This window comes from Carassius gibelio, chromosome B14 (genome assembly GCF_023724105.1).
Source record: "Carassius gibelio isolate Cgi1373 ecotype wild population from Czech Republic chromosome B14, carGib1.2-hapl.c, whole genome shotgun sequence".
Classification (NCBI taxonomy): domain Eukaryota; kingdom Metazoa; phylum Chordata; class Actinopteri; order Cypriniformes; family Cyprinidae; genus Carassius; species Carassius gibelio.
In genome coordinates this window covers 28,497,404-28,734,903 of record NC_068409.1, presented here as the reverse complement: position 1 = coordinate 28,734,903, position 237,500 = coordinate 28,497,404, and the positions used below count along the sequence as shown (strand labels likewise).

General features: G+C 36.3%; 16 protein-coding genes and 2 long non-coding RNA genes across 36 annotated transcripts; 11 read left to right on the top strand and 7 right to left on the bottom strand.

The window, feature by feature from the left end:
• Nucleotides 1-21,932: 21,932 nt before the first annotated feature.
• LOC127971166 (dihydropteridine reductase) lies at nucleotides 21,933-28,750 on the top strand. The gene is made up of 7 exons (XM_052574007.1): nucleotides 21,933-22,091; nucleotides 22,287-22,379; nucleotides 23,109-23,205; nucleotides 23,699-23,839; nucleotides 26,300-26,408; nucleotides 27,055-27,138; nucleotides 28,150-28,750. Exons 1-7 carry the CDS (start codon nucleotides 22,005-22,007, stop codon nucleotides 28,250-28,252), a joined length of 714 nt encoding a protein of 237 aa, XP_052429967.1. The 5' UTR covers nucleotides 21,933-22,004; the 3' UTR covers nucleotides 28,253-28,750.
• A 13,016-nt stretch (nucleotides 28,751-41,766) lies between these two features.
• On the top strand, nucleotides 41,767-86,488 carry LOC127971158 (LIM domain-binding protein 2). Of its 2 annotated transcripts, none has more exons than XM_052573990.1 (9): nucleotides 41,767-42,023; nucleotides 54,381-54,483; nucleotides 69,197-69,369; nucleotides 72,306-72,428; nucleotides 74,648-74,731; nucleotides 76,362-76,485; nucleotides 78,682-78,735; nucleotides 79,385-79,518; nucleotides 84,584-86,488. In XM_052573990.1, the coding sequence occupies exons 1-9, from the start codon at nucleotides 41,892-41,894 to the stop codon at nucleotides 84,812-84,814; spliced, it is 1,158 nt and encodes a 385-aa protein (XP_052429950.1). In that variant the 5' UTR covers nucleotides 41,767-41,891; the 3' UTR covers nucleotides 84,815-86,488. The 2 variants fall into 2 exon arrangements, with proteins under 2 accessions (XP_052429950.1, XP_052429949.1); XM_052573989.1 differs by having other exon boundaries at nucleotides 79,385-79,524.
• Nucleotides 86,489-88,967: 2,479 nt separating this feature from the next.
• LOC127971153 (transmembrane anterior posterior transformation protein 1 homolog) lies at nucleotides 88,968-105,578 on the top strand. 2 transcript variants are annotated; one of them, XM_052573982.1, is made up of 15 exons: nucleotides 88,968-89,187; nucleotides 90,362-90,510; nucleotides 93,723-93,841; nucleotides 95,041-95,073; nucleotides 98,630-98,792; nucleotides 99,036-99,171; nucleotides 99,499-99,596; nucleotides 99,739-99,808; nucleotides 101,286-101,366; nucleotides 101,931-102,040; nucleotides 102,195-102,254; nucleotides 102,380-102,448; nucleotides 102,696-102,772; nucleotides 103,600-103,763; nucleotides 103,881-105,578. In XM_052573982.1, the coding sequence occupies exons 1-15, from the start codon at nucleotides 88,992-88,994 to the stop codon at nucleotides 104,123-104,125; spliced, it is 1,770 nt and encodes a 589-aa protein (XP_052429942.1). In that variant the 5' UTR covers nucleotides 88,968-88,991; the 3' UTR covers nucleotides 104,126-105,578. The 2 variants fall into 2 exon arrangements, with proteins under 2 accessions (XP_052429942.1, XP_052429943.1); XM_052573983.1 differs by lacking the exon at nucleotides 95,041-95,073.
• Nucleotides 105,579-107,318: 1,740 nt separating this feature from the next.
• LOC127971147 (prominin-1-A) lies at nucleotides 107,319-152,073 on the top strand. 12 transcript variants are annotated; one of them, XM_052573964.1, is made up of 29 exons: nucleotides 107,319-107,825; nucleotides 126,696-126,754; nucleotides 127,988-128,014; nucleotides 129,709-129,914; nucleotides 137,102-137,222; nucleotides 137,943-138,006; nucleotides 138,085-138,174; nucleotides 138,347-138,370; nucleotides 138,712-138,929; nucleotides 139,030-139,104; nucleotides 139,678-139,741; nucleotides 140,334-140,493; nucleotides 140,588-140,740; nucleotides 140,817-140,940; nucleotides 141,255-141,358; nucleotides 141,629-141,713; nucleotides 142,846-142,992; nucleotides 143,088-143,159; nucleotides 143,319-143,411; nucleotides 143,614-143,631; nucleotides 144,228-144,281; nucleotides 144,387-144,467; nucleotides 144,547-144,615; nucleotides 144,730-144,819; nucleotides 146,201-146,316; nucleotides 147,201-147,224; nucleotides 149,292-149,398; nucleotides 149,930-149,964; nucleotides 150,668-152,073. In XM_052573964.1, exons 1-27 carry the CDS (start codon nucleotides 107,594-107,596, stop codon nucleotides 149,359-149,361), a joined length of 2,640 nt encoding a protein of 879 aa, XP_052429924.1. In that variant the 5' UTR covers nucleotides 107,319-107,593; the 3' UTR covers nucleotides 149,362-149,398; nucleotides 149,930-149,964; nucleotides 150,668-152,073. The 12 variants fall into 12 exon arrangements, with proteins under 12 accessions (XP_052429924.1, XP_052429927.1, XP_052429931.1 ...); XM_052573967.1 differs by lacking the exon at nucleotides 147,201-147,224; XM_052573971.1 differs by lacking the exon at nucleotides 150,668-152,073 and having other exon boundaries at nucleotides 147,201-147,692; nucleotides 149,930-149,961.
• A 1,400-nt stretch (nucleotides 152,074-153,473) lies between these two features.
• LOC127971165 (fibroblast growth factor-binding protein 2-like) lies at nucleotides 153,474-155,002 on the top strand. Its single transcript, XM_052574006.1, has 2 exons — nucleotides 153,474-154,211; nucleotides 154,621-155,002. Exon 1 carries the CDS (start codon nucleotides 153,482-153,484, stop codon nucleotides 154,202-154,204), a length of 723 nt encoding a protein of 240 aa, XP_052429966.1. The 5' UTR covers nucleotides 153,474-153,481; the 3' UTR covers nucleotides 154,205-154,211; nucleotides 154,621-155,002.
• Nucleotides 155,003-163,436: 8,434 nt separating this feature from the next.
• LOC127971168 (annexin A5-like) lies at nucleotides 163,437-167,402 on the bottom strand. The gene is made up of 9 exons (XM_052574008.1): nucleotides 167,280-167,402; nucleotides 167,027-167,117; nucleotides 166,605-166,684; nucleotides 165,512-165,562; nucleotides 164,937-165,030; nucleotides 164,755-164,850; nucleotides 164,161-164,219; nucleotides 163,826-163,948; nucleotides 163,437-163,752 (listed from the first exon to the last, which is right to left on the bottom strand). Exons 1-9 carry the CDS (start codon nucleotides 167,328-167,330, stop codon nucleotides 163,693-163,695), a joined length of 705 nt encoding a protein of 234 aa, XP_052429968.1. The 5' UTR covers nucleotides 167,331-167,402; the 3' UTR covers nucleotides 163,437-163,692.
• Nucleotides 167,403-173,211: 5,809 nt separating this feature from the next.
• On the top strand, nucleotides 173,212-179,519 carry LOC127971151 (Bardet-Biedl syndrome 7 protein homolog). Its single transcript, XM_052573980.1, has 19 exons — nucleotides 173,212-173,731; nucleotides 173,911-173,976; nucleotides 174,468-174,530; nucleotides 174,890-175,065; nucleotides 175,204-175,390; nucleotides 175,541-175,613; nucleotides 175,699-175,815; nucleotides 175,890-176,020; nucleotides 176,104-176,188; nucleotides 176,302-176,404; nucleotides 176,516-176,708; nucleotides 177,466-177,540; nucleotides 177,633-177,698; nucleotides 177,807-177,946; nucleotides 178,028-178,192; nucleotides 178,297-178,406; nucleotides 178,666-178,769; nucleotides 178,872-178,995; nucleotides 179,156-179,519. The coding sequence occupies exons 1-19, from the start codon at nucleotides 173,696-173,698 to the stop codon at nucleotides 179,287-179,289; spliced, it is 2,148 nt and encodes a 715-aa protein (XP_052429940.1). The 5' UTR covers nucleotides 173,212-173,695; the 3' UTR covers nucleotides 179,290-179,519.
• Nucleotides 179,520-180,006: 487 nt separating this feature from the next.
• Nucleotides 180,007-183,724, top strand: LOC127971157 (cyclin-A2). Its single transcript, XM_052573988.1, has 8 exons — nucleotides 180,007-180,593; nucleotides 181,700-181,940; nucleotides 182,033-182,136; nucleotides 182,220-182,443; nucleotides 182,529-182,733; nucleotides 182,820-182,933; nucleotides 183,111-183,244; nucleotides 183,317-183,724. Exons 1-8 carry the CDS (start codon nucleotides 180,393-180,395, stop codon nucleotides 183,366-183,368), a joined length of 1,275 nt encoding a protein of 424 aa, XP_052429948.1. The 5' UTR covers nucleotides 180,007-180,392; the 3' UTR covers nucleotides 183,369-183,724.
• Nucleotides 183,725-184,390: 666 nt separating this feature from the next.
• LOC127971163 (transmembrane protein 33-like) lies at nucleotides 184,391-188,509 on the bottom strand. Of its 4 annotated transcripts, none has more exons than XM_052574001.1 (8): nucleotides 188,345-188,509; nucleotides 187,580-187,653; nucleotides 187,315-187,409; nucleotides 186,598-186,785; nucleotides 186,424-186,491; nucleotides 186,198-186,331; nucleotides 185,543-185,626; nucleotides 184,391-185,328 (listed from the first exon to the last, which is right to left on the bottom strand). In XM_052574001.1, exons 2-8 carry the CDS (start codon nucleotides 187,625-187,627, stop codon nucleotides 185,199-185,201), a joined length of 747 nt encoding a protein of 248 aa, XP_052429961.1. In that variant the 5' UTR covers nucleotides 187,628-187,653; nucleotides 188,345-188,509; the 3' UTR covers nucleotides 184,391-185,198. The 4 variants fall into 4 exon arrangements, with proteins under 4 accessions (XP_052429961.1, XP_052429962.1, XP_052429963.1 ...); XM_052574002.1 differs by having other exon boundaries at nucleotides 187,580-187,650; nucleotides 188,345-188,497; XM_052574003.1 differs by having other exon boundaries at nucleotides 188,366-188,442.
• A 5,007-nt stretch (nucleotides 188,510-193,516) lies between these two features.
• LOC127971171 (beta-crystallin A1-like) lies at nucleotides 193,517-196,195 on the bottom strand. The gene is made up of 6 exons (XM_052574012.1): nucleotides 196,114-196,195; nucleotides 195,668-195,750; nucleotides 195,346-195,464; nucleotides 195,089-195,230; nucleotides 194,365-194,507; nucleotides 193,517-194,037 (listed from the first exon to the last, which is right to left on the bottom strand). Exons 2-6 carry the CDS (start codon nucleotides 195,740-195,742, stop codon nucleotides 193,890-193,892), a joined length of 627 nt encoding a protein of 208 aa, XP_052429972.1. The 5' UTR covers nucleotides 195,743-195,750; nucleotides 196,114-196,195; the 3' UTR covers nucleotides 193,517-193,889.
• Nucleotides 196,196-197,443: 1,248 nt separating this feature from the next.
• Nucleotides 197,444-200,130, top strand: LOC127971175 (beta-crystallin B1-like). The gene is made up of 6 exons (XM_052574017.1): nucleotides 197,444-197,489; nucleotides 197,844-197,941; nucleotides 198,030-198,148; nucleotides 198,233-198,365; nucleotides 198,443-198,585; nucleotides 199,457-200,130. The coding sequence occupies exons 2-6, from the start codon at nucleotides 197,849-197,851 to the stop codon at nucleotides 199,626-199,628; spliced, it is 660 nt and encodes a 219-aa protein (XP_052429977.1). The 5' UTR covers nucleotides 197,444-197,489; nucleotides 197,844-197,848; the 3' UTR covers nucleotides 199,629-200,130.
• Nucleotides 200,131-200,430: 300 nt separating this feature from the next.
• LOC127971170 (calcium-binding protein 2-like) lies at nucleotides 200,431-203,472 on the bottom strand. Its single transcript, XM_052574011.1, has 6 exons — nucleotides 202,642-203,472; nucleotides 201,780-201,810; nucleotides 201,556-201,687; nucleotides 201,242-201,351; nucleotides 201,014-201,161; nucleotides 200,431-200,774 (listed from the first exon to the last, which is right to left on the bottom strand). The coding sequence occupies exons 1-6, from the start codon at nucleotides 202,852-202,854 to the stop codon at nucleotides 200,749-200,751; spliced, it is 660 nt and encodes a 219-aa protein (XP_052429971.1). The 5' UTR covers nucleotides 202,855-203,472; the 3' UTR covers nucleotides 200,431-200,748.
• Nucleotides 203,473-211,923: 8,451 nt separating this feature from the next.
• LOC127971176 (uncharacterized) lies at nucleotides 211,924-217,278 on the top strand. The gene is made up of 3 exons (XR_008156760.1): nucleotides 211,924-212,091; nucleotides 212,936-213,085; nucleotides 216,600-217,278. It is a non-coding gene; the product is annotated as an uncharacterized LOC127971176 (long non-coding RNA).
• Nucleotides 213,144-216,395, bottom strand: LOC127971180 (uncharacterized). Its single transcript, XR_008156763.1, has 5 exons — nucleotides 216,280-216,395; nucleotides 216,086-216,158; nucleotides 215,151-215,220; nucleotides 214,160-214,334; nucleotides 213,144-214,063 (listed from the first exon to the last, which is right to left on the bottom strand). It is a non-coding gene; the product is annotated as an uncharacterized LOC127971180 (long non-coding RNA).
• A 3,719-nt stretch (nucleotides 217,279-220,997) lies between the features above and the next one.
• On the bottom strand, nucleotides 220,998-221,967 carry LOC127971298 (microsomal glutathione S-transferase 2-like). The gene is made up of 3 exons (XM_052574184.1): nucleotides 221,962-221,967; nucleotides 221,757-221,848; nucleotides 220,998-221,554 (listed from the first exon to the last, which is right to left on the bottom strand). Exons 1-3 carry the CDS (start codon nucleotides 221,965-221,967, stop codon nucleotides 221,458-221,460), a joined length of 195 nt encoding a protein of 64 aa, XP_052430144.1. The 3' UTR covers nucleotides 220,998-221,457.
• Nucleotides 221,968-222,567: 600 nt separating this feature from the next.
• On the top strand, nucleotides 222,568-226,850 carry LOC127971159 (histone-lysine N-methyltransferase SETD7). Of its 2 annotated transcripts, XM_052573991.1 has the most exons (8): nucleotides 222,573-222,754; nucleotides 223,468-223,597; nucleotides 224,297-224,498; nucleotides 224,629-224,818; nucleotides 224,980-225,061; nucleotides 225,259-225,376; nucleotides 225,499-225,656; nucleotides 225,795-226,850. In XM_052573991.1, exons 1-8 carry the CDS (start codon nucleotides 222,715-222,717, stop codon nucleotides 225,994-225,996), a joined length of 1,122 nt encoding a protein of 373 aa, XP_052429951.1. In that variant the 5' UTR covers nucleotides 222,573-222,714; the 3' UTR covers nucleotides 225,997-226,850. The 2 variants fall into 2 exon arrangements, 1 of the variants encoding a protein (XP_052429951.1); XR_008156759.1 differs by lacking the exon at nucleotides 225,795-226,850 and having other exon boundaries at nucleotides 222,568-222,754; nucleotides 224,980-225,086; nucleotides 225,499-225,647.
• Nucleotides 226,851-227,005: 155 nt separating this feature from the next.
• On the top strand, nucleotides 227,006-229,402 carry LOC127971169 (uncharacterized). 2 transcript variants are annotated; one of them, XM_052574009.1, is made up of 8 exons: nucleotides 227,006-227,109; nucleotides 227,231-227,297; nucleotides 227,389-227,560; nucleotides 228,274-228,333; nucleotides 228,426-228,557; nucleotides 228,647-228,793; nucleotides 228,892-228,952; nucleotides 229,037-229,402. In XM_052574009.1, exons 3-8 carry the CDS (start codon nucleotides 227,396-227,398, stop codon nucleotides 229,141-229,143), a joined length of 672 nt encoding a protein of 223 aa, XP_052429969.1. In that variant the 5' UTR covers nucleotides 227,006-227,109; nucleotides 227,231-227,297; nucleotides 227,389-227,395; the 3' UTR covers nucleotides 229,144-229,402. The 2 variants fall into 2 exon arrangements, with proteins under 2 accessions (XP_052429969.1, XP_052429970.1); XM_052574010.1 differs by lacking the exon at nucleotides 227,231-227,297 and having other exon boundaries at nucleotides 227,020-227,109.
• A 2,394-nt stretch (nucleotides 229,403-231,796) lies between these two features.
• On the bottom strand, nucleotides 231,797-235,609 carry LOC127971164 (ras-related protein Rab-33B). The gene is made up of 3 exons (XM_052574005.1): nucleotides 235,447-235,609; nucleotides 235,102-235,338; nucleotides 231,797-234,428 (listed from the first exon to the last, which is right to left on the bottom strand). Exons 1-3 carry the CDS (start codon nucleotides 235,456-235,458, stop codon nucleotides 233,946-233,948), a joined length of 732 nt encoding a protein of 243 aa, XP_052429965.1. The 5' UTR covers nucleotides 235,459-235,609; the 3' UTR covers nucleotides 231,797-233,945.
• Nucleotides 235,610-237,500: the final 1,891 nt, after the last annotated feature.

Genomic DNA, 237,500 nt, shown 5'->3' with positions numbered 1-237,500 from the left:
AGGTATATCTTGCTAGTACAGGGTTGGACCCCCTTTTGTCTTCAGAACTGCCCTAATTCTTTGTGGCATAGATTCAAAAAGGTGTTGGAAACATTCCTCAGAGATTTTGGTCCATATTGACATGATAGCATCACACCGTTGCTGCAAATTTGTCAGCTGCACATCCATGATGCCAATCTCACATTTCACCACATCCCAAAGCTGCTCTATTGGGTTGAGATCTGGTGACTTCGGAGGCCATTTGAGTAAAGTGAACTCATTGTCATGTTCAAGAAACCAGTCTGAGATGATTTGAGCTTTGTGACATGGTGCATTACTCTGCTGAAGTAGCCATCAGAAGATGGGTACACTGTAGTCATAAAGGGATGGACATGGTCAGCAACAATACTCAGGTTAGCTGTGGTGTTTAAATGATGCTCAATTGGTGCTAAGGGGCCAAAAGTGTGCCAAGAAAATATCCCCCACACCATTACACCACCAACAGCAGCCTGAACCGTTGAGACAAGGCAGGATGGATCCATGTTTTCATGTCCTTTAAGCTAAATTCTGACCCTACCATCTGAATGTCGCAGCAGAAATCGAGACTCTCTCTAAACATTTTTCCTATCTTCTATTTGTGAACCAGTGTGGTCTTCTGCTGCTGTTGCCCATCTCCTTCAGGGTTCGATGTGTTGAGCATTCAGAGATGGTATTCTGCATAATTTGGTTGTAACAAGTGGATATTTGAGTTACTGTTGCCTTCCTTTCATCTCTAACCAGTCTGCCAATTCTCCTCTGACCACTGACATCAACCATGTATTTTCGTCTGCACAACTGCTGCTCACTGGATATTTTCTCTTTTTCGGACCATTCTTTGTAAGCCCTAGAGATGGTTGTGTGTGAAAATCCCAGTAGATCAGCAGTTTTTGAAATACTCAGACCAGCCCGTCTGGCACCAACAACCATTCCACATTCAAAGTCACTTAAATCCCTTTTCTTCTCCATTCTGATTCTCGGTTTGAACTTTGGCAAGTCGTCTTCATCACATCTAGATGTACTGCATATACTGCATGTGCCATATTTTTCACAATTACAAATATAGAACTACTGTATCTAAAATATTTTTCGAATATTTATACAAATAATTATATAATCATACATAATCAATTATTATTAGGAATAAACAGTGTTTTAGGAAAGTACAGAGGATCATCTATGACTCAAGCCACCCGTACCACAGACTGCTCTCCCTGCTGCCCTCAGAAAGACATCTCCGCAGCATCCAATCCCACATTAGCTGACTGAGGGATGGCTTTTTCTAATACACCCTACAGCATACTCCCACTATATGGTGTGCCATACACTGCACTTTAACTCCAACACAGTTCTATACTGGACTTTACGTACACATTGCACTTAATACAGTAATTTATCTATCTATAAATCTGTAAGTATGTCTATACTTAATTTTTTTCTGCAGCCTGGTTAGGGTTACTAATATTCTGCAGTCTGTAGCACGCTGCCAGGAATTTCACTCACCAAGGCATATGTGCTGTGGTGATGTGACAATAAAAGCCATTTGACTTGATTTTATATATATATATATATATATATATATATATATATATATATATATATATATATATATATATATATATATATATATATATATATATGTTTAATACTATCATAATATTAAATATAAGAATATATTTAATATTATTAGTAATAATATATATTAATTAATAAAATAAAGATATTTATAAAGACAATTTAATTTATTACTTTGTGAGGGGTATACATAAATTCAAAACCCCAAAAATATATATTTATAAGAGACAATTTAGCACATTTTAAAACTTTAAAACATTTCACCACAGTTTACATCAATTTAAAGCTTAGCTGGAAAAGACAGAGCTTAATCGCTGAACTGAATGCAAGCACAGAGCCATTGTTTCAACATTAGAAGCTCTGGGCAGCTGCGTTTTCCTGGCACTCTCTGCAGGATGAGTCGCCCAGCTACCTTGACCCCACACTGTCTGACATTTCTCCAGCACTGGGCTTTCCGGCACGCCTGCAGCTGTCGAGATGCTCCAGTGTTTGGCAGGAGAAAAGAGGGATTTGAAGGTTCTGAAGCAGCCAGGCAGGAACCCAGAACCTAGACCCAATCCCATTGAGCCCCATGGGCACATGTGTGTGATTCCTGCGACCATCTGGGTGGCCACATGTCTGCCAGGAACAGACTTCCTTACCTCCCACCTGTTAATGCTCTTTGTTCCCGTAATACTCTGATTTGCTGGTATTTTGCAGCCTTGTTCGTGAAGCAAATCCCTGCTTTTATTGAGGAATCCAACACAGGTGGCAGCCGCCGTTTGCACTGGTTCACAGAAAGCCGTGTGAAAGATCTCCAGTGTTTTTAGATGTCAGACCTAATGAAAGAGTCCAGAGTGAACGTCAGAGAACAGCAGGGCGTCTCACAGCAGCCAGTGAAGGTGTGGAAGAGAATATGAAGAATCAAAAAATCACTCTAAACAAACACGGGAACCCTGTGGAAATATTTACACCTCAGGCCAGCACTGGTTAAGCTGTTTACTGAACACACACACACACACACATGGCTGCAAGTCAAGAGATGGTGGGGCTCACCTGCTCTGTGTCTGTGAAGTCTTGGCAAAACATGTGTTTGTGTCCAGTGCTGAGAGTGATTTGTTCCAAATAAAGTCATGTGTTAACCTGGCACATCTACACCGTGATAGCTGATTTAAATTGTAATGCATAATAAACTTACTGATAAATATAAATTAAAAGCATACTCATGTTAGGATTTAGGATAATATTTTTATTCATATATATATATATATATATATATATATATATATATATATATATATATATATATATATATATATATATTGTCATATGCAACTTAAACTAGCATTGAGTTTTCTTAAGAAATAAGTTAAAATAATAAAAAACACATGAATACGACATTTACCCAGAAACATAATAAATCACCATATCTGGAATGTTCTGTAATTCTGTTATAATTTTTTCTTGCAGCCATATTTTTGTTTGTCTACTGTTTTCATTATTTTGACAAAACAAAAAAAAATTACAACGAATTTGTAGATTTGCTTATTGATTTGTCCACAATGTAATGGAGTCAAGCCCTACTTATAGATTTTCCTTCTTTTGTAGGTTCTCCATTTGGTTTGAGGACTAGTTTTGCATTTTAAGCATAGCTCCTTGAGCCAGTCATCTCTGTTGTAGCCCTAAAGGTTCATACTGAAAATATCCAATAAAAGAAAAAAGATCTTCCTAGTGTTTCTTGGAAGTGTCTCCACTACTATCATATGCATTCCTGAAGTCTCTGTCTCTCGGACTCTCTGTTCCTCTCGCTCTGGCTATGAAGCTTTTCATTCATCCAGGTGTTGCTCAAAGCCATAGTTTCTTTCTCCCTCCATCTCTCTTTACTCTTTCTCTGCTTTGAGATTAAGATTCCGCCAGATCAATGTTTTCAGGCCAATCCTTTAGATCCATTTCCTCATGAGGAGCTTAAGTCCATCCGTCTCTTGTTCTCCCTCTGCTTCTTATTATGTTTCCTTCTTCTGTCAGCCTCTTCTGATCACAAGATATCTAACCTTAGCAGAACCATGTGGAGAAGCAGGTAGTAAAATAAAAGATTCCTGTGCTGAAAGCTTATTTGAACGATTGAGCCTCTGAACGTGTATTTCAAACACAGCTTTGAACTTCCATCACTGAAAATTGATGTAGAAAGAAGGAAGATGCAAAAGAAGGAGACTGGTTGGCTCCAGTGAAATGCATTATTAATGCTGTTTTGAAATAAAAATAAAACTTTAGTTTAGTCATTCTCTGATTTCTCAGACAAAACAACCATAGAAGAGACTGATAAAAGGTAACTAGAAGTATTTTATTCCTGTTTTTGTAGGCTATGTTTGCTATTATCTAACTGACACAAAACATAAGACACGTAAACAGAAAACTTTACAATGAGCCCGCATTAGTCAACACTGGGTGATGCATTAACAAAAACAATAATGAGCAATACATTTGTTACAGTATTCAAGTAATCAATTTTGTTTATTAAATTAATCAATATACAACTGTTCAATGCAATTTTTATTTTAACAGTGTATTAGTAAACGCTGAAATTAATATTTGATTCTTTAGAAGTAGTTTTTATTGCTAGTTCATGTTAACATTAGCTTTTTAATGCATGATCATTTAAACATTAATTTAAACTTTAGATTTTTTTAAGACGTTAATTCATGGACTAGAATCATTTAGATTACTTGTGGATTATTGTAACACTTTTTGTGCACAAAGAAAAACAAAAACAATGCAGTGTTGTAGTCGAGACCGGCTCATTCGAGTCCGAGTCCAGATCGAGTCCAGAGATGGTCGAGTCCGAGTCAAGACCGAGTTCAGAAAGGGTCGAGTCCGAGTCAAGACCGAGACCAGAGAGATTGGGTCTGAGACAAGACCTAAAGAAATCTTCAAGAGTATGTAAAATGTATGATGGAAACAATAAAGGGTAAAAGGGCCACATAGTATGTGGTGTAAAGGTAATTTTATTAGAATTATGAATTGTTACTTGTCAATATTAAGTGCTCATTTTCACATAACATCGTTGTACCACTATACACATCCATATAACCTTTCTAGTACACATAACATTACTGTACGACTCTATATTGTAATTCCACATAACACTTCTAGTACAAGTAACATAACTGTACCACTATACTTGTAAATGTTCAACTGTAACAGCTTTTACATAACTTTTAATCCTGAAGCTTAACTAATGACTGCTAATATCCTGAAAATGTCTGGGATTATGTGCACTTTAGATGTTGTGAAGATTAAAGATGGGCATAATTACTTTTCAAAAAATTAAGTGAGGAGACCATCCTGCTACCCAACCGAGCACGATGTTGTCTCATGATCAATCCACCCCAACTAAAAACTCTCTCTATTGGTGCAGAGGAAGCAGGGACTGACAAAAGTTACCATTTCATCACTTTCTGTAACAGCAACGGATAATCTAATGCTAATTTCACTGGATGGTGGGTTTTAATGCAGGGTAAAATACACACTAGTCGAAGTTTTTTTTAGTTACGGAGGGCATACACACAAGAGCCGACTGACTGTCCAGGAAAATTTCATGCAAAAGTGTGTATGTGCCAGGGGAAGAAAGCTGGTTGAAATGCCATATAAGTTCAATGCCTTCTGTCAGACATTTTTTTGGGGGGAGATGTTTAGTGTTGAGACAGTCAGTCTGTGTCTGTATTCATTATATAATTTAATTAAACAATATTTGTTTTTTTCTGTGACCATTTTGTCCTACTTTGTAAAAATAACACAGTTGAGAGAAATAATGTAGCAATGTGGCTTTCTGGAAAGCGGGATCACCACAGGCGGATGGCAGGAGGGTAATTTAGGCCGGTGACACACTGGCTTCGTGGCGTCTCTGCTGCGTGCTAGAAGCGTGGTGGCTGCTTCGCGTTTTCTGTGTCTTTACACACCAGAAGCGTGTCTGACGCAGCGCTGGCGCGCTGCTTCTGCTATAGATGACATAGAGAGAGGCCGCCGAAAAACCAGGCTCTTGCAAAATAGAGTATGTTTGACAGGTGCAATATTTGAAAATCGATAATTATTTATTTATTTATTTTTTGATTACATTTATATCTGAATTTATGCCAACCTATAGACTTTCAAATATCAAAATGTCATGAATTAATATGTATTTGTGTACATAATGACACAAATGGCATATAAACATATTTTCCTAGTTTATTTTGCCTGGAAACGCTTCCAACACGTGCGTGTTCGCGTGAAAATAGGCGTCGGTTCTATTTCTAGCATGCACGCATTTTCCGCGCGGCTCGAGCTGCGCCTGGGATGCGCGTCTCACGCAGGCAGTCTGCAAGCTCTAACCTGTTAACATGGGAGCCGAATTAAAAACAGACACGCCACGCAGCTGAGACGCTTGCGCCATGCATCCAGTGTGTCGCTGGCCTAACGTCTCACGTCACAAGAAAATCACCAGTCATTGGATGTATCAATCATACATCAATTTAAAGAAACATTAACATACAGTAATAATCATGACATATTTTGATTGGGACTCGAGTGGACTCGGGCATAAGTCCGATTCCTAATATGTTCGAGTCCGAGTCAATACCGTGTCAAAATGCACACGAGTCCATGACAAGACCGAGACCATTAAAATACGGTCTCGAGACCGAGTCCAAGACCGAGTCCGAGTCTCGAGTACTCAACACTGAAACAATGACTTTGTTCAACAATTTCTTCTCTTCCGTGTCATAATTTGACATGCATTCATGATAGTATCATGACGCATGTGTGTGAATTCTCGTAGCTTCATAAAATCACAGTTGAACCACTGATGTCACATGGACTATTTCAATAACGTCTTTACTACCTTTCTAAGCCTTGTACATGGTAGTTGCATTGCTGTCTATGTACGGTCAGAAAGCTCTCGGATTTCATAAAAAAAAATCCTAATTTGTGTTCTGAAGATGAACAAAGGTTTTACAGGTTTTGATTGACGTGAGGGTGAGTAATTAATGACAAAAATCTAATTTGTGTGAGAACCAATCTTTTAAGTAACATATCAACCATAACTATTAGGCAGTTGTGGACTAATGGTTAGAGAGTCAGACTTGACAAATTCCTAGTATGGGTTTCCATAAATCTTATCCTAGACTTGCCCTTATAATTCAAATTCACAATTCATATTTAAGACTCCGCTGAGTTTATTTTCTTAAGCAAAAAACCTGATATAATATGTATAGTTTTGTGGTATTTTTATTGTTGTTGCATAATTTTTGTTGTCTTGTTTTGCTTTTGTATATTTGTAATACAGTTGAAATATATAAAATAGTTCACACATAGTTATAGATAGGAGGACACTTGCTTTCCCCACTAGTCGTTCTTCTAACCGCTACCATGTTGACATGTATTGGTTAACAATTGAGTGAACACATTATGCAGTTACTTGAGCCGTAAAATTAACTTACTTTTATAAAGCGGCCCTCAAATTGTTCGCTGTTTGTGAAATGACCCAGATAAGGGTGAATTAAAGGGTTTTATCAGCTTGTCTCTGAAATAAACCTACAAGCTAAACTGTCAGCTGTGACGCATGGCGTCCAGGGCCAGAGCTGCATTTATTTTGCCATTTGGTGGATCAGATCGATTGACTATTTGTCTCTTTGGTCAGACTCCAGAAGTCAAGAAGGAGCAGAATTCTAATTAACAGAGGACAGCAGAACACGGGAAGAGGCACTTAGCCCACAGTGGAACAATATGAGTAGATCAAAAAGCAGAAAAACATAGTTTCAACACAATTCTGGTAGAAAAATAAAAAAAAATACAGAAATTACATTTAATATTTTTATGGCTTAATCCCTGCAACATGTGCATTAAAATGTCTTACAGTACACTGGTATGGCTCTAAACCTGCCTGTAACACTTTAATGTTATTTGTCTCTGGTGGCTTCCTGTATTTATTGGCATAATTTGTTATCTTTTAAGGGAAGACTTATGACCATCTAAACTATAGTTCACAACCTCATCGTTTTGATAGGCTGGTCTCGGTTGGATTTTCTCCATGATCAAGAGGCTGATTTAAGTGATGGAGGCATAGTCATGAATAAGACATGTGCTGAAACACAGAGGAAGCTATGCTAATGGCGTCCTGGGCTGCAATACGCTGAGATGAGGTTGGAAAAAAAATTAAGGAATTTTGAGCTGTTCTGGGACCTGTGGGTGGGTTCATGAGGGCTAATAATGAATAAAAGCTTCCTCACACTGACAGTTATTAAGTTTAATGGCTATTTTAGAGCTCCTCCCAGGGCCACTGGATGGCTGAAGATAAATGAAATATTTCTTCTTCAGCAGTTAGGGAAATGTTCTGGAGTGGCAGTTGTAAGTATTTAAGATCAAATAAGATGAATTTGAAGTGATTAAACACATAGATAAATAACATAACTTTGCATCCTTTACCTTTGTAATAAACAGTATTTGTGTTTTAGAGGAATGATAGATATTATAAAAAAAAATAAAAAGCAGGCACTGATTGGCAAATGTTAGGGGTTTCTTTCTGCAGGTTACTTTGTTACACCAGTAGGTGGAGGTTAGCCTTTATATGAGGAGGTTATGTCAATTAACGACTGATTCAATTTAATTGATTAGGGTTAGGGTTAGGGTTAGGGTTTATTTCCATTCAACCAACGCTGGTTCATACAGGAACGAAACGTAACCTGCCTTTGTAAGGGCTCTTTGAATCATTTGAATATTTGAATCATTAACATGAAAACATTTATCCATTAATTTAAAAAACACCAGAACTGTTCAAAGACTATTCCTTTGAAGCAAAACATCCAAAGTAACTGAAAATACTTCAGCTGTAAGTTACTTAACAGCATATAACTTTATATCTTTTAAAAATTTGTACACAGCAATATCACATCCTCGATGTTCGGTTATCAACACTCCTGTGCAGCACTCATCTGTTTGAATTAATCCTTAAAATAACCAGATTATAAGAGGTATTCTTAGCTGCTTCACTTGTGACGCTAGATGGTTATTGAACCGGCTCAAATGAATAATTTGCTCATGGATAAGGCTATTCCGCTGAACATGTTGATTCATTAAAAGAATCGACTTATGCAGATTATTTATATGAATAAGATTGCACTACTATTACGCTGAATGTTTTTGATTCATTTAAAATATCAGTCTCATTTGTTCATAAATCAAACTACATTTTGTTGCATGCTTGTTTTTGTGTGCAACCCGCAAACAACTCCATGCAGAAATGTTATTTTGCAGTACATTGTGTTGTTATTTTTATTATATTATATTCAATACAGGGTGCGAACTCACATTCACATCCCAATGTAATTAAAACTGATTTGGCAGTATTAATCTATTACAGGCATAAAACAAGGATTATATTCTCCATGAAGGATGCACGCAAAACTGCCTACTTTGGCAAAAAAAGATGATACTAAGTATATGCATAATTATTTTGCAACAGTGGTGTCATGAGTTGAATCTGTAAACAGTCGGTGAAGAGGAGCTTACTGATTTCTTGTAAGGCTTGTCTATTACTCTGGCCTTGTTCTGACAAGCAGAACAGGATATGGTTTGAAATGGTCAGGAAATTATTGGTTATGACTGCTTGTGTTTGGGGAGCTGGTATAATTGTTCGGTCTCAACCAGAGATTTGCCTGACTTGCTGCTCCATAATGGACTTCCCATGAGTCATCGCTCCTCATCTGAGAGGTGTCTCATGAGCAAAGGGCAGCACTGCTGTCAAAGTCAACTGCTCCAAGAAGCTGCAAGCCCATTTGTCATCTCTTCCAACTGTCTCATACACAGTCTCTGCTTTTCTTTTCTTCTTTACCGTTTAACCACAGAACCCATGTGCTATTAGAACTCTCCTCTGTGTGTGTGTGTGTGTGTGTGTGTGTGTGTGTGCGTGCGTGCGTGCGTGCGTGTGTGTGTGTGTGTGTGTGTGTGTGTGTGTGTCTGTGTGTGTGTGTGTGTGTGTGTGTGCTATAGGCATACATACCTTTGCCCAGGTAGCATGTTTTTTGTCCTTATAGAATCAAAAGGGATCTTAAAATGATCATCCAAGGGGTGTGCATATTATACCTACAAACACTATTTTACTTGTTGGACTATGATATAAAGACAGCTGTAATGGGCATTTCATGCAAGACTATTACAAAATGATTAAGGCAGATTCAATTTGCACTACCATGACTTGTTTTCCTGTCTTTTATTGTTTTCTCCTCTCTTTCTGTAACCTTCAGCTATGTTGCATCCTGCATAAACAGCATCCACCAATATAACTGCAGTTGGATTTCAAATAAATGGTGAAGGAGAGAACTGAATGCAAGGTGAATTTGCACAGGGTCTATACAATGAAAGTCAAAGGAAACTGAAACTATTTAGTCACCAGAATTCTTCAAAATTTTGTGTTCCACAATAGAAAGTAAGTCATACAGGCATGGAATGACAGGAGGGTGGGTTTTCATTTTTGGGTGCTTTAAGAATGACATTAAGTGTTTTAGCTGAACGATGCAAATTCAAAAAATTTAAATATTAATTATTCATCCGCATGTCAGTCCAAATCTTTATTTGTGGAATAACAAAATATGAATTTTTGACAAAATATTCTCCTGGGCATTATTTTCAAAGTGGAATTGAATGAGGACCTGGGCTGTCGAGCTCTACAGTGACAAAAAAAAAACAAAATATAAATATCCTAAAAATGATCCACTATTTTCCAAGTCTTCTGAAGCAATACAATAGCTTTGTGTGAAACATAATAAACAATAAACACTCCCCCTTAATACAACGCACAGATCATATTGACTACTCTTATTATACTTTTATAGTCAAGTTGTGTTCTGTTGTTTGTTGTTGTTGCTGTTGTTGTTGTTTTTAACAACACATCTTATGCACTTTATTTCAAGTCTTCTGAAGAAATACAATAGCTTTATGTGAAACATAATGTGAGACATTATGCACTGAAACCTTGAGACATTCGATCTGAATATAATGCACAAGTCATATTGACTATCAGCTTTATAGATTATTAAAATGTTCTTCACACTAAGAAAAAATGGATACATATAAAAGGAAAACTCCATTGAAAGTATCGTTAGGAAACCTTCAATGGTGATTCTGGCATCATTTTAAACCCCCTTTTAAAACCTATAATTTTCAGAAAAAACTTGAACCCCTAACACGTGAGTTCTATTTCCATTATAACAAATATTTTTCTTTTTATTTATTATTTAAAAAATGACCCTATAACACTATTATTCTCTATTCTTTTTCTGTTCTACTTGTTTTCTTTTTATTTATTAAAAAAAATGCTACGTTTACTTGCTTAGACTAACCTAAACTTGTCATAGCACTTACATACTGCTTTTTCATTGGTTTTGATTGCTTCTATTGTCCTCATTTGTAAATTGCTTTAGCCAAAGATTGACTAAATGTAGAGTGAGGTATTGAGTGTTAGGTTTGCGTTATGTTACCTCCATGTTGTTCTTTGACTATATCAAAATTAAATTTCATTTAAATTGGTAATCACACCATTACTGATGTGGTAGACACAATATTATTATTATCATTAATTTTTTTATGTTTCTTGTGCTAGCTAGCAGTCACGCTGTTACTGCAAAAGAACTAGGACCTTGTGGCTAAGGTAAACCTCATAAAACTTGACACCAAAAGCTCCAAGAGCATGCTATATATCATACCAATAAACTCAATTGATCAGATACTAGGCCAGTTGTTCCCCAAAGCATTCCCCTCGTCTGTGGCAATTCATGAGCAATGTGAGCGTGAATCATGCTTATGTATGTATTAGCTATAAGGTTCGACATTATTATAAACAGGGATCAGTCACAATAACATTAATCTAACAGCGGCTCATTGATGCTGTCATGCACTCATTTACATGATGTAATTTTAATGACTTGGAGAATGAGAGAACAGGTGGCCATGGATATGCCTGAACTCTCTTTTATCTCTCCTTTTATCTGTCTGTTGCACCCGCTTCTTTGTTTCTGGCTCAGATAGTGGATGGTGGTGTTTGATAAAATGAGCTGCTCAGAAAATGAGAATAGACAGTAGTCACAGCCAGGCAGCAAAATATCTAAGTTCTGATCATGTAACGCCTGCCCTCTTCGAAAGGCAGTTGCTATGAAGCTTAATAAAGGATGCCGCAGCAGGTACAAACAGCCTGCTGAGGAAAGCAGATGGGAGATGAAGGGAACAAGAAATGGAGCCTATTTAGTCCTCTTTTGGGGGTATATTCTACGAGAGATACAGGCCTCATTTACCCACTAAATATCAACAAACAAAGCAAGTACCATCCAAAGATCACCCTAGTAAGTGTGGGTGGGTTGATATCAGGTTTAAAGCTCTCAGCAGGTTACACTGTTCACAGTCAAGATCAGACTGAAGTGTTTTCACTCGTGACCATCTAAGGCCTCTGTGAGTACCGCAGCGTATCACTGCAGACAGCCAGGTGAAGAGAGTCTCTAAAAAACAAAATCTGGACTTCAATTCCTGAAACAGCTTCTTACTCACAGCGGGACTGAAAGCTCACAGGGCTATTCATCCTTCTCTCTGTTCTCTTCCACTCTCCTATCACTTTTAGCCCGCATCACACCTCTGTAGATAACAGCGACCTCATCTGAATGCACTTGTGACATAATGTCGTATCTGCTCTGGACTCAGCTGGCCAGAGTTATCACCAATGACGGCAATAAAAGTGTTAACAAAAAAATGACCATGTTATGTAAATGTGATTTTATTTTATTCTTTATTTTTTTCTGAAGAAATGCTTCAAGATGTTGCACAAAATCATAATTAGGATTTACATGACTTTTTTACATTTAGAAATTAAACAGACTGCTTGTGTCATTGTTCCTGTAAGATTTGTATATGTACTGACCACTGTAAACTCTAAAGCTATTCTTTGGAAATCTATTCATTAGATTTCTTAAACAGAATCTTAAATTCTTTAGAATGGGCAAAGAGTTCATAATAATATTTGATGTAAGTGGGCAGTAATATGTTAACTTGTCTTGATAGCACTAATATTGTTATTGTTAACTTAAACTAAAACTATTAAAGTTGATTCGTTCATTAAAATTTAGCTGAATTAAAACTGAGATCAGTAAAGTTCAAGTGCTTAAACTGTTCAAACTAAAAACAAAACAAAAAAAATAAGCTATAGAAATATTTAAACTAATTAATAAGATATTATTATAATTCTGAGTATGGGTCACCCCCACTTTGCGGACCGTTATTATAAACAGTGCATGGTGTCTATAGCAAGAAACTGAAGGAAAAGCATTGTCATCTTAATATGAAACATCAGACATCATTCAATACAATTAGCAAAAAACCACACTGAGGTTTGGGCAGCTGAGAAGCACCTTGGCTAGAGTCAAACACCAGAAGTAGCACTGACCAGTGGCAACCATCCCAAGCCGAGTTCTATTTAGACGGTGGGGAAGAGCCAGACAGAAGAGTGGCGAGGGAGAAAAGATTTAGTGAACAGATGGTGGTGTGAAGAGCATTTACCCCTCCGTCTCTAATCACAGAACTAGCCAGAGCTTGCTAAGAGTTTGTTATTTGAAGCTGTAATATTCAAGATGTCTTCTCAATGCTTGTCATAACTAATAATGAGAGTCTCACATAAATAGTATTTGTTTGAGCTATGTCATGAAAACTCATCTTTTTATGTTGTTTAAATTAGTAAATGTTTATATGTTGAAAAATATTTATTTAAGAATTTACGTGACAAAATCTTGTCAAAATTTAAAGAATTAAATGTTTAATTTTGTGAACGAGGTGAATATGCATGTGAAATAAAGTCACAAAGCATGTGTATATTATGTTGTTTTCATAGATGCCTTCAGAAATAGTGGTACAAAATGCTATTTACATGTGTTAGACCTTGTGGTAAAAGGAACATCAGGGAGGTGTTATTTATAGTGTAATAAGTACACAATGAATGCGGAGACAGGAGAAGTACGCTATGTGTCTTGTAAACATCAGATCATCAAACATATAACATTAACATTTTATTCCTTATGACCCTGAACACAGAGTAAAAAGTACAAGTGCCTTTTTGTATGAAATGCAATGCGGCAGATGGAACACCGCATTTGTATAATAGCGCACATTACTGACAGTGAGTGCCTCTATAAAGACTTTTTCCTCCAGGAGACCTTTTCGTGGTTGTCTTTACCTAATTCTCCTGTCGTATAAAGGTAATACATGGTGTAGATTAGTGTTGAACAGCCCTGCAGGAAGCATATGTCTGCTTTCATCAAAACAGCAATCCCAAGAGACAATGGCCAAACCCTCAGGTCACACCAGTGATAATTACTGCACTCGAGCCTGTGCAGGTAATGCATCTGGACAATGCTTTACAATGTGCACTTTCTCCCAACATGCTAATGAGATCAAGCATTTCTGTTTTCGCCCTTTGTCTCTGTACGAACTGTTGAAGTAGTTGCTTGGTGCTAGTACAGTGCAATTTCAATTGCATTGTACGAAAAAGCTTGTACTTGAAACATTCATTGATTTCTGAGGAATACTACAGCCTTGACATTTTAAACTTGACGTTATCTTACAAAGGGAATGATTTGCAATGTATATCAGATTATGAGTGGTTGTCAACACTCAATAGTTGATAAAAGTGCATTTGTGTATCTATCTATCTACCTTCTTTTGCAAAGTTTTTCGCAAAACTCTAGCCTTATGTATTTGTATAAAAGCATCTTGTACTCAGAGCATGGAGCTAAACTGTGTTCTCATAAGCAGACACATCTCACACTGATCTCCCTGCAATTCTATACCACTCCACGTTCTATTGCTGATCCTGAATGTGAAGGGACGGATGGAAACCATTTCATTCAGAAATGCAATTTTAGCACTGAGAGACCTTAAAGGCCCAGGTAAATGATACAGGGTGGGATGCATATGAAGAATCTGGCTTTAAAGAAATCAATAGAATGGCATGCAGGGGAAGGAATTACATTGCGGTGCTCAAGGTTACACCGAGCAACAAAGATGTGGGGAGCGAACATTTATAAGCACTTCTTTGTCTCTCTCAGCACTAAACAGTGAGGCAAGAATTTATTAGGAAAGAGAGCAGGGATCTTAAAGGCTATGAATATGACAGCAAGGTTGGTTTGAGAGGATGTTTTATGAGGCCGTTATGGCAGAAGTTGTGTAGTAAACAAGTCACTTCCAGACGTCAGTTTCTGTGGGGGCACCTGGCATTATTCATAATGATCGTTCCAAATCTCATTTTTCAGACACTTCCGGCCTGTCAGATGGTCCACCTTGATACCTGCTATTATTGTAGTTTTGTAAATTTGCATCAGGTTTTGACTGATTGCTGTACATATGATCAATAACAGTAATATAAATCCCATTATACTATGCATTTAAATAATCATTCAAAATATTTTTATAAAGCACAAGAAATACTAATAAAATGGCTTGCAAGGTCTTCAGTGCAGTTTTACAAAGTTAATACTAGTTCTCTTATTCAACAGTGTATTTTGTATCTTTCATCTTTACAATGGTAAATATGTTCATTTGGGCTCCCAGTGAGCTTCAATTTTGCTAATGCACTGCACAGCAATGAGGTTTCTGAATGATTTTGGCAGAATGTTTTTTCCTTTTTTTCAATATTCATTTGTTTCTAGTGTCAGAACTGTCACAGTGATACCAGCAGCGTGCTAAAGATAAGTCCTGTTGTTGCCTAGTTTGTGTATTATTGAATGGCTGTTTGTAATTGTGTGGTTAATCACTTGTAATCAGATTTCTTTTAGCTCTGGCATAATTAATCAGTGTGGCCTATAAAGACTGGTGTGTTAAAGAGATCGATCATCATAATACTCGAAATAAACAAAGGACTGACCAATCAGCATAAAATGATGTAACAGCATCTATAATATTTCCACAGAAAAATATCTTCAATAAACAAAAAGGTGTGTACAGTAATGCAAATATAGTGGTTATAAGGAACACATGTGGTTATAAGGAAAGTAAAAATTAGCCTTTCACTTCTAAACTTAAAGAAGCATAGTCACCCTCGCATAGAACGAACTCAGTCAAAACCAAACAGGGCTTTCAACTCATTCATATCCCACATTTATGCATTCAAAAAGGCAAAGAACAGAGGGATTGATTGAGACATCTCCGTTAATTAAAGACATCCAAAAGATCTCGGTATGATGGACCTTTTGAAAAACCTCACAACTCAGGCTTCAAAGAGCCATGCTAAGAGGAAGGAGAGGGCATCATGCTATATAGATCTGCCTTTAGAGCTCATTCAACATCAATAAGAAAAACATTATCAAAGTCCAGTGAGAGCCACCGATCTAGCCATCAGAAACTAGATCTCGGAGTCCTCTGGAAAGAAAAAGGTTGAAAAAGACTAAACTCAGTTCAACTATATTCACATTTAAGCTTTTGTGTTATATAAGTTTTATTGGTTGAAAGGTATGACATAAAAACCTAAAAGATCTGCCAGGAACTTCTTGGATGGAAAAGTAAGTGGGAAGAGGGCTATTAAAATAATCTAAGAGCATAATTCTGTGTATCAAGTGTTGCAGAAGGAACAAATAAATAGCTTGGAACACTTGGCAAATTGCTCCAAAAGAGCTTTTAAATCTTTAATAAATGTTTGTGCTGGAACTGAGCTACTAACAGAAAACCAGCCATGTGTGTTGCCAACAGATGCTAGTTTGGTAACACAACATTCGCTTTCACAAACACATTACCAATATATTAGTGTTTTAGCTGTGTGTGTGTGTGTGTGTGTGTGTGTGTGTGTGTGTGTGTGTGTGTGTGTGCGTGCGTGCGTGCGTGCGTGCGTGCGTGTGTGTGTGTGTGCGCGTGCGTGTGTGTGTGGATATTGCAATACAACTGTTAGTAAGCACTCCATTTTTAGTCCAGACATCTGTGTTGTCCTCCTGACCTTGATAGATCATTTAAAATTGATTTTTCTCCACTGTTTCCTGCTAAATGATATAGGATACATGTCTTATTAGCATTGACACAGAGAAGAGCATGAAAAGCTGAAAGTGTAATTAGAAAATAGGTCTTGAAGTACAGTATCAGTGCTTTCAATATTGATGTATCAAGCAGAAGGGACAATTTATTTGTGGTGAGAGATTCTGAAATGAATTGCTTGCAGCACCTTTAAAATATTTAACCTTTCGTCTGGAATTATAATAACTTTAAATAGAAATGTACTGTTGTTGGTGGTGGTGTTGTTAAGAAGAAGAATCCATACAGTGTTAACGAAGTCAAAAAAAAATATTTAGTGTGTATTTTGTGGAACACAAATAATGACAAAATTTTATTTCTTCCTTTCTTTTTTTCTCATAATATTTTAGCACAAAATCCGTGTGTTATCAACAAAAAACAAAAAAAACACATGACTACTGCACGTGCTGCAGAAAAACTTTCAAGCCTAAAAGATTATTTGAGAGAAGCAAGGCAGGTCCCTTCATCTGTCCATCACAGACACTCAAAGCTCTATACTTAGTTCAGGTCAGCTGAAGTAGAGAGATGGTTCTGTGCTTTCAGGATGAAAGAACTGAAGAAGCTGGAGTTTGAAGCCCTTGATCTGGTCAGTGCAGCTCCAGTGGAGCAGGAGCACTGGCAGGACAGCTATGTGTCTGATGAAGAGAAAGTTATGGCTGGGTAATTATGGTTGATATTTACCATATATCTTGTTTACTAACTGAAATTGAGCCTCAATGACACCATAGGCAGTAGAAAAGTAATGAACACTCAGTGTACTATCTGACAGTAGTTTATGATCAAGGTCAGTGGCATCCACAACAGCAAATATATATAAGCAGCGATGGAGTACGTTTGAGCAGCTTTCTAACCTTTCTCCAGGGACGAGCCACCTTCAGAGGTGTGCACCAAGCAAACATCAGAGAATGTCATCCATAATTGCTTCCCAGATTCATCTCGCTCTGTGCTCAACTCGCTGGCCTGGGTGGAGATGCCGTAGGCAAGCCTGTTTCACAGAAATGTCACAGCTGCATCTTGTTAGTGCTGCATGCTACAGCAATGATCACCTGCTTGGGCTAAATCGTGATTACTGTTGCTCATGCTTAGTGTAGGAAGTACTAAACTTCAGTTAAATCATATTAATATCTATTACATGTATATACATATTTACACTTACAACAGTTGTCATCCAGTGAAAGAGGGAGAAAATTATACAGTTCATTTGGAATGTCCAAGGAGTTTTTTTTTTTCAAGGAGTCATAAATTTGCATATTTTTAAATATTAATTATATATAGCTTTATATTATGTATGTTTAGAATATATTTTTTTTATATTAACAACTTTTTTGTTTTATTTTATTATTAATAGCCTATTATTATTACCCTTGCAGCGTTTGGCATCCTGTGAGAAGGAGAAAATTATCATAAAACAGCTCTCCCAGTGTGATGCCTATTGTCTGTCAGTTTAATTTAATTCTCCATTAAAATGAGTGACGGTGGGCACTAAATGAATCAGCTCAGGTTCAGACTCTCTGTAACTCATCTCACCGTTGGCCAGCAGACTCATTAAATCAGTCAAACCTCCGCCCTCGTTTGACCAACCTCTTCCATGACGCTTATGAATTTAATGAACACTCTATCTGCGTGAGATTAAGGGAGGTGTTCAGCAAGGACAATCTCAGATAGGAGGATATAATGTTCTGTCACTTTCAGTGGTATGGACCATTTAGAAAATCATAAATTGAAAATCATGAATTAAAGATCATGAATTGAAGTATGCCAGTATAGTTTAGTTTCTACACAAATCTAATAGAGAAGACACAAAACTCCACTTTGGATTTTATGAGGCCATTAACTTCTATAGATTGCTAATCATCACTCCAATAGACCAGCGGTTTCCAATTCCAGAACTGGGATCCACTGCATTAGATACATTTCAAATGTACGAAAGTGAATCAAGTGTAAAGTTCATAATCTTTTCACTGTTTACTCGAGCGGCAGATGTTCTTTGAGGGTCTGTGCTTTTAACACATAGAAGACAGCAGGCGTGCAGCAGGCCAGCATTTCTCATAAGATGCAGCAGAGGACAAATATCTTGTTTTTATTGTATCCCTCTTCTTTTCTTTCATGGCCCATTAAGATGCACACAGCGAGAGATTCTGGTCTTCAAGTCATTGAGTTCATTGTAATCCTGCAACCTTGTGCGTACCATGGAGTGCTCCTCATGTAGGCTGTCGATTATGCCCGCCACATGAAAGTCTGCTGAAATGTTTTGCTTGTTAAAGTCTGTTTTGCTCCAGTGCCGTGGTGTGTCAATTAAAGGTTCAAGAAGAATAGAGAGGAGGAGTGTGATTGTGGTCGTGATGTGATTTGTTTTCTGACTTCACTCATTAAAGCTATTTTTACAAATGCGCTTCAGAAGAGACCCTTGTACTGTAAATCTTCAGACAAAGTCTAAGGCCAGACACTCCTCAAACCCCACTCACTACTTTAAAAAGATAAGAACTGCACAGAACAATATGTACTATGAAGACTGACCAGGTTTTATTTTTTTAGATTTGAGGTTTACTTTGTATGTGTATTTTCATGTTTTCAAAGAGACTTACTGTTGTACTTTTCAAGGTCACTTAAAACTCACTTATGTGTGTGTGTGTGCGTGCGTGCGTGGGTGTGTGTGTGTGTGTGTGTGTGTGTGTGTGTGTGTGTGCGTGCGTGCGTGCGTGCGTGTGTGTGTGATGCTAGTGAAGTTACAGTACATTTAGAAAGTATTAAGTATTCTTACACACATTGTTTTGTTGCAGCTTTTAGATTAATATGGAAAAAATAGCATATGGCTGCATGACAGAAACACTGAAAAGATAAATGGTCTGAATATTATCTGAGTGCATTGTATATATTGTTATATAAACAAAACTTTAAATACGAGATTTGATGGGTAGAATATTTGTCAAAATCTACACAGCCTTTTGATTAGAAAATGTATTTTCAGCGGGCGTCCTGGCTAGATTGAATTCATCAAATTTCATAATCGTGAGGCCCACAGTGGCATGACTGTCAGCCATGACATCTTATTATCAGCCATGACGGCAAGCAATGAGCCCGTTAATGCAATAAGACAAATGAAGATGGCCACAGATATGATAAAAGACAAGCAAATCCACTCCCATGGCTTTTCTTCATAATATTTCACTCATAAAAATTCTGGCCATGAGCTTAGATGGTTTTCTGCCACAATAGAAATCACTACTGCGGCCACACAAAATAATAATAATTTCATTTAGGAATTTATTTCTAGCTGTTTTACAGGCATTTTGACTTCATAGCAGGCTTAAGTGGATATCCTGTATGTTTCTAATTGCTCTTAATTATATTCTGACAATTTAATTATAAGTCTTCTTTATCTCATTTACATTTCATGTATTCCAAATATAATTAAAAACTGCACAAAAATTTGAGTTTTTTTTTTTTTTTTTTTTTTTTTTTGCAAAGCATGAACCATTATAGCTGTTGCAGTGATATTCAATGTTTCCAGTATACTGTTGTTATTGTCATTCTCAAAAACATGATGTATTCTCCTAATGTATTCATCAATCACTCCGGGGACCTGCAGAGCCTGAAGAAACTCTTTGGAGAATACTGAATGTAGAAAGAGCATAGGTTCAAACAGAGAGGCTTCCCTTTGGGGTTAATAACTCTGCTCCGCTGCCTGTTGAGACCCGAGCGTTTGAATATGAAACCCAAAAGCCATCCAATGTCAATATGCTGCTGATGTTCTCTCTAGAAGATGCATAACATCCATCTTTAAAAGCATTTATAATTAGACTTGTGATCTCTGACACATAACTTAAGGCTGCAATGCGTAATGTGCTTATAGTATGCTTATTAGATAAAACTGCACAACATACTATGCGACATATCATTAGAAATCATCTCTTGATACCCATTCTCACTCCCACCTATCTCCCGCTTGTGACGGCCCTGCTCAGGAGCACATGGGACGTGTTTTCACACCGTCTCTGGTTCTTCACAGGAGCATGCTGCTCTCTTGTGGTAAAAAATAGATATATTCAGCTTTAACAAGGAAAAAAGTAACAGCTTTGTATTAAATGCAAGTGCATGAAGCTTTACATTACTGGATTTGTGAATTAGATTACGGTTGCCATGTCTTGTTCATTGTTCTTCAGGTACTTTGACACCCCCATCCATTTCACTCTTTTATTTGTTATAAAAGTAACTGAAACTAACTGAATGCTAAATAAAGGGCCTTCTGATCCTATCTTTTTTTTAATTTTCTCCCCAGTTGTGATTTTGCTCTTGTAGCCTACAGAAAGGCTTGCTGAAGTTACATCACCATGACTTGGCAAAGGAGATGAGAGAACTTTGTACTTTATTATCTTCATGCTTAAAGGGCAATAATGTTGCTTTCGGTTTGTAGATATTGTAGTGATATAATTTTATTTTATTATTATTGTTATTTTGTAATAAATTAAAGGGGTCATATGATATTGCTAAAAAGAACATTATTTTGTGTATTTGGTGTAATTAAATGTGTTTATGCTTTTTAGGCTGTCATTGATTTTTAAAAAGCTCATCGGTCTGAAAAGCGAGGTGTGCTCTGATTGGCCAGCTATCCAGTGCATCGTGATTGGCCGAATGCCAAGTGTGTGATGGAAATGTTACGCCCCTCACCATACTGTGATTCGTGTCCTGGTCAGAACACCAGCGCAACAGGACAAAAACAATAAAACTCATTACAAACGAGTCATTTGTTGCATTCATGGGGACACATATAATGACTGAGTGAGTGGCAACCGGCGGCTAGAGTGAGGAACGGCTGGGGTCTCCATGACATGGCGCCGGTAACACTCCAAAGAGAAAGGAACAATTGAAATAGCATCATATGACCCCTTTAATATAGCTATGTTTTAGGCTATTTTTTATTTATTTTTTTTTTTTTTTTTTTTTTTTTCAGGTGTCAGGATGAGGGAAGTGAATTTGTTCTTCTGGGTAATAATGGTGAAGTGTTCAAAAGATAAGACAAAAAATTCATGGGAATCAAAAGTGTGACAAGTAGGACCTTAGTAGGTAGACTACAGGGTGTTTCTAATGCGAGGTGATGTGAATCAGCAAAAGCTTTTTTTTTTTTTTTTTTACTTAACTTTTCGTTATAATTGTTGAGGCCTGATTAAGCTTCATCTTTTCTCAAATTGGCTTTCATTTTCTGTAGAGTTTAGGGCGGAATGCCGGATTGAACCAATCATAAGCTGCTACACAATCGAGTGTGTATCCCACCCTCTTTCTTTCTCTCTCTCTCTCTCTCTCTCTCTCTCTCTCTCTCTCTGCGCTGAGAGTATACTCATCATCTTTGCTGGAGCGTCTCACAGCGGAGAAAAGCCATGGCAGCTGCGAACCGTGTCCTTGTTTACGGAGGAAAAGGAGCTCTCGGCTCGGCATGTGTGCATTATTTTAAGTCAAAAGGCTGGGTGAGTAGAAACGCGTCTTTATTATGATTTTGTAGAAGCCGAGTCACCGTGAGTTGCCGAGTGTGTGGAAACTGACACCTGTTGATGCGACTGCGACTGGACTTTGCTTTCGCATTATTATACTTGCAGGTTTATTTCAATTGCATGTATTTATAACTTGAAGCATAGCTAAAACGTGTTTCTCTTATGTTAAAGTGGGTTGCCAGTATTGACATCGTAGCGAACGAAGAAGCGGACGCAAACGTCCTGGTGAAGCTCTGCGAATCGTTCACCGATCAAGCCGCTCAGGTGGGTGGAGCCAAAGCCCTGACGTCACCACGCCGTGTGTCTGTCAGCACAAAGGGCTTATTAAATTGCTGTCTGGTTGTCAATTACTTTCCATTTACACTGCCAAAGTAATTTCCCGTCTTGCCATCACATCCCCATTGTTCTGGAGAAGCAATCTTTTCTCATTATTGGCCTTATTGTGTCTGCCATTGACTTTAGATGCTGTTAATAATAGTCTCAGTAATATGGCACCTATCGAAATTGTCCTCCTTATGCCACAGCATTGTGTCTCTCGTCTTTTAATAATGTACCACTATTATGCTTTCACACTTGAAATTGTTAACCCTGGGTCATTATTAACCTTCCTCATCACTCCTCTTATAACACTTGCTCTGCTTTTGTATTCATTGGTCATGGCATGAATTTATCTGTTACTTTAATAAGCACATAAATATTTCATGAGGTATTTACTGAGACAGATTATGATTGGTTGTCAGTTTCAAAACAACTTGCTGCAGCATTCTATCACCTCATTATTTAACTCTGGATCATGACCCTAGGGGTTTCTGAACATCCCCTTTCAAAATGACAAGAGTGAACTGAGGGTCCAAATTGGCCTTGTCGTGTGTAGAGTCTATTTTGCATTATTAGGTTTGCAATTGCACTGTTGTTTTCAGTAAGCTGTAACTAATTACTATTTAAACAGAGCCTAGTAGAATATCGTCTTATCAATAAAGTGATTTGATGCAGGTGACATCGCATGTAGCCAAACTGCTGGGGGAACACAAGGTCGACGCCATTGTTTGTGTAGCAGGAGGATGGGCCGGAGGAAACTGTAGCTCAAAAGGTATGTGAACCTATTTGACACCCCAGACAGAGTTTGCAGACTTTCTTTTTGTAATTTTAAACGTATTTTTTAATTGAAATTATTTGTATTTGTATTTTTTTTCTTTTTTTTCTGTTGAACATGGTAAAATGTGTTGAAGAGATCTGAGAGTACAGCACTCTTATTATTGGTAGCTGAAAGCATTATCAATTTAGCTAAAAAAACAAACAAAAAAATGTATTACATTTATAGATTTGTCAAATTTTATGAATATCAAAGTAAGAGGGTGTCATTTTTTATAGATTGCCTGCTTATTTGATATTCCACTTTACTCAAGGGAAGCTAATAAAGATACATTTATAATCCATTTAGTGAGACCTACATGTCTGCTGCATACAGTATTTGGGATGCATTTTCTCTCCTAGGTTATTTTTTTAATAGTATATTTCGATTAGTTAATATTGTTGGTTTTACTGGAATAATATAAACTTTTCCTCTCTCTGACTCATTTTAGACTTGTATAAGAACTCTGATATGATGTGGAAACAGAGTGTCTGGACCTCTACCATTTCTAGTCATCTTGCATCGCTCCATCTGAAGCCAGGAGGCCTGCTGACCCTCTCTGGTGCAAAGGCCTCACTAGAAGGCACTCCAGGTACAGTAGAAGCATCCATCCCTATTCTCCTGAGATGTGCTGTCTACTGGAAAACACACTGTAAATGTATTTTCAGCACAGGTTTACCTGAAGACTCTTCAAATTGAATGTTACTTGTGTGAAGGTGCATTTATACCCCCAGAGCGGCTAACTGATTTTATGTACTAGGAAAATACTTTAGTCATGAGTTTTTCCCTTAGGTGGGTATAGACAGTAATAGTGTTCATTTATAACAACAAAGCTTTTTCCACTACTGTTGAAAGTGTATATACTTTTGAATTGGCTGTCACTTCCATTGCACTTGATTAGTTTCATGTATTGCCTCAGATCCCAAATCTTTTCATAGCCTCAGATGTGAAATGTTCGAATCATGTCATTATGTCTTTAGTGACAAAACTCAATAAAGCACACAACAGAGGTCGCCTCCAGCCAATTCAAAACCTCCAGCATCAGCAGACTGCTCTCATTGGCTGAGGGGCCAGGGAGGGAGCGAATGAGTCAGCAGGTTTTTTGGAGACGGGAACACATGTGGACTGTGTTTAGGACTTTGTATTCCTTACCCACACAGAACTGATTTAGACAGGAAATGCCCTGCAGCGAGGTACGCTGCTTTGATATTAAATGAAGGGAACCTCTAGTTGGAGTGTTTGATGTATCTTGTTCAAAGAGACAGGAGCAAGCTCTGGTGAACGTTTCTGATAGGGCTGTCAGCTCTTACAGCCGTACATGATCAGTATCATGTGCTAGTCACACCACAAGCTGAAAACTGGTACTCTGATGACGGGGAGGTAAGACAGCTGTTATGATAAATATGGTTAAGTAGATAACTGAGTAATTAAGTAATGTTGCATTTCCTGTTCATATATTGTAATTTGGAATTTTGTCAAAAAAAACATTTAATTACAAAGCAAAAACATGCAAAAACGAAAACTACAATTACATACAATAAAGAATTAAAAGAAACAACATCCTAGTAGTAAAACACATTCTAAATAAAAATGGGAAATTGTTAATAATAATAAATTCATATATCCCACCAAAACCCTCAGAATATGTAATGTTGCATTATAAATTATTTTAAGATTAATTTATTTTTTGTTATAATCTAAGTTTTAACCATGCATTTAACTTAAATAAATATATATTATACCATATAAAATGCACAGTATATTATAAAGCATAAATCTGCGCTGAGCCGAGATAGTTGCAAAGTCCTGGTTTGCAAGTTCAGTCTGGAAATCAGACATACCAAAGAGATGTTAAGCCAAATCCTGAGGAATGGAGCATGTGATTAAAATTGTGGCCCACAAAGTTCACTCAGTCATGAGGGGTCATGCAGTATGGCTGGAACGATCAAAAAACACTGGATTCTCATGTTTTAAAGAATATTAAAAAGAAAAAAAATATGGAGCTTCTCCACCCCTCTTTCTTATTGGCTCTGTGGGTTTAACGGGTGTTTTTTGGAACAGCTATCATGCGTTTTGGGTTTGAGCCTGAAAAATAGATTTTGAAAAAAGTAGCATTTACTCCTTTATTACATCAAACATGCTGGTTATATATTCCAGATGCCAAGCCAACAAACATCTAGAGAGGGGGAGCTGGAAAGACAAGCACATTTTAAACAAACATTACTTTCAAAATATCCGGAGTATTCCCAATAAAACCCCATCATGAAGTTAAACTATTTGTTTATCTTTAGTATTTAAAAGGGATTGTATCATTAATTAATTAATTGTTTCCCCTGTGGTTTGATTATAGTGTAATACCAAAAATAATTTTCGTTATTTTATTGCAGAAAGAATAGAAAACATAATACAAAATGTGTTTGTATGAGGATTTATCCCTTCATTTTACAGTTTTCTTTCCCCCATCCACTGTCTAGAATCCTACGTAAATAGTTCTAACAATAAGTAAAAATAAATTTATTTTACATCAAAACGTAAAATGCCACTGGTATAGAGAGTGAGGAAAAATTTTAAATAATAGTTAACTCTTCACCCTCTCATTGAGCCTTACAATAAAAAAAAATTTTTTGCTGTTCCTCAAAGATTTCTGTGTAGGCGCCCTGTATAAAGTTTGAGTTTAAGTATCAAAGTACATTGGAAAATCAAAAGTAATTTCTAAATAAATTAGTATTTCTGCATACAGAGCTTCACTTGTGAGAAAATATACTCTGACTGTGTGGGTGGAATCAAATTCAATTAGCTTATTTTGTATTGCAAAATCCATTTTATTCTTTGCTTGAGGCATCCAACCAAATGATTATTGACCAAACCTCAAAGCAACAGCTGTTGCCTGTGAGACATTGTTAGGCAGATTGTGTAGTTGGCACGCTCTCAAGTGCTGTGAGCGCATGCATTGTGTCCCATAGTCTGCTTTATGGAGCAGGAGCTGCAGCACTCAACCTGTGAAGAGGGCTCTGTGCTCCATTCACTTCTTTATGCTTCTCTCTGGATGCAGGTATGGTTGGGTACGGTATGGCCAAGGCTGCAGTCCATCAGCTCTGTAAGAGTCTGGCTGGCGAGAACAGCGGCCTTCCATCTGGAGCTGGAGCTGTGGCCATTCTTCCGTAAGAACATCTGTCAATCTATCATAGCTGTCTAGGATTCTTTTCACAGTTCAAAATACTCAAAACCTTAATATTTTTTTATATTATAAATGTCTTTACTGTCACTGTTTTACAATAAAAGTAAAAAAAAAACGTTCTCTAAAAGTTTGAACAGTCAGTGTTATTATTAACCAGCGTTATTGGTACATGAACGTCAACAGAAACAGGCATTTGTACCTCACTTCACTTCCATAACATGACACATTACACAAAGAAACAGGAGATTTAACCATAAAAAAGGTTTAAAACTTAAGATCCAGGGCATTTTTTTTCTTTTTCTTTTTTTTTTTCTTTGAAATAACAAAATGTTCTCAATAACACCAGAAATGTGCAGGAAGGAAGGAAATAGGGTCAGTTTTGAGACCTATATTTTTGTATTCATTAATCTGTGTTGTAGATATGTAATATATTAAAGAATTGCCTCTGCAGTCATTTGTACTGTTAGTGACCTGCGTGGTACACATTTGACTGCTGTCTGTTCGCATTAACTGAACATGTGGGGTGTGAGTTTTTTCAAAAGGCCATATTAGTCTAAGCTGTTGCCTCAGGCTCTGTTCCACGGTCTCATCTTCCACTGAGATAACAACATTATGACATCATCCTCCAGGGTTACCTTGGATACACCAATGAACAGGAAATTCATGCCTGACGCAGATTTTGGGAGCTGGACACCGCTGGAATACATTGCAGAGTGAGTGCATGTTTCCTATGTCAACTGAGCATATTTCATTGTGCTGATAATATCATAAACCGCAGGTTTGACCTATTAAAAAGAAAATAGAAGTCTCAACAATTGGATTAATCAGAAAGTTGCAATTTCTCAACTGTAGAGGGCAGTAATGTTCTTTCAAAAGACACCTGATGTCTGCAGGATGCTATTTGGGGATGATCTGAATATTATGAAATATACATTAATCCAAAATCCATTGTTATTAATTATTTCACATAGGTCTCATGTTAGAATTATCGCTATCCCAGATTTGCGTTCAACAGAAAATCTGACTTTCGGATCATCAAAATGTTTTAAATCGGGTCTTAAAAAGCATCTTCAAATGTTACGTTTGATTTGATTCAGTAATATTAACCAAAAAAGCCACAGGCAACTGTAAAAGCCTCTTAGAAGCAAACATGAATGATTGAATTACATCCGAATTTAAGTGAATAATGTCAAGCATCAACCCAAGAACAGACCTCTTAGAGAAGCGCATGCATTTATATTCAGCGGAATTGATATTAACACAAATGCCACTCAGAATGATTCTACCTGTTTAGAGGTTTAGCACTGTGAGCGATTGTACTTTTTTAGCGCATCTCTGTGCTTCGCTCGGATGTGGCCAGTCTGGCCAAATCTCTTCTGCCAGTCAGCACAGATTAGGACGAGGATTTGATGCAACTCCATAATCCCAGAGGAGCCACAGCAAACCCTGATGGATTAGAGACCCACATGAGTGAAACAGGAGAATAAATAGTCTTTGAGTTCGAGGTAATTAATGTGTATTCTCACTTCGGTTGCTTACAGTGGACTAAAACATCTTCAGTTTCTCCCGAATGTTCCAGAGTAGACAAGGCTTGTCGTTCGGTTCTTATTTTCCTCTCTCTCCGTCTCCCTCCTCCCATCTGTGTTCTCATTATCTAGCTCTCTCTCCGCCACCATCATTTTACACCTGTCTCTCAATCCCCCTCTCTCTTTCTGTCTCTCCAGAACCTTCTACAGCTGGGCCACTGGGTCAGGCCGGCCAGCCTCAGGCAGCCTCATACAGCTGGTGACTACTGGGGGGAAAACCGAGGCCTCGGCTGCCCAGTAAAGAGGGAACAGAGAAAAAATGGAAAAACAAAAAGATGAAGAGTGGAGGAGAGGAGGAGAGGAGAGCGATGTTTACCAATGTACTGTGCAGCAGAGGAGAGAGAGGTCATACAGAACGCTGATGGAAAATGAGAGATAGAGTAATTTCTATCATCCAGTCTCACTGGAAATACACAGTACAGTATCTCTGAATGGGCCAAAGGATTCATTTACATGTTTAATGTTGTGTCAGTCTTTACATGAGAATACAGCCTAGATGATGAGTGTATGTCTGTGACTTTCTTCTCGACAACAAAAGGTGTGCCGCTGTCGTATGTGAAACGTACAGTCTTCTATTCAGAGAAGTGACCTTAGTTTGTGTTAGTGTGAGTGTGTGTGATTACTGGCTCTAATTTCATGTACGGATGCTGTTTCTTCAAAGTATTTTCTTCCCAGTGTGTCGTTGCTGCTGCTGTATGAGTATGGACCATACTTGCATAATAAAGACAAATTAAAACGATCATTATTAATGTCATTATTTGAAAACGTATTATTTGCAGGAATAGATTACCTAATTTCTGACATTTATACCCATGTCAGTTCAAGCCTACTGTATCTATGCTGTTATTTTGTTTGAAACTGGCTTATCATGTTTGTTGCAAAGGAGAATCAATGTTGCTTTTGCATTGATGATATAAACAGCGGCACATGAGGTGAGAATCTAAACACAATCATAATTAAGATTTCTAAACTGCAGAGGAGGGGACAAATGATCAAATGACATCTTAAATTTAATGAAGTGACTTTTAATGTTAGTTTTGTTTATGCAAATCTAGCATTTGAAGTCAGAATACTTAACACAAGAAGCCTTATGTGTTCTTTTTGGTTTGAAAATCTTTCATGTTATCCTTTATATGATATTAGGCATATCTTATATAATGGAAACTATTAATGAAAAAAATTATAATTCTGTTTTTCTTTTATCTCAGAGATGACATAGCCTACCATTAGCCAATTAGCCTGCTAGCTTCCGTACAACTGATTGAAAAACACAAGCAGAAATTGTATTTTGATTTTTTTTTTTTTTCAAGGACTGAAGAAGAAGAAAAACTCCTTTGTGTTCCATGAACAAAAAATGAACAGCATATAGATTTCCAGACAACTTTGTGAAAATAATAAAATAATTATACTATGAGGTCATCTGTTCCTTCAATAGATATTAGTTCTACCAGATGTACAATGTAGTAGGTCAAATTAAGCTCACAGTAATATAAAAAAGGCTTTTGTCTTTCCTCATTAATTTATTTTCTGCTGGTTATTTGAACAAATAGTTTCTAATGGTTTGTATTCAGTCAGGATGTGCTGAGGACAAGGTTTGTCTTGTATCTTGTCTTGTTTTGTTTTGTCTGACTGGTGGTTTCTCTTGGCTGTGCTGGGTTTTGTTGGCTAAATCTCTTTCTCTCCCTGCAGTTGTTGTTGTTCTGTCTGATTGCCATGTGGAAGCCATTTTGTCTGGCATGCGTGGTGACTGTATAAATGAAGAGCTTACAGATGGAAGTGGTTAGTTCAGCCGTGGTAACTTGAGTGTGAGTGTGTGTGAGAGTAAATGATACAGGACAAACATTGTTTCTTCCAAATGTTTAGCATGCGCATTTTGGCTGGCACAGGGCATTTGTTTCTTACTCACAAATGTAAACTGAATTGTTTGGTGTTGTACAATTTACAATAATCACAAGGGAACGTTCACCTCTTGTACAGTGTTTTCCACGACTTCAACTCTAGATGGCGCTAGTAAGCAACCGCGCTGACCTGGACAACAATCAACACGTTGAACTCTCTCTCTCTCTCTCTCCCTGCTTATATCCTTGTCAGTGTGCTTTAGATTGTCCTCTGTCTCACCCTTTTTGACTTTTTGTTGGTTTGCCCTTACGTTTTGAATGTCTCTACGGAATTCTGCATTGGTTTGAACTAAACCAGGCGTTCTGTATATTTGAACCAAACTGAAATAAGTGCATGGAGGTCAGAAACCACCAAAGGCAAAAGCTATAGCAGATATTTCAGCTAGAAAATGATAAAGCCTTTTTAATTAATGTTAAATATGAATCGGCTGGGTAAAAAGGCATATTAGATTGTTAATTTTAGCATGACCTGCTTCAAAGAGAGTCAATATCTATGAATGTCAACATGCTGAGCAGTTTTCAACAAATCAATAATTTCACAAGCAGTTATGTGGCTTGTTGGGAAATGATTGTCTATATACTCTACATAAGAGCTAGTTATGCATAAAAGGTTTTCATAGAAGCGGTACGTCTTTTTATGCTCAAGTGTCAATCAAATTACGTGACAGATTCTCTACAAGCGTGACATGCTATAAATGGACTGAAGTCCTCAGATAATATTGTAGAGTCTCTCTTGACAGTGCCTGAGAACTGCAGAATGGTTATCAATTATTGAAAAATGCAAAAACTTCATTTTTCGGGTGTTAACTTTAACCTACTCTGCTTTCTCAGCACTGTCAAAACCAAAACTCTTCAATGCCTTCGCTCTGTGTATATTTAAATGATTTATTTTATGAATATTACACCTTTCTGAGAGAATATTCAGTTTGTTTTGAGACAAAAGTTTACATAAAATGTGAATGAAGATAGAGACTTTGTTCCCCTGTCTTGTAACTTTGGATCCCCCCACAGTTAAGTGAGTAGAATTCACATTACATTTCGTAAATATGTGACTGTCATAATTACATTATAGCTGTAAATGTAAATTTTTTGACCACCCTTTGTACCCTCTCACCAAACTTACATTTTCCTGCAACAGACGCTTGGAAACAAGCGTGGGTAAGAAAAAGAAAAAAATTCCCATATTAGACAATCAGAATGATGAAATTTATATTTTAAGATTAAGAGAAAAAAAACTACCATACAGTTGCTTTAATATTAAAAACAATGATATCAGTGTTTTCATGTACAAAAATGTCTGAATTTTGAATGAATGAATGAATTTTCCCCTCTAAAGTGTTGTCAAATCAGCATGATCATGTAAAACATCAATAATTTTGTATCAAATCGTACTATTCATGTACAAAATTATATAAAAAGAAACAAAAGCATCCCCACAGTTTTTTAAGCAGTTTATAAGGTTCAGTCCTCCATTATTCATGCTAATTTATGCAATAGAATATAAGCCTAATGATATTTTTGAATATGTAAGTGTCTCTGTCAGAGGTAATGAGATATGCAGATAATGATATGCAAATTTGGTGAATTATTAAAGAGGCAAAGCTGAAGATTCATATTAGTTCCCATTTTATTTCAAATAAATATCTTTCTTAATCATTCCTTGCACCATTTTCGGTGGTAGTTTACGTTGCTAATTAATTATTAAGCCATTTATTGGAATATAAATTGTGTGAGCACTGTATATACTGGAGAAAGAGCAGAGCAACAGTCAATTACAGCTAAACTCTATGCTTTAGATACATTTTACATATACCTGCTTCCTATTCAAGTGCATGGCAGTTGTCTGGTTATTTTGAATGCATGTCAGATATGTAAAGTTGTGCATTTGAAGCCTTGTTATTTATTCAGTGTAAAGAGGAGTATTGTCAGATTACAGTTTAAGTGCCGTTATGGCATCTTATTGCAAGCCGGCCAACGTATCTTGTTTGAAACAAGATAATGGTTGGTCTCCAAGCAATTTCAGGAGTTATTTTATTCAAAACTACATAGTTATATTTTATGGTTTGATTCACTGTTGATTTATTCATCAGTCACACCAACACTCATGCAGTCATTCTCTGCATGTTAGTGCTCTGCTTCCCTCTCTTTTTCCTCACTCTCCGGTTCTCTTCTCTTCTTTGGATCTCGGTTTAACTCTGTCACTCTCTTTCTCTCCATCTCCCTCTATCTCTCTCCTCTTCCTGTGCCTCATTTGCAATGATTATGTTATCAGGGCAGCCAGGCAAAAGGGTGGAGCAACCATAATTTCAGCGCTGGATTAGGCTGAAATAACGAGGTCACCAAGTTACTGTTGCCTTGGCAACGGCACATCCAAGAACACAGGATGCCATTGCAAATCCAGGACCCAGGAAAATCTTTTTCCTCTGTCTTTGTCTTTTTTTTCTCTCCTTTTTTATTTTAGAAACAGCATTGTTTATCTTATAATGGACAATTTGGCTTTGACACAGAAAAATGAGAGACATTTAGAAATATTCAGATTTATGAATTAATGAGTTTATTAATTGTATCCTGGTACTGTATCATGAACTGCTCCTGTGCTGAGCATTCAGCATTGAGGCTGCGGTAAAATTATGAAAAAAAAAAAAGTTTATGCCTATTAACTGTAACAAAGTTCTATGGGGAAAAAAGGTGAGGGGAACAAAGTGACAAAATTAAGTCATGAACTCATCTACAATTTACCTAGACATTTAAAGAGGAGAATAGAATGTCCATTTTAATATCTGAAATCATAAAAAAAAAATGTTTTAGAAACAAATCCACTCATCCTGTCAGATTTTCAAATGTAATTAAGATAAGTTGAATCTTAATTACAATGTAATTGAAAAGACTAAATGATTTTGAAACCTATTTCAATGATCAAACTACCAGTTTTGTTTGCAGTAAAAAACAGAAAAGAAATAAGCCTGTTGCTCATGCCTCTTTCTCTCTCACATACACACTTATTTTCATCATATGTGTTTGCCTCCTTGATTTGTTTTTTTCTCTCTCTCTCTCTCTCTCTCCCGGTACTTTTTTTCTTCTTCTTCTTCTTATTTGTGCTCTTTCCATCTTTGGCAGACATCTGTGTTGCCATAGGACCGTGGCCAGACTCAAAAGGATGAGAAAATGAGAGAAAGATGTTGAGCTTATGATAATGATGATCAACTCATTTGCTTTATTGCATACTGAGTTTTTCTTTAAATAATGACAAATGTTATATGCTTCATTATATAATGACTTCCTTGTCTGATGGAATGAATTCTGCACACAACAAAATAACTTTGTGTGATGTTTTAAGTGGTTACACAACTCGTACATGTTGTTATATGATGAAGCGGTTCTCTTTGCGCTCCGATTGAGTGAAATGAGCGACTGTGAGGCTGTGATTGGCCAGGGGCAGGTTTAACAGGCTGGCTTTTACCCCCTGGAGTGTGGTACATGGTCCTAAGATGACCCCTGTCATGCGGTCTGTGCTCTCGGTGCCAAACCGGCATCAGTGCTGGTCATTGTGGCATGGCAGCAGAGAGAAATGACCACCACACTCATACTGGGCACTAATGAAAAACATTAAGATATATGTGACAGGAGAGGAAAACAAATGAGAGCTGGGCGAGAGATCGGAGAGAAGAGGAATTCTGGAAAAGGAGATACAGCAGGGGAACAAGCTGGAGGGATGGGGGGGGGGAGGTCAATGTTACTGTGACTGCACAGAAAAGCACAGAAAATCCCCGTAGGAATTTTTTGAAGGCTTAAATCCAAAAAGAAAGGGGGAAAAAAACAGCAAGGAAACCCATCTTAGACAACACAGATAGAAACTGTTTGGAGCTCTGATGCTGAAATCACTTTATGTGCTTATACAGTAATGTGGATGGTCACACCTCCCCTGTTCTACACACACACTTTTATGTGTTTGCTTGTGTTTTGAATGATAAAACAATGAATATGTTGTTCAGATATTATCGAATAGATAAGTATTGTCACACGGCATATGTTCATAGTTAGTGATGAACACCTGTGGTTACTCTGCTACACTGTGAAAAGTTTTTTTTTTTTTCTGGTTACATAAAATGTGCATCATGGGGGAGCATATAAATTAACTGATTTTATTTTTGAGTTCTTTTTTAACCTCATGAGCTTACTTTTGAAGGACTCTAAATTAACTTTGCTGGAAAAAAACTGTTCTGCTCCTTCCATCATCTGATTGATAGTCTCAAGCTGTGAAAGTCTTTTTAGCATATTCGTCATCATTGTGTTGCATTGCATTGTATACATATTTTTACCAAAAATAAAACTACGGAGCTATTATTGGGAGATTTACATTTTAATGTATGCACTTTATGAAAGTAGTCCTCTATACTGTTATAAAGATCTCAATGAATCACATTATACGCCATCAGAATTGTATCCTACTTTCTGGGCATATAAATATCAGCTCTGATATTTATATAATCAATTATTTTTAAGATATATCAATATTTATATCTTTAATTATGCAATCCATATCCTCTTACATCATACTATATGAGCCATGAAAGTCTGAAGTATTTAATAGAATATTCTATAAAGGTTCAATAAACACTTTCATATTGTCAATTAGCCTTTGATATGTCGGCCTTCAAAGGGTTAAGTGATTTAGTGAAACTAATTCAACCTAATAAATTACCTGGACCACAAAACCATTCATAATGGTCAATTTTTTGAAATCGGGATTTCTACATCATCTGAAACCTGAATAAGGCTGAGGATGCAAAAAAATTAAAAATTCACAATATTGAGAAAATTGGTTTTAAAGCCAAGTAATGCATAGACCTTAGTAATGCATATTCAAAAATTAAGTATTGATATATTTACGACAGGAAATTCACAAAATATCTTCATGGAACACGATCTTAATATCCTAATGATTTTCGGCATTAAAGAAAAATCGCTAATTTTGCCCCAAGAAACTTATTTTTGGCTATTGCTACAAATATATCTGTGCTACTTATGGCTGGTTTTGTGGTCCAGGGTCACATTTATGCATCTGGCACATGCTTTTATCCAAAGTTGCATTCAGAGTATACTGCACATTTTATCAGTTCACGCATTCATGGAAATCAAACCCATGACCTTGCCGTTTCTCACTGAATGCTCTTCTGTTTGAGCCTGAAGAATGTAGAAACAGATCTTTGAAGCAACAATTGCATGTTACCATTTATTTTTCAGTGTAGGGCATCTCTATGAACTTGAGCAAAATGACTTCATACATCCATTCAAAGTCACCTTGAGGCCAGTGAAAATCATTGTAAAGATGGCTCATAAAAGTGACACCAGAGAAATGCAATGCCGTCATTGGTTTGCAGATGCCACTCATTTTGTTATCTAATGCAATGACACGTCCAAGTGTCCAGATCCTCATTGTATAACATACTAACATGAACATCAGCTGCACATCAGATGCTGTTTTTCAGTCATAACTGCACTGCATCCAGATCAGGTCCAGTTCTGTGGACAGTCGTAATGTTCAGTAGAAGCAGACTGCTATCTTCCAACAACATTACTTCAGAATCTGCGAGAATGATAATCTCATCAGGGCTGCCGGGGTAATCTGCAATGTGTGTGTGTGTGTGTGTGTGAGTAATCTGTCGATACAAAGGGTTTTGTCTTTCTCTCACTCTCTCTCTGTATCTGAATGCCTGCAGCTCTGACCGCTGATGTTCATACAGTCATGCTGTCTGTGTTTGTGCTTGTGTGTATGTGCATTTCTTGTTGCAGAGTGGTTTTTCCTCATTTACTGTCTGCACTGCATCTGTTACATTTTATTTTACAGTATGCAGAAATAAGGCTGTGAATTACCGCCATTTTACCACGTTTTTACAGTTCAGAAGATACGTAGCATGCAAAGGATCTATTTCTACACTTTCTAAGAGAAAAAGGCTTCATTTATGTAACATACAGTAATGTATTTAAATTGATTCAGGCATGCTATGCAGTAAGTGCATTTATTTACACCAATTAATTTAGATGAAGCACATTTAAAATTGTTATAATTCAGAATAGAGGATTGTTTGTTAACTGGAGTTGTTTACGGTTGCCAAGCAACTTGGCACATATTTATCTGCATTATTATAACAATGCAGCTCATCCAATTAGAAATGAGAAAACTATCGATTTTATAATTCTAATTAAGACACTGCGAAAACTGTTTGTGCTTGACTGTATTTGTTGCTCTGCTCATCAGCGTGGTGAAAAAAGCTTTTCCACAAACTATTTTGGTTTTGTAAAGACAGCGGAAAACATATTGCCATCTAATTTATCTGTTGCTTGTCTCATTTTATCTTAAAAGATATTGTTGTCAGCTCAATCATCAGTGTCACATCTGGCAAATCAGGCGAACGGTATAACTTCAATCGAATACTTCTACTAGTCAGGTGAAACATCAAACCCTCAGATGTGAGTGAGATGCTAGTCATCAGGACCGCTTCTGAATCCACAGAGAGGTGGGAACGCGTGTCAACACATGCTAGTCATTTTCTGTTGTCTGGAATAGAAGGAATAATCATGACGCAGCTTTGGAGAACAAGACAGACAGGCTGAGAGAGAGAAGGTGCGCTTGTGTGTGTGTGTGTGTGTGTGTGTGTGTGTGTGTTCAGGTCTCCTGCTGAGGTGGAGTGTGGGTAAAATTCCACTCCCTCGTTCCAGCAACGTTCAGCCTGAGACTATTCCCTTGAGACTGGACTGTGTTTGCCCTAGAGCGACACACACACACACACACACATAGAAATCACAGCACATACTCACAAACAATATGATTGCATATTTTAAACAGACATTTGTCCATGTGGTTGAACAGTTGTCGTATATGGATGTCTGTGGGTGTTAAAATATATGCCATGGTTTACATGCTCATTTTGTGTGTGTGTGTCTGTGTGTGTGTGTGTGTGTGTGCATGCGTGTGTGTGTGTGTGTGTGTGTGTGATTCAGTCAGACTGTGAGGTTCAGGCAGGCTTCCTCTCTTATTAACTAACCTGCAGGGGGATGGGAAGCAAGCTTCAGGAGAGGAGAGGAAGTAGAGATGGGGGAGGGAATCGTTGTGTGTGTGTGTGTGTGTGTGTGTGTGTGTGTTGCTGGTTTTATAGATGTGTGTACTGTATTTGACATTCTTTCTCCCTCCCTCTTCCATATTCGCCATCAATAAAACTGGGTGTTTCCCAGTACAAAATGATGAAATCAAATCACAGGATACTGGGACAAAGTCATTTATCATGCTCGGAACAGATCAGCATGAGACTGCTGTGTTAGTTGATATGTAAGTGTTCATGAAGGGCCTCAACCCCATGACTGAAATTGTAAACAGATGTTCGATGATGGTGAAGATCTATGTAGACTTGGAGACTGGGCAGAGGGTGAGAGTGAGTTAGTGAGTGAAAATGTCGAGAGGGAAAAACTGTGTGCTGAAGACAGAAAGACAGGAGACTTCAATACCGAATCAATGCAATGCCAGTTGTTGGCATAGTTCAGTGGCGTAGTGGTAGAGAAAGATTTTTGCAGAAACAATAGCAGAAGGATTTTCAGGGTTTATAAAGTACCAAATCTGTAGCAATTATCAATTTTGAAGTATAAAAATTGAAATTTATAACTTTGAAAAAAGATAGATAGATAGATGGATGGATGGATGATAGATAGATAGATAGATAGATAGATAGATAGATAGATAGATAGATAGATAGATAGATAGATAGATAGATAGATAGATAGATAGATAGATAGATAGATAGATAGATAGATAGATAGATAGATAGATAGATAGATAGATTTGGTATGTATCATAGGTTTTGGCTGTATACCTCGATGTAGGGCTATCTGTCCCATAGGAAGCATTCAGTATAAAAACCAATCAGTTTAGTTTACTCTCGTGGTTTAGTAAGAATAATTACCTTGATTCTTTGAGTATAGCCTTGCTTAATTTACTTTTATGTCCGCTACTCAGGCACAAAATATAATGTATGTACAAAATACACAAATAAATTATGCTATGCAGCTCGCAACTAAACTAAGTCAAGGTAATTGTTTCCCATAAATCACTCGGGGGAAGTCAACAGTTAGGTTTTGCAAGCCCAAGTGACACAAGTCAGACAAGCCAAGCATGTTTAACTGTGAAATTAGATTTTTATTTATTTATTTCTGTTTTTTATTACAGTTGAAAGTATAAAGGGTTTCCAGATCTCCAGGTTTGGCTTTAGAATGTCACCATCAAGGAAAAATGTGTGAGACTGAGATACTGGCGTATGGTGACAACCAGCAGGGCCAAGTAAATATAGCTTTCACATCCCAAATATGTTATACGCCACTGAAATGAAGTCTGATATCGAAGTCAAACAAATGGAGACACACAATTACCACATGGAAAGGTCAACTGTAATGAAGTATGCAGAGGAGATTTCACATGCTTACAGTGAAGGCATCAGAAGAAATTGCCTAATGTGCATTAAAACAGTTGAAATGTACATAACACAAAATGTTAGTCTTTAATTATCCTAATTTTGAGATAATATTGTAGCAGTCCTTCAAAAATGTGTTTGTGTTCCTTATTGCTCAAATGTCCCTCAGGTGACACATATGTTGCCTTTCCGTAGTTTCAGATTAATTGAAGCACAAACTATGATATTTTTGTTTATTTTGTGATTTCTTTTTTTTTATAATGAGAAAAAACTAAATATTGTTTATCTCAGCAGTAATGGATGTTTTCTCTGCAAATGCTCAACAACCATTTGTATCTAATAAAAGTAGGGAAACATAATTGAAAGGCGTCTTTCAATTAGAATTTATTTAACTTAAATAATGAAATAAAATATGGAGCTTCAAAGTTTTAGCTTTTTTTTTACCAACTCTCTCTCTCTCCTTTATCCAAAGGAAAAAAAATCACTCTTGGCAATATGCAAATAAGGCTGCAAGCTATTACGATGCTAATGAGATTCTCCAGCAAAACTAGCAGTTCCTCCTCGAGCACAGGGGTACATTTCATCCATATTCAGAAAACATTAGAGTGTGTGCGTGCATGCGTGTGTGTGTGTGTCCTAGGTCAAAATCACAATGTTCAGTGCCTCTGTTCTTGCATTTATCCCCGTGTCCTGCAGTGAAGATTTGTGTATTGAGTAAAGTATTGCTCATCAACAAGATCACACCATTATTCATTATTCATTTCACTAAGTTTGTTTGTGTTGATGGAGATGCTTTTTCATACAGTAAATTGATCTTACAGGCTTAATGATGCAGTTGTTTGTCATAAACTACTGTTATGTGTTTTGGAGCATTGTGGAAAAAACTAAATAGATGTTTGATTGCTAATTATGTGGATTTTTGCATTCAGTAAAGCTAAAAGTGGTAAAATCATGAACCTCAAGACCATGATCATTAACCACAATGAAAAACAAACAAACAAAAAAAATCATATAACATATTTTTTTAGGGCCCCAGGTCCGTGATTTTAGGATGCCTATTTTATCTATGCCCCAGAAAATAAATCAAGCCTGAAATGGTAGATAAACATACATTTTCAAAACAATAAACCCAGCAAGGAGATTTCTGCAGGTAAAAGCTGTGTTTATGTATGTGTGTGTGCATGTGTGTGTGTTTGGGTTCAAACCTGCCGAGAAGGCGGCATCCGCCACGCACCATGGTACGTTACCATAGTAACAGTAGGGAGCCTGGCGAAGGATTGTCTATATGTGTCCTGACCCATTTCGATTTCCCCCAGAAGTGCTCTTCTTCTTTCACCTTACCACATATATCTCCCTCAACACCACTAACTCCACGCTCGGGCTCTACTTCTAATTAAAAAAGAAAAGAAAAAAAACGCTCTAATTCCAGTCACTTTCTTCTTACACCCCGAAATAAATGTAGATGGCAACCAAAGAGAAGACACAAGGTTTTTTTTTTTTTTTTTTTTTCTTTTTTTTTTTAGCTGCATAGCTTTTGCAAAAAAGTGCTTTGGGCAAACAAGCCCATTCCTTCTGAAATGTTGAATGGAAACTTTTGAGATATTAAATAGTCATGTGATTTTTAATTAAGAGTTTTATTAATAGATTTTCACCCTAACTTTCATAATTACCTCTCTCTGTGCCTGGAGTGTTAGGAGTTGAACTTTCATTTGTCTAAGATGGTGTCTCAGATACTTCAACAGAACATTCGATATAGGAATAAAAAAAAAACAAATCTTATTATGGTTAATTAGCATAAATTGAGGAAAGATTTTGGAGAGCATTTTGTCTTTGAAAAGGCTTCCGCTGCTCAGTATGCAAAGGTATGTATCAACATCGGCATTAGATTAACAAATTAGCATAAAAAGAAATAGACATCAACCGAATCATTGTTCAATCCTGAATAACTCTAGCAACCTTCTTTTCAGTTTTCAAGCACATTTGTATAGCACTGTATCTATTTACTGATGCAGCTAAATCCGAGAAGCCTCAGGTGTGGCCATTATTCTCATATACTGTATGGCAGTGTTGTGCTATAACATTTCTATATTATATTATCTATATTATCTATATTGTTATTTTTGGAACTACAGAATAATGTATTAGGATTCTGTGCCATATTAACAGAAAAGGACGATCACAATTACAGATGAAACATACAGATGCCAAAGCCTTTCAGTGTGGGATTAATAGTGTTTTTGTAGTATATGCTGTGCATTTGTCAGTCTTATTCAAGGTGGGTCAACATGCATCCCAAATATTACATCATCTGTCGTTTATATCTGCAGACATTATAACCTTTTAGTGGACTTTTTATTTCACCTTCTGTCTCTTTTATTTTATCTTTAATTTTTTTAATGAGATTTTGAGCACATAAAAACCTGTAGAATAGAATCCTTTTTAAGTAATTGAATTAATTAAATTAAATATATAAAAATGTATTTTAAAAAGAGTACATTTAACTATATATATTTTTTTAAGATACATATTATGTTTCAAATTATAAAAAAGATAATTGTGGTTATATTTTGCCCCCACATTCTGAGTTACAGTTGCATTATTATCTCAGAGCCTCCATTACTTTCTGACACTGGCATCAGTCATAATGTCCATCATTTTGACCCAGGAAATACAGATACTGTTCATATGTAATTTATGTTTATGTGGCATGTTGTCACAGAATATGGGAAAAGTTGTCACAATGAGAATCAATGCTTAATCTGAAACACTGCAATAAAAGCATGTTACAATTTGCCCCAGCCTAGCCATTGCTGAGTATATTGTCCTAAACTTGATAATAACTTGAACTTAAATTATGGGCTAGCCTACATTTGAAGGTTTTTTTTTTTTTTTTTTTTTTCGTTTTTACATTTACACAAAGCAACTTGCATTGCATTTAAAATATTAAATGCGTTTGTGCATTAATTACATTCTCTGGGAATCGAACCCATAACCTTGTCATTGCTAGCTGTGTACACTACTGTTTGAGCAACAGTAAACCTACTTAATCTATTAAAATATGACTAGAAAACAAATCTGACGGATATAATTCACAAATGATATACTAACTGAATAGAATTTTGAACAAAATGCTTAAAACCAACACTGCAAAGGAAACAACATTTTACTTAGCCTACTCCCCATCATGTGACAACTAGCCCCGGTTATGTACCAGGCTGCCACACTAATTAGAAAGTTAACCGAACACAAACATTAACATAAAGGCCAGTTGGTTTTGGTGGGATGATAAGACTTGCTTGGCTCAACCTCAACAATGTTCCAGTGCAGCCTGCGGCTATCCAATGAGAGCCCAGCCCTCCTCCCCCTGCTCTCCTCTCCTCTCCCGCCTCCTCCGCGAGCTCTCATCCCTCCGCTCCGCGTGCAGCCAGTGACTGCTGCTGTCTCGCGGCGTTTGGAGATCTTGCGGGCGCGCTGTATGGATGCTGAAGCTTTGGCGCTGCTGTAAACGCGACACTGATTCAACATGTCCAACCCTCCGCACGACCCGTTCTACTCGTCCCCTTTCGGACCGTTCTACCGGAGACATTCACCGTACATGGTGCAGCCAGAGTACAGAATCTATGAGATGAACAAACGACTCCAATCCCGGACAGAGGTGAGTTTGGAATTGCTCCACACGAGACAGTAACAGCTGTAGTTAGGGAAAAGTTATGTTGGCCAGTGCATTTGCAAAACGATTCTAAGACTTTCATAAATGGACAGAACTGAGAGCGTGAACTTAAGTGATCAGAGTATAGCCTACCTGTGTGACTTTGTGAGCACTGTAAGTTACATAGATGCACAAGTGTAGCCTACTGTGCATTGTGATAATGCTGAGTGCATCATATTGCTCGGATTACTTGAGATCTTTTCGGCACAGTGATTCCTAAAAATTCCGGTGCACTTCCATGGAATGATTTCCAACTACGAGAAAACAGATGTGCGTTGTATACACATTTTCAGAACGTAATTCACATTTAGAGACATATTTAAGGTTTTCTCAAGCATTTTTATGAATTCGCATCATTTAGGCACTGTGTACAGAAGTAAAATAAGCATCCACTTTGATCACAAATTAAGATCCACGTGGAGGCAGTGAGTTAATCAACAGCGCACGAGCGCAGAGCAATGATGCTCTTCTTCCAAAGCAACACAACTGTTTTAAATAAAGATTTTAAAATTAACTTAACAATAAAAACTATACAAGCGTTTCTACTAATAACCTGACTGATAATTTAAAGGATAAAGGAAATGAGTTAAACGTGCGAAAGATGGCAAAAGCACTTTATGGTAAACAGAAGCATTTGATTTGCCATGAAAGAGCAAATGAACATCCCACAAACTTTCCGCAAAAGCGATATCAGCTTTAGACTGAAAAACATAACTTGATTTTAGTATTTTAGATGCATTCAAAAATTCAACATCTGCCTGTCGTCATCCCCACCAAAAAAAAAAAGATTATCTTAATAATAAGGCTACTAATAATATATATATATATATATATATATATATATATATATATATATATATATATATATATATATATATATATATTGTAGTCAAAAGCTGAAATTCCAAGGTAACAATTGTGGAATATGACTTTTGTCAGACTGAATTTGTTCACATTCACCTTTAGCCGATTAATTAAGTCAACAATATATATTTCATATTTTCCAAATTGTCAAGTAGCAACACAAAATATTTTAATCTTCATTAAGCATTTAATCTCAGATCAGTTTTATATAGATGCACACAGACTTTAGTAGACAAACAAGCATAATAAGATTTTGGCATCACCACACAAAAGAACAGTGACAACCAAAATATCATAAATAAATTCAGAAAACAGTAAAACAATAATCCTGTAGTAGTAAACACATAATTTATTTATTCCATTCTGCAGTGCATACTGGGGACTCACATATACACTTAGAAAATCAGCAGTATTGTTCAATATTAAGTTTATTTAAAAAACTCTGTAGCTGAGGGAATATTGTTGGTCTAACATGTGCTTAGATTGAAAGTCATTCTCATTATCTGTGACTCAGAAAACTATATGCTGGATGAAATGTAATTGCCTGCTTGCTTTTTTTCTTATTTTTTTAACAGTAAAATCAGTTTAATGACAACAAAACATGGACTGTATGTACTCAAAGCACCCTTTATACCCCTTTTATTGTACTTTTAAATAAAAAAGTACAACAGCTGTATATAATAGCTGTAAATATTTGTGCTGTGATACACAGACATGTCTGTAATCCTGATCCAAATGGAAAATAGTTTTCTTCAAAGATCTGCTGGTTGCAATGCAAGTCTGCCCACAAAATCCCCTTGGGTCTCCTCTTGCAACTTCTACCTCCTCAAACCATCTCCGAATTCCACTCACCTGTCAAAAAGCAAGATAAATAATTGCAGTATTTATCATCACAATCTGTCATACCCATTTGTGAACATTTGACAATTCTCCCTTGAAAAACAACATTAAATAAACTAATGAAGTGCACTGTCGCAGTTCTGGCAGGTGAGCTTCTGCTCATGTGTTTGATGGAGGTGTTGTAACTTTAAGGAGACCTGGGCTAAATGGAACAACATCATGAATAATGCATAAGCAGCAGCGGCCCGAACCCTGAAGACTTCCACTCGGAAACGCCACTTACCAAACAGCCCATAATAAACATGTGCCAATATATCATTTTAATCTTCACAACCTCACTTTGGCATAAAAGGGCATTTGCTAAGATTAAATCTACATGAGTGATTGATCTTGATAAGATATTTCATTGTGAGGGTAACAATGAGTTTAGCTGCCGAATGTGGTTTGCCTCTGCAAACTGTTGCAATCTGGAACTCAAAAGGAGCAAAGAGAGAAAGCATAAAGATTTAAAAGTATAAAGTATCAAGATTTCCAAAACAAATTGTTATTGGAATAAATAATTGACTCACTCAAGTAACTGCTTTTGTATCACAGCAGTCAGTTCATGCAGCAACCAATATTGCACACCATCAACATCCTTCTAGAAAAGTCTGGAACAAACATTCTGACACCTTGCTTGCTGTTATATACCTTTCATGAATCTTTTTGATTTTTGCATAGGTTGGTGGGCTCAAATGAACAAATATCTGCTCTATGCACACAAATCCATCTGGCAGATGCTAGAAATGTTTATAAAAGGTCTGATATCTTGTATCCTTTTTGCAAATTGTAGCACGTATTAGGTCTAGCGCCTTGCCACAGCGGCATAATAACGCAACTCTATTGCTGATATCTTTGCAAACAGTGAGCGCAATATTTATTAGCCGAGCACGCTGATGTGCATTTGAAGCCAGTGGTAATTTAGCACCGATTTTACAAGGGAGAGTTCCCCCCACAGCCATCCATCATGTAGACATGCAGACTTTCTTAGTTTAAGAGCTTTAAGCAAAAACTAAAACAACAAGGGGAGCGCAATGCTAAAGTAGCCACTGTCAAACAAAGTGTTTAATAACCACTTGGCTCTATATTTCTATGCATCAGTCATTTAATGACTGTACATTAACGCTAGCTAATTGATGTATTAGAGCTTAAAAACATGGGAATTACGCTTCATGGTGCACATCACATGACTGAAGTGAAAGTAGAATTGGACAAAAGCAGGAAGGAGCTCAGGAAAGCTAGACAAGAGGGCTCAAGAGTCCCGACTCTTGACTCGAGAGTTCTCGGTACAGAAGCTGGTGATTGATGGATTTTATTGTCCAGAGGCTAAAAATGGTCAGCCCATTTGCTAGCAGCAAACTAACTTCAGAGCAGAGCAGTTAGACTGTTGCATTTTAAAGAGTGCCAGAAATTTTTGTCATGAAAATGATATTTTAAGTATTCTGTTTAAATGCTTTCTCCAATCCCAGTTTAATATGTCAAAGATGTATCATTCATTGGTTGATAAATAATGGGATCCTGTGATGCTATCAATCATCTGTTAGATCTAGATCTTTAAAATCAAAAGTTAAGTTTTTTGGCTATTAGTATGAATATGTTAGCCTTAAGTTTATTCATACGCTTGTATGTTGACAAATTTTGCATTTAGAAAATAAATCCATTCAAAATTAAGTTTCTCTCTACATATCAATGATTTTAAGTGTTCAAATGCTTTCTAGAATCTGAAGCTGCTGAAACTGAGGCTGAAATCAGTCGCTTGTTCATGCATTTACTATGTTCTGTATGGCAAATGACACACAGTGCACTATGTAAGAGATAGGGAGCAGTTCACATAGTTTAAAAATGCTTTCTATTGGTGTGAATGAAGTCTGGTTTTGTGTCGATGTCAAGCAAAACTCCACAGAGTGGAGGAATCATTTGCACGAGTTGATGCAGACCACCAAACATATCCGACCCACCTGAATTTTACACTGATTATTTTTAAATGCACTAAAATACACTTTTAAACTACACATCATCAGCTTTTAAAAAAAAAAGATCTCTATTTAATTTTTTTCTGTAGTAACAGTTTCAAATCTAAAGGGGGAGACTATTAGACTGATCGAATTCAGCTAAATAAAAATGCAGCTTTAACAGGCTGACACGTTAATGAAATGCTTTTGTAAAATGCTATTTTTAAAAAAAAGGGAATGACTAGCTTCTCTGTTTTTCTATTCTATCTATTTGTTTTCTTTTCATTTATTATACAATTAACAAAAGCACAAATATAGGCAGCTTGCTATATTTTTTTATTCTATCGGTTTTCTTTATATTTATTCTATAATAAAAAAAAAACACGTGAAAGCAATTATTTTTCACACTTAAACGTGTTAGTTGGTAGTGGTTTGTATTATGTAAAATAGAGTTAACAGTTGGGTTAAGGCTGTTCAGGAGTCTAAAACTGAATTTACTAATAGTGAATTTGCTATTCACTTCACAAGAAAGTAGTTAGCATTAATTACAGACATTGATTTGCCTATGGACATTTCCAACTTCAAAAATTTCCAAAATAGCAGCTTCTCTTGTTCAAGAACTTCAGTGCATTTTATTTTCATGTAAAGAAAACATGTTGGATATTTTCCAAAAACAGTCTATAAGGTCAAACCAAAACAAAAAACCTGGTCTAATAAAAGCTCAGAAATCAGATGACCAGCTAAATACTACACTCTCAGAAAGAAAAGTTATAGAAGCTGTTACTGGGGCTGTACCCTTTTGACAGGAATTAATATGTAACTTTAAGGAAACAAAGGTGTACATTTTGAAAGCGTACTTTCCACATTCCATCCCCAGTAACCGTTTTTACACCTGAGTGTATCAAAAACTGTATGTACTGTACATCAAGATGGTTCACTCTTATTACTATGGGAGTAAGTATAAAGCACAATATGATAGAATAAGTAAAGTAACACCTTCCAATTGGTAAATTCATCACATCATCACAGCTGTTGCTAGAAATTTTAGAAGTTCATGTCAGATTCTGTTGATAATTTAAAATATGTTATTTAAATGTGGTATTTGCAAGTAGTTGTCATTTGCATGGCCAAAATTCTTGCTGCCCAGAGCCATTGCAAATAAGGCTGCTGAGTGAATTGACTTTTCCCTGAAATGGACTTTATCTTCTTTATCCTGCTGATTTTTGGGCACTTTCACTTGCAGAAAAAAATGAACCACGGGTAACTGTGAACAGAACAATTAAACAATAGCATGATTTTGCCTTATTCTGCATCCATGCAGTTCAGTTTGTTGTATCAGCCTGTACAACATAAACCAAAAATAGTGTGCTTTTTAAAAAAAATTGTTTTTGTACTCTTTTAAACATGCATTTGGACATGTTTTCCTTTAGGCCTGCATTCTGAAAGAGATGTTTGCTGACATTTAAAATGTTTTCTGGATAACCTGCCACGTAAGCATATTCAAATAAGCATGCTGCTTAATAATCAGAGGAGGAGTTTCATCAACCATAGCTGGTAAAAAATCATTAGCATAACACTTCTTAATATTCACCGGCTCTGAAAGAGTGTGAAAAAAGGACAGGTCACTAAGAAGACAACAAATGAAAGACTAGCTTTATTAATCTGTCTAATGGTTTTGGAATGGGATGCATTTATGCAAAGGAGCATTGTGAGTTCACAGTAACGTTTCGTTTTGATCTGAGTGCGATCGATAATGCATTTCACTGTGGAGAAACTCAGTCTGGTAAACCAATCATCTCAGCTCCTCCACAGTCCCATAAGAGCTTAAAATGGCACCAAATGGCAAATCAGTCTAACCATGTCCATCATCATTTATATTACATGCTGCCTAATTGATTTTGTAGGAAGAAGGTGATGGACAATGGATTTTTTTAAGAGCACGTGATAAGTCTAGCATAAATTGATGTGTCCAAATTGATGAGTTTTGTTAAGCAGTCAGCCAAATAGGATTGAGAAATATTTCACCATCAGTAATGTATCAGTGACATTGTTTTATTTTATTTTATTTTTTATTGGTAGCAGTGGACCTAAAAGTCTTTAAACACTATTTTGCACTCTCTATGGGATGAAGATAACGTACAAACCTCTTATCAATTGGCTGCATTATGCAAAAACAGGTTATGGGGTCCCGGCTGATCTGTGACATATTACATTGAAAACAAAACAGAAGTAAAAAATGGAATCTCTGGAACAATAAGGTGGCGTTTAAACTGGCAGGATACTAGGACAATAGTCCCACCTTTTTCCTGCGGCTTTCCCAAAGTTCCTTCCAGGCTACACTGTTGTGCTGATAACAGATAAAGAGGGTTCGCCCATTTTTACCAACTTCCTGTTTTCAGACTTTTTCTGTACAGATCATATTTTTGATTCCTTTTGTCCAGCCCTGAGCGATGATGTTTTTGAGGAGCCTCGGGTGTGTTATCACCGGCAAAACATCACGTTCTCAGCCGTAAGTGTTCTGCATGGGTTGATTTTTCACCGCACTAGCTTCATCAATATTTGGATGGGTTGTGAACCTACTCTGTTAAAAAAAAAAGGCATGTGCTGGTTAGGTATGTTATGAAGCATATTAGCCTGGTTTGAGCTGGTTGGTTGCTCAGGACCAGCTAAGGTCTAGCTTAAACCAGCTTAAACCAGCTACCATGCTTCAAACATTCCTAACCAGTATATGCGTTTTTTTAATGCATCTTTGCTGAATAAAAGTACAAATCTCTTCTTTTTAAAAAAAATAATAAATAAATAACTGACGGTGTATGTTTAATGGGTGTCAAATGCAGTAAGGATTTTCTGAAGGTCTCAAGTTTACTTCCCATGCCTTATTTCATTTGCATAATTCAGATCATGTGCACTTAACCTTATAACAGAGCCAAATATTGTCGACATTCAGTTGTTCTTAAAACAACAGCAAAACAAGGACAAGCAGGCGAGAGTAGCTTGCTTAAAAATATCCATAGATGTTGTTTATACTGTCATTGTTTACTAAAATGAGGTATCATGAATCGATGCATGAATTGTTTACGTGCTTACTGCCATTTCTACCACGGTTTTGGCTTGTTTACGTCGTTAGTATTCCTGAGATCTGTCGGCGGCTGTCACTGATATGTAGGCGGAAGAAGTTCAACAGCAGTTGTACAAACCCTGCGCGTGATTGCCCACACACAGCTCTGTTCAGCTCATCAAAGACCTTGTGTACATTTCATGAGTCCTGAAAGGTGAGTCTAAATGGAGTCTGCCTGGCTGAGGACTTTTTAAATGTCAGTTCGCAGATGTGGATATATAAGGACAATTTACACCAATTCCCATGTCGCATGAACGATTAGGTTGCCTTCAGCGCAGTACCATTCAAAACAGAAATGTTGATACTCCTTATAGTACTATTAATGCTGGATCGCACTGCCTCTAAATAAAATCAATATTCCAACCATTCTGAAACTGACTGCTGGATTTAGGTGGTTAGGGAACACAACAAACAAACACCAACAGGAAGAACACACTGATGCAGTGCAGCAACGATCATTGGCTCTAAACTCGCCATTTAAATGATTAAACAAAAACTATTATGAGGAAATATATTGTAATAAATTACTTTATTAATAATACTATAAAAGTAAATCAAAAATTATAATTAGTGCTGTCAAACGATTCATCACAATTAATTGCATCCAAAATAAGTTTTTATTTACATAATCTATGTAGGTGTACCGTGTATATTTATTATGTATATATTATTATAATTACACACACATGCATGTATATATTTCAGAAAAATGTATTATTTTTACAAATTAAATATATTTCTTTATAATTTTTATTTAAATAAAAAGTTTATTTTGGATGCAATTAATCGCGATAAATCATTTGCCAGCACTAATTATAATAAATAGAAATATTCTAACGAAACCAAATAAAACAAAAACAAACAAAAAAACTATAAATGTGTTCTACAATACTAGCAAATACTAAACAGGGATTACTGTAGTTTATGAATTTCAATTAATTTTGGAAGTTTTTTTTTTTATGAATATCATTAGCTTGATTGTTGACTTGAAATATCTAGTTGCAATATCCAGTTATAGACAGAACAAACTGTTGTTGATTCAGTTATATTGTTTACTTTATATTGTTTATTTGGTAACACTTTATTTTAAGGAACAATTCTATTAACTAATTATTTATTAGCATGCATATTACTAGCATATTTGGTTTATTAGTACATATAAAACACATTTTAATGCCTTATTCAGCATGACCATATTTTAGATCCATTAATCCGACCACATACCTAAACTTAACAACTACCTTACTAACCTGGCCCATTGTTTCGGAACCTGGCGCATTTTCCCCTTAGCTCGGTTTATTTGGGCATATGTGAACACGGCAATCACGCTTGGATCACGGCAATCACGCTCAGTTTACAGTTTACCTTCATTTTTTGTACATCGCTAGTGGCAGGTAAATCTGACCCAAGCGGCACAATAATAAGACAGCATTCACAAACTCGCAAACAGCAGTGCAACCATCTGCATGAAACAAAGTAAATTAAAATGCAGATAATCTCAATTAAAACTCACAATGATAAAGAGCCACAAATCTGGCAAATGTAGCTTTTTTTTTTATTAATTTATTACTAAACTGCAGGTTTATTTTAAAAATTAATTAAACAAATCAAACTCAAAATGAAATATTCAATTTTTTTGAGATATTGATTTTTTTTATTTTCCTAAGCTGTAAGTCATAACCATCAGAATTAAAACCAAAAAACCTCTTGAAATATTTTGGTTTGATTGCAATGAATCTAGAATATAAGAAAGTTTGCTTTTTTGAATTTAATAAAAAAATAAAATAAACACATTTTCCATGATATTCAAATTTTTTGAGAATGCACCTGTATTAGTGTGTACGTGTGAAAAGAATACATATCAGTTACTTGGTTAGTTTGTTTTAAAAAAGCAGCCGCTATTGTTATTTACAAAGGATATGGGACGTTGTTGTTCCTCTAAGCTCTTGGATCTACTATAAATCTGAGCTGCTTGGCCCCTGCGGAGCGGTGACTGGGTCGAGAACCACCATTGGCACATTGATGAATCCCTTTAGACGTTCCAATCAATACGGCTTTATCTTCAGGCAACCTGTGCAGACACCCATGTTAGTTCACCTGAGGTCCTGAAGAACTGATCGGTGCGCTGTACATCAAAGCTCACTATCAGCTATAGCACGCTAGACAGCTACAATCAGCACTGAAGGCAGGAACCTCTCATTTTCTATGTCAGCTAAAGATTACTGATCTATAGCCAACTCTCCCTTGGCTACAGTGTTATATGTCATCTTTATCAAACATGATCTATGTCTCTGAAATGCAGCAGCTTTGGTTTATTCCATCAGTCAGTCAAGAGCAAAAAATATTTATATAAGAACAGTGCAACTGGGATGCACAGAACAGATATATCACTTTAAATGTAAACCACATGACTATGGAACTATGGTACAATAAAAGAAATGATCCTATTTAACAGTAAAAACAAAAGCATTTCTTTCCAATTTTGGCACATCACATACCTTTACGCAGGTTTACTGTTACTGTTTGTGAGGGCTGCTGAGGCATTAAATAGGGTTAATTAGTGCAAATGGGCAATCAGATTTCCTATTGATTGTGACAGTGCAGATTGCCTTCCAGATAAATGAAATCCTATAACTCTGAGTCCTGCTGCAGATACTGATAATGCTGTTAGCAGCCATTAATGCTCTTCCGTAATTAGCTTATATCAAAGTAATTAAAACAATGACAGTGTAAAGTAATTACGTTACATGCTAACTCAATATTTCGTCTGTGTTATCTCAAACTATATGCTTGATATTTTGTTTTCAGAGCATAATGGAGGGCCCTTTCACCATTTTTGAACATGGGTCATTGTATTCATTATGTACCGAAGTGATTTAATGGAATTGATTTTGATTTACAAGACAAGGCTGAAAGAAGGCTAAAAAGATCATAGACTATATAATCATGAGATATGTATTGTGTATATATATATATATATATATATATATAATAAACACAATGAATGTTCTATCACAGTTATTTATCAGGACCTAATCTGAGGTCAAAGCTTCTTGGTGCTGATGAGGTCATTGGTGGTGACTGTACAGTAAGATGGATCCCCCTGCGGGCCATTGACCCATCATCAGGAAGATGTTACAGTGGAGAAGATCAATGAACACTCAAAGAGAGCAGTCAACACCTGCTGATACAAACACTGTTTGATAAGCTCAGCTCAAGAGCGCCCATCAATGAGCTGCAAAGATATTGAACTGAAAAGGAGCTCAGAGAATTGTGGGATTTCAATCACCACTAGATTGACGCTGTAGATTGAGATGTGATGTGGCTGAAAAGGAGCTAATACTTACCCAATTCAGTCAGATACAGGCCAACAACGTCTTTTTTTTAGACCTTAAACGGGGTAAGTTTTAGGACTGGGTTATTTGAATGTTGATTACTGTCTAAAAATAAATAGAAACTCTTTTGTTAATTTTAAACTTTCAAATTATAGTAATGTACCATAGTAATGTATAATAGTCTACACCAGTTATCCTTAATATATGCACACTTGACTTTAAGATTGTTTTAACTCAAAGCTTTGCCAACCCACAAGAGGCCAAGATGTGAAAAAAGGTAAAAACGAAGAAAGCAGGACTATCTGATGAAGTCATGCATCCTGCTGAGTGTGACTACGAGGTTTAATCACACATGCAAACACACATTCATTCACTAACTCACAACACATACACAAGTAAAAAAGCAAGGAAAATAGTTTTAGCCAAAACTGTGTGTCATGAGTGATAGTGTGGTGCTAATAACCAGCTGTGTTGGAAAACATCAGCGTCCTGCCTTATTGAATGGAAAAAACGATCACCGTTGTCAAAACTGATCACTCACTCACAGTGACTAAAATGGCAGGTTGTAATAGGGCACTGACTCACTCCCAAAATACAGAGCAGACGAGGCTGCTTCCTCCATACTGGAAAACAGCACTTCTCGAATATGGAACGCGGGACTAGAGGTCTCCAGGGTCAGCCTCTATACAATGTGATGCTGCCTGAAGACGACAGCCCTAATTGTAAACATCTGAGACGGCTTGTGATCTGTCACCAGGCAACATCGCCTAGATGGCAACATTGGCCTAAACGATGTCTGTTAGAATCAGAACTCTGTCAATCACAGGATGCCGCGGAGTCTAATTTTACATACGCTGAGTGTGTTCACAGCTAGCGTGCCATCTGATGGAGTGGCTTTAATTTAATTCAAGTCAATTAGCAAATCTTTCCATTAGCAGTGGATTTGGAGGATCTAGGTGCCCTGAATGTACATTATTTATAATGAATTTTGTTGTTATTGTTGACTTTTAATAACAGTGCGCCGGTGCTCTCTACATTACCTTTAATCTTTAATCAAGGAAAACTTGCATTTATAAGCACTGCGCTCATGTTATTTGAATGCTGGATCACAGAATGGTCCAAAAATGAGCTTTTAGGAGAAAAGAGCAAGACATCAGGGAAGGTACAGGCCTAGGCTATTTTAAACTGATACTTTCATGGTCACAAGAAAGCAAGTGTTTGGAGTTTCTGTGTTTATTAATTATGAATTGCTAATTCAAAAAGCACACAGAGGTACTTGTCAATGGATGATTACATTAATGCTAACCTCAAGACTTTAAAAACACCCAAGAAATTACAAAATAAACATAAATCGTAATTTTCTATTTTTAGTGATGTTGAGAAGGGAAATATTTTTGTAGAAAGGATTCTTATCGTGTGCAAAAGAACAGCATTTATTTGAAATGGTTGGAATTTAACAATTTACTCAACTCACAATTCAATACAATTCATGATACTTATTCCACGGTTTTCTCATGATTTTTCTAACAAAGTAATTTTTAAGACAAGGTATGAATGAAAAGATGTCTTTTTACTATTTCTCAGACAAAATGCTGCATATTTCTGCACATTTGAAGCAGAATGGTCTGACTTTAACTTTTTGACTACAACAGCAGACGGGCTGAATGAGAACGTAAATTCACTCACTGCCAGCAGGTGGCACTTATGTAACAGCCGCAATACAGCCTTTCCTTGTTTATCGCTGTAAACAAAGCAGCTGCGCTAAACATTACTTTAATGGGCATTACACAGATGATAACTTTTCTGTAGAAGGTTAGTTCCCTTCAGAAATACATTCGTATAAACTCCCACCCCAAACAATCTCAACCGAATTTAATCGTAACATACAGTAGTCTATTTGTGTCGATTTTCAGCTGAAATCTCTAATGTAACATTATGAGTGTCTTTACTGCCAATTTAATGCATTCTTACTGAATAAAAGTAACAAATTTACTGACGGATGTGTATTAAATCACAAAAATGAGTGGAGTTATACACAAAATATAGTTTTTTTAAGAATTTTTACTCCTATTGAATAGACTTGTAAGAATGACAAAGCATATCACACAGTATAATTAACTCCCATTAATTATCCGTGACTCTCCTTCTTTCCCAGGAGAGTGATAGTCTGTGGTGGGATGCATTTGCTACAGAGTTCTTTGAGGAGGACGCTACATTGACCGTTGCCTTCTGCCTGGAGGATGGACCAAAAAGATACAGTAAGATTTAAGCTTTTATCATGTGACAGTGTCGTTTTGTCTGCAAATTTGCTTGTACTGGTGCCAGTTGAAACCAGGCTTGACGGTGCATGGCTGTATCTATGGAGTCTGGAAATGTAGAAGGTAATGATCCATAAAAATTTGTAGAGGACTTTGAATCAACTAAATCCAGCAGATCTTATTGACTTTTATTGGTCTTCCAGGAAATAAGTTCCCTAAACTTCCCATAAAAACAACACTATGTGGTTAATGGCCTTACATCTCACTATGGAAAAGTAGACTAAGAATGTGTTGTAATTGGTAAACTGACTTGCAAGGTTCATATTTGTGAATTATTTGTCCTGCAGCTCTGCCAGATTTTGTCTAAACACCTTGAAAAGCATGAGAGAGTAATTGTTTGCAGTGAGCTAGCTCATCTAGATTTGGCTGCATTTGCCAAAGCTCTGCTAGCTTGTCCATTTTTTAGTTTTTGTTTTTCCTTTTCTGCACACTTTCCCTATCTTCCTCTCTGATGATTTGAGCTGTGTTGTCTGTCCTTATTGAGTTCTCTGCTTTTGGTTAGTCATGCAGAACACTCTGCCTGTTGCAAAGAAACGTGTGAGTCAAATATTCACTGAAGCCCCCTCCCTTTCCGGGGGTCTTTGTAGTGCTGATAGATTCCGAAATATATACTTTTATTATGCAAAATGAATATGCCATTGGACTGTGCGGGCAGCATTACAATAGCCTCAGCTTTATCCTCTTCTTAAGACATGGCATTTTATTCTTCTTCATTTGGTGAGGTTTGAATAGTTTTAATTGAACAAAGGCATAAAATCCAAACACTAAAATGTTTAATTTGTCATTTAAAATGTTATTTCAGATGACAAGTTTCAAAGAGTTCTTCTTTGCATGTTAATTCGACATTGCAGCATGTAATATTTTGTAATTCTCATATACACCATTTAAAAGTGGAAAGACCAAAGTTTGCGTTGGCTCCGGAGGCCCATAGGGAACCAATCTTCCATATCGATTGAGGAGAGAGTTCAGTCCGTCTCTTGTGACAGCTCATCTTTAGTCTTCAGAGATGATTCCTCTTAGTTTCAGCCACAAACATACACCCTCACTCCATCACTGTCACTCACACACAAACACAAGCACTGCATACTACATCTGCTCAGGCCCTTTATAAATTTCTCAGTCCTCACTCCAGCAAGCATCATTAGGGATTTTCTGCATCGGTGTAGCCTCACATCAGTATGCTTGTTTTATTCTTGCTTGTCTTTGTATGACATGTTTACAGTAATCACTGTTCAGGTTCCATTGAGTAACTCATTCCTCTGCTTTACATTTCAAGACATCAGATCAAAGATAATCTAATCCACTTTTTGTTCACCATGTCCTGATTTAATGTATTTACTGTTTATGAATTATTTATTTGAAATAAGGTCATATCGCACACATCCAATGTCGCATTTTTAATGCACCCTCTGGAATACTTGATTCTGTGTCCATTAACCTGTAGAATTGATTTGTTGTCCAAGGTAACCTTAGCGGAAGCTTTAAGATAATCTACAAGTAAACTAATAAAATAATTGAATCTTAAATCAATATGTACATTTATCTGTTTATTTGGTCAGTAGCCAAGTAATAAATGGGATAATGTACAGTCAACAGCCAGTCATTATTGCCAGTAAACCTAAATATTGTACATTATCTAACTCTAATTTTGGAATTCTAAGGTCTAAATTTGATGTCTTAGTTAAATGATTTCTACATTATGTTTTAGATGATGTAAAAAAATATAGATTTTCAGCATAGTTTAAGCTAGAAGATATCGGTTAGAACATTATTCTGCACTAAATTAAACATAATATTGTCCTTTCCATTTTACTTTTTTTATTTTTCAGGCAAAAATAAAAGGCTTATGCTTGTATAGAGGAGATTCAGCTAAAAAAAAAATGAGGCAACTCACTGTACAACATATATTTGACATTATTTATTTAAAAAACAGGGACATTTCTACGAACTTCAAGACCTTCATCACTGACCCGAAAATAATTATTTCCTCATTATTTATTTTACATTCATAGTTCCCTAGATGACTGGTCACATTGCATTTTAACAGCTGTTTCAAATAAAGAAAGGTTCCTAATGATTGTTAAAACTACAGAGCCCCTCTGGTCCGACTTTGTCAAAAAAAATAATTAGCACTTTCTTGTGGCCTCAAGATAGTAACTCGTGGCCTCAAGATAGTAACTCGTGGCCTCAAGATAAGTAACTCGTGGCCTCAAGATAGTAACTCGTGGCCTCAAGATAAGTAACTCGTGGCCTCAAGATAAGTAACTCGTGGCCTCAAGATAAGTAACGTGTGGCCTCAAGATAAGTGACTCGTGGCCTCAAGATAAGTAACTCGTGGCCTCAAGATAAGTAACTCGTGGCCTCAAGATAGTAACTCGTGGCCTCAAGATAAGTGACTCGTGGCCTCAAGATAAGTAACTTGTGGCCTCAAGATAAGTGACTCGTGGCCTCAAGATAAGTAACTCGTGGCCTCAAGATAAGTAACTCGTGGCCTCAAGATACTAACTCGTGGCCTCAAGATAAGCGACTCGTGGCTTTAAGATAAGTGACTCGTGGCCTCAAGATAAGTAACTCGTGGCCTCAAGATAAGCGACTCGTGGCTTTAAGATAAGCGACTCGTGGCCTCAAGATACTAACTCGTGGCCTCAAGAAACTAACTCGTGGCCTCAAGATACTAACTCGTGGCCTCAAGAAACTAACTTGTGGCCTCAAGATACTAACTCGTGGCCTCAAGATAGTAACTTGTGGCCTCAAGATAGTATCTTAGTATCTTAGTATTTTTTTTTTGGACAAAGTGGGACCAGAGGGGCTCCATAATTACCCATTTAAAAAGGAAATTAAAAACTTAACATGATTACACTTAAAAACTCTTTTTATAGTTATGAAAACCCTGAGCAGATTATTTCAAGTTCTGAGAAATCTTGTCAGACCATCTCCAAACATATATAAAATATTAGTTTCAAACATAAAAACAAGAAGCATTTAAGAGACAAGGACTTTACACTTATATTCACAAACAAAGTCTGTGATGATAAGATGAGGGCGTTTTTTTTCACCACAGTACCATACCATTGTGGATGGATGGATAATGGAGGGATTATTGAAATGCATTAGTTTAAATGGCCTCACATTCTCCTTCTCTTTTCTCTTTCTTTCATTTTCACTCTCCAGGACTGAAGCTTAGTCTTTCTTGTTCTTCTACATATGTCTGTTCTCATTTCTTGTCTCCTGAAGTGATAAAAGATTTGCTTATCTATTGAATGTTTATCTGCATATCTAATTCATCTATAAAAAAAGGTCAGAAAATATTTAACACAATATGCTATTTTTATGAATATTGGGTTAGCTTAGTAACATTAGTTACCATCAAACTCCATTGAAATCAATAGTGGGTCAAGTCCCTTGTGTTCTTCACTTGAGTGTGTGGAGCGTGGAGCTGTATCGATGTAGACCGTTCTGAATCAGCCACTTATGCGTTTCCATTTCAGGTAGGATTTTGCCTCAGAAGGCAGATGCCTATATAGGCTACAGACAGCAGCCTACTCGCTATGGAGTAGGACTTACAATGTGGTTTAGCATGTACCACCCTAGTGACCTGATTTTAGCTTATTGATCTGCAGCACCCAAACCTGAACGCAGGACCATATACAGCCTGTTTCTGGAGCTGATTTCTGAAATACTGTGAAGTGCTTTAATTCAGTATTTTCTTCACATCTCTCCTCATGGACATTATTAGCGGGGGAATAATTAATATCTGAACTGAAACACTGTTCTTGTTTTGGGTTGAGGCGAGGAGAGTTTCAAAGCGTGATGCAATGCCCCTGCAACTGTGACATCCTAGAAAACTTCCACCACTGAAGCGCAACACTTCATCAGACAATAACAAACAAACCAGAGATGTATTTATTAGCAGATTTGGAAGAAGACTGTTGGAATCTGTTTTGTTTTTTGTTTGCTGCTGTAGAATGGCATCAGTGCCGGTTTAAGTGAAGAAGAGCTGAGGATATTAGGCTCATTAATCAGGTTCGAGTTGAACTGAACAATTCATAAGCTCTTTTTGTTGATTATATTGATGCATGTTGAATATGCTATTCATTTGATTTATTAGCATACAGTTAAGTTAATGAAACATTTTAATCAATTGGCAGTCCTAGATTGCAGACATTTCTGTGGTGGAGAGTCTATTGTTTAAGATGACTTGTGAGGGAAAACACGGCAAAGAGAGATTGACAGTGTGGGGAGTTGAGAAGGCTCAGCTGTAGTCCGGCGCTGGCAAAGACACAGGTCTTGTTGACTGACAGCCCAAATTTCAAAACAACCTCGAGATGGTCTCTGTGTGCTTATATGAGCACTCTTAAATGCTCTATCTGCAGGTCTGGATTGATACCGTTAAGATTACAGAGAGATAAATGCATCTATGCACTGGATGAAGATGTGTATGTGTGTTTGTGTCTAATGCCACTGTTTCCGAGCATGTGCACGTATGTGTGGGCAGCAGGAAAAGAGAACAGCTGTGTGATAGGATGGGTCTTTCTCTGCTCTTCCTGCTTTCTGTCTCTCTCCAACTCCTTATTCAATGTCGAAACAATATCACTTGAACTGTATGTCTTAATTCACCTCCGGATCAGCGTCACACTTATGCGTGTTCATGTTCCAGAGTTTGCCTGATGCATGCACAGCCATGCAAAATATGCACACACATATCAAGGTATTATACAGATGTAGAAAATTGTGTCTCTGTTGATCGTGTCATCAGGTAACAGGTTGAATGTTTACTGTGTCCATTAAAGCTCAGTGAAATGAGCAGGGCACTGTTATTGTTGTGCATGTGTGTGTTTATTACACAGTGTTATACAGTGTGTGTGTTTTACCCAGGAATGGGAGCAGAAATGAAGTCACGCTGCACGGTAGATTTGGTAAAAACAGAGTCATAAAAAAAATAAGGAGTTATGAGGAGCCTGGTGCACTTTTGAGCCAAGAACCTTCCAGAAAGTCAACATGGCCCATGCATAATGAACGAGAGGCGCTCTCCTCTTATATGCTCAGAGACTGTATGGATAAGAAGCTTTGGCACGTAGTTTGTAGACATACACAAACTCTCACAGAGACACATAGCTTGCTATATTGATAATGCATGCATTTGGCCAGGCTCTTTTATAATGGACTAATGTAATTCTAATGGACGGAGAATATATGTGTGTGTGTCATCAGGATATTAAATGTTTATGTAGCTCTGTTTCCCCTCCACACCGCTGTTATGTGCCGAATATGGACTCGGGTTAACCTCTAATATCTCGTTTTCCTTTTCATTCACTCCTGACCTCCCTCTTTTTGTGTTTTCTGCTGATGCCCCAAAGTCATGTCGTCTCAGTTGACTGCAACATTTTAAGATATAGATTTAGACTTTTTAAAGGTTTTTTTATATGTTTAGTTTTGGGGCTGGTGAGATTTGTCATATTTTTTAAAGTCTCTTATGATTTTTATGTTTTACTATCAGAAAAATACAGTAAAAGCAGAAAGAATTGCAACAAATTTGGAGGAAAATAAATCAATAAAAGATGACAGATGAAGGGAGAGAATGCTGACTTTAAATTGAATCAGTCCAATACTGAAATGGATCAGTACAAATAGTTTTAAATAAATGGAATTATGGAATTATTAATACACACTACATTAAAAACATTTGTGGTCAGTAAAACTTTTTAAAATGTTTTTGAAAAGATCAACCATTTAAAATACAGTAATATTATGAAAAGCGTATTACAATTTTAAAATAACGGTTTTCTATTTTAATAGATTTTAAATTGCGATTTATTCAACAGCTGAATTTTTTTTAGCAGCCATGACTCCTGTCTTCAGTTTAACACAATCTTTCACAACTCAGTAACAACAACTCAAGTAAAAGTAACATTTTATTATTATAAATGCTGAAAACAATTATGCAGTTATTTGAAAAAAAAATATTGCATTTTTGCTGAATTAAAATTTACTGCCCCCAATTTTTGAACAGTATATTAAACCGATATGTTATCAGTTATCTTGTGCTTCTTCAAGAGAACTAAAGTAAACATCAATGGGAAAGCTAAGGAACAGTTTTATCTTTGTCTCTTCTTCCATCCTGCTCTCTTCTTCTACACTTCCCATGTTCATCCAACAGCTTCAGCTCCTTTTCCAGCTGATGTGTGGCTCTGTTCCTAGGCCTGGCGTCAGGTGCACGCAGCAGTAAAGCGTGAGGTTATTTAAACAAACCCGGCAGGAAACCTCCCCTCCCACTCCATAATTCACTCAAGAGGAATGGGAGGGAGGTGTTGGATTGATCGTGGCACAAAGGGAGGAATTACCTCTTGGAACAAGACTTCCCACGTCCTCTTTATCAGCAGTGGAGACAAGGCCGTATCTGGAAGCATCATCTTGAGCCCAGCAGAGGGCTAAGAGAGGCTTAAATGCTGCACTGAATCCTGACAGTGACAGTGATACAGGCTTCAAGAGTCCTGTGGTGAGACAGAAACTTTGGAGATGTTTCTGACACTGGAAATACTTGATGGAGAGATTGCTTTAGATCACATTGTGCCTATATCTTCCAAGTAAAGGCTCCAGTTGGAACTAAAAGGCTTGGGTTTCACAGCATGATTATATTCCAGAAAGAACTTTTAATTCACTGAAATAAATTCTTTAAAACCCCATCTACTGTACTGATGCTTTAAATAACCCAGAAACTCATTTCTTCTAAACTGTTTTTGGCTATACTATAAAAGTCAGTTGGGTGCAGCTTTTTCTTTTTTCTTTTTTTCTTTTTTGGCTTCTGTTGTATGGGGGGAGGAGTATGTTTTGTGTTCCACAGAAAATGGAACTTTATACAAACTTGAAATGACATGTAAGTAAAGGATGGCAGAGTTTAACATTTTCTTTCAAATATTCTTTCAAAAACATAGTTGTTTGCATAGACTTAAATAATGAAAAAAGACTTGATTAGCCTTTTTTCCACATGACATTTCGGTGAAAGGTCCTTTAAATTGCAGACTTACATATTTATTGTTTAAAAATGTAAGATGCCAAAATGTTGCTATATTGTTATCAGTAATGAAGGGCATTAACTCCAGCATTTAACCCTATAAACCCTATATAGTCTATTTGATACGTTAATTTTCCAAGACCTCCAAATTATCAACATTATCAAAACTTTGCTGAAAAAAAACTGTTGTAAACTTCATGAATTGTGTCATATGACTGCAAATGTTGTATAAGGCCTTTTAATATTATTTCTAAAAATGCCATCCTTCAGGTCATGGTACTCATGTCCATTGCCGTGATATCTTTAATAATTTTTATAATGATATTTATAATTTTATAAGACCTTTTAGGAATAATAATATTTGTTTTATTTTAAATTGACATTTACTGGACTGAAGCAATTCAGTATTACATCCATTCATCATTTTTAGAAAAATCATGCTAAAATGTGATTTACCGAAATCAGACTTTTGAGGAATGTTTCTTTGTCCTTCTTTTAATCATCCTTATCCCACACCCCAAACAAAATAACAGAGATGTGATCATAAAAAGCATTTAAATATCATCTTACTATGAAATTATTGGAATATCCAGGAGTGTTAACTGATATTTATATGCATTTTATGAATTTCATGTTTTTGCAGTTTGGACCTCTGAATAAAAGCCTGTATTAAATATGATACTTAACATAAAGCACATATGCAATTTTTTTTTCTTCAAAAAACTGTTCCAAAATAAAACAATATTTTTCTGACTATGATTTCAAATGTCAGGTTTCACAGGCCGAAATGTGTGTAAAACTTTGCAGCACATATTGCAATAGTGAAAGTGAGATTCCAGCTTGTCTTATCGGGACTGTGTTTTCATGTCGATGGAGGATAGACATTTTAATAAATCAGATCTGGAAGATGACGGGAAGTCATACTGGTTGATTCGGTTGTGGTGGCATCCGTCCGGGAGCCCTTGAGGAGCTGTGTGCCCCATGAGCTTGCGGTGAAGTTGGGAGGAAGAGTGGGCCAAGCAAGCCTCTCCTGAATTATGGATGGGGGGGAGGGGGGGGAGGTGTGGATCAGGACTCATGGGAAAAGCGCAGCACACATTCAGACACACACACACAGAGGCAGTGGTGTGAGGCCAAGCGTGTTGTGAGGGCGGTTGCGGGTGAGTGGAGCTGTTCGCCTGTGTCTCGTTTTGGCGCGGATGTCTTCAGGGATTACTGCTGGAGAGGGGAGAACTCCGAATCTATCAGACAACCTCCCTCTCTCGCTATCTCCCATCCTCCGCATCAATGAGACCGAGATGTGATGAGTCAGAATATTCTCTGTGGTGTATCATAATCACAGCGCAATTCTGTCTTTTTATCTGCTGGATCTGTTTTCTAATCAGTCACCGTTGCACAGATCATTTGAGACACTGTGACCTCGAAAATAACAGAAACGCACATCGAGCTGTGACCTAGAGTTTTCTCAGGAGCAGTTTACCCAAAAATGTAAAGTGGGTCAACGTTTACTCCCTCCCATGTCGTTTCAAAACCCATGGTTTGCAGTGGAACACAGAAACAGTTATATTGAGTCTGTTGAGTTCCAAAAAGACAAAAACAATAATAAAAAATAAAAAACTAAAAAGCATCATAGAAGTTGTCGATTTGACTCGTAGAAAGCATTCAGATTCACTGGCAGGAAGAGCAGCCCAAGGGTCTGGGTGTTCAGGTCCTCCGGACAGACATTTTGTGCACATGATTGTTCACCCTATCAACCATATAGATGTCATCATTTCATGTTATCTCTCTTTTTTTTTTCACCAACAATATTTTATTCTCTGAGATCAATGCACTTTGACGAAAGTTTGAGGGAAAGGGAGAAAGGAAGGAAGAGAGAAAGAGGGATTGAATTAAAGTTTTATGAAAGATGAATATTTCATATTCTGGGCACTGAATTCCATACTAGTGTGGTTGTGTGTGTATGTGTGTGTGTGTTCATTTATGTGCATTTTTTTTTTTACCATTTCCTGATTTATTTCCTTGTTTTTATTATTAAAGTAATGATACCAGAAGTCTATTAGCATATAAAACCAGTTGTTATCTTCAATTTATATGGTATCCACAATATTAACTTGTTCACCGTTCATAGTTGTATTATAATACATAGCTGCATTCTGGTGATGATACCTGTCCTTTGCTGTAAGGTAATTTTATGGTTAATATATATATATATATAACTTTCTGCACTAATTGATCTATATCCAGCTTTAAAAACAAAACTTACTTTTGATAAGTTTCATACATCCTTGTTTAAAAGACTATTCATTTCTTTTCAAATAAAATCTCACTGACCCTGAACGTGTGAACTATAGTGTATATATAAAATTGTTAAAGTACACAAACAAAGAGGTATGTATAATTTTATCTATAGACTGCATTTGGGTTTCGGGGCTGAATTAAGTTAATTCTTCGGGTAAGTCTTTAGATTAGGAAACAGTATTCACTATTAAATAATTGCTTATTAGCATGTATATTACTAGCGTATTGGCATATTTTATTAGTGCTTATAAAGCACATATTAATGCCTTTTAATGCATGACCATATTCTAGATCCCTAAACCCTAGTTCATATCAGAGAGAAAACTGAAAATGTGTTGCCTAATCTAAGTGTTATACTTGGTCATGCCGAAAGACTGGTATATGTTGTTGTTGTTTTATTTTTAATATTGATTTATTATTTGTGTATATGACAATAATTTGTAACTGCATTTTGCAAACAACAGAATTTTTTCAAACAGAGGTTAACGGCTGCTTGAACTATTCAGCTAGCTAGCAAAAGCACTACACGATCCTTTGACAAATCATCTCTCTGGTATTATTATTTCCAGTTTCACCTCGCCAGCTTATCCACTGAGAGGGTTAGACTGTGTATTCTCACATCTCTGTCTGAACCAATACCTAATCATTATCTATTCATAATTCACGCTGACAATCTGAATGTTGTCCCATCAGAGAGGGTAAAACACAGAGTCATGGGAGCTGCTTTTGCATTTTAGCTTTAGAATTGATGTGTGCGAGAGAGAGAAAGCGAGAGAGAGAATGTAAGTGTGGGTTGTGTTCTGGAATGGAGCGATTGTCCCCAGAGAGATAATTACTGACAAGGAAGGGCAGAGAGCTGTTCTTCTCTTTTTTTATCCTTTTTTATAAACCCCGTTCTTTTTGGAACCCTCACTGTGAGTGTCTCGCGCCAAATGAAAATCTTGCATGCTTCTTGTAGTCAGTCAATATTGAAGTCGAATAACTAAAACCGCAGTTGTGGTGTTTGATAAGTTCACTGTTGCGCTGTGCTTTGAAACCCTTTCTTCATTTTTACTCGCTTACATGTTTGTTGCTACGACCTCGTAAGTTCTTATGGCACACTTTATAAATACTGAGTTATTTGTAATTGTGGAAATAAAGTTTAACTCTCTCACAGCGGGTGGGATTGTGCACTTTTTGGAACGCTGCTTGGAAAGTCACAGTGTGACCTAAAAAATTGTGGTGCAATATTCCCTTCCCATAATGCTGAAGCACAATTAATGATGCTGCTGTTGCAGTCCTTTTCAGCATTTCTCAGTTCTAAAAATATTCACCTGTTTTCTAATGGGATCTGGCTGTTTATTTTTTTGAGGCAGCATCCTAAATTAAATGAAATGCTTTATATTGGCAGCAGCTCTGTACATTATAAGTAGTGCTCTTCACACAAAGTGATTATACTTGCTGTTGATTTCAATACAGAGGAGGTGTGTAATACTCTAAGAAGCATAAATACACACAGACAAATTATTGGGAAAATAATTGTTTCTATATTCGTTATTAATGTTATTAATATGTATATTAAATGGAATTGATCAAAAGTCACAGTAAATATTTTATTAAAGTTTAAATTGTTACAATTTTTTTTACTTTTTACTTTTCATCAAAAAATCCTGAAAAAAACTATCTTTTATGGTTTCCACAGAAAAATACTCAGCACAACATTTATAATAATAACAAATGTTTATTAAGCAGCAAACTGGCATATTAAAATGATCTCTGATGGATCATGCGACACTGAAGACTATAAAAAATATATATTTTAAATCCACACAATACTGTTTTTACCATATTTTAAATAAATGTAGCATCAATGATCTCTATTAATGACTTCTATAAGAGACTATCAAAACATTTAAAAAAGCTTACCAACCTCAAACATTTCAACAGTTGTGTATTTACATGGTGCATTAATGGCAATAAAAAGAATCTATTCTTGTATAATTTAGAGGACCTGAAATATACTGTACTAATTATTTGGACCACTTTTATGGAATTTATGGGGCTTTTCTGTCTTTTATGAAGCCTGAAAGTTTCATTGTTATAAGATAAGAGCGAATGGTACAAGAATTTGTGTTGAGGTGGTGAGAAGGTAATCAGACATTTTTTATTTGAAAAAAAAGGGAAAAGGTGGACCTTTGTTTTGCATGTTTGCATGTTTGTCTCGCAGCGTAACCTTTCTGTCCACCCTCTGTGTCTTTTGACTGTCTCTCTCACCCTCTCCTCTCCGTCTGCTGTGCCACTTGAAACTGAACTCCTCTCTTGTCTTTTTTGGCTGCGAGTGTTGGCATCCGTTCTGGAGCCTACGCTCAGCGTGAATTAATGTGCCTAATTAACACGATGTTAATTATTTGTAAATTGCGTGTTTGGGTACACATTACTTGAGAGGCATATGTTGCACGACGTGTTAGCCGAAACAAGCGACTGCTTAATCCAATCTCTGGAGTGCTCGCTTCTGTAGATGGGCCAATCAGTCTGGAGTCCCCTCACAACACGCTCAGAGGAACAAGATTCACAAAAGCATGTGTGTTTTTGTCAGAATCCTGCTGAGGCTAACTTTTATTTTAAAGAGAGGTTGTTTGAAGTGCTCCCTCTACAGGCGGCAAAGAGAAATCTACGTCCCAGCAGGACTTAGTTCGCCATTTTTGTCTCGTCTTTTATAGATGATTATGAATACATCATGAAAAAATAAACAAATGAACAAAGGTGTCAGAATAAAACTAAATAAGCTTACCTTGAAAATGACCTGAGGGAAGTCTTTGATTGCTTGGCAAAAGAGGTTACGGGTTAAAAACATACATTTCATATTGTAGGAGTCTTTTATTCCTACTTATAGAACCCCTATATTCTCTTCTTTTGTCTCAGTGGAGGTCAGTCTCTGGATGATATGGTGGTATTTCCAGATATTTTATGAAGTAAATGTCAGCAGTTAATAACAAACAGAAGACATTACTGTCTATTTATAGTCTTGCCATGGAATGCTAATGGACCAAGTTGTCGATGTTTGCATTGTTGGAATAATCCAGTTAGTTCACTCATAGAGGGCATAACCACACCAATTTTGATTTGCCATGTAAATAGATGTCAAACCATGTATTCTGACTAAATACCTTGTTCACATTTTCTGGATACACTTTGTTTTGTTGCCCTTGTTACAGTGTTAAGTACTGAGTAATATTAATGGGAATGCTAACAGATAGCTTTCTCATAGAGCTCCTTGTTTGTCCAAGCTTCCCTGATACCACACACACACACACACACGCCGGTCTCTTATTTTGGTGTGTGTCTGTGATTTTATGCCCCGTGGTTAGGCATATGGGCCGCTATGCCACAGTGCTCAAGAACTTTAGCGGGCAGTCAGGTGTGCCCTCAGTAACAACATCTCCCTTCAGCATGACACCCCTCGCTGTCACCCTGCCTGTCAGCCTTTCATTTTGTGTCTCTCTCACTTTCTTTCCTCTGTCCTTCCCTATAGCACTTTATTTGCCTGTATTCTATGCTGTTCTTTCATTCATGGGTATTTCAAAATTATTTTCAGCATGCCTTCGAAGCACTCCACCATTCTCTCTCTCTCTATCTTTCTTGCTCTCGCTCATTAACAGTCAGCTCCCGTCGTCGGCTCACTCTGTGTCTTAACCACTAGGGAGACCTTCATTTATACGCTCAAGCTAGGGCTCTCCCTCCCTCCGCTCTCTCCCCTTCTCCCGTTTTTCTCACTCTTTCCCCCTGCCAAGTATTTATGTGTTGATTTAGTCATGCCAGACTTTAGCCAATTTAAGAAACAGGCCGCGTTTGCAGCCGTTTCATTTTCTCCTTCTGCCGGTGCAGTTTTAACCGGTGGCGGCAGTGGCGTCTGTCTTAAGGGAAGCTGGGTAAATGAAGTTCTCTCTCTCTCTCTCTCTCTCTCTGTCCCTCCACCACCCCCGTTCCGCTCCCTCAGGGCTGGTGGCACAAACATAATTTCTCTCAAAGGGGAGTTTGACTGTAAGATGGATTATTTCTGCCTGAAATCAGACGCTAAGCTGGATAAGGCTGCTCGTCCGTTCAGTTTCAATATTAAAATAAGTTAACACTGCAGAGCCACTCGCAAAAAGTACAAGTTGTTTCTGCAAGAGTGTCTGCTGCTTTCTTGGCCAGAGATGTCCTGCTAAATGTGCATTAAAAGGGTTTGTAAAGCTTTTTAATGGGTGGCTCAGAAAAAGTTTTGTGTTTACATTTTTAATATGTATTTAAAATAAATATACACTACTATTAAAAAGTTGGAGGGGAACTTTCCAGAAAAAAAGAGAAATGAATCAGAAATGATGTATTAAATTGGTCAGATGTAAGACTTTAACATTGTAACTTTCCACCAAAATATTAAGCATCACAGCCGCTTTTAAAATTTATAATAATCATGTGACTGCAGAAAATTCAGCTTTAAATCACAGGAATAAATTACATGTTAAAATATATGTAATGATAATTCTGAATATCACTGTTTTTACTGTATCTTTTATCAAATAGTTGCAGCTTTGTTGTACATAATAGACTTCACAAACATTTTTTGAATAATAGTAATCAAAAATTAATTTCATTTTTCTTACCTCACTTTTATTACTCTTATTTTTTGGTAATATTTTATTGTTCATTAATTCCATCTAAATATAGTGACATCGATGTTAATGGTTTAAGCGTGTTTAAAACTAACTAACATTAAGATACATTTACTTATCAGTTTCTTTTTTCTTTTTAATTAATTATTTGTTGTAGTGTGTATGGATTCGATTTTTTTTTTTTTTTTTATGAAGCACGAATGCAAGCTAAAAAAAGAAATCGAACAAGATATACCTGAGGCCACAAATCCAGACAGGGGCTCTGTCTTTGTTCATTGTTAAAAAAAACAACAGAAAAAAAAAAAGTTGCATAATTATCTCCAGCTGCAAGGAAGAATAAGTATTCCAACTCAACTTTTTGAAAGACCTCAGGCAGGTTACTGTAAACACAGTTTGCAAAAACAAACTATCGTACTTTATATCAGTTAGGCTAATCTATAACATTTATTATCAAAAAATCCCAGTTGTACTATGTCAGTGCCGATGCTTATGCACGGTTACAACATTAGGAACATTTTTGTTCATTTTTTAAATCATACCAACTGTATCTCTGAAGTTGCAAGAAATTGCTCAAGATGTACATCTTACTTGTTAATAATGTACCGTAACAAACAGTGCGAAATTAAGAGATGCATAGACATTTCAAGTCAATTTAAGAATACATTAGACAAAACACAATACAATGTAAATGACATCTCGTTTCCCCCCTCAGCAATCGGCCGGACCCTCATCCCTCGTTACTTCAGCACGGTGTTTGAGGGTGGTGTGTCAGACCTCTACTACATCCTGAAACACTCCAAAGAGTCCTTCCACAACTCCTGCATCACTGTAGACTGCGATCAGTGCACCATGGTCACGCAACACGGCAAGCCCATGTTCACCAAGGTAAAGTAGGAGAGTGTATGTGTGTGTGACACCATATCCTAAACACGCACAACGATTTCAAATGAATTAATAAATCATGAGGTGCAGATACACTTAGTTTCTATGTTTGTCAACGAAACATGCATTCTTTGTTCTCCTTGTGCATTTTTGCTCATTATCGTAACCTCACATGACACAGTTATCTGCTTCCTTCAGTTCTTACACTCCCTGTGATAAACCCCGTAAACTGTCTGACAGAACAAACAAACATGGCAGGCGTGATAATTTACTACTTTAATCACAGCCATTATTCTATGTGTTTACTGATGGAGGTCGTTAGGAATCCGTGTGAAATATTTCTGGCAGCTTTGGACTCTGCTGAGAAAGCTCTTTATGAATCTATTACTCCGTACTCAGTCTGTGTGTTGTCATATACTTTAGCTTTTGATTCGTTTCTTTGTCATAGTAAAAAAATAAAAATAACAATAATAGAAACTGGTGAGATTTAATTTCAAAATCACAGTCTGAATTTGCTAAACAAGGACACAAAAGCAAGCATAACAAACATTTTACTGTATTTGAAAGGTGGAGAGCAAATTACAAGACATGGTTAATTTTTGTGTCAGTTAAGCATTTTACTGAATAAATATGCAGTTTGCCATTGATCTAAACCAAATGGGTTTATGTTATCGCTTGTACCATAAAGGTCATTTCCAGTTGACATTATTGTATTTCTATTATGCTTCAGGATAGGCTTACTGTACATTTTAGAATATAAGATAGAGCTACTTGATTCTTCGCCACTTTTGCAGCATCAATTCTTGCTGTCATAAATAGTCATAATAAAAAACATAATGGCCTATAAAAAGTACAGTCGTGTTGTCAAATTATGAGGAAGGGTCAAAGGTCATTGGCCCATTGTGGTTTGGAAGTAACATCATGCCCTCAGTTGTTACAAATAGCTTTTAAAGATCTGTCAGCTGTAGTGGACATCATGCATCGGAGGGTAAAACCACTTATCAACAGATTCTATGTTTCCACCTTGTCCATCAAGCACTTTGGATTATTTTCACGCACTGATACGGACTAATCCATTCTAATCCATACAAGAGCCTGAGTACTTATCATTACAGAGGAATAGAAACCCACCGGTCTTTGAGCAACTGATTACAAAATCACAGCTGTACTTTATTAATCAAGTGCTGTATTCAGAGAGATAGATGGTCAAAAACATAAAAGCAGGTATTTTAGTCACCTGTGTATTTGTACACAATTGAAGAACATTTTATTCATAAATGTAGCTCTTGTAATCTACAGGCACTTTTATGTCCCAGGAGTTGATTGAATGATTGATTCATTTATCTGTTCTGTAAAAATATCATTATATTTTTTTTATTATTTATTTAATCAAAACTAACATATTTAAAATGTTTTATTTTTTATATGAGGGTAAAACTGTCTTGCAAACTGTTATTATTGTGTTTCTTTTATTGTGTGTATTTTATGTTTATTTTATTATTTTATTTTACATTATTTATTTATTTTTGGTATTTATCTGTAGATCTACTTTTACCCCATCCCAGAGCCAGATAAACAGTCATAATCTATGGAAGTCTGTTATGAAATGATCAATGTTTAAAACTATGAGAACTTGTATTAATTGTGTAACAATAATTTCAGATTTCAGACAAGTTTCAGCTGTGAACAATTTTTCACCCAGTAAAGTTTCATTCAAAAGTCAGTGTTCTTTTAAACCAACTTATTATATATATATATATATATTCTTTTTTTGCAAGAGCATTTCATTTGCAATAACAGTTTATTGTGCTCATTTAGAATACATGAAATGCTAACAATAAAAATAACCGTATAAAGACTAAGGAGATTGCAAAATGTAATTTGCCTCTTTATGATGAATAACTTGTTATATTCCTCAATAGTAAGTCGCTTTGGATAAATGCGTCTGCTAAATGAATAAACGTTAAATTATATTGTAAAATGTAGTTTCCTTCACAAAGTAAATGATGATTTCAGATATGGTGGAAATGACACGATCATAGTGTGAAAAAACATCAAGAGAATAGTATATCCAATACTGGACGTATGAAGAATCACCCATATTTCAGTATTCAAATGATTGGCTGGACCAGTTGAATTTTAAAGCAGAGTTATGGAGCAGTACAGTGAAAGACAGATGCTTTCATTTTCACTTAGCTTTTTTCCTCAGCATGTTACGTTGTTAAGAGATAGTGCCAAACGATAGATGGAACTAAGGAGAGCTAGAGAAAGAATAAGACAAACCAAAACAGGAGAAGCATACAGAAGATGAAAGAAGAGCGAGAGAATGTGAAAGAGTGTGGTCATGTGATGGCGCTGTGCTCTCCCGCCAGCCGCTTTTCTTGTTGATCCTCCAGAGACCATCTGTGCTGAGGGCATTGATTAGAGTGGCTCTGGCGGGATTACATCTTTGCTGTTGCCATGCCAACTAATCAGCTGACGCTCTCACCCCCCAGTCCCCCTTCCTCCCCCTCCCTTTCTTCCTCCTCCTCATCCTCCGGTTGCCCCAGCAACAGAACACTGGGGCTATGAGTAGCACAGCTCTAAATTCAGCAAAATGTTTTTCTCATCCTGTTGTTGTTTTTTTGTTTGTTTGTTTTTTTAAGTAATTGCTAATGGTTTATGACCTCTGCATGTATTCAGAATTTTGTTCTTTTGTGTTTGTGTAAGCTCTTCTCAAGAATTTCCATTACGTTGGCCTTCGGTTCAGGTATACAACATAAACACCTTTCATTAGGAAATGGCTTCGAAATGCTAACATCTGGTTTGAAAAGCCCAACTGACATAAAGTCTGAAAAATATCCATTCTGTCATGCTCAGAGCTAAAACGTATTTCTTTGTGATGAGAAAAAGACATAGTCTTTAATACATCATAGGTTTCTGAATGTTTGCGTTCTCAGGTGTGTACGGAGGGCCGGTTGATTTTGGAGTTCGCTTTCGATGATCTGATGAGGATCAAGACGTGGCACTTCACCATCAGACAGTATCGGGAACTTATCCCACGGAGCATTCTCGCCATGCATGTGAGTTTGATATCATAACTCTGTCCTAGGGCTCTCCTGTCACATGGTTTGGTTGCAGGTGTGTGTGTAGTATATAGGCTGTAGGCTTTTCATTTTATAAAATGTAATGTTTAAAATGTTTGTTTTTGAACTCAAATGCTGCACTACCATTCAAAAGATTGAGGCCGGTGTGTTTTTTTTGTTGTTTTTTTACGTTTTTGAAGGAAGTCTTTTATGTTCACCAAGGTTGACCATTGAAATATGGAGACAGTGAACTTCAGAGAAGGACAGGATACAGACTCTCTGCCTTTTTGTAACTTCTTATCATAATCATATATTAATTGCAATAATGATATTAATAATGTCACATGATGAGCTTATGTTTAAAAAGATGTGAAAGCCTAAAATAATTTTGGCTGTTTAAATATCACACTTATACCAATAAAGGTCATTTTCATTTGACACTATCGCTGTTGTGTTTCTAATAGTATGTGGATTTATGCCCCTGGAGAGACTGTCTGGATCTTCAGAATATAAGATAGAGCTACATGATGCTCCCCCACTTTTGCAGCCTGATTTCTTGCTGTCATAAATAGCTCTCTGCATTTGTCATTCTGATAATCATATATTAATTATAATATAAGAATAATGATATTAAAAATGTCGACAAACTTATTTGTGGAATATTAAGACTTTTTAATGTTTTTTGAAAGAAATCTTTGGGGGTTTTTTGGAAACTTTTTGGTCACACTTTATTTTAATTATGACTTTTGCCTCAATTTACTTCCAATTTGCTGCTTATTGTTGCTGCTTGTCTGACTTATGAATAATTTAATATTTTGGTTTGCGTCCATCAATGTTCAAATAAAAGGAAAAAATATAGTTACGATTTTTGGTTTGGATCATGAGTGCTATAACGCATGTCTACACCAGACACTGTCATAATCACGTCCCTGTCTATATACTGGATGCTTCAAAGCAAAAGTGCAGAATCTATTTCTTTACTGAAGTGGGTCAGAAATAGAATGAGGCATCCAGTTCAGATATTATATTGGGCTCTATTTGCATTTGTCGTGTCACTTGCATCTGGTGTAAACGGAACTGACAAGAGATAATAATTATAGAATAAATGAAGAAAATATTTTTACAGCCAGTTTATTCAGAGATATCAAAGCTGTCTTGGATAGAAAAAAAAGGTAAAAAGAACAATCAAAAGGTCAAATGAGTAATATGTAATGAGTAATGAATACAGCAGACATACTGCGATGAAGGAAATAAAAGCAATTAAAAATCTGGGATTTGTTTATATTAATATAAACCTTAACTTTTAATGACTCTTTGCTTATCGAGCTTTAAACCACACTTGAGTTTTAACTCATTTCTCCCCCTTGTAGATTCAGACATAGTGTAGTTTTAGAAAGTTTGTTCACTGCAACTTGTGAAATTCACATGCTCTTAAATTGGGCCCTTTGGGGCCCTGTGTTCTGGTGGAGAGGGAGAGAGAGTGAACGAGGGAGAAAGGGCTTTGAAAGATTTTTGACAAGGATAGTGCAAAAGTTACTGCAGCATGTTTGATCGTCTCATTCTCGTACACAAGGGTAAAGTTGCACAGAAATTGAGTCAAACTCATCTGATCAAGACTAATGAGGATATGAGCAAACTGGAGGAACCTCGTTTTAGATTCTCTATACTTTGCTATTTTACTCTGCCCTGCCCAATCAAACGACAGTAGCTCTATGATTGGCTGCTGTCATTAAACTCATGCTGCTTAACACAATTTACCTTAATGAATCTGGTCAATGATTTTGCCAGTAAGTACACAAACAGCTTTAGTTTGTAATTCATAGCAAAATGCACTATAACATTTCAATTGACATTTAGTCAATCAATATTAATTAGCAGCTGCAGCACACTCCTGATTCAATGCCCCAGATCTGAATCAAAAATGCATTCAGTGTAATCACAGTGATTCAGATAAATTACATCACTGGAATCTCTCCAGCACACAGATAGCATCTCATCCAGTGCCACAACCACCAGACACTGAGAGCCCCTCAGATATTTGAAATGAAGATCTGACAAGTGTGAATTTGTGGTCACATTCAGGGTCTCATAAAACACACATGAAGAACAAGCATCATATGTGTTGCTTTTGGTCAATATCATGCTGTGGATTTTGGGGGTTTGTATAAAGTGATACGCTTCTTTTTTTCTTTTTTTTCTTTTTTGTCCACCTGCAGGCACAAGACCCTCAAGTCCTGGAGCAACTCTCAAAAAACATCACCCGCATGGGACTGACCAACTTCACCCTTAACTACCTCAGGGTAGGAGGAACTAAAATAGTTTGTTTGTTCAATTTCCGTAACAAATAAAAGTATTGAGGCGATACCATGGTGAGCTTATGGTATCAGAAGATAATACCATGGTGTCAATATATATACACACACACACACACACACACTCCCTAATACATACATACATATATATATATATATATATATATATATATATATATATATATATATATATATATATATGTATGTATGTATTAGGGAGTTCCTCAAATATTGTGTTAGAGACAATAGGGGCTCTTAAAGTAAAAAAAAAAAAAAGTGAGCTCCAAAAACCCATGATATTATGGTATATGGTATGATATACTGTGGTATACAGTATGTCCAAAAAATATGATATTACCCTGGTGCCAACTATAATTTATACATTTTTATTTTTATATGCTTATGTTATTCCTTAAACTGTACATATATATTGAAAAATGAATTATATATTTTTTTAATATGTATTTGTACATTTATGTGTGACTAAATGTGTGTGTGTGTGTTAACACGGCTCAGAATTTATTAGCCAGCTTCATGGCGGCTTTGTTTATTCCCGTCATTTCAGTGTGAGTGACAGCTCCGTTTTGCAAATGGGAGAACAAGAGAGGGAGAGAAAATGAATTGGATAAAGAAAATTAGCATAACATTAATGAGCTTTCCCGGTTGAAGTGCAGCGTTGTGGGTCTCTCTCTGCGCTGCGCTGGAGCTCAGCAAAACACAAACTTGTTTATAGCGAGCTACTGGGAGAAGAGAGGAAAAATGCCCTTTCAAGGTTTTCGGATCAACCGTTTTTCTCCCACTGAGTGTGTCTTTCTTCGTTGTTGTTCCACGCATTAAACGCACAGCTTCGCTTATAAACACAGAGTTAAAATGCAGCGGTGCTGCCTAAGCCGAATTGTGAATTAAATTTGGATTAGATGTAGCTCTTGTAACAGCAAGTCTGTGTGCCCTCAGCCAAATCTGCACCTGTTTTTTATTGGACAGGACTCTGTATACTTCACTGCACAGGATCAGTATATAGTAAATACAGTCATGTGGCTTGTCCAATATTTTTATTTAGAAAAAAAAAATTCAATGGGCTCTGAAAAAAGACTGATCATTCATAATTTTTTGCCTGATTTAAATGAGAGGTCAACCTCATGGACTTTAGTAGCACACTGTTATTCCTGTAAACAAGATTATTTTTCCTCTCACCGGGGTAATTTCTCACGATCCTTACTTTGGTGTGCTGTAAAAATACCTCGTAAAAGTGACTCATTAGCATCGCTTGAAAAACCTCCACCGCGTTTATCAGTAAATCCACACCGAGGACGTTTCCTGTGCTCGGACGCAACAAGACCACTGTCCGGTGAGATGGACAAGGAAGCTTGTAGGTTTCCTCACATTCAGACTAGAAATAGCTCTGCTCTGTGGGCCCGGATCCAGAGATTGTTTCCCTGGACCTGTGGAAGTGAGAGGATACAGCAGCGTTGGGATATGATCCTGTCAGTGGGAAGTGATTTGTGTGTGTGCGTATCCGTGTGAGTTTCTGTGTGATTTTACATGATAATATTGTTACATTGTTACATGACAATATGTTTAAAATGGTTAGACTGGTGACTTTGTGCGTTTCTTTTAGTTGTGTGTCATTCTGGAGCCGATGCAAGAGCTAATGTCCCGACACAAGACCTACAACCTCAGCCCCAGAGACTGTCTAAAGACCTGTCTGTTCCAGAAGTGGCAAAGAATGGTGGCCCCTCCAGGTAACAGCAAATCACTGTCATCTGTATTACAGGACGCTCCTAACGGCAGCAATTTGTGCTCTATCAGATCTTTACGGATGTGTGTGTTTAATGCCATGGCCTTTGGGGAAATATGCTCTAATTCAGCACTTCTGTGTGACCTGTCAGGATCGAAGAGTTTTACAGTCTTTGGTGGACTAGAACAGACCTGCAAACTTTACAGTGACCCCAAAATGTATTTGGTCAAACAATGCATACAGTTGTGCTCATAAGATTACATACCTCTTGCAGAATATGCATGCATCTATCTATCTATCTATCTCTCTATCTGTCTATCTGTCTATCTATCTATCTATCTATCTATCTATCTATATATATATATATATATATATATATATATATATATATATATATATATATATATATATATATATATATATATATATATATATATTCATCTATCTCTCTCTCTCTCTCTCTCTATATATATATATATATATATAAATATATATATATATATATATATATATATATATATAAAACATAATTATGTTGTAATAAAATGTATTAAATTTTTATATATATATATATATATATATATATATATATATATATATATATATATATATATAATGTATTACATTTTATTACAACATAATTATGTGTAATACAAATACATTAACAGACAATTAGAAATAAAAATAAAAACAAATAGCAATTATAATGCATAAAAACCCTGACAGCTGTTGCTAACAACAAGTGCTAAAATTAGCATCTGATTAAACATTAAATGAAAGACAGTAGAGGGAAAAAGTTAATAAATAAAATGAAAATAAAGACACAATGACACTTCAAGGATTACACTATGTTCTGTTATCTGCTGGATTCATACATAACATACAGTACATTCAAGTTATTTAAGGTAAATATGTTTCAGCTAGAGTCCATTTCTATTGAAAAATTTCAGCTGCAGTGTAGCTGTTCTCTTTTTTTCTCTTATCCTTTCTAAAAACTCTCATTTGGTAGAACGTGTCAGTAAGGATTAGACATCAGTGAATATCTCCAGCTTTTGATGTCTATGTAGGGTTCTCAGGGGGTCAAATCAATCAATAATAATGATTTAGACTTGTCTTTAGATCGCATGACGGGTTTACATATCATGCAATATGATTTAAACACTGACAACATGACATATAAGAGACTGTAACATCCTCCATCCGCTCCCTGTGGGTGAAACCCTGTATGACCCCCGTCCAGTCGTCAGCACCGGCCTTCTCACAGTCCGTATCCAAGTGGATCTTCTGTAATTGTCGTTTCCTTATTAGCTTCGCTTCCCTCTTTCCTCCCATTCTTCTGAAATCTGAAGAGCGTTTGTGTTCAGAACAGGAAGGAAAGAAGGTTGCCTTTATATGCTGATAAGTTTTTTTTGCCCCTTTTTTCACCTGTGCATGTGTATCTGTGGAAACAAGGGCGTTTTAGTACGTCATTCACACACTCGCACTGATAAACATACAAAAATGAAGGTTCTTCTCCAGAAAATCAAAACAGATTTCCTTCTACAGTCTGTTTATTATTATATTTGACTTTATTTTGAATCTATCGTGTAGAAACATCTCCCTGGGTGTGGTTAGTAAGAACCTCCAAAATGTATTTCATTTTCAGGCATCAGTAATGACTAACAATGTGTCATTTGTTTTGATTGTTAAAATTAAATTAATAAAATAACAATTCATGGCTATACAGTATTTACAGCTTAACAAACTATTATTTTCAGTCGATTTGGACATTTAGCCACACTGAGTCTCATTCATTCATACTCAAAACCAGTTCATATACAATACACATTTGTCTTTTTCATTAATGTCATGTTTGTTTAATTTAATTGATCCTTGCTTAATTATTAATTTCTTTCAAAACCCTAAAAGTCGACTGATCCCAAAATTTAAGCAGTAGTGTATAAAGCAAAAATTATCTAATTAACATTTCTGCGAGAAATGTTCACACAGGGTTTGTGCACAAATATGTGTGTTTGTATGATTAGCATAAGAGACCCACAGATTTTGCCATACATATTTCAAAAAAATTCTGCTGTTGACAGCAAGCCTGCAGTCTTGCAGTTTACATTTGCATATGTCTTCTGGTCTTAGATATGCATAACAGCTTGATTTGTCATAAGTATTATCTTGGAAATAAATCTTGCTTTGGATATGATTTCAGCTGGACATCCACAGAACTTCAAAACGGAAATTTTCCCCTCAAATCACAAAAAAGGTACTCTTCTCATCTTTTGAATCGCCTTCTAATAGGCAAACTGCACTCTGTCTAAACTGAAACCCATGAAATACATGAACCATGAATACTCAGCATAGAAAGAGATGTCACAGGTCGATATTTCAGTAGTCACTCTAAAAATGCAATTTGTTTAAAAAGCAAGATATTTGCTAAACGTAATCACAATTTTTTAGTTGCATTATTAAATGTTTTTTTAAGAATTTATCTTCCAAAAAGGAATTAGAAAACACTTTTTAATGATAGTGTTAGTGCTATTTATTGAAAGTAAACAGCATTTGTACATTAATGCTATAAGTATGCATGCATGACTGGCTGCAGAGACTGCAGTATGCACGCTTGAGCTTTTATGCAAATGAGGTTCTCTCTTACTAGTGCATGTCTTGGGAGATGTTTGAATGTTCTCTCTCTCAGAAAAAAATAGATGCATTTCTTTATCTTTTCCTATGTGATCACATATATGTGTTTGCATATGTTGCATATGAATATTGCATATGAAAAGTCTTTTTTCTTCGTCTGCGTGCATGCATTTGTGGCATGTTCATGAGTGTGGATGTGTGTTTTATTAATACTTTTGATCTGTGTGTGTGTGTGTGGGTGTCTGCCTGCTTGTGTGTTTTGTGGAGAGCAGAGCCCACTCGACAGACCACGACCAAGAGAAGAAAGAGGAAGAACTCCGCCAGCAGTGCGTCTAACAGTAACCTTGGCAACAGCGCTGGCGGCAAGAAACGCAGCCCTGCCAACAACTTCAATCTGACCAGCCAGGTACCTGTAAGCATCAGATCTTCTTCTTTGCACACACACATACATACACACATTGTAACCATCCAAAACGTTAAGACAATTTTGCTCAGATTGCTGTCCTAAGGGTATGATTATGCTGTCAAAACACATATAAAAAGGCGCTGTAGTTTTGATTCACAGCGATAGTTGTGTGACAAGAGCTTATTCAATCATATCCCTGTGACCTGTGTTTAGGAAGAGTTCCTTCCATAATGAAAAGCTTTTGTCATTTTTACTCACTCTCTTGTTGTTCCAAACCCATAGGACTCTCTTTTTGTCATGCAACACAAAATGTATTTTTTTAAGAAAGTGTATTTGCATCAAGCAAATTATGAAAACAGATGGCTGTCAATCTCCAAAATTGACACAAAAAAAGCCCCACAACATTGGCATACAAACCTTGTGCACTGTATAAATCATCTGACAGTTTGATTTTGAGCAAATTCTTTTCATTAAATCATCTAATTTATTTTACAGAACTATTGAATGATTTGTTTGCATAGGTTTACAGTCAACTGAATAGGATTATTATTGAATGATGACTTAATTTTAGTCTGTTCTTCTAAAAAAACTACAGTATAGCTTCCGAAGACCTGTTCCACGGAAGAAAGAAAAGCAATACAAGTTTGGAATTACAAGTTTGAGATTAAATTAAAGAATTTACATTTTTCTGGGTGAACTATCCCTTTATCTGTGTCTCTCACAACTAATGAAACATTAAAGTGCTGTTATGACACGTTATAACAATGTTATGCCAGTTTTTTGGTCCGTGAAACAGATATAAAGCATATTAAATCCCAATGCCAAAGTAAATACTCTCTCTCTCTCTCTCTGCACCTTTACAGAGAGAGACTCCTTAGCCCTCATTTTCAATTCCTATATTACCCACTTACAGTGTTTAACCCCAATTCAGAGGCATTTATCCCAGAGTGCCTCTTTATCCCCCAGGCTTCCTCTTCAGGCATTACTCTGGCGGTCGATGTGTTCTCCCAGTTCACACACTACAGGGTCAAACACACAGCGCGCGAGTGCTGATGCTGTTTTTTTGGGAAGTGGTATTGTGAGGCGGTAAATTTGTTTGCAGATGGATGATGGGATTTGTAGTGCGTGGCTTTTCCCCTGGAGTTCAGGGAAACATGAATGCCGTAGAGGAGATTAGAGAGGAGAGACAGTCGCGTGTTCCAGCTCAGTCTGTCAAACCCAGTTTGTTTTCCTACTGGAAATGTATCAAAACTACATTTTTGACAAGTAATATGCATTGCTAAGAACTTTATTTGGACAGCTTTAAAGGTGATGTTCTCAATATTTTGGCGATAGTTTTATATAGTTATATATCTGTATCATGGTAATTTTACTATTATATATGATGTTATAATATTCAGTAATATTTTAAATTAGCTTTCTATTTTCATTTTAGACTACCTTTTAGAAATTTTTAAATGTATTATTTATTTATATATATATATATATATATATATATATATATATATATATATATATATATATATATATATATATACACACACACACACACACACACACACACACACACACACATATATATATATATATATATATATATATATATATATATATATATATATATATATATATATATATATATATACTGTGTATGTATGTATATTGCTTAGATTTTTATCAAAGTTTTGTTTTATTACTTTAATTTAGGCATTTATTTTATTTCAGCCAGTTGGTTTCAGCTAAATTTCTTGTTTCTAATCCGATATTTATATTTCATTTATTTGAAATGATATAAAAATGTATTTTATTTGAAATTAGCTTATTTAAATGAAATTACTTCATTTAATTATATCATATATTCCTGTATATTGCCATATAAAATGATTTATATATTTATGTGCATATCTGCTGAAATGAAATATTTTATTTACACCATATTTTCTTCTCTCTTGGGAAGTTTTGTCTCTCCATATATGTGACTCTAATTGCATATATTTTGTCCTGCTTGTATCTAGTCAACGTCCATCACTTGGGCACCAGACACATTCACACAAGCAGAGAGGAAAGTGTTGGTGTGAGCAACTGGCTCGGTGCCAGTGCTAATTATCATATAGATCCTCTCTGTGTGTGTGTGTGTGTGTGTCACAACGCTTGTCATTTTGCTCCCCATTCGAAAGCAGCAAGCTTCATTGTAAGCAATGTCGTGGAGAAGAACACACTGGTTACATATGTAGCGTGGCCACTTGGCTTTGTCTGTGCAGTCATCGCATGCTGCCTGATCGGTCTCCTACGTGAGCCCAATCACAATGAGCTGATCATGTGACCACCAGGTTTTGGGGAGGATGGGGGCTCAACAGCATTACAACAGTGCCCCCTTGTGGTTATGTTTTTGGGCTAGAATTATGATTTCAGTACTATTATGACAAGTTGGTCAGTCATGCATGTGTAACGTGCCTGGATTTGCACATGCATGCACATCTTCTGAACTCTTAAACAATGTCTAGCTCAAATGAGGGCTTTCTATGCTCCTCAAGCTCAGATGGAGGTGGATGCTGAGCTAGTCTTTGTGGGCGGCAGGTAGTCGGTCTGTTTTACTCTGGGTTTAGCCACAGGCTACATCTAATTAGACAAGAGCACTGGACAGCCTTTCCATTTGATAGCAATTAGAGCTCTCCGTCAAACCACCTGCTGGAAACCTGTAGGTTGCATGAGCGCGTCTGTATTTGAGTGTGCTAATGTTTGTGATCCTGGCCCTCGGTTTAACACCCAGACTGCAGGGAGACAGTTGCCTTTCAAAAACAGATGGCAAATTCAAGGCTCGTTGGCAAGCGGTGTTCGTTTTTTTTCTAATCGGAAGTATTTCAGCTAATGACTTAATTAGCTATGCAAATTGACAAATCAGTGTGTGGATATTGTTATTTAGTCAAAAAGCCCACCTTAATGAATGAGAGTAATTAAGAAGCAGAAGGGTGGGAAGGACTGACAGTGACTCTGGGTCACAGCCAAAGCTTTCACGAGACGACACGATAGTCAGCGCTCAAATAAACAGACAGGAAACCATAAAACAGCTGAATCAAGAGAGTCCAGTAGTGTGAAGGGTGCAAGGAGTCTCATAGCTTGTAACCTGGAGAATGAACGGGAACACTTTATGATCAATGTTCAGTTGGATAACACTAGTTAACCAACTTCATTAATCTAGGTTAATGGACATTTCTACATATATTATTGTTAATATATGTGTGGCTTAAAATGGAAGTCAATGGCTACCAGTACCAAGTACTTACCATACTATACTACTACTATAAAGTCTATAAAGGCTTCCAGAAACTAAAGTTATGTTGAAACTTAAGTTGAAACTTATTGTAAAGTGTTACTGGACTACTCACAGTTTCTTGATCTTTACATTTGCTATTTAATTAAGGGAGAATAATAAATAAAGTGCTAAAATGCATTTAAGATGCAATCACATTAATTTTGTCTCACTGACATTCAATTTCATTGTGTCTGTTATTTAAAAAAATCAATTAATTTTAATGTCATACTAAAGTGTCACACGCTACTACACATTTCAGTTTAACCTGTGCCAATTTACAGTATAGCACTAAAGAATTTGACTGTGTGTGAATATTTCATTATAAACATCCTCAGCTTTTTAATGCTCGTTTATTTTAGACATTTTAATTAAAGCAACAAATCCAGTGGGAAAAATATGCAAACAAATTGTCTCTGCTTTTATCGAAAACATTCTGATGAGGAGTACAAAGTGCAAAAATATAAGAAATAAAAGTGTTAAAAATAATGTATTAATAATCTTCTTGTTCACGTCTCATATGTACTTGTTTCTTGCTGCAGTGATTTTGTCAGCCTTTTTATTTGTAGTCACTTCTTGCATCTTGATCAGTTAGATTACTGTCTGATTGCATATGCAAATTTGATTTACACTTGGCCACTTTCATGTGTCTCAGAAAAACAGATATTATTGCAGTCTATAAACATGCTAAATGCAAATTTACTTGATGCTAAAGCTAGGCAGCAAAATGATCTGTTGAAAACACACACAAAGAAAATAGTGTTTGCTCACGCATGTGGATTGTGTGCTCCCAACTTATATATGCTGATGAGGTTCTCTACCATAAGGATCAAATATGGATCTTATATTAAGTTCCCTTAAATACGGGCCAATTCTGTATGTGACAGCTGGCAATCGTACATAGAACGGGAGCTAGAAGAAGAGCATACAGAGAGATAAAGAGCTCCCATGCCATAGACACACATGATCAGCGAAGCGTGTGCTCCAGTTAACTGATCAGTTAAGCCTGAAAGAGAGAGAAAGAACAGAAGACTGCACTAGAACAAAGCTCCAGATACAACATTGTGACTAATTAATTACACGATTGATTGCAATTATCACACAAAGAATCCACATCGATTTCATGTATTGTATTTTCATTTAAGATATTATAAATTAATATATTTTATACATTATTTAAACACATTACAAAACAATTGAAACATTGTAACTCCTCACAATTTATTTACAATTCATAACATCAGTTTTTAACACAAAAACATACTAATTACAGTTAATTGCACCTAATCAAACATTATAATCACAATCACATCTATTTTTAACATATTATATTTTAATTTAATATATACATAATATATTATAACAATTTTGATATTTTTTTTATCATTTTTAAAAGTTCCAACTAATCTATTTTTTATGTAATATTTTTCAATATATTTTTGTAACATTTTAAAATGCAAATAGTTTAAATTTGTTAATATGTATTACTTAAATAAATAAAAAACGAGTGTTACAAATAATGTATATAAATATATTTTCGAATATATTAATATGAATACTAATGATTTACCCGACTCTACGTGTAAACATTTTTACTTGGTAAATTCAAGGTTAGGGATTTCAAACAAAAAACAAACACTATCATATGTCTGGGTCTGGTTGGTCTGTTTTCTCTTCATCTGCACCCAAAGTTTCGTCACATATATGAAACCTGTCTTATTTTGTTGTTTGACTGTCTAACTGTTTGTGTTGCAGGATGTGATGGTGGTAGGTGAGCCCACCCTGATGGGCGGGGAGTTTGGCGATGAGGACGAGCGTCTGATCACTCGGCTAGAAAACACACAATATGATGCCACCAACGGCCTGGACGATGACGACGACTTCACAAGCTCGCCGGCGCTCGGCAACAATGCTCCCTGGAACAGCAAGCCGCCCACAGGACAAGACAGCAAGCCGGAGAGCACGGCCTCGCAGCCGTCTCAGTAGGAGACAACATGCGCAATGCCCTGCTCTTTCTCTGACCTCACTTTTTACCCTCGATGATGTAAATCCCGTGTCATGGTGTCAATGATGTCATCCATTTTCACCAGAAACTGATGGTTCCACTACTTATTTTGGGTAACGTTTAAGAACTTCACAGCCCAAACTTTGGCAGCAATATTTGCTCACTGGATTTTTTCGAAATCATCTAGCTGTGCTACAAAGCATCGCGAGAAATGTGACTTTTGGAGGAACTTGATTTTATCAAGGCTGAGTGAGCAATCTGAATTTACAGAGACCTGAAATTGGGACAACTTTAGCCCAATATTCGATGTAAAAAAGCTTTCTGTCTCGCAGTTCATCACACATCTCCACAGTGACTCTAGCTGGCTACTACACTCGAAATCAACCAATCGCTGAAGAGACGGACGTGTTGACTGTCTTGTCACTGGAGACCGGAACTGCAGAGGCATCCACCGAGACCAATCCCTGAACATTTGCATTTTTATTGGAAATTCGTTTGGCTATTGTCTTTTTCTCTCGGCTTTCAATTAAAAGTGAACCGCCTTGCATTCCTTCAACACAGCTGACTGCATTAACAAAGACGGATTGTACAGATCGTGCTTTAATTCCAAAATTCCTATTTGATTTCTGAGTCAATGTGCTATTTCAATCATTTGTGATTTTTCTGTATTCTCCTTGTACTGTACCATCGGGATTAGGAGTTTATTTACGGACAGGCAAGCACATATGAAAAGCATATTTGTCCATCTTCAGCTCTCCCTGTATTGACTTATTTTCATAATGGAATATGATATGTTTCTGCATGACATTTCGAAATCGGTAACATGCTTCTGAGGTCACGTTGGACTCTGGTTATGGATTTGGAAGCACAGTAACCAGGGTTGTGACTTTGACCATAAAAATGCTTTCTGCTTCATCTGATGTAATGTTACTGAAGTCATCAGACCTTGATGTAAACGGCAGCTGTTTTGACGTTTACTAGTTGTTGTTTGACTTTTTTTTTTATCTGATAATAACAGATTTCATACTCAGGAATGAACACCATACTGAGAAATGAGAACATTAAATATAACTTACTGTAAATTCAGTCACAAATATACTGTTCATAAGCTGTGTATGAGTTTAAATAACATTCATCATGTCTAGCTTCAACCCTAATTTTAACAGGAAAACAGCCTTTTTATCTAAAAATCATTCTAAAAAATGCAATGAATGCCCTTCTAGCAAATCATGTGATCAGGTTTACACAGCTTTATGTCATTTCTGTAGCTAGAGACACTTTGTTTTTACAAAAACATTATATACTGTCCACTGGATTTGGAAATATTTCTTTAAGGCCCTTTAAGAGTTGTGTGCTTTAATGATTGAAAAGAATATTACGGTGATGATGATGATGATGATGATGATGATGACAAACAGCCAAATATTTTTTTTTTTAATTAATCAAATTCTTTGTTGTTGTGTTTTGTCATTACAAAACATTTCCTGAATATTTTTTCCTGAACATAAGGTATTAACCAAAACCAACTAAATTGTATTACTGAAACTCTGCACAGTTTGTAAAATATTTAGCAGAGCTGTTTTTTTTGTGTCATATCCAAAGTCTTGTACGTATGCTTTGCCATTTTGTGTGCCAATAAATTGTGCTTAAAAAACCTTTTGCTGCAATATCTCTGTTCTCCCTTACTCAAGTTTTACTTTGCACATTTCCAAACATGTTCTTCAAGTCTCAATGGCGCCACCCTGTGTTCAATATTATGCATGTATTGCTTGTATTGTTTTGTATATTTAGATGTTTTATATTCCGCATTTCTTGCATATGTTATTTTGTATATTTACGTAAGCTATGTTATATATTGATATGGTATATATATATTTATACAGTGGTGGCCAAGATTATTAGAACTCTAGTATTTTCACCAGCTATGATAAATAATGGTTTAAGTCAGTTATTCTTTTGCTGTCTGTCAGTTAGAAATATCAGTTTACATTTCCAAACATTATTTTTGCCATTAAATGTAATAATCCAGTGAGATTTTTGTTTGAACAAGGAGTCTGACAGCAGACGGTGCTCCACACAGAGATCTGATCTCATCATCATCAGTCTATCTGGAAGAAACAGAACAAACTGAGACAGACTAAATTTAATTAATTTAATTTTAAAGATTTTAAAACAGCTTTTGCTTTAGGTGCACTTGCACATAGTTTTTCAGGTAGCTTTGCAGGTAGGTGATGTCCCTTATGAAACAAAAATATATTGCAATATATTGGAAAATATCGTGTAATAGGCATATTTTCTTATATGTGGGATTTAATATTTATTTTTTCCAATATATTGCAATATATTGAAAGCGGCAATCATTTGTATATTTTGCAATATATTATATAATATATGTATCATCAATATATTATTCAATGTATTCAAATATATAATATATTAGAAAATAAAAAGGGAAAATAATATATTACAGTATATCACAATATATTTCTTAAAATATATTGGTAAATATATTTTCCTTTCGTAAGGGGTTTGATTTAGTCTGTCTCAGTTTGTCAGGCACGTGCCCCAGTATAAATCTGCTGTGCCCCAGTATAAATCTCAAGTTTAAGATTTAACAGTTACAGAACAGAAATCCATGTCCGCGCGTCTTTGTGACGACACACAAATGAGTTAGGCTATGAAAACATGAAGCTAAAGTAAGTCTCTAAATAAAATCGATTCTCTTATTTTGACTCGATCATAATGGGCTCCTGTATATGGACATCTGAATTTTCTTTGTGCAAAGCATGGAAAGGGAAGCGGAAAGGAGAGATGGTGAATTTGAGGGAGGTTAGATTTTAACAAACTAGGCCAGTACGTCCCCAGCCAGACAGGTCTCAGACATCAGAGGAAAAGGTCTCAGGAAAACTTGGCAAGTCTGTAGAATTGCAATATTGCTGAGAAAAACAATTATGTGTTCTGTGCTTTCAGATATGAAATTAATATTTAATTCACTAGCTCTTGTTTAGGACATTACATAAAAAGTTGGAATTAACTATGGATGAGATAACTATTTGCTATTATAGGCAGTACCATTTAATGGTCAGTAATAATAATAATAATAAAGTGACTGGATTCTTGAAATATTGTAATTGTAAATTCTTTACAAATATATATGTGATTATTCACTGTTATCAATGTGTAATGTAGAAGAATGGAGATGTGCAAGAAAGAATTCTCTCTGCTTTTATTCTTTCCACACAGGGCCGTATCCACCACTGAGGTATTTATTTATTTATTTAATAACAGAAGTTGTAAAATAATTACTTTATATTAATTATGCTTTGGTGATGCGAGAATAAAAAGGCAAGATTATGTATGTTCTCAGATGCCTCAGCGGTGGGGGTTTCCGATATAGCGTTGATATATATCGTCTGCGATAATTGTTATTTTAATAATGTGCGTTTTTCATGATTAAAAATGTAATATATATTTTTACAACAGCTCAGTTAATTAAAAGTTATTTAAGATACTTAAGATTTAGACAACATAATACCTGGTTTTGCTCTATTTCGCATTTCGAGTCTTAAAACATCTTATAATGCACACATGTAGGTCAAGAAAACCAAAATTTTCCACAGTGTATGCAATTTATGCCTTAAACAGTGTTAGTTTTGATAAATATATTAACATTTCTATATACATACATTGCCTTCCTCAGTATTTTTGCAATGTAGGAACATTGGTTAAAGCAACGCAAGTTTGTACAGTGCATTGTGTTGCACACTTCTTGCAAACAATGAGCTTTAGGTCTAGCAACGCCCCTGGTTAACACCATTGTTTAGCTGGTGAAAATAGTGTTCTAATAATCTTGACCACCACTGTAAATATATAACATATAAATATACAAAATAATACAAGCAAGAAATGCGTAATATAAAACATATAAATATACAAAATAAATAATACAAACATATTTCGATTTTTCAATGTATGCATTTTTAGTTTTAAATTAAAATATACTATAAATATACTATATTATCTATTTTGTAAAAAGAAAACTACTTAGAATGTAATATTTCTGGATTATTTATGTACATAAATTCTACTATAAGATGCTGCGCAACAGTGTACTGTTTATCAACATCACGTGTGTGGTTTGATGACGCCACAGCGAAGATGGCGGATTCGCTGTGTGGCGGAGTGTCCGAGGAAAAAGATCCCGAAAATGACGATCATAAAGGGGTCAAATGTCCCTGGGCTGCTGCAGCCATATCGAGGAAGACAGACGTCTCTGGGTCGGCGGCGAAAATGACGGAAACTCTCGGATGCTACGAGAAGCCCGCCGTTAAAGACGAGCGGCACGAGCATTCAGGTGAGCGCGAGCATCTGACAACTGACCTTCGCCTTTGCTTCCAACGTGGCTTGAGTTTACCTGGATTTACGAATGCATGTACAAGTCTAAATTGGCCACATCTGAATTGTATAAAATGTTGTTTTGGCTAATATTCTGATAGCGTTCTTGCTAAGCAGTCGTTGAAACAAGTTTTAATTTTACGCTGTGTTCTTTTGTTAAATAGCCATTTACATGACGCTTACTGTATATGTTGTTTTATTCATTTTAAACACATGCATCATAAATCTTTAGGTCTAGTCTAAAGTGTTTATGGGAAGCCTGAGTGGGTCATCTGAGGTCTCGTGTCTCTTAAACAGCCTGGCTGGTTCTGGTCCAAACATGGTGTTAGGAACACATCCAGAGAGAAATGTGCACTTAAAAGCTGACCTCTCTAACGTTAGCTCTTTCCCAGTCTAGTATTTACCGTAAATCAGAAAGTAGCCTACTGCAGTGACAAAACTTGTACAAAGTTGTTGCTTGCATCTGTCAAAATATGTTGCAGGAAATAGCAGCTGTGAAAACGCATCTTGCTATCTACAACTCTGAAATTTCATTCTAGTGGTTGAACGCTTCATCTGTCCAAATATCAATGTGACAAAGATACTCTATATACACATAATACACCTTAAATAAATAACATAAGTTCAGAAAACACTTTAGTATTGTATCAACTAAAGTATTATTTCCCCAAATATAAGAAGTTCTATACAATCAAAAATGTTTTCACTTTTATATCCAAGTTCAGGAAGTTTTTGTAAGTTCTTGCATTACATTGTAAGTTATTGCTGTTTATTATTTCAAACCGCTTAAACTAAATGGCCTAAAATTGGCTTTGCTTCATTAATGTAATGCCAACATTTCTCCATTTGAATTCTCCAATCAACCTTTCAAAAATAGTTCTAAAGACAAATGACTAACAAAAACTTGTAAGTTTACTAAAAAAAAAAAAAAAAAAATTCTCTAAAATTCGTAATTTGACTCACACACTTGATTTATTTACCACTTGTCAGTTTGTTTAAATAATTGTTATGGATATATTGTGTTATCATTTTTCTATTTTTGCAGAAATGTTGAAATGACTCTTTGTCGATCACTATAAATGTTGACATATCAAGTTAATAGCATTAAACACTTTTTTTTTCTCTCTACACAGACTCGAATGACTCTGACACTCCGTCTCTGCTGAGGTTCATGTGTGCAGAGCTCACCAGGGGCTACTTCCTGGAGCACAACGGGGCCAAGTACACTGAGCGAAGGGAAAGGGTGTACACCTGCATGAGGATCCCCAGAGAGCTGGAGAGGGTGAGGCCCACAATGCCCTTCTTTCTTTTAGACTGTAACTTAAAAGAACATTATAAACTTCAACTTCAAATTTGGTCATACACATAGGCAAAAAAAATCCCAGATTGGTGATGGATCCACTATGTAAGCAATAATAACGTTACATGCTTGACAGATAGCAGTCCGTTGTAGACATTACTTTGAAGTAGTCTAAATGTAGGGCTATGACGGTTGCTGTGACAACCGCGTCACCGCGGTGGTCGGTTGCCACCGCTGTTGTCTAATGTCACCGGCGATAGTGCATGTGACGTCACACAATCTATAGCAAGCATAATACCAAAAGTGTAATAACTGTAATAGTTGCAAATTTTAAGTCTATGGTAATTAACAAATTACCTCAAACACACCGTTTCCTTTAGATTAGCAGATTTGAGCGCAGGAAAATAGTTTATGAATTCAGCACATTAATTTAGTGTTGAGCCATCTGCATTCATGTCACCCATCCGCGTTTGCACAAGTTCTCATGATCGCAAACGCTGGCTGGTGAGGTTTGGTGAGGCTTTCTCCAAACTGGCCAAATACAAACAAGACAGCGATAAATAAAAATAACAAGAAATATGGCAACGATTCCTATTTCAAAGAGAGCGCGTGCAGATGAGGAGTTATTGAGCTCGCTTGGTGGTGGAAGAGTAAACCGGATGCAACACCACCGCGATGCAACAGGTTTCGTGTCTACACAGGGCATTTGAACTCTGTGTCAGTACCTCACAGACCGGACGGGGATTTATCATGTCGTGTTGTGCTACATCCAATGTAGCATCACTGATTATAATGAGTATTTTGTCACGCTGCGTGCTCGCGTCCGTTAGACAGGGTGTATTTAATTTTCTTATTTAGGCGTCTTTCTTGTTTAACTGCATTATTTTTTTAAATATTTATTTTAGTGTTTTGCAGGCGGCGTTCACTGACAGAAGTTCTCAAATAAACACGAACTGACGAGTTAAATAGGATGTGTTAGATGAGTGAGACAATGCTGGGCTGATTTCATAGACATGTGCATACACATATATATATATATATATATATATATATATATATATATATATATATATATATATATATATATATATATAGGCTATATATAAATATATCCTGTATATAATATATATATAAAATATATTACATGCATGTTAAACATATTTCTGTATTTTCCAACCAGAAGTATGACTAATGAGGTAAAATCTGTGGGGAAAATGCTCATGCATTTAAAATGCATGTATTTCATGCTGGAATACTTTCTCAAATTTCAAATTAGGAAAATTTATAAATATAAAGAAGGTCATCCAGCAATTTTTTGCCAAAAATAAAAGCTCTTTAGTTTAAGACTACTGGAACTGTAATTTTTCTGATTTGTAAAATAAAAATGATTAAATATTTTTTTATCAATGGTAATATTACATTAGTAATGCGTTTTTATTTTATAATTTTTATAAAAAATAATTTATTTAAATTTATTTTTGGGGGGTCCTTTGCTGATCACATGCCTGACTCTTATTTTTAATTTCATCATATTATCCATACATTTATTAAATGAATATACAGAGTGTGCCGAATTTTCTGCTTGTTCATAAGGCCTCATCAGTCGCATCATTTTACATTACACGTCAAGATATTATGATATATCTAATATTATAAAATATATTATAATATATTATAGACCAAAGCTCTATAATTTCAATGCTTTGTAGATGTTATCAAAATATTATTTCAGATTAAAGAGCCCGAATCTGTGAAGTATTCCTGCCTCACTCTTTCTCTAAAGGTGTTGAATTGTTGAATGCCACTAGATGGAGATATTTGACCAAGCTGGGTCGAACTGTATTCTTTTTATTTTATTACGCTTATAATATAAATGAGATGTTAATGATTTATATAATGGCAATATGTCTGAATTCAAATATTCACATAGCATTTTTTCGTCATGCTCAAATCCTCAGGATCACACTTGGTTGGTGTTGACAGCTGAGGTATGCGCACACAAAGACGGCTCTGTGACCCTGAAGGGGCTCTGCCTCTCAAACCCCAGAAAGAGTTCAGCAAACTCTCTAAACACCAGTGAGATGAGGGTTCATTGATGACCTGTGAACAGTTTGTTCATTTTGTTTGCAATGCACTGGTGAGAGGCTAGATCTGGAACTTCTGATTCCTGGTCAGTACAGATGGACTGAACACCAAAACAAGCCAGAAACAGCTTTGCTGTTCTCCTCTCCTATGTTTCTGCATGCTTTTCTGGAAAAACCATCCATTTGGTAAAAAGTTGAGCTGCATACCTAATAGATTTCTACTTTGATTTACATTGCTTTCAGCCAGTGTGTTCACTCCGAGCAGGTAGGGCTCTTGTTTTCATCATCTTGCAGAGCTCTACACTGGAGGAATGGCTGTTGGGTTCAGCTGATGAAACCTATCACCCTGTACTTTGTTTGTGTTTTTATTTTACACTTGTAAAAGTATGTTAAAGTTTTAGTGATCACAGTGTAACACATGTAGCTGTGCAATTTATGCTGTTATTGCAAAGAATAAGAATAAGTATAAACTATTTATTTATTACTTTCTTGTACAGAAATCATGAATGTAATGATAAAAATACATATACAAATATGCAGAATGAAATCCCATGGAAAGTTCTTTGAAAATATAGTCTTTGCAAGCTCTTATCTGAACTACAGGCCTGCAGAACAGCTCCTCTTTGTTAATCCCTGTCTTGATTCATCTTCCATTGCCTTTTATTTTCTTTGTGCTTTGTTGAGAGGGTTCTAGTGGTCTGTGTTCATCTCCTAACAAACTCTCTTTGTTTTATAGCTGCTGGTAAAAAATTGTCCCCAAGGATTCACGCTCGTCCTTGACTGTAAAGAGCCAGTTGCTTGCGGTGCATGTTAATGTTTTAATTTGGTCTTAATGGTCTTTGTCTGAAACTAAGGAGTGCCTTCTAAAAATGAAAAATATTTTAAAGGTTACTGACTGCTGGCAGACATATTCAAAATCTCCTTCAACACATTACATGCCTCGGTGCGCTCAAGCATGTGAAGCATCAGGATTCAGGGCCGAGGGCTTCCTTAACATGATGTCACAGTTATTTCTGTATATCGTGACTGAACACAATGAAAAACCAATGAATTGCTGCTTTGCGTATTGCATATCTGTGTGCAGGTGCTAATGTCTCTGTCTTTCTACAGTTGATGATCTTTGGGATCTTCCTGTGTCTGGATGCCTTTCTGTACGTGTTCACCCTGCTGCCCCTGAGAACGTTCCTGGCCTTTCTGAGGCTGTTGACGATACCCTGCTGCGGCCTTGGGTAACATGCAATACTCAATATCTCTCTCCAAAAAGAAAAAAAAAGATACACTGACATTCAAAAGTTTGGGGATTTTTTTTTTTTTTTTTTTTTTTTTTTGCTCATCTGTTATGCTCACAAAGGTCGCAAAAATACAGTAATATTGAGAAATATGTTAACAATATAAATTAGCTGTTTTCTAGTTTAATATATTTTTAAATGTAATTTATTCTTGTGATGCACAGCTAGACATTTATTCTTATTATGCATGTTGAAAACTGTTGTGCTGGTTCTCTCAGTGTTATTTGATGAATATAATTGAAAAAAGAATATGTTTACTGTCTCTTTTGATCAATTTAATCCAAGCTTGTTGAATAAAAGCATGTTACAAAATTTCTTTAAAAAAAATACAATCTTACGGACCCCAAACTTTTGAGCTGTAATATATTTTCAGCTGAACTTCTTAATTTTGAGGATGTTTCACTTCCAGTCATCTTACAGCTGAAAATTAGATTCAAATAAAGCCAGGTGCACATTGTGGCACATTTTTATTTTTATTAGACTAATTTTAGTAATTGTTAGTTTTTTGTTACAAAGGAGAAAGAGGAAGATATTTAGTTAAAAATGTTGGTACTAGCTTATCTACATGATACTCTACAAAGTATTCATATCACATTATGATCATACCATCAAAATGACCTCAAGCTTTTGAAGTCCGTGACCTCTGTTGCCCATCCACAATTCACTCCGACTCTTATCGTGCTGTTGTCGTCTCTCATGAACAACATTTCCAACATGATTGAGTTTGTGCAGTTTAACTTCAACTTCACATGTAAATTAAGATGTAATAACACATTTAACTAAATCATCCATGAAGTTGTTGGAAACATACACTTCAAGATCTCACTGGGGTGCTGTCATGCTATGTGACAAATAACAATCTCACAGTACAGAGTGTAAATGAATGCAGTACACTGCAGCAAAGCATCTTCAAACCACAAGAAAGGAGTGGGGTGTGTATTTGACAGTGACCCGACTCTACTCGTTAGAGATTTGTGAATCATTTTACAATCGGATTGTGAACAAATAAATTCTTATATGGTTTTAGAAACTAAATCTTCTGCCAGGTTCCTAATGAACAAGTGTGTGTTAATATTGACTTTTCCTCATATTAGAGTACAGTATAGTGCCTAATGTGTGCCTCTCCCTCCTCCCATCAGCCCTAATGTTTGCCCTTATTGCAGACGGAGCAGGTAGGACACCTGCATACACCGTTTTAAACAATCCCATCCTTCTGTTTGATCCATGTTTTATATAACATGCATGTCACGAAGCATTTGCCATCCTGGTAGTGTGTGTATGTCGCTGGCAGAGATAATAAATCCCTTTTAGCTTATGATATTATGATGCATTAATTTTAATTTGAACTCTCAGCTGCTGGCAAGTGAAGAGGTTTCATTTTGAACTGTCAAGTGTCAGTTTTGGCTGGCAGTGTTTGTTTCGTGACTGGTGTGTGTCTGGTGCCAGTATGACAGGGAAGTGCTACATTATACGCCTTCCTGCTGAAGAAGAAAAGTCAGAATAACTTTTTTACTTTCAGAATACTTTCAGAATAATAATCCAATCAGAGTTATATAAAACATTGTCCTTGCTCTTTCAAGCCTTTCAATTGGAGTAAGTGGGTGTTTGTTGTCAACAGTTCAGAAGCATGAAATAAAGTGTGCGCATCCGTAATAAAACATCCTTCACACGGCTCCGGGGGGTAAATAAAGGACCCCTGTAGCAAATTCATGCATTTTTGTAAGATAAATATCCAGATTTCAAATGTAATAAAAAAAAAAATGTCTCCCTTCTGCTGACTTGGAAACCGGAAGACGTGCAGACAGAAGATGGAAGACGTGTGTGCGCGGCTCTGTGAAATGTAGGAGAAAAGGAAACAAAGTTCCTTACTTTAGCAAAGGAAAACCAGTCTCCTCTTGGCTTATTTTGAAATCCTCTGATGTTTTTCTTTACAAATCCTCATTTTGTGTTTCTAATTTGTGACCAGCATTTTGTTTAGTTCTCTATCCGCGCTCGTCACTAACCATGCACTGATGAACTACTACATCCGTCTGCACGTCTTCCGGTTCCCCACAGTCGGCAGAAGTGAGAAAAAAAGTGTTTATTACGTTTGAAATCTGGATATTTATCTTACAAAAATATGTGGATTCGCTACAGGGGGCCTTTATTCTCCCCTCGGAGCCATGTGAGGGACGTTTTATTACAGATGCACGCACTTTATTTCACGTCTTCTGAACTGTTGACAACAAACACCCCCTCACCCCCATTGAAAGGCTTGGAGGGTGAGTAGAAGATGGACAAATTTTTCATTCTCGGCTGAACTATCCCTTTAAGTCACAGCGGCTTTTCCCTTCACTTTAATCAAACTGCAAAGACTTTTAACTGAATCCTAAGATCCGTAGCTACACTTAAAGATTTTATTAATACCTCACGGTCACATTTCCAGCTTCAGGAGATTATGTGCCGAAATATTCCTATTTAAATGTAACTGAAGAGCTTACACGTCACACTCATGTTTTGGTCAAATCTTGATCTAATTTACCTTTACCTTTAGGACCCCCCTCATGATGAATAAGATCCTTCAAGTAATATCACAGTAGCCTTTCAGGACAGTTCACTGCAGAATTAAAAGCATGCAGCATTAAAACTCTACATCTCATTACTTCAGAATGAGTCAAGGATATAAAGGACAAAAGCTTTCTTACACATAAGCCTGGCTCTTTAGCACAAGCAGAAGCTGCCACAGATGAAAGTCAAATATCACTATGTGCTTAGTATGCTTTTTATCCCAGCTGTCAACTTTGAGTATGAGAGACTTTATATGAATTTCATATTTAAAGTGTAGATATTTAAATATACATTTTTGAATTATAGTTATACTAATGTATAGGGGTGTAATGGAACACAAACCTGACGGTTCGCTACAATATAATAATCAACACTCGATTAAAAAAAATTGTATGCAAACATGTAAATTGCACTTAATGCCATTTTTAAATTAACTTCTAAATTATGAAATTTCGGTTTGTTGTGTATATATATTTATTTACACTGTGGCTGTCATAACTTGTTTCATAGATTTATTTAACTGATCAACTGATTTATTTAAACGTTCATTAAATAATTAAGACACCACTAGTGGGTAAAGTAAAATATGAATATAGTGTAATGTTTTCACAAAATGCTCTTCTCTAGACTTCTCTTCTCCTAGCGAACTAATGAGCTGTAGACACTAATGACTTGCCTGAGGTAAATGAAATGCTACGTGACATTTTGATTTGACGCCTTTCCACAGTTGAAACACGCTGATTGAGTGATTACATGAGTCATGGGATGTTTATTCATGTTTATTTTGCGTTAAAACTAGAAGTAAGAGGAAGGGACGATCACGCTCACTTGCACTCTGCACAGCCGACTGAACAGTGATCTGTCACGAATCATCAAAGAGCGCCAAAACACCATTTATTGTTTGAATTTCCACAAGAAGAAAAAAATGCACTGGAACATGAGACGTTGTTTCTTATCAAAAGTAGCAATATATAAAACTGAATTTCCATTGAAGTTCCATGCATTGGTTAAACCGAAAGGCCCACATCGAAATGTTTGTATACAAATACGTATACATTATACCCCTAATAAAGTAGTGTTTGAGCTTTTCTCAGATAGTAAACTATCTCTGATTTGTCATTTGCTTTGTCCAAAAACTTCACTGCTGTTCAAAAGTTTGGAGTCGGTAAGATTAAATTAATATTTCTCAAGAAGTATCCTTTAAATTGATCAAAATAGACAGTAAAGACATTCTACTGTATTTTGATCAAATAAATGCAGCCTTGGTGCATTAAAAACAAAAAACATTTTGAACAGTAGTGTATGTGTTTTCTTTTGGCTTTTTATTGCCAGTTCTGAGTCTTGCTGTTTTCCAGAGGATGTTTGTGTAGATTCCTCCTCGCGAGTGGGAGTGTGATGCCTCAAGTGAAAATAAAACCTCCGTCTAGTTCTTTCCTTTTTTATTCCCCCACCCACACCCAAGACATCTGAATCACAGCTCAGCTCCAAGAATAAATCTGATACCTACCGTTCATTAGTTTTCTGCTGAAAGTGTCTTAACTGTGAACTAAGCAGGTGTGATAGATGTCAATGCTGAACTTGTGTTATTTTTGTTTCTCATTGTCTGTACATGAAGACCATACATCAGATATCTGCATGGGTTTTGAGTTGTTTTTCTCCGGGCGTTTCTTCAGCTGCAGGCCAGGCGTCTTTGATCTTGGGATCTCTTTTGCCAGTTTAATTGGTCTTTTGGCACGTCCAGCTTTCACAGAAAACACACTAAATATTTCACTTTGTGTTTGGCTCATCATAGTTTTGAAAATGTAAAAAAGGACCATTTCTAAAGGACTAAAAAATCTGGGTCTTGGACAAAGGAAATATAATAAATCTAGACAAAAATGTGAAAAGTAGTGAATGATGATATGACCATTTTAATTTTGACATTCGTACAAAGAGAGAAAGTGAAGTCTGTTAGTTAGTCCCTTGGCTGTAGTTGAAGAAATGCCCGTCTGTACATTTCTCTGGTTTGAATTGAAGCCAGTGCTTTCAGTGCGATGGTGTTTTGAAGTTGATGTGTGTGATCTTTGCATTTGGCCTCATTTTGTAAATTCATAGGGCTATTTATAATTAATGTGTTAATTAAGCTTTTTCTGCAACTTTCGGGCCTGTTTCATACACTTCTTCTTTGTGTTTGTTTATTAGTGGCTCTCGGTTCCTGCAACCAGCTCAGGTGTGTGACCTGCTAAAAGGTTTAATAATGGTGCTCTGTTACTCCATGATGCACTACGTCGACTACGCTATGATGTACCACCTGATCCGCGGCCAGTCTGTCATCAAACTCTACATCATCTACAACATGCTAGAGGTATTGAACCGCTCTCAAACCCTTTACCTTTACTGGATCATGTGATAAAGGAATTAATCACTAAAAAAACTTTTTTAACACACTCTTGTTTTGTTTCGAACCTGTATGCTAACACAAAAGAAGAATGTTCATGCATTGTTTCCATATAGCATGAAGCAGCATACAGGTTAAGATGTGCATCAGGCTCTGCATTGACATTTTAATTTTGGGTGAAGTAAACGTCTGTGTCATTTCATCACTCAGGTGGCAGACCGTCTCTTCTCATCATTTGGACAAGACATCCTAGATGCTCTCTACTGGACGGCCACTGAACCAAAGTCACGGAAGAGAGCCCACATTGGAGTCATTCCCCATTTCTTCATGGCCGTCTTCTATGTCTGTATCCTTTTTTTGTCCTACAAGTGCTCAGAATATACAATGTGTCATAATTTAGTGTGGGTATCATTGCTATATTTTCATATTGATGTTGAAAGTGTGGTGTATGTTTTTTTTTTTTTTTTTTTTTTTTTTTTTTTTTTTATCAGCCCTGGTCATATGTGTCATTCAGTCAGAATTTGTCTGATTTCTTGTTTTGTTTTTTCTTATAGATACTTTGTTGTAAATGATATTCTCTTGGATCTGATTCAGTATTATACAACTTGTAGCACAATATCAATGACAAAAGTATTTCAATACAATTGTTTTCCTCAATGTATATTTGTCTCAGTTCTGCATGCCATCCTCATCATGGTCCAAGCCTCTACACTAAATGTGGCCTTTAACTCACATAACAAATCTCTGCTCACCATTATGATGTCCAACAATGTAAGTATATATACACACAGACAAACATTTAATGTGCAGACAACAGAATCATCAGAATCATTCAGTTATTGTGTCACTATAGACATTTAAAAATTGTATGATCAGAGTTTATGGGCTTGCATTTGTTCACGTTGTTCCACAGTTTGTGGAAATCAAGGGAAGTGTGTTCAAGAAGTTTGAGAAGAACAACCTCTTTCAGATGTCCAACAGTGGTGAGTCAAAGTCCCAAAAACGACCTAGTTATAGTGGGCTCAAGTAGTTATTCAGGGAAAACATCACTTTTGTTATTACTATGATAATTTAATATCCAATATTGTTTAAAAGTTTGGGGTTAGATTTTGGAAAGAAATAATGTTCAGCAGGGGTGCATTTAAGTTGATTTTTGTCATTACATGACATGATTTTTACCGTACATTTCTCCCATATGGACATCAACCTAAAATAGTCACCACTTGTAAGCTATTACTAAATATAATGTAGAAACTTACATTTTCTGTAAAGCTCCTTTGCAACTATTTGCATTGTGAAAAGAGCTATACAGATACTACTCAGAACTTGAGTAGAATTCAGTTGAAAAGTGAAAGTACAGGTATTTGTAATATTACAGGGTTTTTTTTTCTCAAATAAATGCTGTTCTTTTGAACTTATATATAATATATGAACTAAAATTATCAAAGTTTTTATATATATATATATATATATATATATATATATATATATATATATTAGGCTGCAACTGTTTTCAGCATTGATTTCTGAAGAATCATGTGAAATTAAAGACTGGAGGAATGGCTGCTGAAAACTCAGGAATAAATGACATTTAAAAATCGAAAACTGTTATTTTAAATTGCAGTAATATTTAAAAATATTTCATTGTTTTTACTGGTTTAAAATAAATTCAGCCCTAGTTTGCTTAGAAGACTCCTACTGACTCCAAACTGTGTGTGTCATGGTGCTATTGATTTACTATATTGATGTTATTTAAGGTGCTGCAAAGAATACTATATTACCAACCAAAAATTATCCCAAAAAATGGTTAATTCCCCTTTTGTTGGTACAACATGCTTTAAATGTGCATTATACCCTGGGAATATTACAGCAGTGTGCCTCAGTTCTGGTTATTCAAAGTAACTAGTAGGGTGTATGTCATCTTAATCACTTAGAGAGTCTTTGATGGCAAGGCAGGTGAAGGTGCAGCCTTGGACATTGTGTGTGGGCTGACTCAGAAACATTATAGCATCTTTTTGAAATGCTAATCAAAGCTCTCAAGAGCTTTCTGATAACGCTCTGTGAGGTGCTGACAGACTGTGGTGCCGTTTGAGTGCCTGTTTCCTACAGCGCCCATCCTCTTTATGAAAGCCACGCTGATATGCTGTAATCAGCACCTATTCTCCCTTCCGCTGTTTACTCTATCCCCACTTTCAAACGGCCACTAAGTCTTGTGGTCGACCATTCAAGCCTTTGTGATGGAATACTTCCTCGAGGTGCTATTCATAAACAACGTGCTGCAAATAGTGCATGCATCGCATGGATTACCGTCCTTTGAAGTCTTCTAAAACTTCAAGCTTTATTTGTTGACCGTCGTTTCCCCTCACATTTTGCTTGGATTGGAGAGAGAGGGGCTTTGTGAATAGAACGTGCAGAATTTGTGTTCCTTATATGTTCTATGTTTATATTTCTGTCCTACAGATATCAAGGAGCGGTTTACCAATTACGTTTTGCTCCTCATTGTGTGCCTGAGGAACATGGAGCAGTTTTCCTGGAACTCAGGTCCAGATAAAGACTCTTATTAAAACTCTTAATTGAAAATGCATGCATTTTTTAAAGTGCAGTCTGTTTTTTTTTAGACCAGTAGTTGGTTTATTGTAACATCATTATGTAGCTTATATATATATATATATATATATATATATATATATATATATATATATATATATGGTGGTACTTACCTAGAGGAATAGACCTATTTCACACAAAAATAAAAAAATGTTGCTGAAAATGTATTAACCTCAGGCCATCCAATATGTAGATGGGTCTGTTTCTTATTTAAAACCGAATGAGAGTCCAAATAGCTATAAAAAACATCAGTAATCCATGAATTAACCAGGATTATTGTGATGTTTTTATCTGCTGTTTGAACTCTCATTCTGACGGCACCCATTCACTGCAGAGGATCCATTGCTGAGCAAGTGATGTAATGCTGAATTTCTCCAATACTGTTCCGATGAAGAAACAAACTCATCTACAACTTGAATGTCCTGGGTATACGTACATTTTCAGCATATTTTCAACAGTGCTCGGGTAAACTGTTAACAGTGTTGATATTGCTCGTAGATCACCTCTGGGTGCTGCTCCCTGACGTCTTCATGGTCATCATGTCTGAAGTTACGGTTGACATCGTCAAGCACGCTTTCATCACTAAATTCAATGATATCACAGCTGAAGTGAGAGCCACAGATTACAGATTTGTACTTGATTTTCAAAATAATCCATCTCAAAATCACAAGTGCACATGGACAGGGCTGTAAAGTGCGCTGAGAACATAGCTCTAAATATAGGCACCACATATGAATTTGGCATTTCCATCATGTTCTTTAGGTCTACAGTGAATATAAAGCCAGCTTGGCCTTTGAACTTGTCAGCAGTCGACAACAGAATGTAAGTAGACGTTTAAATTATGGATGTGGAATGTACAAATTTTTAAATACTTATTTAAAAAAGAAAAAAGGTTTAAAAAAAAAAAAAAAGAATATAAATAGGAAATATGGTTGATTCATGGACAGGCCTACACAGACTACAGCGATTCAGTGGCAAGAAGGATGGGCTTCATTCCTTTGCCTCTTGCTGTGCTGGTGAGAAGATATTTTCACTTGTTGTTATTACACATGTCTTTTTGGATTCATTTGTAAGGTAGCCAAAAAATACTTTCTGGAACAATATAATATTTCTTTTTTACTATTAATTTTCATGTTTAGCTAAATACGAATTCCAAATTGCAAAGTGACACATTAAACAACAAGTTTAATGTTACTGATATTATTCAAGACTAAATCATTGCATATGTGGTGCTGAGGATGGTTTTGTCTTTGTCTCCATCAGTTGATTCGAGTGGTGATGAACTCCGTGAAGATCCAGGGCGCTCTCTCGTCTGTCTGTCTGCTCCTCTTTTACCTCGGGTAAATGAATTACCTCAAAGTGTATGGTATCACATAATGTGTAATTATGACTGCATCAGCTAGCATGCAACATAATCTCCACAGACCTAGAGTATTTGATTGTTTTGTTTTCAAACTGTCTAAATGTACATCTGTGAGCAGTTTTGGCCGGTCTCCTCATTAGAGGTGGTTGTACTGCTATAGTTCTTAAATCATGTAGCAATGCAGTATGATTAAGTTGCAGGGAAAGGTTTGTGGTGAGTAAATTTTGTTTATTTTTGTTCTGAAGAAATTACTATTTTTATTCTGCAAAGATGCATTAAAATTGATTAACAGTGTCAGTAAAGGTGCTTCAAGTATTTACATTTCAAGTGCTGATTCCTGAAAAAACATTTCCACAAAAATGTTAAGCAACCATTCGAAATGCATGATTGATGATCAAACCCACCATAATCAGCATATTAGAACGATTTCTGAAAGATCATGTGAAACTGAAGACTGATGAAAATTCAGCTTTGCCTGTCATATTATGTTTAAAAAAATGTAAAAATAGAAAAAAAGTTTTTAAATTCCAATAATATTTCACAATATTACTGTACTGTAATGTTTTACCAGATAAATGCATAAGATTTGTTTCTAAATGTACCAAACGCAAACATTTAAATGGTAGTGTATTTTAAGTTAAAAACTGCTTAATGTACTGTAGTGTGATTAGCAGTCATTTTTAGCCAAAGTAGGTGATCGTAGAGTAGTTCGTCATATTTTTGGCAATATTTTGTAAACATCCTGCCCAATGCAGATTGTAATTGCAAGCTTAATTTTTTTTATTGTTTTGTTTGATTCTGCAGGTTGATTACAATGAAAGTGTTGAATAGTATAGTTATTCTGGGCAAGTCCTGTCACTATGTGAAGGAAGCTAACATGGAGGGTAAGCTGTTTGAAAGACCGACTGCTCAGACCTCAAAGCAAACTCCCAAGAAAGCAACCCCTGCCAAATCTCCCCCACCCTCAGGTAACACCGGTTTGATTATTCAATAGGTCAGACGTGATTTTTATTTTATTTTTTGTGCTGAGGGAATTTTCAGAGAATCATGTTGCTCTTTTGCTTTGTTTCTTCACCTCTTTGTAGCTGAACCTAAAGTGCAGCGGCCCTCCACGTCCATCACCAAGCAGCCGAGCCCAAGAGCCAGGCCTTTTCCCCCGGCTCCGCCTCCTGTAACCGAGGTGACCAGTGACCCGCCCCCAGATTCTCCTCCTAAACCAGAGGAGAGCAGCAGCGAGACGCCACAATCTACTGAACTTAAACACAGAACCCTCAAAAAAGATCTGTTGGAGATCGACCGCTTCACAATATGCGGAAACCGTATCGGGTGAACTTCAACCCCATCACCATAGTAACTGCTCAGGAACGAAAGTGGAGAAGACTCAGAGTCTGAGTCTGAAATAATTGAAAAGGCCTTCAAATGAATTATTCAGAGGTGGCTACTGTTTAACTCTAACTGAAAAAAATGACTCGTTTTGCCGTCCTCTCTGCTTCCATTTCTGTGGAATATCTAACAAATGAAATGAAGCAGATCTTATGCGTGAAGCATTTCAAATCAAAATGAGTGTGTTCACGCTCGGCAGCCTGGCACATCACATGACCTAGAATCTGCTATATGTTCCTTTAGGACATATTTTTCTCGATTTAATCCGAAAATCTTGAACTTCTTTCAAACCCGACCTTTAATTGGAAGCTGAAAAGCATAAATTATTTAGTTTTTAAACACTTGAAAAAAATCAGTTGAGTAATTTACATCTGATGCATACAAATAGATACTGTAGCTATATATATTCACACACTTTTGGCTTAGAATAACATGCTAAATGGGTTTGCCAATAATGCTGCCATTTAGAATTGGCAAATATTTATTTTTAGAACTTGAAGTTGAAGTTTTTATTGTAACCGATACATTTCTTTAAAACACATGACTCACAGAAAGGGAAGGTTTAGCTAATCTAATGCCAGGCTGCTTGATAATTCAGCTCTGTATAATATACATGGTGCCAATCCAGCTGACTTAACTTTGCACTGATTTACCACATTGTCTTAAGCTGTACAGAGTATGAAACAAAGTATGAAAGTTTACACCAGCTATGAAAGAGCAAATAACTGTTTCATATGAAGTGTAACAAAATGAGTGTTTTTTTTTTTTATGCACATTGTAGTGTATTTTGAAATTCAAATCATCTGTGACCAATCATATACTGAGAGACTATTGTTTGATATAATTCATATTTTTGTTGTTTTAAATGTTACTAAATTATTATCCAGTAGTTAATAGTTCAGTATCATGTTTATACTATTTTATAATGTTGCTTGGAAGGTGAGGAAAGTTGAATGTTAATCTAAATATGTGCAGCCTATGTCTAGAATTTGCCTCCAGTAAAGTCATGAGGTGCAGATGTACCAAATGACAAGCGACTTGAAAATGGATATTCCATCATTCTATTTTGACTGGAAATGTTTTTTGAGGCGTTCCTGCCATGATCTAAAATGTGCATCATTTGCTTTTCAGTATAGTGTATTTTGTTTTATAATCATTGTAAGCATCGAATGACTATTTTTGGAGAGATTCTGAACAGGGTTACACAGGTACTTATCCTCACAGTGTGTTCGCATTTTTTGTTTTTAAAAAATGTACCATAGTGCTTAAAAGTAGTTTCATATGTAAAGACTAAAGCATTTGTTTTTCTGTAATTCCGTCCCTGTTTTTGGGACGGCAAATAAAAGTTGTGTAATTTGTGTCATATGTTTCATATTACATGAGTTTACACAGAAACGTGTGTTTCTAGTGCTGTGACTCGTCATATTGTATTTGACAGTTTTTATTTTCCTTCTAGTTTTATCAGTCAGAATGCCTTCTCCATGCTGTGCTCTGGTATTAAAGTGTGCCCACGTTATCTGACAGCCTGAGACAGTAATCTTCCACTTTGTGACCTTCACTCCTACAGAATTCACCGACGGTGACGGACGGCTAGTAAATCTGCCCTTAGCCACCTCCATCTCCATTTCCATGTGTATGAGGTCATGTTTACCTCCCCTACTCCCACCTCAAAACATCGCTGTCCTTATTCATCAAGACCTCCAGATGGAAAGTACCTATCTGATGCTAAGACATAAGCACGGAGGAGGAAGAGCAGTAGGTTGTTTCTGTATGGCCATTTAGAATAAAGAAATTATTTTGTATTAGATATACTTGATGGTTTTTTTTATCTCAATGTATTTATGTTGTTGAGAGTATTTTGCAGAACTAACCAGTGTGGTTGCCCTTTTTGATGTGACGATGGTAATCTGTCATTGTCCCGCTTGCCATGTCGGAAACTAATAATTTCTTGTCCAAACAGGCCGTCAGGGTTTTGACACTGTTGTATTTTGTCTTTGTTCAACACTGTCTGACAAACAGAACATTCTGCATTCTTCACAGAATCCCTTAATCCACAGCTAGAAAGAGAATTTAATCAAGTGAAGTCCTGCTCTGATATCATGAACACACAACATTCTGAACCTCCCTCACATTCTTTATGAATTAAGCAGTTGTTTCCCAGAATATAGAGAAGGAATAAGAAGCCTGGTTTAAAATGAAAGGAATTTAGCTGTAGATAAACTTCCACTGGCCTTGTGGACTTGAAAAAGTAAAAAGTGACATAACAGTTATGGACTATAACTGGAATGTCTATCAGTATTGTCTAATTAAATTAGACTTGACATTAGTGTAATATAGTCTCTGTGTATATGAATGAAATACACAAAGTACTTTGTGTGCTTGTTTATTCTAATGCCTTTGATGTCTTAATAAACTCAGAAAATGAGTCATGTTGTAAGAGATGTAAGCCCACTCAGTGGGTGAACTTATTGGCTAATACATGAAAAGCTGAACGAGTATAGAATCTAGAAGTTTGAAATGAAAATCCTCCATGTTACTTACGTAACAGCATCTCCCACATATCCCCCCCTGCTGCACCTTATGACTCTGGAGACTGATTTTACCAATATTCCTATAAATAAAAATCTGATTTTAGGGCTTGAACAATATTTTTATCAACCCTGTCAATATCATTTTAGAGGTAGCTAATATTTTGCAGTAGGACTGTATTTGTTTGACAGGAACATTTGTTCTTCTGATGTTCTACTCAGCCTCTAACGCAAAATAGAGCATTTTGATATAAATTCTTTCAAGTAAGATAAATAATCTTAAACCACAACATTGATTAAGTTAACAATAAATCATGTATTTTTTATAATAATTTAATTATTAAATGAATGAAATCCTTTACCCAGAAGTAAAAATAAAAAAAAGGTTAAAACAGGGGAATGGTATATCAGTAGCTACCTACTTGGTTTGAAAACACAATTTGTTTTTCGTTAGCCTATCAAATATTACACTTTTGAACTAAAAATGAGAGTTGTTTAAAAGCAGTCACTTTGTCTAGAAGTGGTAAAGTGCATGATTGAGGACAGCCTATCTTAAATCACTTCGTCTTTCATCTGTAGCCGACAGGCGGAGCGCCAAGCGAAGCTCCGGAGAGGAGACCGTTAACACACGGGGAGGGGATGCGCACGCACACAGCACCTACACCTCAGTGGCTCACGCTCATCAGCCGCGTTATTATCACCCGGGCATCTGACTGACCGGCCGCACCGTGAACCTGCAGGAGCCGCTCGCCGCGGGGGGACCATGATCAACATGAATCGCTCTCCGGACACAAGAACTTGAGAAATCTCCGACACTGTCCCTCATAGTAAACCCAGAATTTCCTCCACTTCTATCACCTGGAATTGCTTCAGCACCAGAACTAACCATGCTGTGGAAAACGGGACTGATTTTTCTGTGCTGGGGCTTGACGTCCGGGGAACTCCAGGACAGACAGTCCGCTACTCCTGCTGCTCCAGCGAGGACAACTTTGGATTTCGGCTCCGTCCCGTCCGGAGTTTACGATACTGTCGCCTATTACGAGCCTGGGGGCATTGGGATTTTATTTAACATGATGCACGCTTTCCTCTATGTGGTTCAGCCCAACCCGTTTCCTGAAGGTGAGCTCAGTCTTGTGATGTTCAGATTCCCCCCCTCATGAATAATAATTTGAATGGATTTATTTTATATAGGCTTCCCCAATTGGAATTTTTTTAACTGCATCTACCATATCATGAGCGGCAGATGCTTCAGGTGTGAGTGGTGCCACCTGTGATGTCTCAGTGGTGGGTTAGAAGGTGTGAGGGGTTGAATACAGTTGGTCTGTTGTATTCTCCACCTCCTCCGTGTTCGTCATTATTTGGTAAATCTTGAGATTAAGATTGTGCCCCTGTGAGTCACTGCCCTAATGAGCTAAAACGCTAATCTGGAATGCCATATGCTGCTGTTCTTGTATTTTCCAGCCTGCCACAGGTGGATATAACCCGGTTCCTGGAGGTATCCCAACTGTACACAACCATTTCAGATTCTGGAGAACTTTAAAGAGCTGAGTTGCATCAGGTGTTTGATTAGGTTGACATCCAAAAAATGTGTACTATTGGTGGTCCTCTAGGTTCGAGGTTGGGAACAGCTGATATTGAGGTGTTGTACTTGTCATCTTATAAATTCTGTTATGTATATACTCTTCAGTTTCCAATGGTTCTCCTTCATTTTTCTGCAGCTTGCTCGTTTCTCATCTAGTGATGATCCCCTTCTAGCAGTAGGTCTAAATCATCCATGCATTCATCATCTGAACGCATGCGTCACTGACAGGGTTTTGTTTTGTTTTCTCACTCTTTTTTTTTCTCCTTCATTCTCAAATAAAAATAACCACAGCTTTATCCTTTCAACAAATTAATTAGAATGATAAAAGCTCTCTGACAAGGCCTCCAAGTATGATAATTCATCCCACTGTGTTTGATTTGCAAGAAATAGACAGCTGCGACAGACATAACTCAGATTCTGCTTGATTTGTTCTCTGGAACTACATATGTTTGTGCCAGTCTTGGAAGTCATTTCATAGCGTGTATTTTTCAGGCTGTTTTCCGTGAACTGATTTAAGCAGGCTGGTCAGACCTGCTCAAATCCTTTGATCCTTAAATCTGAATGGACTTTGACAAGTGAAAGTAAGGACACTGGTGTGTGTTGGTAACCCCCTGTCTCCTTCAAAAGAAAAGTGTCTTTAAACCTACGAAACTACTCGTAAGATCAAAGCATGCTGGGGGACGATGGTTCGGTAATAGCCTATTAATTGCCCAGTTTGAAGGTCTCTAGTTTCACAGAAGTGTATTGCCAGGAAATATATTAGAGAGCACTTAGGAGCTCTTTTTGTTCTCAGACACTGACCTGGCTGTCCTGACTGCCACCTTTTGTCTGCCTCTGTGTGTATGAAGTGTATGATTTCTGCAACACTAGCATCACCACTAGCAATTTTTGCACAGATTTCTCAAATATTCCCTTGTCTGCCACTGGTTCCACAAACAGATGTTTATTCTCTAAAATCGCACCATTGGTTGAGACAGGATGCTCAAAACTAATGTTTTATATAACCACTGAATGGATTACTTTTAATTGGTTGTATTTGCATAATAAGTAGGGATAGGATAAAGTATTTTCATAACTTGCACTACCATTCAAAGTTTTGAGTCAGTATCAGTATTTGAATAATAATTTATTCAGCAAGGATGCATTAATTTGATTAATTTGAAGTCATGATAATGTTACAAATCTATTTTAAAATCCATTTTGAATTACCACTTTTAACTTTTTATTAATCAAAGAATCCTGAAAAAATGCATCACTGTTTCCACAAAAATATTAAGCAGTACAACTGTTTTTACTGTTTTTATTGATTATAATGAGAAATGTTTGAGCTCCAAATCAGCATAGTATGATGATTTCTGAAGGGTCATGTGACACTACAATCTTGAGTAACGGCTTCTGAAAATTCAGCTTTGCCATTACAGAAAACATTACATTTTAAAATATATTTAAGTAGTTTAAGTTAAGTATTTATTTTAAATTAAATAAATATATATAGCCTTGGTGATGGACATTTAGTGTGTAAGTAATGAATTATAATTCCTGTTTGAGAGCTATGGTAATATGAACACCCTCAAGGTCCTTCTCAGAATATACAACAGAACCCAAAACTAGCAATCCAGGTGATGAACTGACTCAAGTCCATCTGAGGAAGACATATGCAGTGGAAGCAGTTGCCAGGGCAACATAACTGTATCCTAGTGAGTGTGTTTGAGTTTCTCCCATTGGCCTACATATGTCTGAATGCTGTAGTGTTAAACGAGGTGCGGGTATCCAATGCTTTCTGAGAGAAGTGCAGTGCTTTAGTGAATCTTAACAGATCCATGTTTAAGCACAGGACAACCAGAACTATTATACATATTTTCATGCAAGTAAGTAGGTGAAAGTTGAGAGATTTATGAGAGTTGTTATTTAATATTTAATAGCAATTTTAAACATACATTTTAACACCATAAGTCTGGTATCCATGTCTGCCACATTGAATAGGTTCAGATCTGTGCCAGCAGGGCTGCTGAAGGATGGAGCACCAATGTTGATCGCAGATGGCATCCTGAGTGGCATATCTGTGGCTGCCAGCTTGCTATGCTCCCCTGCTTTGCTCCTCTGCATCTCTAGAGAGCGTTACACCACACTGAGGCTGAGAGGGAATGAGAAATTGCACTTTCTCCTCTCTCTGTTGCTCTCTTTCCTTACCCCAGTTATCTCACTCTGCTTGACCTCTCCTCCATTCTTTCTCCTCCTTGACTCACTAAACAAGCCCTGTCTTACATATTCATGTCTAAAACTCCTCAAAGGAGTTCTATTTAAAGGCTGGTGCTGTTATTTTTAGAGGTGGCTTAAAAAAGCAATGAGCAGTCATTACTTATAATTTGTTCATTTCTGATGTGCAACTTGTGACTTGAACATAAATCCATTAGAAGAGAATAGAGGGATATTAAAAATGTATATATTTATTTTATAAACCATATCCTTAGATTAAAAATGCACTGTAAAGTAGCTGTGTCACAGTATATGATTGGTATTTTATGAGCTGCTGTGAAATATCTTGCACATATTTGAATGCAGTGAGTATTATTGATGTTTGAGGAGGAAGCTGGAGATGTTTGGAGTGTGTTATTTGTCTTGCTGTAGCGCTCACGTGTTCTCATGACTCCAGCATGACTGTGGTGCTCCTGGGTCTGGCACATGTCACTGGATTTCCTGGGGCATCTTCAAGCCAACATGAGGCTCATGAGCTCCAGTAAGCCCAGTGCACAGCTGTCAGCCTTATCAAAATAAGCTGAAATCCTAATATTATTCAAGTAATATTCTTTATTAAAAAAATCCTGCCAAGTAAAATATGCATGATAGACTTGTGTTGGGTTTTGGCTGTTTCTTGAAGTGTTGAGGTCTTATCAGTAGCATATTGGATATAAGTCGATTTTAGTGCATTTGTATTGATTGGTTGGTTGCTGTTTTTAAGTATCGCATATTTCTGCACGCTCATTCCAAAGATGGCTTGGAGAGCAAAGCTAAACCATATATTGTCACGTCATATGCTTACTGTCATAACCTGTATTTTTGGATGTTTAATAAATAGCCAGATATTTAAATAAATAACAGATTCAATCACCAAAGATTGACAAGATTCAGCTATCTGTGTCAATTAAAGCCTTGAATCACACTGTGACATTCAAATCTGCATTCGTGCTGCCACTGATCCAGAGAAAGCAGTTGACATATGAAACATCTTTACAAAGTCTTTTGTGTTGTTATTTCTGTGTTACAAACATTAAAATAATCACAGAAGTGCTGTAATAAAAAGTTTATAGTTCGGATATGAACACTGCTGTCTACAGAAGTGATCAAAATAGAATAAATCATCTTTTCGAAAGTGAGGATGATTCAAATAAAGGTGGTATCAGTTAATGCCAGTAGGTGGAGACAAGTAACTTAAAAAGAGATTCGTTCAGAAAATGTTGATTCGTTCAGGAATTAAACAAGTGTTTATGAGCAAGTCATGAAGTTATGAGTTATGACTCATTTGTTTAACTTTTCTTATCAGTTCGTTGAATATTGTTTTATATAAATAGACTGCAGCCTTTTTTTCTAGAAACTCTAGTAAATTATATGTTATTTTGTTATGTATTGTTTAGTATTAGTCATGGTTATATTTTAAAAATAAAATATGAATACAATATAGTTAGTATTAATATGAAAAGTAATACTTTTTTCTAAAGACGTTTGTGAACTGTATTTGCTCAAGAATGTTTTTAGCTTTAGAATTTTGAGTTTGTTCAATACTCTGAGTATGAATGCATTTTTTGTTTTACTCTTAATAAATATATATATATATATATATATATATATATATATATATATATATATATATATATATATATATATATATATATACACACAAGAAAGACTTCTATAAGTAATTAATTAGTAAATTAATCAGTTAATCTGTGAATGTGGCCTTAAAGTTAGATGATGCATTTTATGTAGTTTAAATGCTGAACTTGAGTACCCTGATGCACTCCTGTCTGGATGTGCTCAAGCACCGCAGGGCTTGTAGCTGCTCTAAATCTTGCCCTCCTGCGCTGTAGACAGACACACACACCCACACACACACTGTCACCTTCGTGTGCTTTACCTGAGCTTCTCTGGCAGCTGATTAGCAAGACCACTGCTGTCTGTGGCCCTTGAGCTACATTGACAGTCTGGCTATCGACATCTATACTGTGTGATTCTCCAAGACTGATTACATAACGATGACCAGGTCATAAATTGTCATATGTGGGCTTCTCAACAGATAAATCATAGCTGTCTTACAGTGACATAACACTAATTACAGAAGCCATACTGAGATATAGACAAACTTTAAAAGCCATTATATTTGCCTTGCATTATGACTTCATACAATATCTAAAAATGCCTGTACGACAATTTGGTTACAAGTAATTGCAAAAATGCTTTATAAAATTATAAATCCGTAATCATGAGAAAAGCTCTAGTATTTGTTTACAGTTGCAGCTTTGTTTGATATTGTGTTATCAGTGCAATTAAAGTCATATATTAAGTGCGTCTTTGTGTCAAAATATCTTGTGTTGCTGTATTTGTGTGGCCTATTAGTGGTGTTTGTGTAAGTGTTGATGGTAAGCCTCTCTGGAGCGCTGCAGATTTGCACTGTCATAACTAAAGTTCCTGCTGCTAATGTGACGGTCGCATTTACATTTAAACTCCAGTGAGCGTTTTCCTCCGCTGCCGCATGTTAGCATGGCATTACGGGACGTCAGACAGCAAACCCTTTAGGTGTTCTGTTCTGCAGCGTGGTTAAGAGGAAAGTGGGATTGGTGTAGACTCTGAATGAAATGCTTATATTTAGAAGAGCTACACACACACAGCTACTTTCTCTATCCAGCATGTTGTGTGGGTTGGATTTCTCTCTAGAGAGGGAAACAAAGGCCCAAACTGAGATAGAGAGAGAGAGAGAGCAATGAAAGACTGGCAGTGGTCCTAAGCTATACGGCCCTTGATTATACAACCACTTTTAGTCAAGGCAATGAGGCTATTGAGGCTAGATGAAGAAGTCTTTGGAAAGACTCTGGGCAGTCAAAATTCTGTTGTTCCTTTCAAAAGGTTTTTTTTTTTTTTTAATCATAATTGGAGATGGATCAAGTTGCATAGGGTTGGTCATTACTATGTATATCACAATTATGTCTTGCAACTTGCTTCCCAGTGTGCAGTATTATAATAGTACTGAATTACATTACAAGAGATAAACTTAAGTCTTGTCCTCCTTTACAAGTTTAATAACCTTTTTTAAATAATAAAAAATGGAAATATTTAAGTGCAGGACCACTGTATTTCTGCTTTTGCATACATTCTGCCTTCTGTCAGAGAGTGAATTAGCTTTTTCATTCATCATTTCCACGCTTTCTGCCACAAGCTGTGGGTTTGGGTCAGATAGAGATTAAATGGCTCCATCCTTCAACAACAGTCGTTTTGCAAAGTGACAGATTTACAAATCATTCTGTGCTGAAATGTGCTGTTCAAACTGTTTAGGACAGATTGTAACAGTCAGAAACCCTGTGAAAAATAAAGTTCAACAGCTCTTTCCTAATGTTGGGATTCTCAGAAGCACATGTAGAACAGCAGGTGCCACATACAGACAGAAAGTTTGGATTTCACATATTTCGTTTCAATTTTTTTCAGTTTAGTAGTATCTAATATATTTATTAATTCTTAGTTTTTTCTGACAAGATTTGGTTCCTCAAGATGTGACCTCTTTAACCAAAAGTGAGGCAACAAATACTCCTTATGAGGTGATGTCTGCAAGTGGCCTTGGATAACTGGCAAACAGAAAGAGAGCATGCTGGGACATTTCCAGGTAACACTAGAATGTCATGGGCATGAGGTCCGGGAGTTGCCGTGCTGTTGAAAGGGTGAGAGGACATCCCGACTGGGAAAAGAGTAGGAGAGGGTGGCTCAACACAGAGGTAAATCACAGGGCCTTCTGGGAAAAACCAGAGTGTTTTTTATGATAGGATCATATACATTATAAGTGAGAGCTATACTGGTGTACAATAATGAGAAAGAAAAAATCAAATGAGCTAAGGTGGTCTAAGAGAGGAGAGATACAAAAGAGAATGTGAAATGAGAAGGGAATAACAAGAGAGAATAATTCGAGATAAATTTCATATTCGATAGCTGTAATTTTAGAGATGCTTCCTCTCCTCATTTCTTGTATCAGTCACATAGATTTTTTTTTTTTGCATATTAAAATTTCCTTATTCAGGAAATCTGTTGCACACGGCAGAATCAGGACAAAGTCTTTCCAGAACACATTATTGAAAAAGAGTCAAATTCTGATTTTAATTTTATATCTAATGAATCTTTGAGCATTTTCAGGACTCAATGAATAAAGTTCAAATGAACCGCATTTATTCTTTTGTGAATTTATTAGTATTTTTACTGTCAGTTTTGATCAGTTTAATGTGTCCTTCCTGAATACAAATATTAATTTATTTAAAAGAGTACACTGACCCCAAACGTTTGAACGGTCAAGCTGTTTACCTCATGGGACAGTTGGCTGCTTCCCAAAATCAAAAATGTACTCTCTTTATAGGCAAAACTTGGCCCACACACATAAAATCTGAATCCGTATATTCACACACACACTCATCTCTTCCATTCACTTTGATCTAATTTAGCACTGTTTCAAGCATTCATCCCATGTGGGCTGTAGTTTAGAGTATAATGTACAAATACTACGGAAGCGGATGTTTCCTCATTAAAATGTATGCTTTGGCATATCTGCTTACCATAAATTCACAGCGCAAGAGGAAGACTGCACGTAATTGCAATATCACGTGACTTGCTAGCATTCCCAGCTGAATTAGCCTCTTTGCAGCATTTATCTTCTTGAGGTAATTTCAGATATTTATGTCAGTAGTATATAACTCTTTGTTAAGTATGTTGATGTTAAAAGTTTACTCAGCGAATATTTGTGGTTCCCAAATATTTATTAGAGTTCCTGTAGCTCAATTGGTAGAGCATTGTGCTTTCAAACGCAAGGTTGGGGGTTTGATTCCCCGGGAACACATGATAGGTAAAAATTAGCCTGAATGCACTGTGAGTCGCTTTGGATAAAAGTGTCTGCTAAATGCATAAATTCAAATTTAATTTATTAGAATCAGTATGCCTCACTAGCATTGTGTGTTCTGTTCTTGCTGTTAGTTTACTGAGTGATTTTAATTGCAGAAATGTGCAATTAATTAAATCCAAAGTAGATTAGTGAAAACCACTGTGGACACACGTATAAAAACTAATCAGTATTAATCAGTAACACCTTCATGACCCTTATTTATCTTTATATCAGCTTTGCCATGATTAGTAAGCTGATATTAAGCAGGGATTGTGTTTACCTGATTCTGTGTGTTCATAGAGGGACTGTCTCAACTGCTGTTTTAGCAATTTACCATTTCTGCACTGCAGTATTATACTGTAGATACAATGGCTATGGGAATACGTTAACTTGTCAAGTCTTTCACTGAGTGTTTAAGACCTAATTATATGATATTGAATGAGGGCAGAACAATCTGATTCCAGTTGATGAGGGAGATCATTCTCTTGTTTTTATTTGTTTATTTTTTTTATTTTGTTTTCAAACAATTCAAGCCAGTGGAAAACATTACAATCCACTTTAGAATTTTGATATGAAGGGTGCGCAAAAATAATCATATTTGATCACCAGCACAGATTCTGCAGCCTACTTCATTAACCTTGAATGCTGACCTAAAAATACTACTAATACATTTTTCAAAAACAGTATGTAAGTAGGCCACAATCTGGTCAGCTGACTCATAAATTAGTTTGTAAGGACATAAACAGTGGGCGAGGAATCTTGATGAGTTTAAGCTTGCATAGTGAAGTTATAGTTTGAGGTTATGATTGTATTTGGAACACAATGGAGTATAAATCAGTACAGGCACCATTATGATACTCTTTACTTTTATAAATATTCAGAATGTCATTAAAATCTATAGATATATGACAGATGCCATTTTGGCAGATATTTGGCTTGTTAGAGAACTAAATCTCCTTGTATATTTAAACCGATGGACCCAAAACTACAGTAGGTGTTATGTACCTCGTGTCTACTTTTTTTCTCACAGTGACCAAGACTGATTTTCAAAACAATTAAAAAAAGAACAAAGATCGATAAAAAACAAGAAAGTCACACTGAGTTCAAATCAGTCTCAAGCTCTTCATTGGACCAGGGATGCTGTGTTTAGTTCCTTTCGTGAGCAAATGTGTTTCCTTTCCGCCCTGTAACCATTGTTCCCACAAGGAAGTGACTGTGGACAACAATCGCAGAGTTATCGTCACTTAGGTCTCCTGGGGAACTGAAAAAACAAATTCTGTGTAGATGTAAACAAGCAAGATAAATGCTGCGACAAGAAATGGAGCACATACAAGAAAGTTAAGAGGATTAAGGCTGTTGATTCTATTAACATCATTCCAGTCATTGCTGTATAGGTTAATTCACTTTTACAGGAACTCTGATTAGGCATGCACTTATATTAAAATTCTGGCTGAAATCAATAATCTGATGTTTTTTTGTTTTGTTTTGTTTGTTTGAAATCTGATAAATGGATGATACTAAAATTCTAGATTTTGTCTAAATAAATTCAGAATAAACTACACTGTAAAAATTGTTTTACAAGAAAATACAAAATATCATACAATATGTAATTTATTCTGCTTTGATGTTGCCATTTCTTTGTACTGTAATTGTGAAATTTACTATGAATTTCTGAGTGAAAAGATCGGCTGAATGGATTAGAAAATGGTAAAACTCAACTGTTTAACTCTAGGGGAGTTGGAAAATGAGCCTATTTTCAAAAAAGTGGAGTGTTCCTTTAAGCATCACAAGAGTTAAATGTACTGTGTGAAAAATTAATTTAGCAAAAATTAAAAAATTATTTGTGCTTTTAGAGAGTAACTTAACTGAGAAATAGATGGTTGAATATTTATACATATAATAATTTATAATATTAATTTATAATAATTATACAATATTGGCCAACAACCAACATTGCACTAATATGTAGCATGCATCCTTCATTCTGATTCTTCTTAGCTGTGGCTGTGTGTGTATTTTGAATGTTTGTGAAAGGCTTTATTTTGTTCACAAAGAACATATTGTTATCTTTTCACTGTAACTGACAAAAGCAGTGATAATGTGAGGATATTCTATATCATGCCTATACATTCTTATTTCATATACACACACAAAAACTCACCTTCCATAGCGAGTATCAGAATACAGGGCAACCCAAATTTCTGTTCATAGATTAATCTAAAGGTCCCGCTCTGTTGCAGTCTGAGCCTCTAGATGCTGTGAAGAGATTGGTGTGGTTTCCAACTGCAGCTTGAACTCATTCATGCATTTAATGCCATTTTTATTAATACAAGGCTTGAAAGAGGGAACTGTACTTTTTGTACCCTCCCCTCTTTCTTTTTTATATTAGTTTTTTCTCTACCTCTTCCTCGTCCTTTTTCTTCTTAAAGTCTTTCTTCAGGTTCCCCTTTTTGCTTTATGTGTGCTTGAACAGATTGTTATTGTTAATGTTCAGGTACAGATTGTAACCCTCTGGGACTTTAACCAGGCACCAGGGAGCAGATGAGAAAAGTCATGAACACTGACTTCGTGGCATTAGGCTGGTGAGAAGTGACACGCTCACTCACTCATGTTAAATAGACAGCAGACGTCTCGAGGGACTCTGAAACCGTGTGAATATTCGAAACGCATCTGATCTTCGTCTCTGTGTGAAAGCTACAAGTGTTAAAAACCTCCGGCTAATGTCACCGAGTTACAACTGAAAATGTTCAAATAATGGAGACACTAACGGCAGATGTTTACGTGTCACAGCTCAGGCTTGTCATCGCTAGTGTAGGGTTTAGGATTGAGCTTTTTCTTGTGGTGCCATCGGCCAGTCAGTGGAGTCATGATATAAGATTTCTTTGACTCCAGAGGGATTGGCTAAAAAACTGTATCTGAAAATAAGTGCAACTATGGTAGAATTTAAACTGGGTACTTACACAGCCATTAGCTATGTTTGACCAAATTAGCAATTTGTGAATTAACCAAATTAGTCAGTTTTTTTTAATAAACTACTCTTTTGTATTTTGTGTTTTGTGTTAGCTGCTGTACTCTCTCTCTCCACTGTAATATATATGCTGCCTCTACACAGAAGGGCTCAGGTGGAAGCAATTTTTACAGAGAGAGACAGACCATATCAAAATTGGCAAATGAGACAAGACATGTACCTCCATCTCTGCGATCTGCTTTCACTGCAAGTACCTCAAAGATGAGCTGTCAGCATCCAAAAGAGAGTGTCAGTTGAGTTGTGATGCTAATTGTGGTAATTATATCACTGTGTTAAAAGTAGTTGTTCAGTTTGTCTCTGTACTGTGTAGATAAAATCTAAAAAGATGAATTATAAATGAGTGAATTTGATCTTTGAAAGCAGTTGTCACCTTATACAAGTGGGTACAGGACATTATAGTTTATTTATGTAAATGTGGATATCAAAATGTATGACATTTTATACTCAAAAAATGTTCATACAATGGACTACCAATAAAATTTTGGACCAAGATTTATTCAGACACTTTGAACTCACTATGTTTTGCTTGAGTGTTTTCTTTGATTGCTAATGCATGCTTTCTACACCACAGACTGAATAAAATTGGGCATTGCTTGGTAATTGGTTGACCTACAGTAAATTGGTATTCTCTAATTGTGTTCTTACATTTAAGAGTTTACAGCTATTTCATTACATACCTTCATTACATACCTTTCTATCAAAGTTATCTGACATTAATTATCAAGTTGAATTTGTTCTGACAGTTTAACTCTGACTTCTTGACATATTTTATTACTATTTTCTAAACTATAGTGAATGGACTGTGATAATGTGAAAATGTTGAAGGTGTATATTGTGATCAATATGTGTACAGAAAATGATGAAGCTTGAGCAGTATTTTTGCTGTGTTTGACACTGAAATGTTATTTTAAACTGAGAATCCTCTGACAATTCTGTCTTTGAGACCTAAATCCTACAATCTGACATTATTTAACAAGTAAATTTGTAACAATTGCTGGCATGTACAAAAGTTTGGTGTTTTGTAAGATTTTTAAAATATTTTTTGAAAGAAGTCTCTTATGCTCACCAAGACTGTATTTATTTGATTAAAAACAGTAGTATTGTGAAATATTATTACAATTTAGAATAACTGTTTCTATTTCAATATATTTTAAAATGGAATTTATTCCTGTGATGCAAATCTGAATTTTCAACAGTCATTAATCCATTTTTCAGTGTCACATGATACTACTATTATGATACTATTAATACTATTATTAGAAATGTTGAAAATGAATCTTTTAATGAATTTTGCATGTTGAGCTGAGTCTTTCCTCTGTCATGGTTTAATATCGATCTCACAGCACATTTAGCCAGTTTCTATGCCTCAGTCTGGTTGCTGAGAACTGATAGCTTTGTTTACGAGAGACGTCTGGCAGATCTAACTCTCTACGCATCTCCCTTAGGCTTTTGGCAGTAAACAGGATACAAGAGCAAAATTCAGAATGCCCTTGGAAATGTATCTCTCTGATATGCATTTTTTACAGTATAATCCTCTTATCCATGCAGTTCTCTTCGATGTCTGTTAGGGCTGTAAACCATGTAATAATAGTAATGCCTCTCAGAAATCTTTGGTGACTTCGCATACACTTGGGACATTCTTATCGTTGACTTAGTATTAGCTCAGTTTGTTTCTAAAATTATTCTTTTACTTCTCCATTTTGTCTTCCGCAGGAATAATGTCATGTGTGCAATTACAATATAATAATAATAATGAAAATGAGAAATTATTCTGAATATGTAGAAAATATAGTTAAAATATAGTCAGTAGTTTGGTCAGTAAGAGTTGTATAGAACATGGACAAATTAAATTGATCATAAGTGACAGTAATGACATGTATAATGTTACAAAATATTTCTGTTCCAAAAAAAAAAAAAAAAAAAAAAAAAAAAACATGCTTTCCAGACACAACTATTCTGCGTAAACACATCTGATTTTTGGAGCCACATGCAATTTACAAGAGATAAGCATCTCTCTTCATCAAGCAGCTGCACAAACTGCTACAAATGAAAACTACTGTTCAGCATCGCTTCCTGAAAATGCAGTCTTTATTAAAAGTGGTGAACTCTAAATTCTCTCAGCAGTGCTGTTGATGCTTTCTCAGCTTTTGCAGTTTCTGATCCTGAAATCAGCTGATGATAAATAAAACGCAGGGCATGGCTGTTGCTTTCGGTGATGCGAGACACAATTATGAGGCCAAGAGTAAATGGAACAGTTTAAACAAATCGGATAACCGCCTGATCAGAGAAAATACATAAAGTGACAAGTGTAAATACCATTGGTCCTTTGGGTGCTGATTTGACACGGTATTAAAATTTTATTTTTTGGAATGGAATCAGGCATCGCCCACTCTGATTTCTGAAAGAAGAAACATGACTTAAATGAAAATAATTCAATTATATCCGAAAAAATTATAATGCCTTGGGGAGGACTATGTGGACAAAATCCTATATGACAAATATGAGTAGTTTCATTTCACGGTAACAATATACATCACAATTTAGTTGCTTTTACTTTAAAGCTGCAGTAGGTAACTTTTGTAAAAATATATTTTTTACATATTTGTTAAACCTGTCATTATGTCCTGACAGTAGAATATGAGACAGATAATCTGTTAAAAAAATCAAGCTCCTTTGGCTCCCAGTGGTCCTATTGCCATTTGCAGAAAGTCATCCGCTCCCGGTAAGAAACAACCAATCAGAGCTGCGGTCCGTAACTTTGTTTGTGTTCAAAATGTAGAAAAATGTATATAATAAGCGAGTACACCATGAATCCATTTTCCAAACCTTGTTTTTGGCTTGTCCTGAATCACTAGGGTGCACCTATAATAAGTGTTTATATTCGGACTATTTTAGATTGCTTCGGGGTACCGCGGCGGAGTAACCCAGTACCTTTGTGATTCTTCATAGACATAAACAGAGAGAAGTAGCTCCGGCTACGATGTTCTTCTGCAAGACGCAAGCAGTTCTGTTTATTAACCGCTAGAGCGTCAAAAGTTACCGACTGCAGCTTTAATTAAGATCTATATGATATCAAAAGTTTTATCATTTTTGTCACCAGTGTCAGTATCACCAAAAAAAAGGCTCAAGCTCACTGAAGACAAGTAAACAGTCAGCGATTGAATAAGAAAAAGAAACTAATTACAAGACTGCTGTCACTTTAAGAGCTGTCTTCAAGTAAGAGGGTTTAGTTATTATTTAGCCAACTGCCTTCAGCGAGATAATAATTTAAACATTAGTAGAGCTAGCACATAAAATTTTCAATGTGTTCCTGGCATCAGATTGATCGTAGCCTGCTAACATACCATTCTTTCCATCGTTTCAGCTATTTCATAGAACATTTCTGAAGACTTATGCCCTGAAAGGGCATTTGTAATCACTCTCTTTCTCTTGACAGATATAAGTCTTAGGTCTAACTGATGAGATGTAAAAACCCTTAGAGAGTTTCACGTCTCTGGCATGCCATGATAATGTGAGGTGATGTGGCTTACAAATGTATTCAAGGCTGCTTATCTCCATAGCCACCTTGGGGAGATCTCATGATGAAATATTTATGATACGGTGGGGTTTTTTACTTTAAAAAGAAAGAGTGGCATACTTCTGAGGAAATCTCTTTCTCTTGTCTGCACTAGCCGAGAAACATCTCATAGTCGTGGGTGTGAGAGTGCATCCTGCTGGGAGGATGAGAGGAGGAAGGAACGAGTGCCGTGGAGGATGGAGACAAAATGGCAGCATCAAAGAGAAGTTTGCGCTGATGAAAGAATGTGATGCATGCCATTACAAGACTAGAATTAATACATGCGTATGTGATGTGTCATGAGGTGATATTTTTTTCAGGACACAAATTGATCTATAATGAAGTGGTTCTTTAAGTGTGGGCTGCACTTCCTTATGTTCAAATCATCTGTGTAGAAGATGTACACAAACTTCAATGAAGTATGTGCACCTTTCTTCTTCTCCTCCTCATGTTGTCTAGTGCACTTACTATGCTGCACTTATGTAAAAGAAAAAAAACAAAACAAAACTTATGTTGGTCCTCACACAGAGGTATTTTATAGCTTGAGAAAACTTGGTATATATACTTGTATGTTGTTACTCTAACCTTTTATTCCTTATACAACAGCTTTTTTGCAATTCAATGACGAAAAAAGTATAATTATATTTGTATTATTATATTTGTATTATGTTCTATATTTTTTATATATTTGAAATACCATCTTTATCAATTAAATCATTAAAATGATAGTTTAATTAATTTAATTTTATTTATTTTTTTTACAAAAAGTACTGGCAACAGTTTCAACTGGCAGCATGACATTAAATGAGAACCACTGCTATAAACAACTGTCTGAATTTAACCAGCGTAATAGAGAAAAATTGGAATGCAGCTATTAACGTGAAGCAAACAAAATCCTGATTATAACTTAGGAAACATGACTATCTTGTGCAGGAATTTGTGTCAGCACACAAGGCCTGTGGCGATCATTGCATGCCAGTGGATGAACAACAAACCCGCATGGACATGCAAAGACAGAGTCAGATGTTCGCCATTTACCACATGTAATTCTGTCAGATTACTAACAAAGGCACATTTAAAGCAACCCTCTGCTGTACCTTTCTGCAACTCGGAGCTGGATCAAAGCAGGACACTTTTGTTCAATGATTTGACCTATCATTGGATTTACGTCTTCATTTAAGGGATAGTTCACCCAAAATCTAAAATTCTGTCATTTATTACTTACCTTCATGTCATCCCAAAACTGTAAGACATCCCAATTTTAATATTTTTGATGAATTCCAAGAGCTTTCTGACCCTGCATAGACAACAACGTAACTGACATGTTCAAGGCCCAAAAAGGTGGTTAGGACATCATTAAAATTGCCCATGTGACATCAGTGGTTCTATCTTAATTTTATTAAGATACAAAAAAATGTTTTTGTGCAAATGCACAAAGAAAGCAAAAATAACTTTATTCAAGTTTTTTTTTCTCTTCCGTGTAAGTCTTCGACACTTGTTCACGAAAGATGCATGTGTTTAATGCTGCAAACACAGGAGCTATTGATTTCCCTCTCAAATTTAGAAAACATACAAAAATACCAGCTTGTGTCATCACCTCAGGGTACCGCAAGTATCCCCCAAGAAATGAAGCGGGTAGCAGTGTCCACTGAATTGTGCTTCTCTGCACTGGTATTGTGAGTCACTCAGCGCTTTTGGCCCCTCTTTTGTTTACCACTGAGCCCTGGAGTTTATTTACTTCCTGTTAGATGAATGAAAGCACAGCCAATCAAACCAGGTCAGAGAGAGAGAGTCGAGAAGAGGTACTCACAAAGGACCCTGAGAAAACAGATCGGGCCTGAGAAACTGCCAGCACAGTTTGTTTAGCCTTTATGAAGTTCTTGGACACTGCCTTAGTGCCACTGCGGGTGGGATGGATGGAGGGTAGACAAAAAGTAATTATTCAGATGGTTATCATTTATTAAACTAAAACTAAACTAAAACTGACTATTAAATTAAATATTTAAATGCATTGGAATTCACTGCATCACATAAAATTGAACTTTTCTTAACCTTGTTGTATCCCCAACGGTGTCTGCCGGTCATGTCACCTCAAATCACCATCTCACATTGAAATAAAGACTTCCAGTTGTTTGTCACTCCAAATCGCTGTCAGTGTGAACGCACCCTAAGATGTCAGCTGGCTTGTTGGATAACAATTGGAAATGCTCGAGATTGTAGGGTGTTTTTAGATAAAGTATATGCTTCTGTATGTGTGTGTGCTTCTGTATTTGTAAGTGTGTTAAAGACAAACTATCGTATGTGACGGCCCCAATTGATCTGTGAAGTATAAGAAGAGACACGCTTCAAACCCTCTCTTTTCTAATCAACTCATCTCTCTCTTCTCCACTCCTCTGTTTCCACCTCTCCACGCTGATCTTCTTTTTCTCCTCTCTGCACTCCTCATCCTTTTTGTCCTCTCTTTTTTGCTGAGAATCAGAGTTTTCTGGAAGAGACAGCTGGAGGACTATGCCCCACTGATTCCTTACCCACAATCCAATCTGCCCACAGACCACTGAACTCTCTCGCTATCTGTCTGTGTGGTAAAATGCTTTTTGCTTGTTAATTTTGATGATATGCTTGACCAGCATAAAATAATAAAGTATATTTTGGTTGTTGACAAATTTAAGACAAAAAATACATTGTAAAAAATAATCAAAAGCAATTTAAAATTGATTTTACATGTAGCACACCGTGGAACATAATTATATTGCAATAATGTGACTAATCAATTAAATAAGTGTGTGTGCGTGTGTGTGTGTGTGTGTGTAATGGTTCCATGATGGTTTTATAATCGAACTATGGCTAATTATGGCTAATGGAAAAAAAAAAAGTTGGACATGATGACTGGGGGCTGCAAATTTCTTTGAGAAAGTCATTCCTTCCTGTATAATTAATTCCTCATTGTTGGATATGATGCAAAAGTAAGGCAATCGTGTACTGAGGGATTTTAATGAAGGCGTATTTCTTTGAATTAAGGTCATGCTAATTAACCAGGGACTTATAGGAACCAGCAAAATAAAGCTAGACAGGGTAATGCATTGACGGGTGATGTTTTTTCATGGCCATGTATGATTATCCGCTAAACTTTGGTGCTTCTGCCTGCCTTTGAAGATGAGCAGGCCTTCAGGACCCTTTGGATTTCTCTGTAGAGAGTACATGAAGCCAATTAGACCCATAGTATTGCAAAAATAAGAGACTTGTTACTACAGGTACAGTGATGATTGTTTAAAAAATATTAGTTTTGTTTAGAGGCCTGAGTGTTTCAGAAATAGCCATATTGACTATTTCCTCTGAAGGAATAGAAATAATATGCTTATGAAAATTCTGAAAAACATTTTGTCGAGTCCATTACTGATTCTCTGCTACTCTTTAAAGAACCAAAAACCCCTGCAATGCAGCAAATGAAGGATGTAACTCTTTTTTTCCTTATGATGTTTTCAACATTCTAGACTTTTAACAGAAATGTGGCCTACTACAAATGTGACACATTTCTGTTTGAAATTGGACATTTCATGAGTAAAATTTTTAGGATGTGACTCTATATGAATTTAATTTAATTTAATTTATATGACGGGTTGTTTGAGAAGAGTGTCTGTAAAATAAGAAAAGACTCTGCACATTATTACATTCTCATGACGGCTTACAAAGACAAAAAAAATCTAGTTGTTCATTTTATAGGGTCAGTTTTGTTAAACTATCATTCAAATATTAAATCACATTCCCAATGCGTTGCTGATATTCTGCTGTATTATTTATGATGGGATGTGAAAGATATATTTCCTCTGTTTCTGTGATGAGCTATAGGACAGCAGACCATTTCTTCAGTATGTTGGGATGTTTGCCATCCTCGCACCTGTTGTTTGTGATGTTGTATCCAGGTGATTTGTATGTCGTATGCTGGTGGTTATTAGACTATGGTGCTATGGGAATGGAAAACCTGAACTTATAGAGTGAATCTGTAGAGAGTAGTTTTCTGTGAAAGAAATACTCTGGAGCAGATTCAATTCAGAGTTAAACTAAAGTCTATTTAAAGGAACACTCCACTTTTTTCGAAAATAGGCTCATTTTCCAACTCCCCTAGAGTTAAACAGTTGTGTTTTACCGTTTTCGAATCCATTCAGCTGATCTCCAGGTCTGGCGGTAACACTTTTAGCTTAGCTTAGCATCAAGGTGTCTTACCTCCCCCTTGTACTATGCCTGACTGAACTTTTTATCTCTGCTTTTGAATACAATGCACAGATTTTTATGTAACAGAGCACTGCTTCCTCCTTTTTTGCAATTCTAATAATGTGCATTTGATTTGTCATTGCTCGTACTCCAAACCTTATGTTTAATGCATTATAATGCAACTTTTATCAGCACAGTCATACTCAACTAAACATTGCTAATACGCGCCCCGAGGAAACTTAATGATGTCTGTTTGTATGAAGACAGCTAATATTTTCTCTGAAGACTGTGATGATTGTGATCGTGGCGGCAGCTGGGGGCTGATCACTGATCCCGTACTGAAGGGTTACGCTCATCCACCGTGGGCTCATTGATGGTGTTTTGTTTTTTTTCAGCTGGATGTTGAATAACATTACGTAACCTGTTCTGACGTGGCGGCACTGTAAGAGGCCACAGCATGCTGACTTAGTTTTCTCCTGTCATTCCAGATCTCGTCGTTAGAGTGGCAAAGGATAAATTCGGAGCCATACAATCCGAGTACCAGAAGGTAAGTGCATGTGACTGTGCCTACCTGAACCTCTGCGCTATTACGTGCTCCGCCACCACAGTTACGTTTCAGGGACAATGTCTCAGCGCATCTATTATGAAACAATATTTTAATTGCGTTTGAAAGCCAAGGAGACAGCCTTGCCCTATTATGTGCTTATTCTGGAAGAGCTGTTAATTGCTTTTGGCATTATCGCCTGTAGTGAACAGAGGAAGAAACTATTTGTTGCTTTTTAGTAACCGAGTTTAAACAACAGCTCTTGCTTTGAAGTTTCAGCATCTTCCTCCTGGGAACAAACAAACATATGGGGCAAAACTTAATGAATCAGTGTCACCGACATTTCTTGTGATGGTTAGAGGAAATGTGAGTTCAGAGATACACAGCCACCTATATTATATTATATTATATTATATTATATTATATTATATTATATTATATTATATTATATTATATTATATTATATTATATTATATTAACATTTGTGGCCTGTATATTTTCATTTTTTAAAGAAATTAATATTTTCAGTGAGCAAGGACACATTTTCTGATCAAAAGTGACATTTAAAACTTAAATTTTTCCAAAAATGTCCATTTCAAATAAATGTTCTTCCTTTGAACTCAGCCAGCAAAAAAACTTCAGGTTTTTATTACAATAAAAATTTATTACATGAATTAACTACATTTTCAGCTATATTAAAAAGTTATAACAATTTCACAATATAAATGTTTTACTCTATTTTTGATTTTAAAAAGACTAGTATTGGTGAATATAAGACACATAAGACAAAACATAAAACAATACCAACCACAAACTGTATATGCAATACAGACAGACATCATTTAGTTTTGTATATTTTCATATTAAAGGATCATCACTTAATTTAGTATTTTAAGCTTAAGCTAAAAAATCATGAGGGTAGGATAAAAAAACGATGATTTCAAAATGGTCAAATCTCAGTCTATAATCACATTCACTCATTCTTTTCAGTTTTACCCTGTTTTGCTTTTGAAACACTTAAGATTGTGGAGAACTGGATATGTATGTAAGTGTCGGCCAAATCCATGTTCCTCTCAATATCTGGGACTGTCAAAATGGGTCTGGTTCCCAGAACAGAGTTCTTAAGTTATTTTATTTGCCATTTGTTTGACTGTTTATTTTTATTTTACTTACCATCTGTTCATTTTTTTCTGTTTTTGCTGTCCTGCATGCCTATCATCACCTGGCTCCTCCCAGCCAGAAAACATTGTTCTGACACTACAGGTAATTTGTGTGTCCTGCTAGAAGATCCAAGGGCCAAACCCAACCCAAGTCTGACCACCCTCATTCCTTAGTCGCCCCCTAACCCGTTCAAAGCCCAGCCGTTCGTGTCTGTTTCAGTGTTACTCTCCAGTCTAATCTCGACTGTGGTTGTGTCATCCTTGTGGAGCGCTGGGAACATTACACTGATTTAAATTATCTAGATAAACATTATACTCTTAGTACAGTTTTAAAACTCAGAATATGTTCATTTAATTTTTTCTTGACCATCCTGTATTAAAAGGTATTCAGTTTCTCTTTCATATCTGTAATTGCTAAGATAATCACAGATACACACATTTCCTCATATTAAGCTATCTGCAATTTTTAGCTCAGCCATGACCTAGTAAGAGGAGTGTAACTACGCTAACAGGGATGATGTTGTCCCTAGATGAACCTGTCTAAAGCTTAAATATGCTGATACGAGAGAAGCACATCAGACGGTCAGTGAGAGGGAATGACCACTTATAGTAGAATGGTCAATAGCCTCATGCCCTAAGTGCTGCATGTGTGAAGTCCTTCATAAAAGCCTTTTGTGTCATTTCCAGCAAGACTTCAGTTCTTACTCGCATAGGCATGAGGGGAAATGAGCTTTTAAAACCACTTTTAGAGAATTTTAAATATGGAAAGGCTCTACCCTTGAGGAGAAGCGAGGGTATTCAGTGACAGACAAAGCCTCTGGTTTATTCAGCGGATTAAGCTTATCCACAGGCTAGCCGGAGGACAGCCCTGCTCATTCAGAAGTGTCCATAATGCCACGGGACGTGTGCAAATGGATTCAGTGGCAACATATGGAAAAAGCATTTAACATTATTCCGTCATGTTACATACGGCATGGAAATTATGCAGAGCACGGTTTAATTTCCCTCACTTCAAAAGCCCTTTTAATGGAAGGCTTTGGAGACAAGGATATTTGCTTTACTTGAAAAAGAGTGCAAAAAGCCTCCACGTCTTGTTGCATTTTGTAAAAAAAATATGAACCGTGAAAATATTTTGTAGCTCATTTAAATATATCTTAGTGTTGCTTTAAAAATAATTTGTAATAATAATTTAAACGAACAGTTCACCCGAAAATAAAAATCTGTTGAAAATCTACCCTCAGGCCATCCAAGATGCAAATGAGTTTGTTTCTACATCGGAAAATATTTGAAGAAATGTAGCATTCCATCACTTGCTTACCAATGGATCCTCTGCAGTGAATGGGTGCCGTCAGAATGTCATCACAGTAATCAACATGACTTCAGTCAATCAATTAGCATCTTGTGAAGTGAAAAGCTGTGAGTTTAGGATATTTTTTTACTTCACTTCTGGTTAAAATGTACATCGTCTATCCATAATATTGCTTGAAACAAACTCATCTACATTTTGGATGTCCAAGGGATGAGTAAATTCTATGAGTGAACTACCCCTTTAATTTGAGTACTCGCTAGTGTAACTGTAGTTCTAAAATAATCACACATGGCTCTTCTTCCTTCCTTTTACCCACAGAACTAAACCTAAACGTTAAACCTGTATAACTTGGATGGTTCCCTGGATGCAGGTTAAGCCATAACTGAGATTTATTTACCTTAACCTCATTGCAGACCAGAAAACCATCTCAAATAATAGCTCCTTGTTTGTTTGCATTTATGGATCATGTAACTTTGTGTTGTGTGCAGGTGATTTATTATGAGCTTGGTTTTGTGGTGTGTGCGGCCCTGGGCCTGCTGTTCACCGTGCTGCTACCGCTGGTGGGGCTTCTCTTTTGTCTGTGCCGCTGCTGTGATAACTGCGGCGGAGAGATGCACCAGAGACAGCGGAAGAACGCAGACTGCCTTAGAGGACTGCTGACCACACTGTTACTCACCACCACCTTCATTATCACGTAAGTTTTAGTGTTTGTCTGAATGTGCACGTGTGCTTGCATTAACAAAGTAAAAGCCCATTCACACAAGAATGATAACCATAGAAAATCAAAGTCTTAACTTAGCAACATGATTTCATCAAGCTCTATTCAAATCAGTTACGAATTAGTGGAATCCTTCCAAACTGGTCACTTATGAGGTGCCACTTAAAACGCAGGAAGCAGACAGCAAAGGCGGCTTAGAAGGTTTTGGAATAGAGCCTAAATAATCCAAAGCAAACTCAAAGCTGATGATCATTTCAATAAAAGTCCTCAACATGGACACTCCTTCTTTCCTAAAGTTACCATGTTCCCAAAGACATATTGTGGACAAGTGTACACTCCAGGAAGAAATAGAGCAGAATTGTACAAAAGCAGGAGTTCCAGGATAGTGACGACAAACTGAATAGGGTGTTTGATGTTCCTCAGCTTTGTGCATTCAGCTGGCTGGCTCTTTATTAAAGATTCCACAGCACATGCCCGGCTGCCTGGAGATGGCCATGTCTCCTCATGTACAAAGCTCCTGGGATTTCAACCTTCATGATTCTGATGAAGCTGTAACAGGGGCTACTCTGCACATTCCTCTGTTCAGTGCTAGATTAAAGAGGGTCAATCTTGTTTAATATGAGGCAGGCGCCACCAAGTCTCTTAGCGAGAAGTTTAACTGAAAATCAATCAAATGCTACGTGATTGTCCTGAAAGGAATCTCAAATAGAGGTTATAGGAAATGTCTTGAGTTTGGAGCATCTCTAGAGGAGGTTATGAGTTGGACACTTTCTGATGTGTTTTGAGAGGTGCTTGAATGGTGTTTTTTTTTTTCATGGCGGGGTGAAACCGGGGCTCTTGTTCTGTAGTCTTGTCTTTTCCAAACTTTTATTATAATTGCTTGATAAACTCAGGCCACTTTTCTCAGGGCTCTGCTGGTTTCACATAAAACATTGGGCATGATTTAGGCTTGATGAATAATTAAAGAAGTGATCCAATTATGACAAGAAAACTCCTCATTAGTGCCATCTCACTCTTAAGAGAAAAACAGCATTCCTTAGGGACACTGTCAACCCAGTCATGAACACAATGGTGTAATGGTCAGGCAGCATAACAGCTTTAGGCATGTATTACTCATATTTTTAGTTTAATTCTTGTAAGACTTCCAGACTTTAGATCACTGGCATCCATTACTATCTGTTTGGTATATGCTTAACATGCATAATAAGTTGGCTGCAAGTAGTTTTATTATGGGTCTTCATAAAAAGATGGTCTATCCTAAATATATACTATTATATGCTATTTATATATATAAATTCCCTATACATTAAGTTTGGGATTGGTAAGATTTGTAATGTTTCTGAATCACTGATGCTTACCAAGGTTGCATTTATAAAAATAAAAAAAGCTAAATTTTCAACAGCCATTTCACTAGTCTTCAGTGTCATCATTCTAATAAGATGATTTTGTGTTTAATATAACATCTATAAAATTATGTTGAAAACAGATGCTGCTTAATATTTTTTTGAACCTGTGATACATTTTTTTCAAGATCTTATTATAAATAAAAAGTCACAACAATTTGAAATAGGAATCTTTTGTAACATTATAAATGTCTTTACTGACACTTTTGATCAGTTTAACACATTCTTGTTGAATTAAAGTGTTTAAATCCTACTAGCCATAAAACTTTTGAATGATAATGAATATATAAAACATATGTTTTCTGTTTTACAATGTAAATGGTGTTAAGTTGCCATGTGCCATTGTACTTAAAATAGATGCTATTGCCGTTATTTACAAATGACCGCACACGTAAATTTGTGTCCTCGTTCTGGAGAAGGCTGCCCTTTAAAAAATGATGATGCTGTCATGCTTTTGCTTGCTGTTTTATTATAGATGTATTTAAATGTGTATGTGTATTTATATTTAATTAGTCCTCAGCTAAAGATAAAGAATTAATCTATTCATTTTAATGCGTTAACACAGTTGTCTTATCCATGTCAATGTAAAATTCATGGTTACTGTATCTTTAAAATGGACCATGAATTTTACATTGACATGGATAAGACATCAGGGTTTACATACATTTAAATGATTAGATTCATTCATTAAATTCATTATCTTCAGCTGTGTAGAACATCTCATAGCTCATAGGTTGTTTTTTTAATGCACACTTAAATTAATAAAACCCTTTTTCCTTATAGATCTTTATCTTACATTTCTTAAGGGAATTAAAGATAATTGCTCTTTTGAACATTTTGATGAGAAATATGGTTCACACTGAAATCTCTAGGTCTTGATGGCACACAGTTGGAGACATGGGGTGGGGTGGAAGGTTTCACTCATCTGACGGTTGTTTAGCTGTGATTGGATGCAGAGCAGAAACCCCGCTGCTACTCCGAAGGAGTGTTACGCTCAGGGCACTGAAGGTCACCGGGGCCGCTGCTCCTCTGCCAACCCCAGGGCTCAGCTTGTAGAGACGGCCTGTCAAATCTAATACAGTAGAGCCTGTGAACCCACATGACATCCATAGTGCAGCTGGGCTGTGCAGCGCTCACACATTTCATTCATTAAATCACGCCGGTTAGTCATAGAAAACCTACATTTGCACATTCGGTCCTTTCAGCCTTGAAATATCATAATGCATGGATAGATTGAGATTCAGTCTTGATAATTAATCATTACAGGCACACATGTGTAAATGCATTTTTTACTCTAGAGATTGCTGTATTTTCGAAAGATCCGGCCTCAATCCTCTACAACGGTTCTAGAAGTATAAAAAAAAAAATACTGCAAAATCTTAAAATATATATATATATGGGAAAAAAACAGGACTGCAAAGTTGACAGTGTGAGAGACTTGATGAAATCATTTGCAGTTTCTATAGTAACAGCGGCAACTCTGATTGGTGGATGTCTCTTTAGGAGTTTGAAAATTGTGAAATTGAAATCACCCCAACTTATAAGGTCATCAGACAGTTAGGGGTTATGAAAGGGCTCCTTTGTGCTAATATGTTTCAGAAACCTTTATTTAGGTTATCTAGTGCCTGAGGATGGTCTGTATATCTAGAAAATGTGTGAATGTGTTTGCGTAAGCGAGAGAAACCATGGTAACAGTGACAATATGTCCTGATGTGACTGCATCAGACTCTCTGGTGTGTGTGTGTGTGTGTGTGTGTGTGTGTGTGTGTTTTAGTCAGCATGTGGTACGGTTCAGTTGACTTTTTATCAGTGTGATTGCAGGGTTGTGATTGTTTTCTGTGAAGCAGCATTTAATAGATCCATCATAAGATATTAATGTCGCCAGTCCACTGTATACAAATGTAAATCAGTCACCGTCAAGAGGTTTTTCTGTCGGTAACCATGATGTATAATGTGTATTTAAATGTAATATTCAGCTCAAAGAAAAACGGACACAATATTTTGGTGTAGAGAATAGAGAGGTTTGTTTGTGTGGTTAATCATGTGTCCTCCTTCTGTCCTACACATGAATGGAAAAGAGAAATGATTGTCTCACACTTCAGTTACCCGCCCGATCTGGCCTACTTTCACTGCACACACATGGGGCTTGCCGCTTCCATTTCCACAAACACATTCAACTTGAAACTCGTGGGAACTTTTTAAAAGGAACATTTCAATTTCTTCTGGAATAATGAAACTAATAAGAGATGCTTTTTAACTGTTGAAGTTTCCTGTGTGTGCTGGACACTCATTGGCTGTTTATCACAATTAATCCATTTTCAGTTGTTTAATTGAAATGAACTTACCCACAAAATTATCATAAATTCTCACATATCCCTAGCGAAAAATACAGAAACTAAAATGTATTTAAAATACATTTTTAATGCTAAGCATACTACAAATACATTTACATATTTATGTACTTAAAAAAATAACACTTAATTGTACTTTTAATATACAATACTAATAACTGGAATGACTTTTAGAATTTTGTACTTTTATTGTGTGGAAGTAGTGCCGAGGTCCAACTAAAGATATACTTATACAAATTAGTATTTGAGGTGGAACTATTGGAACTAAGTAAACAAGTACACTTTAAATATCTTGCATTAAACACCAATATTATTTCATACAATATCATACAATACTCATCAATAGTGACATTAAAACACATTTTAGGCAAGTAGTACTACAAATAAAGTTTAATTATCATTTTTATACTTATCAGTAAGTCTCGAGCAATATGTCAGTAAATATGTTAATAGATTTGAACTACACTTAGTATGAAATCGGTATATTTTAAATATATTACTTTTAGGGATAAAATCTGTCAAATGGGCTATTTATTGATACTTTTATAAAGAAATGTATGTAAAAGCACAGTACTACCTTAACTGGGTAATATAAATTCAGTCACATTTTTTAATCGCTGTGCTTGTGTTTTATTTTGTGGTAATGGTAGTTCAACATTAATAAGTAGTAAAAGTACTCGTTTTCCAGTTGACAGTGGCTGTCTTTGTCTGGGTCAGTAGCTTGGCAGTGGTGGGCCGATCACGTTACAGGTCTGTCGAGCACAGAGGAATCAACAGGTAGACCTTGAACGCCTTCATGGTGAAATCAAACCCAGTGGGTCATCTTCTGTATAAAGAGGCAGTCAAGGAGGTCCTCACCCCCAACCTGCTCCTCAAACCCCCACTGAGGCATTCATAGACAGGGATGCTGTGGGAGCAGCCCCAGGGTCCAGTCTGGCTAAATACAGCAATCATTGTGGGAGTAACGCGATTCCTTCCTCCTTTAGCCTTTAGAGACATTCTTCAGTGCACTGAACCAACCCAAGTTACAAAGCCTATTTTCAACATGATGCCAAAGTCAGCTCAAAGCCATTTTTTAGAAAGCAAGATTTAATAAAGAAATGCAAATTTCTATTTTGTTTTATTTATTTATCTATTGCTGGTTCATATGAGGTGCCCTGCAGAGTTTAAGACCATCTCAGTGCCCTCTGTGGTGAATGCACTTTGCCATCTTCAAAGCCTCTTTGTTCACTGCTGCTATGACCTTACGGAGCAGAGCAGATAGCAGCTTACCAGACAGAGAGAGGAGGACATGGAGAATAAGGGGGTGAGAAGGAGGAAAAACAATAGGCCTTTGTAGCCAGCCACCCATTTTGTTTCTCCATCAGTCTGTGGTCTGTTTCTTACCCTGATACCATTCTGCAATGCCCATTATCTGCATATAAAGCACAGCATTTCATCACGTTTGCTATTATAAAACCAGTGTGCTATTTGCTCTTTCAGACCTAAATTGTAATCGAATCTGAATAAAGGTAGCAAAACAGAATTCAGAATTGAATTTAGGAAAACAGAATAAAAAATGTAGTTCATATAATTATTTCAAATTTAATTTATCTTTATTAGTTGTAATTCTAGAATATAAAAACACTTATGATACAGTATATTGTAAAATTAGGCTATGTTGCTTGTAATTCGTAGTAATATTAGTATGCATTACCTATAAAAACATACAAAAGACACACACATATTTATATGTGCATATTATTTATATAATTTATGGATGTCCATGTGTGAGGAACACTTCATTTCCCAGAAAGCTTTTTTACATTTTACAATTTGTCAGTTAGTCAGTGTTTATTAATTTATTCATGTTCTGTCGCAAAACTTGTGTTGAATGATTGATATTCTTCTGTTGAATTTATTAAAACTGCAATTCAGTAAATTCCTCTTCTGTCAGCTCAGCATCCAGTGGGGCATGTGGCCAATTCATTTTAAGTGCCCGTCATGAATTGAAAGGGAGACACTTCTTGTATTCTGAATGTTGCTTATCTTTGGTCCTTGTGTATTAAACATAATGCGTCTCTAACAAAAAAGCTATGTTGCTATTCAGAGAGAATAATAAACTGTACAGCTAGTGCTGTCAAATAACATATTTGCACACATTTTGAAACTGTTTTCGTGTCTGAGGAAACAGGAAGTTGCCCATGCCCCACATATACATCTATCTTCAGTGTTGCTAGTAGCGATAAATCCTGCAGAAGTGTGTGAAAGCATTGATGCATTTCATACGCAGCACCCACAGATCCATCTCTGTATGATGCAATCATATGTATGCACAAAAACCAACAAAATAATGACACACAAAGACTTCCTGTTTGCACTATTGTTGCATAAGTCAATCATGGCTTTTGTCCCAGACTGCAGTGAACACCTAGCATGATGGTGCTGCCATCGTTCAGTGGCTCCCACAGTAGCCATGAGCACAGCCCAATTATGAAGCGTGAATCATGAATAGGTACTGAAATATGGCTGGCTTTTCCTTGAAGTGTCTCTCAGTCTAATTTAGGAGAGTTCATAGTCACCCTAGTTTGTTTGAAGTTCTTTGCCAACTGTTCAAGACGAAGGTTCCTTTGGATTTACTCACAGAGTTGCATAACAAAAGCGCTCTCTTCCTGTATAGAGCTGGAGCAGTATGATGTTGCCTCTTAGTTCTCAATAAAAGTTTACCAGAGTATGAGAACATTCCCAAAGCACTGCAAATTAAAGGTGCTGTAGGGAACTTTTGTAAAAAAAATATTTTTTACATATTTATTAAACCTGTCATTATGTCCTGACAGTAGAATATGAGACAGATAATCTGTGAAAAAAATCAAGCTCCTCTGGCTCCTCCCAGTGGTCCTATTGCCATTTGCAGAAAGTCATGCGCTCCCGGTAAAAAACAACCAATCAGAGCTGCGGTCCGTAACTTTGTTTGTGTTCAAAATGTAGAAAAATGAACATAATAAGCGAGTACACCATGAATCCATTTTCCAAACCGTGTTTTTAGCTTGTCCTGAATCACTAGGGTGCACCTATAATAAGTGTTTATATTCGGACTATTTTAGATTGCTTCGGGGGTACCGCGGCGGAGTAACCCAGTACCTTTGTGATTCTTCATAGACATAAACAGAGAGAAGTAGCTCCGGCTACAATGTTCTTCCACAAGACGCAAGCAGTTCTGTTTATTAACCGCTAGAGCGTCAAAAGTTCCCTACTGCAGCTTTAAAGTCTCCTAAGAAGAGAGAACAGTTGTGAGGAACATGCGTCTTGGGAGTGTGTTGTAATGCTGCCCCCTACTGCCATTCCAGAGACATATGTTCCTATTCTTGTTTTTCTAGCTTGAATCTGGTTTAGTTTGTGCTGTTTGAACGATTCTGTTTTTAATCATCAGGGCAGGGGTCCTTTGTGCATATGCAGCCAATCAGAACCTGAGTTCTCAGCTGAAGAGCATGAGGAGGCTGGTGAAGAGTAACCTGAAAGACCTGCACACCTTCGCCAATCAGACCCCGGCAGTGAGTTATACAACCAGCACTATTACACTGGGATGGATGGATGGATGGATGGATGGATGGATGGATGGATGGATGGATAGATAGATCAGATAGAATAGACAGAGAAAAGATTGATGTCAGTTTGTTGTTGGATGGACAGACAGAGAGATAGACAATGGATGGATGAATGAACGGACAGAAAATATTGATGGTCGGTTGTTTGTTGGATGGATAGACAGAGAGATAGAAGATGGATAGATAGGTGAATAAATAGATGGATGGATAGAAAGATGGATGAATAGACAGACAGAAAAGATTGATGGTCTGTTGTTGGATGGACAGACAGAGAGATAGACGATGGATGGATGGATGGATGGATAGATGGATTGATAGATGGATGAATAGACAGACAAAAAGATTGATGGTCGGTTGGTTTTTGGATGGACAGACAGAGAGATAGACGATGGATGGATGGATGGATGGATGGATGGATGGATAGATGGATTGATAGATGGATGAATAGACAGACAAAAAGATTGATGGTCGATTGGTTTTTGGATGGACAGACAGAGAGATAGACGATGGATGGATGGATGGATGAATGTGATACATTTTCAGTTGAACAGTTTAATGTCATAATATTTGATTTCATAGTGGCAAAAGTTTTCATCAGTATATGTCTTAGTACTGGCAAGCGAGGTTCTGTTTGCTAAATATATGGCTGTGTTGTCTCCCCTTTAGCAAATTGATTACCTGATCTCCAGGTATGACACCGTGAAGCAACATGTGCTGCATGACCTGGAGAGTAAGCATGCTATCGATCATCTGGAGTGGAATGGAAGGTGTTTCTGATGTGAGGACTCATGTTGTGGTCTTTCTTTAGATGTAGGTGTGATCTTGGGTGGAAGGATACATGAGGAGTTGGGAAAGGACGTGCAGCCCGCCCTCGATGGGGTTCTCAGCATGACTGGAAGTATGTCACTCCCCTTTGTGTGTGTTTTTTCCTTTCTTCTCTTTCTTTCACCTTTACCAGGAATACTATTACTATCATAATATATTGTATATCCTATGTGAATGCAATGTGGATATTCAATCCATTGCTTTAGGTGGTGTCTTATTTCACTGTTTTGTTTTTGATTTGTTAGTTAAAGTGGAGAAAGCCATTAAAGGTAAACTGTAATAGACTCTTACTGGTCCTTCCCATATCTATCTGTAACAAAGTTGTGATTGACTCCTTATTTCTTCCCACAAAACCTGGCCCAGTTATTTTCCCATGTCTATTCTTGAGTCTTTCCCTGGTGGAACCTGCCCATCATGTGTCTTAAAACCAAAATTAAATGCACTGAACGATACAAAGACAATCTCATCTAAATGGATAAGATTTAGAGTATTTTCAAACTAAATATGCATGTTTGGATTTTATGTCCTTCGGAATTAAGTGTGCCTTGGTTATTGTCTTTGTTTTGGAATGTTCATTTATGCGTGTTTGCTCGTTTGTTTCTTCTCTTAGCAATGCGGGACACTAAGGATGCTCTAGAGAATGTGAGTTTGAGCTTGGAAACTTTGCAGGAAGGGACAGTCAAACTGCAGGCGAACCTCAGCCTGGTGCGTGGCAGCCTTAGCAATGCCCTCAATGATCCTGTCTGCACAGTTACGATATCGAATGAGATTTGTCGCAACATACGAAACACCCTTCCCAAACTAGAAATTGCAGCCAACTACTCATCGGTACTAAATTGATTTCTCATCTTCTCTTCCAACATATTGCCACCAACATGGTTCACAATTGTTTTTTTTTAACTATATAAATATATATTGTTTTTTTTAGTTGTCTGATGTGACCGACCAGTTAGACAAAGTGAATGAAGTTCTAAAGACAGATCTTGGACAGATTGTGGAAAAGGTATGATTTTCTCCGATTTCTCATGACATGTTTGCATAGATTCAGGACAGAACATAAACAGGATATTCAACAAGAGAAAACTAAAAATTATCCTTTGAACATTGATTTGATCCTGACAAGTGGTCATATATAATGAAATGAATCCAAGAAGTTGGAGGCAGGGGGCTGAGGTCAGTTTAATGTGTGTGTATAATAAACACAGTACACAAAGATATTATGTAAACAAAAACTTAATCGTGATTAGTCATCTGACAGCCCTAATTTATACTGTATCACAGTTTTAATCAAATTAAAATAAGACATTACCTGAGCTCCAAATTAACATGTCAGAATGATTTCTTGCTGAAAATTAAGTCTTGCATTACAGGAATGAATTATATTTTAAAATAGAAAAACTTGGTGAGCATAAGAGATTTCTTTCAAAAACTCAACAAAAAAAAATCTTACCAACTACCTTTTGAACATTAGTGTATATTTAAAGAAATTAAGCAAGGTCAGTTTGGATTTCATGTTGGTATTAAAAGAGCATATCAGCTTTGCTCGCTCTCTCACCATTTCATCTGTGTCCCACAGGGCTTTGCATCATTCAATCAAACTCCCAACTTGGTAACAGATCAAACCCGAAATATTGTGGAAGGTGAGTTCAAAGATTAAATCTAGATTAGAATTCAGATCCTGCAGATTCATGCAGAATCCCCTTTGAGTAATTAAAAAAAATGCCTTTTCATATTTTCATTTACTAAATTTAAACAGTCACACTATTACTATTATTATTATAAGGTTATATACTTTAACATTAATTAATGTAATAGCTAACAATTAACGATACTTTTATTTTATACCTTTCTTTTTATTTTTATTCTAGTTGAACGTAACTTCCATATATATTAACACATTTTTTACATTTAAAGTTAGATTAATGCTTAGGTTATGCAGTAAAAATGTACTAATGTTAAACTAATGTTATCCAGATCAAACTCATTTAAAAGTTGCCTTACTAACAGAGTTTAACATGTAATCATTTAACAGATTTAAAGAACATATTACTTGAATTGTAATATTTAGCATTTGCACATTCCTTGTAAGGCCTGAGGAGGACGCAACACAAGTTTCACAACACAACACGCTCAATTTTCTATAAATTGCATAGATTATAAAACAGTGTTTTACACATAAAAATTGCCACTTAATGAACAACATTTTCTTATACTGTTGTGGCTCTTCTGTAGGGATGAAGGTTCTTCTGGAGGATGTCGGATCAAACGTCACCACTTTCACCAAGCTCTTCCCTGTTCACAGCACTCTGACCAACTTCACCAAAATGATCTCTCACACACACTCGCAGATCGAGGACATATACCCTCAGGTCGATCAGATGGATTTCTACAGGTACTTCAGAGGACTCAACTCACCTAGACAAAAACATTCTTGGCAAAAAGTCTTTCATGTGCCCTTGACGTTGTTCATCCTTTTTTATTTTCAGGTGGATCTGTTGTATTACCCTGTGCTGTATGGTTGTGCTTATCCTCGCCTTCAATTTTCTGGGTCTGTTGTGTGGTATTCTGGGATTTGACAGGCACGCCACTCCAACCACGCGTGGATGTGTCTCTAACACGGGGGGCAACCTGCTCATGGCGTGAGTTTGAGTGAATATATAGATATACAGCCTCTTCTGCACTCACTCATTCACACACTCTTCCTGTGTCTCTCAGTGGTGTGGGCTTCAGCTTCCTGTTCTCCTGGGTGCTCATGGGAGTGATAACAGCTCTCTTCTTGGCGGGTGGGAATTTAGAAAAGCTTGTGTGTGAACCCTTTCAAACCCAACAGCTGTTTAAGGTAAGAGAAACAACACAGTTTTTGCTTTCAAAAAGCACAAGATCTCAAATCATGCTGGAGAAAATGATCATAGAGCTTGACATGAAATCGTACTTTTATATATTATATTATATTATATTATATTATATTATATTATATTATATTATATTATATTATATTATATTATATTATATTATATTATATTATATTATATTATATTATATTATTTGCATGTGCTCTTTGTAAGTCGCTTTGGATAAAAGCATCTGCTAAATGACTAAATGTAAATATTATGTCCCGAATATGTCTCATTCAGTGTGATCATGTGTGTGTAGGTGTTAGATACTCCCAACTTGGTCAACTCCGCTTGGACAAACTTCATACCAGGATACCTGTACAATGATCCTGAGATGGACCTTACAGCATATTCTCTCTACAGGTAACCTTGTCATGAATATTTAATAACAGTGAACAATTACATAACACTATAGTAGTGTTTAGTATTGATGCTATCAGCACAAGTTTTTTTTATAATAATAATAAAAAAACATTGGACAAATTTATGAATTGAGTGTATTAAAAACTTTTCTCTGACCTTTACTTGCTGAGCCATTTTGCTCCGAGTTGTCGTTGTCCTTCAGTGGTCCAGCAGATGGCAGCAGAGAATAAAATGTCAGAAATGAAAATATATTTAACTTCTCTTTCGCAGTAATTGTAAGGACAACAGAGGGATTTACTCAGCTCTTCATCTGGATAAAGTCTTCAACATCTCGGCCTTCTTTAACACCAGTGTTGTGAGTGGATCAAGGATCTGTTCATGTGCACACACAAATCACAACTAAAGTTACTTGGACATTTATAGTCCCTCTTTGAGATTAGTAATGCTACAGTTTTTTTTTTGTTTTTTGTTTTTAAAGAAGATATTACCTTTTATTTGCCATGCATCATACCTTTTGAGTCATTTTTGAGTCAGTCTAATTTTACTCTGAAGCTGAATAATCCTGCCCCGATGCCAGGACATGTACAAACTCTGGCATCCTTCCTATAATTATTGAGGTTCAAGGTTCAGTTTCTGGGGTTATAGCTTCCATCACCACAGATGTGTGGATTGTGTCTTAAAGGAAATGCACACCATTCACTTGTTTGTTAAATAAAACTCTTGAAAAAAAAAAAATGAACAGTATGTTTTTCCAATCAGTATGTTGTTTTTCTCTCCGTTCTTTGGAACTGGCAAAATATCTTAAAACGTTTCACGCATGACCATTTTAAATATTTTATATATAGCATCTATAAATTCCTTCAGTTCAGCAGAAAGAGTTTTGTTTTCATTTAAACAGCTTCAAGCCAGCATTCTTGTTCCAGTGTCACAAAGGAGCCAAAAATCTGAGAGCACATTAAATGGAAAAATTCGAGGATTTGTATGAGATGTAAAATAAAGAAATTAATGTGAACTGCTTGGTACAAATGGACAGATCTTTGTGCTCTCAATGAGGCATACATATTAAATTTTTTCAAATCATGTAGGAGAACATAATTCAAAAAATTACAATAAAAAATTTTAACTTTACAAATTTTCACACCAAATGTTAATAACAGGATAATAATAAACGTAATAAAAAATATTATTTAAAATGTAAATGAAATAGCATTTGGTATTAATGGGTTATGTACATGTATTCTTTATTTTTATCATTTTATTATATATTGTATATTATTTATAAAATAAAATAAATAATAAAAGTATCTAAAAATGACCATATATATATATATAGGAGAACATATATATTTGAAATAAAGTTGTTATTATTCTTTACTAATGGTCCCACTGGTCAGATTATTTGTTGTAGAATATTTCCTCATGGCAGTCCATCCAGATTTCCTTGACTCGCGTCAGACTCTTACACAGAGCCTCTTTTCTTTCTGCAGTACTCCAAGGATGTGTCGAGGAAGTTTGAAGGGATGAAGGTGGACCTTCGTGGCATCATTCTTCTGGAGTCAGAAGGCAAACAGAATCTCATCAGCTTCACTGAAACGGGCATTAGTGAGATTGACTTCGCTGCCTATTTGGAGGAGGTACACACTTGAACACATTTTGATTCAAACTTTGAAACCACAGGCTTTGCCTCTATATCCTGTGGGTTCTCATGTGTTTCTGCTCATTTTTCCAGGTTAATAAAAAAGTGACTCGCATTGATCTAATTGATTTCGCAAGTCAACTTGATGCTCAAGCTGATCAGTTGGTAAGATTTATGAGGTTTATACGATTTATGTGTGGTCTAATTAATAAGGAGTTACAGTGTAAAATATTATTCCATATTTCATTAATATTACTTGCAATTCAGTGTCATGGCTACCTGTATGAACCTTTCTTCTTTGCCCTGTATCTCTCTCTTTTGCAGTCTAAAGGGACCTTGCAGACCTCATTAAAGGGACACGCTAATACTATAAGGAAGATCCACATCCAACAAGTCATCCCACTGGAGCAGTCCATGGTAATCTAGCCCTGTCTCACTGATGTTACTTTCATTGATTCTGTTGTTGAATCTTTTCTTATATATATATAAGTATTACTGATTGCAAATGAAAAACTGCAAGATTGAAAGTTCATTTTCTGTTCATATCCTGAATGATTTTCAACAATCTCTTTTTAAAAAATTTCTTTTAACACATTCAACTTGATTTATTGCTTCCCAGAAATATGTGAAAGCAAGGGTAAGCCTAACAGTAATAGCTGCGTAACCTACATGTTGTTTCCTTCCATCATGAAAAAAAAACAAGCAGCTTCATCTTATCTTTGTGCCATTGACATTTTTTAAACTTCCAAATGTGTAAATTTGAATATTTACAGATTCATAAACCTGTCAAAAGTGAAGTGTTGAATTTCTGCCCATCTAGTTGCATCAAACAGAAAACTGATTTTTTTTTTCTGTTGTTTTCACACCATTGGTTAAAGCATTTGCACTTGCAGCACTGGAACATTTATTTTCCAGTGCATACTAACATATCTATATGAGATGTGAATTATAAAGTTAATAAAATGATTCCCACTGCATGTTAAATGTGTCATATACTACAACAGTTGTGTGTCATGTTCTCTATTTATTTGTGACATGATGTGCATGTGATGCATGTAATGCTCCTATCAGGTTGCATGGCATTTTGTCACCCTGCTGATTCCCTTGAAATGTCATCTTATGTTTCCAACATGGTCATTTACAGTTTTTGCACCTTTTTATAAGCATTTCAGATTATAAATCATTTGGACATGATTCATGCTTTCTGTGTGTCTATTATCTTTCTTATTAAAGAGCACACTTAATCAGAGCATCAGACTTCTGGAGAGGATATCCTCAGACCTGTCTGTAAGTTGTTCATTTTAAAACCAAGCTCAGTTTAAAAACATCACGATAGATGCATATTTCAGAACTGATGCATTTCCGATGAGCAGTAAACACATTGGTTTTCAGGTCAGAGTTAGAGACGTACTAGAAGCTGTTGATGCCGCCCAGTACCTAATTTCCCATAATTCAACATCTGTGATCAATCAGGTATTGTGAAAGAAAAAAACATGTCTGAATGATTGGTGCATAGTTGTATTGTGCTGATGATTAATATATGCTTAAACAGGAAACCGAGAAATACAAGCAGACTATTATTGGCTATTTCAAGCAATATATCGACTGGATCAGAACATCTGTGAGTATTTTAAACCGTATCATCTATCAGAAATAGTATTAGATTGGAGGCGATTGGTCAGTTCTTTTGCATTGTTTTTGCTTGTAACCCTTTTGTTTTGCTGCCTCATTGTAGCTGGCCCAGGAGGTCGCTACCTGTAAACCACTCAGCAACATTGTGGACACGGCCGAGATCCTGGGCTGCAGTTTCCTGCTGGATTCAATGGTAAGAAAGCCATCAGCCACTTGAAACGAAAATGTTCTCAACATCATCTAATGTCCTTCATTACATTTTGACATCCATGAAATAAAAAAGGGGTGTTTAGTTTAAGATACAGTTAATATGATTGGTGATTTATACTGCCAAAGCTTATTTAAAGGAGTACAAAAGGCACTAATAAAAACAGCACATAAGAAGGCCAAACTAATTATTCACTATATATATTCAAGTCCTCTGAAGCATTTTGTGAATGTAATTTTTATTTTTATTTTTTCAATTTATTTATTTATTATAATTTATTAATTTTTTTGAGTGTCAAATCAGCATATTAGAATGATTTCTAGAAAAACTAGTTATGGCTGCTGAAAAGTCATTTATAAATTCATTTTAAAATATTAAAAACATTTATTTTGAGCTGTAATAATATATCACACTATTATTGTTTGTACTGTATTTTAATCAGATAAATGCAGCATTGGTGGGCAGGAGACTTCTTTCATAAATCCTAAAAAACTTTATTGACCACAAACTTTTAGTAAACTTCAGGGTGGGATGGGCTGCACTGCTGTGCTTTGCACGTGTGTGGTCAAAGCCCCATGGGTGGCCATGAGGAGGAAGGGAGGTGCCAGGTTTTATCTGAAATTATAGGCAAGTGTGTGAAGGATTTGTAAGGAGTGAAACGAGTGTTTGACCCCGTCACACAAATCCACGTGCGAATGGGGCCCTGTGTGTTTCACTCTTTCCTCTGTACTCCACTGCACATGTTTGAATGGCTACAAAGCGATGACATTCTATGATTGGGATCAGCTTAACTGAAGTGATCCATTGGAAGATATAGTTTTGGATAGGATAGGACTTCTATGTCATTTACTTCATTTTTGTACTGTTTTTAAAAATAAGGGTCACTTTTGGGTACAAATTTGCCCCCAAAATGTGGTTAATTAGGTACACACACACACACTGGTTTCCATGTTTACAGATACATAACCTTTCAAACACAAAACTTTCTGCATTTTTAGATTTTGATTTGTAAGTTATTTTCCTCCTGGGGTCCAACAAAAATGTCCCCACAAGGTCAAAAGTTTTACTGTATTATTCAATTTATTTAAAGTTTATTTGTATAGCACTTTTCACTTTTCAAAACATATTGTTTCAAAGCAGTTTTACAGAAAATGCTTGTTACAGTTAACAGGGATTCAAAGATGAGTGTTTCAGAATAATAGCCAGGTGTAGTGACTGTCTGAGAAGTATGAAAAGGAGTAATATATGAAAAATCTTCTTGTCAGGACAAATAAATGTATGGAGAATATGTTGCTCAAACATGTCATTTATGATTAAGCAGAGGGCAGTTTTGGGGTGGCTTTAATCTTGTGTTTATTTGTTGCAGAACACATTCTGGTTTGGATTGGGCTGTTCCACACTGTTTCTGCTCCCTAGCATTATCCTGTCCGTCAAACTTGCCAAGTTCTACCGCAGAATGGACACAGAGGATGTCTATGATGAGTAAGTATCCCAAATGTACCAAATATGTGATTGCTATTTAGCACCCCAATGATTACAGTTCTATAAACAAAGTTCTGTCACGACACCGAGACTTGCTGCTGCCAGTACATCCACAGAAACACTGCTGCTGCACATATAACACACATGAAATAACCCCTCGTAAACAGCATACATGAAATCACCCCATAGCAGAACTATGCAGGTGGAGCTGGGGAAGATGGTGGGTTTCTGAAGTGCAATGCAAATGCTACAGCGAGTATTTGAATTTTGAGCAGCGAGCTCATTGGCTGCTCATACGAAAATAAACCAATCAGCTGCGCAATGTGCATGATGTAATTATATCCGTTTGTGTTAGAACCTGGCCCATCTGTTTCTTGACAGAACTTTGGATTTAATAATGTTTGTATATTGTTTTACTTTTCTAATGAAAACAAATGACAGGACCAGACATAATGAATAATACACATATGAAAGTGCAAATACCTCATTCTTTTCTTTCTTTCAAGTAGTTAATAAATCTTTTTTCTCTCTCTCTCTGTGCTCTTTTTTTCTGTTTTTTTTTTCTCTGTTCTTTCTAGTTCCTCTGTTTCAGGGACTTGGCATTTCACGTTATGATAACCATTATTACTATTTTCATCTTTCTTCATCTTTCATCTTTCTGTCCAGCACTTTGCACTTTATGAGAATAACATGTATATATTGTACAAACAGTGGTTTGTTTTAGCATTTTTCGAGCATTCATGCGTTTACAGTCAAAAATCATCGCGATTGATATGTCACCAAGTGTCTTGACCAGAGACGGCCATTTTTGACATCTGCGTGATGTCTCTGTACACCACTACAGTGCATCTCTGTAACATTTTGTGCTTGTCTTATCTTTTTAGCATTGAGACAATTCCCATGAAAACGTAAGATGTTTTTACCCTCATACTTCTGCTGTCGACTTTACTGCTGAAACGACATCCCTTTCCTGTTTTGTACATTCAAATTTCTGCTTAATGGTGCTGGTTTAAGCTCTAATACCTTGGAATGCTTCTCGGGTGAAGGGCACTGCTTGTGTTGGTGTGTTATCTTTGAAGCTCCCTTGTTTAACATGAAGGGCTGTTAAACAGAGACCTTAAGAGCACACCTTAAAACTATTGCTGTACATTCTACAAGATACGATTGCAATTTCATACTCTTGAGTATCTTGAGTGTAAAAAATTTTAAGAACGATTTAAATTTAAGCTTATTCATAGTCGCATGCCATTTCTCTCATGTCACATTATGTTTCGTTTAATTTTGTCTATGTAATGTTTTATTTCAGTATGGAAATTTTGTATTAATGGTTATTATAATGAACATTTATAAGGTATCCAAAATCCTGTAATGGCAAGGTAATCAGAACCATATCCCCATATACACCCTTCTTGTGGTACGCTAATAAACTGCATGCATTGGGGAAACAGATCGATTGAGGTTGATAATGAGGTGTCAGGGCTCCGATGCATGCACAGTTTGAAATTGGCCTTTGCACAAAGAAGCACCTGCGAATCTGATTTTTTGTTGTTGTTGTTAAACTAGTGCTTGCATGCTGGCTTATTCAACAGCAGTAATGCATAATTTGTGCTTTGCACTCTTGCATGATATTTTAATTTATATTAACACTGCATGCATTAGATATTACAGAATTTATTGATTGGCTAAATTCACATTTGTGAATTTATTCAAATTTTTTCTACCTGTGTGACTCTTGAAATTTATGCTGGGCTGCTATGGCTGTGAATGGTCTTTCTCTCTAACTCATCACTAATGGCATGTAACATCAAAACATGTAACAGAGCTCAGGATGGAGGGCGAGAATGACACGGAGCTTATATACATACAAACACTATCATTCAAATGTTTGAGGTCCATGAGATCTTTGTAGGTTTTTGAAATAAGCGAGCATTTATTTACAGAAGAGGATTAGGGCCAAAATAAAAGATTTAATATTAGAAAAATAAAGATTAAAGTCATTATGTTTTGAGATAAAACTAATTAAATTTCAAGAAAAAAAGTCCAGATAACATGTTAAGAATTAACTCATTGAATTATGAAAAAAACCCTTAATGAATTTTAACAATTTTAATCTTGTATTGTAATGACTTTGATCTCGAGATGGTTTTATTTTTCTATTATTGCTTATTCCTAATCCTATTCTCTATTTATTTGATCAGAAATATATACTGTCATACTGTAAAATATTACTACAATTTAAAATAGATGTTTTCTATTTAAATTTTACATTTTTGTGATGGCAAAGCTAAATTTTCATCAATCATTACTCCAGTCTTCAGTCTCACATGATCCCTCAGAAATTATTCTATTATGCTGATTTGCTGCTCAAGAAACAATTTTAGCATGATTCATGTTGAAAGCAGATGTGCTGCTTAATATTTTTGTGGAAGCTGGGATAAATTATTTTTCAAGGTGCTTTAACGAACAGAAAGTTCAAAAGAACATATATTTGAAATACTCTTACTGACCCCAAACTTTTAAAAGGTAGTTAATGTATTAGCCTAGATGTTACGAGTTTAGACTTAATATGCCTTACCACTTGTGCTAAGATATAATAAAGCAATGATAAGGTTTTTCACATTTTCAGGTGTGGAATTGCTTGATTAGAATTGAAATTGAAAATAGGGATACTAGATATATATACTAAATATGCTGTAGGTGATAACGGAGAGTTTCTAATTGGATTAGTGCTATCACAGATACATGTCATTTCTATCAGTTGGTAGCACATTTATAATGTGAGGCGTTCTAAATAAAAATCACCTACAGAACCTTTAATTATTAACCATAGAGCTATATGTGTTATTATTAAAGCCCCGTCCTGCTCTTCTGTTGATGGGTTGAAGATGGATGGAGAGCTGATGGAAGCATCTCAGTGGTGTGTGTGGATTTTAAATACACTCTAGGCCTAACAGTTTTTCCCTTTGTGCCTTAAGCATCCCTACTTATGACACTATGACTCGATTCCCACGGGCCTCTGCGCCCCCGCGCCATGCCGACTGGTGACTCTGAGGAGGACGGTCTGTCTTGAAACTACAGAAAGGTACTGAGGGCTGCAGATGAGAGCAAATTGACTTGATCTTTCTCTCTAACAAGCATCTTCCTCCTGTCCAGACTGATTTCATACTATGCATTTGTTTGATTGCCTCCTAATCTTTTCTCTCTTGTATCCTCTATTGGCATGCACTATAAAATATTTCTGTTTCTTCTTTTTTTTCTGTCATTACACCAACAGCATGTTTAGTTTTTGTATCCCATCTTCCGAAGCATTCCGCCTGGATAACATTTCTGTAAAGCTTTGTGTGAATTGTGTTTTTAGGGTCCATCACTAACCACTCACCCATCTCATTGTGATCCACCAATGTTTGACTTCAAACATTCCTGACAGCTCTGCAAACAGATATATGCCAGCACTCTCTGTGTGTTTTGTTTCTTTACCTTGGTCTAAAATTTCATCTCCCCTCTCACATTTTATGTGCACCAGTTCATTCACATCAGTCTTTGCCATTTATCATTCAATCTGAAACTGCGCAGCGGGAGTAATTCTGCTATATTTGTTTCTTTTCTCATGTAGTGATATTGGAAACTGGAATTAAACCTTTGTGGAATGTAAGTTGTTTAAATTGACCTTGTTTTACATTAAATCAGTGCTTCTCAAACTTTTAGACTCCAAGGCCCCCCACTGTCCACAACAATATTCCAAAGCCCTATGATTTTTACAGTTGTTTGTGATTTACTGGAAAAGGATAAGGATTTTTGTTTCCCACAATTTCTACCTAATGTAATATTTTACAGCTAGAAAATTGTATATTCATTAAAAATTCAAAGAGTTACATGTTTTTATTATTTGACATGACCATTCCAGATCTGGAAAATGGTTATAGTTAAATTAAAGTAAAACCATTAAAAAATATAAACTTATATATAAACCTGATTAAGCTCGTTGCCAAGACAAAATGTAATTTATTTTAACCTAATATAATTAAAAGTAAAATAAAATAAAGTGTAGTAAAAACTAGATATGCATGCTTTAAAAAACTAATAAAAATTACAAAAACTAAATTTAAAATGAAGTGTACAGGAAAGTTAATTCAAAATATTTAAAAACTACAATAGTGTCTTAATTGTACTAAAATAACACTATGGCTTGAGTTTTAGGTTATTTAAATGCTTGTTTTGTCTTATTTTAAAACACCTTGAGGCACGGTCGTCTGGTTGAGAACCACTCAACAGAATAAAAAGACTCTATAATTATGGTATGCATTGTACAATACTAGAATGGCCCTCTCACTGACTTTCTTCTTTACCACAGACTCTCTGTCAACGGCATGCTCAGCTCTTAAGAAAAGGAAACTCACACACTTGAAGCTCGGACCTGTTGTCCATGTTCCCATCACATCAAGATGACTTTTATCGAATTGTTGTTGTTTTGACTATTTTGCACCCTTCTGATTATGGACTGTCCCCTCAACGATCCTCTGAACTCCCATCCTGTCATAGTCAGGGAGGCTTCACAGTATCTGGCTGTTTTAACTACTACATGTGTCTTTGTTTACAGTCATTGAGAAATCACGTGTGATGAGCATACCAATGCTTCGACTGCTGTTTCCTTTTTTCTTTTAACAATGTGGAGAATTCAACATGTTGCTGAGTCTTGTCCACTGAGCGGCCGAATGGGTTTTTATTGGAACAGATCAAGCCAGCCACCCATGAGCCACAAACATTACATGTAAACAAGGATATATAGGTTTTCAAAAACATGCTAAGTGCTAACTAGTATTAATTCGGTACAGATAGATGTTGTCAAGCCATTTTAAGGGTGAATTTATTGTTGCCTTTCCAGACTTTTAGCTAGTGAAACATGTTAGCCACAGTTCACAAGAGCAGGTCTTAGATTAGTTTGAAGTGGAGATCGCTAAACCACATTTGATACCGAGCTGTGGTTAGCAGTTTATTAAGACATCTATATACGTTAATGCTCACTTTTGTACTGAAAATTTAAGATATGATGCATCTGTATTTAGTAATACCCCTAAAAGATCTTGCTAGTTTAACGTACTTTAGTTTAGCTGAATATATCAGTTATTAATGATTTTTCAGTTCCTAATTTTGCTGACTTGTACTAATGACTATTGTTCTCCAACATGTTGTTGGACACCAAATCGTGTTTCATTGTAGGTCTCAGGTTTTAGGGCTTTCTGTTTACTTGATATAACAATATTTGTGGAAATACATCTGTCGGTATTTAAACTTATTGTCAACTTTAAAGCAAGTGAATGTACCCCAGAGAGACATTTGCTTGTACGAGGGCAAGAGAAGACCACAGAGCCCATTCACAACAACTTTTACGGAGCCTATTTAACGCTGTCATAGTCATTGACAATAACTCCACCAAATATTTCAACTGTTTAATGTTAGAGACATTATGTCTGGTGCTACATATTTTTGCTCAGATCCTTCACTCATTGTGTATATGGCAGTGTTATCAGGGCCTCAGGTAAAATGTTGTACTTGATTTATATCCAGAAAGGTCCCGTCACCTCACAGTCTCACTGTTTTGCCATACTACACGTAGCATGCGCATACTTGGTGTTCAAGCTTGCTCGAAGATGTTTAGTCTTGGTGGGCCTGGTTGTCAGTGCCGTTGGTTTTCAAGTCCATGTGGTTAGGCTGGCTAAAACTGTAAAATATTGTGAATAAAATTTCAGATGAAAAATGTTCTGGTGTTGTAAATTTACAATTCAACTGCTGTACATAGCATTCAACTGAGTTCACAAAAGATCGATTAAAAGAATAAAAGGAGGGATGTAAAAAATAAAAACAAGGAAGTACTTCTATTTGTAAAACGAGTATAGCTTACAAAACCTACAATGTCACAAAAACACTTTCAAATCTTATATATATATATATGTCTATAATTTTGACAGTTAATTGAAAAAATACTAGGTTAGTGTACATACAGAAAATGACTATGACAATCATAAACTAAAATATTGTGAACTACATCAAATTATTATATAACAAATGGGACATTTCAAATATCTGGGTCACTTTGGACTAACTGATTTCTACCCATGATAACTGTAATTCCTTAAAGCAGGATGGATTCTGATCAGTTGTTCTGATTCAGTTTTCATTATTCATAAAGTGTGAAAGTGATCACAGTGATATCCTTCCTCTGTGCTGTTATTAAATTTCCAATAATTTTTCAACTATATTTTATATAAATCTATCTATTATTATAGAGTTACTGGCCTTTGTTTGAATGGGCCTTAACGCTTGTCATCTGTTTCTCATTCTTCAGTTTTCTCTAGAAAAGTCTCCATTGGTTAGACAGGCAAAGAGAGTCTGGAACTTGTGGAAACCATTAAAACGCAGCAAAGGAAGCCAAAAATGAAAGCTGTAATTGGCCTCTCACGCATCCACAGATCCTTTGATTCCAGTTGAGTTGATTTGTTCTGGATGTTTATATTTCCATTCCTACATCAGTTACAAGGACCACCTGCTTCCAGCTACAAATGACTGTTTGACAAATGAAGATGTCATTAGTTCATGTCTATCATAATTCAGAAGTTCAGACACACTTTCAGAAATGGCATCTAACTCCATGCCTCATCTCTTTAATAGAGCATAATCATTAATGCAGAATTTTAAAATCATTTATTTTGAATTAAAGTAAATACTGTATGTTAAGTATGAAACATTTCCAAAAAAAAAAACAGAAGATTTTGTTTTCATACATCCACTGAACTGGTTTAAATCAAGATTAAAATTTCTGGGAGGGCATGGACAGACTGTTTCCCAACATCATAAACATAAACACTGACTAGAAAACTAATATAGCTGCGGTGTACTGTGAATTATACAACCAATGCCAAAAAAGTTTCAGAATTGAGATTGTAAAGTGCAGTTCACAGTTCCACTTACTTGTGTCTAAAAACAATTGATTACATATGTGTGCCTGCTTCTTATTGGCAGTCACCAGATGGCAAAGCTAACAATACATTCCCCAGGCAGAACGGCAACTTGTGGTGCAACTTTTTTTAATCTCAAAATACCTCTTTGTGACCAAAACATTTAAATAGTGGAGTTAGAAGTCTCTCCGCCAGTGTGAGCGCCTCACAACATGTGGACAATCACAAGCACGCTCCTGCTTGCATGCTGCCTCCAGGCAGCTTTAGTTCAGAGCCAGGACCACGACGACATCGAGCCAGGACACACGGGGAACGTTTGGGAAGACATGCTTGACTTTTTCACCAGAGACACCAGAGATGAATGCAGCATGAGCATAAGAACACAAGATGATCTGACGAAGCTCCGCATCACTTGCCTGGGCATGGAGCGCTCTTACTGGTGTGAATATCAGGGCAAGCCTCAGGTCTGCCGCACTTACAATAACAGACCACAGCATTACTTCAGGCAGATCATGTGGGACCTCCGCAAGCTGACGAATGCTTGCCAGGGCCAGCGTGTCCTCAGGCCTTTAATGTGCAGGAGAGCATCAAACGAAGCCCAGATGGTCTTCACAAGCGCTTCCTCATCATACGCCGAGCCACAGGAAAGGCGCTACAGACCTGTGCAGGTGAGACCACAACAACGGGAGCAGAGGCCAAAGCCTACTACACCACAAACATTAAGAACCCAACCAGCCAGAATTATTCAGGACAAACCAAATCAACCCAAAGCTGTCAAATCCACCACACAGAGGAGAATCATTACACCAAAACCTACTGTGCCACAACCAACTACGCAGGTACCATTGAGTGAGGCCAAGAAACTTGCCCAGGATTACTGCTGGCGCTCATTTCGGGGAGTGTGTTCCTTTGTCATAGGGTGGTTCAGAAACTAAGAAAAAGGTAGGATTTTTTGAAATGGCCAAATAATTTTATCAACACATCATATCCACATTATTTTGAAGAAGTGGTTGGTACTTTTGTAAATTGAATGTGCAAGGCCTTCCTGTGTCATTCGCTTCCAGTTATTTTACCTTTCCAAAAACTTGGTTGCTTGATATTGCAGACTGGTATTGATCATTTTGTTTTAATTCATTATTATAATCTTAAATATTCACTGGTTTACATCGCAAATATTTTTACAGCACCTAGTTATTCTTCTAGTTATTTACCTAATGAAATTCAATCTTGCATATTCAAAGAAATTAACTTACTTCCTCCTTGCAATATAATGGAAACTTACATAGATATATAAGTGTGTGTATAAGTTCTGAATCTGAAACCTGTGTTTCCTCTCTTTATATCACTGCAGCCAATCACAATCCTGCAAACAACAAAACCCCATTCAAGATTACTCCAAATGTCTAAGAGCAGGAAGGTTTTGGACTAACAGAGAGAAATGGAGGTGTGTGTTACGACTGACATGACTCTGAGAACACCATCAATATATTCTTATGTATTGTAAACGTACAGACTCTGATCTAATCGTTATCAGAATTGACAAGATTACACTGCTAGTTATCAAAAAATGTAGATGTTGAGCATAATGCTGCCATGTTTTTCTATATGATGAGGAACTTCATGTGTACTGAATACTATTTGTATTAATCTTGCTATGTTATATATTTATGAGTGCTGACCAATTATTGGTCAGTATTTCTGAAAGCTGTGGAGCCGCAGGTCACTTCAGACTGTGATATATCAATTTGAAAAAGGTGTAATGTACATTAGATATATCTCTGTTTTATAGTAGAGTAGGTGATACTCAAATCTATATATGTTTTTTTTCTGAATAAATTTTGGTTCTTTATCTTTTCTTTTCGTGTGGGAGTGATTTGCATGAGCGTGACAGTAGAGGGCGCTATTGTTTTAGAAAATACTTCGTATCTGAGAACGGTCTTTCAAGTGTAGGTCTGTGAGGGCATTTACCATACAACATTATGATAACCATAGTCCACCACAATACTGTATTTACTTGTTCATAAAAAATATGTTATGCTATGTATTTTATTACTGTTTAAAAAGTTTAATTCATAGAAAGATGTCACCTTTTTCACTTTTTATAGCAGGGCAGGGCACGTAGGCTATGCCTATTATACAATGTTTGTACAATATTTTGGTTGTTAACATACAGATAATTTTATAATGTGAGAGTGAATTAAAATACATATGTTTCAATAATAAATTGCTGTCTTGAATAACATTAATTTTAGTTATGACTGAGATCTTTGGATATATTTTTGATACCTAGCAGAGTATGACATCCGAGATAAGATAGTAAAAGGACCTAGTTCGCAGATGGCCAAATAACTTAGCCAGGACGGAGAAGAGAACCGTTTCATTAGTGCATGGTAGGTTATTCATTTTATACAGCTGCATTATTTGATTTTGTAGGCTGTTCAGTCTTGTAAATTTGGTCATTGTTGCATTATTGTAGCATTTACCTATCGTCGTCCATATTCATCGTTTTTCCTGTTTTCTCCGAGTCCGCCTGTTCAAAAGAACCAATTCGCATAAATGAATCTCGGGTCGGAACTTACGTGTAGCCTTGCGTTCTTATTAACAGTTTGACAGAATATTAACATGAAAGCTACCGTTTTATGGAGTTATTTTTGAACTATGATGATCACTTATGAATTATAAATAAACCTAGACATGCCATCAAAATCATCGATTGCCAAATTACTTAAATCCATCCAAACAAGACACGTGTAGACTGAGGGAGGTGCGTGCGCGCGAGGTGCTCTATGGCAGTAACGAACTTAAGGTGCAAAACCCAAGATTTCACAGATCTGTTGTATTGTTTTCGGAAAACCCACAAATGTCACGTCCAGTTTTTGTTCTCTGAAAAAGCAGAGGACATTGTGTCGCGACTCTTCGGCGATGGTTAAAGCCGGTATGTGCCGGAGCGCGCCCGTGGAAGCGCACTTCAGATTGAAGCACACGCGGCCCTCCTCCAGAGTCCCATTACCGACAACCGCTGGGAATAATCAGTGTCCTGACCGGATGGAGAGGCTGAGAGTGGCCGAAGAACACTGCAGCAGCGCCTGGTCTTCACTGTGTACATTCCTCTTCTTGATGCTTGAGAATGATGAATGCTCGTGACTGACTTTGAAAAGACTATGTTAATTTATGAATTAAATTAACTTGTTGCACTACAATTATTTTCCTATTTTGTGATTCATTATTAGCATTTAAAATTAACTTTACATATATATATATGGCCATCATCCAAAAGAAAAAGGAGACATTAATTCAGAAGCTGGAGGTTCATCCCAAAATATGACAGTGTAATTACCTTTTGGTTTGCATAACATGAAAGTAATATGGTGACAAAAATTGGAGAGAAAAAATATGTGGTTCTTCTGAAACTGCAAAAGAAATAAAACCTTAGATAACCAGTGCAGAGAAGCCGATGGGCTCCTTAAGATAAAATGTCTAAAGAACCATACCAAATAATGTCTTATCAAATAATGTCTAAATAATGAACAAAAATGTTTAAACGTTTGTTTGAAATATCAAAATTCAGTGTCCCCGTGCACCATAACAGAAAAAAACTAAATGTGTGTTTTTATGTTTGGTGTCTAGAGACATAGTTGAAATGGAAATGAAATGTATATTGGTGTTTGTAATCATACTGAGTGATCTCTGGAATAAAATGGCAATAAAATGAAAATAATAATAATTATTATTATTTTCTCTATTAGCCTATCTCTTATCCTCATTTGAATATGAATATTCATGATAGTTTGGAAAGGTTGTTCTAAGCATGGAAACTAGCTTAAAGGGTTAGTTCATCCAAAAATGAAAATTATGTCATTAATAACTCACCCTTATGCTGTTCCAAACATGTAAGACCTCCTTTTATCTTCGGAACACAGTTTAAGATATTTTAAATTTAGTCTGACAGCTCTCAGTCCCTCCATTGAGACTGTGTGTACGGTATACTGTCCATGTCCAGAAAGATAAGAAAAACATAATCAAAGTAGTCCATGTGACATCAGAGGGTCCGTTGGACTTTTTTGAAGCATCGAAAATACATTTTGGTCCAAAAATGGCAAAAACGACGACTTTATTCAGCATTGTCTTCTCTTCCGTGTCTGTTGTGAGAGAGAGAGTTCAAATCAAAGCAGTCTGGATATCCTGTTCGCGAACGAATCATTCAGTTCACCAAATCAAACTGAATCGTTTTAAACTATTTAAACCATCTCTAATATGCATTAATCCACAAATGACTTAAGCTGTTCACCTTTTTAATGTGGCTGACACTCCCTCTGAGTTCAAACAAACCAATATCCCGGAGTAAATGCATGCACTCAAACAGTACACTGACTGAACTGCTGTGAAGATGAACACCGAGCCGAGCCAGATAACGAACAATAGACTGACTCGTTCACGAGTGAAGAACCGGTTGCATCGGTTTTCGGATCACCAGTAGTTCTTTCGGACAGTTCGATTCAATAAACTGGTTGAAGAAAACTGTTCACCGGTTCCTTTGCGCTCGACGTAATGGCGTCATTTGTGATGATTGCCCTTGATTCAAGCCTTCAGTTTACCCGCGCTCATAACACTAGCACAGAATCAGTTCAGAATCAATCACCAAAATAATCAGTTAGGTTCAGGCGCCCTGTGTGTCAGTCTACTTCACGCTGAATCACACATTGCACAGTATCATCAGCTCATCGGTTCACGAATCGGACGCGTCTGACAGAAACGGCTCTTCACTCATGAACGAGTCAGGCTATTGTTCGTTATCTGGCTCGGCTCGGTGTTCATCTTCACAGCAGTTCAGTCAGTATACTGTTTGAGTGCATGCATTACTCCGGGATATTTGTTTGTTTGAACTCAGAGGGAGTGTCAGCCACATTAAAAAAAGTTAACAACTTAAATCCATTTGTGGATTAATGCGTATTAGAAATGCGAATCGTTTAAAACGATTCAGTTCGATTTGGTGAACTGTATGATTCGTTCGTGAACCGGATATCCAGACTGCTTTGATTTGAACTCTCTCTCACAACAGACAGGGAAGAGAAGACAATGTTGAATAAAGTCATTGTTTTTGCCATTTTTGGACCAAAATGTATTTTCGATGCTTCAAAAAATTCCAACGGACCCTCTGATGTCACATGGACTACTTTGATGATGTTTTTCTTATCTTTCTGGACATGGACAGTATACCGTACACACAGTTTCAATGGAGGGACTGAGAGCTCTCGGACTAAATCTAAAATATCTTGTTCCGAAGATAAAAGAAGGTCTTACATGTTTGGAACAGCATAAGTTATTAATGACAAAATTTTAATTTTTGGATGAACTTACCCTTTAATACTTTACTCTGCTTTGACCCAGATAGATCTCAAACCATATACTATTTATGGAGGTATTTAAATCAGTGCATGTGTGTGTGTGTGTGTGTCTCTGTGTGTGTGTGTGTGTGTGTGTGTGCAAAGTAGGGATATTATTGTTAACCAAAACCATTAAAAACACCATTAAAAAACTTCAGATAAAATTTAAATAAACTGAAAAAAATAAAATAATAAAAATGTAATAAGCTATAACTAATAAATGAACAATGAATATATACATTTAAAAAACATATAAAAGAATAATTCAACTGCATCTCTGCATGAATTGTAGCTTTATCTCAGTTGAGGAGTGGCTGTTTTTTTCTTGCATGTATTTTCAAGTAGAAACACTGAATGACTTGATTTAAACCCAGATTAATTACTCCAACAGTGATCACTGCATTCCAGCTGAAGCCATGTGCTTCTTTCCTACTAGTCATTACAAGAATTCTTGGAAATTGTTATTCTGCAAGCTGCAGCTGGTGAACAAATTAAGTATAGAGCCCATGTTAACAAAGTTCAGAGCTGGAAAGATATCAAGACAATATGAATATTAAAAGCCTAAATTAGCCTTAAAGGGATAGTTCACTCTCAAATTAAATTTTGATATGTTTTAGCTTAATTCGAGGACATCCAAGATGTAGGTTTCTTCGTTTCCTCAGTATTTCCCATTTTGATATTTTTAGGTCCAACCGTTCTTGTCTGTGACTCACATAATGGATGTCTATGGTCACCACCTCAAAGAGCATGCACAGAGGAGTCAAAATTAAACAATTCCTGAAATCTGTGTAAACCATAGGCAGTAAGTGTAAACAATGAGTGATGTACACGCGCGAGAGATGGCTTCCAGCGCTTTCCGCGCTTGCGCAGACTAAGCCAGAGCGCGCGCGCACGTCACATCAGGAAGCACTCGTGAACTTAGATCAGTTGGACGTGGTTGTGTACAAGAGGTAAAAACTATATAAATACTGTCCGTTTTCTTACACAAACCGCTCATTTTGTGTCTTAGGTCATCAATGTGTACTTACGATGGGGAATTGTTTAATTTTGACACCTCTGTGCATGCTCTTTGAGGTGGTGACCATAGACATCCATTATGTGAGTCACAGACAAGAACGGTTGGACCTAAAAATATCAAAATGGGAAATAGAGGAAAACTGAGGAAACAGAGAAACCTACATCTTGGATGTCCTTGAGGTAAGCTTAAACATACCAAAATTTAATTTGAGAGTGAACTATCCCTTTAAAGGCGCTATATGTATTTTTTTCTCAGCTAGAGGGCGCATATTCAAATGATGCTGTAACTGAGTGTGGAATCATGGGGGTTGTCAGTTCATCCCAACGACTGACACAATCCGACGTGATTCGGGGAGAAATCACATTCATGTATGAGCTAATGATTTATTAACATAGGATGAAGCAGGGTAAGGCTGAAAGTCGTCAAAGCAAAATGTGAAAGACACAGCTCAGAAGCAGTGGAGCTTTTATTATGTTACAGTCGACCACTTTCGCTCCTTCAGATCATGCGTACGTGGGGGGGGGGGCAGCACTGTTTTATCATAGATACATTTGAAAGTTCTATTATAATGCTACTCTGTGCAATCCATTAAATGCACAACTTATTAAAGCATCTTTGGTTTTTCCAAGTTTTCTCCAAAACAAAACCGGAAATCGAGGGTGTATGATGTCATTGGCAGGCGACACAATGACACTATGGACACGGTCATATTGTGCCTTTAATTAATATTATTGTTAGTATTTTTTTATGATTGTTTGGATATGCCAATATAAAATTTTCCTCTTGCGATTAACTGCTCATGCTTTTATCACAGTATTTTATTTTGAAATTTAGTTTAAAAAACGTGGTCATATTACAGTTTAACAGGTTAAATAACTTTTTTTCATAACAAAAACAACTGAATATTTGACCCATAGGTATCACTTTACAATAAGATCTCATTAGTTAACAATTAACATTCACAATGAGCAATAGCTACAATTGCTACATTAGTTATTTGTAAAAAAAAAAAAAAGTCTTAGTTCACGTTAGCTCATTAAATAACACAATTGTAACTTCAGATTTTAAGAATGTGTTATTAAATATCGGAATACCTGATTAATAAATGTTCAGAAGAACTTTTAATTGGCATTTTATGTTAACTAATGAATTAACTAATGTTAACTAATGAAGCCCTAATTTAAAATGTGAATTAATAGTAATGAATCAAAAAAACATTCAAACATTATCTAGGACATATTGTAGTCCAGATTAAAATGAAGAAAAAAAGTTTTAAAATAAATAGTATTAAGTCTAAATACTTGAGTATTTGGCACTGTGATAAGCATCATAGTGAAAACCCAAACCTGAATGATTCAGAAAAAATTATTTAAATACGTTTTAGAAAGTAGTGCAGATGCTTTATTTATGGGGTTTCCAGGGTAAGGGCTCCATTTTCTGCAGTTTAGCGCCATCTGATGTCAGAGAGGGTATGTGCTTTCATTCAGAACGTCTCTCACATGTTCTCCCATGTGCTTCTCATGCCTGCTTATTTACATCAGTGCCACAGGCATTTCAAGCAACATACAGTGGTGTTGTGCATTTTGACCACTTGATCGGAATAGTATTCTTAAAATGCATCCCAAATCCAGAATAATTTAGAAGTGCCTACGATAACAATATCGTGCTTACCGTAATATGTAATTACCATGATATATAGCATTCCCGAATACCGGCACATGTCTAGTTTGGCATAATTACTGTTATTGTAATTGGAAATGGTTTATTTTGTTATATTACAGTTTACTTTTACAGTTTTACTGTTCCTTATGAACAAACCCTCTGAATTGGAGGGTTTGAATATGTTCTATAGCAATACATTACTTTTTTAAAGCTTCAAATACATATTTCAGGACGTGGCTCTCACTACAATCCAAGTGGTCTGTCATGAACCAAACATTCAAGCTCACAAAACTGATTTTAGCATCTTGTGGGTTTTTGGTTGCCATACCAGCCTGTGATTACGAAATTAAACACACTCACGCATGTTGTGGCCTCTTCTTTCCAAAAACATAATTCCCACCAAAATTATGAACACGTTCAGAATCCATTATTGCAGTCTGCTGATGTTTTCAGTCTGTCATTTAAAGAAAATCAACCAAAATATTTCTGGACTTCTAACTTGCAAGAAAGATAACGCAAGAAATAAGACTTTTTAATAGAGATAAAGTTAGATATTGTAAAATCTGCACACACACCTTTGGCCATTGAGTTACAGAGGGGAATCTAATACAGCACAAATACGCCCAAAACTGCATCATTTTGCCCAGCCTAAAACAGGTATTTGCATGAAGAATTAATTTGCCTCTATAGTTCCCATATAAATACTTGTTGCGTGACATTTAAGAATGAAAGAATAAGAATTGATAAGATTTCAGTTCTTTGCTCTTTTCATCTATTAATGAAGGTGTGGTGCTTACTTAAATAGGATGCTGAGAGCTTTCTTCTCCCACTGAGATTAATTCAATCACTGCTCTCATGTAACCTCTCAAGGGGATCTTTTACTTCCTGGTGGGTCCTGCAGGGTGTGGTTTCGTGAAGGTTTTCATATGGCCTGAGGTGGCCTGATCTCACACCCTGACATTCTGAATACTGATTGGCTAAAATAATGACCTTAATAAATTCCATCCTGGAAATAGTGGATTCCTCAGTAGAAATTGGGGGCTTTGTGCTGAAAGTGCCAGCTTTGGGATTTAGTAGAGATTTAGAGCTATGTACATTCCACATTGCACACATAATAAAAGTATGCAATCTTTATAAGAGTCTCAACAATCTTTGTAGCTCATACTGAGTTAAGTAATATAATATTCAGCTGTACACTGTAGAAGTACATGTAACAGTCACCTCAACTAATATAAATACATCTTCTTTGAATACCTCAGGAATGCATTTATTATCAGGTTTTGTAAGAATGGTTTCAGTCTTGCTGAAGTAAAATATCTGCGATATTAGTATATAAAATATCTTTGACTCCACATAATATGTTAACAGTAGCATCCAGTGTCAATGGTAATGTATGACGTCGTAAAAGATTCGATTTCCCGGTGGGCAATTGACGCTGAAAAGAATTGACGTCAATTTGACGTCAAAAAAAACAGGTCAAATATGCAAATCAAAATGACGTCAAAAACCTTGAAATGATCCTCGTATGTGTAAACATACCTGGCAGTAAAGCTCATTCTTCTTCTTCTATGATGTTGATTTGATGTAAACTTAATGTCAAACACATGCCTACATACATCAAACAGTTTCAGTGTGGGATTAACTTCCTATTTTCACCCAATTACCACAGGAAGAAACTGCCAAACTGGATTTAAAACGGTGTTACAAAGTCTTGACTAATATTTGATGTCAAATTATTATCAAGTTGTCCGCTGGGTTAGATGAAAATTACTTTGTGAATTTTGTGCGTGTGCGTGCATGCGTGTTCTCAGGGAAGGGTCATTTATTTTGTTAACTCCCTTGCTTATCCCTTCAGTAGCCTAATTTTCATTTGTGGGACTTAAGCTGTTGTAATTTTAACTTTAGCAGAAAAATGTTTTAGAATGATAATATTAATGCAGAGGAAAATCATCTCAAGAAAAACTGCGCTTGATAGGTACTATGCTTACGGAAAATATTAACTATTTGTTAGAGTAATATTGCCATCTAGTGGGAAAAGTATTATATTTGCCACCAGAAACAACCAGAGGAACTGCAAATGACTTTACAAAACATCTTACGGTCCATAACATTTTATTTTCAAGTCTTCACACAGTTTTGAAACAATAAACCAAAAACAATTCATTAACTTTTCTGAAACCATTAATTTCTGTTAAAGAATCAGTCCACAAACATCACGCCAAAACCATTACACAATACCCTCTTATTCTCCAACACTGTAACTACTTATTCTCAAGTCATGAAAACATAAAATATATGAAATAAAAAATAAACCAATGTGCACAAGAAACCTGATGTAAATAATAAGCAATTTGTTTTTTTAATCATTACCACCACACAGGTAGAGAAGGGCCTTCTGGTAATCTCCATCAGTGTCCTCCTAAAAATAAGGGTTAAAAACAATGTTAAGATTTATTTGTGTTTGTGACAAAGTGTGTGTTTGCATAACTTGCCTGTATGGTGCTGTAGAGTGATTCTCCATACTTCTTCTTGTATACCGCTCTGATGTCCAGCATATCCCGTTCACTCCTGGACACCATGATCCTTATGAGAGTCTCATCATCAGTGCCAGCACGCTGTAAATAAACAAACCAATAATGTGTGAAATCAGTTGTTTCATTATTATTCAGACCAACACATTAATTTAATAAACAGGCCACGAGTTGTTTTGATTTTTCCACTTGGGAGTGTCAGCAATTGATAATCCAAAATGAGCAGCAAATGATCCAATTCATGATCAGAGCAGGAAAAAAACAGATGAGATTCTCATGGAAATAAGCCTTCATACCCGCATAGATTCTCGAACAGATTCGGCAAAATAAGCAGGCACGCTTTTTGCACACTTAACTAAAGGAGAGAGAGAGAAAAATAAGTTTTACATTACAAAAATAAGTTTTACAGTTAAAGGGACAGATCATCCTCCAGTGTCATTATTTACTCGGCCTCATGTTGTTCTTAACTTGTATGCTGTTATTAAAGTTATATAACTTCAATAGTGATCATAAATATCATAAAAGCACTTTCATGTCTGGAACAGACTGACATTCAGGTTGTTTTTCACATATTATCTCCAAAAGGAATATTGTCAGTAAATTAATTCCTCACAAACAATGGCTTCAGAAGACTTAATAATTGTTTTTGTTTTTTAGTTAGAATATGGTTGATGAAAATTGAACTGGAATGACATGGTGAGTGTCACTTTTCTTTGCATTTTCTCGGATCTTGTAATCTCCTTAGTTCACATTTTTTATTCATGCAATTGAATCTATTTTACCAGACCGAACTTTGCATTAACTTTTCTTTTAAGTTTTATCATAGAGCGATGGTCGAGTCCATCCAAATAGCAAATTTACTTTTAGCCACACAACATGGATTTTCGTACCCACAGCCATCAGCAGTGCTTCCAGGTTCCCAGTGCACTCATCTTTTATGCTCTCTTCAATGTCACAGCCGGCAATCTTTTTGTAGGCATCAAACACTGAAACAGGGACACCGAAGCCATTAGGCTGGCCCTTCATGGCAATTCTGAACACATCAAAAGTCTTTGAACACACAAGCGTGCACCTCTTCTCAGGTGTTCCGCGCTCCTGTTGCCGAGTATGTTGATGAACTTGTCCTCGTCCGTGCCGAATTTCTCCTCTCCGGCAGCAAACAGCTCCTGAAACACGATCAATGAACAAACACCTCTAAGGTTCGCAATTTAAACCTGAGGATCCAGTTACGTATTTTCCATGTTTACATCAACATACATACGTACATACATAGACTAGTTTTTTAGATACTTTTATGGGGCTTTTTGTCCTTTTTGGAGCTTCACACCATAATTCACCATCAACTTATAATAGATGCTTTGATATTCAACCTAACGTCTCCTTTAGTATTTCACAGAAAGAAAAAGAAAATATTACAAATATGAGGGTAAGCAATTGATTAAAATCACGCAAAAGGAAAATGACTCTTTTGAGGAACACAAAAGAAGGAATTTTGTGTTAACACTAATGTTTTAATTCTGTTTTTTTTTTTCAACAGAATAAGTCATACACTTTTGAAATGGTGTGAGGAGTAAATGTTTTATTTTAAGGGTAAACTGTCTCTAAGTAATTCATAATACTGTATTCACTCATGACTAGTAACTTTACCTTTGCATCTTTCTCCACTCTGCTCTCATCCACTCCCTCCTCTCTGTTTCCCTGAGTATAGAAACATAACCAAGATCAGAGGACGTCACAGAAACATCAGCCCTCCTCCATCACCGCAAATCGGAGTGTGGAATTTTCCCTAACCTGGTAAACTCCAATATTGAATTACCCACACTTTACCCCTGAGAACCATTTAATCTTCTCAACAACATTAACTCAAGAGCTGTTTTAATTACTTAAGGATGACTTCACTGGTGCTCATGTTATCATTCCAGGAGGAAGCTGCTCAGTTTCATCTCTCTCCCATCTCTTGCCCTAATCAACACATTGACTGAAATTGTATATCACAGTATGATACATTTTATATACTAGAAATTTAGCATTGATAGATGTATCATGACAATAGTTATTTTTGCTGGAAATTATACTAGAAATTGTTAATATGTGTCAACATTTCTGATAATCCAGTGAATTAAATATTTTACAAATTAAAAGTACTAAATACTTTATTTGATTTTCTGAACTTATTTTATTACTTTATTCATTTTAAAATGTGCTGCACAAAATCAAAGATGATTATAAGTATTATATACTTCATTCTACTTTTTTATACTCTTTCTTGTGCTCTCTCTATCTTTGTGTGTGTATATATACAATATATATATATATATATATATATATATATATATACACACACACACACACACACACACACACACACAGTAGTTCTTAGGACACTATTAGGCCATAGTAAGTCTTAGGCAACTAGTATTTTCACCAACAAAATAAGGTTTTAAGTCAGTTATTTCTATGTTTTGCTGTAGTGTGTCAGTAGGAAATATCAGTTTACATTTCTAAACATTATTTTTGCCATTAATTGTAATAATCCAGTGAGATTTTTGTTTGCACAAAGATTCTGACAGATCTGATCTCGTCATATATATATATATATATATATATATATATATATATATATATTTTTTTTTTTTTTTTTTTTTTTTTTTTTTTTTTTCGGTACCGGTATATATGATTATACATTTCTTTTGGCTCTCCTTTTTTCCCCTTCCTTTTAAACTGATAGCCATTTCTTTACCTGTGCAAGGATCACCAGCAACCTCTGGTAATGTCCTGACGTATCACCCATGATGTCTTTTTCCAGCTTGCTTCCATATTCTAGGTCAAGACACATGAGACAGGGTCTGTTGACAGTTTACACTTCTCGACAATTGCCGCTTATTGGTCCCTTTGGATTACTTTAATGGGAAGGGATCAGTTTTAACAGTGATGCCTTCTAGAGAGTCATGCTCCATGAGGCCTGTTTGTTTGCAATACAGAGAGTAAGGCATCTTTGAAGAAGGGAAACCCACAGTAAAAAAAAATTATCGACCCTTACCATTTGAAATGTATTAGTGGAGTGTTCAAAGGAAATATTAATAGACACGATCATGCTTCAACCTTACAATAGTGGGATATTTTCATCTCAGCCATACATTGTGCCTGTATGATGAATGTTACCTTTTTTATAAGCTTTGGCAATATCTTTTATCTCATCACATGTCCTGGATGCCATGATCTCGATTAAAACTTCGTCCTCTGTACCCACTCCCTGTAAGAAAATAGACAATTAAAAAGATAACCAATCTAAGATAAGTTCAAGTTTATCATAATGGAAAAGCATTTTCATAACAATGTGTTGTTGTTGTTTTTTATTCATTCTTTTTCTAGTTTTTAATTATATCCCATAGACGATGGAAATGTGTGATGTTACCTTTATGGCTTTATGGAGTTCATGTGCATCATATAATATGGATGGATACATGAGGGCCACGATGAGATCCTCTAACTTTCCTCCCAGCTCTGACCGTAAGTCTTTCACTAGATCCTGAAAACATGAGCCAAGAAACAGAAGAAAATATGTTGCCCATTAAACTGAAGATGTAAAACTCATTAGCATTTTAACATTGTTTTAGACGCTCATGACAGCACTGAATTAAATAAACTTCAATATGAGGCTGTGTGCAAAACAACAGCTCAAAATGAATAATCTTGATGTACTGCTATTGATGCACAGCAGTGCTTCTAAGCGACTGAATGGAAAAATAATCACGTTTAAATATTTTTCATAACTTTGAACAGCATTTTTTTTGTGTATTATCATTTTCAGAAGATGTACTTAAAGTGAAAAGACATTTTTACATAATTTAGATTCAACAAACAAATTATTCCTTATTTGACACTAGATAATGTAATTTGCTCACCTTGCCAAAAGCCTTTTTATAGGCTGCTTTTATTTCCTGTCTCTGGCCATTACTGCGAGCTGCCAGTAACATGAGGATGGCATCTTCATCAGTGCCTGAAAATAAAGCATTATAGGAGAGGGCGAATGTAAGATATAGTTAAGAGTGAGCCGAAGTTTTTCTTTAGTCCACTGATCAGTATAATTAGCTAACAGCAATTAGTAGTTATCACTGCGTATAAACAATTACCACTATGTTCTGGCTAATTATAATTGCTTATTATGAAAGGAAAATCCACCTAGATCATAACGAAAAGGGGTGAACTCTTAAAGGTCTGCCTTGACAAACTTACCAATCCCTTTCATGGCCTTGCGTAAAACTTCTGCATCATGCTTTGCATTGAAGTTCACAAAAGGTTTCACACTTCCTCGGGATGCCTGCAGAAAACACAAAACCAAAATGAATCTATTGCAAAAACATACATGTTGTTCTATTCTAAAATGCATTATGTGTCATGTTAACTAAAGATATCCTTTGAAGATTCAACAATAAGATCAAAAATTATTTGCAGCCTTTATTGGTTGCCAGATATGTTCTCACATCAGAAAAGACAGTAGCTTCATAAAGTATGCAGGACAAAATATTTGTTTATATCGAACCAAAGGCACAACACCAGGTTTTGTTATTTGCAGACTGAATATGAAAATGTCAAACAAAAATAATTAACATACATAATCAGTCAAGGCACTAAAAAACATGAAGACATGTGGAGCAGGTGAATTCTGAATGGATTAGCCAGCGCAGGTGTTTGAGAATATGAGAAACATCAACCTCATTTATTAAACTCATGCATGTAGTGGCTCGTGTCATGTCTCTCATCATTACCATGTGCAAATATTGAATATATATTTAGCAGACAGATATGAACCAATAACAGTGGAAACTGTTTGCAATAATTGTTCTCTCAGTCTCTAAATGACCTTTCAAAGGCTGGAAGCAACCATTTCCACATTTCTTGTTTACATTGCGATTGTATCTTTCTGGTAACCCTTTAAAACCTCTGTAAACACTATATACGCACAGAGTATCTGTAATCCATACACGACTGATTAAAGATAGACCAAGATTGCAGCGCAGGTTAATGATAGTGCTGCGGTGAAGAATGAGATAAGGTATAGGGTTTGGGTTTAGGGTTCAAGTTCAGGTTGAAAGTTAGGGATCAGTTAACCCCGAGACCTTTAGTCTGATTTGATACCAAAGGCAGTAGCGTTAATCTTTCCTTGCTCTTATGATTTCTATAATAAAGTGCTATGACAACACACATACGTCTTAGAATCACACCAGCCAGTGTCATAGCATTAAACTTTAAAGAAACAACACACGATATGCCAGCCCAAGCGTGGCTAATCCTTGTAGATGTACTACAGTATATGGGTGTTGTGTTTATTTGGTTCTGGCAGGTGTGAGATGATAAAGCTAGTGACCTGTTTCAGTGGGTATCCTCAGTCTGATCTGATACTGGTCTCATCTGCTGTAATCTAATCATCCATCACTTTAACCACCACCGCGGTGACTTAACCGTCACCATGCCAACATCATGTTACGGTTGGCATTACAGTAAATTAGAATTCAAGGGTTAAGTTATCAGATCTATGCCAACATAGATCTGATAACTTAACCCTTGAATTCTAATTCATGGGAATTAATTTATGTGGAAACTCCCCCGTTATTTATTTATTAATTTGTTTATTTATTTATGATACTAAAGATTTTTACAGTTATAATAATACTTGCATTTGTATACTTATAGTTAAAACATTAGTTCTAATAAAAAAAACAATGTTTTAAGCTTAGAGTTAATCCAGCACAACAAGACACAAGACAAAGACCCAAATTAGCCTAATGAAACTCATCATAAACTTAAATATTTATATTAATACAGATAGTGGTACAAATGCAAAATTATACAAATGCAGCTCAAAACTCACCATTTGTACAGGTACAGGCAGTACTATGTTCAGTTCTGGAAAAGAGTAGGCTACATGAAGTTTTCATTATCAGAACAGTTATTGAACAGTAATTGAAACTCTTTACGTTGTGAAATTGCACGTCCTAGAATCCACAGCATCTTAATGGCTTTAAGACTGTACATAAATAATTCCTGTCATTTACTCATGTAAGCTACGCTTTTACAATACGTTATCTATTCTGGACAGCGAACATGCCTACCTGTTGCTGTATTCAGTCACCTGTGCGCGAGAGGTCAGACTTCTGGCGCGTGTCAACAGTCAGCGAAGTTATTGTAGCTGGATGAAGGACACGCCCTCAAAACCAGCTGTCAATCATACTGACTGACGTGGAGAATAGAGTAAAAGACAGTAGTTATAACTGTAGGCTTTATATTCTGTGTCCTTGTCTTGGTGAATTAATATATCTCATCGTTTAGTAGACAAAGGGGTTTTAATTATTGCTATTTTATTATTATTTTAATTATAAAAAAAGTTAATATAGGAATGACCATGAGATGCTTAGATCCGTTTAAATTTATTTTACAGCAAAACTCCAAACGTCCACCAGTGGTCAGTACAGAGCTAAATTTGGGCACATTTTATCGTTATGTTTCTCTCTCTCTCTCTCTCTCTCTCTCTCTCTCTCTCTCTCTCTCTCTCTCTCTCTCTCTCTCTCTCTCGCTCTCTCTCTCTCTCTCTCTCTCTCTATATATATATATGTGTGTGTGTGTGTGTGTGTGTGTGTGTGTGTGTGTGTGTGTGTATATATATATATATATATATATATATATATATATATATACATGTAGTTTTGGAAAATTTCTTATCTATCAAAATAGTCATGTAATAAAATAGCAATATAAAATATGTAATTTTTGAATAGGCTACTATGACAAAATTATAGCTAGTGTACTTTGGTTCAGCTGTATAAGTTGTTTGTGTGCAGACTAAAGATATTCTTAATGTTTTCTTAAGATGACGTTCAGATGATGTTTGCTCAGCTTTGAACATAATCAATATTTTTAATATTATTCATTATAGAAGCATCAGGCTTTGACAGAAGTAATCAGCAGAACACGGAGAACCCCTCTCCGAATACTGATTTATGGGCAATACATGAGATATATTGCTTTGGCCTTCCTTAAAGAATTATGTTTTTGTCAGAGCCTTTTAATGATATGCTTATTTTATTTATGTGATTTATACACCACTTTTACACAGCAAAATAAAACTTATTTTTCTGTTTTAAGACGATGTGTAGATAAGCCATACTCATTGCTTGCCAGGCAAAAGAGAGACAGCGATTAATAATTATCAATCGATTACTAATGTGTCATTGGCTAAAGTGCATCAAAGGTCACTCACATGTAAGTATCCCTCATCAAATAGAAGAATCCTGCTGTTTGTTGGGCTAAATTGCTCAAGTATGCAGTGTGGTGTGAATTAAATTTTCTCATTTGCGTCATGCACGTCAACACACAATGTGAATGGTTTAATAAAAGCAACAGGGTTGACTTCATTGGGATTCATGGCTGAAGATGTTTTACTAGCCTGGTGAATGATATAATGATGACTGAACCATGCGTACACACATACATGCAAAGTATATCATTTGTTTTAGGTTTATTTGGTTTATTTAACTTTAGTGTGCCAAAGAAAGGACAAGAAAAAGAGAGGCACAAAAGCAGAGTAAAAAATATGAAAAGGCACACTTATTTGTTTTACAACACAAACATTATGTCTGAACATTAAACAGTATTGAGTGTGACAGGTCTCCATTGTTAGTTTCCAATTCCAAAAGGAGTTCAGGGTTTCATAATGGAAAATCGTTTTTCAATTGAGACATTTTCTCAATATGCAACATAATTGATTTCTCTCTTTTATTCATAAATAACCCTCTTCACGCCAAGAACAAATGGTAGAAAAAAAATCTATTTCTGCACTGAAACTAGTTAGCAGACATATTGACTGACTTATCAATTAATCTGTGTGTGTGTGTGTGTGTGCGTGTGTGTGTGTGTGTGTGTGTGTGTGTGATTTTGTGTGATTTTGTGTGTGTGTGTGTGTGTGTGTGTGTGTGATTTTGTGTGAGTGAAAAGTATTGGCTTTACAAACTGAATTAATGTTATTGAAACTATGTCTAGTCAGAAATCTTTTTTTTTTTTTTAAGAACTCGTGTCAGAGTAACATTTTTATCAGTAAAAGAAAACACATTTCCTAAACAGAATTGTGTCTGCTGAAACATATAAAGCATCTGCCATACTATAGATTAATAGTCAGTAAATAAATCTCACATTTCCATTGCAAAGCTTTAAAAGTCCTCAATACAGTTTTTCATTCTTTCATCCATCCAGTATTAGTTGTCACTTCTTTGATTGTCCAGCAGCTACAGAAATCAGAGCTGTTTGCAAATGCTCCAAAAGTCCCCTTTTTCATCTTTTTCCATGATGCTTCTCTCTCAGAACACACGATGTCTGCGGGAGCCCAGATGTTGCTGAAGGGTGCTATTGCCTACAGAGTTCCTGAGCTGTTTCAGCAGCATCCACAGGAGAAGTCCCATCAGAACCAGCAATACTGTGAAGAGCCCCACATACACACTTAGGTTCCAGCCCCATCCCGCTGTAAGAGGCAAGGAGGTGGATGCCACCAGGAACCTCCTCGGGGAGGGCATCAGTTGCAATAAAATTGCATAAAACTACTGCAGCTCTTTACGGATTCCTGAGTGTGACAGTTCATTCACTTGCTGTGTAAGATTTATCCATGACAGGTGCTCTTCAAATCCTTCTGTCATTAAATCTTTATAATCCAAAAGGAAGCATGCTGTGTCTCTTTTGTGTAGTTCAAAATGAGAATGATGCTTGAAGTCCTCTCTGCAGCTGCACCCCCTCCTCAGCTGTTGAGTCACATCCACACCCCTTCATCCACTCCTGTGTGTGTGATTGAAATCTCAACACAAAATAAAACCTTAAACAATGTTTATCTGTTTTTCATAAATTATATATATATGCTACAATAAAAAGCTGGACAAAATAAAAATTAGAACCAAATATCTGGTTAGAATCAATAAGATTGATTAATTAATTTAGACTCAGGTTTTAATTGTTTTATACAATTTTAATATTCAATTATTTCACATTTTTAGGGCACTGGGAAAATGGAACTAAAACATGATTAAAACATTTTATATAAATTGATATAATGTTTAGGAAATGATTTAATGTTTTATAAATATTTTATGGCATCTGGGAAAAATGCCTTTCATATAGATAGATAGATAGATAGATAGATAGATAGATAGATAGATAGATAGATAGATAGATAGATAGATAGATAGATAGATAGATAGATAGATAGATAGATAGATAGATAGATAGATAGATAGATAGATAGATAGATAGATAGTATTTTCACTGTTTTGAACGAATCTCATTACGTTTTGTGTTACTATGGAAACCAGAGATGGTTTGGGCGGCTGACAAACATGGCGCTGCTGAGGAAACGTGTTAGCTGCAAACAAAAACACGTTTGATGCTGCTGTACTTAGCCGGATTAGTATTCTTGTCCGCGAAGGAAAGCATATCATTTGGATAAATTTCTATTAAAAGGCGGTATAGTTGTTATTCCCCTAACGTTACACGTTAACGTGACGTGAATGCTCTTGTAAACACAGCTAACGTTAGCCACTTCATCCGCAGCAGATCCAGCCACTGACTAACTAATCCGCGAGATAATCCAGTCTGTGACGACTAGCCAGGAATACTGGGTTATATTTCCATCAGAAAATCTCGGAATTTTTCAAAGTACTTTCTTGGGGAATGGTTTAACAGAGAGCTGTACTGGAGCATCTTAAAATATCAACGCTAAATAGAAAACGGTTAACGTAAACTGTGACGATTCAAACGGATCTGTGTAACTTAGTGATTATTTTAACAAACGAGATGGAATTGAACTTAAGCCACGTTGATTATCTCCAGGTAAGATTTCAACATCTCTGTATGTATTTGTACATCTGCTGTGATTTACAGTGGCGAATGGGCACTTGGTTATTTAAAATGCAAACTAGTAAGGTCTGTGGCTTAGACTTTTAGGAATCTTAAATATTAATTATCAGAGAGGAAATGTATTAATGGCCTTGTCATCTTTGTTTTCTCAGGTTGGAGTGACATCTCAAAAAACCATGAAACTTCTCCCAAATGTGGGGCGAAAAGCAACTCAAAAGGTTTATTTTCATCCATTTTAAAAGAATATTCCAGGTTTAGCGTAAATCAGTCTGTTCCCAGATAATAATTACTACCATACATCCTATAACACAAATAATATTACTCATTCCTCACAGTGCTGACAGTTATGAAAAACAACTACATTAAATTAAAAGTCATTTCATTGAACAAGGAATATTATTTTAACAGGAAAGTCAATCTTAAAACTCCATCTAAAACGATCATGTCTAGAAAATAAGGTATTAATATATGTAAAAGAAATGTACAGTCTTAAAACTTTATATAGTTGCAAGGTCTTGATGACCTTTCTGCTATAGACAATTTATGGGCTTAATTTGTAAAACAAGGGTGCTAGAGATTAGATCCCACTTGTGAAAGAGCATGAGACATGTCCTATTTATTTGAGCATGTGCTTGACATTTCCCCCTCTCAAGCAAACAGGGAACAAGCATTTGTCTTTGAGCAACCAGATGGCATTTTCTCATTTCAGGTGGCTGTTGCAGATCATGATGGTGTTGTGACTTGTTTTGGAATGAAAAAAGGGGAGGCTGTGGTATGTATCAGAAGTATTTCCTGTTTTTAGTAAACACTAGCATTCAAAAATTTGGGTCAGTAAGATGTTGAAATAAATTAACACTTTAATTCAGCAAGGATGCATCAAATTCATCAAAACTGACAGTAAAGTATGATGTTAAAAATATGTCTGTTTCAAATAATAAATGCTGTTATTTTGAACATTCTATTAATCAAAAAATGTATGTCGTTATCTACAAAAATATTAAGCAGCACAACTGTTGATATTGCACAAAATTAATAATTATTAGAAATTATTATTGAGTACCAACAAAACAATATTTTTTTTCCTCATTGGGTGAAAAATCTTTGGTCTTTTTTTTTTTTTTTTTTGGTCAGCCTGTGTTCAAATCACTCCCAGGACAGAAGATCTCCAGACTTGAGCTTGGAGGGGCTTTGGGAACCCCGCAGGAAAAGATCTTTGTGAGCTCAGGCTCTGAAGTGAGGGGATATACTAAAAAGGGCAAACAGTTTCTTACGTTTGAAGCCAACCTAACAGAGAGCATAAATGCCATGTGAGATCTGCTTCTTGTTTTTTTTTTTTATCTTTCGACTGTTCATTTCTATATTAATGATTAGCATATTTGATCATACATGTAATCCATTGTCATTTTTGGATGCTTCACTTTTGTTTGTGCCTTATTTTCCCACAGGCATGTTTCAGGAGCAGATCTGTTTGTGTGTGCCAGTTACATTTATAACCATTACTGTGACTGCAAGGATCAGGATTATTACCTGTCAGGAGACAAGATCAGTGACATCCTGTGTTTACCTGTGGAGACCGTGGGCCGCACTGTGCCCATCCTGGCCTGCCAGGACAGAGTACTTAGAGTATTGCAGGTAGTCTGAAACACTCTCCAGTCATACTGGCCACCATTTATACGTCCTTTGTTACATAATTATACTTTAGCAATCACAGGTACTCATTATGTCTATTACCTGGTGTCCATATACAAAACTCGATGCATCCCATACTTTGTGCTCCATCAGGGCTCTGACCTTCAGTATGATGTAGAAGTTCCTGGACCTCCAACTGTTCTGGAACTTCTCAACAGAGACGGTGGTATGTGCTAAAAATTTATTTTAGCATGAAAGCATGAATACGTTAAGCCTGAGAAATTGATAATGCATGAAATCTTGATCCTTAGGAAAGGGTGGTGAGGAAGTTCTTTATGGAACAGCTGATGGGAAACTAGGTCTTGTGCAGATTACCAAATCTGGACCCATTACTGGTTGGGAACTGGATAATGAGAAGAAAAAAGGAGGTAGGAATTAGATAGTGAGAGGCTATTACATATCAAAAATTTAAACTGTGCTAATTTTTATTGGTCTTTTCAAGGTGTGCTTTGTATTGACACCTTTGACATTGTTGGTGATGGTGTGAAGGACATCCTGGTGGGAAGGGATGATGGGACTGTGGAGGTCTACGGGTTGGACAGTTCAAATGAGCCAACGCTGCGCTTTGAGAATGTAAGTGTCTGTGAACCATTAAGTATTAACCATTCAATTCTGCTACACTACACTTGTGATAATTGTCTTACTGTGTTTACAAGGTTTTATCTGAGAGCATCACATCAATCCAGGGTGGCTGCGTTGGAAAGGAAATGTATGATGAAGTTCTTGCAACAACTTACACAGGTTAGCTGTGACTGTTAGATAAAATACTTTTACTGTGTGTTTTCTGAGAACAATACAGTAAACAGTTTATCATTCACCTGTGTTGACTGGGAAGTCATGTGCCTGTCTTGCAGGATGGGTGTCGGGTCTCACCACAGAGCCTCAGCAGATGGTAGCAGGCCCAGGGGATGAGATCAAGATGAGCCGGGAGACCCAGGGCAAGGTGGCTGCACTCAGGTACTGCACATCCGGCTGAATGATGAATCTAAAACAGCAAAGATCTCTTTACTAAACTGGCCTAGGTTTTGAAATGACATGCCTAGTTTGGTCATGCATGTGTTTGTACAGGGCAGAGTTAGAGCAGCTGCAGGTGAAAGTGCTGCAGGGGAGAGAAAAATACCAGCAGAGCTCTCAGTCCAGCACGGCTGTGTCCTCTGTGCCAGTCTTTAGCATCAATGACAAATTCACATTGTGCCAGGATGATGCCAGTTACAGCCTCACACTAGAGGTGCAGACCGCCATTGACAACTTGCTGCTGCAGGTGGGAGAAATACACCAATTCATCTTGCTTTTATTTATATACACTACTGTTCAAAAGCTTGGGGTTGGTTTTGGATTTTTTTTTAGCATTTTTGAAAAAAAAAGTCTCTTTCGCTCACCAAGCCTGCATTTGTTCGATCAAAAATACAGTAAAAGCAGTATTATTGTGAAATATAATACAATTTTAAAACTGTTTTCTGTTGGCAAAGGTGAATTTTCAGCAGTCATTATTTCCGTATTCAGTGTCATGTGATCCTTTAGAAATCATTCTAATATGCTGATTAAACTTAATCTTTTTGTGGAAACGTTGACACATTTTTAAGGATTCTTTAATGATGGGAAAGTTCAAGATTTTATTTCATTTTTTTAATATATATAAATACTGGTTCAACTCACTTTTGATTAGATGAATGCATCCTGAATATTATTATTACTAATTTCTTTCAACAAAATCTTTTGACTGTTTGTACATGTATGTTACAATTTACTTAAAGGTGTGCTTGATTAGTTTACAAGAAGAAATATTTCATTGCAGGGTAACAATAACGTTGTTCAATGGGTTCTTTTATATAATACAATTTAATATGTCTGGAATTTGTATTGACCAATCAGCATACAGAACTGAAAGTATCAATTTTAATTAAAGATGGTTTTCTGATTTGACTAATTCAGCATCATTTTTTACATGTGTTGAAATTCCAGCATTTTAAGACTGAAGTTTCTTTACATTTGCTTACATACGTTTTTGTCTTTGACAGAGTGATGTTCCCATTGACCTGTTGGATGTCGAGAAGAACTCAGCAGTTGTCAGCTTCAGTGAATGTGATTCAGAGGTAATGCACCTGTCTGCCACATAATTAACCTTAATTCATGACCACATCACATGTGTCTGCAAAACTGTCTGTTTGTTCATCTAACCCCACAGTCAAATGGGAACTTCCTCCTTGCCACTTACAGGTGCCAAGCAAATACCACTAGGCTGGAACTGAAGGTGTCTACTTTGTGTCTGGATTATTTTCAGTATAATGACATATGTTTACATTTTCTTGAAATTGCAAGGTAGGCAGTATTTGATTACTTGTCCTGATTTTGCTTTAAGGTCCGGTCTATAGAGGGTCAGTATGGCACCCTTCAGGCTTACGTGACTCCAAGGCTTCAGCCCAAAACCTGCCAGGTTCGACAATACCAAATCAAACCGCTTTCACTCCACCAAAGGACGCACGCAATCGATCAGGAGCGGTGAGCTTAGAGAAATGCAATGCTTATGAATTCTTATCATGCATTTATTCAACCAGCTAAACATTTTCTCTTCATGACTAGGCCCATGAACACTTTGAGACTGACAGGACAGTTCAGTTTTGCAGAGATCCATTGCTGGGTTGTGTTTTGTCTGCCTGAGGTCCCAGAGAAAACCCCAGCAGGAGACGGCATCACATTCTACTTTCAGAACACTTTCTTGGGAACACAGCTAGAAGCCACCTATTGGTGAGGTCTTCAGTATTCAAATATACTGCTACTAGATGATTGCGTTATTAGAGGAAGCATTGTAATCAATCTTTATAATTTTTTTTAACATAATTATTTTCCAGTAAAGGTGAGGCAAACTTCAAATCAGACAACATTTCTACCATATCCATACTGAAGGATGTTTTGTCCAAAGAGGCCACTAAGCGAAAAATCAATCTGAATACATTCTATGGTAAGTTCACCAACTGATCTTTTAACTGATGTATGTGGTCTAACAAATGAGATTCTCCGATTGGTTAGTCTAATCACAAGTGGCCAGCGGAGATGCATTTGGGTTGCATAAGGATACTAGCTGTAAATGGTGATCTGTCTTGGATGACCACTTGTGATTGGTTCTTCTGAGACGGATGTTAATACCAGATTACAGGGAATTCTTCATGCATCAAGTATGATTAATGTGTCTGTTGTGTTGGTTGTTATGTTGCTTTCAGAGGTGAATGAGGACTCTGTGAGCCATACTCTTCGAATGATTCATCCCAAGCTAGAGTATCAGTTGATCTTGGCCAAGAAAGTTCAGCTTATTGATGCTTTAAAGGTAAAATATAAAAAAGACTTTTAAAAACCCTGTTATAAAAAATAAAAAAGGACTTCTGAGTGTGTGTGTGTGTGTGTGTGTGTGTGTGTTTATTGCATGCAGGAGTTGCAGGTGCATGAGGGGAATGCAGATTTTCTGATTCCAGAGTATCGCAGTATACTGGATGAGTCTGCCCAGCTCTTAGAAGAATATAAGAAACAGCCAGCTCACTTAGAAAGATTGTATGGTGAGTGAATTCAGATGAGCTGGGGAGATTATTTTACAATATATTATATATGTTAAATTATTCTCATGTATTGCAGATTTACATAAGATTAATGTAGTATATTCAGATGATGTCTTTGCAAAAGAATTATGAGTAAACAAACCATTTTGTTTTCTTGCAGGTATGATCACTGATCTGTTCATCGACAAGTTCAAATTTAAAGGACAAAATGTCAAAACAAAAGTTTCACAGCTACTTGCAATTTTAAACAACTATGAACTTGATTCATTGATGGAATTTTTCAGTGAAGCTTAATGGAATGTAAAATGTAAAGCACTTTTTAGGAATGTATTTTGTGAATTTTGTTTTTTGTGATAAACTTTTGGTATTCTATAGGAGCTGAATGTACCATTACAGATTTCAAAGTAAAATGTTAAGTGTTCAATAAACATAAAACCAGGTGTGACTGCAGTTGTTTTATATATTTTTAGAACTCTCATCCATTGTCTTAGTTGCATTTCTACAGAAATAAACATTTTCATGAAGGTTTTGTGTCTGTTTTCTTTGTCTTTCAGTCAGGACATAAACTTTCAATTAAACATATTTTGAGACAATTTTTTATTTATTAAAAAAATTTCAGTAGTATGAGAAATTATTTGCTACAATAGAGATAACTTGCTAAAATAGTAGAAATTGTGCACATAAATACTAAAATATGTAGAATTATTTTTGTTGTCATTGATGTTGTTTATTTTTCTTTAAGTACTGCCTGGGCAGAACTGTTCCCCAAATGTAAGATTTACCCCTGTATATTTATATACTTGTAATTATTTAGTATATATATAATGTATAAACGTGCCAGCATCAGCTTAAATTTTACATTGTGTTCAAACTGTTTCAAAATTCCTTTGACTTTGAGCCAATGAAAGTTACCCTCAACGGCTCGATTAATAAAAGCAGAATCGCATTTGTACTTCCCAGGCTTCCGTATGGTCAATGACGTTTGGGTAGGTAGCACTCTGATTGGCCCGTTTCAATAGTCGCGGGCTACTTGAACTGAGACAGCCACAATATCAAACCAAGCAGCTGCACAAAAAAAAGCGCAAGAAGGCGCCGTTTGAGTTTATAGAAACAGCTTTTGTGAGCTCTTCGTGCCGTGTTGAGGGGTTTTGCACACCGCTATGGCGCGATTTCTGTAGGATAGGACTGCTGTATGATTTATTTTCGAATATCGGGTTTGTAAAACGCCGCTGGCAACTGTTTATATTGTGTTTTTGTCTGGATTTCAACAGCTCACGTCTTCCAGTTCCCCCGATTATTCTGCTTATCCATGCTTTGTTCGTTATTCACGTGTGTGGTGTTTGATCAAACGTGTTAAACAGCATCGAAGGCCGAGTTGAGTTGATTTTCCTGTAAGGATGTCATCTGTCGATCAAACACAAGGAGACTCGGGAGCAGATACTCACAATCAAGAAAACATGCTTTCACGACTACGAGGCGCAATGAAGAACAGAAGTGAAAATCGGGAAAATGTCAATCCTAAGCCAGGCAACAGGACCGTGCTGGGCGCCCTGGAGAACCATCAGCGTCGCCAGCCCGTCCTGCGCGGGGCTAAACAGGTCAGACACGCATGGCACATCAATGAAACGTGCTTCTGTTCTAGACCGATTTCATCCGCCTGTGTGTAGCATGCATTAGTATTTAGTTTAAAAATAATTTTGTTTTGTTTTTAACAAGGTGCTAACTTCATAATATTTATTCGATGAACTGAACGTTGCTGTAGTTGAACCAGTCAAAGTGCTTGCACTCCTTGTCCCTTTGAATCACGAAAACCTACATCTCCTTCCCTTTTTTTTCTTCCCTATTGGGTAAAACTGCATTTATGGCGCCACAAGTTCAAATATAATGCATTGTTAAATTCCCGCAGATCATTCCCTCCCAACAAGCAGACCGCCATTTTGCACACCATTCACTGCTCCACCACAGTAAAGCAGCTGTTCGCTAAAATTATAACTATTGTGGTCCCTAATTTTCCAGATGTGTCTTGATTTTTTTTTTTAATGCACATTCTGTGTGCAATAAAAGATGTTTGTGAATGAAACTGTCATTCTGCCAAACATGCCTTTTTATTTCCCACATGAGTTCATATAGTCTGGTTACATTTTCCACTTCCCAGCGATCCCTTTATTACTGCGACAGGTGCTGGTTCTGAACACACACAGAGACAAAATTAGTTTGTTCAGGAACAGCACTTGGGTTCAGTTTTTATGGTTTTTTTTTTTTTTTTTTACTTCAATATTTAATATGCTGCACACACACACACACCAGTAAGCTTTTTATTAATTTTTTTACCTACATTTCAACTTAAAGTAACGTTACTTGTGTGCTTTCCTGAGGCTCAAACAGTTCTCATGACACTGGCAAGATTGTGGGTTAAATTCCCAGTGAAATTAACATACATGAGCTAGTTTCTTCAGATAAAGGCATGAGGTAAACCAATGTAACTACCCTCAGTTTAGTTGACAAACTGAAAAACGAAGAGTCACTGACTGAAAAATCAGATGATAAATAAGTCACAATTTCAAGAAAAAAAACTTCCAGTATTTTGGACCACTCAAAATTGAAACTGGTCAAATAGACCTGCTACCAGATGAAGCTACTGCAAAAAGGGCCTGTAGCCACTACAAGATTATTAGCAGCATTTTAATCCAGTTTTCTGTTTCAGGTCTCTGGGCCCCAAATAATTGCTTGCAAATCTGAAGAACATGGCAGAAGTTTTGGAGAGAAGCCTTCCACCAAGCAACCTGCTTTTCAGATCCACGTGGATGAGCCCGATGGTGCATGCTCGAAGAAACCATCTACCCAAAGAGCAACCATGGATTGCTCCCCTCTCACACTAAATCCCACTGTGACCCGCCTAAGGCAGCCCCTCGCCACTATCGATCTGCCAATGGAGGCCAGCTTTGGTAAGATAAACAAGTGAAATTCAATGCCTATCCTATCTTGTTGCGCTTTACAGAAAACATAACCCACAAAATGTACAATTCTCAATACATAGATTCTCCTATGGATATGTCAGTAATTGATGAAGAAAGGCCCACAGATGTCAATGCAGTCTCGGATTATGCAACAGAAATACACACACACTTGCGGGAAATGGAGGTGAGGAAGTTAAATGTGTTGCGTGTTTCAATGATGCACATTCTCTTCTGATTTGCTCAATGATTATGCTTCTTGTAACGCAGGTCAAGTCGAAACCAAAAGCCGGTTACATGAAGAAACAGCCGGACATCACAAACAGCATGCGTGCCATTCTGGTGGACTGGCTAGTGGAGGTGGGAGAGGAGTACAAGCTCCAGAATGAGACCCTCTACCTGGCCGTGAACTACATCGATCGCTTTTTGTCTTCCATGTCTGTCCTGAGAGGAAAACTACAGCTGGTTGGCACAGCTGCTATGCTTTTGGCTTCGTAAGTATCATTGCTTTAAAGCCCCAGACTGCACAACCTTCCCCCATGCTGCTCTCCATGCTCACACTTCTCTGTTTGACTGTAGGAAGTTTGAGGAGATCTACCCCCCAGAGGTGGCAGAATTTGTTTACATCACTGACGACACCTACACAAAGAAACAAGTGTTGAGGATGGAGCATCTGGTGCTAAACGTTCTCTCGTTTGATCTTGCTGCTCCAACAATCAATCAGTTCCTCACCCAGTATTTCTTGCACCAGCCTGTGAGCAACAAAGTGGAAAGCTTATCAATGGTGAGAGTGTTTCCTGCAGTTCAGTAGTTGCGTTGTGTGGTGTATCCTTGTTATCACATGAAACTGTTTTGACACACTGTTTTCAGTTTCTTGGTGAGCTGAGCTTGATAGATTGTGACCCTTTCCTGAAGTACCTCCCATCCCAAACCGCTGCGGCAGCTTTCATTTTGGCCAATCACACAATTGCAGGTGGTTCATGGGTAAGTGCACAATCACCTCGGGCAATAACTAGGATGTTGGTTGTTGTTGATGTCTAGGTAGAAAAGCCCTTAGCTACCTGCTTGGCTGATCGGTCCGTGATTTCAGTATCAAATTGTTCCAGTGTGTTCATGCTGACGTGGGGTCTTGGTTTTTCCTCATAACTCTGTCTCTTGCAGTCGAAGGCACTTGTTGAGATGACTGGCTACACTTTGGTGGATCTTATGCCTTGCATTCAGGATCTACATCAGACCTACCTCGGTGCTGCTCAGCACACACAGCAAGCGGTTAGAGAGAAATACAAGGGCTCAAAGTAAGTTTGCTTGGTCTACACGTTCAATAGCTGTGTTAGCAATGGCTAATGTTTTCCTCTGGTTCCCTCCAGGTACCATGAAGTGTCTCTCATTGAGCCTCCAGAGAAGCTGATGCTGAACTAACCGCTTAACAACATTGTTCATTGGTTCCATACCTCTATGGGAATTGTGCACTCTTTTTGATGCTTAATTTCCATAACTCCAATAACTGAATCCATAGCCTCAGTTTTATGGCAATGGTGAGATCTTAGTGATATGTACATTTTTATTTGCAGTCCTTAAGGATTGGACTTTTTGTTTTTATATATATAATGCTTGATACAACCAGATATTTGTACATTAGGTAATCAAGCATTGTTTTAATATTTCAGTGTTTTGTATTCTATTTTTATGAAAGACTCCCAGCATTGCACTTATTTTTTTTTGGTTTATGTAAACCCTCCTTTTTACATCTTAATAAAAGTGCAGCTGGCCTTTAATGTGTTTTTCGTCTCTTGCTTCTATTAAGCATGTGTGGGTGAAGTGGGAGGGCAGGGATTAAACTGATGCTGTCTTAAAGTCACTTAAATGCTTTAAACAACCTGTAAAATTGGGTACTACAAGAATACTACACAAATTTTGTGTAGAAGAGGCAGTTTTGTCATGGTTAAAAGGGCATTGTTAGGTGCACTAGATTTTACAACTTGAACTGATTTATTTGTACAGTATATTATCAAAATGGTTACTTGTAGTGGCAATTATTAAGCACTGCTTGGGTCATGACTAAATTTGAAGACTTATATTTTTCCATCTTTTTTGTGATGTCACAGTAATGCAAAAGTATCATACTATTGGCACAAATGGGAATGCAAAAAAAAAAAAGTTATGGTTTGACTAACACATGGCTATAAGTGTTGCTTTTAGACACAAATTAAAAAGGTTAGAGCACGTTTATACAATATTATGAAGAGGATATAACCATTTCGCCAGCAACCCAAGCTGCAAATGTCCTAAGGCATTTCAGGAGGTTCTGTGGACCTGTTTAATGGGTGGTTGATATTTTATCCCACAGGAAACTCAACCTAACACCTTACAGTTTTAAGGTATCTATATACCAGTTTTATCAGCAAAAACTTTAAAATCTGAACTTAAACCACACTTGGTAGTTACAATTTAAGATCATATTTTATTTTATTCATCTACATAGACCATAGTTAAAAACAGAGGCAATAAATATAATTGTGACATGCCTTGAACAAGCAAATAATTGACAATATCTCAAATGCAGTTACAACTTCCCCTGACCATAAACAGCATTAAAGGCAAAAAAAAGAACAGTTGAGTGTAGGGCTCTATACAACAGATGAGAATCACAGAATATTTGACAACACCTCGATCATATGTTCACATGAAAAAGGCATCCTCAAGTAACATCTGAAACTTCCTGAACCCAAATGGCATTCTGATCATTGTCAACTATTGGGAAAGGCTCAGGGCAAGGTACATTAATATTTTCAAGGTAATCCAGTACAACGAAAAAAAAATTAGCAAGAACATTTAAAAGTGGAATCAAAAAAGAAAATGGACAAGCCTAGTGACAATGTGATTTCTCAATGTTGTGTTTCGTTACATCTTGCTATTAAGAGCTATATCTATTTACCCTAGCAGTTAAGATTAGATTAAACATCTCAAGGGCTCCACTCTACCCCCTGAAAATCAATATGAATATAAAAGCTGTAATGAACTGAAAACAGTTGTACCCCTTTATCAGACAACTGTGTACAGAGATACATCTTGCTGTTTTGTTTTTTGGATGTAGTCTGTCAGATTGATAGTCTCTCCAAACATAGCAAATGCTTCAGTGCAGAGGAGGACATCCATCTCGGAGTGATCAGACTTGGCCTTCTTTGTTTGTAAGTCAATCTCAAAACTGTCCCAATCTGTGAACTGTGTGTACTAGTGTGTGTATGTTAGTTAGACACCGGTGGGAGCAAGGCGACTAACGAAGGCAATGCTGTTGAGGCACATCCTCCTGAAGATGGCTGGACAGCTGGGCTTCATCACAAAATGCTCCAGTAAAATCCTCAGCTCCGTGAACAGAGTCCTGACAGGACAAAAACAAATAAAAAAACAATTCACATTATCATGTGAACACTGATATTGGACTCATGATTTAAAAACAACCAAGCTTCTAATTGGCTCAAATTAAACCTTTTTATTGGAATTGAGAACAACATGCATTACCCCATATTTTGAGTAAAGTGTGCATGTGTACATCTAACACTAGTCAGTGTGTACACGAGATACAAGACTCTTACCGGCAGTATGGGTTGCGTCTTGAGGAATAGCGCAGAGTGAGAAACCTGTAGTAGATGAATGGCTGAAGCAAGCTGCCTTGGCCACTGTGAATCACAAACCAAACATCATTCCCTCTTATTACAAGAAACACGGCATGGCTTTAATCATGCTTTTCTCCAGCAACAAACCACTACTTTTTCTTAACTCAATGAAGCCTACCCTGTCATATTTGATAGATACATTTCTAAATGTATTAAAATTATTATTAATTCTTATAACTTTGCTGAAAAACCCTGCAATCTTGATTATACTTTTTACCAGCTTTAAATGATCAAACTAGCTAAATGTGTCTCAGGTTGTGGTACTCGTGTTGTTTTGGTGTGAAATCATATGGTGTTTTCACTTTTTATCAAAAGAAAGGCCTGGCCTCACCACTCACTGTACACCCCCTGTAACACCATTTTTCCCCGGTCATATAAATATTATTTACCACAAAATGAAAATGTTTGCTTGGTTTGGGTCTCTCCTTGTGTATGAACTCTACATTCTCCTTTATCTTACTACATGAACCATAAAAACCTGATATACACACATATACATATCTCAAGCGTCGGGATTTAAAGGGTTGAAAACAAACGTTAACACCGGACAAAACAGCTGACCATCAGACCTTACCTGAAGAGCATAAAGACTGTGGCTGGCATCAAAAAGATCTCATTGCAAGCGATAAACTTTAAGATGTTCTGCTGATTGGCTGTGAGCTTGTTCAAAAAGTTCCTCACAAACATAAGGCTGTTTGGACCCAAGGTCTGAGAACAGATGAAACAGACACACAACTCAGGATGGAATTATGACAAATACACATCTCACAGCAATATAAATGAAAAGGGCAGAGACTTACATCAAGGACTTTTTTAGTGTAGCTGGTGGCATGGAGAAGTGAGAAGAGGAACACTGGAAAAATGCTCACTAAGAACAAAAGTCAAGGATACATAAAGACAAAATGATTCTATAACAAGAAAAACATATTTCCCCCAAGATATCTCCAGAGGAAGAGGTCTTTGAGAAAGGATACTTGTGATTGGGTAGGAGTTGACCAGGATGAGGGAGTAGAGAAGATAGTGGCAGCTGTCCTCCTGTAAGGCCTGGGACAGGAAGGCTCTGCTCAGCTGAAAGTGAGGAAGTCTCTGGTGCAAACGCAGAGCGCTGGTCAAAGCGTTTGCCAGCAATGCCCTCTGATAGAAGTTAGTAGCTGCTTGAGGCCTGAGCAGAGAAAAAGCAATTCTTCTTCTTCTTCCAATCATTGACTTAAAAATAAATCTGTGAGTGTGGATGTGTCCTTACTACCCTAAATAGTCCTCATCTTACTACTGAAATCCCATCAAGTACAATATTGTTAATGCCTATTGTGTTGGGTCAACTTTAACCCACACTTAATTTTCAAATTGCTTGAAATACTGATATTTCTTCTTGGATTTGTGACATGAATGTGCATGCAAAGATTCAATACAGATATGTGTTTTGGAAAGGCTGTACAAATGTTGTGGTCAAATATGAAATGCATGAGAACTTGTGAAATATTCAAAATTGAGATCTGTCTTTTGAATCATCCAAGGAAAATTTACTTCAATAACTCACTTCTTAATCTAGCTGGGTTTCACATTAAAAGACTATTCAAAGAGTTTTGGCAAATGAAAATCAATTTGGTTCAATTTAAAACCCAGTTCTTGAACAAAACAGAGTGGTTAAAATAAAAGCTTGTGAAAGTGCCTTGTAAAAGATGACGACTCACCCAAGCAGTGGCAAAATAAACATGATGGAGCAGTAGACAGTGAACAGCCGTGACAGCCACATAGCCGCTTCCAGCTTATTACTCAAGAGGAATTGCTGCAATACATTAATAAGATCCTCCAGTCAAGGTTATAATGAATATACAAACATATATATATATATATATATATATATATATATATACATATGTGTGTGTGTGTGTGTGTGTGGTCATTGTATAGTAACTGGAAGAAAGGTATCAAAACCTAAAAAGTCATTGCACTTACCACAGGTCCTAACTGAGGAGGTGGACTCCTTTGCTCTGTGTCTGCCATCTTTCAAATATTACAAGGCTCTGCTTCTTAAGAGAAATAAACATTATAAGCTTGCATGCAGAACTCCAGAAAATAAACAGTGCACATTCATGTATCCAGGTTGCTTATTAACTTCAGGAACAAAAAAATGACAAAGTGACTTCAGTTAATCTTTGTAGTAAAGCCTGAAACAGTTCTTAAGCCGTTAGTCTTTGTGTATTTCGCCAGGTGTGGGGGTGGACTAGATCTATGCTTTTTGATTATGCTTGTTTAAACATGAAGTTTCTTACAATTTGTTGACAATTTTTTTATTGTTTATAACCAAGGCACTATTACAAATCGGTGGGAGATACATTCATGAAGTCAACCCAAAGCAGAACTACACTTGTCAATGTAAATGCTGACTGACTTCTTATGACAACAGAAAAATCAACCGGCAAAAATTACAGATTTGATAATATTATTGAACACATATTATTGTCAATCGTTTCCAGGTTTCGTAAAATACTTAAATAAATGCAGACGAATGGTCAATCATGTAGTTATAAGTAGCCTATTCACTTCATTTGAAATACGTCGGAAAAATCTAGAACACTTCATTACCCAGAGGAGCTAACAATGTAGCCGACAAGCTAACTCTTCACACAGCCTCTGACTACAGCCACTGACAGCCCTGAAATACCTGCAACTTATCTGCGCATTTACATTACCAATATATAATATGAAATTTATCGATACCTGCGATATATTGTTGATTACCAGGTTTTGTGAGAAGGTAAAATTCGGCTTTATTTTCACCGCTCGGGGCGCACACGCTTCACTCCGGAAAAACGCAAAGGAGGTTGGTCAAATGAGTCGACCTCACGACCTCTGTGGATTACCGAAATCTCGCGATGTTTTGGCCCACATGATTTGCTAAATTCTTTTGCACTTTGTTGTCAATCAGCTGTCAGTTGTTGTTTTTTTCTTTATTTCAAAAATCTGCTTTAATATTTCCAATATACTCTATAGTAAAACTATAAATATTAAATAATGATGATCCCTATCATAATAATGATGAGTTCTCTGTTACCACAAACACTAAACAAACACCCAGATAGCAGCCATCCAAACCAGTCAGAACCACTGATCTATAATATAGAACATAGATAAATCAGTGGTCAGAACATATTCAAGCGCCACTAACATTTTCTTTAGGATATGTAAAAATGCAATTTTGCCACTCTCCCACTATCACGCAGGCGAAAAAAACCTCACTTGTGTAGCTATAATAATAATAAGAGTCAGTATGTTGTTGTAGCATTTTCTCGTGTCATAACAACAAAAGGTCAGATGTTACTTTTTATTCGCTAAGACTGTTTTGACTGCAGCTGGGCTGGTTTATATATACAGCATGGGATGTTTGTAGTCGCTTACACACAATTAGATATTTATCTTTTTTTAATTTCCATGCGAGTGCATGAAAACTAAATCATGTTAACAACTGTTTGCATCTCCCATGTGAACAGCGTGCACGGTGCCAACCCTGGCTGTCTAGTCCTGCACAGCTGCACGGAGACACGACATTATTCAATATTTTACAGCTTGCATGTTTTACAATGCTTTGGATTTGGTTATGTGTAACTCTTCAGATGTTGGCGTACCAGACGCTTCTCATTAAAGAGTTGCAAAAACAGTGGAGCAGGGCAGAGTTCTGTGACAGTGTGCTACAGACTCGAGGTTTGACATACAGAGTATGTCATTTTTTCCATCGTTCATTTTGTTTACTGTATTTTCTCCACCCTGCCCAGGTGTGTCAAACCGAGGCTGTTTCTTCTGAATGTCAAAACCCCAAAGAGACCATTGAAAGTGTTCGTCTGATCGGAACATTGCCATGGAGGACCGATCAGGATCAGGGGCTCTGCACATACACCGATGCACACATATTCCCCTGGCCATACTTCAAAACATCCAGGGTATTCCAGAGAACATGCCTTCCTTTCAGGTCATGGATGTGGGCCCTGAAAATGCAATGTATCCCACAGCGAGTGGACCGGCCTGCTTGCCCCAGGTCTACGTATGTGCCCCTTCAGCTTCATACCAACAGCCTCCAACCCCTCTGCCACCTCACCCTTACCCTTCTCAAAGTACAAATGTTGAGCCATTGGCAAGAGAGGACCAGCCAGCATTGGGGGTTGTTTCAGAGAGCGAGGAGTGTGTTTTAGAAGCATTTTCACAGTTTGAGAACAATATCCCAGGTTTTATCAATTACTTTCTTGACACCAACATCGCACAGGGCACAGGGCAAAAGAAGCAGAGTCAGAGAGGGATGAGAGGGGATGTCAAACCTGAGGGAAGGGCTTTGAGGGTGTGGAGGGCAGGAGCACGCATTGGATTTGCTTTGAAGGGAGAAGGATTGAGAGTTTGTAAAAGAGAGCAAAATATGAATAGGTGCGGAAGAGTGTGTGAGGCCGCCTGGATGGGGCAAAGTGAGGGTAGGGTTGGCAGGATGCTAGACACAAGAGAAATGTTCAAGAATAAAGAGAAGCTTAAATGGAGATGACAAGGCAGAGGAGCGATGAAAGAGGAAGGAGAGGGAGGCAGAAGAAGGGAGAGACCCAGGCAGAGACAGACAGGAAGCAGAGGCAGATTGGTAGAACCAGTGTGTCAGGTAGGTGTCTCACGACATCTTCAGATGAGGAGGTATGACAAAAAGAACAAAAATCTTCTGTTTTTATTCATTTCTGTTTGAATTAATGATTTAAATGGGTCATATCATAAGCCATTTTATTTTTCTTGATCTTTTGAGGAAGAAGTGTTGCTTTGGATAAAAGCATCTGCTATAAATTCATGAAAACATACTGTAACTTGGAATGTTCAAAACGTTCTCTCAGAACCAAAAAATCTGTTCAAGGAGACTAGACAGCATTAATGCAATGATGCATGGCACGTATATGCCAAATTAACATTTAAAAAATATAAAAAATACACTCAGTTTGGTGTCAGCAAGACCACCAAGAATGCGTTAAATTGAACAAAAATGAAATTTATAATGTTGCTAAATATCTATTATAATAAATGCTCTTCTTTTGAACTATGTAATCATCAAAGATTAATGAAAAACAATGTTTACAGTTTCCACAAAAATATTAAGCTTTCCAACTGTTTTCATCATTGATGATAATAATAAATGACATACTTGATAGTTTTCTGAGAATGTTTGAGCAACATGTTGGTGTATGTGATTCAGAAGTCCAAGATGAGATGGTGCCCAACTTAATAGATGGAACCCAGACCTGTAGACAGAGTTACACAGTCCTCACAAATGCACATGCCACTTCTGTGAACACAACAACACAGCGTCAAAAGCCTCATTATCCAAGAACACACCACAAGTATCATCTGCAGGGAGACCTAAGAAACCATAAGGTTTTTGGCAGGTGTCGGGTGTGAGAATGGCGAAATCAACACAACAGCAAAGCCGACAGAAGCTGGCAGGATGACCAGGAGCCAGAGTAGGAAGAGGAAGCTGGATTTTAATGAAGAACTGCCTAGGAGAGACGAGCTTCCAGCAGGAGAGAAAAAGAAAAAAAGAACAAACGGATAAGACAAAGGTAGATGCTTATCTACCAAAGGAGAAAAAGAGAAGTAAAAAACTAGCTTGCTGGATAGTGAAGAAAAGTGCACCAGCAGAACAGCTGACTCAAGCTGCTGTAATGCAAGTGTCAGTTAAGCAAAGTCATAAAAACAGCTAGTGGCCAAAATATGAAGTGTCTCACGCAAACGACCAAGCCTTTGGATCGGTCAAAATCCTCAGAGCTGCATGCTCACAAAGTGTCCGTAAAAGAAAAACAAGTGGGACATGCTAAAAGAGACACAACTGAGACTTTTCTAGAAGGAAGGAAGTTAAAGGTGCAATGCAGGACACAACCCAAGCTATATAAAAGAGGCTGGCAACCAGAATCTGCAATCAGCTAATGGTAAGAGCTCAAAATAATTCCACCCTCTGTCAATATTACAATGGACATCCTATTTTACAGTTCGTATAGATTTATAGATCGCCTTTGCTGCCATCTAGTGTTCACATAAAATACATTTTCAAAAACCCAAATAATCTTTGGCAAAATTATAAAATGAACCATGAAAATTGTATTATATATAATAATGCTTGTCATGTCTAAATTAACTTGTAGCAGTGTTATTTATTTATGTACAGTTATAGTATATATAATTTTAAATTAATTTCAGTTTGTTTTATTAATTTTGCCTATGTGCCTTTGTCATTTTTTGTGTCTTTATTTCAGTTTTATTCCAGTTTTAGTTTTATTCATTTTAGTATTTAAGATTATTTTATTTCACATTGTTGTCAAAACAACATTCTGTTTGTTCTTGAGTATTTAATCTTATATTGTATTCTATTTCAGCTGGGTTTTGATTAACAGTTATTTTTAATAGTTTTCATTTTAGCTAACAGTATTTATTTATTTAGATAAGATGGTATAAATTAAACAGATTGATCATTTATAATAATAAGCTTTTATTAATACTACCCTCTTGTAATAATTATTTATTCACAGGTTGCAGCATGTCAGGAGAAGAGAGACTGATGGAGGATGTGTAGCAATTTATGTTTACAACTGTTTAGCTTCAGAGTACTGAATAAATGTGTGTTGGTGCATATTTGAAACACCGTTTCAAATGATCAGAGACTTAGAACATGGTATTTTTACCTGTGTATTATTCAATACATACTTCACACAATTTGACACTTAGCAGTATTTGCTCTTCTTTGAATGTTAAAGTTAATTTTGTGTCACAGCTGTGCCTTTTAATGATTGAGACTGATATTAATGCATGCAGAGTTTTCTTGTAATTTGCTGTGTTTCGTAGCCTTACTCAGAAATAAAAGACATGGATCCAACCTTGGTTGTTCTTGTTTAAATACAGGTTTCCACGTGTTCAAAGGGTGACCGGCAAAACTCAGTAATACAAAATAACCATTGGTGACATTTTACAATGAGGTCTTGTTTGCTTAAGTTAATAAGCTAATATGCCCTAACAAAGAGCAATGTGTTTTACAACATTTATTAATATTTGTTAGTGTGACTTCACAGTGCATTAAGTGACTTTAACATACAACTTTTGATTTTAAAATGTTTAGAAATTAAATGATAAAAAAATACTTGTAAACATTTAATAATCTTAATTTAAACAGGCTAAATCTTACTGTACAGAACCTTGTCATGTATAGCGAAAGAACTGTTGGTGTTATTGTTCGTTACCAGTAAACTATATTATCACCCAGTTATATATTAAAAGTTGGATCTATAAGTACATCCTATACTCACATAAAGGAATATATGCTATATAGCACATTGCAGCTGCAGGATTGTATATATTTTGACTAAATGTGTACATACTATAGCAAATCTGAAATATTCTGTGTCATGTATTAATGAAAAATGTAAAGTGTATTATCGCCCAGCTCTAATCTGTTATTTGCGACAATAAGGCATAAGGATTTTAAATTATTAATTAAAATGAATAAGCTGAATCAACAGCTTCACAGTTTATCCGTTGACTGTCCTATCACAATAACCACACACAAAAAAAGCAAAAATTCAAACATGAGTGCATAAGACCCTAGTGAAACTGAAATATACTAAAACGTATTTGAAACATTTATTTCCTGCTAAGTATACTACAAATACGTTTACATACTTAAGTACTTAATAAAACATCTGCAATTATACTTTTAGTACTAAACTGGTATATTTAAAGTCTGCTAAACTAGAACAACTAATTTTGTAAATAATGTAATATATTCCTTAAACTATATACCTACTGCTCAAATACTAGTGATGTGTACAATTTTAAGACATAATAATGAATGTACTTTGTGTAACTCACACACAATAATTGCACAGTCACTGGAGTGAAGACAAGTTTATTTATTAAGCATTTATTTGTCTGTGATTTTTTTTTTTGTCATCCTTCTACACATTACACCTGAGTTGCTCTCAGCCAGTCCCCCTCCAGGGATATGGCCTAACTTAGCTTAGGTTTGCACTGGTTGTGTGGAGCACCTCCAGAGGGTGTTGTTTAGCACCTGACATTAGTCATAGTCAGAAATGTGATTGGCACCCTCCTGTAAACATGATGGTATGTGTGCAGTGTAGATGTGTGTGTTCCTAGCAATAAAAAGACACTCGTTAGGAAAAACAGTATCAGCGCATGTATGTGTAAAGTGTGTTTGTCGGGCGGCAGGGTGATCGGTGAAGTGTCCCCCGGTGAGCCTGAGCTCTTAGTGCTGGATTCTGCGGATGGACTGGATCTGAGGGGTCTGGCTGTGGGAACCCCAGTTTCTCCAGTGCTGAAAGTCTCCGCTGTGCCTCTCACACTCCATGATGTACTGCCTTCCCCTGTACCCTGGGAACTCGTAACACACAAAACTGCACACAGAGATGGAGAAATGAGGGGAAATGAGGGTCAGGTATTTCTGTGTTGAAAAGAGATATACAAAGATGCAATCCCGCACATTATCAATCCTTGCAATCCTTTACAAAAGCAACATTTCGATTGGATTTCACGTGTGCCGGATATGTTGCCGGATCTGGGCCAACACTATGTTGCTGTCTGGGAAGGCATCTTTTTATGTTTTGGACATTTTTGTGGGACATTTTTTCCTACGCACCAATCATTTTTTTCTGGTGTGCTGAGTTTGTATCGATTGTGTTGAAAAGAAATAAATAATGGGAAAACACAGAGAAGAGACTCACGCGCCGCACTGCACATGCATGGAGCCCACTTCAGGACCACACCATCCCATGGCCTGCAGAGAGGGGTAGTCGTCACACAGCTCCACACAGCGGCCCAGGAAGTTCTCCCTCTCAAAAATGGTCATGCGACTGCTCTGGTGAGACTGAGGGGAGACGAGAGAGAGAGATTGACCTCACATATCCACATATTCAACTGATTATATCAGTGCTGTTGTTGTTAACTAAAACTATTAAAAATGTCTAAAAATTTATTAAATTAAAGCTAAAAAATAATAAATAAAAAAACACTTAATGAAACATGTGAAATACTGCCTTGTTAAATTGCTAAAACTAGAACTTAAAGCTAAATAGACATACAAAATATTTAAAGGTAACGAATAGTACTAAAATAAATAGTGAATACATAATAGTTTGGAGCAATATGTTAAAATGATGTATGATCATATGATAGGAAGACTCCAGTCATACAAGTATATCCAATAAGTACATCAAACTCCTGAATACATGCAGTATGCTTGCATAAAGAAATATAGCCAATCTCAACTTACTGAGACTGACTTATTGAGGCTGCCATGTTGAGAACACATGATCAGTCCAATGCAACTTGCTTTATTTCAATAAATCCTGTAATGGACACTTGTTGAATAAATATTACATGTTATCCAGCACAAAATACTACATGGCTTTAAGATTTCTAGCATATAAAAGGGAGTGAATAACTCACAGCGCAGTAGATAGGTCTAAAAGACATCAGTCTCTCCACGTGGTAGGACAGGTTTCCACTGTAGGCATCCCAGTGAGGATACTCTCCTCTCTCCAGGATGAACTGCTGTCCCTGGAAGTCGTGGTGCTCATAACCCACCCAGCTTTTGAAAGAGAGAACATCCAGTCAAACATGGGCATACGCAGTTAGATGAAAACTCCTTGTGTTCATCCTGAGTATCCTTGGCACACATTCAATTAACAAACACTGTAACTCACGCGCCACTCTCAACGCGAATAGAACGGATGTTGTCGAAGCCACACTCCTGGATGTTGCAGCATTCTGAGGTGAACTCCTGACATTTTCCCTGGAAGTGTTCCTGCTCAAACACAGTCACCTAGCAGAACAAAAGCAAAGGTTAAGATTGTGGTGTGATTTTGTGGAAGTGTCTTCCTATAATATACATGCAAAAATATATTGATTAGATGCTTTAGTATAATAACTTAATTATTATATTATATATATATATTAAAGTCCTGGATATTTCAGAAGGGACTTAAAGTATATATGAGTGTTGTGTGTGTGTTAATGGTAGTTTACCTTGAAGAAAGGAGCCATTCCCATGCCATAGTTGATCATGGGCTGCATCATGGCGGATCGAGTGAACCTGTACATCTTTATATCTAATTTTTTTTAAAATAAATAACATGATAAATACCAGTAATATTAGATGTAAACTGTGAAATGAATTCAAATAAATAATCATATATTAGCTAATAAACAGTACAACGTAGGCTATTATAGTAAACTGTGTTCTTCATCATTAGCCTATTACAGATTTAAAAAGTAACTTAAACATACAATAATCGATGTACTATAGGTAATATAAAATAGCTATTTAATTAATAAAATTTAAACACAGTTGTTAGATTTAAATCTATTAACACCATTCGCAAGATGTGGCCATACTGAGATGTTTATAAAGTAAACCACACCAAATGTATAATTGTGCCATGAGCTCCGTGAGATGTAATTTGGGATCTTACCGTTTTAGTCACTGAGCTCGAGTGTGGCACGCGCCTTAACGCCGGTTTCGCGTGGAGCTTTGAGAGAACCTGGCGCTTCGGTTTTATACCGACCGCCGCGTGCCGTGCGCGTGAAGTGCGTCCTGACGGGCGCGCGGGACAGACCACAGGGTCGCCAGCTCAGCAATTAATATAGAAGTGCAACATGGCTGTTGTGAGCCCATTCACTGGCAAGTGCAGTGCAGTGTTTTGGGTGAAAGCAGGGCACACAAAGGGTTTGGTCCCAGTATGTTCGCGCAGGTCAGCACTATACTCACAATGAGAGTAAAACACCAGGATTAACCGAGTGAACCTGCTCCAGCTGAGTGAGGGTTTGAGTTGCCGTGGGTGCAGTGAGGACAGGAGAGCTCAGTTTTCATGCAAGTTACCATTTTAGCTGCAAGGATGTAACATTTAAGACTGGGTTGACCAAAGACTCTTACAATGTAACCTGTTTTCTGGGACATCAATAGATGCATCACATACCTTTATTGCTGCAAGACATAAATACTATGTATCTGCTGAACCGAAATCATCTCAATGTATTTAGTTTACTTTTTTTTTCTTTTTTCAAATCATCTCCTCTTGCCTTGAATGCTGTAGGATACAGTACAAGTAGGGTAAAAGTAAATCTTACTTTACTTTATAAATATATGCCCAAAACATGGTCAAACCTATAACTGACCCAAAGGGGATCACGTTCACCATGTTCATGTTAAATTAATAGACAATTAATCTCCAATGTCTTCTGTTAAGCAATTCATTTAAACATTTATATTAAACATTTATTTTAGACTTTTGCATGTTATTATAACAATTATTATTTACTCTTATTTCTTTATATAATGATTTGTAGAACAACCATATTTTGCATATGTGTAAAGGATAAGACTTTTATTTTATTTTATTGTTTTATTTATTGTATTTTTTAAATAAAATACTACATATGTGATACATCCTTAGCCCAAAATGTACTGAAAATATAAAAATGGTCTAAACCACTTTGGTAAAGTAGTCTAAAAAAATGTTTTTTTTTAGTTAGTTATTAGTTCATTTATTACAATTTGAGTTTCTCTAAAAGCAGATGTCCCCCAGATTACTTATATATTAGGCTCAAACATCCAAGTTTGTGTGGTGGATGAATTATTTTCCTCTCTGGCTCTCGCATACTCTCTTTCTCACGCTGTGCTGATGATGAGGGGCTTCTTTTCTGTGAGTATGCTGAACACGGCATGTTTCATTGTTTCAGTGTAATCCTCACAGACTCAGCGCCAGGGTATAAGAGCTGAGAGCACGGTCAGACGCAAACACTCTCAGAGTGAACCCTGGGTACGGACACACACTCACTGAACACACAGGTAAGACATCCAAATATCCACTCACACATTAACACTTTATCCACTTACACATTAAAACTTTAACCTAATAGCTAGAGAGTACAAGAGGCTAGTTTTGATTTGCAACACCATCATCAACACCAACACCCCACACTACCCTTCGCCCCTACCACTTTAAAATAGTCCCTCCCCCCCAAAGACCCCTTACATCCATTCCAAACATATGTTTTTTATATTTTTCATCTCCTAAACTTAATCCCTCTCTTCCAGCATCAAATACTGTATATTATAGTGGTTGCCCATGTCATTTCTGAGATATATTACAGTTATATGAATATACTTTCTTTTAATTTTCTATTATTAATTTTACCTCAGGCACCATGTCTTCCAGTGGAGAAAAAAAGACTGCCTCCCAGACCGACGGCAAGGCAGCCCAGAACAAGAAGTCTGAGATGGGCATGATGTCCTACAAGGTAAAGCTTTCTAATAAATATACACATGTGCAATTCTGCTTGGTCATTGATTTAATATGATAATAATCAGTTTCTCTCTTTCTTTTAGATGTATGTGTTCGACCAGGAAAACTTCCAGGGACGCATGATTGAGATTAATGCTGAATGCATGAATGTTTGTGAAATGGGCATGGACAGAGTTCGCTCACTACGTGTGGAGTGTGGCCCGTAAGCACCTCTGCATCTATATTAAACACTCGTGATTTATAGAGAATAAGATATCTCACTCAGCTCTTTATGTGCCCTCTGCAGTTTTGTGGGCTTTGAGCAGATGAGCTTCTGTGGAGAGATGTACATCCTGGAAAAGGGCGAGTATCCTCGTTGGGATTCTTGGAGCAACTGCCAGAAGAACGACTACCTGCTTTCCTTCAGACCCGTCAGAATGGTGCGTAAATGCTCTCACAATTCTATGTCCATTGTTTGAATGCTTTTACAATGCATTTATTGTGTTTTCTCCTGAAGGACCCTGAGAAGCACAAGATCTGCCTGTATGAGGTGGGCGAGTACAAGGGCCGCAAGATGGAGATCATGGATGATGACGTTCCTAGCCTGTTCTCCTATGGATTCACCGACAGAGTTGGCAGCATCATGGTCAGCTGTGGAACGTAAGTGCAAAGTGTCTTTAGCCAGTGAGGTTTCACTCTGTCAAACCTCTGTGCACTTGTGGCGATCACAAATGCTTGACAGTATTGACAAATGTGGCTTTCAAGCATTTATTTAACTGTAAAATAGAGGTAATACTTTATAGAAATAAAAGAGAAAGATATAACAATAACATTTTGCACAACAAGATGCTTACAATACTAGATGCATAATTGAGATATTTTATTAATACTATTTTTATTATATTTATATTTATATTTTTTAAATGTCTATAGGTTTTATTAATTTTTATTTCAGCTTTAGTTATTTTACATCAAGTTAAGCCAACTGAAAAATAGTAATGTTGCCTTGCAACTAGCTGAAATAAAATAATTATATTGTACAAATATTTGATTTACATATGAACATATATTTGTGTACTATAATAACCCTGGTTAAAATATATAAATCAGTTTATGCATGGTATAATCAAGGGTCCATTAAGGGTGCAAAACTATATAGTATTTTATTTAGTTTATTACTTATTTTTTATATTTTAGTTACGAAAAGTGTTTATATTTATAGTTTTCATTTTAAATTGTTATTAGTTATTAAGTTATTAGTCTTTTTTCAAACATCTTGGTAGTTTTTAGTCATTTTTATTTGTTTTACTTTTAGTTATTTTAGTACATCAAGTACAACTAAAGGAAAAAGAGAAGTTTTGCATTGGAATCTAGCTAAAATAAATGAATTAAAAATATTCAAAAATATATAGTAAAAAAATAATTATATATATTTAAAGTATTTTTTTATGGTTTTAGTTTAACCCTGGTTTAAATACTAAAGCTAGTACACTATCAAGGGTGCACAAACGAACCTCTTTGTTTTCTTCAGTTGGGTGGGCTATCAGTACCCCGGATACCGTGGCAGCCAGTACCTGCTGGAGAAGGGTGAATACAGACACTTTAACGAGTACGGCGCCCGTTGCCCTCAGTTTCAGTCTGTGAGGCGTATCCGTGACATGCAGTGGCACCCACACGGCTGCTACACCATGGCCAGCAAGTGAGGGCCAGACCAGGAGAGGAAGAGGAGAGGTGGAGTAGAGGGAGAGGGGCGCAAGAGGAAGGAGAGGAGGAGAGATGTCTGAGAGGCTGCATCTTCCCTGTGTTGCTGCTATGAAGGGGCAGATAGTTTTGGGATGACAGACTTCCTGGCTCACATTGCAGTCTGTGTCTGTCGAGCTGTTAAAGCCCAGCGGTGCTGTGATTCTCCCAGGCCTCTGAGTGACTCTGTTTGGGACAGGGGCACCAATAAAAACAATTCCCTCATCCTCCCTATTTCCTTTCCTCTCTTTCTCTCCTGCATGGTTTCTCTTTTTCCTTCCATAATTTATTTCAATTTTTTGTCATCTGTTCTTTTCCCGGCTCACATCCCCCTTTCCCCAGGAGGATGGAAAGAGAGAGGGAGAGATGAAGGGATGAGGAGAGGAAAGCTCCTGTGCCCTAGAAATCTCCCTCTGCCCGCTGTACAGAATCCTGGTCACCTTTTGAATAAAATGCTAAAAGCTTGACACAGACTTTTGTCTTTGTGAATCCATCATCATGGCTGTCAACAAAAATCTTGAGAAACTTGCAGTAATAGAAATGCAAAACCGTAGTGCATTTTCATAGGAACGTGAAACATGATGTTAGTTTACACTTTGTAGACTTACATCCTAATTGTTAGCAATTTAATTATGTTTGATTATTTTAGGCCTATGATAACTAAATTATATGAGAAATAATTTTACATAAACCAGCAGCCATCTTGGATGTTTATTGGAAAAAATTTGTTTTTATTGATTTCATAACTAGATAGTTTGCTCACTATGATAAGAAGAGACACAAACAGGTAATTAATAAATCACTGTAATCAAATGATTTTATAAAAAAAAAAAAAAAAAAAAAAAACTATACAAATTCAGTTCACTCATAACCAGACAAATATATCTTTGAAAATACCAATTAAATAGTACATTTACGGCATTACTTTATTAAAAGGAGAAACAGCTCTTAATAAAGCTTACATCATAAATAAAATTAAAAGTAATTTTTACAACTGGTATCTCTTGAGTCATATCGAAAACATTCAGATAGCTGCACCATGTGACCCTCTTAGAGTCTCGTGATGAAAATAAAGTCTTTCTGTCAGCGTGACATCATCCTCACAAACTCTGGAAGATTGAGTGAGGAAGAAGAAAACAAAAAGAAACATTCAGCGAGGTAAACTAAAAATGTTTAGAAAAGCAAGTATTAAGCTAATGATACATGGGGCAATGTTTTGAGCAATGGAGAGACACAGGGTCCACGACCGATCTCAATTCTCAATGAGAAAGTGCCCAAGCAAAATTGCTCAAAAAGTCGACCCGTGTAACATCAGCCACTTGTCATTGTTTTTTCATCAGTCCTTTACCTTCAAAATCAACAAGTCCGTCCCCATTGAGGTCGGCATCACGAAGTATATCGTCAATATCCCTGGGATTCAGCTGCTCCCCCATTAGCTTTTTCATGGCTTCTCTCAGTTCTGTGACGCTGATTTGCCCATCACCATTGGAGTCAAACTGCACAGTGGGGAATTGTCGGTAAGGACACTGACAGCTGCAGTCAACACAGTGGTACATGTGTAAGTGAGTGTGTTTACCTCTTTAAAGGCATCTCTGAGCTCCTTGACTCCGATCATGTCTGCTGTCTCTGCCAGCATTTTGGGCCCCATGAGCTCCACAAAGTCCTCAAAGTCAATTTTACCCCCACCTAAAAAATGCAGGAATCTTTCATTTAATACAAATATATAATATTTATTATTATATTTGATTTATTTTTGACTTCCCCCACCCCCAAATCCTACATTTTCAAAATCTCAAATTTCCTCAGACGTTTGAACTATAATACAGCAAAATAATGTTTGCATGAAGGCACCCAGATCATAAATGCTCTCTGCGTTATGAAGTAACTCACTTATTTGTTGACTCAGTTCAATGAGTTCCATCTCTGTCGGCATGTATCCCATCGTCCGCATGCATTCGCCCAGGTCCCGGCAGTTGATGTAACCTTTGTTCCTATCAAACTCCTTAAAGGCTTCTCTTAGTTCTGCATGAACACAAGGAAAGAGGTGATGAAATGCATGAACAGGATGTTTTCCAATCTGAATCTTATGTGAGGTGTGTGCTTTCTATGAATACCTTCTATCTCCTCTGGCCTCAGCTCCCTGTCCTGTTAAATCAAGACACATCGTAAGATGTTAAACGTTGATGCATTTAAAGGCATGTCTCGGTTTGACATGTGTCTTTCTGAATCATCAAGCAGACTCAAACTAAACATATGGGTGGGTATGTGGAAATGAGAAAGTTGGACAAAATGTGAGTTTAAGGACTGGTTCCAGTTCATAATAATGTCGTGACACGGGTAGTCACTAGATTAAACAGTGAAGGTTGCCTGGCAACAGCTAAAAGATAAGAAGATTTGTGGGGTTTAACTTGAGGAGGACCCAGAGAAAGACGCAACACATTGTCCAGAGTGCGGATGAGGTTAAACGGAGTGCCACATGAGAAAATCCCACAGATGATTCTCTTTCCCATTTACAGCTTTGGGTATAATACCCAATACCATATAGTACACACACACATTGGCATAAACCAGTGGATTACATATGTCATACATCCAGTGCTAAATACTTCAGTTAAACGAGTTTCTCCACATGACTTGAGCATTGTAAAAATGTGTCATTCATCTCAACAAGAGACGATTTTTGTATAAATATGGATATAATAATATATATAAATATTTTGCCGTCAAATGATTATTCGCTATTAATTGCATCCAAAATAAAAGTTTTTACACAGTCTATATTTATTATGTATATATAAATAATAAACAGTCCACATGATCTTTTACAACAAACTATTGGAGGGAGTGAAATGTAGATGATTCACAATCATGATGAGAAAACCGCTGAAATGGCTGAGATGATGTGATCTTTTGGACTAAAACATGGAAGAATGTAGATGCTGAGACACTTTGATTTTAGTTGTCCATAGTACATACGAGCTGTGACTTTGCGAAGCCCTGTCTTAGGAAGATGCATGCTGGTCCAACGATGTTATGTAGCATGGTGCAGTTTTGGACTAGTGCATTCAGGGGCCCCTTAAACTCAGAAGTTACTTCATTTTCTCCGTCTGCTTCTCCGGGTGGGCGGGGCTCTGGTGCCTTTGGCCCAGCCCCTTTACCCTCAGCCACACCCTTAGGGTGGGGCCACATTTTACTTGAGACATAATCTAATTAAGCACAGTTTAGTCAATTTGTTTGACATGTCCTACTGAAGTGTAATAATAATATAATATTATTGAAATACTGATTATACTGTCTTTACAATATATCTACAAGTTATTAAGCTTTAAAGTATGATTCCTGTCAAACTCATTTCAATATTACAATTAACACTCAGTCCACCAATACATAGGCCCTGACTTTTGAATATATTTCTCTTACCTTGTTAATTTTGTTTTTCATGGATGGCTTGGTGCAGTTTCCCATGCTTTAGTCCTCAGTGAAGAGGTTTCACACCTCTCCTCTTCTGCCCTTTTTATATAATTAATTTATCGAGTGGACAGACAATACAACACTCACCTGCTTCCATATTAAGCTACTTAAAGTCCACATTGTTTAGTTACTAAAACTAACCTAACAAATGTATCTACAAACCTTTGCATTCTTTCTCATCTCGGACCCTCTCTTATAACTATCCCAACAAAGCAAATCACAAATAACACTAACGTTTTATAGAACAAGCATACTTTTAACTATTCTTGCCATCTTTACATCTCATATAATCAATCTCCACGTATCTCCCTCTCTACTCACTTTCCTTACAGATTGCAGTCCCATGGAAATGATTTTGTTTGCTGGCTGAAAGAGAGAGATGAAGAGCGGGGGAGGTAAGGGGAGGGTGAGAATTAGACGAGAAAACGAGAAGCTTTTTTAATCCCCCCAGTTCAGATTAATGACGGAGAGCCATGGCATGATGTACAGAAAGAGCACAAGGGGATTCAAGAAGAAATAAAGAATAAGTGCAAGAAAAAGCAGTGGTCAATTAATCGGGTGAAATTCTGCCATTTTACAATTTTCCATTGACCATTTGTTTTCTTTTTCAGAGAGCTTGAAGTACATATGGAGCAAAATAAGTGTACATTTAATTCACTCTGTAATGTTCAACATCAAATTACCATTAAAAAATAATTTATAAATGGTTTGATGTCTGACATAAAAAAAGTTAAAAACAAAGTTTCAAGACAACATTTTTAAACAAAGACACTATACAAAATGAAGAAAAATATAGTGGGAATATAGTAAAAGCAGTGAAAATGAAATTCTGAAAATACAGTTGTGTACTATACTAGATCGCTCATCAATTCAATTTGTGACACTTTTCATGGAAAGACATATGTTCCTTTTAAATGATTATCCCAAAATCATGCTGGAGAACATCATTAGGCTTTAGCCAAACCTGCGGAGTCCACTATTAGAGCAAAACAAAGGCAAACTAAATAGAAAGATATTCTGAAATTCATGCAATTTTTTTCAGCTGAAACATTTACTCAAATTGCTGTGGTCAGAATATAATTTGCATTAAAAATGGCAGCATTTCAGATTTTACAGCCTTTATATAGGTAGACCACTCAGAAAGAGTGCTTAGCTAATAACATTACTATGAAGAAGATGAGAGAGAAAAATACCAAGTTGAGAAAGTTGTGTGTGCGTGTGATAATCCAGTCTAATCAGAAAACACCTTTGGGCAGATGAACAGAGAACCCTTCTTTAATCCTCACTCATATTTTACTAAAACCCAGCGACCCAGCCCTGCGTTACCAGCCTGTCAGAAATATAATCTTCTCTAATCCACACACACACATACACGTTTGAGTCCTAAAATGTGTTTCTGTTCCAGGTTCGTCGTTTAAAAACGATGAGCAAATACATGGATGCTGCTGTTTATTGTATTATAGTGTATAATAATAACCATCATGATGCAAGTGTGGTGTGTATGAGGAGGAATTTATTTGAGTCTGCATGTTTGGGCCAACAGCTTAGAGTCAAGTCAGATGAGGTCACTCTGTGAGCAGCAGAGCATTGTGGGACTGGAGTCCCAGATGTGTTTGTGTTCACCAGCTGCTGCTCATGCAGACTGAGTGAGTAATAGCAATCGTATCGTGTTCTGTGTGTAGTGACAGAGAGACACGACAGGACAGAAGAAAAATTATCCTTTCAGGTTATACTGCTATAATCAGTGGGGTTTTCTTTGACATTAGAGATAAAAAAGAAAAAACTGTACACAGAGATGCAGAACAAGTGTTTTAGAACAAGGATCTTAAAGCAGTGGCCACTAGGAGGTATTGCCAGGCTAGAAAATATTGGATTTATATGATATAAAATATTAAAACATGTTTTAATAATTAAAATACTGATTTAATTGTTCAATAACAATAGGGTTTTTTATGTGTCCTTGGTATCAAAAGATTTGAAAGCCCCTTTCTTAGACTACACTATCTTAAAAACTGCATTAATAGTTATATAGGAACTATTCAAATTCATGGTTATAAAAAAAAAAAACACCTTAATATGTTGTAACGGTTCAGTTGGCCAGAGATGGAAAACAAAACCTGGCTATCAAACTCTCTGCAGTTTGAGATCCTTGTTTTTGAAGACTGCCATATGTGTAGCGGGGATTTCATTTATTATTAAATCGATTTAGAAATAAAACACTGTCTTGGGATAACCCACGCATTTAAGTGGAGAGTAGCCTATACCTCACATACACAGTTCAAATGCCCTGCTCTATTTATAGACTTAAGGATAATCAGATGTCAGACTAAACTATGTGTTAACTTTTATCTAACAATACCTATTCTCAAGTGACTTCAACTAACGGATAGAGTTTCAGTGAATGCTCTAATTATAACTATTGAAGCAAACTAAAAATACCAGTTTAGCATATTAAATAGATCATTATTTTTTTTTGTGCTATTGACTTCATGTAGTAAAGAAAAGCAAGAAAATATGTTAATTCACTGCTTAGGCAATGACTCAGTGAATGCATCATCCTAAATTAGTGTGTAGCTATCTATGTCTCCAAGCCAATTAAATAATTATGACAATAACAAGCAATGATCCCTCTTCCAGAAAGGTGAGTGGGCAAGATTGGGTTTCTAGTGTGCTCACCGCTGGTGATTCAAGCTCAATATCAAGTGATTAGCATTGGGTGCAAGGTTATCCTAGTGTGGGAACGCAACACCACAAGGCTAAGACCAGGTCATGAGCGGGTGAACAATGCACGAGGGGACAGATGTGCTTGTTAGGACAGCACCTTAACCTGTCATCTCATGCCTGACAGTCACCTAACCACCTATCAGCTAATGAAGTAAGTCACTCTGGGACAAAAGTACCTTCCCAGAACATTAATGTCAAAAATGCAAAAAGTATATACTGTAGAAAAATGTTTTCCCAGGCAAAAAACAAAAACAAAAAAGTACATCATATGGTAACATGAACTGGTTTCAGTCAAGTCAAAACTTAACTGAATAGGGTTATTATTAGCGGAGCGTCCATATGATGTATCAACAGTTACCTAACAGAGCACGGATAAGGAAAAGAGCATGACATGAAAATATGTGCATGGGATATGAAGGATGGCCTCCAGGGGGTGATCTTGTGTACTCTTACTTGGCCAAAAACAGAATCAACGATAGGGCCGAGGTCGAGTTCTTCCTTCTCCTTTGGTTCCCCAGTCTCAGCAGGCTCCTCCTCTTCTTCCTCCTCACCATCTCCTCTTCTGCTGGGTGGATGGATGGGCTGGTTCTTTTTCTGTCCCATCTTAGGTCTTGTATTACTGTTAAATGCCTCCACCACACCCGTTTCTACTTGCTTCCTCTGTTTCTCCACCTTCTTCTTGATTGCGGCCTGGACCTGACAGAAGACACAGGAGGTTAGACATTCTAAATCAAGCGGATGATTAATTAGCAACCGGGAACATTTACATATCTAATTATAACCATAATTGCAATTACAATCTTTGTAATGGTAGTGAAGGACACAAAAGGTGTGATTATAATGTGTTATTTTTAAGAAAAGAAAAAACTTACAGTGGGTGGAGCCAGAGCACTGGCTGGTCACTGTGGATGGAGCTAAAACTAATCAAGATTTGACTGACAGGTTCTTCAACAGTCACTCTAGTTTGTGCGCACAAAATTTCTACAAACATTGCAATGGTCGGAAGAACAGAATTCTACATATAATACATCCAAAATGTAAAAATGTTATCTAGACCTACTTCACTTTACTGCAACACTCAAATCCTGCAGATTTAAAGTTTGCACTCTTTTAATTCAGCTAAGAGGCCACACTGATCTTCAGTCGTGGTAAAAAAAAAGTATAGTGTGACTGGCCCTTGTTCCAATCAAATTAGACTGTATTGTTTTAATGACAATATAAACAGCATGCTTCACAACACATCGTTTAACTAATCATCCAGTGCAATTACAGACTAAACACTTAATTGCAATTTCAATCTAAATCTGCACTAAAGTTACTGAACAATCTCTCCGTCTTCTATTGGTCGGTCAAACAGGTAGCCCCGCCCCCAAACTTATGTCATTGATTCTGTCACTGGTCAGAGTGCTCCAACAAACAGTACAATGTTCTGATCGTGCCACAGAGTTTAAGCTTTTCATGGAAATCAATCTAATGATGGTTTATGTATAGTTGTCTGTGCATATTAAGCTGGGATAAAATAATGTATTTTAGCATTACAAAAATGACTGACTTTACCTTTTAAGCATATTATATTCAGAATTGAATATTTTAAAGACAAATGTCTATAAAATGCACATGGAAGCACACGCATGCAGAACTCTACCTGTTTGGCTGTTCTCTCCGGTGGAGCGTTCATGCCGCTGGTACTACCTGCCCCTCCTGCTGATCCTTCTCGAATAATCATGAACATCCCTGCAACAATGGCACACTCTCTCTTTCTCTTCCTCTTCTTTCTCTCTCTCTCTCTTTCTCTCTCTCTTACAGTAAGACTACACCTGTTTTACCCCTCCCAGTACAGGCCTATCTGAAGTTTCTTCCGTGCAATTACAATTGTTACTCTACTGTGAATTTCTCAGAACTGTATTTAGTAACTCAAGCTCAATTATGAAGAGGTGGCAAATGTGGTAACTGTTCTTTAAAAAGCAAAATAAATTAATTAATGCTTCTTTCTGTTTTTCCACATCTTTCAGTCTATACTGACACCTATCTCTTTCTGTCGGACTCTAGCATCCGCTCCTCCACACAAGTCTATGGTTTTTGATCCCTCTCTCTTCCCAGGTGTGTTTTATCCAGGAGGGCAAAGAAAGACTGAAGGATACCGTGTCTGCTTTTTGGCCTTCTAACATTCAGGAGGTGACACTCTATCCATCCGATACCTCTCCTTATCTTTCGTTTGCCCTTTTCTGTCTGAGTTGCAGGCTGTTTTCTAAAGTGCATTGGATTGGTAAGATAAGGGTTTCTGTATTAGCAGTAAAAAAAAAAAAAAGGCAAGCTAGCTATCAAGCAGCAAAGGATTTAAATGAAATGGTCTGTCTGTCACACACATGACTGTCCATGTGGTTTATGAGGATTGTCCTCAAAGGCCAAATGGTTTTTATACTGTGTAAACTGTATTTTCCATCCCATAAATCTAAAATTACACCTCACAGACAACTGGAGACATATTTTTTTATTTCAAAAAACAAAATGTTTTTTTTAAGTAATTTAGTTTATGAGGACACAGAAACCATGTATTCAAGCACACACACACACAACCTATACACAGTGTTTCTGCTGTGCCTATAGAAATATCAGATATTATTATTGGCTATTATTTATCTGTCACATTACCAAAAGTGATGATGAAGATTACGGGGAAATTAAGGTTTTTAACTGACTTGGAATCTGTAAATTAATTATTTTTAAATAAAGTGCAAAATCTAAACCGAAATTGGCAAAGAGGTGCTCTGAATAACACACTTTATATCAACTATTTTACTGTTCATCTCTGTGCTTTGACACAATCTGCATTGTATAAAGTGATATAGAAATAAAGTTGAATTGACTAAATCATTTTAACTTATTTGACATGATTGAATATTATTACAATAATCCACCGGTGTTTGTGATCTCTGTTACAGTCGTCCTGTAATCTAAACCTGGATCTGTTCTTATCTGATGCCACAACAATCAACCTTTATTTCTTCTGTTTCTGTTGTTGGAGTGATGTGGAAGCTTATGTTTAAGTAAGCTTGCAGCATGTTTTATCAGAAATGTGAAAATTGCACTGAAATATATGTACACTAGAACCTTGAATAACTTTTACTTGATTCCTGAAATGCAATTCATGTGGGATTATGCCAGGGTATGTGCTGTGGCAGTAATAGCATTTATAAAAAATAAAAAATAAAAGTTTTCCACTGCAGATTTGTATGGGACATAAACCATGATGACTCAGACTTATTTCAATGTTAATCTTTCTAGATCTGATCAGTACACTGAAATGTATTTCCCAGCTCTGCTCAGTTTATCCTACCCTTCATATTTAAACAGATTCGATCATTATAGTGCAAAATCTTGTCTCTGTCTGTCACCTTCACCTGATGTATAAATTATGGATAAAGAGCTACACTCAGTCGGGGAGGAAGAGAAAGCTCTGTAACGGAAAATGAAAGAAGAGAAAAAAACAGGGGTGTATTTGTGCGTCAGACACAGTGAACTCAGGGTGAGGGGAGAAGAGGGGATCCCATTGACTGATGACAAAAATGAAATGTAAAACTGAAGGATTGAGTAATGACTCTTTCTGTATTTTACAAGGATGTCTAATTGCGATCTATCAAATGTAAAGGAAAACATAAGAGGAGAGAGGGATCTAAAGGGAGAAAGAGAGACTGAAAGAGTAAGGAAAGGGGTAATTGGGTATAAATAACAAATAAGAGAAATTAGATCTTGTAAAGTAGACAGGATCTATTCCTTATTGATGATCAGTCATATATATTCAATGGCTTATGTGCACATATCTTGTAACCATGCATGTTTTTTAATATAGGAAACTGCTATAATTATCGGTATGATCAGGTTTATATCTCATATTGTGTTAAAGCCTGCTATAGTAGATATCATATAATTCATTTGATCAGTTTCTCTTGTTGAAAACAATCATGCACATTTCACAAATATCAAGTCCATATCCACCCCTAAAATCAAGATATTGGCCTGTGCCACTGCCGAGGTCATGACCTTTCTCAATATTATCATTAATAACAATAATCTGATCCACTGATATTGTATAATTCAAAAATATTTGTAATATTATAGTTGCTCAAAAAAATTATAACTATCATAACAGCAGTCAAATAGATTGCATGCAACCTGTTACAAAGAAAATAAAGTTTCACCTTTAAATTCAGATACTCAATAAATATTTTATTTTTTTGTAAGAAATATTTTATAGTATTTATAATGGTAATTTTAAATTTCATCTTATACATTTTGTCTGATTATTACATTATTACAATTTCTTAAAGATATGAAAAGAAAAAAAAACTGATAGGATTATTCTCTTTTGTGTCATGTTCAGGGCTAGAGATTATATCTTGACCCAGACATGCTTGACAGGTGAACTGTCTCGTTTAGATGAATTAAACATCAGAGGGCAGAGGGCAGTCTGACTCTCTCAGGATCACTTGTCCCAATGATTCAACACTATGAGAGCAGTGAATGTGCTCACATGGATGCTTTCTTGTTTTTAAGCGTTAATAATCCCTTGTTACAATTCAGATAATCCCACCATCATTCAAAAACAGAGAGACGAGGAAGATCAGTTCATATAGTGCAACAGAAATACTGGAAGTTTAAAATGTGATACACTGAGACCAAAGAATTTGGCTGACATCTGTAATAACTGTATTTCCCTTTTATCGTAAGCATGGCATAAAGCGCCATAGCCCTAAACATTACCACTACTTCTGAAATTAAAATATATTCACACTGAGCTCCAAATGTCTGAGACTACTAGTGAAAATGCTTATATTCTGTATACTTATTTTATTTGTTTTATCAGCATAGCCAAAAAGTTGAATTGCAAACATTAAATCACATGAATGTCAGAATATCCTGATATTTGGTTTGTTTTAAAAGAAGCACATTTTACAAACGTGATGATTGTGTGTTTTATCTCCCCCTAGCGGAGAAGCAACAACTTACTTGCATTCCAGGATGACAATACTAACACTGTCCACACGGGGGCTAGAGAAAAGGATCTTCCTTAATTTCACAATATATGAACATAAGCCCAAGATATCCCCATAGCCCACTGATGATGTTATTTTATTGTGTTAATTGTTAGTCTTTGGTTACGCTGTCATGTGGAGGCATTAACTGTATTTTTTATTCCTAAAGGGCTATGTGTAAAGGATTTGTGTAAGGTGATGACAGAATTGCTTCCTTGTTCTATTAGAAATATACACTGAATTAAACACATTTAATAATATATGTGACCCTGCACCACAAAACCACTAGAAACAATCTGAATCATCTGAAAGCTGACAGAATAAGCTTCAAACTGACATGTGGTTTCTTATGTTAGGACAATATTTGTCTGAGATACAATAATTTGAAAATCTGTAATCTGAGGGTGCAAAAAAATCTAAATATCGAGAAAATCGCAGTTAAAGTTGTCCAAATTAAGTTCTTAGAAATGCATATACAATAACTAATCAAAAATGAAGTTTTGGTATATTTACAGCAGGAAACTTACAAAATATCTTCCTGGAATGTGATCTTTACTTTATCTTAATGATTTTTAAAAGAAAATTTTGACCCATACAATGTATTGTTTGCTACTGCTACAAATATACCCATGTGACTTATGACTGGTTTTGTGTTCCAACATCACACATTAAGTTACACACTCAGAAAAACCTTTTCAAATACTTTTGTACATTTTATATATGTACCTTTAAGGTACCAGTATAGACCCTTTACAAAAAGTGTATCTTTTGTAAAATAATACAACATGTTAAGGTTAAAAAATGACGAGTGTGGCAGCAATGCTTCACCATGGTTTTGCATATAAACAGTGAAACTTTTATTGATGCAGTTATGCCACACTTTGTTTTACAAGCTGCAGTGTAGATTTACATAGAGACATTTAGCAATATCACTCTATAAAACTTCACCTTATGACAAGGAAGAGTTATTCATTAAAACAAACACCCTGCCTGAAATGGATAAGCATATTGTGCAAGTCCTACAATGAATATATTTCACTGACCGGCAGGGTTGTGTTGACAGTCATTTGGGTGTGTCTGCAGTATATCTAGAACTGACACAGTTCCCCAAAATAATTTGGAACAGAGAAGGACCTGAACTGAGACGAGATTTGTGATATTTGACTACTATCATAACTGCATTTTCACTGCTAATAAGGTAAGTCAAAAAATAATGCTGTGTGAATAAATTCATAAATATTATTTTCCAATATAACATTTATACATTACATTACATATGGCACTCATGCCTTTTATCACTGGAGCATAATGTGATGTTATTCTAAATTATATTAATGTGTCATGTTTGTACTCGTTGTTTATAGGCCAATTGTATTTTAAATCATCACCTAATAACTTGTAAAACTGTTACAAATCTATTATGAGTAGTCATTTATTAGCCGGTCTGTTATTAAAGACTAACATGACGTCAGATGAAGTGGGGGACAGTATGTAACGCTAGTTGAGCAGCTATGCATGCTTACTCTTTCTGCCTGGGTTCTTGAGGAAGAGACAGATTACATAATTATGTATTTCCCAAAATGACCTCAACAAGTTGCACATTTTAAGGCAGTGATAACTTCTGGAAAGACTTTAGTGGGTAATCCATTATGATGAAAGATCTTGCTGTTATTGTGAAGTTTTCGCCGTTGCTTTGTGTATTCAGTGCATAAATTAATAAATATGAACTATTTTATCAAAATTACTTAAACTTCCTTTAAAAGCTGACGTGAGTAATGAATACTTGTTCTTTTTTCTTTATTTCTTTCTGTTTAAGTGTTCAATGACATTTTGTTAGGTTTATGCTTAAAGTTATAAATGTAAGAAAAGTTAACGGCATTTCTAAATTAACTCCATATTTCCTTTTGCAACTTGTAAGAGCATGAAACAGAGCAGAGTACTGAACGTAAACAACACGTGTGGAAAGTTTTTAATTGAACTTAATGCCAGTATCAAAATAATCATAGTCTTTCATCTAAATGTATTTTTACATCTTTTCACAGTTGAACACAATGGTTCAAAAGACGATGGTCTTTCTCTTCATGCTGATTGGAGGGTCACAGACTTTTCCATACCACAATGTCCCCACTGAGGATAAAGTAATGAAAGATGCTGACAAGATGGAGAGAGAAAGAAGAGATGTTATGCAGACTGTAAGTGCCACATTTGTGTTTGTGTACTTCTGATTCCCTACGGTATATTATGTACACTCTTAAAAATTGTCCCGTTAAAAAACAGTAAGTAACTGGCAGCACAGTTGCCAGCAAGTTACTGTTAAATTAACAGTGTCTTGCTGTTGTTGAAATTTACAGTTTGTTACTGTTTTTGGAAATACAGCATAAAGCTGTTATTTTATAAATTAACAATAAATTACTGTCAAAAGCATTAACAGTTAGTTGATGTTTTTTTCTTTCTTTTAACTGTAAACTAGAAACTACACACTGCTAAGAAAAAAAGGTGGAATTATTTTTCTAGATATTTCTTTAATTTTATGAATTAACCCTTTGAAGTCTTGCTATAAAACCATGTTTTAATACAACATACAGATATAGCCTTTGAAACATTAAAAATTCAACACAAAGTGTAACTTCAAATTTGTTTTATTAAAACTTTAAAAAAAAGCCACTTTAAATCACAAAATATTCTCAAAATTAGTGGCTGATGCAAGTGGAATGACTAAAACTTAAGCCTCAGAGTAAACTTTCGTTTAACTGAATAAACAAATAATTTACATAACATTAGAAAAAAATAAATGAGCGAACTGCTGAGAGAATAAGAATTACTAAATTATTAGTGAATAAGAGTTACTGAATGAAGAAATAATTCAATGATGAATGAAGTCAAAATGTAGGTATTCAAGAATGAACACCTGAAAAAATTGTGCGACTAAACACACTAAAAACATGTTTTTATCATGTGTGAAGAGTATGTGTACGGTGTGTGTGTGTGTGGTATGTCAGTGGATGAGTGAGTTCACTTATATGAAGTCCCACTCAAAGTCCATTAGCTTCTTAAGTAGACTGGCAACCCGAGTGTTGACTGATTTCTTTTTGTGGCCGACCTTCCCTGTCCGCTTTGATAGGACTTGTCCACCCTTGGTGCCTTTTTCAGGATTTATTCCAATGAAGCACCTGAAAAACAAATGCATACATTCAGAATTAGTGTGGGTAAAATTTTACATAACGAGAATGTGAACAGAAATTATCATATGATTCTAAGCATCTAACCTCTGAATAAATTCCAACGTGGATGCAGCCTCAGCTTGGTACTCCACATTGAAATTGTAGAAAGTTGAAAACACAGCATCAAGTCCAGACAGAAAACTTGGCTGGATGCCCTCACAGATTATTTGCCCCTCAAAACTAATCATCCATTTATGAATGCAGCTTCCTGGTTTTTCACCTAAAACATTTCAAAGAAAAAACAATGTCAGACAGTCGTATAACACTAATTTTCTACTGCCAGATTGCAAACAAATGCAAGGGAAACTGAAATGATTTTACCTAGTCACAAAGCCCTGTTCTTTTAACATAACATATGCATTTCAAAATGCTGATTGTGGACTGGTCTGGACAGACACTGAAGTCAACATGTGCATTATACTGTGTATTGTGAAATAGTTGCTGCAATTTTTATGATTTATTTAACTCAATATTTTTGCTCAGTACAGTTGAAGGGTTAAAAAAAAGTAATTAATTAGTCCCCCTCACTTTCAAAGAGTTTTCATTTTCAAAACACAAATGAAACTATTTTTAATATTCTTTCATCATTTCTGTTCATTAAAAGTCCAGTCAAATCCAGGGTAAATGGAAATTCAAACGCGCTAGCCTGACAGACCAGAACAAACCTCACGTCAAGCAAGCATGTTTGAGCTTATTTGCTGTATGCTCAATGACGAATGTTTATACACGAATAAACAAATAAAATTCATACATTTACAAAAATTTATGAAACATTTTGAAGCATCAAAGTTTTTTTTTTTTCAATTGATTAACAAAAATGCTGAAAGAATTGTATGAATATATTCATTTGTTTTCCAAAGATGAATAAAAGTCTTAAGGGTTTGGAATGACATGAGTGTGGGTAAAAGATAGCAGAATATTTATTTTGTGTGACCTGTCCCAGAAGCATTTACCATATTTTTTGAAATACAGAAAAAACATTCTTAATGGCTTATGTAATAAAATAGACTATACATTCATATAGTTCTATACATACCAAAGAGTATCAGTCGAGGAGTTGAAGGTAGTTCAAGTGTCCTTTCTACATCAGCTGCAGTGGAAGATGCCTAAGAAACAGTAACAATGATGAGGACACAGAGACAAAATACACTAACAATATTTTTGATGAAAAATATTTAAGGAATTATCTGCATATAGTGGACTTCAATGGTGCAATGATGTGGACTTTAAGATGGGAATAAAACTGAGTTAGTGTATCACATTTGTCATTGTGTTGTCTGTAAAGATGTGATTTTAAAGCTGCTAATTTAGCAAATTTCCTGTTAAAGTCCTGGATGCAACAATGAAGACACAAGTTAGGGGTATTGCTGTGAATCCTCATGTGCTTCACATAGACCACTGGAGTACTGCATTGCTGCCCGCATAACTGACACCCAAACATGCTGACAAGTCAAAATGGACAGTCTTTGGGAACGAAAAAACGTAACTCAAACAATCTCAACAATAACAAAAGAAAATCTCCACAAAAATAAAACTGCCATTGGCCTACTGTACTGGGTAAAGTAACATTGCAATACAAACCAACAACGCAAAATAAATCAACATGAATTATTCTTACTGATTATTATATCGCGTAACTTATTCTATCAAGCCAACTTGGATCGAAGCAATCCAAAATACAGCCAACAATAAAGTAACAAAACGACAACACTATTAAGAAAAACTTCCCTCGGAATACAGTTATGTACAAATTAGAAGAACAAGCTTACCCAAATTCGCAAGCACAACGTTATTGAAATCAACGTTTTGTCTAATATACACTATTAGGCATTAAATGAAAAGATAGCAAGCTAAAATTAGCAAACGAGAAGACGATAATTTCAGCGTGTTACAGATACATCAATATTACTTCGTTGCTATTGTGTTAAAGGCTTACTTTGCAGAATTTATATCATGTTTGATTAAACTCACCTTGTAATCGGGGGATATCTGAATCTATCCAGCTCCAATCTATGATGCCGTTGGAACGTTGACGATTTTAGCACTGAAATGGACATATTAAACAGTTACAGCCTCAGCATCCACTTATCAAAGTTATTTGCACAATTATTTGCAATTGCAAACGTGTATTTTGTGTGAAAGGAGCCAGGCAAAGGTGCACTCACCGGTTAAATCACAATATAAAGACGGATGAAAATCCACATGTGCTCGCTGCAGCTTTCTGTTCCCAAAATACTGTTAAGTACTGTTTTCTTTCCTTCAAGCAATAAATACGGTAAAATAACGTTAAATTTTATCTAGGTCATTTCACCGAACGTAAATAAACAGGTAAGCACTGCTTTTTAAAATAACGGGTTTATACTGTTAAAATTTTGACGTAAATTAACAGCAATTTTTAACAGTGTAGTTTTACTGCTTCAAGTTAAACACATAAAGTTACTGTGACATTTAACTGAAAGAAATTACATTTACATTTTTTCTTTAGGGTACTGATTTCACTCCACCAGTGTGCCGTGTGGTAAATGAGAGTTTGGACTGTTCTTCAGGTGGAAATGAAACCTGGGAAGTGAATTATATCATGTCAGATGGTGGTGGTTCAGGAATTGATTCCCCCCATTTTGACGCCGACATCAACTGTTGTGAAGGCAACATTACCTTTTTTAATACTTTAAATGTGACTGTAGATGAAAATGGCAACAATGCAATCACTGTGAACTATACTGGTCCTTGCTGTTTACAAAATGTGAAGATTTCTGTGGTGGACAAGGCAGGAAACAAGGCAAATTGCCCGTTTAATATCAAACACCCTGTGACAAATTGCAAAGATCCTTTGACCACAATCAGCCCACAGACGGTCAGTCCCACGTCCAGCAGCTTCACCACAACCATCTCTCTTTGGTCAAGTTTAATACTGATGGCACTGAAATCGATGTTGCTTTAACATATATGTTCATTTTCTGTAAACATGCCCTTCATGGAAATATGTTTAATACTTTTTCTCATTCATTTTTCATGTCATTTCTCTATTTATGTATCTGGAGCTTTAGAAATTACAGTCAAACATATGAAAGTTGTATGTATTACATGGTCTATCTTTCAATGTACTTTGTGCTAAATAACTTTTCTAAATAACCTTTAAAAAACACATGATTTATTTAATTTAATCTCATGTAAAGTACTGATCTCAGATTCATGCACTTTAGTTTATTTCTATTACAGTGCTCATTAAGGAGGAATTTATTTAAAAAACCACCCTGCTCATGTGTAAGAGAGGCATTTAATGCATTCATATAATTAATTCTGCTAAATGCATAAATTTTACATTTAATTTAAGCCTACTACTTACTTTACAGATAAGTGTGCATATACATATACTGCTAGATAAACATCACTTCTAAAAATGAAGAGGAATCATAAACAGGCCCTTATGTCTATATTCATATTCATTTCTCTAAAATTCATCAAGTCTATACTACTAATATTAAGGGACAGACAATAAACCTTCGTTATGAAAAATTTAAATAAGGCATTATGTTATAAAACACGGTAGGAGTTCATAATCACTAAATAGAATAAACAGTGCCCTAAGAAGTCCTATAGTTTTCCTTGGTCAAGGTTCAGAAATATATGAACAAGGATATAATTCCCATTTTTAAACATGGTTTTATCATTTACTGAATTAAATCCACTGATGTAAATTGCACATTTAGTCTAGTCCCACCTAATCTAATATACATTTTCCCTTTTCACAATATTTCAGCAGTCAAACTGTATCCAAACAAGTCAAAGTCAAACATTCAGATAACATTAAATGACAAAAGCACGAGAGAACGTGCTGTTCATTGGAATGTACTCTGATTAAACATTGACAACATTGTGCAAGAAATATGTTCCGCTGATAGGTTATGAATGTTTATATGTTTGGGTGAGAGGTCTTAAGTGTGTCTGAGAGGAATGACATAACAAACTGATTCAGAAAGGACAATTATCTAAAAGGTCTTCATTGAGGATTCATCCTTTATATATTTGTTGATTCATTTTAGTCAGTTATTCTCTGCTAAATACTGCAATTTAAGACATTTACATATTATATGGTTGTGGAATAAATGTGTACTGTAAACTAAACTTTACTCAAATGTTTAAAAAAGATAAAAACTTCACAGTGGATCAAAATTGTTCAAATTACAAAGACACTGGTCTTTCTCTGCATGCTGATTGGATGGTCACAGGCTTCTCCACATCATGATACCTTCAGAGAAAATGAAGCGATCAAAGATGCTGACAAAATAGAGAGAAGGATGAGATCTGACTGTAAGTGTCCTCATATGTCTGTGATGTGAATGCTGATTTCCTATTTCAAACATCTGAAGAATATGAATCATTGTCAAGTTGTACTGTAACCATAACTGTTTCAAGCATAAAGTTACTATGACATGTAATTAAAAGAAATATAATTTATTTTCTTTCTTGGTCAGTCTGAGTGCCATTTGTCATTCATATGTATAAATGGAATAATTTTAAAGTGACTTTATCATGACAGATGGAGATGGCTCAGGAACTGATCACATCAAAGTTTTTGCTAGTGGTCTTAAGTGTTTAAGCAAGACAACACAAGGTTAAGGTCTAGATGAAGATGGCTACAAAGCAACCTATCTGTATTATTCTGTATGTTTTTGTTGTTGTTTTTATAAGTTTATTATTCCAGCAACTGCTGCTATGAAGATGTCGAGGTTCTTGTGGTGGTGGACCAGGCAGGACACACATTCAAGCCAATGACTGTTAAGACTGTCAAACTCACATCCAGTAGCTCCAACACAACCATCTCTCTTTGGTCAAGTTTAATAATGATGGCACTTAAATCTATGCTTCTCTAAGATGGATGTGCACTTTATGTAGCTATATGTAATTTAAAATGTAGGCTACAATAAAATGTACAACAATTATTAACTGGTATAGATTTGAAGCAATTGATGTCATGTCAGTGCTTTGGTTTATTGCATGGTATATGAAAATGTTTTTGCTTGGATATTTTTTCTGCATTCATGTGGTTGCTATATGTTGATGTATCATAAGAGATAAAGTCAAAGTTGTTAAAGTAGCCATATGTATTTCTGTTTATTCTAGCTTTTATTCGACTTCATAGACTTCTAAAAAAAACACCTTCATGTTCTTCAGATCACGGGGGCTGATCGCCACAAACCATTTAATTTGTTTTTGTGTTATAGCGTCACCAAGTGGCCACGCCCATTTACTTTTTCTGTGCATCCTCAGATTGATAGATTAAAGTTTCACATACTGTACATGAATGAAATCCATGAGACTGTTTTTGTGTGTTTATATTTTTTTATTTTAAGTAATTAATTAATTAATTTTAATGTACAAATATTCATTGAAATTTATGAACAAAAATGTGGGCGAACATACGTTGGCATTGTAAAAGTCAAATAATAAACAACAGTTATCTATGATTTAAATATCTTGATGATCATATAAACATTTTAAGAAACAAATTCAAAGACCAGCCTGATTTGTTGCTTATAAATCAACTTATCTTAAAAATATAAACAAGTAATTAATAATAATAAAATAAAAAATAAAAACATGAGTTACATTGAAATAGCGAGAATCAAACATATTTTCAGATATTTTAATTCAGCAATAGCAAACCTTAGCTGATCAACATGATCCTAATAAACTCTTAATGATTTATACTTTTTCTGGTCCTGGTAATGTTGAGCTAAAGCAAGTGCATTTAAGTGCATTACAAATTCTAAATTATAATGCAAAGCACCCTAAGATCTAATTTCTACTCGAACGTTCTATGTTTCTGATAAATGCTAAAGAAGATTTATCACTTAAATTGCATCATAACAGTACTGAACTATATTAGTGGTAATCTGCACTCAAGCTATTTCTATCTAATACAATGTGAAGGTTTAGTGACCTAACTTAAACACCAAAACTAAACTTAAGGGTTATACATATTATTTAACATCACTTAACGTACTGAAGATCCTAATGCACTTAGTTTGGTTCAGTGGTTTTAGTGTTTATGCAATATTTATTTCTTATAGGCATACTTAGCATTATCCATTCTAATAATACTATACAGCCTGGAAGGCATTACATAACAAATGCACTAGAGTAATTGCTATTCATTGGCATGAACATGGAGTCCAATTAATCATTGATAACAAATTCAATTTTGTTTTGAAGGTTCAGCATTGTGCAAGTTATGTTCCACGGACCAAATGTAACAATGTTAATTTTTGTAAGCGTGTCAGAGACAGGACCGAAACATCTCAAGAAAATAATTCAGATAGAACAAAGAGAGATTTTCAATACTTTCCACTAGAGGTTTCATCACTTTCAACAGTAAGTAAAAAAAAATCAACAGTTTATTTTACTGAAGTATTTTGATGCAACTTGATGCCTTTTAATTTTGCTACTAGAATATAGTATTCAACTCTATTTTGTTTTAATCACAGTTGATCGAAATGGTTCAATTAACAAAGACAATAGTCTTTCTCTGCATGCTGGTTGGATGGTCACAGGCTTTTCCACAATGTGATGATGTTGTCAGTGAGAATGAAGCAATGAAAAATGCTGACATGGTAAAAGTAAAATGTAAGTACAACATCTGTGTTGTAGATGTACAGTAAACATTTGTAAAATGTGAAATTCAACTTTTCAAATTACCTGTTAATATTCTCTACATCTTTACCTCTTCAAGTTAGATGCAGTTATATATTTAATTGAAATAAATATTGTTTCTTTTCTTTTCAGGTAACAGATTTAACTCCTTGGTGTGTCATGTGGCAAATGAGAGTTCACACTGTCTTTTGTCATGTGAAAATACAATCTTGGAAGTTACGTATATTATGTCAGATGGCAATGGGTCAGGAATTGATCACATCCAAATTAAATCTTTTGGTGTGGGTCAGGACAAATCTGTCAGTTTTGACGAACTAGTTCTCATACTGTACATACTTACAAAATATATTAGCATTCCAATTCAGTCCAAATGACATCCACTTAAGATCATGCTTTCAACAAGTGAATAGCAGTAATTTAGTCATTTATAGTTTATAACTGGGTCCTCTGAATTAATACTGTAATATAAATCTTAGAATAAACTGACACATAAAACATATACACATCAAGTTTTTCTGAAACATGCATAATGTGAGTATACATTTTATATGACTTTTGTTTAATAAATTGATGAAAACTATTTTGAAAATTTGAATTAAATTATTCAGAAAAGTCTGATGTTGAGATATTTGTTCCTTTTTTGGTCCACCATTAAATACTGTATTGCTTTATCATTGTTATAGAAATAATTACAGAAACACACTATTTAACCTAACTTTATTGAAAAAGATGTCAGAGATCCACAATACCACCAAGAATATGGAATATGACTCTACACTATTCTGGCTAAAGAAAGAGTGGAAGGACATATTTTTTATATTTTATGATTTGTTTGTACAGGGTTAAAATTAGGATTACCCGTGAAAGCTGGCCAATCAATCAAGATTTTTGGGGGGTTACATATATATGATTTTTCATGAATGAAAGAGAGAGAAGTGTGTGAAGTATGAGAGACATCAGTGATGCAGTTTGGCTTCAAAGATCTTACTGTGCACGAAACGTCATTTCAAACTCAGGTGGACCAGTAACAATAGGTGGCGTAATTTTATGTTTCATCCTTGACCAGCCCACACGTCTTGCCTGAAATGCTAAAGAAATTCAACCGCTGTCATTAAATGTTTTATCAAACTTTGCTACAAATAAAAATGACTAATAATGATGTACCTAATGAATGATTTCAATTGCATTATTACCTTCATAATCATACATGTAAACATTTATTTAACCTTTCTGATTAATGACAAGCTGTAACTGCAGTTAGCTTGAAAAAGCTCACTATGGCCCTAAATCAAACATTATTTGAGTAAACCTTGACCTCATCTGATTTACACAGTAGACTGGTGTTTATGAAAAACTAGAGCTCATTATGTTCTACAGAGACATGACATTGACTTTAGCGTTAAGAGAACAGGTCTTTTCAGCATTTAAAATTGTCCTGATGCTTTAAGACTTTTACATTCAAAAAGTTAATTCTAATACATTAAATAGTTATTTAAAAAGGACCAGTGTAGCCTATTTAAAACACATATAAACTGATTAGAATAACCTCTAATTTAACAAAAATGAACGAAAATCGAAAAATCGGTGTTAACGAAATCGAACCATGTTAGGGATGGATTAACGAAATCAAAACTAAAGAAAACCATATTTTTTCCTAGGGATCCCGATATTAGTTTTGATGAAGATTCAAACAAATCAGTGAATAATTTTTTTACTAGTTGATAGAAGCGATTTGTCCTAGTGAACCGATTCGCTAGAATGATTCGGACTCTCCAGCGCCGGAGCACAGCGCTCTCTTGTGTAGCAGGAATCTGTGCTGTGCGTTCGGCGCTGATGATGTCAGCCACTGTGCGCCGGGAACTGTCAGCTCTGCGCTGCTCGCTTCCGAGACAGGCTTATAAAAGCAGACTATTATACCTCTAATAAACAACAGAGGAAGCGCAATCATGGACAGCGATGATGACAACATGGAAGAAGTGGTGGAAGGTACGACATGCGTATACACAAACGTAGCATGAATTCGTTTTTGTCTTCTCGGCTGTCAGGCTGAACTTTTATGCAGTCTCATTCCGCCGAGGATTAGCCTACCGTCAGCTTTCCTCCGTACTGGAGCGGTCAAGTAACCGAGGCCTGTAAGCTTGGGACTATTTAAATCCTCCTGGTGACAGCGAGTGTTATTTTTGCTTTAAGACTTAGCTACACTTCTATCTGAAGTCCCATGAGCTGATATAGCATAAACGGAAAGAATCAACGTTAGTTAGACAATAGATTTCTCTCAAAATACCTTTCATTTTATTATATTACATATATCATCTTTTAAGAAGTCTGTAAATGCCCTATATATAAGCTAGATTCGTATTTGGATGAACTTAATAGTGTTGTTAAAGCCACGTGGTTGAAAAAAAAGTGGGGTGTTGACAAAAGTTGCAAGTTCAGCTTTAAATCTTGATCCAAAACTGCAGATGTACATAGTTCTCAGCTCTGGACTAACACCATTAAACCAAGCACTTAGTGCCCATCAATTAGTGTATTTGTGGACTTTGCTTTGTATGAAATATTTTTGCTAAATGTGAAGTATCTAACTAAACTGATTTTATCAACCTGTCCATTAAAATGAGTGTCATAATTGGGCATGCAGTGCATTAGTTGTTTATCAGTCTGTTACTTAGCTTATTGATAAAAATGTAATGACTTTTTAGGACCACTGGATGAGGATGACCAACCTCATGGATTTTGCACTGTGACTTACTCCTCCAGCGACAGATTTGAGGGACACTTTGTTCATGGGGAGAAAAATGGAAAAGGAAAGTTCTTCTTTTTTGATGGCAGGTATGAAACATTATGTTGGCACAATTAATATATTATTGATTTCTATCCTATGATTTAATAATGTTAAAATATAATTAGTCACTGTTGATCAGACTCAGATTTCATTATTTAAATCATGATAACTCTTAAAATAGTTTTATTGTTTCATTCATAAGGATGTATCACAAGTAGGATTGTTCTTAGCGGACTAGATCTGCTTTGTTGCTGCTAACATTAGGGAACTATTACTGTTGAAACATGTTCTGAATTAAAGGGATTAGTGTACATGCTGTTGCCAGGTAAACTAGGGGAAACCCCTGTAGCACATCATGTGTTGCTGGGGAGGAGAAAGGGTAACAGATCTGTACCAGGTTGAGGTATGTAGAAGGGAAACTCGCAGCTAATTAGTACAATGGCTGCACTGCCATTGTATTAATCAGCTGCTCCGGAGACTTTCAGTATTGAACTATATTCTGATTGATATCACTGTGAGTCGCAGTAATTCAAATGCACATGCAGACTCATGTATCTTCACCAGCAGTATTAGATCTAATTAGCATGCATATTTTTTCCTTCTCCATAATTTGTTTGCTTCTTTTTGGGGTCTAATTTTTATAATCTTGCATAGTAAAAATACTTATTTTTAATTATTTTGATAATAGCGGACAAAGGTAATTATATTTCACCCAAAAATCACCAGTTTTTTTTTTTCCTTAATAGTACGCTGGAGGGTTTCTACGTGGATGATGCTTTGCAGGGCCAAGGTATTTATACTTACGAGGATGGGGGAGCATTACATGGGACTTATGTAGAAGGCGAGCTCAATGGACCTGCTCAAGAGTTCAATCCAGAAGGTCAACTGGTCTTCAGGGGCCAGTACAAGGACAACAATCGTTATGGCATGTGCTGGGTCTACTACCCGGTATGTTGTGCCCAACATCATGCACTTTAAATCACAAATTAAACTCTTATTGACCGCATTATAATGTATTGAATTGACAAGTTCCAAGTTTATGTGTATGTAAGTTTTCTTTTTGCTCTGCCATCTACAGGATGGCGCCTGCGTGGTCGGGGAAGTGAATGAAGATGGAGAGATGACAGGAAAGTCGGTGGCTTATGTTTATCCAGATGGGCGTACTGCTCTGTATGGCTCCTTTGTTGATGGAGAACTGATTGAGGCCCGAATTGCCACTCTTACCACCCGAGAGAACGGCAGACCACACTTCACTGTTGATCCAGATAGTTAGTTTATTTTTAGTTTTATTTTTAAGTTTTATGTACATCTTAAAATCTTCATTTTAAAGCTAAAAACCCAAATCTGATCAGTACAAGTTCGTCTTGGTATAAGAATAGTTGTAGGTTAATCTTTTTTTTTTTTTTTTTTTTTTTTTACTCTTTTGTAGGTCCTGTTTACTCCTACGATAAATCCACCTCATCATGTATCGCTGGTCATAAACTGCTGCCCGACCCCTACGAAAGTCAACGGTTGGTGCAAGCTGTGATCAACCATGTAAACCTCAATCTATCAAATCTCGTTTTGAACAAAAAAAAACATATATTTGTTTGTTCCAGTGATGTACTGTCTTGTCATTTCGTTGGGGAGATTCTGCTGGTTCTCTAGGCATAAAACAGTATTTTTCATGTCATCATCTTGTTGATTCAGGCTTATTTTGGTTTAACAGTGTGTATGTTGGACAATCACTTATTTCTGGAGCTGGAGAAGGGCTATTTGCAAAAACTGAGGCTGAGACTAACACCGTGATGGCTTTTTACAATGGTGTCCGAATTACCCATACAGAGGTTTGTCTGTCTGCATTTGACATTATTCAAGGCCATAATGTAATACTTTAAAACATATTATAGGATGCGTGGTGTGTTAAATTAAAGGTGTTTTTGTAATCTTTTTATATTCGATTTAACAGGTGGATTGTCGTGACTGGTCCATGAATGGGAACACTATTTCATTGGATGAGGACACTGTGATTGATGTTCCAGAACCTTTCAATCTGATGGAGAATTATTGTGCTTCTCTAGGTCACAAGGCCAATCACTCCTTCACTCCCAATTGCAAATATGATCCGTGAGTGTTAATGTTCATTTTAATAATATACAGAGATGTAGTGCTTTTGTTTCCTATATTAAATTAGATCTATTATTTATTTAAATATAAACCAATCATAATGGGTTAGTCATGTAACAGCTGTGTTTGCCTGTCAAGGTACATCCATCCTCGTTTTGGGCAAATAAAATGCATCCGAACAATCCGTGCTGTGGAAAAAGATGAAGAACTCACGGTTGCTTATGGTTATGACCATGAGCCTTCAGGGAAGTCTGGTCCAGAGGCACCAGAATGGTACACAAAGCAATTGTTGGAGTTTCAGCAAAAGGAGTCTGAAAAAGGTGCTGACGAGACCTGTTAAGACCCTCACCACCGCCTGTCTGAAAAAAAACATGATCTCCTATCCCAGCCTATAACTACCACCAGAAACTCTTAACTTTATTCTTTGACCTTCTTCGCAGCTAACATTAATAAGTAATCACTCTTCTGAACTGATTTCTGGCATCGTCATCAGTTTACAAGGATTGTGACTGTGAAATCCTCGCTCTCTGAGCAAGCTGCAAAATTCTATGGTTCTACAGTGTGGAAGGATTAGTATGTGTGTCAGTTGGTGACTGATTTGGTTACATTACAAGAATACAGAGACTGAAAAAGAGCAAGTCATTTAAAGGCATTTTGACTGAAATCCGTGGAGAGGAGTTTGAAAGTATTTAAGACAGATGTCACGATTCCTGGAGGTATATGTCCTCTTTATCACAACTTGTGAATACTATGCAGTATTAAACCAGTATAGTGTCTTTTTGCTGCTCTGCTCATGTTTCCCATGAAAACTGAAAATATAGATTTTTCATGTTTATGTTACCATCAATTATTCTTGTAAAACAATTTAATGTCCTTTTGCATGTGCGAACAGCTTCAGTTATCTTTAAATAAGCTCTAGTATTCTTGAAGTACAGTATTACACAGACAAAGCTGCTTATTTCTTTCTGTATTGTTTTTTTTTTTTTTTTTTTTTTTGAAAAACTATGAAGAATTGACACCATTAAAAGAGTAAGGTGTATTGTATGTGTGTGGAAAAGATTGAACAGAACGTACAGTATTTGGGAATAAGGCACAAGGTTAAGAGAAATCTTTCTACTGAGCTAAACTTCAGCCTTTGATATGCGAAAGCTATCAACAAAGATTTATCAATAAAAACTCCAGCATAGAGCACAACTGGACTCATCTTTTCAGTGTTCTTGGCTTTTAATATTATTACAAAAATGTTGAAAATATGAATCAGGTTTTCTCTAAACAAAAATGGAGGAATATTCTGTGCCAAATTAATTAGGTCAACACTGTAAATATCCACGCAGGGGGGGCGTGGTCATCGTGCTGCACCTGCGCGCGCGCCAGGTAAATGAGTGACACTCTGGGTTTCACCGCTTGCTTCCAAACAAAAGCGGCCCGGAAGTGATAAGCAAAAACGGCACCGGTAAATACTAATTTTTTTCTAATTTATAGGACTTATACACCAGTTTATACATATTAAATCGGGCATAGCATAGTTTAAGTATAACGTTTAGTAAAATTTGGTTAGTAAAGTCGTTTTGTAGTTTCAGAATCAACGTGGAAAGCGTTCGTGACGATTTCAAGTCATTAGACGTTTGATAAAGGATTCAGGTCCGTTTGGAGACATACAAATGAAGGATTTTTCTCATTTAAATGATATATCTGAACGTGAAAGTCATTACCTCTTCTCTCTTCGCTGAAGGCCTGAGATGGACCGTTACAGGTATTTCATCTTCAATCAGAAGAGTGTGGTGGTCCTCGGCATCCTTCAGGTGGCGTGCGCGGGGCTTTGCGTGGTTTGCGGATTTATGGACGCAGTCTTCCGCAAGAGCACTACTTTGAGTGAAACTAGGGCTCCACTCTGGTGTGGACTGGTGAGAAACATTAAAACTTACTATTTATTTACTTTAATATGACTTAACGTAATTTTAGTTCCCACGTTAATCTATAATGTCCCATCCCAGTTTTCCAGTATGTAGCAAACTGGGATAGAGTCAAAGTCATTTTAGGAACATCAGAAACAGCTTTTGTAGCTCATATTAAAACAGATCACATTTTGCTATTTTATTTTGTTAAATTGACTTTCCTTCATAGCTAATTTTCCCACTGCTTTAATGTGGTTTAGGATGAACTTAATAATGCTGATTTTTAGTGATAGAAGACTACACATGAAGAAGAAGGTTAAGCCTAGGTATCCCACTTGACTTGTATTCACCCTCTTGTGGCATGTGTCTGCACTAAGAGACAGTGATTCTACAGGGCCTCAAATAGGACTGGTGCAAAAAAAGAAAAAAGAGATGGTGGGGAAAAAATGCGTTTGCGGTCTCTCTGTAAGATTGCATTCCCCAGAGAAACTTTGCATTTTCTTGCAAAAGTTCTGAAATATATTTTTTCTCATATTATTTCCATCACAAAGGTTTGGTTGCAAATCTGAAGTTTCTTGGGGGAATGTGAAAGTTTTGTGAGAAAGTACAAAAGAATTTAAATGTAACTTTTTTCCCCCTCACATCTCTTTTTATTTACCATCACCCTTGAGATGCCCAATATGATTCTTTAAAGTTTATTTCACTTTTTCCTCCTCTTTTAGATTATGGCTGCCCCTGGTGTACTTGCCCTCTTTGCGTCCCAGAAGAAAAACCCAATTTTGGTAATTTCTTATCCGTCTAATGGACAGTATTTCTCCTGACGGTTGTCTCTTTCTACCTGTTGCTATTTACATGTTCTCATTAATATGTTTAGGTAAACGTCATGATTGCATCATCTGTGATGTCACTTTTTGCTGTTGTGATTGTCTTCGTTTATGCTTGCGTCACTCTCAGCTATGGAGAAGAGGATGATGAGGTCTTCCACGCCCATCCTATCCCTGAAGTGGTATAGTTACACCAGTTCATGTTTACTCTACCATACGTTAAACGCTCTGATTAAAACACACAAATGGTTGATAAAGCTGTCTTGTGCAGAGGTTTGTGCTCAGCCAGATGGTGAAAGGAGCAAACAGCACCCTTCTAGTGGCCTGTGTGGGATCTTTGCTCTTTTCTTCTCTCATTGCTTATGTTGGCTTCCGCAGTCTGCCGCTTTGTGGCTGCTACGACTCCACAAATGGCATGGTGGGTGAATTTTTTATGTAAAAACAAGAAAATGCAGTATTTTGAAGTTGGTATGCAAGATTGAGCTGGTAATTACTGCATGGTTGTGTATTTTACAGGATTTTCTAGTTCCTCAAAATGACCCTGTTACTCCAACTGAACTTGTATGCACTTGGCAACGTAAGTGAGAGATGTTGTTTGAGTGGCTTTGGCCACTGAGATAACAAAATCATATTTCATTTGATTTTATTTTGCCTCTTGCAGATGGAGATGAGCGAATCTTTAACTCCCCCATGTCATTCATGGATAGCTGTCCTGAGCAGGAACAGCAGAATCTCTCCACGCTTCCGCCATATAGCAGACTAGCTTAGTAATTTATGTTTTTTTTTTTATGTGAAATACTGGTAAATATAGTTCATACATTTTTTTACAAAAGAGCGAAAAATGTCCAGATTTCATCAAGCCTGCTTATTTCAAATCAACTTAAATTTGTTTCTTGATGTTTAAGTTATCAGTGCCATATTTTATATTATCTTTGTGTTTTTTTGGCTTTATACTTTTTAAATGATAGACTGATAGGTTTGCGCACGTAAACCTATATTTTACAATAAAAAATATATAAAAAATTAAGTATTCTATTTGCCTCTTCATGAAATTAAAAACCATTCATTTCAGTGGATGTTCAGATAACATACCAAGGGACAGTATCATTTTTGCAATGTTATTACTTTAAGTCTCTAGTCTGAACATAATGTTCCCATATGTGATCCTGGACCACAAAACCAGTCATAAGTCAATTTCTTAAAATTGATAAAATTGTTAAGATAGGACAATACAGGTGCTGGTCATATAATTAGAAAATCATCAAAAAGTTTTTTTTTTTTATGCCAAAATTCATTAGATTATTAGGTAAAGATAATGTTAAAAACTCAATTTAATATGTAATATGTATTGCTAATAACTTCATTTGGACAACTTTAAAGATGATTTTCTCAATATTTAGAATTTTTAGAAAACTCAGATTCCAGATTTTCAAATGGTTGTATATCAGCCAAATACAGTTGCTGGTCATAGAATTAGAATATTAACAAAAAGTTGATTTATTTCACTAATTCGATTCAAAAAGTGAAACTTGTATATTGTATTCATTCATTACACACAGACTGATATATTTCAAATGTTTATTTCTTTTAATTTTAATGATTATAACTGACAACTAAGTAAAATCCCAAATTCAGTATCTCAGAAAATTAGAATATTATGAAAAGGTTCAATATTGAAGACACCTGGTGACACCCTCTAATCAGATAATTAACTCAAAACCCCTGCAAAAGCCTTTAAATGGTCTCTAAGTCTAGTTCTGTAGGCTACACAATCATAGGGAAAACTGCTGACTTGAAAGTTGTCCAAAAGACTACCACTAACACCTTGCACAAGGAGGGCAAGACACAAAAGGTCAATACAAAAGAGGCTGGCTGTTCACAGAGCTCTGTGTCCAAGCACATTAATAGAGAGGGGAAGGGAAGGAAAAGATGTGGTAGAAAAAATTGTACAAGCAATAGGGATAACTGCACCCTGGGAGAGGATTGTGAAACAAAACCCATTCAAAAATGTGGGGGATCCACAAAGAGTGTACTGCAGCTGGAGTCAGTGCTTCAAGAACCACTACGTACAGACGTATGCAAGACATGGGTTTCAGCTGTCGCATTCGAGCCACTCTTGAACAACAGACAGTGTCAGAAGCATCTTGCCTGGGCTAAAGACAAAAAGGACTGGACTGCTGCTGAGTGGTCCAAAGTTATGTTCTTTGATTAAAGTAAATTGAGCATTTCCTTTGGAAATCAGGGTCCCAGAGTCTGGAGGGAGAGAGGAGAGGCACACAATCCACATTGCTTGAGGTCCAGTGTAAAGTTTCCATAGTCAGTGATGGTTTGGGGTGCCATGTCATCTGCTGGTATTGGTCCACTGTGTTTTCTGAGGTCCAAGGTCAACGCAGCCGTATGCCAGGAAGTTTTAGAACAATTCATGCTTCCTGCTGCTGACCAACTTTATAGAGATGCAGATTTCATTTTCCAACAGGACTTGGCACCTGCACACAGTGCCAAAGCTACTAGTACCTGGTTTAAGGACCATGGTCTCCATGTTCTTAATTGGCCAGCAAACTCGCCTGACCTTAACCCCATAGAAAATCTATGGGGTATTGTGAAGAGGAAGATGCGATATGCCAGACCAAACAATGCAGAAGTGCTGAAGGCCACTATCAGTGCAGCCTGGTCTCTCATAACACCTGAGCAGTGTCACAGACTGATAGACGCCATGCCACATTGCTGCAGTAATTCAGGCAAAAGAAGCTCAAACTAAGTATTGAGTGCTGTCAGGTGCTGTACATGCTCATACTTTTCATGTTCATACTTTTCAGTTGGTCAAGATTTCTTAAAATCCTTTCTTTTGTATTGATCTTAAATAATATTCTAATTTTCTGAAATACTGAATTTGTTTTCCAGAGCTGTCAGTTATAATCATCAAAATTAAAATAAATATATCAGTCTGTGTATAATGAATGAATATAATATACAAGTTTTACTTTTTGAATCGAATTAGTGAAATAAATCAACTTTTTGTTAATATTCTAATTCTATGACCAGCAACTGTATTTGGCTGATACACAACTATTTGAGTTTTCTAAAAAATCTAAATATTGAGAAAATCATCTTTAAAGTTGTCCAAATGAAGTTCTCAGCAATACATATTACTAAACAAAAATTGAATTTTTATATATTTATTGTAGGAAATTTACTAAATATATTTATGGAACATTATCTTTACCTAATAACCTAATGAATTTTGGCATTTAAAAAAATTGTTTTTTGATAATTTTGACCCATACAATGTTTTGTTGGCTATTGCTACAAATATCGGGTATATTTGTAGCAATAGCCAACCGTGCTACTTAAGACTGGTTTTGTGGTCCAGGGTCACATATGCACTCTTTTATTAGACAAATAAGGCACAACACTAGTCAGCTGAAAGTCAAAGATGTGGTACTTTATTTCTTTTAGTAAAACACTGAAACAGTTAAAACCAAAACGGCAACAAGCATTGATCTTTTGCACTCCTTTGAATATAGTGCATTGATGGTTTGTTTATTTTCCCAAAACTATGTCACTCTAACTCACTGACCAACATTGAAGGCATGAGTTGTATAATTAGACAAGTGACTAATAAAGATATGTTGTGCATGCTTGAGTTCTGGCATTGCAAGGTGCTATTTTATCAACTGCTGACCCCTGATATCAAGAACTTACTCATACACTTTGGTCGCAAAGATGCATAATTATCCCAAGAATAATAAACAATTACCTACAATAAAAATGTAACACTTAAACATGTTAATAATATTCAATATTCAATTTTCTGCAATTAGAATTGTCAAGCCGTTTTGTAGATTTTTGAGATCTACTCATATTTTACATTAACTATATTATTAATGTGTTAATAAAGACAGAAAAAAGCAAATTCTGAATGACACTTAAAATGGTACATTGGGTGAAGCGAAAGAAAACAGTGGATAGAATCCAGACCAAGAGTATGTTTTTATCAAGACCAGTTCAACATGAACCTACAAAAATCATCAAAGCTCATGTTCTTTCTGGCAGATAGATTAGATATGAACCTTCTGTAAGCACCCAGAGTCAAAACGTTAAGCACAAATAGACAAGTCTTAGTGTGCATTTCAACATGTTGCATTTAAATATTCAAGAGCCATCATTAACCGTGCACAATTCCTCAACTAATCACATGCTCCCCCCTATTATTGTACCTGAATCAAACAACGCAATGCATCAGCTAACCAGGCCCTCAACCAACCTACTTAAAAAAAAAAAAAAATAAGCATAAATCATAAGCAAAACCTCTTTTTGGCAATTCACTATAAAACAAAGAAAGAATGACATGCCTGAGCTTCCTTCATGCACTCCACAGGACCAGCTGTGGTTACATCAAGTTATGTGTGAATATTCCCTGTAATGGACTGAACTCTGTTCTGCATATCAGTGTTGGAAAGAAGATTGCCGAAGGGAAAGACAATTTAGTCATTAGCATATCTGTATATTTGTACTTACAGATTACATACTGAAATATAGACTGATATCAGAGCTTTTGTTCAGATTTATGCCATGCATGCACAGAGCAGATGCCATGAATAATATGAGGTACTAATCTGTGATTATACAGTACAGATCACTTTAATTTTGCCTAACAAAGCAGTACTACATACAATTCCTGGCTGTAGATACTAAAGTAAATATTGTCAGCGAATTCTTGTCCCTTTTTACCTAACTTTACTACATTTTGACATGATTCACAGGAAGGACTGATTATCATGCATAACCCAGATGTCTTGTATGTACAGTATTTTATATAGATGATTGGCTGCTAGAAGAAACTAAATTGGCAATAAATAAAACACTGGCAGTGGACTAGGACTGGCTTTTTTTTATATTATTGTATATCAGATTTATTTTACCTTTTAATTCAGCTAACATTTGTCTAAGATCTATTAGCAGCACTTATAAATAACCTGCATTTAGTGATTGTTCACCAGTTTCTTTTTTCTCTTGAGAGAACTGACAACTTTCACAGGAAGTGTCTGCATGTGTGTGGGTGACACAGAATGAGAGAACAAACAACAAACACACAGTCTAAACCCGATTTACTTCGGAGGCTGAAGTGATTTAACAGAACAGTTTATCTAATTGTGGCAAACACTGTTTAAAAAATCTGATGAAAAAGGCAACATATTACGCATGAAGGTTTCACTGTTCAATTCACCTGCAGAACTGACTAAATCTAGCTGGAAAATGTAGTGCATGTTTGGCAGTGGCATATGATGTGAACTAGACAGGCTGACACATAATAGATGAAGCTGGTATATGTAAGCAAATAGGCCTACATGCAACTTCTCAAAGCCTCTTGTTTAAGTGATGGAGGAAAGTTTTCTTCCCTTTAAAATAATGGCCAGATCAGATACAAAAAGAAATCTTGAGAAAAGATGTTCCTGTGTCCTCAACCCTTCCCCTGGACCTTCACAGATAACACTAAAGCATCTGTGAATCTGCTTCTTTAAAGGTGCTTCACCTTTGTCATCTCCATCCTGTAAGGGGTGATTCATTCATTAGCTCTTCCAACATCCACAGCCCCAAGTTCCCCTGTCCTCCTCGTCCTGCCTGAGAGTGACAGTATCTCCTGATGGTGGTTGGCTTAACACGAGCGGCTTCTGAGATTTCAGCTTGTGCGCCACCGTCATGAAAATGGCCTCTACGTGGTCACTATTATTCCGACCACCGTCATCGTTTCCGTAGGGGTTCTTGGCAGAGGTCTCAAACAGAGGCATTGAGTGTGCATCAGCGAACTGCTGTGCTACGTCGGTACTTACTTGAGCGGCATGCCGCAGGTCACATTTGTTGCCGACCAAGATTCTAGGCACCTCTTGGCCCAAGGCATGTTGACGGCACTCCTCGATCCACAGCGGAAGACTTCGGAAACTAGCAGCATTGGTGACATCGTAGACAAACACCACAGCGTGGACGTTGCGGTAATAGTGCTGTACCATACTCTTTCGAAAGCGCTCCTGGCCTGCAGTGTCCCACAACTGGACCTGGCAGAGGGGGAATAGGGAGCGCTATTAGCTGTCAACTTATACATGCATATTTGTTCTTTTAAAGGGATATTTCACCCAAAAATGAAAATTGTGTTATTAATTACTCACCCTTGTGTCGTTCCAAACCCATAAGACCTTCGTTCACCTTGGGAACACAAATTAAGATATGTTTGCTGAAATCCACAAGCTTTCTGACCCTGCTTAGACAGCAACGCAGCTTAAATGTTCCCAGGTCCAGAAACATAGCAAGGACTCCATAAAATTACGGTTGAACCCCTGATGTTACATGGGCTATTTTACAAAGATCCTTGCTACGTTTCTTGACCTGGGAACATTTCAGTTGTGTTGCTGTCTATGCAGGGTCAGAAAGCTCTTGGATTTCATCAAAAATATGTTAATTTGTGTTTTCCGTAGATGAACGAAGGTCTTACGGGTTTGGAACGATATGAGGGTGAGTAATTAATGACAGAATTTTCATTTTTGGCTGAACTATCACTTTATATGTTATATATGTTCATAAAACACAAACTTTATTCACTCTACATGTAAAGGTTCAATAAACTGATCTTTTTTTCACTGACTAATAATACATGTCAGGCTTTAAAGGATTACATTAAAACATATTGAGTACATACGCAAAATAACGTTCTGAAATCAGAAGCATCCTCACCTTGATTTTCTCGCCGTCTATTTCAATAACCTTCTCTCGAAAATCCACCCCTATAGTGGCCTCAGTTTTATCTGGAAACTTGCCTGCACAGAATCTATAGGTGAGGCAAGTCTTGCCAACTCCAGAGTCTCCTATCACGATGATCTTAAAGATTCGAGTCCGTGGGGGAGGCAGCGAAGAGCTGGTCAAAGATGAGCTAAATTCAAAGGAGGACTCGATATCTGCCATGCTGTCTTCCTATACACGAAAGTGCCTCAGAGAATGGCACAGTGAAAATGTGTGCTGATGCTAATGGGTCAAATAAATAATTCAAACGCAGGCTTAGTTAAACCTTCAGCCCTTTACCTCAAGCTTCATGTGCAAAAACGTCGTGGACTGTTTTTGACGTGCTGACCGGTAGACTCCGCATTTTGCTGATGCATTCCTGGCGGAGTCTTCTTACACTTGTCTTACACTGTTAGGGTCTGTCTGTAGCCACGTACGACGTTGACATAACTGTAATCTCGCGAGAAGTCACATAATACCGAGAGCGTTTTGTGTGGTACATCCAAAAAAAGAGCATAACAAAACTGAAACTTACCAATGTAAGCAGTGTACACACAAAAACTAAATTAATATGGGAGTTATTTTATTAAATTTTATGCATGTATTATAATTTATTATAATTTTTTACTTCTTTGCAATGACTTGATATGATACTGAATTTGCAAAACAGAACAGAAATGCAAATATATATTACACACTAAACTGCACTGAACACAGAAAATATATATTTTTTGTGTATACAGTGATAATAGTTTATTTGCATCAATATTATTTTTTTTTCTGCCTGTAACTGCATTATTGTTCTGTTCTGTTGTAGATTGATTTTGAAGATGGTAACTGCCCAACATACCGCAATCAAATAAAGGGTTTTATAATGTTTATCAAGCGGTGCACAACCAGTTTCAGGGTCTTGAGTCTAACTCCTGCTACTTGTTTTGTCAGAAATGTAGTGAATTCAATATTCTTTTAACAGAAGAATTCCATCAGATTGGTTTGGAAAGCATGCATTAACAATGTGTTTAATTTCCTCTTAAACAGATGTACCACCCATTTCTCAGGCTCTAGTTCTGATGCTCCGCCCTCGAGCATGGTACATGGTGGAGCACATGTTCTGTTGTATGGTTTTAAAAATTTTATCACTTATAACAACCCCTTTAGAAAAGAAAAATTAACTTTTATTTATTTTTTTATTTTTTTACATTTCAGCAATTTCTCATAGACAACATTAAGTGTAAATGTATAGAAAAATTATACTTTTGCTTGTTTCCTTCTTTAGATTGTTCTTCTATAGAAAAACCCCAGTAACCTCACATGTGATACAATTTCAAAAATGGCTGAAACTCAGATCTAAATTCAAGATATTTCAGTGAAAGCCATTCATAATAAAAATCGTCACTTTAATGTTATAGTTCTGTACTCTTAATCTATGTCAGTAAATGTCTCATTTGTGTCTGTTTATATTGCTCCAAATAGGTTTTTGGAGAAACATTCAGATTAAAATAAAAGATAACTGAGAAATCTCTTTAGCTGTAAACAAGCTAAATCCTGCATAGTAATATATCCTTCTTGGTAGTGTGTAGTATATGTACATCAGTTTCTCGGTAGGTGAATGGTCGAGAGGTTCCAGGTCCATTGTTGATTTTGGTCATAAATGCACGGATTAACATTTCTGCATTGAGAGCATAGGCCGTAATTTAGATATATTTTTCAGATGGTAAAATGCAGTTTTACAAATACTAGAAATGTGGCTTTCTAAGGAAAGATTGCTATCAAATAGCACACCTAGGTTCCTAACTGATGACGAGGAATTGACAGAGCAGCCATCAAGTCTTAGACAGTGTTCTATGTTAATACATGCAGAGTTTTTAGGTCCTAACACCTAAAAACTTACACACCTTAACACCTCTGTTTTTTCAAAATTTAGCAGTAAGAAATGACTCGTCATCCAGTTTTTTATATGGACTATGCATTCCATTAGTTTTTCAAATTGGTGTGTTTCACCGGGAGATGAAATATAGGGCTGAGTATCATCAGCATAACAGTGAAAGCTAACACCATGTTTCCTGATGATATCTCCCAAGGGTAACATATAAAACGTGAAAAGTAGTGGCCCTAGTACTGAGCCTTGAGGTACTTACTCCATACTGCACTTGTGATCGATATGATACCTCTTCATTCACTGCTACGAATTGATGGCGGTCATATAAGTACGATTTAAACCATCCTAATGCACTTCCACACCATGAATCAGTTTTAACTACCATGAATTTTATTTTTAATGTATTCAGAATGTTTTTGTAGCTTGACCTGCCAGCGGGCTGCATAAAGGCCACTGTGTTGATTGAGTGTGTCCT

Coding starts and splice junctions, on each gene's coding strand:
- LOC127971170 (XM_052574011.1), bottom strand. CDS start 202,854: ATGTGGCCCCACCCTAAGGGTGTGGCTGAGGGTAAAGGGGCTGGGCCA. Junction 201,688..201,779: donor GAGGCCAGAGGAGATAGAAG/GTATTCATAGAA, acceptor GTGTTCATGCAG/AACTAAGAGAAGCCTTTAAG. Junction 200,775..201,013: donor CGGACTTGTTGATTTTGAAG/GTAAAGGACTGA, acceptor TCAATCTTCCAG/AGTTTGTGAGGATGATGTCA.
- LOC127971166 (XM_052574007.1), top strand. CDS start 22,005: ATGGCAGCTGCGAACCGTGTCCTTGTTTACGGAGGAAAAGGAGCTCTC. Junction 23,840..26,299: donor CTCACTAGAAGGCACTCCAG/GTACAGTAGAAG, acceptor CTCTGGATGCAG/GTATGGTTGGGTACGGTATG. Junction 27,139..28,149: donor CCGCTGGAATACATTGCAGA/GTGAGTGCATGT, acceptor CTGTCTCTCCAG/AACCTTCTACAGCTGGGCCA.
- LOC127971175 (XM_052574017.1), top strand. CDS start 197,849: ATGTCTTCCAGTGGAGAAAAAAAGACTGCCTCCCAGACCGACGGCAAG. Junction 198,149..198,232: donor CTACGTGTGGAGTGTGGCCC/GTAAGCACCTCT, acceptor TGCCCTCTGCAG/TTTTGTGGGCTTTGAGCAGA. Junction 198,366..198,442: donor CCTTCAGACCCGTCAGAATG/GTGCGTAAATGC, acceptor TTTCTCCTGAAG/GACCCTGAGAAGCACAAGAT.
- LOC127971159 (XM_052573991.1), top strand. CDS start 222,715: ATGGACAGCGATGATGACAACATGGAAGAAGTGGTGGAAG. Junction 222,755..223,467: donor CATGGAAGAAGTGGTGGAAG/GTACGACATGCG, acceptor ATGACTTTTTAG/GACCACTGGATGAGGATGAC. Junction 224,499..224,628: donor TGTGCTGGGTCTACTACCCG/GTATGTTGTGCC, acceptor TGCCATCTACAG/GATGGCGCCTGCGTGGTCGG.
- LOC127971153 (XM_052573982.1), top strand. CDS start 88,992: ATGGCGGATTCGCTGTGTGGCGGAGTGTCCGAGGAAAAAGATCCCGAA. Junction 98,793..99,035: donor TCATCTACAACATGCTAGAG/GTATTGAACCGC, acceptor TTCATCACTCAG/GTGGCAGACCGTCTCTTCTC. Junction 99,172..99,498: donor CATGGCCGTCTTCTATGTCT/GTATCCTTTTTT, acceptor TATTTGTCTCAG/TTCTGCATGCCATCCTCATC.
- LOC127971165 (XM_052574006.1), top strand. CDS start 153,482: ATGTGGACAATCACAAGCACGCTCCTGCTTGCATGCTGCCTCCAGGCA.
- LOC127971147 (XM_052573964.1), top strand. CDS start 107,594: ATGCTGTGGAAAACGGGACTGATTTTTCTGTGCTGGGGCTTGACGTCC. Junction 140,941..141,254: donor AAACCCAACAGCTGTTTAAG/GTAAGAGAAACA, acceptor ATGTGTGTGTAG/GTGTTAGATACTCCCAACTT. Junction 144,820..146,200: donor GTTTCCTGCTGGATTCAATG/GTAAGAAAGCCA, acceptor TATTTGTTGCAG/AACACATTCTGGTTTGGATT.
- LOC127971168 (XM_052574008.1), bottom strand. CDS start 167,330: ATGTATCCATCCATATTATATGATGCACATGAACTCCATAAAGCCATA. Junction 166,685..167,026: donor TGCCAAAGCTTATAAAAAAG/GTAACATTCATC, acceptor GTCTTGACCTAG/AATATGGAAGCAAGCTGGAA. Junction 165,563..166,604: donor TGCTGGTGATCCTTGCACAG/GTAAAGAAATGG, acceptor TTCTATACTCAG/GGAAACAGAGAGGAGGGAGT.
- LOC127971169 (XM_052574009.1), top strand. CDS start 227,396: ATGGACCGTTACAGGTATTTCATCTTCAATCAGAAGAGTGTGGTGGTC. Junction 227,561..228,273: donor CTCCACTCTGGTGTGGACTG/GTGAGAAACATT, acceptor CTCCTCTTTTAG/ATTATGGCTGCCCCTGGTGT. Junction 228,558..228,646: donor CCCATCCTATCCCTGAAGTG/GTATAGTTACAC, acceptor TGTCTTGTGCAG/AGGTTTGTGCTCAGCCAGAT.
- LOC127971171 (XM_052574012.1), bottom strand. CDS start 195,742: ATGTACAGGTTCACTCGATCCGCCATGATGCAGCCCATGATCAACTAT. Junction 195,231..195,345: donor ATTCGCGTTGAGAGTGGCGC/GTGAGTTACAGT, acceptor CTCTTTCAAAAG/CTGGGTGGGTTATGAGCACC. Junction 194,508..195,088: donor TTAGACCTATCTACTGCGCT/GTGAGTTATTCA, acceptor GTCTCCCCTCAG/TCTCACCAGAGCAGTCGCAT.
- LOC127971163 (XM_052574001.1), bottom strand. CDS start 187,627: ATGGCAGACACAGAGCAAAGGAGTCCACCTCCTCAGTTAGGACCTGTG. Junction 186,786..187,314: donor TTTATTTTGCCACTGCTTGG/GTGAGTCGTCAT, acceptor TTCTCTGCTCAG/GCCTCAAGCAGCTACTAACT. Junction 185,329..185,542: donor AGACGCAACCCATACTGCCG/GTAAGAGTCTTG, acceptor TTGTCCTGTCAG/GACTCTGTTCACGGAGCTGA.
- LOC127971158 (XM_052573989.1), top strand. CDS start 41,892: ATGTCCAACCCTCCGCACGACCCGTTCTACTCGTCCCCTTTCGGACCG. Junction 54,484..69,196: donor GGATGGACCAAAAAGATACA/GTAAGATTTAAG, acceptor TTCCCCCCTCAG/CAATCGGCCGGACCCTCATC. Junction 74,732..76,361: donor TCACCCTTAACTACCTCAGG/GTAGGAGGAACT, acceptor CGTTTCTTTTAG/TTGTGTGTCATTCTGGAGCC.
- LOC127971164 (XM_052574005.1), bottom strand. Junction 234,429..235,101: donor TAGACGGCGAGAAAATCAAG/GTGAGGATGCTT, acceptor CCCCTCTGCCAG/GTCCAGTTGTGGGACACTGC.
- LOC127971298 (XM_052574184.1), bottom strand. Junction 221,555..221,756: donor GAAATGACGTTTCGTGCACA/GTAAGATCTTTG, acceptor CTCTTTCTTTAG/CCAGAATAGTGTAGAGTCAT.
- LOC127971157 (XM_052573988.1), top strand. CDS start 180,393: ATGTCATCTGTCGATCAAACACAAGGAGACTCGGGAGCAGATACTCAC. Junction 181,941..182,032: donor GCCAATGGAGGCCAGCTTTG/GTAAGATAAACA, acceptor CTCAATACATAG/ATTCTCCTATGGATATGTCA. Junction 182,934..183,110: donor CAATTGCAGGTGGTTCATGG/GTAAGTGCACAA, acceptor TGTCTCTTGCAG/TCGAAGGCACTTGTTGAGAT.
- LOC127971151 (XM_052573980.1), top strand. CDS start 173,696: ATGGAATTGAACTTAAGCCACGTTGATTATCTCCAG. Junction 176,021..176,103: donor CAACGCTGCGCTTTGAGAAT/GTAAGTGTCTGT, acceptor TGTGTTTACAAG/GTTTTATCTGAGAGCATCAC. Junction 178,193..178,296: donor CAGCTAGAAGCCACCTATTG/GTGAGGTCTTCA, acceptor ATTATTTTCCAG/TAAAGGTGAGGCAAACTTCA.